At 37.1% G+C, this 288,358-nt stretch overlaps 1 protein-coding gene and 1 long non-coding RNA gene across 4 annotated transcripts; one reads left to right on the top strand and one right to left on the bottom strand.

The window, feature by feature from the left end:
* Positions 1-113,757: 113,757 nt before the first annotated feature.
* Positions 113,758-143,356, bottom strand: LOC141424225 (uncharacterized). Its single transcript, XR_012449210.1, has 3 exons — positions 143,256-143,356; positions 142,110-142,213; positions 113,758-114,884 (listed from the first exon to the last, which is right to left on the bottom strand). It is a non-coding gene; the product is annotated as an uncharacterized lncRNA (long non-coding RNA).
* Positions 143,357-143,372: 16 nt separating this feature from the next.
* On the top strand, positions 143,373-271,245 carry Cdh6 (cadherin 6). 3 transcript variants are annotated; one of them, XM_074077687.1, is made up of 12 exons: positions 143,373-143,410; positions 143,799-143,973; positions 240,611-240,905; positions 244,082-244,201; positions 246,156-246,323; positions 248,763-248,950; positions 250,877-251,130; positions 257,011-257,147; positions 260,674-260,795; positions 261,860-261,977; positions 262,116-262,367; positions 267,634-271,245. In XM_074077687.1, exons 1-12 carry the CDS (start codon positions 143,388-143,390, stop codon positions 268,122-268,124), a joined length of 2,343 nt encoding a protein of 780 aa, XP_073933788.1. In that variant the 5' UTR covers positions 143,373-143,387; the 3' UTR covers positions 268,125-271,245. The 3 variants fall into 3 exon arrangements, with proteins under 3 accessions (XP_073933788.1, XP_073933786.1, XP_073933787.1); XM_074077685.1 differs by lacking the exon at positions 143,373-143,410 and adding an exon at positions 212,586-212,940 and having other exon boundaries at positions 143,816-143,973; XM_074077686.1 differs by lacking the exons at positions 143,373-143,410; positions 143,799-143,973 and adding exons at positions 144,120-144,260; positions 212,586-212,940.
* Positions 271,246-288,358: the final 17,113 nt, after the last annotated feature.

Below are 288,358 nucleotides of genomic sequence, written 5' to 3'. Positions count from 1 at the left end.
GTATTACTCTCTGATTCCTTGTCTTTTCTTCTCCTGTGGTTTGGTACTGCCTGTCCTCTCATGATTTTGTTTCCTTTCATTTTCTGTGTGCAGAATTCCTTGAAGAATCATTTGTAGTGGTGGCTTGGTGGTCATATTTTGTTTTAGTTTCTGCTTATCAAGGAAGACTTTTATTGCTCTATCTATTTTGAATGATACTTTGGCTGGGTAGAGTATCCTAGGGTTGAAGTTATTTTCATTCAGTGCCCAGAATACCTCACTCAATATCCTTCTTGCTTTTAATGTTTCTGTTGAGAAATCTGCTGTGATTTTGATGGTTTTACCTTTGTATGTTATTTGTTTTTTCTCTCTTACAGACTTCAACATTCTTTCTCTATTCTCTGTGCTTGTTGTTTTAATGATACTATGTCCTGGGGTGGTGATATTTTGGTCAAGTCAGTTTGATGTCTTGGAGGCTTCCTGTACCTCCAGGGCATAGCTTTCTCTAGATTTAAGAAATTTTCTGTTATTATTTCATGAATATATTACAAATCCCTTTTGCTTGTACCTCTTCTTCTTCAATGCCCATGATTCTCATATTTGGTCTTTTGATGGAGTCAGTGATTTCTTGCATATTCCTTTTGAAGGTCTGGAGTTGTCTGACTAATAGCTCTTCAATTTTTCCTTTAATTTCCATTTTATCTTCAAGCAGAGATTCTGTCTTCATTTGTTCTAGTCTCCTGGAGTGGCCTTCCATTGTGTTTTGTGTTTCTTTTTTTTTTTTCCTCCAGTGTTTTATTTATTTATTTTTTTTCTTTTATTATTCATATGTACATACAATGCTTGGGTCATTTCTCGACTCTGCCTCCTCCTTCTCCCCCCCACCACCTCAATACCCAGCAGAAACTATTTTGCCCTTATTTCTAATTTTCTTGTAGAGAGAGTATAAGCCATAATAGGAAGGAACAAGGGTTTTGGCTGGTTGAGATAAGGATAGCTATACAGGGCATTGACTCACATTGATTTTCTGTGCATGTGTGTTACCTTCTAGGTTAATTCTTTTTGATCTAACTTTTTCTCTAGTTCCTGGTCCCCTTTTCCTATTGGCCTCAGTTGCTTTTAAGGTATCTGCTTTAGTTTCTCTGCATTAATGGCAACAAATGCTAGCTAGTTTTTTAGGTGTCTTACCTATCCTCACCCCTCCCTGTGTGCTCTCGCTTTTATCATGTGCTCAAAGTCCAATCCCATTGTTGTGTTTGCCCTTGATCTAATGTCCACATATGAGGGAGAACATACAACTTTTAGTCTTTTGGGCCAGGCTAACCTCACTCAGAATGATGTTCTCCAATTCCATCCATTTACCAGCAAGTGATAACATTTCATTCTTCTTCATGGTTGCATTAAATTCCATTGTGTATAGATACCACATTTTCTTAATCCATTCGTCAGTGGTGGGGCATCTTGGCTGTTTCCATAACTTGGCTATTGTGAATACTGCTGCAATAAACATGGGTGTGCAGGTGCCTCTGGAGTAACCGGTGTCACAGTCTTTTGGGTATATCCACAAGAGTGGTATTGCTGGATCAAATGGTAGGTCAATGTCTAGCTTCCAAATTTTTTTCCAGAGTGGTTGTACTAGTTTACATTCCCACCAACAGTGTATGAGGGTTCCTTTTTCCCCACATCCTCACCAACACCTGTTGTTGGTGGTGTTACTGATTATGGCTATTCTAACAGGGGTGAGGTGGAATCTTACGTGGTTTTAATTTTCATTTCCTTTATTGCTAGAGATGATGAGCATTTTTTCATATGTTTTCTTGCCATTTGAATTTCCTCTTTTGAGAAAGTTCTGTTTAGTTCACTTGCCCATTTCTTTATTGGTTCATTAGTTTTGGGAGAATTTAGTTTTTTAAGTTCCCTGTATATTCTGGTTATCAGTCCTTTGTCTGATGTATAGTTGGCAAATATTTTCTCCCACTCTGTGGGTGTTCTCTTCAGTTTAGGGACCATTTCTTTTGATGAACAGAAGCTTTTTAGCTTTATGAGGTCCCATTTATCTATGCTATCTCTTAGTTGCTTTGCTGCTGGGGTTTCGTTGAGAAAGTTCTTACCTATACCTACTAACTCCGGAGTATTTCCTACTCTTTCCTGTATCACCTTTAGAGTTTGTCGTCTGATATTAAGATCCTTGATCCATTTTGAGTTAATCTTGGTATAGGGTGATATACATCGATCTAGTTTCAGTTTTTTGCAGACTGCTAACCAGTTTTCCCAGCAGTTTTTGTTGAAGAGGCTGCTATTTCTCCATCGTATATTTTTAGCTCCTTTGTCAAAGACAAGTTGGTTATAGTTGTGTGGCTTCATATCTGGGTCCTCTATTCTGTTCCACTGGTCTTCATGTCTGTTTTTGTGCCAGTACCATGCTGTTTTTATTGTTATTGCTTTGTAATATAGTTTGAAGTCAGGTATTGTGATACCTCCTGCTTTGTTCTTTTGACTGAGTATTGCCTTGGCTATTCATGGCCTCTTGTGTTTCCATATAAATTTAACAACAGATTTTTCAATCTCTTTAATGAATGTCATTGGAATTTTGATGGGAATTGCATTAAACATGTAGATTACTTTTGGGAGTATCGACATTTTTACTGTGTTGATTCTACCAATCCATGAGCATGGGAGATCTCTCTACTTTCTATAGTCTTCCTCAATCTCTTTCTTCAGAAGTGTCCAGTTTTCCTTGTAGAGGTCTTTCACATCTTTTGTTAGGTTTACACCTAGGTATTTGATTTTGTTTGAGGCTATTGTAAATGGAATTGTTTTCATACATTCTTTTTCCGTTGGCTCATTGTTAGTGTATAGAAATGCTAATGATTTTTCTATGTTGATTTTATATCCTGCTACCTTGCTATAGCTATTGATGATGTCTAGAAGCTTCTGAGTAGAGTTTTTTGGGTGTTTAAGGTATAGGATCATGTCGTCTGCAAATAGGGATATTTTGACAGTTTCTTTACCTATTATATGTATTCCTTTTATTCCTTCTTCTTGCCTAATTGCTCTGGCTAGGAATTCCAGTATTATGTTGAATAGGAGTAGAGATAGTGGGCATCCTTGTGTGGTTCCTGATTTTAGAGGGAATGGTTTCAGTTTTTCTCCATTAAGTATAATGCTGGCTGTAGGTTTGTCATATATAGCTTTTATAATATTGAGGTACTTTCCTTCTATTCCTAGTTTTCTTAGAGCTTTTATCATGAAATGATGTTGGATCTTGTTAAAGGCTTTTTCTGCATCTATTGAGATGATCAAGTGGTTTTTGTCTTTGCTTCTGTTAATGTGGTTTTTTACATTTATTGATTTTCATATGTTGAACCACCCCTGCATCCCTGGGATGAAGCCTACTTGGTTGTGGTGAATAATCTTTTTGATGTGTTGTTGAATTTGGTTTGCCATTATTTTGTTGAGGATTTTTGTGTCAATGTTCATTAAGGAGATTGGCCTATAGTTCTCCTTTTTGGAGGTGTCTTTGCCTGGTTTTGGGATAAGTGTAATACTGGCTTCATAAAATGTGTTTGGCAGTTTTCCTTCCCTTTCTATTTTGTGGAACAGTTTAAGGAGGGTTGGTATCAGTTCTTCTTTAAAGATCTGATAGAATTCAGCAGAGAATGCATCAGGTCCTGGACTTTTTTTGGGGGGGAGACTCTTGATTGCTGCTTCAATTTCATTTTGTGTTATAGGTCTATTCAGGTGATTAATTTCCTCTTGGTTCAGTTTTGGATGATCATATGTATCTAGAAATCTGTCCATTTCTTTAAAATTTTCAAATTTATTTGAATATAGGTTCTCAAAGTAGCCTCTGATGATTTCCTGGACTTCCATGGTGTTTGTTGTTATCTCCCCTTTTGCATTCCTGATTCTACTAATTTGGGTTTTTTCTCTCCTCATTTAGTCAGGTTTGCCAGGGGTCTATCAATCTTGTTTATTTTTTCAAAGAACCAACTTTTTATTTCATTAATTCTTTGTATGGTTTTTTTGGTTTCTATTTCATTGATTTCAGCTCTTATTTTTATTATTTCTCTCCTATTTGTTTTGGGATTTGCTTGTTCTTGTTTTTCTAGGAGTTTGAGATGTATCATTAAGTCAATGATTTGGGATCTTTCAGTCTTTTTAATATATGCACTCATGGCTATAAACTTTCCTCTCAGGACTGCCTTAGCTGTGTCCCATAGGTTCCAGTAGGTTGTGTTTTCATTTTCATTGACTTCTAGGATTTTTAATTTCCTCTTTTATTTCATCAATGATCCATTCTTCATTAAGTAATGAGTTATTTAGTTTCCAGCTGTTTGCATGTTTTTTGTCTTTACTTTTGTTGTTGAGTTCTACTTTTACTGCATTGTGATCAGACAGTATGCATGGTATAATTTCTATTTTCTTATATTTGCTGAGACTTGCTTTGTGCCCTAGGATATGATCTATTTTGGAGAAGGTTCCATCGGCTGCTGAGAAGAATGTATATTGTGTAGATGTTGGATGAAATGTTCTGTAGATATCTACTAGGTCCATTTGATCTATTGCATATTTTAGATCTTGGATTTCTTTATTGAGTTTTTGTTTGGATGACCTATCTATTGATGATAGTGGGGTATTAAAGTCTCCCACAACCACTGTGCTGGCGTTTATATATGCTTTTAGGTCTTTCAGGGTATGTTTGATGAAATTGGGTGCGTTGACATTGGGTGCATACAGGTTGATAATTATTATTTCCTTTTGGTCTATTTCCCCTTTTATTAGTATGGAATGTCCTTCTTTATCTCGTTTGATCAATGTAGGTTTGAAGTCTACTTTGTCAGAGATAAGTATTGCTACTCCTGCCTGTTTTCGGGGGCCATTGGCTTGGTAAATCTTCTTCCAGCCTTTCATCCTAAGCCTATGCTTATTTCTGTCAGTGAGATGGGTCTCCTCTAAGCAACAAATTGTTGGATCTTCCTTTTTAATCCATTTCGTCAAGCGGTGCCTTTTGATGGGTGAATTAAGTCCATTACCATTAAGCGTTAGTACTGATAGGTATGTGGTGATTCCTGCCATTTAGTTATCTTAGTTGTTTGAAGGTTTGATTGTGTGTACCTAAGTTGAGGTTACTCTCTACTGTCTTGCTTTTTCTTTTCCTGTGGTTTGGTGCTGCCTGTCTTTTCATGGTTAAGTTGGGTTTCACTTTCTGTGTGCAGAATCCCTTGCAGAATCTTTTGTAGTGGTGGCTTTGTAGTCACATATTGTTTTAGTTTCTGCTTATCATGGAAGACTTTTATTGCTCCATCTATTTTGAATGATAGTTTTGCTCGGTAGAGTATCCTGGGGTTGAAGTTATTTTCATTCAGTGCCCGGAAGATCTCACCCCACGCTCTTCTTGCTTTTAATGTCTCTGTTGAGAAGTCTGCTGTGATTTTGATGTGTGTACCTTTGTATGTTACTTGTTTTTTCTCTCTTACAGCCTTCAATATTCTTTCCTTAGTTTCTGAACTTGTTGTTTTAATGATGATATATCGTGGAGTAGTTCTATTTTGATCTGGTCTGTTTGGTGTCCTGGAGGCCTCTTGCATCTGTATGGGAATATCTTTCTCTAGATTTGGGAAATTTTCCGTAATTATTTTGTTGAATAGATTACGCATTCCCTTCGCTTGCACCTCTTCTCCTATGAGTTCATTTATTTGTTTCTGTGTCTTCTTGTATTCTTTATTTTTGGTGTCTTGAAATTTCTTGAGTGCCTCTTGTATGTTTTGGTTAACCATGTCTAGTAACATCTCCATAAAATTCTCAGTGATTACTTGCAGGATTTATTCTTTGAGGGTGCTCTTGTGGACATCATTGGATTCCTTGGTGCCATTTATCTTTGTTTTGTTGGAGTCTGTAATTGGGTATCCATTTTCTTCATTTCCCTCTGAATCCTTTACTAAATTATTTTGGGGATTGGAATGGTTTCCATCCCTTTTTCTTCTTCCCATTGCTCCACTTGGTACTGTGTGACTATGTTCTTAATAGGTTAGTTGGCAGTTTCAGTCACCTGTTTTCTTTCCCTTGGTTTAATTTTGTTTTGTGGTTGTATTGGATTTTTAGCTAAGTGTGTGTGTGTGGTATTTCTGTCCCTGGTCTGGGTGTAATTTAGTATTAAGTAATTCACAATAATAAAACTAAAAAAAAAAAAAAGAACCAAAGAATTCATAGGGAGAGATCAACAAACAAGCAAGAAACAAAAGGAACAAACAAATAAACAAAATACTCCAGGTTCAGGAACAATAGAATTTCAGTCTTGTTTTAAGTTCTGGTGTTACTCCAGCATCCAGTCCTGGTGTTGGTATTTAAGCAGAAGCTCTTTCGTAGTATCACTGGTGGTTGGCCTTGGGTAGTGGGTTTTTTTGGGTGGTTTTTTTTTTCTGTGTTTCAGCAGCAGCTGCTTGGTCAGCTCCTCCCTCAGTGGAGTGTGGCAGTTTAAGTTTTCATGTTGTCCTAAGGTTCAGGAGATCATCTCTGCAGTCCATCACCTGTCCTGCTTTGGAGTTGCCTTTTCACTGTGCTTGTTTACTGGGGGCTTGTTTCTTTGCCTTGCCCCCTTTCCCTGAGCCAAGGTCAGTAATCCTTCAGCTGGCCCCCCACTGTCAGTGTGTTGTATTGGTTTGATGTTTGTTCCTCAACTCTGCAGAGCTGTCTGACTTTGGGTGCTGCTCACTGGCCTAGGAGATGACCCCTGTGGTCCACTACCTGCCCTACTTCAAACAATGGCCTATCACCCACCCACTGTCAGCCCTCCTGCCTTTCCAGCCATTTGTTTACTGATAGTTCACATGGAGATCAGCTCCTTGCATCCACCCCTTCTCTGGTGCACTTTCAGCATTTCTGTCCCCTCCACTGAGCACTATTTTTCAGTTCATTGTTTATTGTTCTTTTTTTTTTTCCTTTTTTTGTGGGCAGGTCAGTCTGCCCAGAGGGCTATGCTGGTTTATCCTGGGGGTGGCTGGGGCAATACTGCTTAATGCTTGGCACTCACCTGTTTGGTCTGCCAAACGTCTCCCAAGAAGGTTTGGAGCCAGTGGCTGGTGGTAGTGGCAGCCCTCCCGGTATAACATGGCATGGAGAAGCCTTCCACAGGCTAGGTGTTCAGAGTGTCGAAGTTTCAACTCTCTAGTGCTTCACCTCCACCAAGCATGGCTCCAGCATCTCAGCAAGGTGCCTGATTCACAGAGCTCAGGCTGTCTAACTTTGTGCCCCAGTCACCAACTTCCAGTTTAACATTTCTATATTCATTCCTATGTAATGAGCACATCAACCACATTCAAGTTGTTGGTTTCCTTCCCTTGCCCTGTCCTTCCCATGTGTGGCCTCCCCTTAGCGTGACCCATAATATTGCTGTATTTCAAGCTTCTTAGTTTTAGAAAGAAAGTTAGTCTTCTCTCATATAGTTACAGCAGTCCAAAATGATTTTGGCTCATCAATGGCAGAAAGTACTCCATCACTGGAGGTATTATGTGCTATAAAATCCTGGATGTGTTAGGGTTATTTTCCAACTACAAGGATACAACTCAGCTGGAGAGGTACAGGGGATACAAGATGGCAGGAAACATCAACAGCAACAAGTAGATTTGGAAAGGCATCCCTTTGATGGGAACGTATTAGTCAGTTTCATAATACTACACTGAACTTTCTGAGACACTGAACTTATAAAAAGAAAAAGGTTATTTAGCTCATAGTACTGGAGGTTCCAATCCAAGATCAGGCAGACTCATTGCTTTAGACATATGGTTGATACATGGTGGAGCAGAATGATTGCCTCAATCATGAACCAGGAGCAGACACTAAGAGATTGGGGTCCCACAATACTCATCAAGGGCCTTTGGTGACATAAGGACCTTTTTCTAGGCTCCATCTCTCAAAGTTTCCATAGTGTCATTCTGGGGACCAAGCTTTGACACATAGATCTTTGCAGGACCATAGCAGAGGGAAAACTGGGATCTGTCTGCATTTCAGAAAGCACTGAAACATCTTGATTAGAAGCAGGTGATGATTTTTACTCTGGTCTTAGACAATCAGAAGTCTCTTTAGAAGTTGAAAACATTAAGGGGAAGGATATATAGTGGGACAGCATCAGATTTTTCACCCTGTGCCAGAGGCTGAGCAGGGCATCCAAGGGTCTAGGCTCTAACTAAGAGTGGCCCTGTAAGGATTTCCTTCCATTCTGATAATTAAAAATTAGCAAGGTAAAGATTACAAATTGAATGCTATCATATTTCAGAGATTGCTAATATCATGACAGCTGCACTCATTCCTATCACCTGAGGGCATCCTTAAATGGATAATTCTGCATTAGTAATGTTATTGGACATGGGCACACACTAAGGGGAGAATCTACATGGGAGGAATAGGGAAAGGGAAGGAACCTAAAACTTGATGTGGTTGATGTGCTCACTGTAGGTAGGTGAGCAAATATAGTGGCAAAGGCCACTATGGGAAAGGGACAAAGAAGTATTGAAGAGGTCTGGTAGAGATGAACCAATGTGGGCTATAATACACAAGTGCATGGACGCAATGTTAGGAATTGTTCTGTGTAGCTATCTTTATCTCAAACTAGCAAAAATGCTATGTCTTTCTCATTATCTTTTATGTTTTATCTTCAACAAAATTGGAGAACAAGTGGGAAGAACAGGTTCTGCCTGTAAGCAAGGTGGGTGGGAGGGTAGTCAGGGGCTAGGCGGTAAGGGGTAAGGGAGAGAGGTAGCCCAAACAAGCACACATATGAATAAATGTAAAAAAAGAAAAAAAAGACAGTTCTGCATTTATGTACTTGTGTATTATGGACCTTGAGATATAGTTTTTAAAAAGCTATCATTCTATCAAGCATGATATGAAACTTTTAAATATAATCTTTATGTGGATTCTCATTTACATTGCTGCTATTTACTTCACATGTTCTCTTATAGAAAAAAAATAAAATGTTGTCAGTAATTACCATTTAATTTTACCTGGCTCCTAAGGAACTTCCAAGAAAAGGTATAATTATTAGAAATCCAAGACCATGTTATGGTATTCAAGTTAATTTTTATCATATTGTTCACTTTTACCTACTGGGTTGCACATTGTTAATTCTTAAGACTATACTATCTTTATCTATACTTTAGAAAATGAATACACCTTTTGAATTGTTCTTAACATTATGTACTTCAAACCCAGAAGACAGTGCTCACTGACTTCAAAGATTGTTTCTGTGTGCTTATGTGGCACAGGTATGGAGAAAGATGAAAGAAATACTTCCTCTAATTAAATATAGGGACATATTCATTTTGCTGTCCCTTCCAATATTGCTGATCCTACATGATCTACTTTTTTCTTTAATGAGTATATTTTATACTCATGTAACCTTGTTCATCCTCTGCCATGTTATACACATTCATTTTCCCCATTATCCAAATATGCATTATTCAATAAGAGACAAGTGATGATATGTTTCAGATACCATTTTTAAGAATCTCTGAGTTGAAAGAAGGGGGAGTACAGAGAAACACTAAATTGGCTTCTTTCCTTTATAAAAGAAAACTGTCCATACAAGAGGATACATAAAAGTCATTACATAGAAAGCTGCTGTTTTTAAAATAAATATTTTTATCTCTAAAATCGTGAATAAATAAGTATTAAACCAACTTTTTTCTAATACCCAGCATGGGCCTGTGTGTTCAGCACCTAGTCATGCCCAACCCATGGTTGAGATTCAGCTAGTATTGGTTCCTTACCAATCCATCTATTTTTACTGAAGTATATTCCCTACCATTGCATATGAGGCACTCCCATGATATCCTATGGATTCTCTTTATTTTCATGCTCTTCTCATCATGAATCTCTGTTTTTATCCTTTCTCAAAGAATAATCTGTTCTTTATCATTTCAGCATCCTCTGTTAAGACTTGTCCTTACTATCTGCTGTCACATATTTCTTTGTGGCTCCTTAAGATCCCATAATTCTCTGTGAACTACCAGGGCTCTCATTGTTACACTGTCTGACTGACACCTAGACCACTTTACACAAACACCTGGAGCATTTGACCATGGGAATTTAGACAGCACAAGGAGAATTGCTGGACACAGACTGTACATGCTGATTTACACTAAAATGATACTGTATCTGAGGTTTCAATTTTACGCTGGCATACTACACAACAATTTATTTGGAGGTGGCTCTATTTAATCACTTGTAGAGTGTACCACTAAAAAATCAAATGAACTTTGACAAATGTTTTGTTTATTGTGATACTGCCGTAGTTGTACTGCTGTGAGAACAAGGTGAGGGTCTGGCTTTAAACACCATTATATGTGCACTCTTGCTACACTTTTAAACGTTAGTGCAGTGCTTTCAAAGATCACCAAGCCTCAGGGTACCTAGGGAGCATTAAGCACAGGCCATTGATGGGATTAACCATGCATGCTTTGCAAGCATGAATGACGAGTACTCATATGAAAAAGCATTCGCTTTATATATGGTCAGTGATTGAGCTGTAAGCACCAGTACCTCAACCATTTCATGAGAAACTCATTTCATATTCTGGGTCATTCAACTAATATTTTAGCCCCCAGAATAATTCATGCATTGCTGTAAATTTTATAGTTATAAAGATGAACATGCCACAGTCTTGTCTTCAGGGTGCTTTAAACATCCATAGAGTAGCTGTAGTGCAGTGAGATAAGTATCAACCAATTTCAAAATATGAATGAACTTCATGTTGCACTATGAAGAAGGGTAAATTACAGGAAAGATGGGAGGAAAAGGCCTTGTATAAAGAGACCAGCATGATGAGAAGGCAGGTGATTGAGCCTGAAGTTCCTAGAAACAACCAGGACTGGAAATACAGATTCGGGTAGTTACTGGCTTCGGGAGAGTTATTTAAGCCACAGGAGGATATTATTGAAGGAAAGAATGTAGAGAAAGTGAAGGAAACCCCAGGAATAACTTACAATTTCAAAAGCAGTCACCATTTCATGAATAGTATGGCACCAAATCCCTTATGGATTTGTTATGAACACTAAAAAAATTACCATGGATACACACATGGAGAAGAAGTGCAGATGTTAAATCTCTAGCCCATTGCCATTTCCTTTTATAACAACTTGGCAGTTGTGCAAATTTGTATAACTCCTGAATGCCTTGAACAGAGCAGATATGAGTTTAGTGGGAGTTGTGGCTCATTTACTTTAGTGGAAACAGGCAACTCAACTCCACTGAGTTTTATAAGGTGATGAGTTAGGTTACATAAAGCAAACCTTGGAGCATAATTTGGTTTTTCCTCTATCAGTGATGGATGCTTGATAATTGCTTTCTGCCTATTATATCAATAAATCAACAGCAATTCAATTTTAATCTGTAAATAAAGTTAAATCAGAGCTATGAGGATATTACAATTGTGCATTACCTACTTAGAAGTGTCATTACTGTTTGTAGTTATTGAACTGAAGGTAGTCAGTTGAGTTTTTAAGTTCTAGATTTAAAGAAGCTGAAACACATTTGCTGAATGTTCTTACAAGAAACACCACACTCTGAGAAATTTGTACCTGCCTAAAATTTGCAAACATAAATTATATGATATCAGAACAAATAAGGGTTTCTAGCTTCAAGCACAAAAGCTAGAAGATAATATATTATCTTTAGGTTGTTAGTAGGCGTGAAGGAAACACAGCGTAAACTAGAGTTAAATGTTCTTCATGGAGAAGGGGAAAAATGGGCCAATATTCCCATCTTGCCAGAGAAATTAAATCTAAAAAAAACCCAGTCTGTCAACCTGCCATGTTTTGCTGTGCTCACAGCTGGACCCCATCACACTGGCAGTGTTACATCACCTATCGTGTTATGGGTGCTCAGTGAGCATCAGGAAACAATATTAACCAGTCCTCACATGTGAGAGGGCACTAAATCTTTGACAAAATGGGGCATGTCTATAAGAATGTAAAGCAGGCTGGATGAAGGCCAGTGTCAGCCAATAAATAGGAGAGACTTGCCAAACCTCCGTGAGAATGGTGCAGGATGGAACAGCTCAGAAACAATGGAGAACAATGCATTTAGCTCTGTTTGTGTGGACAGATCTATTCCTCAGCCTTCTGTGACTGAAATCAACTAACAGAATACCAGAGCATAATTTTTATATCAATCATGTTTGACTCACCACACCTTTGTGTCAAGTTACCAAGGGATAAAAATTCCAGAGTGCTAAATATTTTCCATTTAAGCTAGGTTGCAGACAGTCATGCACACACATTCTAATAGGAATATATAACACATATAAATAACAGAATAAAAGAAGAATAAAGAATAAAAGAAGCTAAAAGAAATCACCCATAACACCTGTTAAAAGCATGAACCCACTACGTTTCTGCTCCAGATTAAACTGCAAAAAAATTTCATACAAATTTCAGGACATTAACCCAGAATTTAAATTTAAAGAAAGGAAAAATCTGAACAGACACTGGACTTTTAAGGTGAACATAACTTTTGTCCAGTACCACCAAAATAGGATAAATGTAATTTTCTTGTATCTGGTTTGATTTCAAAAGCATTCTACTCTTGATAAGTAAATATCAAACTTTAGACTTTTTTAAGTTTCCTTGGTTATATTATGAGGAAAATAGAGCTTACCACTAAGACACTGGGCAGATAGTCTACTTCCATCATTAAGGCAGCAAAGGAAACAAACACAGATTATGTGCAGTGTCCACAACACAAGAAAAAGGAGATCTAAAGGAAATCAAGGAGTGAACTTAAAAGGGACTCACAATGTCTGCACCTGCCTTTCTGGATTAAGTGTTATGTGGGTTTATGAGTAAATCCTGAGAGAACTTATTGGAGACAAGTGCTTCTAATCTCAGGATATTAAAAAAACAGTGAAAGGAAAGAGAGAAATGTACGTATGTCTTATAGCTATATATATGGTTTGTGTACATATAGGTATATATGTGTGTGTGTGTGTATATATATGGAGAGAGAAGGAGCAAGTATGGGAGACTTAATGATTAAATCAATCAAAATATTCAAGTGACTCACTCTACAGCACTGAGGACAGGGTATCAGAAATAGCTCCATCCAGCTTTGCCCTACAGAAATTTCAGGAGCTAATGCCACTAAGTTCAAGTTCATACTCACTTATAAGCATTCCTATTTCAGATTTTAATCAAAATAGCCAAAGTGCCAAAGCAGCATTTTCAAGATCAAATTAACAATAGTCTCAGAAAAAGGGCCTTGGACCTGTGCCTCGTATTATCAAAGACACATTAAGTTATGATTTGACACTGTTTTAATATCAGATATCTTCAGTTTCACAGATGAAACACACTACTAAAACCCAAAGCTTTACTAATGAAAAGCTTGCCCTATTTCAGGGTATATCCAACTCCTTGTTTTCCATTCATGAGTGTAAAGAAGGCGAAGCCTTCAGAAAATAGAACTGTCCCTTAGTCCCACGCCCTTGTCCAAGAATAATCAACAAACATGTCTGTGTGATTGCCATGTGTCAGACTCAGTGCCCAGCTCCATCAGCACCTCCCTTTCACCCACCAGTAGCCTTAGTCAGTTATCAAACCCTCCCTGTATCTACCTCTCCACAATAATCACAAATCTTCGGAAAATGTGCCATTCTTAAAAATAAAGCAGATCTTCTCTTCACATATGATAATGTTCAGTTAACTAGCATGTTAATTTTGTCAGAAAACTACATAGCTTTAACTAATTTTGGAAAACTGGTATTTAACAAATTCATTCTATTTTGCTTATCTGGCATTCTTTACCCTCATGTGCAACTATCGCTTATATTCAAAATCTTCCATTCACTTGCCTGGGAAAAGTGCCATATACAAAAATCAATATACAATCTCCCTTTCAGGGAAAAGAATATGATAATGCTCTCTGTTTCATGACACTAGCTAGCAGTCTTTGTCAAACGTGGAACATTAAGGAACGTGGAAATGTCAAATTTGGTTTAAAGTTAGGACAAACTGTGAAAGGTCTTTACCTTCTTTTTGCCAGTGGGTAAGTGGACTCAACCTTGCTATAAGAAAGCTAATAAGTCAAAATACTGAGCTCTCCATTAGAGACCTCTCTGTTGCCCAGATATTTGGGCAGCACTCAGATTAATGGTTGCTTGCTTATAGTTGCGCTGATATACATCACACACTTATTTATTTTTCCTCATAATAAACAATGGAATTGAATCATTGACTGACTAAAGGCACAACGGCTTAATTATTTCCAAAGTGTTGAAATTTAAATATTGAAAGGCCCGTAAAGAATATCTTTTCTACTATAACATACTTGACAAGTTGTGGGAATATACTTCCCAGAAAATTTGATATCACTGGACAGCTTAAGTCACTAGGAATTGTTTCTTTTTTTACCAAAATATTAATAGTAATCACCTATAAGAAAGTGGTATGGGAAAGAGCTGCAAACAGGGTTTTCACCTCTCAAATAGTGAAATTTTTCATAAAGACAATATATTAGTTCACAACTCAAATTATGTAATTAACCAGTGATCCAAATCAGTCTTCATTTACTTTCCACTCATTTAGCCCAGAGAAGTACAGATAAAACTCTTTCCATTTCACTGCTTAAAGACAGAAAAATCAAGTTACCCTCTATCTTTGCTTCCATGTAAGGAATTTTCTCACTTCCTCCACAATACACTTTCTGGGTACAGTTGGGAGACAATTCTGCACTGGATCTCTCTTATCTACATATCTTGCATGCAGAGGCACTAACTGCCTTTGTTCCAGACAATTTCTTTCAACAATATTTGTCTAATGATGAGTCTTAAAAGACAGAAACAATTCTTCCTGGAACAAAAGACAGGCAGCCTTACTACCTTTTAAAAAAGATTTGGGAACCCAGTGCTTAGGATTCTTCTCCAGTAAAGCAACTCACCATACATGCAGGTGTGGCCGGACTTCTTTGCATTTTTCTATGGTAATAGACGATCTGTAATTCTGAGTACTACTATTTGCGGTGAGTAATAAAGTCCTTCCTCTCTGACCCATGAGTCTCTTGCCTTCTGCTAGCATCCGTGAAACTATCGGGCTAATTAGCTTGCAAGGAGGTCAAAATTTCAGACTTTCCACAGAATTTTACAGTTGAGTTGAAAATATGTTCTTGTTCTCTAGGAGATTATCATCTAAAAAGTGTCAAATTAGTATAGTTTTTAGATAGATATCACTGGGAAAAGTTTAAAACTGTATTTGAGCACTTCAAAAATAAAATACAAAGAAGAAGTAGAAATATAATGGTCAGAAACTATATTCAACAAATCATAAAACAGACGCATCAGATGTGTTAAGGTAAGATAGAGCATTCTGTGATTGCAAAAGGTGAGTTTTTCTTTCAATTATATAAAATGAATGTGAAAGTCTTTGGAGATGACAATGAAATTTAATCCCTATTACCTTAAATTCAAAAGCTCCTAAACACCTTGCCTTTTATGATTGTCTGTGGGGTATTGATGAATCACCTCTTTCTGCCCTGCTGAACCCCACTGGGCTACCAAACTCTGCTCTTAGGGTACCCTCCTGAAGTCATTCACAAGGCTCAGTGTAGCGAGTGGACATATTACAGCCTCTGATTCCAGTGACTTACAAGACTCAAATTTCAATCACACTTTGCCACTGCTGACTCATTTGCCTTCTTCAGTCAGCACTTGGGGAGCTCAAATTTCTTGAACTAATTGAGCACTTAATATACAGCTATAAATTAATCACATTGAAATGGTGCTAATTATTTCATTAGCTCCAAACCAATTTAATCTAAATCATTACTTATTAGAACTCAACTGCTAAATTTCTTTATTTAAAGTATTAGTTGAAAATATGCTATAAATTACATATAGAGATACAGTTTCTCTCTACTTTTCTAGAAGTTCAGGTATTTTATGACAGGTGTGTATGTGTGTTTAAGATCCTTTTCTTTCCCTGAAGCACATATAACAGTAACTGTGATTGTAGCCATGCTGAATAAACTGAAGTCAGAACAAATTTTCATGCATTGGTTGCATGGCAGACTGATGAACACAAAAGCTCTTTGCTCTCTGTTTTGTCCCTTTCCCCTAAACATCTTGACAGGTGTCTGGTAGATAATCCTCTTCAGAGTTAATGTGTAGTAACAGGATTGAGGGAAACTGACTTAGGAGGCTTGCATCTGAGTTGGGACATATGGATGCCATATTTAAAGACGTTCTCTCTGATCACCTCGGTGAAGATAAATGTCTCAACAATGAACTTAAAAGCAAAAAGAAGCAAGACGCTCAGAGATGGGTGATGAATTGTCAAACTGTGGCAAAGAGCTTTCACCAAAGAAGCATGTTTGCTTTGTGAGGCGGCCCACAGCAAAGGAGAAATAGAGAAAAGAAAGTGTGCTTCCTTCTCTGAGATGAAACTAAATTCTTAAGAGGAAACGCAGTTATTTTAACTCATGAAGAGAAGCCCTCATGAGCAACAAGGATGATAGAATTCATCCTCTTGTGCCCAATAAAATGGGCCAGAGACCTAACTGTGCAATTCATTCAGCAATTCATCAGCTGCTGTGCTGTAAAAAAGCATCTATAATCATAAAATGCTATTGTGATCTTTTATCAGCATTTAACCTGATGTCCACGCTTATCTCAAGACCTGGAATAAAAGAATCTCAGGAGTGAGGGGCTGTTTGATGCATCTTTGTTTTCTTTGCTAAAAGGCCAATGCCAACCTCAGTGCCTTTTTCATCAGGACAGCCCCAACCAGTACATGTTCATGTGACTTGTCATGGAATTTGTGAGTTTGTAGAGTTGCCTAATGGTGGAATTTAAGCTTTTACGTTCTATTTCTTTCTTTCTTTCTTTCTTTCTTTCCTTTCTTTCTTCCTTCCTTTCTTCCTTCCTTCCTTCCTTTCTTTTCTTCCCTCTCTCCTTCCTTCATTTTTCTGTTGTTGGTTTAGTTCAGTTTAGTTTTGTTTTTTCTAAGACAGGGTCTCACTATGAAGCCAAGCCTGGTCTCAAACTTACAGTCTTTCTGCCTCAGCTTCTCTTGTGCTGGGATTATAGGTGTATACCTCTATAATAAACAAATTTAAACTTTTAAGCATAGGAAATTATAGGTGAGGGTAAAAGCCACCAATTATCCATTTCATTTACCCAATTAGAATTTTGGAGCCTGAGGAGACAAGGTGACATGGGACTATGCAAATCCACTGTAGAGGAGCTCTGACATCAACACTCCTTAGCAAGGTCTGAATTCAACATTATTCAGACAATATATTGTCCCACTCAGCTGAGATGCAAAGGAATCTGGCCATTTTTAATCAATGAACACAGTGACATTAATCGTAAGGTATTTCTCCATGCAATTAGCTGACCTGTGGCTTGATGAGGGTATAAATTTCTTGAACTCTTTGGGTAAATTGGATAAATCTACATGACTTGTTTTACAGTTTTCTCAGTACCAGCATTTACTTTTAACTTTAGCACTATTTCATAAACAGTTGGTACTCTGTATTTTAGGAGGTATTTTAACAGTACAAATATTCATCGAGGCTAATGTTCTGCCAGTGACATCAGATAACTACAGCATAACTCTTTTTTTCAGTATATAAGTTGGTTGTATGGTAAACTTCATGAAAGCAGACATGCGTGTATTCTTCCCTGTTGAGAATCAAGCACCTAAAATCATATCTGACTTATACTACTAGGCACTATAAAGTGTCTTAGCTACACGAATGAAGAAATGAATGAATGAATGTGTTAAACCAATTCCATTGTATTTGTAATGTAAAAAGCCTTCAATTAGCCTATTTTACTGGTTAGACTTTTGCTTTACCTAATAGTCTTGGGAGCATTTCAGTATAAGGCATTTCTTTCCTGGAATTCCTCCAAAACACCATCTCTCTGCTCTGACAACTTCAAATATCATTAATGATTTCTTTAAAGAGCAATAAAATGGCAGGCTACTAAATAGGATATAACTGTACAATCCCTGCTCATGAATGGACTTAGCAAGCATATAAGGAGCCTTAGCATCAATCTTCCACAGCTAGATTTATAATGCATGCATTTCATGAATCTCTTTGACTGGGATCTAGAGCCCCTAGGCGCAATTTTGCAGGGAGTTCCTGTGATGCACACACATTAAACTGAGAAGGAGGATATGTGATTCTCCTAGAGGCTGGAATTATTCTGCACAGTAAGTCAGGTTAGGTTGACAGGTCATTATCTGAGGGATATTGCCAACTATGGGGGAAAATACCAGAGCAGGGGGCTTATACTAAGTACACTGAAGCATATCAAGTCATGGGAATATTGCATTAATACCCTCAGCATTCATTTCTGCATAAACAGTAAATATTCATTTCTACCTTTTTAGAACATTTAATGAATTTATGTTTTATGAAAAATAACATGGTACAATGAGGTACTAGATTGTTTATTTTGCCTTTGAGATTGACAGTGATTTTTTTGAGGTCCTTAGGTCTCCCTGAATAAGTAACAACTGTTAAGAAACCTATATATATATATATAGAAACCTATATATATATATCTATATATATATATAGAAACCTATATATATATATCTATATATATATATATAGAAACCTATATATATATCTATATATATTAGCCAAATGTGACCTTGAATGAGTTACCTGTCACAGTTCATCTCTTAATAGCACACACATCAAATATCTTTACCACATCTATATAATTTTTAAAACTTGTTTTGATATATGCTCCCTGATATGCATATCTGGCAAGCCTATCCAGCACTCCCTTCCAAAAATGCTTTACAATTAAATGTAATTGTAAATGAAATCAAAAGGTCATAGAGGTTTACAGCTGGCAGATACCATGTAATTTTGCCAGTCTTCCCTTCCACTGTATTTGTCATTATATAGTAATCCTGACAATCCTGCTTTAATTTTTCCATATATGGGAAGCACAGCCACTAGTGAGATAGCATTCATTACTAAGCAGCAGTAGATAGGAAATAATATTAAGATTAAGTAATAATAATTAATCTTAATTGATATAATTAATTAAGGTTAATAATTATCTTAATATTATTAAGATAATAATTATCTTATAAAAATAACTTCCATTTCTACCTCACTCTATGTAGTTTGTACTGCATTTGTGTGTGTAAGTATGTGTGTATATGTGTGTGTATGTATGTGTGTATATGAGTGTGTGTGTGTATATCGCATATGTGTATACGTGAGTGTGTGTGTATGTGTGCATATGTGTATGAGTGTGTGTGTATGTGTATGTGTGTCTGTATGTGTGTATGTGTGTCTGTGTGTGTATGTGTGCGTATGTGTATGTGTGAGTGTGTGTATGTATGTGTGTGTCTGTGTGTATATGTGGGTATGCGTGTGTGTGTGTGTATGTGTGTATGTATTTGTGTATGTGTGTGTGTTTAGCATCTTATTCTATCCTCACAACATGAAAACCAAGTAGGAATTATTTATCCTAATTTTCAGATAAGAAAATTGAAGCTCAAAAATGTAAAAATGTAAAACTACAAGCTATGTAGCAAAATAGATTACAGATCTGATCAATATATGTCTTTGGGATCTGCCTTCACTCCCTCCAAAATGCATCCCTGGCTTGAGGCCAACATTACTTGTTTAGATCTTGATGAGGTTCTGGAATTAGCACCTCCTTCTGCTTGGAGAGGTAAGGGCTATAATTGCTACCACTAGAACAAGCATGGTGCCAGTAAGCTGTTCCTTCTGAAACCAATATGGATTTGTCATGTGTGTTTAAGATCCACAACGAATGTATTAATAGCCTCTCATGACTTCACAACTAAGGAATGTGGTACCACCACTGCAATCATTGTCTTAGAGTAAACAGCACACAGGAGATTACATATCCCACAGTATTGTCCATCATCATAGGCATTCTTAAATGTGTATGTACTGTACTACCATTCAGCCAAGAATTACAGATAGGAGGGTAGTCACACACTCACAATTTTGGACACAAAAGAAGTCACTTCTTCAATTAGAGTACAATGACACTAACGAATGCACTCTGGTTGTTCCTTTTCTTACAAGACTTTATCTGTCAGCTCCAGTGATGTGATGAGAAGGTGATTTGCAAGTCTGATTTGGAAGTTTTTGATCACAAGAGACTCGGGAGTATAAAATTTCTGCTTACAGTTTTAGGGACATTACAGAAAATTAGCTCTGGTAACATATTGAAATTACTCAAATAGAAATAGACTCTTAACTTTGTGATCCTTCCTTCTTAACTTGCACAAGAACTGTGATATAAATGAAAACTCTTACAGCTATACTCCAGAGACTTCTGTTTAGTAACTGAATCTCTTCAAATTTTGCATTATTCAGCTCTCTGGTCAGTGGACAGGAATAGCAATATAGATATCTTCAGGGTTTCAAATATTCTATTCCTCTTAATTAATTTGAATCAACAGTTCTAAACAAGTTTTAGTAATCAATTGGCAAGATCTTTAATGCATAAAAACAAGTTGACTGTTTTACTGTACCATTTTGTGCATACATATAGTACCATCCATCATACTACTCTCTCACATTATCTTCATTTCAAAACACTGAACATCTTTAAAGTGAAGTAAACACTCATATCATTAACAGAAGTGATATTTGTTGTCCACATATGTTAGAAGATAGAAAATCATACATAAATGCTGTATGAAGCAAGCTACATTATAGCATTAAAGTATTATTCATGAAATTAGACATACTAATAATATTGTGGGTAAGTAAATGTGGATACAGTTAGGAAAATATTTCTTTGCTTTATGGTGCAAAAAAGAATATATGCAGCCTATTGGTCCCTGAAAGACAGATATGTATAATGTAGACTGTTCCACTATAAAGCACATTCTATTAGACCAGTGGTGAGCTCTACTTCATCAGTTTTTTGAGGGGCCACCTGAACTCCCTTTCCATCTGAGTGATTGAGAGTACTGCCAGGTGGAGACTGGCCAGGTGCACTGAAGGAGAGTAAGATGTCAGGAAGGCAAAAGGTATTTTGTTTTCTCCTCTGGGCTAACCTAGATATGCTCTTTTTCTCCAAACAGTTAAGTTTCAAGGAAATATGCCCACACCAAGTTTTGAATTACTAAAGAGCTTAACATCCATGTACCATCTAATGTGGATGCATTTGGAGGTGAGTGAAAATCAATTTTCTGTTTCTGATTTTTAATTGAGTCTAATGACCAGAAATGACCTAGAAGGCCTTCTGCCTCAGGAGGTAAAGCATTAAGCAGATCTGGGGAATGAGATACTTCTCCTTGCATGAATATTTTTTATTTTAGATTCTGTCCCTGAATCTGCCAACATAACAATGCTCTTCAATAGTAAAAACGACATGTTCCATGCTTCTGCAAAGATGACACCTGCTTGAGTGACAGCCTATTCCCACATGCCAGTTCCTCAGCTCTAGTTACACAGCAATCTGTCAGACACCTAGTTGACATGCTCTCTTTAAACCATTAAAGAGTTAACATGTATTTTTTTTTATATATTTGGCAAAATAAATGTCTGTCTATAATTCTTGGGGTGGCAAAATTGTTTTCAAAAATAAATGATACTATTTACAGGTTAATTATTTGATTACTGTGCATCTTCCTGCAATACTTCTTGCTCTCCACTTAAACAGACAAAATAGTCTCCTTCCAAATCTTATTTTAAATCTCCTTATTCATTTTCTTTGTATGGCCCAAGAGAAAACTTTTGATGGGTCCTCAATGCAGAAATCAAAGTGTTATCCTACTTTCTTGTTATTGTTGTTGTTTAAAGGATCTGCTTTCATGATTGGCATACACAGAACTTGATTGAAAGTGGATGAGCCATTTCTCATTCCCCTCCAGATGGGTAGAGCTGGGAATTATTTCTCATCATTAAGTTTAAAAAATTTACTTTTGGTTGGCATGACAATGACATAAGAGCACTCCTTGCTTTTTTGAGGCATCTGGAAAGTGAAAAACAAGATGCCGAATGAATCTCTTATACTCCCAGTAACATTAAAGATGGCCATGTGGGCAAATCCACACACATACAAACATACTTCATTCAGAATCAAATTAAATCCAGGATTGGATTGCTTGTCCCAGAGCAACAATAAAAACATAAAATATTGTCACAAATTCAGGTGGTATGTTTGGAAAGCACTGTGGGCACAAAGAGCAAGTATATCATTGAATTATTCCACTGAAGACGTTCCACTCTATAGACAGACCAAATATCAACTATCCTGCTATGGTCAGTAGAAGCTATAAATAAAAGTAGTCTTTTTCCTTCCTCCATCTCTAAAGTTTCCAAAACTTCCTGAAGAGCTGGAGAATACACATGCAGATATGAGCACTCAAGTAGAACTATTGTTTTGTAGATTGTCTATATTTCTATGAGAAAATGCCCTATAAATCACTATTTACAAGATGGGTCTGCCTACCAAAGCGGTGATGAATTGCAAATTGGTGAAGTGGGGAGAGGAAACAGTCAAAGGAAAAGAGTAAAATGAGAGGGAGGGTACCAGATTTATTCCAAAAGTCAACAATAAAATGTGGCCACTCATGATACCAATAACTTCTCTTTTCTAAAACACCTACAAAGTTTTCTCTCTTCATCTAATCAATCCACTGATAACACTTTTTCAACTTTCTACAAATTTATTTCTTGTTGATTCCTCAAAAATTATAAATATAGTTATATATATTCATTCATTATCATTCATATATATTCATATATCATTTATATGTGAAAATGAATGACGGTAAAAACCCTACCAGAAAACTAAGAAACATTTTATAGGTATATTCAAAAAAACATTAGGGAAATACAACAACATGTATTTTGGAAGAAAGTTATAAATTTGCACACCAACTTAATTTGTAGCCATTAATCAATCTTGAGTCATTTTCTAGAAAGAGAAACATGGAAATAAAACCAAAACAGGAGGTCAAGTATAATCAATTTGTTTTCTATTGCTGTGCGACAAATTACCACAATCCTAGTGGCTTAAAATAACACATATTTATCATCTCATCATTCATGTGGTTCTGATATCTGGGCACAGCTTTACTTGCTCCTCTATTCAGGGTCTCAAGGCTGCAATGAAGGTGTCATCTGGGCTAAGTTTCCCTGCCAAGTTCATATCATTATTGGCAGAATTCAGTTCCTTGAAGCTATTTCACTGCAACCCTGAGACTTAAGGACCATCCATATTTTCCTGTTGTGTGATGCTATGAGCAGATCATAGCACAGAAGCTTATTTCTTCAAGGTTATAAAAAATCTTTCTAGTGTGTCTAAGAAGACAGAGCTATATATTCATGTATGTAAGCAGATACATACATACATACATGCATATACACATATGCTCCTAATTACGGAAGCAGCATCCCATATCTTTGCCATATTCTATTGGGTAGAAGCAAATCACAAGCCCTTCCCTCATCCAGGAGGAGGGCATTGCACAGAGTATGCTGTGCAGCTACCCTAACATCCACGTGACACACCCATGGAGACTTCCCCACACGGTCACAACATGGGGACACTCTGTATCTCCCAGGAGCTTTTTCCTCAACTGCAACCGCCTACATAAATACCAAATCAGTTCCACAAAAATGCTTATTTCTGGCCCTGACACAGTTCTTGAAAGAAGAATGAGAAATATTTCAGTGTTCAACAGATTGTAGATGTTCACCAATGCATACCATTACTAAACAACGAGCTGGATCTAGCGATAACTATGTTCTCGAACTACTGCCTGCTTGATGATATTCTGAGATGTCTTCAAAATGTCTCCCTAATGTTTCCTTTCTCTGATAAAAATGGTTTGTTACATGAGAAGAGCTATTAACATGCAATGGAATGTCCTTATGAGAAAGTTAATGCCTCTATCCAGGGCCAGAATGGCACAGGTGAGAATCCAGTGATGTGCTTGAAGAGGTTGTCAAGGAGACAGGAATGTCCATGCCTCTGTTCAATGCTAATATGGACTATTTAAATGTACATTGCTCTCAAGACAAAAGTGATGAACTCATTGAAACTAGTAATTCATGGATTGTACACAGTGTAAAATTGGTTAAAGCAGGGATTTTTTTTTAATGATGCATATCTTCCATAAACATTTTCTTTAATCTAAAATTAAATGCACATTTATTTAATATTATTTCAATGTAATTCCAGCAATTTTGACTGTATATACTACTATCAATTGGATTTTCCTGCTATCTTTCAAAAATAAAACCATCCATAGTGCATCATCCATCATTTCTAGGTTAGTATTCTTTAATGAGGGAAAAAAACATAAACATAAGCAAAATGCAGATGTTTTAACCTATTGCATTTCAATATTTGTTTTACATGCTTTATTCACATTTATTTAAATAGCTATTTTAGCAATTCACACCTAGTGAGGCTTTCAAAAACATTTGACATGGTTTTCAAAAATATCAACTATGACCCAAACAATGTATGTTCATATGAATATATGAATAAAGAGAAATAAATAAATAAATAAGCATGAATTTCAAAAAAAATCAACTCCCTTACATTCTATACTTGTATTTTGTCAGCAAAATGTAATTAATTTCTAAAACCACAACAAACAGTTCTAATAAAACTAACAGGTTTAAGACCAAGCCCAACTAACTTTTAAGTAAGGATCTTATGTGAGCAGATAGAACAGAGAGCAGTATTCTACCAGCCACAGCACTCAGAGTACTTTGGGCAATAGTTAGCACACTCTAATAGGAATGATGAGCATCAATTAATCCAGTAGATTGGCTACGAGAAGGTCATTTAAAGAGTTTGTACTTGCCAAAAATATAATCAATGTGCACACATTTGATAAATATTTCTTGCACCTCTGTTATGTGTTAAATATAGGGAGTAAGTGCTTCCTACCTCACAGAAAAGAAATAAAAACATAATTGTTGCTCTTAAATATTTCCAATAAATTATATTGTAGGATAATATTGCATTTATGTAATGTTTATCACATCTGCATCATGTGTGAGGAGTGCTATCTTCTTTAACCCTAAAAAGCTTTTGATGTTAGCCTGGATTCTGACAGGTGCTAGATAATAGTGAGAAATTCAGCGAGGTCCTAAGGTTATTGCTTGATGATTTATGACTCATCAGTCCTCAGTTGAAAGTGCTCTGTCAAATTCATTTTTTAACACCAACAAATATGAGGTTGAATTGTAAAATAGGTTCTATTTAATCCAATTTATTTTATGTAGCTGTGCTCAAGGATGCATGAAGGGGCCTCTGCTGTATAAGAAATTCTTTCAGAGTAGCAGAGATGGAAATTTACCTTAGAGAAACCACAAGGGTGTATTCAACTCCCTTCTGCTCCCCCCTATATATAATCAATCACAAGGTTATGTCACTCAAAACTGTTCCTTTCCTCCCCCAAATTTATCATGTCACTGCTTTAGTATATTCCTCCTAATCTGCTGAAAATGCCCTATCGTTCTTCCTGACCCTGATCTTCTACAGCCAGCACATGTCCACAGTGCTTACAAAGTTCACAAGTCTGCTATGACTCTCATTTTTAGAGTCCATTATGGCTGTGCACATTACTAAGAACAGTGCCCGAACTCCTTATGGGATAGAGAAGGCCCCTGACTTACCAGGATCATCTAGAATTGTTTCCACTCATTAGTCTAATCCAGCTTCATAAACCCACCCCAGTCCTTCATCAAGTGTGCAGACTTTTAAAAATAATTTCACATCATTACAATTTTATTGTGTTTCCAAAACACCCTTTTCTCTTAAACTTTCACTCATCTTTCACAATCAAGTCTTTAAACCCCTTCCCAAACCCTCCATGTAGGATTTGTCTACAATATATTTGGCAGCCCTCTCTTATAGCACAAATCTGTTGTACAAGTATTTACTGAATCACAAACATTAGGCTGGTTTTTAGGGATACAGTGGTAAACAAGAATACAATAGTGCACTATTCATTTTTGTTCATTTATTCATTTTCCCTATTAAGTTTTGAACTCTTTGAAAGCAGGTAACATACCATATTCATTTTTATATAACTCTCAACTGTCTTATATGATATGATACACCAGGCACTGCTCTTACATTTATTGAATGGATGACTGAATGTCATATATGAGTACCACTAAATATAAGGATATTTTGTATTTTGTTAAAACATTTTTCATGTACTGACTTCAGGGTCTTAAGAAATAAATGGGAGCACCATTCTAAGTTTAACAGCCTTATCACCATTTTGAACATTTTTGTTTGTGCTTTGCAGCACTGGAGTTTGAACTCAGGGCCTTGCACTTGTTAGGCAAGCACTACTGAAGCCACTGCTTAAGACTTTTTTGCTTTATGGATTATTTTTCAGGTAGGGTCTTGTATTTTTTGCCCAGGCAAGCCTGGACCACAATCTTCCAACCAATTTCTCCCACATTCCTAGAATCACAGGTGCACAACATCACATTCAGCATATTTGTTGAGACTGGGCGGGGGTGGGGGTCTCACTAACTTTTTGTCTGGACTAGCCTTGAACTGTGATCTTCCTGATCTCTGCCTCCTAAGTAACTGGGTAGGATTAAAGATGTGAGCTACTGTGCTTAGCCACTTTGGACATTTTTGTCATAATGAAATGTTTTTAGGGCTGGACATAATGGCTGACACCTGTAATTCCAGCTACTTGGGAGGAAAAGATCAGGAGGAATATGATTCAAAGCCAGCCTGGGAAAAAAGTCAGTTAGAGCCCTATCTCAATCAGCAAGTTGGGAATGGTGCTGTGTGCCTTACATCTCAGCTACTTGAGAGGTGTAAATAGGAGGACTACAGTCCAGGATGGCCTGGACAAAAGCCTGAGACCTTATCTGAAAATTAACTGAAACAAAAAAAGACTTTTGAGATTGTGGCACAAGCAGTAGAGCCTAGCAAGCACAAAGCCTGAAGTTCAAACACCAGAACAACCAAACCAAAAAGTTTCTATTCTTATAGAATTAAATAATAAGCCTTCATTAGTTTAAAATCGAAATGCTATTCTAAATACAATTTAAAATCTTCATGCTATTCTTATGAGATGCTGAAGTATAAAAATTGTAGGAATCAGCTCACCATTGGGTATACACATATGAAGCAAATGATTAGATTGAAGTAGATTTTCAATGAATCAGCTATTTCTTGTGTAGGCAGTGGTTTTGGGATTACACAATTTCTAAATCTCATATTTTACATTGAAGTGCAAAGTAGACTAGATCCTTCTCTTAATACGAATGTAAAATTTTGTTACTTTTAACAAAAAAGCTTGCCAAATCTCTTTATGTCTTACACACTATGTTCTACTCACTCTTTGCATATGTACTAAAGTCATATCATGTCATGACGTGTGGCTAGAACTTCTCTGTCAATTTTCCATTTTAACCAATTGAGGTTTACACCAAAGTTTTTAAGGATAATTAAGGACCATAACTTTCTGTTTTACTCAATTTGTTGAAAATTTCATCTACTTTTGTTTATCTGGCAAATCTTTTATTATAAGTATTTAAGTGTATATATTAATGCCTTGCCAGGAGTGTATCCAGCAGTCTTAAGACAATCCATTAGCTTTCAAAAAAGTAGATATGAGAAAGGTATAAAAAGTTAGTATTCCTAAATTAATCCATCATAAAAATGAACTTTCTGCTCTCTCTGAATATTTTGGCAAAAGCTTTAATGAAACTCTAGTTATGAACACTAAGATTTTTTAGTCACATACAGTTCCTGAGACAAACTCTACCAAAAAATGCCCAGTTCTTCAAGATGTACTACTTACATAACAATTTACTATGTGTTTGGTTTACTTATGAAAATTCTGAAAATGTTAGGACATTTTGATCATTACAGCCTGCTTAATTTTCCAGTCCTGTTTGCAGCCATTTGAATTGCTTTAAAAAGTATGACTAAAAATCTGGAATTTTGTTGGGGCAATGTAAGTAATTTGGAAGCTGCAATAGTGTATCTAAGTAGCTACTTGGCAAAAGGGATGGGGTGACCTTTCTAAAAAGAACTAATACCTGCCACTAATTTTGTGCTTGTATGAGTTGTCTAGAAATTAAAATTATAAACTTATACTTGTTGAAAATGAAGAACTGAGTCGATGGTACCCATTAGAAGGAACGGTGGGAAAGGAAGGCCTGGGTTATCCTAGACGTATACTGTGTACACATTGGAGACTGTACATTTGAAGGAAAGATTAAGAGAAGGTGATGGTTCCCAAAACAGACTGTTTGTTTAACTGCGACTAACATCTTTCCCAACCTGCACTTTGGTATACGTGCAAATATCTGTAGTATAATAATTTAAATGATTAAATGAAGGTAAGCACAAAGAAGCAAGAAAACTGCTGTAGATTTCTATCATAATACTGCATTACAGAAAAAAAACTGCTTAAAATATTTTCTGGACTGCCCTAGCGTGGAATTCTTATACCTCAAGCTAGTGACATGTTTCCTAAGAAGATGTGTTAGCTAGTTAAATTGGACCACATCTGAGATTTATCTTCAAAACCCTTAGTTAGTCAGACCATCCATATGTGAACTTTCTTCCTAGTGCTATGAGTGAACTCAGAGCATTGCACATATTGGGTGAGTGCTCTACCATTGGGCTACAATTCATGCCCAATACATGGTCTGTCAGTCATCATCTCTTCTGCATATAGAGAGGCAAAAAAGGAAAGGAGAAGCAGCAGAAACCACTGAGGCTAAGATGTTGCCCTACAGAATAAAGTTACTGAGAAAAGAAGGATAAATAAAATCTCAGCCAGATTCATTGGCAGTCCCAGGATGTAAAGTTTAATGAAACTAAAGTTTTATACTGTATTCACATTCAATTAGTAATTTCAGCCTAAGTTACTAATACAGTTCTTGGCTGAAGTTTAGGGATAACGCACAGATGATATTTTCCATATGATAACACTATCCTAAGCATTGTTGACTACCACAGAGGTGTCAGTTGAATTACTTGTATGTAAATTGATGCTTTCAAGATAATTGCAAATGTATTCACTTGGTTTTTTAAGTGTCCTGGCATCAGGAAAGTCAGTCAGAGATTTCTTGGTTTGTGGCTAACTGAAAGCCAGTTAGATTAACTAAAGCTAAAAGGAAAATGGAAGGGTACTGAGTTAGATTTTGGCATCAAAGAGGAGCTGGCCAAGAGGAGAAAAGCCCTCACTAGTGATGCTCCAAATGACAGCAGCACGCCCACTGCCACATACAGTTCCCTACAGTCCAGGAAGGACCATTACAACCCCTGAGATATGGGAAACTGCTGAGAAAACTCCACTATCCTGTCCTTGACATCTTAGTGCCACTGTTTATGGAAATTTTCCTCTGTTACCTCAAATTTTAAAGCTGGCAGAAACTAAAAACATAAATAATATTAGGAGCTAGAGAATAATCTTTCGTCCCTTCTGTCCCCTTCCCACACCTTATTTACAGGTATAAAGTAACATCTTAAAAAAATTGTTTGAATTAACACAAATTCTGAAGAAATGAAAATCCATTTAATAGGACAATAGAATAATCTATTCTCCACAAATTTACTCTTCCTTTCAAAATTTCAGTCCTTATAAAATATTTTCTCTTCCTTGTGTTTTAGTCAAACAATAAATACCTTTTTAAGTAGATAAAATATGCATACTAGGTATTTATACGTAGCATCTTTCATTTTTCTCCAATAAAGGTAAATAATTTGAGAGAAGCCATTCTACAACCTCAATTCTCAGATCCTGGTAGAAAATGTAACATCTTTCTTTTGCATAATATATTTATCCCCATGTGCAGGAACAAACTTTAAGTGTGCCAGTTTATGGTATCACAAAGAAATCCCTTTAGGATAAATGCTTAAGTTCTTAGTTTTCTAAAAAACTAAACTCTTCCCTTGTTCCTGTTCAGGTTAATACCGCAATATATTTGAGGGTAGGAAAAGTGTTAATTTGTTCTTCACCTATCCCCATTGAAATGACAGTAGGGTCTGTTTACAGGACTGGTGACTGGTAAGGTGGTTGGTCTCACATAGACACACAGAGCGTCATCATTACACACACACACACACCCATAGCCATTGTGAGCCCATGGCCGTGGACACTTGCTCCTGTACAAGTTGCTCACATTCTGTGGAGTCTTGAGCCCTACCCCCAACCACAGGTCCTATTAAGTTCCTCACCCTTCACCATATCAGACTGATCTCTCACCTCCCTCCTCCACCAGAACACCTTTTTGCCTTCCTGGAACTTGGATAGCTGGAGGTGGCTGCTCTTGGAGGAGACTTGTCACTGGTCTCTCCAAATGCCCAAAGTCTCAGCTTCTCTCACACCTTTTGAAATATTTTAAGCACTCCCTCCAATATGTGGAGGAAAATGAGGGCCCTGTGAGCCTAACCTCCCCCCAATTCTTAGGGTTAGGAGGATGAGCTTCTGCTTTTTCTTTGGTATCATTAATTCTTTCTACACTTTAAAAGAAACTCTAAGATCTGAGCACACTACTGAAGGGAAACATGTTTTGCATTAGTAGGTTCTTCTAAAACTATCTTCATTTCAATCATGTAAATTATCACTCAGTCCCCAGTGCACACCCTTTGCTCCAGCCACCTTAAACATTGTCTTCTGTAGATTATTTCCCCAAGTAGAACATCTGCTCCACTCCTCCACTTGAGTAGCTCTTCCTTGTCCTCCGAGATGTCTTTGAAGTGGACCTCCCCCAGATACCCTTGCTACTTTATCCAGACCAGAACACATCACTCAGCAGCTCCTTTCAAAGAATCCTGAGTGTTGCCTTCACAATGCTTGGCTGCTGTCTTTATCTGCACAGAACAGTGGAAACCTAAGAAAAGTCACAAATACAAGCTGCATATGTAATCTTCCATTTTTCTAGTGGCTACATGTCAAAAAATTAAAAAGAAATAGATGGAATTAATTTTAATACAGTGTTTTACTTAACCCAATACATGCAAAAATATTATTTACCTTAAAATAATATAAAATCATTAGTAAGGTTTTTGTTCTAATTCTTTGAAACTCACTGTGTATTCACAGTACATCTCAATTCACACTAACATGCTTTGTGTGCTTAGTGCTCACATGCACTGAGTAGCCAACTCATCTCTCGTCCAGTAAGCTTAACTAGCACCTGTAAGTGTGGAAGAAATGTTTATAGAATCACTGTGAAGAAAAGTTCTTTGTAACAAAGAGCTATAATTCTGAGTGATTAGCAAATAAATTTGGGAGTTCTGGTTTCAGGAAAGAAAATTGATTCAGCATATCATCTTTCCATCACTATAACAAAATACCTGAGAAAATCAACTTAAAGAAGAAACTGTTTATCTTGTTTTAGAGGTTTCAACCCATAGTCTCTTGGTCCAGTGGGCAAAGAAAAATCTCCTGACAAGGATCATATAGTAGAGCAAAACTACTCAGCTCAGGTGCACAGGAAACAGAACAGAGGGAGAGAGAGAGAGAGAGAGAGAGGTCCCTCAATGACCTCACTTCCTTCCCTTAGGCCCCACGTCCTAAAGGTTGCACCCCCTTCCAATGGTGCCACAAACTGGTGACATTTCAGATCCAAACAACAGTGCTGTGTTAAGTCATTCATGAGCATGGGGAGAAACAAGAGAAATCCAAAAGAAAAATAGTAAAGAAAATAAAGCTAATATAATATCTCCTCCACTCAAGAAGTCTTAATGGAGAATATTCAGAGCACTTGAGAGGTGGTCTGCTCAGAGGGATAGGAAACAGTGTTGATTTCCTTTTTGCCATCTTTCCATTATGGCTTGGAAGAGACAGAAAATTTAGTGGTGTGGCTGGTTAAAAAAGAAAAAAATGACGTACCAAGTGAGACAGTATTCTAGAACTAGTAGAAGAGTTTTCCAAAAAGATCTTAGCTCAGGTGTGGGGAAAGCTCCTAATTACAGACCTACTGCCAGAGGGAAGAAATTGGAGCTAACACCAGAGTCTTTGAACACATGAGATTTTTCAAGAGAGGCATCAGGCTTCTAAATTTTAAACTTGTTTGAGGCTACCCTTTGGCCAAGTTGCATGAATGAAACCCTTTGAATCTCTGGCCTTGGGACTAAAAGTGATTCTGACTCTGAAATAGATGCATTTAGTTAAAGTTTGTTAGATATGGATGGAACAGCAGGTGGATATTGGGGAAGGGACTCTTGTGGCTTGATTTTTATTTTATTGGTCCCATTTTAAGTTATTAACAGCTATAACATTTTCCTAGATAATATCTTAAAAATGTGCTACCCAATTGCTTTGGTTTAAATACAGGGTTCAGCACCCCCAAACTCATGCAATAGTTCAATCCCCAAAGTTGTGTGCTACTGGTATTATGGATATAGAAAGTTAGCCTGATTATGTGTTCAGAGGTGGGGCCTTTGGGGAGTAATTAAGATTAAATAAGATCATTAGGATGAAACCCCCATGATTGTATCCTAGTGGCTTTCTAAGAGGGAGATGGACACAGAAATACACATATATCATCACCATGGTGTGATATAGTCAAGGAGGATCCTCATCAGTGCCTGGGCCATGTTATTTGGACTTCTTGCCTCCAAAACTGAGAGCTAAATAAACCTCTCTTCTTCATAAAGTAATCTGCCTCAGGTATTCCATTACAGAAATGAAAAGTTGACTGACATACCAATAAAGTCATACTTTCGTATATAAAAAGTAAAAATTAGCAGCATAACATAGTTTTACCTGTATTTTGAAACCTTTACTGGAAATTCTTAACAAAAAAAGGAAATGCACCACCTACATGTGAATACCCTATTATTTGAGCTACCAACTTGGCTCTGGTTCTTCACAAGAGTTTGAGAGAAATCTTAACAAATTCAATTCATTTCACTTCTGGATAACATCACAGAATTTTCACTAGTAAATGCACTGGTAATTTCAGTAAAAGTGTTTGATTTGCCTTGTTCACAAAATGCCAACATTTATTTAAGTCAGCCAAGGGAAAAAGCAGGCCTTTGAGCATTATACGTTCACAGACAGTTTGATTAAAGTGCCGTTATTTTCAAAATGTAGCAAACTCTCTATCTGTGTATTTTAAAAATTCAACTTTTCATCATTGAGGGAGGAAATAGGAATGGCTTCATAACTGAAATCCACAATCTAAAATGTTACCCAAGCAAAATGTTTGCCTTCACTGCTAACAAGAAGCAAGGAGGGCTGATTTAAATTCCACTATGGATTTCTCAGTCTCCATTACCCTTGTTGTCACTGTCCCCATTAGCACAGATAATTGAGAAGTATGTGTACCTTGCCATTAAGTGGTGAAACTTCATTGTTTACCTCCCACCCAGCACAAATTGCTGCTGGTCCTTGGTACAGAGCTATTTACAAAAATGATTTAGATGCTTATGCACAGACTCCATGCTGTATATAACGGTGACATCCTTTTGAAAATGCTTTTTAAAACTAGTGATATGGAAACTGGTCTCCATAATAAGAGCCCTCCTAAGGAGGAAGGTTAATTGCTTAAGGAAGATGCTCCCTCAGAAACATGACACAGATTTTTTTCCCCATAGGCCACAATTACATATAGGATGCAAGATAATAAAGAAAACAGAGCAAAGAAACATTTGCATTTAAACAGGGCCAAAGATAGAAAGAGGTAAGAGAAGGAAAGACCTCACTGCTCTATTAGTTTGCCCTAAGAAGGCTTGTCACTCTGCACCAGACATGAACTAAGAATGACAGTTTGTGGGACAGTCAGGGAGCATCCAAAAAGGCCTTCCCAAAACAATAATGCTAAAAGGTAACCTCTGAGGACAAGAGACCCCACACAAGAGAGCAAAAGCCCCTGGCTGGCTTTCAAAGAGGCTCAGTTATGAGTGTCTGAAAATCAGTAACAGACAGAGAAATGACCACTTCAGTTCAGGCCTTTGGAAGAACTACTAAATCCAGCACATAAATACAAAATATAAGACTAAAACAGAGGAAATAGCTAAGGGAAAGTTTCCAAAAGACCCACAAAATAAGGGTCTTATGTAGAAATAATGTAATTATTTTTAATATAAATAAGAGAATCTGTCTATCATGAAAATAGTTCACCTTTCATTCAGTATTTCACCTATCCATGTTCTCTCTCCCATAGTCCTCCTCTCTGAGCTGTATGATGGGCAAGCTCACCTTTTCCTGAGAAGGTAGGTTGGCATGATGAAGTAGACTAGGTTTTGGAGCCCAGTGACCTAAAAAACCTCTCAGTTTTGCTTTTTTGCCTTCTCTTTTGAGACTCAGGGACTCAGTACCATCCTGTATAAAATGAGACCCTAACATCTACCTCATAGGATCACTGGTATGGTGAAACTAGATAGTGCTTATGAATTCTCTGGACAATAGTGAGGATCTGAGGACTTTTTCTCAGATCTGTTTCCTCATCTCTGAATTCTCTTTGGGGCCCCAACCTCTATACTATCTCAACATCTTTCTAACACTTAACCTCCCATCTTTAAAATGATCCCCAGACTTCACTCATTCCATTTATAAAGCTTTGTTCAATTAAGCAAATCAGAACCTAGAACCACAAACATCCCCTCCCCTGTACAACCAGCAAGACTCTAGAATGAAAACCCCAGCTTGAAATGAAGTGGAGTGTCACTTCTTTCCTTGGGACTCCTCCAGCCCTGTTAGGCCCTTCAAACAAGAGCATCTGGGGAGAAAGTGCTAAAGGCAATAGACGGAGTCTGGGTAAAGGCCAAGACTTTTTCTTTTCCTTACTCCATCTGCTTCCATTTGTTGCCAGGAGACACCTAAGAGGAGATGCTGCAGGTTTGAATCAGGAAAACACAGCTTCTCTCTAATTGAGTTTTTGTTTTTTGTTTTGTTTTGTTTTTCAGATGGGTAGATCATTTAGCATTTTAACCCTTCTAGGAAGATCTCTCTGCTGTTAAGAATTCTTGTCCAGAATGAGATTTCTTAAGAGGAATTTCCTATGAACTAATTCATTGAGCCCTTAGAAAATTCTTGTGTAGATTTTAAGAGTTACAATTTCCCCATTCAAATGTGCTAGTTTTAAACTGTCAGGTTATAAATATCCAAGTGAGTTCCTCTCTATTTTTAAATGGAATTATTTTTCAATCACTTGCCCTAAAAATAAAATCAGGATAAAAAGCCAGCAAACTTAACAAATTCTTCCAGTTGCAGTTTTTCAAATAATTCACCTCTGTAGCTTGTGTATTCATTATGAATATGAAATGACAGTAAACCTACATGACAGTTCTAACCAGTGGAGGATAATTAATTGGATCAATTTACTTATTCACTAAGTACTGCATGAAACACCTTTGTCATAAATACTAACTACCTTTGGAACGTACACTAAGGCCAAATGACAAAGGTACAGGTAAAAGTCACAAGCACATAAATGTGAATTCCTTGCCTTAAGACCATGCTTCTCAGAATGCAGTCCTGGACCTGCATCACCTGAGAACCTGGTGATGGACCCAGTGTAGATCCACCAATCAGAAAAACCCTAGAGGCCAGTATCTGTTTTAGCAAGGTCCCCAGGTAATTCTGATGTAGACTCGGACTTGAGAACCATTTCTCTAAGACTCTGTCTTCATTAAAAGTATTTTCCTTAATAACCTCATATCTAGATGATAAACATATTTTGCAAATTTATCAGAACTAAACTATACAACAGCAAAAAGATTTCTCTGGCCCACAGGTAGAACCAATATAATTCCATCCACATGGAGCCCTGTCACATAGGAGCATTCTGGACACCTATTCCCAGAGGCTTCCTTCACCATCCTGACTCTGTGGTATGTCCTGCTGCTTTTTCTCACCACACTCGCATTTTCCTCATCTTGGAAACTATTGCACTTTTTGGTAAAAGTGATGGGTATGTGGCTCAAATGGTAGATCACCTGCCTAGCAAGCATGAGGCCCTGAGTTCAAACTCTAGTATTACCAAAATTAATTAGCTAATTAATGAAAATAAAATAAACTGTTTTCTGAAGCTCTAGATAAAGGAAGCAAAATCTTTATTTGGGGCAGAATTTTGTTACTTTTCCTCTATCTTCTCTAGCAATTGTCTATTTCATCCCATGATTTTTATGTGATCGGCACTTGAAGATGTATTTATTCAAATATAATGTTTGATCCTGAAGATGTCAGTTTTTCTTGTGAATTTTCAATAATAATTTAAATTAGAACACAGTTTGATTTTGTTGACATCAAAAAGGCAATGAAAGCAGTAGACATATAATATAGAAAAAAATGCTGAGTTTAGATCCTAAAATACAGACTTCATCCTATTTCTAACCTGCCTCAATTATTTCATCTGCAAAATGGCATTTAATAAGGCTAGTGAAAGGATGGAAGTAAATAGTGAATATGAAATTGTTATGCAAATTTGAAAACATAGTACAAGCATGTGGTAATATTATTTGCTATCACTGAAAATGATCCAGTTTGGCTACCCAGATCTTAATTAGCGGTCTCAGTGGAAGTAGAGAAGGCATACTCTCTTTGTGGTGCAAAATGACGTGTAGTAAAATGTACCTTTAGCCTGTTTGTGCAGAAGATCTAGTACCTTCTAAACTGGCCTTCCATGAAATGACATTTTTACCAAATTTCCAGGCACTGATGTTGTGCACACTGTTCCAACAGTCTTTGGTTCGTAACCATAAACCCCTGCTGAGTTCCTAATAGGAACTATAAAGTAAACTAAATAAGAGAGTTTTATTATACTCCAACTTTTTTGGAAAAATCAAATAGCACAAGTAGAATTATGAATCTGAAAATTATAGAAAATAATCTGAACTTATCTTTCAGGTCAGGAAATGATTAGATTTTCTTCCATCTTTTTCTCTGTATACTCTATTCTTATGTCAGGTTCTGTATAAGTCCCATTTCCGCCATAAAGCTTCCCCAATTCTGTCAGCCCATAGTAAGACTTTTCTTACATTAAGTTATTTGTTTTGTGCAGAGATTGTTATTACTCACCAAATGTCAACATCCAAACTTGTATTTCTAAATCCTTCACAGAGTTAGATTAGGATCATAAGAGCAGTTCTTGCCAATGAACTTGAGAGAAGTGCTTTGTGGGAGTCAAGAGCTGCCATCATTCTTCTGCTTTTCTTCTCCCTTGGATGAGTAACCTTAGAAACCTCAGAGGGAATTTCCTCAAGAATGTAAGCAGATTAGATCCCAGAAATCTGTATGTGGGACAAATGGTCTGAACACTACCCCAACATGCACTGACTTACAGGTAAGTGGGAAAGATGCTTTTATCTTCCACAGCCACCAAATTTAGGAATGTATTTATTATTGCAGCATCAGCTTGCCTATTCTCACTAATAGTCTATAACAATAGACACAAAAAACTGCAATTAATTATATGTTATTCTGTAGTGCGCTCGGTTTCAAAAAGTTTAACAAAAATGGATAGCAAGGATCTACAGCTTAACAAAGAAAACAGATTTATAAGTAAGTAGAGTGAAGTTTGTATGTGTCCATGGATAATTACAGGTAATAAGGAAAGACATTGCAATGAAAGGGCACTTGATTCTGTGTATAATAAGGAAGGGGAGAGATTCCAGAAAAAGAAGCAATAATACGAATCCATTCCCCTGCTAAAATGTGTTGAACATTCACACTGTGCCAAGCACTGAGTTAGTTGTCAAATTTTGAGGAAAAAGGTTTACCACAAGGAAAAAAAAGAAAGGCATTTCAAGCACCAGAAGTTTCCTTGTTTTTTCTGTGCAAAAACAAGGAAATGAGAAACAAGCAGGTTTATTCAGAATCTATACATAATACTGACAAGTGTAAAAAATACTGATGAAAGGAAATTAATATGGAGGTATGACAAATTCAAGAAAGGTCTTTTGTAGCACAATAGGGAATTTGATTTTAAGCTGTTCACAGTAGATAGAAAGCAAGGGACATAAACTCTACATCTTGGAAAAGTCAATCTTCTTGTTTTTGTGTAGGATGTGTGCACGAAACGAGAGATTTCCACTAAGAGGTTTTTCTGAGAGAAGTGGTGAGGCCTTATGAGATGCAGTTGAGTGGGTGCCAGTAAGTATTCAAAATCGGCTCTCCAGAAGAAGAAAACCATGATTTGTAGCCATTTTTAAGCTCCAAAATTATGTTACTGGACAGGAAGCAGGGGAGAAGTATGCGTACCTGATAGTGAGCACAGAAATGGAAGCTCATTCCAATAAGAAACCTACTGCACTCTCCCAGTCACAATATGAGAGGCTAACCTAAGGTGGTTGTAGAAGGTTTTGAGAAAAGGAGACAGAATAGAAACACCCAGAAACTAGAGTAGGACTTGGTGACCCATTAGGTGTGCATAGGAAGATGGAATAAGGAAAGTCATTCTGCATGCTTCTCATTTGGAGGTTGAGATGTGAAAATGGTGGCAAAGGAAGAAGGGAGGTTTGGTGCAGATGTCCAAGTTTATCATTGAACTTGTTGGAGTTGATGTTTTCATAGATATTCTGGTGGTGACTCCAGGAAGTCTAGAATTCTGAGAAGAGATTATGAAGTTCCTCTTCATGTTAAGTGTCTCCTTCAAATACTATTTTGGTGAGCTTTTTACAAATGTTTTATAAAATGTGTAAGTTGATCACCAAGGAGCACCAGAAAACGTCAATGTACTGCAGTAACGCTACAATTCTGAGATGCTAAAAGGAGGAGGGGACAGAAATAAGTGTATGCTTGTTATCACTAAAGCAAATAATTTCTAAATGCTCAGGTCAAGTTACAAAGACAAAGCTGAATGAAAAGTCCTAAAATGTCTCTTCACTTTTGCATTCTTCAATTCTAATCCGACCTTTGGAGAAGACTAAGGGAACTTCCCATATTTGTCTTCTTCACATGAGACCAGAACCAGCTTGAGATAATAGTTTCCTGGGTAGCTGTTCAAAACCAGAAAGTGGGACAGTAGAGATCCAAGAGGGGATTTTTTTTTTTAAGTATGCTTATTATAGCCCACGAGGGATATTATCTGGAATGGCAACAAAAAGCCTTTGGAGAGCAGAAAGATGTTCATTGCTTATTTTATAAATCTCCCCAAAGTATCTGAAGGCTAATTCTATTCTCACCGAGAGTTCAAAGCCTGACTACCAGACAGTGAGGTTTGAAGTAGAAAAGTAGGATGGAACAATTTCTCTACTTTGATGTCCAGAGAAAGAGGATCATTTCACGGGCTTGAAGCACACATATGGAACCTTCTTTCTTTCCCAATACCACTACAATCAAAGGGTGAAATTGAATGGAACATTTAAAACCTTAGTAGAAAATTAATTTGCTTCCTCTTAAATTATAATTCTTTCTCAATATGGAGGGCCCATTTTCATTGCCCTAAACCATATTTAAGTCATAAAAATGAGTAAACACAAAACTTTGTAATTATAAGTATCTGGAATGACTGAAATATTTTTAAAGTGCTTTTATTTCCAAAGGAAATATAAATATGTATAATTTAAGCTCTGGAGATCTAGAAATTTCTAAGTCATAGGTTCTGTTACAAAAGACCACAATAACTGTAGTACTCTGCTGGTGTCTATTTCCCCTGTCTTCAATGCATTTGTCTTGTGCTTCTCACCCACTATGTAGCACAAGGCTATTAAATAAAACTCCCCATTTCTCCTTTTGCAATCTACAGCCCATCTTTTAAAAAACAGTCACTTTCATTTAAATTGCACATTCTTGTAATTAATGGTTATAAATTGACTGTTCAAGTAATTAATGCCTTTCTAGAAACTGTGCAACTATGGTTGAGTTTCAAAAGAATAAAATGTATTTCACTATTAAACCTAGTAGTTTTAGAATAAATTGCTGATGGCAGGAATTTGATTGTAATTCCTTGGATCCATGATATCATTAAGTCAAGTGCCTTGCATATACTTGACACTCAGTCTTTACAGAGATAAGCTATCACCACTCCATACACAATTGTGCATTCTTAGTTAGCCATTCTGCACCTTCACATGGTCTCTGTCTACTATTTTAAAGAAAAAAACAGAAGGAAATTACTTGTGGCTTTAGCATTTATGATTCCCAGAACCAGAAAATGAAGACTGGCATTAACCGAGTTGACGGCTGAGCCAGGAGGAATGTGTCACTAAGAGAGCTATGAAATCAAGTGGCCATTAGCACAAAACTTCAAAAGGAGAATGCAACTTTTAAGCAGCATGTGAGTGAGTTGTAAGTCTCTTGTGATGCATATCTCCAGAAGCCACACTGATCTCAGCATGATTGACATTTATGAGAATGACCTTAAGGTAGGTGTGAGGCTGGTGTTTTTTTGTTGCTTGCTTGCTGTTTCCATGACTTAAAGGAAGGTAGTTTGAGGTGTCAGTTACCGCACTGCTAATCTTCTCTAGGCCAGCAGGAACTGAGCACTAAACTGGAATTCCTACCTGTCTCTGACAAGTTACTAAAATAGCCGGCTGCCCTCAGACTGCTGGTGCTTTCAGGTGTAACTTACTCATTTGCTGCATTCTCCACATTCCTCCCCAGATCGGCCACTTTGCTCATCAGGGCTACTACCAGAATGTTAGCATCGGATCTGCTTAATGTCACTCTCCTGAAAATGGACCACAGCAAACATATTGGGCAGTCTACAAGAAGCACCGGAGATGAACAATTTGGGCTTAATATCTGTCAGTGAGAGCCGGGACCATCTGGACAAGACAGTTAATAGTCAGCCTTAGAGAAGCATACACTGCTAGGCTTAACTGTAATTGCTGGGCCTCAGTTTAACAAATGTAGGAGAACGGAGATGGAATTTGATCAACACAGCAAAAGATCCCCTGAGGTCCTGAAAGAACAGGATGAGACTGAGTCTCACCTGGCAGTAACTAAAATATCCACACGCTGCTACTCTCAAACACCAGCCACAGGCTAGTTGAGGATGAGCATGGAAGAGGATTAACTTCACTGCTCCAAAAATTTAAATACTTCTTTCCCACCGCCCCCCACCCCCAGGTGACAGAGAGGGCTCTTCCTGAGTGACTGAGATTCTAAAAATTTGCTCTTGACTGTAAAGGACTGATGAATTCCTACAGGGCTTTGTAGAACAAGCTAGCAAAAAGAACCCCTATTTATTTATTAGCTGCAGTCCGTGGATCAGCTATATGAAGAAGAGTGCAGAAGAATAGACACTTCTATCTATCCAGATGAAGTTAAATGATTGAGATTCTTTGTAAATAGTTCCACAGGTCAAAGGGAAGTGGCCCCAAATCATGAAAATCCATTTCTAAAAAGTGTGGTTTAATGCTTCTAAAAACGAATGCTATCATGGTGCTTAGTGATAGGCCATTTTATTTATTATGCTGCAATTGAATTTCAAAAGCATTACCCATTTGATTTTTCAGTCAGAGAAACTTAAGAACTGGAGCAAGCACAGTTGTATATATTCTGCAAAACAGACTTAATTCTGTTGTAATTAGTGACAAACCAACTGGGCTTAATATGTGGGTGGGTTTTGTTTCCTTTTTCCTTTGAGGTTTGAATACTAGAACCATTATTCTAAAGAAACAACAGTGGAAATGTAACTTCACATACAATCAAAATCCCATGACTTCAAAATTAAGCAAATATTCTTGGGCTTGAGATTAAACTCTAATCTTTTGTCTATGTGTTTAACAGAGTGCTGCCCCGAACTACTCAGGAACACTAACGCAAACTGAAGAGTCACATGTCACCCACATACATCAGGGTAGAAAACACATTGCCTGCCTGCTGTCACTGCCCCCATGGCATTTCCATGGCAAGCCTTATTAATTGACTGCAACCCTCATTCCCAATAAGCTGAGACACAGCTTCACAATTCTTCTCAACCCAGTCAATTTCAGTCATTGTCCTGGAAGGTGAGTAGACTGTATTTGACATCCTATACAGCATTTTATCAAAGACATTTTAAATTGTAGGGGAAAATATTTTGGATGGAAACTGGATGGAAGGAAGGAAGGAAGGAAGGAAGGAAGAAAGGAAGGAAGGAGGGCTGGTGGAAAGGCTCAAGTGGTACAGCATCTGCGTAGCAAGTGTGAGGCCCTGAGTTCAAACCCCAGTACCACCAAAAACAACAACAACAAAAAAAGGAAGGAAGGAATTATTTAATGATTGTTATGTAGAGAATGTATACATATAATATACATCATATGTATATATAAACTTGTTTGGCTCTCACAACAACCTTTATATTCTCAATATACTAACCCATCAAGAACCAACAGCAAATCAAAGTACCCATGGTAAGGTCCTCTCACCTTCCGTCCATACACACACATACATCTAAATCTCCCTGCCCCACAGAGTCATGAGTTATAAATTAGTTTTCCATTATATAAACAAAAGAAGAAATGCTTAGAAAGTTGATACTACTGCTGTATATTCTCCAGCAGTAATATCAGATATCAAAAATTGGCATTAAGGTAAGAAGTTTGCAGGCTTTATTGAACAAAAATGGAACATGCAACACCATTTGGAATGCTCATGAGAAAATGAACAGCCTCAGTTCACGTGTCAAGGATGCAGAGATAAAGAGGAAGAGGAAGAAAGAAAATCGCCCAATCAGCATGTCCATCTCATTAGTCTTCCTACCCTTCCTGAAAACTCCCAGACTTCACTGATAGACTCCAAGTTTTCTGAGACATACTCTCTTTATCAACCCTACACTCTGAGCCCAGCTGCAGTGATGAATATAGCACTGCCTGAAATCTCACCAGCATAAGAAACCCCCGTGTCGTAACTGAACTAACATCTGAAAAAACTTCCTGGGGATACAAGGAGACAGAGCTCCTCTTCTTACAGGAATCAATATCCTTTTCTTTTAAATTTGCTACATTTTTGCCATCTAAAAGCAGTGATATTTCACAGCACTGATGCCTTTCATAGTAGATTCTTGCAAATCTTTATCAGTGAATTATTTTTACAGGGGCAGAACATAGGCTTCTAGAGGTAAGAGAGCTTACTCTGTGCCATATGGTTAGTGAAGAGTCTGCTTGGCATTTAAAAGTCATTCATTTTTACTTACACAGTGGTGACAACTAGACATTTGTGAACTTAGAGATGGACTGCTCTCTGCCAATTGTGTTTATTGTATATAAATCCACTCTTGAACAGTTCTATCAAAAGTCATGATTTCAATGGTCCGGCCTCACAAAGCTTCAAGCAAAACCTTAGTATAATGACCACTTTCTGCTTCCTCAAATACTAACAAATCACATTTGTAGCACTTTGTGACTTAATAAGGACAGCTACATGCTTTATCTCTTTAAAGTAAGGAATACTATCCACTTCTTAATGATACAGAAGGAATTAAATATGCTGCCTAAAATCATAGATAAGGAAAAACTGAAAACTTGAACCTAAACTTGTGATGACAATTCCAAACTATCTTCAATTAAATTATGCTATAAGGTTGAAATTGATATCTAGAGCAGAGAAACAGAGAGAGAGAAGACAGGAGTTGAAAGTGGTAGTATTTGAATTATCCTAAAAGACAGATGGACTTTTAACATGTAGGTTGAAAGAAATCTCAAGTAAAAGGAGGAAAAGCAAAAAGTGTTAATAGAGAATAATATATTTCACAAATAATATATTTCTCAAAGGACTAATAAGTTTTACGAGTCTAGAACATATGAGTTGAATAGAAAACCAATAAAATAAAGTAAGTTAGTGCAGATGATGAAGGAGCATATAATTCATGTCAAAACATTTGGATATTTTGGATAAAGGATTTTGAAAGGAACCTATAATGATGTTTTATGTTTCAGCAAAATGTTTTATTGAGGAAGTACAATGACTATATTAAAGATAGAAAAAAAATGAGAGTATGTTTGTGGTCATACTGGGGTAAGAAATGAGGTGAGTCTGAAATGAACCAGAGCCCTTTAAAGGATAGAGGCACTGAGGAAGATGAAAGACAGAAGTAATGAGAAGTGCTCAGGATTTCACAGTCCCTTGTTTGAGCATCAAGGGAAATGGGGAGATAATTAGCTCAGGAAGGAGATTTCAGCAGTATAGAAAATAAATCATTTTCGACCTAGGATTATTGAATTTGGGTATCTTCATCCCATTAGGTTTTTGTAAATATGGAAGTAGATCCCATAGGATCAAATGAGAGTAGATAAATTCTGGAGTCATCACTTAGGCATTATGCACAGGCAACAAGAAATGGTGTATTGACTCTAAAATATTAGACAAATGGGGAGTACAGAAAAATCTAGTTGAAAATGACGTGGCTGTGAAGGGAACTGTTGACTTAAAGAGCTTGGATTTTTATGATAGTATAGTATTTTGTCATGAAGGTTTGAGGCCAAGCCACTACTAAGAGCTGGAAGAAGATGTGTTTGGGCATATTCTGTGAGCAAGCATATTAAAAGCAAGTACAGACGGCGTCGTGGCTGCTAGCCTCTGAGCAGCCTGCGAATTCTCCTCAGTTATAATAACAGCACTCAGCCGTGTGGCACGTTTTCATTCTTGGAAAGAAGTTTGCTTCCAAAATTAGATTTTTCTTCAAAAAGGTTTTTGAGTCCCACGAGATAATTAGGAAGCCATGCCTCTTAAACAGAATCTGACGTAACCCACTTTGTTTTCACTTGCAAAGGGCGGTTTTTCAGAGCTTGTTGTACACTCTCAAGCTATGAGGCAGCCAAAAAAATAATTTTTAAAATTCCAGAGTAGAGACCATGACTGGTAGCATATTTTATTTCTCATGCCACCCAGCTCAAAACTATTTAAAAATAACTTCAAGACAAGACCAAATCTTGATCATTTCCAAATTATAACTCACTGGCAGGTTATGATGAGGAATGGGGAAACTGAGATGCCAAGTTTTGAAAGGAAAACTATAGTTAGGGACCAACTCTAACACAGGTTTTGTTGATACTGCAAAACTTCCAATTGCTACGTGTTTTTTTGGATTTTTTTCTTACCCTCCATTTGGAGCAAATGCTAAGAGAAGTGACAGGAGGCTACGCCTTCAAGATAAGTCTGTGCCTGTTGGAGAAGAGTCTGCAATTACCACTAACACACACTTCACCAGCTGATGCTGGCCTGGCAAAGGAAAAGCTGGGCACCACCTAGGAGTGGACAGTGTGCTTCTCTCAGAGAAAAGAAAACTACTGCAGGGACCTGCCCTCAATTTGGATTACAGATTCACATTTTTATTAGCACAAATCCGGGCTCCTCTCAACTTTCGAAACATGATATGCTCATAATTACTGTCTCTGTGATCTTCTAGTCTTGGACTCTCCCCATCTACTTCCTCCTCTTCGCATTCCTCAGTCTGCCCCATAGTTCTCATTCTAACTCAGCGCCATCTCACCTGGGAGGATTTGTTTCAATGCCCTTTGTCTTTCCTCACTCCATAGCTTTTCATCATCCACTAAGTCCAAGACCGCGCATGCCGCATGAACTACTCTCTCCAAGCATTCACATTTTGCCTTCACAGTAAGTTCTGAAGTTACTCGAGAGAAATAAAAGAACTCCATCTTACCTTGTAGAAAACCAACAGTGCCGTGAGTATCTAGTGCTTGACTTTTTAGTCTCCTTCCCGAGAATACATCAATTCATATATAATCATTTGCTAAGTTCAATTCAGCACCAATGTAAAGATAAATTATCATCCCTTGAACAGTAAGTCACATACCACCTTCCAAAGTTTTCTAAAGTCAGGTAAGAAAAGGAAACAAATCAAGCCCTAATGGGCAGTAAAAAAAAAACAGAGCATTTTTTGGAATCTATATCTTAGACTTTGCAATTCTCAATATTTTAGGAATGGTATTCCTTTTGAACTTAAAAACTGAGATCAGCTATGAGTAACAAGTGCACTAAAACCACAGGAATTACAGACAGAGCCTTCAAAGAGTTCTGTCTATGCATGGCAACAGTGTATGGAGTTTGTGGATCTCTCCACCCAGTGGCTGATCATCTTTTTGAAGTTTATTATTAAAAGTCCCATAAAATTCAGAACTATTGTATCTTTAAAAATCCTTTGCATCTTGGCCCTCACCAACTCTAAAAAATGCTTGCTTATAAAATGGACTTTTAATCCTTTAACAGCTAGAGTTTATAGACCTCTTGAATAAAGAGTGTAAGTAGGGATACTTCTCTTTTTTCTAATCTCTCTTCCAATTAACCTTTAGCAGAAGATTTTTGCTTCCCTTACTGTGTTTTGGCCTCTGGCCCTACCTCAGGCCACACAGGTGATGGCCCTGGAAAAAAACAGGGACATTTCCTGTGTCTAATTGGAAGTGAGTCCACACACCCACTCCTTCCTTCTCTCCAAGCTCCAGCAGCATAACTAGTGTAGGACAGCTTCCCACCTCCCCACAGGGTTCTTTAAATTTCATAGAAAGCAAAAAATGTAAGAGGGACAGAATAAACTGCAGAGCAAACATAACAAATGGAAGGTAACATTTCTAAGCACTCACAATAATCCTAAATGAGGAAAAAGAAAATGACAAATAATACAAAGCAAATTTAAGTTTCACTAAAACATGTGCCTGGTATTTGGAATCAAAAGCTGAGCTATTTCTCATTGTTTTCATTGTAAATTCAAACTTGCTTGTGCTGCTTGATGATCTAAGGAAGTAACTGTAATAGTTTCCTTTTGCCACTATAACCAACTACCACAAAACTTAGCAATTTAAAACACAGATTTATTGCCTAACGATTCTGGAGGTCAGGAGATGAAAATGAAGGCATTCACAGGATTTCCCTGTGCTACTTCCTTCTGGAGGCTTCTGGTAAGAATCAGTTTCATCTTTTAGAGCTTCTAAAGCTGTCTGCATGCCTTGGCTTATGGTCTCTTTCACCATCTTCATAGCACATTACTCCAACTACTGGTCCCATTGTCAGATCTTCTTTTTCTCTTTGACTAATTTCACTACTTCAGTTTTATAAGGATTCTTGGGATTACATTGTACCAACATGAATACTTCAAGGTAATCTCTCATCTCCGATCCTTAACCACATCTGCAAAGTCCTCTTTGCCATACAAAGTAGCATATTCAAGGGACCTGGGAATTAGAACATGGACATCTTGGATAGGTATCTATAGCCATATTCAATCTATAATAATGATATATACAGATAATTCATATAATATAGAAGAAATCCAGACTTGGATAAAAAGAACAATGTAGTTGGCTTAGTCAGTTCAGGATGCCATAGCAAAGCACCATAGACTAGGTGCTTTCTAAATAAAAGAAATTTATTTCTCAGTTTTGGAGCCTGGAAGTATGAAGTCAAGGTGTCAGCATGGTCCAGTTTTGGCAAAGATCCACTTATGGGTTGAAAAGTATCATCTTCAGGTAGCAGAAAAAGAGCCAGACAACAGAGGATTTCCCCTATTGTCTCCAGAGTAAGCATGGCTCTGCCACCACCTTGGTGTTGAAATTATAACTTTATTTTTTTTTGAAACTACAACTTTAATAACTCTAAAAGAATACATTTATGTTGTCTTAAGCCAAAGAAAGAAAAAGAAAAAGAAAAAAAGCCAGAGGGGTCCTTTTCATAAGGGCACTAATCCCATTGGTGAGGGCTCTACCGTCATAACTAATCACTGCAGAAAAGCCCAGTCCCTAAAACCATCACGTTGGGGTTAAGATTTCAACATATGGATTGGGGAAGAGTAGCACAGACACTCTGTTCATAACACTAGGTCTTCAAGAAAATAAATTAAATGACACCTTTAGTTCCAAGATGATATATAGCCAAACTGCAGAGATTCCCAAAACATGCTCTGCTTTGTAGTCCCAACTGTTTTTTCTTCTCCTCCTCTATTATTTGGGTACAGAGAGTGAAAAATCACCCAAGTGTTTTGTATGTGGAAAAATTTTCCTCAGAACATAAACCAAATTTTTTTAAAGGAAAGAAAACTTTAAAAAAAAAAAAAAGACTTTGATGAAACATCTCAAGCTGCAAAAATGAAACCTACAGAATTGAATTCTCATATCTTTATCTACTAGGCACTTCTTTTTCCAAACACACTGTTGTGAAGATATAAACTCAGGAAATACTAAGAAAATTCCAGCAGATTAGCAAAGATGATTTAGATATATTATGTTGATTTAGACACCAGTGTGCTGTGAGAGATTACTTCTACTGATCACAGCAGCTAAGAAAACTGAGTATTAATCAGCTCATGTTTGCAGCTCTTGGGGGGACAGAGGTAATAGATAGAAACTGAGAATTATAAAGAGAACAAAAGAAGCATTAGTCAGATAAGTAGGAATAAGTAAACATCATAAATTAGGTTAATAGCAAGACTCTACATCTTCCTTTCCCTCCTACCTTGAAATACCTTAAACTGAAACTTAATATGCTTCGTGCATATTCACATACATTCATTTAACACATTTTCTATTCAATATTAACTAAAATCAGCTTCCATGGTCTTTAAATAAAGTCCAGGATAAAGCCCCAATACAGTCTTTATATATTAATCCTATTTAATTCTTAACCTAATCCTTCTGAATTTGGTCTATTCATTTGGAAGTCAGTGCATGATAATAGAATAAAATGAGAATAGGTGTGGCTGGATGACCAAGATTGTAGGTCTAACTCTTCTGCAAATTTCGTCTATGACTTCAAACAAACCTCTTGTTTCAATGTGTTTCAATGGTCTTACCTGTTAAGATAAGGCAAAAAGCTTAAGTTAGTTTAAAATTACACAAGTTAATAAATCAGAAATTGTATAATAAATATAACTTCTCCATTGATGACAATTATGCCATCTGTATCACAAAACAAGTTGGAAGATGATTTTTTAATAAGTAATTCACTTTTAAGAAAATATACATGATTGGGTCACATGGGAAAATATAAGAGATGTCAATGTTATTAAATCTAATAGTATTAGGTGTCATAAATATATTATCTAACAAAAGAAATTGGCAAACTACATTCACCAGTCCAAATCAGGCCTACTACCTGTTTTTGTAAATAAGGTTTTACTGGAACACAGCCATGACCATTTGTTTGTAGCTAATTTGGGGATACAGACAGATGATTAGCTGTGACATAGATTGTATGACTGTGTGATACAGACTGTATGATGTAGACTGCATAACCCACAAGCCTAAAATATTTACTATCTGAACAGATACAGAAAAAAATTCTTTATTTCTAGCTATTGAAATAAAATGATGTAGTACAAGAGACAAGTTCTAAATCCACTAAAACTTTATAAACCATGGTTTAGCTAATTTTCTCAATGTATGTATTTTTCACATTATAGACAAAGAAATATCTCTTTAGTAAATAATTTGTGATACATTTCTTTTGGTTGGTTTTGTTTTCTGGAATAGTTGATAATCTGCTGTTACTTATATCAATGTTAAATTACATAAGGATCGACATTATGCCACAACAATAAACAATCTCTAAAATCTTAGCAGTTTATAACAAATTCCACATGGTATTCTCTCTGAGAACCACGCTGGCAGAAACTCTTCCACGGAGAGGTGCTATGAGAAGGAAATGGAACACAGCAAAAGGCACTCTGTCTTTTAAAGCTTCCACTTAAGGGGGGTTACATTGACTTAAGCACAATGAATGAACAGGTATAATATCAAGGCAAAAATTCCACTGAACAACAAACAGACACCTACACAATGAAGGACAAGAGTGAAAAACAGGTCATGCTAGGGGGAGGACACTAACTAACAGGAGGGAGAGGGTAAAAGAAGGAGAAGGTGAACATGGCTGATCTACTTTCTATACAAGAATGAATATAGAATAATTAAACCTGTTGAAATCACCATAAGAAAAGAACCAAAGTAGAAAGAAGAAAAATGGAGAGTTGAACCAGCTTGGGATATACATGGAAATGTCATAATGAAACACACTATGTAGCCATCTTAAACAAACAAAATATCTTTTCTTTCAAAAATGAAAGACAAGAAAGTAAAAAAAAGAAAGGTCCTGTCTGGGGTTGGTATAATGGTAGTAAGGAGGACCTCCTTCACACAAAAGGGTGCAGGAAAGCAAATATGGTAGAGATATTATGTACTCATTATGAAAATGGAACAATAAGACCTGTTGAAACTACGCTAAGAAGGGTGTAAGGGGGAATAAAGGAGAATGATGGAGGGGGTAAATCTAACTAAGATACATTGTAAGCATTTTTGTAATGTCACAATGTACCCCTACTACAAGAATAATATGCTAATATAAAGAAGAGAGAGAGATGAAAGAAAGAGAGAGAGAGAAAGAAAGAAAGAAAGAAAGAAAGAAAGAAAGAAAGAAAGAAAGAAAGAAAGAAAGAAAGAAAGAAAGAAAGAAAGAAAATAAAACTTCCACTCAGAGGAAAACATCACTTCCAATCATTTCATTGTTCAAAGCAAGTCATATAGTGCAGTCTAACTTCAAAATGAGTGGAAGTAATTCTACCACATGCCCCAAAGGAGAAGAGACTCTTATGATGGTCCTTGTAACCCCATCAAAACAATCTGGAAGAGCGATGCAGTGAAATGCCTCTGCTTGTGAAGACTCAGCACAAATGCAATTCCACTGAAAACAAGACACTGCAATTTACCGAAGTCCAGATTCTCTGTCTCAAAGTTCATTGAGTTTTGTCAAAAGTTGCTACCTCTCTAGCAGGTCTTGTGACCAAGATTTATTTAACAGTATGAGGAAGCAGTCCTTCAAACAAAATGTTAGTTTTTATTTTTGAACTCTTGAGCACTGACAAATTCCATTTATGATATTCAAAGTCATTCCTTAGTCCTTTACGATATTTAAAAACAGCAGTTGAAGTTTAGCTCTAAATTTTCTCAATTAATACTTAGAGAAATTTACTTGTCACACTGAATAAAGTGTACTTTCAAAAAAATCATTTTCCACTATTAAAAAGAGCATTTAAATCATGGTCTATTTTAGTTTCTAAAATTACTTTCCTGCTACATTTTCAAAAAAGCAAACAATCAAAATAAAACTCACAAATGATGTGACACATTCTTTTCATTTAAAAACCTACTAAAAGAGAATGAACTTGGCTTTACTTAACATATTCCATTTACATATTAGTTACTTAACACAATTTCACTTTATTGGAATGGCCAAACATAATCAAGGAATTTATGCTGAGGCTCCCTTTTGAAAGTTACATCTTTAAATGATGACTAATAAGACTTCCACTGCTATGCAGCAGAAAAAGGACACCAAATTACAAACCACCTTCAATTTGAAGGAAAAAAAAAAAGAAATATTTTGGGTTTCATTTAAGGTTAGACAAATATGGAACTCAGAGAATATCTAGAATATCCTTCATATTTAGAGATACTCTTAAACTCTTATTACAATGCAATTAATGTTTAGCATACAAGAATGGAACTATTCTAGATCATCAGTTTACAGTACTTTCTGCAATAAGACTGAAGGAAAACAAGGTACCGATGAAATACATACTGCTTTCTTAGTCAAATAGAAATTGACTTTATTTAATGTAAGATTATTTTCAGTGTGGGTGTCTTCACTATTGGTAAAATAGACTGTGGATGGGATCTTCTAGCTGGAGGGACCATATGCATAAGAAACTGCTTTCAGTGAAGATGACATATGTCACCCCATGTGCCAAATACCATCCCAGATCTGGAAGTGACAATTTTCTCATATATACTGGCACTTGGAGCTCTGGAGCTCTGGATTTATTCTCCATGAGAGCTCAAGTGACACTATGTGAGTTTCTGAAAAGTTTCATAGGAGATTTTCTGGCAATTAGCTGTATTACATTTTCTGTTTCCTATCTGATGTCCTTTAATTACTATGTTTGTGACCTGTTTTTGTTGTACCTCTCAAATGTCAGACAAGAGCCTAAATCCTCTACTCTATAATCTTCATGTTTCTAAGGAACATACAACCCTACTGTGTACACTCAAAGCAGATAGGAATTTTGCTCTTTTTAAAATGAAACTAACTCAGTTCACTTCTCAGAAAAATGGGGTTAATCTACTGTCCCTATGTATCTCACATTCTAGTCAACCAAAAAACAAAATAAAACTCACTGTTCTGGGTGACTAATTGCTATATTTACTAATGCACCTATTCATCAAAACATTTTTTAAAAAGCAGCTATTTCTATAGCTTGTAGCAATTCCTATAAGACGAGATGGTTTCTGACATTTTGAGGATCTCTATAAAGTTTTAGTTGACTAATTTTTATTGCAGAATTTCATATGGAAAATTTTCAGTTTATGTTGTCTCTCCAATTCTCTTCAATGTCATTTCTGCTTCCAAAAATTTTAAGATGCTTTTATCAATTTTTTCAAGTAGTTGATCAATCAACATTACTATTTGATTTCTACTAATTAGTAGCCAAAATTTAATAAGTATCATGATTTTTGTTGTCTTTAACTAGTATGTTTAAGGCCTAGGATTCTAAAGATTTACCAAATTTATGGTTTTCTTCTCTTTTACTGTTCTTTTCACTTAGGTGTCCTGTCTTTCCACTGTTACATAAATGCAAGGATGTCTCCCATGCATTCCCACTGACTTTCCATTGCTTTGAAGAACTAATAGTCTCATTTTGAAATCTTTCAGCAAACAACTGCCAAATCAACATATCCCACTTATGACAAAGCCATATTTTTTGTGGCACTTGATTACTTTGGCCATTTCCAATTTATTCCATATGTGTGTTTAAAAGTTATTTACTTTCTATTTTTAAAAAATTTATATATTTAGTATTCCTATGCCCCTTCAATTAACATATAAGCCTTAATTTGTGTTTCTAGCAATGAAGGTTTAAATTTCAATACAATGTGGTTATGTTTTGCGCTCTGAATATCCAAAGTTTTTGATAAATAAATAAAATTGGAAAATTTGGTATGCTGGATATTTGAAGAACTGGCTATTCAACTAATTGATCAAGTATTGGATTGGTTTGGGTATATTTGACTACTTCCCTGGATCACAGATACCTGTGGTGATAAATAAGATGTAAATGTTATACACAGACACACAATGGGTTATCATATATTATTCAAATACTCACCACAAGTCTCAAGTGTCATTTTTTTCTAGTACATTAAAAAAAGCAAAATTTTTGTCTCATTTTCCTACCAGTTCTCCATTGCAAGTGGGTCCTGTAGACAAAGGCATTTCCTCACCATTTTGAACTTCTCTCCTGATCATGGCTCACCTCGGTCTTGATCACCAATGAAAATTCCTACACCTAGGAATTGTGGCATTCCAGTATGAGTCTTTTTCTTCTCTAAAGGCAACAGGGAAGTGTAGGGCAGATGACACCTCTGTATAATCCCTGTCCCTCAGGAGTTATAAGGAATTTCAATCTAGTCTTCTAACATCATTCAAATAACAGATACCCAATTCTACCTTATTCCCAGGTATTCCACTCATTCATTTATACCTTCATTATCCTTTTCCTCTCATTTGAATTTCAGACAAGGTAAGTGATTCCCAGGCCCAGCTCTAGCTTCACCTGGAGAGTATTTTTAAAATATCAATGCCCAGGCTTTAAACAAAAGCTATCATTTTTGTTTTATGGGCCAAGAAGTAGTTTTTGATAATTCAAAACTCCCCAGATGATTCTACAATACAGAACGGGCTAAGAGGACCTATATAAAGAAAGCTTGCTAACATTTCCACATTACTTCACATTTGGAAATGGTAATATGTGGAAGGAACAATGGGTAAATTGGAAGGTCTGCTGGAGATTAGAAATAGTGTGTTGTTTGTGGGGACAGAACACAGTAGGAATCTCCATAAATATATGTAAGCAGTTGTGAAATTCTCATTTATTTTTAGAAAAAGAGTTTGAGTGTTTCAATCTATAGCAATAATCAGGGAGTTTTCACATATTGATCAGGAATATTTATTGACACCTCAAGTGCTGCAGACCTGTCCAGCTCATGGCCTGGCAGTCATAGGCCTTCCTGGTTTGTTCTATTGAGAGGTCACCCACTAATATGATTTATATCTACACACTTTCGCAATTGTCCATGGACATATTATCAAAGTAAACACATGTGTACTTAGAGGGAATGAACCATATAAGTATTCCTCCTATTACAGATCCTACAGATAAGCCAATTAGACATTTCTAAGAAATACCAGCTGAACCCAGGCACACAGAGACGACTGTCTCGGTGGTCCATGGGAATCCAGCTACTGCTAAAGCAGGCAGCAGACCTTAGGCTTGTACACATAATATTGGATTTGTAGGCCTGTAAAAATGCAAGAGTTCAGGGTCATGGAGGCTTCCACTCCAGGCCAGGTAAGGTGTGACAGGGACCGAGTCCCTAAAGGTAAACCTTGAGAAGGCAATATGTGAGGCTGAATGAAGCCAAAGATACAATGGAAACCCTAGGATATTAGAGACAACAGGAACATGGAGCATCTGCCAGAGAAAGCTGCAAGCAGCAAGAAGAGCCAGCCCAAGAGAGAGGCCAAGTGGGCTAATGGTCAGCAAGGCCACAGAGATGGGGCTGCCCAATCCTTTTGGAACTTACATCCCACAAACATACAGATGCCAAACATAGAGTTACAAGAGTCAATGTTTGCCTTTCTGGGCTTTGGTCACATCCCTCCTCCCTATGCCCCTATTCCTCCATTTTGGAATGGGAATATTTACTCTGTGCCATTGTATGTTGGAAGAATACAACATGTTTTTTAAATTTTACAGAGGTTAAGAGTCTTTGAACTTGGAATTTTGAACAGCGTTGGAATTCTTAAGACTTGGCGGGGGAGGGTCCTAGAGATAGACTGAGTGCATTTTGCATTATGATATAGACATAAGACTTTTGGGAGCCAAGGATGGAATGTTATAATTTAAGAGAATGTATTTGGGTATCAACTGAACAAAGGGTGGACTTGTCACAGTTAGTCTTGGTTATCAACTTCATTTGATTGAGAACGAATGTCTAGGAGATTAGTAAAGCATACCTCTGGGCTTACTAATGTGAGGACATTTCAAAAAAGGATTAACTAAGTGGTGAAGACCTATCCTCAATGTGGGAGACATCATCTCTCAGGCTGGGAGCCCAGATGAGTAAAAGGGGAAAACAAGACTGACTCTCTCTCTCTCTCTCTCTCTCTCTCTCTCTCTCTCTCTCGCTCTCTCTCTGTCTCTCGGTGTGTGTGTGTGTGTGTGTGTGTCACACCCTCTCTACTTTGATGGACTGAAACCTCTAAACCCATGAGCCAAAATAAATCTTTCCTCCAAAGAGAGAAAGGAAAGAAAGAAGGAAGAAAGAAGGAAAGAAGGAAGGAAGGAAGCAGCTAACTGGATAAAAATCTACATCCTGATCAGTTACCATCAGTAAAAGCCCATGATCAGACTAATCAAGTAGTGGAATTTGAAGATGAGGGGAAAAACTAGACCCTCACAACCAATTAGGTGCTGCTTTCTTACTTCCGTAGAGAAACAAAAGTCAATCATTCCTTCACAACCAGATCAGAAATAGGACAGAGAGGTAGAAGGTTTCAACATTAAGAGTTCAGATGTCACCATGTCACCCTATATAAGTGTGAACTGACAGCTCAGTTTAGGAAGAATTGGCAGCAGATTGTCCCAGATTTAAATAAATTGGCTTCATGGAGAGTGAATATAGCACATGCTCACACATGAGCGTGCCAGCACAGCAAGCTGTAGAAATTAAGGCAAGAAATAAAGTCATACTCCTGTCATACCCCTTCCTTTGACCAATGTAGAGAGACTCTGTTTTTCTATACTGTATTAGATCCTTGTATAAAGTTTAGATAATAATACAAACCAACCATATAACTAAACATTTTGGGACTAAGACTAAGATGACTTTATCATCTGCTTTTATTTTCTTTGTCTATTTTTGGAGGGGTTGAGAAGTGTGATCTATCTTTTCACTTATGAGAATTTGAGTTCATGAAATATTTCATATTTCTATGGAGAATTGTAATACTAACTAGTGATGGTACAGCAAGAAACATAAGATTAGAAATTTATGGTAACACTTTTTGCAAGAAAAAATTCTCAGTGGGAAGTATGTTCACCTTTCTTCCTGTGATAAACTCAGATTTTGAATTTCTAGGCATGTTATCCTAATTCCTAATTAGTGCAATAGTCAGAGCCACCCTTAAACTCAGCAACCCTGAGTTTATAAAATCTCAGCTAAAGAATGTTACTTACTTGGAATAGGCAACATCATCTTTCACTTTCCTGGTTTCAAATGTTATAGTTTATTGAAAGTTGAGGTGCCAATGAATCTTGTTTAATCAAGGTATTGATCCAAAGAATTGATTCTCTCTGTTTGTTAATGTTGGCCTTTCTTCTGGTTTTTCTAATGAAACTAATGTGGCACAGGTTGAAATTGCTGGTAGACTATATGATAGAAGATGGAAAACTGATTACTCAGCTACAAAAACATGAGACTCCAGGTAAGACAGAAGTTGGCAGCTCTATAGGATGTCACAAGAGATACACAAGGTTGTCTCAACCCAACCAAAAATGGTTTTAAGTAAGTAGTAGTCTGTGAAACCTCACTTAGCCTTACTTGTCTTGAGCTCATCAAATTCCAAGGAGAGCAGCATTATTTAGACCTTTTCCCAGCACAAAGCAATTCAGACTGTAGGAAAAAACAAAATTGGATCTGTGTCTGCCTAGGCATAACAGGCCAATTTGGAAAGAGGGGAGCAATCTTAAAAAGCAAGAGGTGCCATGATTGTCCCAGACCTCACAGATCTCATGTGGAAAATATAAAATTACACTACGTAAAATTTTATGTTTACACAATTGTTACAATAACCTGACGTCATTTTGTAGAAATAATTCCTGTTATAATACACAGAAATGAGTCCAGGGATGAGATGGCATAAGATGAAGTCCAATTTTGAATGCAATTATCAGAAATGTGTGATTGAGATTCCAATTTCATTAGGAGGAAGAGCAACCTATCTTACAGAAAGTGGGAAAGGTGATCTCAAATATCAAATTTCTGATTGCTCTAGGAGACTTACAATGTCTGTATTTGAAAGATCCTGCAGAGAAACCTTTCATTGTAGAGGGATATAAGGAACAATTTTCTCTGCACTTCCAAGTGAAAGGTAAATTAGGAGAACACCAGGGATATGGCATATCAGAAATTATCCAGTACAGAGCAGTGCAAATTTACAGGTAAAGGAACCAATGAATCACAAAGAGTTCACACCACAAGCTGTTTTTATTCTAGCCAGGTAACTCAACTTCTTTTAATTGTCCTGGTCAGACCCTTACTATTGACACATCTAGAGTGCACTGAAATGAAATGGAAACAAGGAAATTTGCCTTTCAGCCCCCTGGCAGTAAGTGGCAAGAAAGTTTAATTTTGAAGGAGCTGTTACAACAACTAACAATGCATTGGGGACATAGGTAAAAGCAGGCCCATTTGCTCAAGGAAACAGATACTGAACTGTTCATTAAAATGTTGTCTATAATAACTCAAAATTGGAAACAGACTAAATGTCCATCAACTGGCTAAGTGAATTGCATGAATATTCAACAGAAAATGATATAGGAGTTGAAATAAAAAAGAAAACTTGAGACGTGTTCCAAAATCATAATATTGAGGGAAAAAAAGCAGTTACAAAACTGTGCTTCATAAATGCCATTTGAATAAAATAACAATATTTTATTTAGGAGTATTTGGAGTATTTCATTTATGGAAATACATGCTTAATAGTGATAAAATGCATGCATTTTATCTCTAGGGAGAGGCGGGAAGGTGAACGAGACGGGGAAAGTGGTACACACGTGACTGTAATTGTTTCTGCAATGTTTCCTCCCTTTAAGATAGCTAAAACAGGTTTAGAAAAATGTTAAGATTTTATTGACCTTCTTACTGAATAGGTATTCATTGTTATTTTCCATAGTGTTCTGAATGTTTAACTATGTCATAAAAAATGCCAGGAAATAGTGCATGTGTTAGAGGGATAAAGAGAGGACAGATTGCAATGGGAGACTGAGACACTGCTTTTCATAATGGAGCAAGATGTAGGACAAAGATATTTGCAATGGTCAAAGATGCTGCTTCTGCTTTTAATAATTAGGCTTAGTAAAGAGAGTGTCATTTCTAGAAGAATATGCTGGAAGAGTTATCATAATAAAAGGTCATATTATTCTTCTTAGTATGGCATTGTAAAATGTATTATACATAAGAAAACAATGACCCACCAAAAATACAGGTCACAAATGAGATCCTTTTTAACAGAGAAATCAAATTGGGAAGACATATAAAAGTTAGATGTTGTAAATGCAGATTGATCAGAGATCATTGATTGACTTAGAGGGGGGAATATATCAGAATTATTTTAGAAAAGAAGGCATACATTTAATTAACTCAGAAGTGTGTAGACCACCAAAATCTTTTAGGAAAATAAATATATGAAGAGAAATCAAATAGCAGTGTAGATATTTTGCACTTTTGCAGCAAAAAAATAAATAAATAAATATTTTAAAAAGTCAGAAGCACTTGTTCAAGGTACTTTATCTAGGAGGGAGGTAAGAAAACCCATTAGCACCCAAATGTTATGAAACTGGTCAAGGAGAGAAGACAGAAGAGGAACCAGATCCTGGCTATGCACTCAGGTCACCAGCTATACCTTCAGCATTACTCCTGGGAAGAACCTGGGCCTGGTGTGCAGCTGGTTTCTTCTCTGTGTGTGCAGTGCAAACCAGTCTGTTACCAGAAGTGGGAATCTGGAACAGAACGGGAGTCAACACCTTCCTCACCACAGGAACTCACACCACTTCCCACAAGCACACGCAGACTCACGAAACTAGGAGGGGCAGCCTAGAGAGAAATTTACTCATCTCCTCATCTTCTCTGGCTCCTTCACCCACTCAATCTCTATTGCCCTTTTCCTAAATAGCAGAACGCAGTATATGAGATGAGTCACAGATATTCATCCCAGTTTTACCAGTAACCATGTGAATCTGAGGTCCAGAAAAGCTGAGAGACTCGATCAAAATGCTATAGGAAGTTAATGGCAGGTCTCTTGTTAGCATTCCTGCTTATATATCACTACTTATAAAAATAATATTGATTGTTTTCTAGCACTAATTGATACATGACTGATTGTCTCCTTATTAGTCAGTTTAACTTACTGAACAAAACAAATTTAAGGATTTCTGTTTGCTTGCTTATTGAATTGGCAATAAATCTTTGGGTATGTTTCACATTTTTACTGTGATGAACAAATTCTATGACCTTATAAAAAAAATCAGAGACTTCCCTGGAAGGTAAACTTCCTATGAATTATATTTTGAAAAATTAAAAAGCCTTCCTAAAAATAGTCAAAATGTTTTAATTGCATTCAACAAAGCCAATATGTTATCACATGGCAAAAGCCAACATAATCGATACTGAATGAAACAGGATGCTTGCTCTATTCTATTCACAAAAGCTACATACACTGAGAATATTTAAAAGAATAGAATGTTTGAGTTAGGTGCTCTAGGAACAAAAGCTATTCTATCATTTATTTACCAGTGGTTCTCAATGCTGACTATATATGCAATCCACCTAAAGAGCTTTTAAAGTATTCTGATGCCAGGGCACCACCCTTGAGCAATTAAAATGGTCTCTCTGGAGGTAGGAACTAGTCATTGGCAAATTTTAAAAACTCCCTGGGTGATTCTAATACTCAGTCAGAGCTGAGAAACACTGATTTAGACATTGCTGTCCCAATTAATATTTAAGTAGTCACAGCCCTTTGGCTCCACTAATCCAGTTGCATTACCACTGGCGTAGAAAAGATTATATTTTAAATACCATATGAAAAGGAAGATCAATGGGCTCGTGAGGCACACAGTACTCTGTAATCCTGGTGAACTGTCCGTTCTGGTAGTCCTCTTCTGTTTTAATTCATTGCCTGGGCTTTTGTAGAACTGAAAGTGTTAATCCTTTTTCACAGACTCTAGTGTAAACCTTGATATTGAATAATCCACTAAGTTGTGTGTTTAAGATCTTTGCTTCATTAAGTCACCAGATATTCCTGGCAGCAGAAGAGTGGCAAGATGTCAACCTGAGCTTTGCTGAGCCAAAAGAATTAGCTTTTACCGTATTTCTAAAGATGAATGTGCTCTTAGAGCGCATTAGCCCTAGCACACTAATGAATGTATGGCTTGACAGACACAATAATTGGCATAGTTCAGAGTGTAAGGGAATCAATTTGATGAATCAGAATAAGGTCAAGTGAAAGAAGAAACAAGGATTTAGTTTGCACATATTTCTAACCATAGCAACACAGAAGATTAAACAGTAAAAAAACAAGATTAGGTGGACTTTGATAATCCATCAATGTGGGTCCGTCTCATCTCATTATCACTAATCAATAGAAAGGTGGCTACACTATAAAACAGTGGCACTCAAGTTCCACTGGAGACCCTGTGTATCCTAGCAATGTGTTTTTTCCTAAGTCTGTGAATCTTATCTAACATAGCTAATCTCTGGAATTTCTGGCCTTATCTCTTCATTACTACCCAATGAGATAGTTCACTTAGGATAGCATAGGATTTTATTTCCCCATGGATTAACCATCAAAATGTTTCTCTTAAAACATCAGTCCTGACCTTAAATGTATCAGGGCTTTCTCTCTGTTGGCTCTGGAAACATTCACAGCACTCAGATATAATTCTTCTGATTGAAATATGTTTTGCTTCCACTCTTCAGTGAAACAATAAAGGTAGATTGCAGAGCAAGCTCTTTTATTCCTCCTAAAATGACCTGCTGTGAACTACAAAAGAGAAATGCAAAAGTAAATCGCCTCAAACTAACATGAGACCTGCTCTCTCATGCTGGGTCATACTAAAAGATTCTTCCTTCTTTCCCAGCAATAATGAGTGGGAGTCTAAATTTTAACCAAGCTTGACATGCATCTGAGACAAGACTTTAGTCATGCGTGGTTTCATCTTCTCAGGAATCTCTTGTTTAATTTAACTCACTGACTTTGGATTGTGAAGGAGGAGCTGATCCTAAACCTGAGTTAGATAAAAGGAATCTAAACAGAAACCTAAAACCCTTTCTCCCCTTCTTGGGTTCTGGCCTCACCATTATGAAGAAAAACAAATCAAGCAAGGAGAGCAGGATCTCATTTCCTGATAGAATCACAGATTTGAGGGTTAAAAAAATGCAATTGATTATAATAAGCCACTTGGAATTTTTGAAAGTGTGGATAGTTGATAACTATCTCAGGGCCCATTTTTAATAAATTCAAAACAGATTTGAAAACATATGCAGATAAAAGGTTATTGTTATGCTACTGACAAGCAGGAGTGATGGGCAAAAATTTGGGGTTATAATACACAGTCAGCTAAAATGGCTCAGGATACATTTGATTTTAAGTTTTCTCAGTTGATCAACTAACAAAAATGTTTTATGTGAGTACTATGTTCTCAGCATTGCAAAACACTGAGAAGAATTATATGACTACTCTACTTCAAGAAACTTAACTTCTAGGTGAGAGATCAAAAACCGTCAGACAAGTTAAAAATTATCAATGGACAAAGAGTGTAGGGCTGTGTTTAAGGGAATTAAGCACAGTACTTCCTTTCCAGTGTTCCATCAGTTTTCTTTTGTAAAGTTATTGTACTTTAATTTTTCTAATTTTAGTTTCAATTGACAGATAATTGTATATGTTTATGGGCTAAAATGTGATTTTTTGGTGTGTGTTTATAGTGTAGAATGATTGAATCGGGCTAATATATTTATCCTTCACACTCTTATTCTTTTTTGTGATGTAAACACTTAAAGTCTACTTTTAGCTCTTTTGAAGTACTTTATGATTTATTATAATCACCATTCTCTGTAATAGATCACTAAAACTTTGTACACTTTGACCAACATCTCTCTTTTCCTCATCCTCCCCTCTCCTGGTAATTTTCTACTTAACAGAGTTCAGGAACAATCTAACTTGCTCCTATTTAAGAACTGGACCTCATACCCTTGGGAACATTCACTCTGTAAATAAGTCTTCATTTTATGTCAAATGAACCCAATACAATTTAATCCAACATTTTCTGGTGGCTTTCACAGGTTTTTGACCTTATTCACAGGGAGAAATATATTTTACATCATAACACCATACATGCTACTATCATGTAACCGATGGAAAATTTTGATGAAACTGTTGTAAGTTTTACAATGCAAAATGCCCTCTGCTGCTCTCTATTTGATTCAATTCTATTATGTCTCCTTCAAAAAAAGAAAAAAAACTGCTAATCATGGCCTACTGCATTTATTTTATAACTCATTAATTGGCCATCCTATTATGGCTTGAAAACTATCACACAGAAGTCTAGATCTTTACTTATAATGGACTTAGTGAAATGAGTCATGGATTGTAAGGAGCATACGAACCTTAAGTAACTGATTTCCCAATAGGGTAGTTGTGTTAGTTAAGCCTTTCATCACTGTGACAAATATCTAACAGAAACAATTTAAGGAAGGAAGGATTTATTTTGGCTCATGGTTTCAGAGGTTTCATTCCATTATGGTGGGGAGGGCATGGCAGAACAGAGTAGTTCATATTGTGGTGTTCAAGACAGAGAGGAAGACAGAGAGAGAGAGAGAGAGAGAGAGAGAGAGATTGGAAAGGGGGGGGGGTGGTCAGGGACAAGATACAGTCCCTAAGAACATGCCTCCAATGCTCTAGTGGCCCACCAGGTTTCCAACACCTCCCAAATTAGTACCACCAGCTGGGACCTAAGCCCTTAACACATGAACCTGTGAGGGACATTTCATATTCAAATCATAGTAGGCTTAAAAACATGAGTAGCCTTCATAAGTATATATAAGCTCATAGATAAGTACATGGGTCAGCCATCAGTCCATACGTACTTGTAGAAAGTAGATAAGTCAATCAAAAACTGGTTTTACCATATTCACAACCTTTTGGGCAATACTTTCAACTCCTAATATTAAAACTGAAATTTTATTAGGTAAAATGCACTTCTAGTTTGCAACTTAGGTCAATTAAGGAAAAAAAAAAAACACTGCCCCCGGGTATGAACAACCTGCTGGCTTCCTTGTCAGACACCACAAACTCAAGGGCAGACCTCTTCAATACTCTTCCCAAAAGCATGAAGAGCTTTAAGACATTTGGCCTTATGATACTAAAATTATGGCTATCTCTGATTGAAGCTAAAATTAGAGAGACAGAAAGGAAAGGTACAATAATCTTTTTTGATGCTGAAGATTAAATACAATATTCCATAAAATTCATAATGAAAAAACATCAAATTACTTGTAGTTCAGGGGGAATAGAAATTCATTGTTTAAGACACTAATAGCACATTAGAGATGTTCTGTATAATTACAGGAAATATACCTTTTCTCTCACTATTTACCTGAGAACACAACCAATTGGATTAGCAATAGACCTAGATTTTTAATAATTTGCATATAGTCTTATGTAAAGAAGGTCATTTTTTCATTGGATAATACTTATTGAGTATTCACTATATAATAAACACTACCCTAAGCTCTTTGGAAACAGACGAACAAGGCAGACATGACCTTTAGTCATGGAAGTTTGTACTTAATTGGGTGAAGACAGTCAAAACACAACAATAAAGAAAGGATATGGGCATCAAATAATGGGAAGCATATGCAAAGAATTAAAGAGCTACTTCTCAGTCTGTTTTCTATTGCAATAAGTGAATGCCATAGATGGGGTAATTTATAAAGAACAAAGGTTTACTTAGCTCATGGTTCTGGATGTTGGGAAGTCCACAAGCATGGTGCTGGCATGGTTCAGCATCTGATCAGGAACTTCTTGCTGCATCACCTCATGGAGGAGGGCATCACATAGCAAAGCAAAGCAAGCATGTGTCAGCTTATTTCTCTCTTAGTCTTCTGATAAAACCAACACCATTACAGGGGCCCTAACCTTATCTAACCTTACCTATTACAACTTATTTCATCCTCATTACCTCCAAAGGCCCCACATCCAATACCATCGGCATATGGATTTGGGAATTAAGTTTCCAACACATGAAATTAAAGGAATCCATTCAAATCCTAGCTTGGCAATATGATGACACTGTTTGGTGGCTACATCAGATGGATTAGTTAGGGACTTCTCCGCAAATGTAATGATGCCATCAACAGTTGTGGGACAGTAACGGGTGGCCATGGAATGAGTGGAGGGAAGAGTAACGCCCACCAAGGAGCAAGCATGCTGGAGGAAACAAAGGAAAGCTAGTAGCCCTGGGTGTGATGTTCAAAAAGGGAGCAGTGAAAGATGAGATCCAGGAGGAGGTAGGCACCAAATCGTGTTTGAATTTTATTTTAAATACTCTAGAAAGCCTCTGGAACATATTAGGTAAATGTGACTCATAATGTTAAAAGACCATCCTGATTGCTACGTGGATAGTGAATTGTAAGGAAACAAGAATAGACGCAGGGAGACCAATTAGAAAGCTACTTTGATGGCCAGGAGAGAAATGGTGTAGTTTAGACTAGGGTGGCAGTGTTGATAGTTTTATTACCTCATGATAATGGATGCTCCAGCTATTCTGAAGGTGAAGGTAAAATGATGCTACATAAAAAGTGATATGTGCAGCATGTCCTTGTGTAAATGCCTCAAGAATAAAGCAGAGAACAAAACACAGGCAACAGAGGAGATTTCACCTCACATTCCTGCGTACATTTTCAAGATGTAAACAATTGAAATGCAGCATCGCCTTTACACTGGAAGTTTTAAAAACCACTATTGTTCTCAGAATCCTTGTTAAATAGGGTTTTACACATAATGTGACTCAGAAAAGACAAGAAGGTTAAGAATCTTTCATGAAAGATACTTGGTTCCATAAAGAACTCCCTCACCACAATAGAGTAAGGGACTTAAAAAACTATAAAGAAATTTGTAAAACTAAGAGATAAAATCAGGAATAAATAAATAACCAACAAACCAACCAAGAAAAGTGTTTAGAAAGTCAAGTAAGAAATTTTTTTAAAAATTCAAATGCTCTGGTCAAAATTCTTCTTGATCCAAGTAGCCAGTCATACATATCAAACTATGGTTTTGTTAAATCAGGATAGTATTACAAAAAGCCCCTAGAAATCACCTAGCCTTCAAAAACAACTGTAGAACTGAATGGAACTGAATTTTTCAGATAAGGAGTCTTTATCTTTACTCTCATGGAGAGAACTAGTGATGATTTCAAGTCCATGCTAACCACAATCTGAAGCATTAAATAATAGTCTAATTTCCAAAGTGCCTATAAGTAAGTATCTGCCATCCGTGTCTCTCATGGAATTATGCTCAGGAAGGTTGTTTATTTGTGAGCTTCTTTTGTTAGTCAGTGTGTGAGAATACACCTGCTTGCTATAATTTAAAATCCACTTGGAGTTAAATTTCTACAATTATCGGAAGCCTCTACACCTCTACACCTTAGGTTACTTTAGAAATCATTGCTTAGATTTCCTTTAAGTTTCATTACCTTAGTTGAATAAATCATACCAATTCCCTTCCCCTCTAGAGTCATGTTTTTCTATTCTGAAAGCCCTTTTCCTAAAGCATATACTCTATTTTGCCCCTGTGTTGACTCCTTGTCCTTTACCTTCACAGTAACAGGAATTAATTCTAATCAGAATTTCTCCTCTATGGTCTCCATAACATCAACATTATAGCAATATAACTTTTTAATCCCAGAAAAGAATGTAGTTAAGTCTCCTTATGCTATCATCTGTATAATTTCCTTAAAACAAGCTTTTATAAAAGCCAAAATATTCTGTCTTTTTTTTTTTTTCACTTCTCACTTGATCAAATTGCATACTTTCAGGTCTATACCATTTATATAATCACATTATTTCTTGTCAACTTCAGGCTAATTCAGTGCTCTTGGCTTTTTCCTAAAACTAATGTCTAAACAAGCCAAGACTATAGAACAAAGAAACTGCTGGAGAAACACTTCTTGTTAGACCAAGAGCCAACCTCTGGTTCTTTCCAGCTATTCTGTGATGATCTCACTCAGCGTCTTAGGAATCAAACATTCCAGTTTCAGCTGTCTGTGCATCTAACTGTTCTTTGTGACTGGATCCTCAAAAGGGGAAAATAAGTAAAATAACACAATCTATACATATAAATTTAAAATACAGGGGATTTAAGACCTGACTTTCGCAATTAATTACATAATTGTCCATTACCAACTGGAAGGGGAAGAATAATAAAAGAAAAGGAAGAAGAAGACAAAGGAAAAGTCCATAAATAAAGTACATTTTTGAAAGCCTGGAAGAGTGGTTTCAAATATGAATTCAAGTTATTTAATTGTCTGTACACATTGCAAAGGGTTCAAGTTATTTAATTGTCTGTACACATTGCAAAGAATTCAAGTTATTTAATTGTCTGTACACATTGTGAAGAGTATAATAAGGAAAAAACATTTTGGAGGAGACGTCATGATTATTCCACAGCCATCACTCACATATCATGGTCGATGGGATCTCACTACCTTTGCATAACTGACAGTGGCAAGCAAAAAAATGAAAAAGATGAAGAAAGAAGCAATATAAAACAAACAAAAACTAATGGATAAAATGTAAACTAGTTTATATGCTTACAGATTCGAAAGCTGTAATACATAAAAAGACAAATGTTAAGCCTTTAAAAAAAGAAAAAATAAAACAAGACTGGAGACATAACTCAGTGCTACAGACCTTTCCTAGCACGCGCAAGGCTCTGGGTTCAATCACCAGCTCAGCCCTCTGGTAAGTCAATTGATTAGTTGATTCATATCAGAGAGAAATAATTCACCTGATTCCTTCCTTCCCCTCACAAAGGATGGAGAAAGGAGAGCTGGTAAGAGCCAGAGCATCACTGCCAAGCACAGGGCTTCAATGAGTGTTTGGACATGCAGAGCTAGGCTTGGAGAGACCCAGAACTCTGACCTTAACAAAATACAAGAGATTTATTGGGGCCGGGAGGAAGGAGAGAAACTGGGTGAAGGACAAATGTCGTGGAGGCTAAAGACTACAAAATAGAATTACTCAAGGACCTTAGAAAACATGAAATATAAGTTGTTTCTGTTGCAATGCCACCTTTATCTCTTCACATTGTTGATAAAGTCCACTATACATGTAGACTTTTTAATAGGGCACTGGGGAAATTAGCAAAAAGCAGCACGTCACACTCAGGACACCACAGCACATGACAGCATAGCACACTGGAAATGACAAAATGACTTGTAGAATTGGAACCTGCAGTTGATGCATCAGGTGCTGGAGACCAGTACCATGCTGGTAGGGGATCATCAAGACAGTGTTATGTGAACCTATACATAGGAAAAAAAGAAGAAAGAAGGGAAGAAGGGAGAGAAGGATGAATGAAACAAAGAAGAAAGGAAACCTCCCTGAAATTTGGACATGTGTCCCTATTCCCCTTTATAAAATATGATTATCCTGGCACAACCATCTGACTAATATAGCCTCGGCTCAGAAGTTAAGTGGTCTAACCTTTTATAATAGACCAAACTTTAATAAGGTTTATTTAAGTAGATATTATAATTATGATTTGTAAATTATTTTCTATATATAATTACCAAATGTCTGTTTTTCCAGAAATTCATTGCTCTCATAAACAATAATTCTATCCTTCCTGTTGGTATTTCCCACTTTATAATAAGCACTCTACTGTGCTTTAAAAGTATGTTAAATACCAAGTCACTCTCTTTATCCAGCCCATTGTCATGATAATAAAATTGAAATGACAAAAAAATTAAATTTAGAAATCCTATTACAGGATTACATTAATTTTCTAAGCCTACATAAGGTGATACACAAATGTATAAAAGAAATGGGCTAATTTTTCACCAATTGACATTGGAGGGAGGGAAGAAACGATGGCAAAATTTAGAATGCCTGATATCTGAGTTTGTATTTTCCTGTAGCAGAAAGGTTGGCAAAATGCAACCTCTTCAATGCAATGTTCTACAACAGCAAGAGTTGAGTAGTCATGACAAACAACACCATACGTCCCAAAGAAGCTAAAACATTTACTATAGGGCTCTTCACAGAAAAAGTTTACAGACACCTGCTATACCAGATTATTCCCACTGGTTATTATCATGGTCTGCATAGGTGCTCAAAACATGTAATAAAATATCTTAACTATATCCAAGTTTATTAAGGTCAAAATGACCAGGAATTTTTCCCTTTGCCCTTCTGGATCCATTCTCTACTCTTTACTTGGTCCTAAGTCCTAGGAGCTGATCTCTATGGGTACAAAAATAGCAACTGGTTCCTTTGCCCTGTGGATTCCTTTGGATCGGGGAAGATGGGTGTGCTTTAAGGGTTTTCCTCCCCCCCACCTCCCACTCCCCACACCCCATGCCTTCCTACCCAGCAGCTATTGAGTTGGCTGCATTTCCCCCTGCTTCTGGCTGCCATTCTCCATAAAGCCACAACAACTCTTTTAATGCTATGGTAACTACTTAGTCCCCCGACCCAATCAGACCTAGCAAAAAGTCTGGCAACTCTTGAAGGGAAAGAGCTTTGCCATTTCTTGTCTATGTCCCTGACCTCATTTGTAAAAATGCCCTTTTGTTAAAGTCTCAGTGAAGTGGACCTTTTCCTCCAGGGCCTCCCTTTTCCTCCAGGGACTCCCTTTTTCTTAGTGAGTCATAAACTTCCAAAGCCTATTGCCAAGTAGAGGTGGACTTCTATGCAATAGGTGCTAGCTGTGTGACCTTGAGCAAATTATTTTACCTCAAACAGAGGAAGATAATAGAAACTGCCAAGGTACTAAGAGAATTCAGTAGCAGTTTGAGAGAGTGCTTAATACAGTGGCTGGCACTCAGAAAGTTCTCAGTAAATGGCAGAAATGGCAACTAATAATTTGTTTTAAGCACACCAAGAAAAAAAAACTTCAAGAACTAAATAACCAGGGAGGATCCAAAATGGCTACTGGGACAAGATATAGACTGCGTGAGCTCCATGAATCAGGGACCTTGGTGAGATGCTGGAGACACAATTGGCTGAGGTAAACCACAGGGAGAGCTGAAACTTGGGCAACCTGAAATCCTAGCCCATGGAAGGCTTCTCCATGCCACACTGAAAGAACAAGTGGGCCACCACAACCATGCCATTGCCATCTGCCGGGTCTCCACCCCACAGGACCGCCAAGGCACCACCCCGCAGAACAGCCAGGCCACTGATCGCCAGCCTGCCAGGCTTCTGCCCCCAGATCCACCAGGCCACCCCCCCCGCAGAACCATCAGACTACTGCCTGCCCACCAACCTGCCAGGCTGCTGCCCACCCACCAGCTCACTAGCAAACCAGCTGCTGCCCACCACAAGAGGGCTCCAACCACACCAGATGCCAGCTCCAAACCTGCCTAGGAGACGCAGACAAACAGGACTGGATGCTAAAGGAGTAACACCAGAACTACTAAGACTGAAATTCTAATGTTCCTGAAACAAGAATTTTTTTTCTTTTTCTTTTTTCTCTTTTCTCTTTTCTTTAAGCATTTGTTTGTCTTGTTCACTGTCTGATTATCCACCATATCTCCCCGCTGATTTCTTTGATTCTTTTTTTGTTGTTGTTTCCCTCTTTTTCTTTTTCTTTTTTCTCTTTCTTTCTTGGTTTTGTTAGTTTTACTATTGTAAGTTACCTAATACTAGACCACATAGACCAGGGACAGAAACACTACCAAGTAGAATGATGGGAAGATGAAAGGGATGAAAACCATTCTCCCCCTCAAAAATAAATTAGTACAGGATTCAGAGGGAAATGAAGAAAATGGATACCCAGATCCAGACTCCAACAAAACAAAGATAAACTATACCAAGGAACCCAATGAAGCCCACAAGAACACACTGAGAGAAGAAATCCTGCAAGTAATTGATGAGAATTTCATAGAGATGATACTAGACACAGTCAACCAAAATGACAGGAGGCACTCAAGAAATTCCAAGACAACAAAATAAAGAATATGAGAAAACACAAAACAAATAAATGAACTCATAAGAGCCATAAATAAACACCAAAATGAAACAGAGAACACCATAAATAGAGAGATAAATAAATTAAGGATGAAAATTGATAATATTAAAGAGGAGGTACCCGTGATATGGAAAACCTCAGAAAAAAGAATGAAACAGAAATATAAAACAAAACGTTCTAGCAGACTAGAACAAGCAGAAGACAGAACCTCAGAACTCAAAGATGAAAGTAATTAAAGGAAAAACTGAAGAGCTATTACTCAGACAACTCAAGACCTGTGAAAGGAATATGCAAGAACTCACTGACTCCATAAAAGACCAAACCTGAGAATCATGGGCATTGAAAATGGAAAAGAGGTGTAAGCAAAAGGAATCTGTAATATATTCAACAAAATAATACCAGAAAATTTCAAAATCTAGAAAACTATGCCCATTCAGGTATAGGAAGCCTCCAGGACACCAAACAGACTTGACCAAAATAGAACTACCCCACAACATATTATCATTAAAACAACAAGCACAGAAAATAGAGAAAGAATATTAAAGGCTATAAGAGAGAAAAAAACAAATAACATATAAAGGTAAACCCATCAAAATCACAGCAGATTTCTCAACAGAAACCTTAAAAGCAAGAGGAGCATAGAGTGAGGTCTTCTGGGCACTGAATGAAAATAACTTCAACCCTAGGATACTCTACCCAGAACGACTATTATTCAAAATTGATGGAGCAATAAAAGTCTTCCATGATAAGCAGAAACTAAAACAACATATGACCACCAAGCCACCACTACAAAAGATTCTTCAAGGAATTCTGCACACAGAAAGTGAAAGCAAACAAAACCATGAAAGGGCAGGCAGTACCAAACCACAGGAGAAGAAAAGACAAGAAAGTAGAGAGTAACAATGATTCAGCTGCACACAATCAAACCCTTAAACAACAAAGACAACTAAATAACAGGAATCACCACGTACCTTCAATACTAACACTGACTGTTAATGGACTTAATTCCCCCATCAAAAGACATCACTTGGCAAAATGGATTAAAAAGGAATATCCAACAATCTGCTGCCTACCAGACACCCACCTCATTGACAGAAACAAGCACTGACTGAGGATGAAATGATGGAAGAAGATCTACAATGCCAATGGCCCCCCCAAAACAGGAAGGGGTAGTATTACTTATCTCAGACAAAGCAGATGTCAAACTAACACTGATCAAATAAGATAAAGAAGGACACTCCATAATTATAAAAGGGAAATACACTCAAAGGAAATAACAATTATCAACTTATATGCACCCAACGTCAATTCACCCAGTTTCATCAAATATACTATGAAGGACATAAAAACATATATAGACTTCAACACAGTGGTAGTGGAAGACTTTAATACCCCCTATCACCAATACATAAGTCATCCAAACAAAAAATCAATAAAGAAATTCTAGAACTAAATCATACCATAGATCAAATAAACCTGCACAACGTACACTCTTTTCAGCAGCTTATGGAACCTTCTCCAAAACTGATCATATCTTAGGGCATAAGGCAAGCCTCAGGAAATATAAGAAAATAGAAATAATCCCATGCATTCTATCTGACCACAATTCATTAAAAATAGAAATCAACAACAAAAACAACTGTAAAAAACATGTAAACAATTGGAAGCTGAACAACACATTGCTCAATGATCAATGGGTCATTGATGAAATAAAAGAGGAAATGAAAAGTTTCCTGAAAGGTAATGAAAATTAAAACACAACTAAGGAACCTACGGGACACAGCAAAGGTAGTCCTAAGAGGAAAATTTAGAGCCACGAATGCATATATTAAAAGGACAGAAAGATCTCAAATCAATGACTCAATGCTACATCTCAAACTCCTAGAAAAACAAGAACAGGCAAAACTCAAAATAAGCAGGAGAGAAATAATAAAGATAAGGGCTGAAATTAATGAAATAGAAACAAAAAAGCTATACAAAGAAACAATGAAACAAAAAGCTGGTTCTTTGAAAAAATAAACAAGATTGACAGGCCTTTGGCAAATATGAGTAAAATGAGGAGAGAAAAAACCCAAATCAGTAAATTCAGAAATGCAAAGGGGAAATAAAAACAAACACCAAGGATATCCAGGGATTCATCAGAGACTACTTTGAGAACCTATATTCCAATACATTTGAAAATCTTGGTGAAATGAACAAATTCCTAGACACTTATGACCATCCAAAATTGAACCAAGAGGATATTAATCATCTGAATAGATGTACAACACAAAATGAAATTGAAACAGCAATAAAGAGTCTCCCAAAAAAGAAAAGTCCAGGACCTGTGGATTCTCTGCTGAATTCTATCAGACCTTTAAAGAAGAACTAATAATAACTCTCCTTAAACTTTTCCATGAACTAGAAAGGGAAGGAATACCACCTAACTCATTCTATGAGGCCAGTATCACACTCATCTAAAACCAGACAAAGACAGTTCAAAAAAGGAGAATTATAGGCTAATCTCCTTAATGTACATTGATGCAAAAATCCTCAATAAAATAATGGCAAAGAGAATCCAACAACACATCAGAAAAATCATTTACTATGACCAAGTCAGCTTCATTCCAGGGATGCAGGGGTGGTTCAATATATGCAAATCTATAAACATAATACAGCACATTAATAGAAGCAAAGACAAAAACCACTTGATCATCTCAATAGATGCAGAAAAAGCCCTTGATAGGATCCAACACCACTTCATGATAAAAGTTATAGGAAAACTAGGAATAGAAGGAATATACCTCAATATTGTAAAGGCTGTATATGGCAAATCTATAACCAATATCATACTTAATAGTGAAAAACTGAAACCATTTCCCCTAAAATCAGAAATGAGACAAGGTTGCCCACTATCTCCACTCCTATTCAACATAGTACTGGAATTCCTAGCCAGAGCAATTAGGCAAGAAGAAGAAATAAAAGAATACAAATAGGTAAAGAAATTGTCAAAATATCCCTATTTGCAGATGATATGATCCTATATCTTAAAGACCCCAAAACTCCTAGACACCAAAAACAGCTATAGCAAGGTGGCAGGATACAAAATCAACTTACAAAAATCATTAGCTTTTCTATACACCAACAATGAACAAACTGAGAAGGACTATATGGAAACAATTCCATTTGCAATAGCCTCAAAAAAAAATCAAATACTTAGTAGTAAACTTAACAAAGGATGTGAATGACCTTTACAAAGAGAACTACAAAGCCCTGAAGAAAGAGATCAAGGAAGACTACAGAAGATGGAAAAATCTCCCATGCTCATGGATTGGTAGAATCAACACAGTAAAAATGGCTATACTACCTAAAGCAATCTACATGTTTAAAGCAATTCCCATCAAAATCCCCATGACTTTCATCACAGACATAGAAAAATCTACCCTAAAGTTCATTTGGAAACACAAGAGACCACGAATAGCCAAGGCAATATTAGCAAAAAGAGCAACACTGGAGGTATCACAATACCCAACTTCAAACTATATTACAAAGCAATAGCAATAAAAACAGCAAGGTACTGGCAAAAAAACAGACATGAAGACCAGTGGAACAGAATAGAGGACCCGGATATGAATCCACACAACTATGCCCACCTTATTTTTGACAAAGGGGCCAAAAATATATGATGGATAAAAGACAGCCTCTTCAACAAATGTTGCTGGGAAAAGTGGTTATCCATCTGTAAGAAACTGAACCTAGATCCATGTTTATCACCCTGTACTAGTATCAACTCAAAATGGACCAAGAACCTTAATATCAGACCTGAAACTCTGAAGTTAGTGCAGGAAGGAGCAGGAAACACTCTGGACTTCCTCAACAGAACTCCAGCAGCTCAGCAACTAAGAGAAAGAACAGACAAATGGGATTTCATAAAATTAAAAAGCTTCTGCACAACAAAAGAAATGGTCTCCCACAGAGTGAGAGAAAATATTTTCCAGCTGTACATCAGACAAAGGACTGATAACCAGAATATAAAGGGAACTTAAGAAACTGAACTCTCCCCAAATCAATGAACCAATAAAGAAATGGGCAACTGAACTAAACAGAACTTTCTCAAAAGAAGAAATTCAAATGGCCAAAAAACACAGGAAAAAATGCTCACCATCTTTAGCCATAAAGGAAATGCAAATCAAAACCACGCTAAGATTCCACCTCACTCCTATTAGAATAGCCATCATAAAAAACACCACCCACAACAGGTGTTGGTGAGGATGTGGGCAAAAAGGAACCCTCTTCACTGCTGGAGAGAACGCAAGCTTGTGCAACCACTCTGGAAAAAAATTTGGAGGCTTCTTCAAAATCTAAACATAGATCTGCCATATGATCCAGCAATCCCACTCCTGGGGATATACCCAAAGTAATGCGACACAGGTTACTCCAAAGGCACCTGCACACCCATGTTTATTGCAGCACTGTTCACAATAACCAAGTTATGGAAACAGCCAAGATGCCCCACTACTGACAAATAGATTAAGAAAATGTGGTATCTATACACAATGGAATTTTATTCAGCCATGAAGAAGAATGAAATCTTATCATTTGCAGGTAGATGGATGGAATTGGAGAACATCATTCTGAGCGAGATTTGCCGGGCTCAAAAGACCAAAAATCGTATGTTCTCCCTCATATGTGGACTTTAGATCTAGGGCAAATGCAGTAATGTGGTTGGACTTGGATCACATGACAAGAGGAGAGCACATACGGGAGATATAGGAATGGGTAGAAAACCCAAAACATGAGAGCGTTTGATGTCCCCACTCCAGAGGAACTAATACAGAAACCTTAAAGCGACAGAGGTCAACAGGAGAACGGGATCAGGAAGCGAGGGGGGGTGGGGAGGGAGAGAGTGGAGGCTGGGGACAGGGGTGAGAAATGTCCCAAACAATGTATGCACATGTGAGTAAATGAATAAAAAAATGAAATCTGAGTGTTCCTATTATTTTTATAACTTTATAGCCAATTCTACTAACGTGTCTTCTTCAAACATTTTATTTTAAAAGGCTACATTACAGCAGTGATTTTCAATCTACAGCAATCCTCTCCCTGCCTGCTATCAGGAAGGTGGACAATGTTTGGAGACATTTTCTGTGGTAACAATAAGATGGGGTAAAGTAAGGAGATATTATAGACATGTGGTGAATAAAGGTTAGGGAGACCACTAACCATCAGACAGTAAAGTAAACACAGAAATTTCTGGTCCAAAGTGTAGAGAAGTCCTACACTAGAGGATGATTTTAGGACAATTTTTTGTAGCTGTTCAAGAAAGTGAGGAGTTTTGTCCATCTTATATTCCACACAATTTCTAATTTCCAATAAATATTCATGCCATGAAGGGGGGCAGAAAAGTGTGTTTCCTTATTATTTCAATACTTACAGGAAGTATTTGTCATAAATCCCAAAAAGCAACTTTAAAAATTTTTAAGCAAGTAAAAGTCTCTTAAGAGTTTTACCACCCATAAAATATTAAAGTGACAAAGTGGTACTCGTACCAATTTTTAATAATTTTAATGGAGGAGAGCGATTAAAAATTTTTTTATCTTCACAAAAATTAATCATAATACAGGTGGTCTCAATTATCCATTTTATCTTCTTCCCCATTTTCACCCCATTCCCAGTGACCACTTCCTCTAAATCCTATAATAGTGATGCATGTCTGCTGAGCTATCTCACTTCCCACTTTGCCCCAGGGTTTCATACACAACAGATGCCCAAGCCCTTCAACAGTCAGGCAAAGTAATAGTGTTTTATTATTTGTTTGTTTTGGGTTTTTTTTTATTTGTTTTGCTTTGTTTCATATGATTGTTTGGGGGGAAGGGGTTTCATTTCTTGCAAATGGACAGATGTCCCTCTTACCAATTTTTTGTGTTGCACTTATTAACATTAGTACCAAAACAGCTATGGGAAAATTCCTATTTAAGTCTTCAATTTTTATATAAGGTCATTCTTCCTCTCATGCTTACTAAAGCTCCATGCACACACCTCAGAGAACTTGGAGGTCACAGAAAGAAGTCCACAGATACAGAAGGAGTGGCTAGACTAGAAGACAAATAAATAAAGACTCCATAGCAAACTCAAAATTCCTTCTTCCTTCTGAAGATTGATTACATCTTTGTTATTAAGTCAAGCAAGCTTGACTGCTTCCCTCCTTTCCTCAAAAAGCATCCTCTCCCTGGAAATTTCCTCCCTCCATCCTTCATCCATGCAACTAGTGGGCCATACCTCCAGGCCTCATGCATGACCAAACATACCTGTATCCAAAATGTGTAACTGAAGTAAGATCTTAGCTAAAACAGTTTTTACAGTGTTCTCACCCCTCATATATCAAAATCATTAGCTTCAACTCTGGCTGACTTGGAAAAAACAGTTAGTAGACCAACTATTTGCTTATTAACTTTACTAATTGGAGTTACATTTTTTTACTCCAATTTTTGCCAAATAATCACCATCCAAATATTTAATTTGACAAAAATTAATACTAGTATAGAAGTCTCCCAAATGGACCTGTTCAATGGACACTATAGAGTATATTCAGAGAAACAAGTATTCAGATAATTCTTCAGGTAAGTGTTCTATGAAAGGTGATACTTATTTTGCAACTTTGGGGAAAATACAATAAAACTTTATTATGACTTGCATTCCTAGACCACTAATCCAATTACACTGTGACACAAAATTGTATTTCTATGTTAAAATGAAATATATTTTATTTCTTCTATGATATAGAAAGTATATCAAGTTATTTTCCTTGGTAAAAGTGACTTTATGATGATGAATCACACCTGACTACCTTAAAATTAATTCCTGATATATTGCATTATTTTTAAACATATGAATTAAAAATATGTGAAAAAACACTAGTTTCCATGTTGAAAATTTCTATACGCTTTAACTATGTTAATGTGCAGAGCGGGGCAGTTCGTGTATTATAATTACATCTTTTTCTCTCTAGATTCAGCAAAGGATATGCTAAATTTTAGAAGCTCAAATAGAGAAAGCTTTGAATAGGTTTAGAGCTGCAAAGATGAAATGCAGGAATGAATATACAAAGAGGTAACACTCAGGGTTGTTCTTTGGCTTTGTCTCCTGAGAGTTGCTTCCAATGGCATCAGAAAGATTTATACAATGCACACAACAGCAGAGTGACTGTCTATGATTGTAGAATCTTGGAGAAAGTGTGTTGCCAAAGTTCAAAGAACACAGAGAGAGGATTGCATGATGGCTTATGTTCTAAGAAAGAATTTTATTATATATATACATGGATTGGAAAGAAAAGTGGTGTGTTAGTATTTTTATGAAAATGGCAAGTGTATAGCCTGTGTTCTCAGGGTCAGCTAAAGTGACTCCAAAACCATTCTGCTCAGTTACACATGCATGAAGAATTTATATTTTATATAAATATACTTCACAATGTGATTAGGGTTCTTTCAAGGAGGTACCTTATTGAATAGCTTTTTCAACTTCACATGTTCACATTCTCGAAAGACTAATGGATCCTTCATTAAAGAGATCACAGCTTTTCAGGTGTCATGCTTGAAGACACACAATGAATTGGTCATTAAGGAAATTCAGTCACGCAGAAAGGACAGGAGAACAACTGGTCTACCCTTCTAATGACTCAGACAATATTAGCAGAGTAGCTTTCATTTACAGACTGGTTTATAGTTGCAGAACAAACATTAATTTTTTAGACATAACAAATAGGTGAAGGAATCAGCCACCCAAGGAGCAAATGTCTATCTTCTGAGAAAACAGTCTGTATACTGCTGTTTTTCATCAAAAATACAGAGGTATTCACATGTGACTGCTGACCCATCCTACTTCTTTTGGCCATAAAATATTGTGCATCTTAAACATAAGTCAAGGTAATCACATGTAGGGAAATAATTACTTTCTCACTAAGCCATATGCATTCAAGAGAGCACATCTCCAAAATCATTATGATACTTTGAATTAGAAATGCATGTTGTGTTATCTTAATTACTTCGTGTGGATTTGTTTACCTTAGTCTGAATCAGCTTTGATTTCCTTTAGAGTAATGAAAAATGCTTTGCTTGCCCATTTTGTTCCATTAATCGGGCTTTATCATGAAAATCTCAGGATTGAGTTGATCTGCATTCTTTCATCTGACATTGTCTAAATATTTGAACTCAAGATTTTTCTGACTAAAAGATGGACAAGAATTAGGGAGGAAACCCAGTCTCTAACAGCAATTTCACAATACCATTCTCTGTCCCTTTGCCATCCTCATAGGGAAGAAATATTCTGACAGAGGCTATTCTTTCAAGGATAAGCTGACAATTTGCTAAGCCTGTGTGAAAGCACTCTGGTAACTTCTCGATTAATTTTGAGATTTTTTTCACCTTGTGGGGCTTCAAGGCCAAATGAGCCTTCAAGGAGGTCACAGGAATGTAGGAACAAAAGAGATGCCATAATAGGTCAAATTAATGAGCCAGTTAGTCTGATACACTTTCTCTGAGAAAAGCAACAAGGTACATTTTGTGCATGTTGTCAACTTCAAAATGTTTGAGGCTATAGCAGGAATATTTCATAAATCAAGTATCTATTTCAAATGCCCATGATTTCCTTTGCCCATAAATTCATTTATTGGTATTTTAAATCATGTACTACTTTTGGTATAATGAATTTTAAAAATCCATTGCCTCTAGTTTTAACTATGCTACCTGTTTAACATTTTCAAGTGTTTTCTGGTGAAAATATGCTAGGAATTGTTAGGCCAGTACTGTGGTTGTACGCACTTTGTCTGTATTAGGTTGATTAAATGTTTAAAGTCTCTCAAAGTCCACTTGAATATTTTCCATTGGTTAGTGTCAGATTGCTCAGGCTGCTATAACAAAACTCAATAGGCTGAGTAAACAGCATGTAGTCCTCACAGATTCAGAAACTGGAAAGTCAAAGATCAAGGTGCCAGCCTTGATCTGCTTAGCTGCTGACGAAGCTCACTCCCTGGTTTGCAGATGTCCGTGTTCTCATTATGTTACAACATGGAAGAGAAAGAAAGATGAGAGGGGATGTAGCCAGGAGAACCACCTTGGGTCTCTCTTCCTGTCAGATATTAATCCCATCATGAGGGCCCTTCCCTCATGACCTCATCTAAACTTAATTACATCCCGAAGGCTTTATCTATAAGTACCACCAAGTTAGGGGATAGAACCTCAGCAAATGAATTTTAGATACAAACATTCAGTCCATAAGAGTTCTTTTTACCAGAAAGAAAAAATGATCAGAATTCTTCCTACTAAATAAGGAAATAAATAAATAAGCATTGTTTCTCGGGGCTTAACAACAGAAGCCTGACTGCCAAGAAAGCAGGGTGTGCAACTGACATGGGTCCATGAGCAGCTGGGCTGTGGAGATGTATTTTTAATTGACAACAAAAAATTAGCAATTCAAAAACCCATTGAAAAGGCAAGAAAAAGGAACAAAAATTTGTATTGTGTTATTTTATCCACGACAATAAAATAACTTTGGTACAAGATCTGTGTGGTGTGTTTCCCATGAATGAAATCCAATGAAACAAAATGACATTTTATCAGCTTGAAAGGAAGCCAGTATTTGATATATAAAGGGAAGGAGGAGGCATCCATGTCTCGAGCTGCAGAAAGGTCCACAGGATGGTCTCTCAGCCCCTGTTAAGTTGCTTTGTATCTTGCCCCATTGCTGTAATAATTTTTGCTTGGTCCAGAAGAAAATGGTACAATCTTAGAGCAAGAAAAGATGTGAGAGATTTCCTTGTTTTACAAAAAAAAAAAAAAAACTGGGGTCCAGAGAATGTAAATGGCATTCTTGCAAACACAGCTGGTTTCTTTTTGGCAAAAATAGGTCTTAGATGTAAGAATGCCTGCCACCAAGTAGCTGTGGGTAGCAGAGCTGCCCTTGCCCCATAGGGATAGACATGATCTATTTTTTTCCTTGGGACCACCAAAGGTCACTACCAGAATAATGTCTTCTTTTCTTCTAAACTCACATAGCACATGTGCTTATTTAGTGAGTAATTAAAAAGAAAAAGACAAAACAAATACACCTAAATCCTACCTTCGTTTTTCAATCTACTGAGTAATCCAACAAATTATTTGCTTTGGGATTACTTGGGTTAAACAGCATTCCCTGCATACTGTATGAGATGTCTTTGATTTCAAGTTTGTTTTAAATAAATAGTTCCATCAAAATAGAATGGCCTTAACTTTCAGTCCTGGGAACAAACAAATAGTCTCAATCAATGATCCTGAGACAACCATTTAACATTTTTCAAGAGGCTAAGAAAAGAAATATTTTCATGCCTGCAACATTAAGTCAGAAATAGCCTTTGGCACATATTTAGCTTGGTCTTTTCAAAGGTTGTGGGAAAATATGGGGAAAAATATAAGCAAAATTAGCAAAGCTACCATGACAACAGCAACTACTAAGAGGAAGAGCTAAAATTGCAAATCTCGGAGGGAAGGAGAAGAGGTTCCCTAGGACAGTTCATCAAGGAAGAGGCATCAAGCATAAAGAGAATTATTGCTAAATGGACAGATACTGGAACAGATATTTATTGTAATGGATTTCCCGTGGTGTGAAATTTTATCAAAAGGGCACTGTTACTGGGGAGAGACTATTTGCTTGAAATTATAAGTGTTTTTTACTGTAGTGAACTCAATGTGGAAATATATGTCCTACATTTTTATTTCTGAGGGATGTCATTTGTTTTAGTTTAATGGACACAAGAAGCTACACGTTTGAGAGTAAGGAAAAAATATGTGTAGAAGTAACTTTTAATTGAGTTTGTCAAAGTGACTGAGTGAGGACTCAGGAGTGAACATCCACCAGGCTTCACAGAGCTCTTTCTATGACATGAATTCTTTTTCTATTTAAATTGCAAACCTTAGATACTTGCATTATTTAATTTGATCAACAAATATTTACAGATAATTATTGTTTGCTCATCTTCCAGAGCTATTGGGAATACAGTGCTGACCAAGTTAAAAAAAAAAAGCATACATTATATACTGGTTAAAGGGAGCAAGAAAAAAAGATAAACAAATGAATCAAAATATGAACAAGAAGCTATCTAGATAAAAGGATCAATAAGTCCTTGAGTCCTTGAATTAAGAAAGAGTTTGGCATATGTCAAGAACAAAAGGAGGCAAGTCTACCTGGAGCACAGTCATGGGAGTGTGGTTCATGGTGGAATTTAGGATGCAGGAAGGGATCAGACAGTGGAAATTTTCCATTCTTGCCCCTAAACATCTACTTCTCATGCAGCTATCAGAATAATCTGAAAACATAAATAATCCCTCATCTGCATTGTAGCAGTAGAGATAGATTGTAATTGATGTAGAAGAGCATAGAAAGAGGAGTCAACAAGGAACCTAAGGAGATGCTTAATAAGGAAATGAAAATGAGGTTAGCATATGTGGGAAAAAAAAGAGAGAAAAGTATTTCTAAAAAGATAATCCATTGGGCCAGATATTACTGAGAGATTCGATAAGAAAATAGAGAAGCACATGTTGGATTTGGCAACTGGAAGGTCTCTGGTAATATTTAATACCGATTGCTCTGGTACGACAGGGGTAACCATTTAGAAGGTATAAGATTATATATGAGAAGTATGGAAGGAAAAGAAGTTGATTGTTGGTAAAATCTGTTCAACAAGGAAGCAGAGTTTTGTTCCACAAAGAAATAGAAAAGGCTGGGTACCTATTACAAGAAAATAGAGAGGTAAACGATAAAAAGACTAAGTATATACAATCATGAATTTATTTTTACCTCCCAATCTTTTTATCAGGGATTATTTTCCCCTGCTTTCCCTGAATGGAAACAGGTAATCTTTTCTATGACTTTTCTAAGAACTCTTAGTAACTCCAAACTCCTGCAGTGACCTTAAGTCACAAAATATGATTTCAGATTGATAATTATAATTTCCACTTAAGAATCAAAGCCTCCAATTTTATTCAAAGGAAAGTCTTATACATAAATGGTTTCATTAAAAATACATACGGGAGATATGGGGATAGTTAGGAAACCCAAAACATGAAAGTGTTTGATGTCCCTACTGCAGAGGAGCTAATACAGAAACCTTAAAGTGACAGAGGTCAATATGGGAAGGGGATCAGGAACTAGTGAAAAGATCAGGTAGAAAAGAATCAGCGTGGGTTGTAACACACTTGTACATGGAAGCAATGCTAGGAATCTCTCTGTATAGCTACCTTTATCTCAACTAGCAAAAACGCTTTGTCTTTCTTATTATTGCTTATGTCTTCTCTTCAACAAAATTAGAGACCAGGGCAGAACAGGTTCTGCCTGGAAGTGAGGAGGGGTGGGAGGGACAGGGAAAGGGCAGGGGAGTAGGGGGGGAGGAATGGCTCAAATAATGTATGCACATGTGAATAAATGAACAAATTTTTTTTTAATTTGTATATAGAGATCAGCCAGGTGCCATAGCTCACACTTGTAAACCTAGCTACTTGAGGCTGAGATCAAGAGGATCATAGTACTAGGCCAGCCTGGGCAAAAAGTTCATGAGACCTTCCCCTCCCCTATCTCCAAAATAACCAGAGTAAAATGAACTGGAGGTGTGGCTCAAGTGGTAGGGTGCCTCCTTTGCAAGAGCAAAGGCTAAGTTCAAATCCCCGTCCCACCAAAAAAAGAAAATTGTATATAGAGGTTTAATCTTCAACCCAGTGATGCTTAGAGAAGTAATACCTTCTAAATTCTGTGAGTAACTCAAAAAATATTAGAAAATAAAGTGAATTTGCTCTGTCTTTCTGCTTTCCTCCTCTCCCATGGCCAGTGACTTATTTCTATCCTGTGTGGGGTTAGAAGGAGGAGGAAGGTATCTGCAAAAACTAAGAGAAATGAACAGCATAGGAAAGTGCCAATGGGATTGGTGCTTTGTTCTTGTAGAATTACAAGGTTCTGTGCTCTCTGGCTTGGTGTCTTGTTTGTGGAACTTTTACACAGGTTCCTTACAGATCCCGCACTATTAGTGGATTCTCACCTGCCTTTGCGCGTGCTCTATTCTGGTAGTTCCTTAATGTCTCCTCAGGCCATCTCCAGATTCTTCTTTTTCAAACCTCTGAAGATGAGGATTGACTTCATGGTCAAACCTGAAGGTCAAAGACCTATTAGGTCAAACCAACAATGATCCCAGAGCAGCCTTTTTTTCCTTGTGGTCCTCAACAAATACACAAAAATTATTTATACATTCTTTGTCCAAAGAGATCCTGGGAATAGCATTAGAACTTAGGAGGAATCAATATTTCTTTGTTTTTCTCAACTGCTCTACCTCTGTCTGCTAAGTGTTTAAATAACAGGGTGCACACCTGAGTTTATTAGAGATCATCACCTCTTAATTGGTGTTGTTGATGGACTTCTTATACACCTGAGAAGAGAAGCAGGGAAGAGGAAAAGGAGAGTATCTCACATGGGCTGCTGTGTTCAAAGAAATCTCCAAATACTGTTTTGTTTTGTTTTTAAATCTGACCCTTGTTACCCACCATGTGTATGTAAGTACAATTTAAGGGTCCTAGATGACTTTTCCAAAAGTCCTTTGGAAATTCTACACATTGACACCTCTTTTGAAATGCAGCATTTGTTTTATTATGGAACTCATCTGAAAGTGCAAATTTAAATCTTATTTTAGATTTTTTTAAACACAGAATAATCTGTACCATGCTCATAAATTGATGTGAATGATTGAGAGGGAAAATCAATGACCCAAGAAAGGAGTAACTCCAGAAGGAAAGTTCCTAGGATTGGAATGAGGGAACAAAATTAAGAGAGCTGAAGGAGGGATGTGACATCTTAAGTGTACCAAAAGTCAAACTTTCCAATGGATTTTTTTTCAAAATTGAAATATGTAGTTTGATCTCATTCTTTTAACTATAAAGCAAATACAGATGCTTGTGTCTATACAAACTAATTACAGAGTATTTTATTGTATTTATGCCAACAACATTAAAATGACAGAATATTTCCAAACATTTTAAACATATTATAAAAGTATGGTTAATGTCTTTAAATAACCTTACTATGTTCCCCTTTATTGATAAATAAACTTTCACAAAGTCCACCAAGATAGAGCAGAAAAACAAAACTAGTAAAACTAGTACAGACTCACAATGATTTATCTGAAATTCCAAAATCTAAAAAACTCTAAAAAATGTCAAGGCTTTTTATTAATTTTGGTGACAAAATCTACCTTGAAATAAGGAGAGGGCATTCATGGTCTCTAGTCTACTTACTGAATGTTCTTACGTTTTCTGGAAAACTTCTAATAGCTTGGTCACGGGACTTTGCCCATACCTTGCTGATACCCTTACGTCATAAGCACTATATCACCATTCTAAAATTAGTGGGGGGAGAATTTTAGTTCTTAAGTACTTCTGGCTTCAAAAAGGAGATTTTCAATCTTTCATATAAACTAAAATGTAACATTTTTGTGATTTTTAAGACTACTTATGCATTTTAAAAAGCCCAAATTTACAGAATTCTGCATTGGAGCAATAACAGAAAAACCTTTTTTGTAACCTTGTCTTACCAATATCACCAGTAGCATACAAAGACTCCAAGGAGCAAATTAAAGCAAGATATAGTACCCTGTCTCCAAAGATAGTTGGGCTTTTCTGCTAGCTTTCTTATTTCATCTGGCTTACAACATTAAGCATGTTAATAACCAGAACACTCTTGGAAGTCATTTGACCAAGCCAGCCTTAAGATCCCCAGAGTTCATGCAGTATTGCACAATAAATCTATTGTAGTAATTTGGAATATATATTACAAATGCAAAGGGAATCTACAATTAATCTACCTCTAAAAATCATATTTTAAAAATCATTGGAAAGGAGGATAAAGTTTATGGTGCGTAATCCTATCCTCATGGAATTTTAGCTGACCATCAAAATACCTTTTGATACCACAAATCTGTTTTAATCCTTAAGAAGCTCCACACCAGACCAAAAAGGGTTTCAAGAGCAATGGTGTTGAAACTTGCTGTGCGGTCAACTATTGTATTCCTGCACCATTCACCAGGTTATCATCAAAGGAACACAGAATCAAGACCACACAAATGTCCGATTTCTCATGTGTTAAATCTGACCCACAACTAAATTAAACAGTAAACACAGACATGTGTAAATACTAGATTATATTCTTCAAACTGAGTGTCAGGGAACAAAAATCTTTTAAAACCTTCTAATGACAAATAACCATCAAAAGAGAGAAAAATGTACATGTCGCCAGTCAGCACAGCTTTATTCATCCCTCTGGAAGGTTGACTGTGGTGAGAACAGGATATGAAAAAAATGTTCAATCATGAAAATGTCATTTGGGCCAGAAATGGATTTTTTTAATTTCTAACTTTTATTACAACTCATATCTAAGCCTCAAGTGTACAGTGGCCAGCTGACTTCTAAAATATGAAATATTTGTAAAATAAATTGTAAGCTTAATAGAGAGCTATGACATTGGTAATTAATTATATTCCTAAACAACCTATCTTACAAGGCTTGCCATGAGAATATTCCTTTGATGCCTGTTTCTCTGCAGTATTCAAAAATATTATTTTCTATTAAAATGATTAACATTTGTTCATCAACTTTCTTTTCTGCATGATTTTCTAGCAACTATCATTGCAGAGAAGAAAAAGGAAAGAGAACAGAAGATGAAGAAAGCAAAAAAGGCAAGAAACTCTCCTACTCACATACTCCAATTGACTGACAAACACTAAGGACTAATTCACCAGGTATTGGGCTTCCTTTTTTCAGTTCCCCTGGCACACATTGTTTTCCTTTATTGTATTATCATTTTGTCTAAATTTTGATTTTATTATAGATTCTACCCCTTCCTGAGAGTAAGCATTTCATCCTGTTTTTAAATTTCCAGACTCAAAATAAAGAAAAATAAATATCCAAAGAAGCTTAGCAAATAACTTACTAAACATCCTTTCCAAATGCAGTTTAAAATAAACAAAAGTTAGGATTTTATCAAATGAGAGGATGTGTAGTTGATATTGAAACGCTAATTCCTGTTTTTAAAAAGGTATAGAATGAACAATTGTACTACAACCATGTGAAGACAAACAGAAGCTACTATTTGGAGGGTATTTGGGGAGCTGGAGATGAAATCTGCTCTTTGACTTCCCTTCCAGTATCTTGACTAAATGATTTAAAGAACATAAAACTTGCAACTCAGTTGTTACAGTTCGCTTTCACAGACCTGCTGTTGGTTAAGACTGAGCTGCATATTGTGAAGGATGGCGCCTCTGAGGTCAGAGCTAACATTACAGCTTTATTTGCCAGATTTTTAAGTGGGAAATGTGTTCAGACAGGCTCACTAATTTTGGTTTTCCTGTCTACTGTTGCTTTGTAAAAATATTTTTAAATAAAATAAAAAAGGTAGCAGCACTGGACGTGCTGGAAGCCCTGTTCAGTGGCGAGCATCCCACCCATTCTTCGGGTTGACACGACTAAGGAGAGCGCTCTCGCTGCGGAGAGCCACTTTCACCTCCATAGGTGGTGTTCAGTTCCCAAGTACGAGTGGTAAGCAACCTTTCTTTTACCCTTTCTCCTTTCTCTAAGACACTAATGCTTTCTGATTCTATTTAGGACTGTATCTAATTCATTTTTCCAGTTTAGCAAGAAACTCCAAGTCATTTCCTATTTCCTCTCTTGCTATGAACAGAGACGTACCTGTCTCCTTGGACAGAGCATGTGGCCCAGGCCCATGCAGCCAGGGGAAGGATAAGTCTGCTCCCGCCAGGAAGTAACTGGCCTTCATGGAGTGCTGATAAACAAGGAAGATAGCATAAAAAAGAGAGCAACTCCCAGGCCCAAGAAACCTCACCTCAAAGTCCCTGAAAAATAAAGTCAGCAGTTAAGAAACAGTCCTATTTGAAACTCTTTAAAGGCTTTTTTTGGTGACACTTGATAAAACAGAAGTCTAGCCTCACACCCTTTGTCTAGTATTCTAAAATCTTTAGTGCTGAAATTAAAAGAAATGAGAGAAAGAAGGTCTTTATTAAGAAAATAGTTTAGAGTGCATGCATTGCTTGACCTCACTACTCACTGTGTTTCCATTAAGGGCATTACTGTCCACTTGGTTCATTGGCCACTCGAATACTAAACTTCTGCTCAAAAGCATATGCCCACATTTTATTTTTTTAATTCACAGTAAATGGAAATGATTTTAGTTTGGCCTACATTTCCTTAAGCCAATTTTGAAAATAGCCTTTTTGATGTATACTCAAGCCATTGAAACCTACCTACAGATCCCCCCAAATCACTGTGTTAATTACAGCCATGACAGTAGCATGGCTTCTATTCTTCTCTCTCTCCTTTCTCTTCTCTCTCTCTCTCTCTCTCTCTCTCTCTCTCTCTCTCTCTCTCTCTCTCTCTCTCTCACATCTGCCAGTGCATTGTGGATTAGCTGACACCAATAGAAAAATATGAATACATTAAGTGTTATTAATGACACTTAAAATGATATGACTTTTATTTCATTGTTGCATTTCTTAAAGTGTGCCCTCAATTCAGAAAGGCTAAAGTACACGTGTTTTTGCAAGTAGTCAAGGAAATGTGTATGACACCTGTACCTCACTTATTATAACCATGTTAAGGATTTTACTGTAATACCATGTTGCAGATAATAAAAACAATGCATACCGATATTTGTAAAAATAACATCTAATCATCTTAAATTTCACACAGATAAGTAAACTAATGTGCACAGAAATCTCATTGTCCTTCATATAATAATTCACTTACAGGTTTGTCCATAGAGTTCACTGTGTATGCTTCCTGAAGAGGAACATGAGAAGAGCAAAGGTAGCTTGTCACAAGTAGAACTTCTGTCTTAATGTCCCCCATTAATCACCCATGCTGGAAACAAGAACACAGAAACAAAAAAGTAAAAAGAAAAATGAAATAAAGAAGAATGAAATCATGTTGTTTGCAGGAAAACGGATAGTACTGGAGACCATCACATTATGCAAAATAAGCCTAACTCTGAAAGACAAATATTGCATATTTCCCTTCACATGCAGAATCTAGGTTTTTAAAAAGACATGAGAATAGAAGGGGAGCTATTTCCAAAACTATGGGAGCCAGGGGGTAGGAGCCTGGCGGGGAGGAGAGAGGGCAATAGGGAAGGTAAATATTAAAGTATGTTATATGCATGCATGAAAATGTCACAAATAAATCCATTACTCTGTACAATTAATATATGCTAATAGAAATGGTTTATGCATTTGCAAACACTGCTTTAGGGAGTATCCCATAACTCACCTTCCCACTTCTTTCCAGTTCTCATGCACAGCACATAATCCCAGCACATGCCATTCACAAAAATCCCAGTTCTCCTTGGGTCTGTAGGAGTGTTGTACTTCCTATCCTGTCATGTGCCTTGCTATGGCCAATGAAATGAGAGCACAGTGAAATATGTCATTTCTCAGAAGTTTTAAAAGCCACATCCTCTTTTCTCTGGGTAGTTCATGTCCAGTTAGAGCCTCTGTCAGCTCAGAGTGCAATAATGAGCAATGCCTCCTTTCTGCTGACCCATAAGTAATATATGAACACATAGTCTGAGTAAGAAATAAACTTTTGTTCTGTCAGTCTATTGAGATTTTAGGATTTGTTTGTGTCTTTGTTGTCTTTCAAACTGACTGAGCCTACCCTAACACATTATCACATATGAAAAGGAGCTCTTATATAAGAGCTCCCACAAGAGACAGCAAGAGTAAGCAAACATCATAACAAGTTTATTCAATATAGCATAAATCAAATACCTCTAAAAGTCTAGAAAAGGCCAGTTCTTTAACTTTAAAATGTAAAGATTCATTACATTAAAAAAGCTTTTAAAATTATGACAATGTTTTCAATGGTGAAGGATTAAAATACTATTTAATAATAATAACAACATTTTCATTTACACACCACCCTAAAACAGTTTAAAACTGTGTTTTGTGTTAACTTTATTATATCTGAGGCACATATGGCTAGCAGACAATTGTGTTGTACAAGGAAAGAGATGATAAAGTCCATATGACACCCCGATTGAAATGCACTTTGAAAAAGAACATCAGAATAAGTGAAAATATTAGACATATGTGTTTTAAAGGAAATTAAATGCAATTTCTGTTGAAGAGAGAAAATGGTTTCATTCTAGACACTCAAATGCATTATCTATAAGGAAATGGAAAAAAAAAGTTAGCTCCATGTTAGACTACTTGTCAGAATCCTAGAAATGTCTCAAAGAAGTCATCTGGGAGTTAAGGGGCATTAGCTCAAGGTCTCAGAGTACACTCACAAAAGATGTCAGGGTTGAAAATTCCTGCTGAATGGTGTGGCTTTGTAGACCTCTCAAGAAAGTAAAATCACAAGTCACCAAGTGCTATCACCTATGAGCCACCAGCTATGACAGTGTCTTAAAGTGACTGATCATTCAACAAAGCCTGACAAATGACACTTCTCGATGGTTTCAGGCAATTTAATTAATGGAGAAATGTGTGAACTCGAGGAAGTAGAAGGACCCAGGGTCAACTAACACCGTTTGAAAACTCAATAGAGAAAAGAATGATACATTCTTATGGCAAGTATTAGTCCTCTGTACTGTGTGTCTGTGTGTGTGTGTGTGTGTGTGTGTGCATGTGTGTGTGTATGTTCTACACAATAGCCATAGACCATTATTTAATAAGCCTCTATTGAGAACTCTATGTAAAATTTTCTGGACTTGGCAACACAGCACTACAAAGATGTTGGTAAAATCTCTTGTGGTCTCCAAAACTTTACAGTCAAGGTCACATCAAGCATTCTAATATAGCAGTCATGATGCACATCCTCAAGAGAACTTGCAGTGGGCTAGTCCATATATTTTTATTATAGCAAAGATTTCATAAATACTTACTTGAATGAATAAAACCATGGTTGAGAAATAATCTGTTCATATGTTATCTACATAAAGTCTCAATTTCTAGAAATTTGTCATCCTTCAAAGATCTTTGCAATATAGTTTCTTCCCTCTCAACCCACATTCACATGGTGAATTCATTACAGAAATATTGTGACAACTTTTTAATAATCATTATACTACAATTTAAAGCATGTAACTAGAGCCGCATATACTAAAAATATATATATAGTTGGGCTATAAGTGGCCAAGAGGGAAAAAGAGTTAAGGGAATAATGACTCTAAATGAGAATATGAAATAAAATATATAAGGCTTTATGTCAACTCATGCTCATTTTCTTCTTAATTAGAAACAAAGGTAACAAATATCTAGTCGTATAGTCTTTAATTTGTATAGTTTCTCTATAGCTAAAATTTTTAATCTTTTTTTCATTATTCTTATACTGTGGGTACATTGTGACATTTACCAAAGTTCTTACGATGTATTATAGTTTAATTCCCCTCCTCTATCATTCTTCTTTATTCCCCCATTCCTGAAACAGTTTCAACAAAGGTAACATTTTTTTTAAAAAGTAACATTTATCAAGTGGCAGCCATATAAACAGTTGGTATGTATACACATGTATCTATATTTTTTCTCTCATTTATTACTGAAAACCAGACAGGGAAAAAGGGATGCTATCCAGATGTTTTAAGTTGCAAATAATTAACAAACAACCAAAACCTACTCAAATTGGCATTAAAAATTCTTATATAACTTGTCAAGAAGTCTTGGTTGATTATTTTTATATAACATATCAAGACTTGGTTGAAAACTCTAAAGTTGGTACAGGAAAGAGTAGGAAATACTCTGGAGTTAGTAGGTATAGGTAAGAACTTTCTCAACGAAACCCCAGCAGCACAGCAACTAAGAGATAGCATAGATAAATGGGACCTCATAAAACTAAAAAGGTTCTGCTCAACAAAAGAAATGGTCTCTAAACTGAAGAGAACACCCACAGAGTGGGAGAAAATATTTGCCAGCTATATATCAGACAAAGGACTGATAACCAGAATATACAGGGAACTTAAAAAACTAAGTTCTCCCAAAACTAATGAATCAATAAAGAAATGGGCAAGTGAACTAAACAGAACTTTCTCAAAAGAAGAAATTCAAATGGCAAAAAAACACATGAAAAAATGCTCACCATCTCTAGCCATAAAGGAAATGCAAATTAAAACCACACTAAGATTCCACCTCACCCCTGTTAGAATAGCCATCATTAGCAACACCACTAACAACAGGTGTTGGTGAGGATGCGGGGAAAAAGGAACCCTCATACACTGTTGGTGGGAATGTAAACTAGTACAGCCACTCTGGAAAATAATTTGGAGGCTACTTAAAATGCTAAACATTGATCTACCATGTGATCCAGCAATACCACTCTTGGGGATATACTCAAAAGACTGTGACACAGGTTACTCCAGAGGCACCTGCACACCCATGTTTATTACAGCACTATTCAAAATAGCCAAGTTATGGAAACAGCCAAGATGCCCCACCACTGACAAATGGATCAAGAAAATGTGGTATCTATACACAATGGAATTTTATGCAGCCATGAAGAAGAATGAAATGTTATCATTCACTGGTAAATGGATGGAATTGGAGAACATCATTCTGAGTGAGGTTAGCCTGGTCCAAAAGACTAAAAGTTGTATGTTCTCCCTCATATGTGGACATTAGATCAAGGGCAAACAACAATGGGATTGGACTTTGAGCACATGATAAAAGCTTTAGCACACAAGGGAGGGGTGAGGATAGGTAAGACACCTAAAAAATTAGCTAGCATTTGTTGCCTTTAACGCAGAGAAACTAAAGCAGATACCTTAAAAGCAACTGAGGCCAATAGGAAAAGGGGACCAGGAACTAGAGAAAAGGTTAGATCAAAAAGAATTAACCTAGAAGGTAACACACACGCAGAGGAAATTAATGTGAGTCAACTCCCTGTATAGCTATCCTTATCTCATCTAGCAAAAACCCTTGTTCCTTCCTATTATTGCTTATACTCTCTCTTCAACAAAATTAGAGATAAGGGCAAAATAGTTTCTGCCGGGTATCGAAGGGGTGGGGGGTAAAGGAGGGGGTGGGGGAAGGGGGGAGAAATGACCCAAACATTGTATGCTCATATGAATAAAAAAAAAAAGACTTGGTTGATTAATTTATTTTATGTAATATATCAAGAAGTCTTGGTCAATTAATTTATTTGTTCATTAACATCCTTAAAAACCTCAGTTCTGGTCTGGCAGAGTGGCTGAAGAGGTAAGACCACCTGCCTAGCAAGTGTGAGGCCCTGAGTTCAAATCCCAGTGCCACAAAAAAGAAAACCTGAGTTCTGCTTACATTTTCTTTGGGTCATACTCAGCATCTCAGCTTTCTCACCATGGTTTCAGAAGCTATCTCTGTTGTCTGCTGTTCTAGGTAAGCACAAAACCTTTTAACAAAAAAAACAAAAAGAGGAGAAGTGTTTCTTCTGGTGTTGACTTTTCACCAGCAAGAAAATCTCCCAGAAGCCAAGAGCAGACTCCCTTCACCCACCTCTCATTAGCTACCCAGGATCACTTGTCCATCCCTAAACCTTTTGCAGGGAAAGGAAATAGGAATTCCAGTGAATGTTTTAGATGATTTTGAATTAGCAGGGGTCTATGATCTTCTCTCTGAGCTCCTGGCTACACAGAAAGCAGTGGACCCAACTCTTCCAATTCAGAAATCGATTAGCAAAGCACAAGGCAAACGTGGTGGGTAGGAAACCAAGAGGGTCTACAATAGGCATTCCTTTTCATGTAGTCAATCCTGTTATTCATGGATTCCAGATTTGCAAGTTCACTTAATTTCTGAAATCAATGCTTCACTTTTTCAGTCACTCACACACATACGTAGTACAATAAAAAGTCTGAGTCACACACTGTGCATGTTTGTTCCAGACTGATGGCAAATAAGGGAAAGCTGCACTTCCTTGTTTCAGATCTCCTACTGTAAACAAGTTGACCCTTTCACAGTTTTAGTGCTACCTTTTTAAAAATTTTTGTGCTTTTGGGGGGTGATTTTACCACTGAAAATTGTCCCATGCATGATGCTAAAATACTATATAGTGTTTTTAAGTGCAAGATAGCTAATGATGCACCTTATGGAGAAAATATGTGTCAGGCTCATCTAAGTAGTGCTGTTCACCATGAGTTTAATGTTAAAGAATAAAAAATATATATTAAGCAAGGTTTTTTCTAATAGAAACACACAAAAAGGCTATATATTCATCTTTTGAGAAAAATGTAACCTCAGTCTCACGGGAACCTGATCCTAAAGTTCCTTAAGAAGCAATGATTCAGTATCCATAATTTATTGTTCACAGAGACTTTACAGAGCATAACTATCATAAAAAGTGAGAGTCAACAACATAGTGAACTGAGTTGTAAGGAAATCAAGTTACACAGGCATAAATTGCAGGGCAGACCACAAATCCATATCTTACTGACCTCGTTCAGAACTTTGGACTTATTCAGTGAACGATGGGAAGACATTGGAAGGTTAGAAGTAAGGAGAAAGATGAATAGACCTGTATTTCTGGAGCATTGTTCTGGATGCAGTCTACAGAACAAGTTAGAAAGGAGGAAGACTGGATCTGGGTGTACTGGGTAAAAGAGATTACACTGGCCCAGGCAAGAAGTGATAACAGAAAGACTGCAGTGGAGCAGGGAGCGAGGACATGGGCACCAAATTGTCTTCCTCTGAGACAACATCAAACAGAACCCCAGAAAAATATAAACCCTGATCCCCAAGAAAGAATTTAAGAAGAACATAATACAAAAGGACAGTCAGTAAAGAGGTGCAGTACAAAGATAAAAGGAAGAAGACATTACCCAATTTCAAAATATCACTGGACACCAGCTAAGTCTATCCAATTTTCATATTCTCATCCGAAAAATCTTAGCAAGAACCTAGCTCATAGCCTCTATTAATAAAAGAACAGAAAATTTTAATAAGTAGAAAAATCAAATTCATACGACTTCTCACTTGCACCAAGTGGGGAATTGATCAGTCATTGTGATTTTACTCATCTCCTGGTTGAAACAGACTTACAAATACAGATGTAAGCATTGGGAAATACCACGCAAATGTGTGACTCTCCCGGGAGAACTTTCTGTTCCCCAAATAATGATTAAATTGCAATTGAGTTATAAATATGATATCCCCACCCGTGATCAGCATTAAAATTTTCCTAAATAGAATTGAAACTAAAAATATATTTCAAGCCCTTCCCCCCCAAACCGATGGAACCATTTCCTGTCTGAATGGAGGTAAGTAAAATGAAAATTATGGCTCCTAATTTTGACCATCATGTCACATTTCTGTTGGGGCATTTCAGATCCTAAAGCTTTGTCAGATCTTCATGGAATTGTATAACAGAAATAAAGAGTAGGGAGAGAGAGAAAAGTGTCCCTTTGGAAAGAATGATGAACTTTAAGATGCAAGGGCTGTGAAATCCTTTCTCCCTCAAGCACTGATGTCCAGTGCAGCATCATTCCTAGTTCTTATGGCATGTGAACAATTTTAGGTATCTTGTGATGAGAATATTATCATATATTGTGCCCCATGCTACTTCTATCTCAGGGTTCTACCCTTTTCTGGGCAGCAAGAGTCTTCTTTATTCAGTTGCTGGACAGTAAAAGAGACTATGGCTGAGAACCACTTGTTTCTTAATCACCCTAATCTAGAAGTCACTTCTTTTTATATTTCATCTATAAGAACTACTGACATAACCCCTCCTCAGGAGGGATATTGGAGTATGGAAACACAGTCACTGGCTGAGTAGAAACTATCCAGCGACATCTCTTCATTTGACAGGACTCACAAACTTCATCTAGGTCTCTCTACCACACGTGTAATTTGCATTTCTTCTCAAATCCTTTGTCTTTAATGATTTTAAATTGGTCACAGAGTGAGTCAAGTACTATATACACCCCATATGTAATGAACTGTTTTATGATAGGACAGAAATATCTGTTATGCTTCTTCTATAACACTAATCTAGACTTCAATTGCATCTGAATCTTTGTAGAAAATAGTGTTACTGCTACTAACAATAATTGAAAATTAGGGTGAAAAAAGATTAAAATTTTCAGAATATACAAAGATATTCTTCTTTTTCTATTCCATTTTCAGCCCTTTTGAAGCCTCTAAGTTTATGACAAAACATATTTACCCATTTTCCAAACAACATAGAAATGTTAGGTACCACCTCAGTTAAGATCTTATTGACCAAGGTCCAAAATGATAGTGTCTCATTTATTTATATTTTTTCTTACCTCATCACATTGTTAGCCAAGATTTATATCGACACTCCCAGGCTTCACTGATTAAACGCCACCATTTTCTCTGAATATGACTTTAAGCAGTGTGAGATCTAAAACTTGCCTTTTTCCCTCAGTGCTAAAGAAATTAGTTATGAGCCAAGGAAATGCTTGGGCATTTGATTTCATATAAATGAGTCAGTAAATACAGGGTTTGTGTGAAGGGAGGGTCCCACGTAAGATAAAACAGATACCTCATAGAAGCATAGCAGAAAGAAGATAACATGTCTTTGGACTCAAACAAAATTATTCTGTACTTCAGCAACGGATCAAAAAAGAAAAAATAATGCAAAAATACTGATGATCACATTGCCATGACTAATGATGTTCTCACTCTTACAAATATTTAATTGACACAATAATACTTTTTTAAAGCATAGTAGAGATATAATGGAATACAGGATGTTTCTGGTTTTTTCCTTTATTGTTGTGCTGGGTGTGGGTACATTGTGGCATTTACAAAGGTTCTTACAAAGTATCAAATATATCATACTTGAATTCACCCCTCCCACTGATCTCCTTAAAGGATGTTTCTTATAAGTTCTTTCTAGTTGGCACAGGGTAGATAATATCAGGTAAGGATTCTAGGAATACTCAAGTATTGATGGACAGATAACAAAATATGGAAGGAAAGTGAAACAAAATGTTTTTCATCCCAGAAAAGGAGGGTTACCTATGCAGTTTGAGTGGAACTCTTAGATTTACCAGAAATCAGGATCAACCACAAACTATAATTTTGCCTCCTTCTCACTATGATTAAATTATTCAAATCTCATTTAGAAAATGTGGACAAAGAAATTTCTTTAGAATAAAAGAATTCATGCCCTTTTCAGTAGAGCCACTCTGAGTATCAGTCTCATACCATTCCTGGCTAGTGTACAATATACATTGAATACAATACTTTCATATTAAAAATGAAATTTACTGGCTGTCAAGATAACCCTCTCTTTAACAGCTCAATTTGGCATGCATTTGTTTTTCACTTAAACAGAATGAAAATTAATTTTGTCTTAAAATTTCCATGTCACTTTCCAGGATGATTGGAGCTACCCTGGAGGGTGATGAAACTGGAGTTGGGGATCACAGCTTTTAGTCTTTAAACAGAAAGAAGCAATTTCCATAATTTCAAACTCGTTTCATTAGTGGGTATATATGGTATGAATTTTCAAATCTAGGCAGCTGAACATATGCTCCCTCTACTCTGAAAGAAATAGTGGCAAATTGCCACCATCCAACACAGAAAGAATTGGAGATGTCTAACAACAAGGAATTTCAAATATGAATATAAAGATACTTCATTATGCATATTACTTAATATAAATGTATGGACTCTGTTCACCACAAAGTATTTCCTTTCCCAAAAGTTATAAAGTAATATACTCTATCTTTGAGTAATAAATAGGTCAGCCAGAAGCCAAGTGAAATTCAAGACTGAATGACTGAGAAACAAAAATGCATTGTAAAATAGACACTCTATCCTACTAGAAAGAGTCACTCACCTGTGTAGAAGCACTACCTGTGATTTTCATTTTGTGGATTGTTAATAGGACATCAGGCTCCAGTAGTGGCAATATTCACTAGGGACAAGATTCTCTTCCTAGGTTCAAATTAGCACAGTCTTACTGATTTCTCAGTAAGACATATAAAGCTGTCAAAAATGTAACACACTGTTAAATCACATGTTAAGAATAAGATCCAGAAGTCAAAGCAAAAAAAAATTGTAAACTGTAATTGTTCAATGGACATATTACTTCTTAAAAACTACTTTTGTTTTCCAAAACAAAATGGTTTTTTTTTTATTTAGCATTAAGACATTTTAAAGATCTTTTAAAATTAAAAGATTAAGACATTTTAAAATCTTGCTTGCATGGAATTCATGAAACTCAAAGCAACTTTCACACCTGGTCTGAAAGCTCATGGCAACCTTGGAAGTTCAGGAAGATAAAATTATATTCTTTTTACTATTTTATAAAGAAGGTGTCAGTGAGCAGATAGATTATGTATGTGGGTTATCCAAAGTCACAAGGCAGAAAAGCGGCAGTCCCAGGATCAAATCTCTAACAATCAATTCCGACCTAGAAAAGAGGCTGTCAAGCTCACACGTGGTCTACTGTGTCCTTTTACCTTCCAATGTGCCTAAAGCATGCATGGCCCAGGCAAACAGAGCCCTAATTCATTCTTAAATGTGCTAGATAATAAGCCTAAAGTGAATTAAAAGGCAAATCATGCCATGGCCTTGGGAAAAAACATCCTATCTCATTGCCATTACAGAGAGAGACGAAATCATATCAAAGTAAGCTAGACAGTTAAAAGGGAATAGGAAATAAAAAGGAAGTGGCCAAGCAGTGCTGGTGGCAGCTGTCTGAAAGGGAACATCAGCAGGATCAAATAACAGAGCTTTCTTAGTTGATTCTTGAAAGTATAAACTGAAAAAAAAAATCATACACACTATTATGCTGAATCTAAATACACATTCGTACACACTCAGTTTCGTCTTAGAAGGTCTAATGGCGCACCTCTTGCAGGCAGACCAGATTAAGCACCAAAATCCAATGTCTTTGAAGTCGGCATAGACAGGCACTTACATGGCCTAGTTTGAGATGAGCTGAAAGCTCACCTCTCTTCATGCCTAGCATGGGGGCTGAAAGCTCCTCCAGTAAAGCCATGTCTGAGGGTTCATATGCAAATGTGTGATAAGAAAGGGATAATTTTAATCTTCATTTACCCATTATTACACAAGTTTGTCAGGAAATCTGGGCAGGAGGGAGAGAGGGAAGGAAAGAACAGGCATTGGTACAAAGCAGAGAAGGGAAAACACTAAGGAATGGTTCAGAGGAATTTGCCACACCCACAAAGGCAGAGCCCAGCTATTCAGAACTCAGCCAGGTGCTCTACCTGGTTGAAGGACTGTCAGCTCACCATCCTAGACAGAAGCCCGCTAGGCGGTATAATAATCAGTTCCAAAGGTCTCAGTGGGCTCCAAAGCATCATGCTAACTTGTTGGTCCAACTTTGTGAAATTGATTTCCTGTTTAAAATCTATCAGTGCCCACTACCCATCTACTCCCAACTACCATCCCACCTCAACTGCCTCTCCCATCTCACTCCTACCTTCTAGGCCATTTACATCTGGGCCCCGCCTACCTGACAGATTTCATCGCCTGCCTTTCTTCTCTGCCCAGTGCCTCTGCCCTCTGCACGTATACTGCATATACTCTGCATTCCAACACCCTACATTTTACGAATATTTTTTTTTTATCTCTGGGAACTTTCACCTGTATAGTTTTTTCCTCCTTCTTCAGGTGTAACAGTTCATACTGATTATTCAAGATTCAACCCAAGTCATTTCTCCAGGAGGCCACCACCCAGGCTAGCTAATGTATGCCTTTCATATGTTCCAAGAGCTCTATCTATAGACAGCCCAGGTTAAAACCTTGTTATGTGGATTACTTCAGAAAGTTGGACAAAACAACTGCAGACAAGTTGCACTCTAACTCAGGAACCAACTGACTACCACAGCTCAACATGAGCAAAAGGAACTTAAGAGGAGTTCAAAAACAAGAAAGTAACATCCTGTGATTCAGATCATCAAAGTGGAAGGGCTCATCCTTAAAAACAGAATCGAACTGCTTGCAAAGGATCCAAACACAGGTGAAACCCGTCTTTTGTCCTCACTCTTTTTTCCAGGACTCTCAATCTTGAGTTATAAAAAGAATAAAGAGAAAAGGCAGGTGGGCCTTTCACCCCTCATATACCAGCCCTAGTGACCACAGAAAGTAAACACAAACACACAACTTAAAGCCGGGGAAAACATAAGGTTTCTCCACTAACTGTGCAAAATTTTCCTTCCCTAAAATAGTGTATGTAACATGCTACTGCCTCTAAGAGTAAAAAAACCAGAAGGGAGGGGGGATGATTTTGACCTTTAAATTAAAAATATCATCAGTTTGAAGATGGGTCTCTAATTTGAAAATAAGTAAACCAATAGAATCAAGAGCAAAAACCATTTCACTTTGAAAATAATTAATTGGAATATCTGAACTATCAAAGTGACCCTTTCTTCAGGAAAAAATCCTAGAAAATATAAAAATACTGTAAATTGCTTAATTAAGCTTTAGGTTCTCTATATGACTTAGTGTGTTTTGGCTTCAACCTATTATGCTTTCATGATGGAAGCTAGTTTTTTTTTGTCCTTTATAAAGTGCCCTGTATAGTAAGGGAAAGGTTGCTATTTGGAAATGTGAATAGGTATTGATAATTCATTTATCATAATTGACTGTGCTTACAGAGGACAAAGGAGAGATGAAATTACCTGACTTTTATTTCTAACTCTGAATTTGACCATGTATAGTCATTTAACTTAAGGAGAATTATACTTAGCCTATTTCTGAAGTACAGCATGGTAGGTCATGAACTATAACCAAACACTGAAATAAAATCATGTCGGTGATTAAGAGGCAGACATGGGAGGATTGCAGCTTGAGGTCAGCCTTCGTGAACATTAACGAGACCCTATCTCAAAATCAAGCTGGGCGTGGTGGTACAAGCCTGTTAGTGTCAGCTACTCAGGAGGCAGAGATAGGAGGATTGTAGTCTGTGGCCAGCCCCAGCAAATGCGTGAGACCCTATCTGAAAAATAAGCTAAAAGAACTGGCGTCATAATTCAAGTGATAGAGTGCTTTCCTTAGTTAAATCCCAGTACCGCCAATTAAAAAAATAATAATAAAAAGGATTCATGACCAATAGCGGCAACACTTGAAATACATGGGTAAGTACTTTTATTGGATATATATTTTTAATTATAATAGACTTTTCTATGAAATAAAGTGTTTTTATTTCCTCTTGTCTGAGAGCAAATGAAACTGCCAATGTGTTCAGTTTGACTATTCCAAATCTGAAAGTCTAAAATCTGAAATATTCCAAAATCCAAACATTTTTCAGTGCTGACATAATGCTACAAGTAGAAAATTCCACCTCATGCAACAGATTACAGTAAAACATAAGCGCCCTAAAAATATTGTAGAAAATTACCTCCAGGCTATGTGTATGAAGTGTACATGAAATGTAAGTAAATTTGATGTCTAGACTTGGGTCCTAGCCCCAAGATATCTTACATGTAGGCAAATATTCCAAAGTCCAAACTCCAAAACACCTCTGCTCCCGAGTACTTTGGACAAGAAAACTCAATCTGTATGTGAAGGAAAGGCTTCCTGAAATTTTGTCACTGAGGAGCATTAGCTTCAGATTGACCTTCACCCATCAGAGACTCTGAATATCTCTGCTTTTCATATGGCTTTCTGTATCTGCAGACACCATCCGAGTTGGGACTCACAGCCTGAGTATCAGCATGGCTTAATCAAAATGTCCTTGATGTCCACTTCAGCACTGCAATTTAAGAACTGAGATCTAGTTTCTGCATTTTAAAAATCAAATTCATTCTCTATGGAAAATTTTTACAAAACATCTTGACACCTGCATTGCTGAAAATAGAACCAGTCCTCCATAAAAGAAAGAAACAGCAAATCAGGAATTTGTACAGTGGCAAAAAAATGCAGTTAAATATTGTAGTGCCAGGTTTTAGTCCAGAGACAGAGGTTTTTATGGCACATTATAAATTCCTGAAACAGGAGGTTATGGGGATCAGTTCTCTAACAGTGTGGCGTTCACAGACTCTGCTATGTTGCACCTTTAGTCCCCTACTGGGAGCTCCATCTTGTGAGGTGCAGAACACATCCATCAGCCCTCTTCAGCTGTTGAGGCACTTCATTTCTCCTAGTGTTCCTTTGTCCTATTCCCTTGCCCCTGCCCCCGTGGACCTCAAAGATCTACAGTTCTCTTTGGCCTCTTAACCACCATAATGGATCACCAGCTGAACCATCACCACATAGCGCTCCTTGCTAGGAAATTATTCTCTTCTGCTTAGACATTTTTTTTTTCCCCTCTCACTTGGTACCTTTTACTTTGCTGCTGTTCTTGCTGTATAGTTGCCTATATGCAAAGAGATAAAAACTTGGTCAAAATACTATCTTGCTTTTTGAAGTTGTCCCTTGAAAACTGGTCTTTTGATCTTTTCCAACTGACAGTAGATATATATAGCCAATGTGAAAACTTGTGCAGAATAAGTGTTATAATCATTACATCTCCATTATTTGTGTCCCTCATAGGTTATTATCAAATATTTGGACATTGTGATCTATTATTAAATTTTAGAGGCTTCTCATGTTGAAAAGTGCTTTCTTAAATACACTATTCTGTTTAGGAAAAAAAGAGTTACTAAATTTTATGAGTAACCAGGGAAAGTAGCAGGTACCAAAATTCTCTTAAAAAAAAAAATGCTGAACCCTTCAGATGGTTAGTCATCTTGCTACACTAATGTCCACACCTGCTTCACACTCTTTTCTTTAATGGTAATCTAGTTGGTCTAATACCTCCAGGAAAAACTAAAATATGTGCTGGTGGAAACACAACTAGGCTGGTGGACTGAAGATCTAGATTCCAGGCTCAGATCTATGTTAACTAATCAAATGACTTTCAGCCCTCTGGGTTTTTTTGTTTTGTTTTGTTTTCCATTTATATTAAGCGCAGAGAGGAGGATATTTAAATTGGCTTCTCACTTTTTCATTGCCTGACTCTGTCTGTTCTTTGCCTCATATACTCGTTTTCTGTTCCTCTCTATACATGTTCTTTCTTTTTCCTTTGGCTCCTTTTTCTTCCTGCTGAGCCATTATCTTCCTTCCTTCTTCACACCCCATCCATTATAAACCATTCTCCTTTTCAGAGTCAGTTTCAGAACAGCCTTGAGTAGGGAAATCCCTTAGTGCTCATCTCCACTATGTCCCAGCACACAGGTTCATCTAGTATCAAAATTAACCTGACCTGCAAGGTGGCCCCTGAGAATTAAGAAAGATCTAGGGACAAAATAAAGATACCAAGAATACTTTGGTCCTCCTCCAGTCTTGGCCCAATCCAATATATTACACAATGGAGAAAAGTAAGAAAGGAATAGTGCAAACCAATTCCTCTCAAAAACATGGGAGCAATGTAATTAATCTCTAGGAAAGATTTCTTTCATTTAGGAAAGCATCTTGAAAGCCTTCAGGGTATGAAAAGTGAGTTCTCCTTACACTCTGCATCAAAACATGGAAAACTAAATTGCCTTTGGAAAGATAGTTTAATTTTCTGCCCCTGAAAGAGAAGGGATGAGGGCCCAGCAATTAGAGAGGATGGGGAAGACAGCCCAGAAATTATGTAAGGCAGTTTGAGAAAAACAGGGATTTTTTTCAATACCAATCAATTTTTTAAAAAATATTTAAATCCCATGTTGAGCATGTTGCAATGATTTACCCACTTTCCTACCCTTCTGCTGCTAAATGCAGTGAAGTGTGCTACCTGTAGCTGTCTTGCTGGTAGTTTAGACAGCAAAAGGGAGCTGGTGTCCACTATAGAAAAGTGTAGCCTCAGAAGCCAAGAATGACCATTACTGGGGGTCAGGCTGTATAGCAGGTACCTTCATAGAGGTGTGATTTCTTACTCTCCTGGGCACAGCCACTTTGACCATGGCTTAGCATACTGGGTGACTTCAGAACATGGCATGGGAGCTGAAGCCATTTTGTCTGAACTTTAAAGTGTAGAATATTCCCTACAGCCTAAGGATGCAAAGCCTTCAAGGTAACAGTCATTGACTTAACCCTAAGGCCATTTTCTTAGCTCTTCCAACCGCCCTTTTCCAATGCCTTGTTTCTTCCATTTTCATCAAAGACTGTTTCTTGATGTGCTTAAAAATGAACAAGCCTCCTGAGTGCACCTGTTCAATGCCTTGTGATCAAGGAGAAGGTTGTCTGGCCTCTGGCTGGCCTGTGTCCCTCTGCATGTTCATCTCTGTTGCATCTCAGCAGTACTGTGAGGAGAAGGCTGGAGAAGATGCTCAAGTGAGCCATCTCCTTCTGGACCAGATGTCTGTGAAGCTGTGCACAGTACTGGGATGAGCTCCTAGTCAAAAATGGGATTATGTACCATCCACCTCCCTCCACATCCTCTGAGCATTGCAGTCAGGACTAATCATTACCTTCTCCCTTTTTCTCCCCTCCTGACCTCTTCCTAGCTTTTATTACCACTTCATACAGACACATATACATATGTATGTGGGCGTGCACACACGCTCAAAGTCAATTACTATGAAAACTAGACTCTACAGTCATTGTTGTACAATGAAATATGTATTTTATTTCATTTCTTCAAAGTAGACAAGGTGGTTGTGTACTTTGCTTATAGGTGCACATTTACAATGTAAGAAATTGTAGAAATGGATACAGAAAAAAAAAAGGTCATTCAAATAACACGTCAGATAATAATCACATTTTAGACAAAATCTTTTCAGTTTTTTCTAAATATATTATGTTTTAAACAAATAATAGATATGCTATTCATAGTACTTTTTACCCTATTTTTTCAACTAAAAACATACCACGGATCTCTTTTGATATCAATAAATTTAAATCTGACTTCTCTGGCTAAATAATATCCCATTTTATAAGCACACACAAATTTTTTAGCTATCTTCAGGCTATGAATAGCTATTCTTTTACCAATTTCCCCATTAAGAACATCACTACAGTATTTATCCTTATATGATTTATGTGTTTGTTGAGCTATGTCCTGATTTAAAATTCCTAGAAGTGAAATTTTGGAATATTAATGCCAAAACAATCTCCAGAAAATTTAAAATTTTGACTAGAATGGTACAATTTAAAAATCCACCCTCTCACCTCCCCCCCTTGCCTACTATGGACATTGTTAGTTATTTCAATTTCTACTAATTTTGTTGTAATGTGATCACTATCAAATATGAAATCAAATAGTCTTTCACATGTTAATAAGCCATTTTCACATTTCCCATGAACTTTTCTTTTACATATAAAAATTATTCATCCTTTTATTCCATATATTTTGCAAGTATTTTTCCAGATAACCATTTGTCTATTTAGTTATTGCAATAGAGAAATTTTTTAATTTTTACATATTCCCATCTAGCAATAGCTTTGCTACAGTCTTGCCTTTGATACCATACTTAGAAATGCTATAAACAGATCAAGATCATAAAAATATTCAGACAAGAGGAAATAAAAGCACTTTATTTCATAGAAAAGTCTATTATAATTAAAAATATTTACCCAAAAAAAGTACTTTCCCATGTATTTCAAATGTTCCCGCTATTGGTCATGAATCCTTTTTAATATTCTCCTCTATTTTCTATTGTTCTTGTCATTTTCCATATTGAAAAATGTAATGCCTTTGGAATTCAATTCGTCTATGCTGTAATTTTTCCAAACCAAATGGTTGCTACTTGACCCAACAAATTTCTCATCTGCCCCCTATTAAAATGCCACCATTATCACATATAGTATTATATTTATAAAGATCAATTTCCAAAACTTCTTATCTATTTTGTTAATCTGTGGGTACCTACCCCTTACCACACTATTTCAACTATTACAGCATTCTATTATGTTTTAATACTGGGAAAACATTCCTCTCACTATTTTTTTCTTTCTTTTTTTATGGCTTTCTCATATATTTCTTCATCCAAGTCAATTTTAGAATCAGTTACAACTTTCAAAAAAATCTAGTGCTGTCTTAAAAAGAAAAAGTCATTAAAGTAGAAATCAGATTGAATTGTCTGAAAGAGAAGACAGAAATTTTGACAGAATAAAAAGAGCCAAAACCTGCACTTGAGGTCTGGTTCTCAACTAAAGCTGTAAATTTGGCAAGGATTTTAGCCCTCTGAACCTCGGATCTTCATCTGAAAGTTGAGCTATTAAAACCTATATGTAGTAGGCTTCTGGCATGCTCTTTGGCTAGCCATCATTGGAACTTCATTCCTAAATTTAAAGAATTCCTCACCTAAAATTCTTGTAAGAGGCACTACCTCCTCTGTAGAGAGCTCATGATGCCATGTACTCTCTTACTCAACGCTCAGTGGAGTACTGTGTTCTGCTAGTCATAGGCACACATTCTGGCGCTAAATCAGTAATGGGTGAAACAAGGAAGGGATTCAATCAGGAAGGAACTGTGAAGACACCTTCTTCAGTTGCTGGAGTCCTGGGAGCATAACATTTGGGCTGAAACTCAGAGTAAGCAGCCATGATGTCCTCCTGGCTCTCTGCTGTCCTAGAGATCCCATAAGGATCGCAATATCCCTTCCTGCTCAAGCCAGCCAAAGCTGCTTCTGTTGTTTGCAGATGTAAATCCTGCCTTACCCTACCTACCCAAGGATATGTGAGCAAAGAAATTAGATTCTTAGTACATTTCATTTCTTTTTGGCCCCCCCTTCTCCTGTGGTTTCAGATTGAGTTCAGCCAATAAAGATCCCAGCATGAGATGCTGTGGATGAAGGATTTACTTCTTCAGCTCTTCCTCTCTCTCTCTCTCTCTCTCTCTGTCTGTCTCTCTCTCTCTCTCTCTCCTCATAATAGTCATCCTTCTCTCTCTGAGTTCCATTTGTCCATCAGGTTCAGAAGTCATGAAGAAACTCTACTCCTACAAGCACTGAGAAAATATACAATCCCTTACAATTTTTCTACACAACACTCACACATTTTTAATTATCTTCTCTTTATATCTTTCCCAATTTTTCTATTTTTCATGTGCTTTCTTTTTCTTGCTGAGTTCTAGTATGCAAGCAAAAGTTCTTAGTACAGTGTCTGGTTCTTAGCACAGAGGGTTCCAGAAAATTCCCATAAGTGAAAATATCAAATTTTCACTCATTTTTTTCCTGTTCTAGTAATGCAGTAATGCAAAAGAGTCAATAATGAGATAAGAGTTAATTTTACGTACATCTCCAGCTCTCTTTCAAACAAAGGCAACTGAAGTGTTTTGCTTTGAACACAGAAGAAATCTGGAAGCATGTCCCTCACATGGAAATTTACCAAGATCAGCATTCTCAGTAGACACTCATACTAAAGTTTCTGGAAGCTTTGTTCATCTCCATTTAGGCACACCCTAAGTCTCAGAGTACACACAAACATGTAAGAATGCCACCACCACACTTTCATCCACTGACACTCTTCCTTGCTCCATTTAACTCTCAAATTTGATAGGTATCCATCCTAAGCATCAAGATTTGCTCCCATCCCCATTCCACTCACTAGTGCTCAGGTTTCGTTTTGAATGGATCACAGCATTCTATCAAACTGTGTGCAAAATTTTGCAGACTCTTTAGAGTAGCAAAACTTTCCTTCAATTATTCTCTCTGTGTTCATATAATAAGTGATCATAGATACTACTCCACTGTCCAGTTTTTTGTATCAGTATATGAGTGTGAAGTGCAATTAACCATTGAAATAAAATTGGTAATGAATGCTAATTACTTCCTTGTATGGGTTTTGGGGTAATGTATTCCAAGTCTTTTCTCATTACTTTGAGAAATTCAGAGGTGGCTCTATAGTGATCTACAGACATTCTGAAAAGTACTTAAAAGCATCAGACATTAGCTGGAGCTCTGCATAATTGGATCTGTTCTGCACCCCTTGCATATAAGTTTTCTTGATGCAGAGCTCTGAATGCATAAAGAAGAGAGAACGTGGAGAGAAGAGCAGCTTCAATCTGCTTTGCTGTCATTTGGATCTTTTGAGTTCTGAATTCTTTTGGCAGCTCTAATACAAGAGAAGAGCTTTTCCTTTAGTGACTCTAAAATCCCCATTTGGAATGTTTTTCTCACACATTTATGTGAACATTGCCAATGGCTACTTTTCTCAAAATTAATTCTCACCCTCAATAATGATTTACAGAAGTTTACTGAAGTGCTGATAGTAAATACTAAGAACTGTAAAATAGGTGTATTTGTCACAGAAGAAAAGTGCTTCCTCTGTGTACTCAAATGTTGAAAAATCAAATACAAGCAGCTTCATTAGATGCTGAAATAAATTTTGAAAAGGAAAAACATAATTCCTTATAATTTGTTATACTCTGTTGTTATCAGTAATTCCTGTCATCATAACTAAAGCAACATCAAATCATCCTTTTGTGGTTTTATTTATTTATTTTTTAGCAGTACTGGGGTTTGAACTCAGAACCTTACACCTGGCTGGGCAGGCACTTTACCACTTAAGCCACTCTGCCAGCCCAAATCACTCTATATAGACAGAAAATTCCTGATAGCAGAAAGATGCCTTAGGTTGGGAATGCAGGAAAAACAGCAAACTTTTTTCTAACCATCTTCTACACTTGAAGTAAAACTAGATTCTGGTTTCAGCTCTGCCACTAACTGACTCCCAATACCCCCAAAGTCACTTGACTCTTTTGGTCTCCTTCACTTGAAAAATGAAAGCTAAGTGAAATTATTTCAAACAGCTCTTCTAGCACCAATGCCTTTTGTTTGCTCATTTGTTTGTTTGCTTTATAATTTCCTAGAAGTGTCCGGTAGATTTCATCAGTGGGGAATCACACTAGATGAAATTTAATTCTTCATCTTCTTTAGCAGTAAGGATTTTTTAAACTCACTTTACTTGAAGATTCATCTAAACTTTTAAGATAATAATAACAAGAGAATTATACTTGAAAGTCCTCATCAGAAATTGAAGTTTGCATCAGCTAATACATGTTTTGTTCCTGTGCCCAAAGGGTCTGTCATGGGCTCTGTAAGGAAGCTTCTAGCTTGTAGCATCCCTAGTGATGTGTGAGCTCCAGCAGGGATGGCCTAAAATAATGCCAACATTTTCTTAAATCCCATTCCAATCAACAAATGTTAAAGACAGGTTCTTGCCACCTCCCTTTGGGGCTGTACATTTCACATGGATATCTCTGGTCTTGAAGAGGCAAGGAGGCACAACGCCAGTGCCCTCACCAGGGCCCCACCTCTCATTATTAGACTCTGGCTTGCTCCAGGCTGTGGATGAGAAGCTATGGAGAATATAATGTGTGGCCTGTCTGCAGCCTGAGACACCAGCACAATTAGCCACTCGCTTAAGTCTTCAGGACCGCTGGACGATGAATAGCACTACATGGAGTCGTATTCTGTTCTATTCTAGTCCATTTATTTCTGATGAGCTCAGGAGCAAGTGAATTGAATGTATGAAGGTCAGCCAGCACCATAGCAGGGTGAGAGAGATGACAGAGCTGAACTTCCAGCTCCCAGCACTAGCTAATGGGGAAAATAGAACCAGAAGAGATTGAAAACAGCTCACAGTGAATGACCACCCACTACAAACTAATACACACCTGCTTCCATTTCTTTCTTTCATTTTTGACTGCTACTATTGATAGAATACTTTGAATGAATCCATCAGTCCATTAATCTACTGTTTTTAGAACCAAAACATGCAAAGAGAAGGCTAATTTGTCTTCTCTCTCTCTCTCTCTCTCTCTCTCTCTCTCTCTCTCTCTCTCTCTCTCTCTCTCTCTCTCTCTCTCTCCTTTCTCTCCCTGAAAACAGAAAACATTGCCAGCAAGAGCAACAGAGGAAAGGCAAGGGAAATCTGGTCCAGAATAAATTGGTTGTGCTGAAACATTTGTAATTAAGCATGATAACCAATTACAGAAATACCTGGGGTAGTTCAGTGATTCACTCTCCCACATCAGAGGTCTCCTAATCAATTTGAAATAACCAGACGCTGCTATAGAAAATAAGCAAGATCACAGCATTTGCTAATGAGTCTCAAAAATGGATTTCACTGCATGAAAATGTTCACTGTCAGGACAAAGACTGTTTCACAATCTTGCGGGTCATTTTCATTTGCATTTGATTGCAGTAAAGTCCTTTGTTCTTTTCTTCCTTCTCACATCCTCACAACACTACAGATTTTTTTTTCTGATGATTTAGTACTTTTGTATCAGTGTGTTGTATCAAGTCCTAAAAATACACCAAAATAAAAACTTTTGTGCTGAAGTAGCTACTATCCACTTCAATTATTACTTAATTTCACTATGCTGAGTGGATTTCCTGGAATTTAAATTTGCAGGTGTATGACATTGAGAGAAATTATTTGACAGAAGTTGCAGTTGTGGAACCCGGAAAGCAGCATGAAAGCCACAGAGTGCATCACGTTCAATACCATTTAAACGCTTCTCAGCTGTTAAGCCCCAGCAACCCTCTGCAAAATTTTGAGCTACAGTGGGCGAGCATTTTGAGATCTACCAGTTGGGAAAAAATAATAATACAAAGGATAGACCTTTCAAAAGATGTGATAGCACATCATAAGACTGATAAGTTTCTGCTACCTTAACAAAAAGGAAACGTGGAAGAAGGAACACACACTTGAAAGAGCAGACAACAGGATGCTTGCTTTTCTAAAGGTAACATAACATCATCACACGTCATGTGAGACATGGATCCCTTAGTAAGTCCCATCCATAAGCCTCTTAATAATTCATAATTTATTCATACCTCTCTTAAATTTATAAATGTCCTTTCTCAAATCATAGTACAAGGGACTCTCTTCCCTCTCTCCTCTTTCTCTTCTGTCCTGTCCTATTCTACTACCATGCACTCTTTTACCCCTCTTTTCTGTCTCCCTATTCCCTACTTTCTCACTTTGCTTTGCTCTTAGCTGTTCTAGTACTCTGTGAATATTTGCAAAGCCTGCATGACTGAACCTGTTTTCTCTCCTCACATCTCCCTCAGGACCAAGGAAACATGTGCTCCAACATGAGCACCACTCAGTCATTTTCACAGTGATCCTCACCATGCCCTTTCCCTGTCACCTCTTTTAACTGAAACATTTTCACATCCACAAATAAGAAGTTTCACTCAGACAGATGCACAATTGTGGCAACAAATTTAGTTCCCAACATTTTTTTTAAGTTTTAGAACATAAGAAAATTTTATACCAAATTATTATCACAATTCTTCTTGATGAGGTATTCAAACTTCACCGGGTTAGTTAGGAAACTCTTCTTCAGACCCATTAGAAGAAAAATGATCTAATTTCATTCTTGGTAAATACAAAAGCCCTGTGTCTTTCTAAGAAGCTTTTTTACAAAATTCTTGGGTCCAAGTCTTGAAATTGTTTTAATTTCTATACAGTCAGTGCCTGACTTAAGATGGTTTAACTTATGATTTTTCAACTTTACAATGGTATGAACACAATATGCATTTAGTAGAAATGATTTTCGAATTTTGAATTTAGATCTTTACCTGGACATGTGGTAGTATCTTCTCTGGAACTGCTGGGTGGCAGCAGCAGGCCACACAGCTCCTGTGATCGTGAGAAAACAACCCACCCTCTACAGGGCATGTGTTGCTAAGCCAGAATGTTCAGCAGGTTAGGTGTGTTAAAAGCATTTCCAACTTACCCCATAAGTCTAGGAGCCTTTCTTCTTTTGTTTTCTAAGGATTTCCTTTCTCCCATCTTTGCTACCCTCCATGATACATGTGTACCTCTACATACGTGTATTAAAAACCTGTGCACATACAAGCCAATGGGAACTAGTAGAATGTTAACAATTAAATGTAAAACTATCAGCTTTGCTTGTGGTGTTATTTCTTCAGCTCTCTGCTGCTTTCTTTGTATCTTTCAAGTATCTGCCCAGTTGTCTCCTCCACAGAGACTTTGACCATCTTGGGGAAAGTTAACCTCTCCCTCCACTTTGCTAGTGTCAGTTTCCATCATACTGATCTCTTTTATATTATTAATATCTCTTGTCAGTAGGTAAAATTATTTTATTTATCTATTTGTATGTAAGTATATTTATTGTATATGCACATATGAATACGTATTTATATACCCATATATATGCGTAGGTATATACAAGAAATACACATGTGCATGAGTGGTTAGGTGTATATGTGTGTGTGACATTCCCAGGAAGCAGTCCCCGAGTTCATTGTGACTCCCTCCAGAGACAGGAAATTCAAGACCAGCCAGATCCTATGCACTGGAACCAGCTGGACCAGAGCCATGACAACTCACTAGGCCTTCATTCTCAATCATTGACTCTAATCCACATAGGCTCACACTCTACCCTGTGAACTCTCTGGAGAGTTGCAGCTTCTGTCTATGGTGTCCCAAGATCCTCCAACCTGATGCTCAGTACTTCTGTGGTGATGCTGAAGTCAGTCTTTTCCTTGTTGAAGTTTTTCTTCTTCTAGATTTAAATTAGACAACTCAATGTTCTTCTTGGAACCCATGCCCTAAGTAGCTGATTATTAAAAGTTTTTACTTTAGAGTTAGCTGAAGTTATCTCCCCTAAAACTTCTAGATATTAATGTTAATCCAACCTTTGAGACCATGCAGTTCCAGACAAACCTCTTTTCCCCCTCTGCTATTAAAAAAAAAACCTATTTTCTCTGAGTTTTCTCTAAGCATAGAAAAATATTCATTTAGCAGCATAGATTTAAGAACCTTTTATATTCTTTAGCTATATTCTGATTTGCCTATATCCCTTTGAAAATGGAGAGCCCAAAACTGTACATAGACTCCAGATAGGGTCTGACCAATGCCAAAGGGGAGTCCTTCACCTCCTTCTTTCTATTCACCAAGTAAGTCTAATTTTGCATTGACATATGTGCTGCACTAACCCAGATGACCCTTTCTGAGAATCTTCTGTATTCAGTTGCCAAGCAGGAAAGTTTGGGTTTGTTTTTAAGGTACAACTTCACATTTATTCCTATTAAATTTCATCCTGTTAAAGGAAGCTTGTCAAATTGTTTTCAGATTCTGATCCTGTCATCTAATGTATTTACTATCCACTCCAGCCTGAGGTCATTTGCAAAATCTGATAAATATACATTCCATGTATTCGTAACATCATTGGTACATGAATTTAACAAGATGTAACTAAAAGTAGAGCTCAGCAACCCACTTTTCAGCAATCAGCATCCATGGAGTAGCTCTGTATAAGGCATCACACTAGGCATCACATGGGATGTAAAGTGGTCCAGTCTACCACTTCCAGTGGGGAGGTTTGTGAGCAAAGAAAAGACATAATGAAAAAGTACTTCTGGAAGGTGAGCCTGACTGTGATGTCCACTAAGAGTTGAAGTAGCTGGAGCAGTAACTTACAACAATATTATAATATTACAAATGAGGGGGGGTGTTCATAGAGGAAATCACATCAATTTATCTTCCAAATCCCTATTAAAATTGAGCAAACCTACTAAATTTTCATATAAGCCCAAGATTGACTTTAATCAAGTCAAGAAGTATAGGTGCTCCCTCCATGGCAAGTGCTGAATAAGATGATGGAGAAGCCAAAGAGAAAACGCGACTTTCCTCTTTCTCCCTTGAGTCAATCAAAGGCCAGACACATATACACATACACACAATCAACCATAATATGAGGGATATGTTATTCTAATAATGTATTTGCAATCAGGGAACATGTCCTATAAAGTATTTATGTATGATTTATTGAATCACGAATGGGAAAAGTAAGTTTTTGGTTAACAAAATTCAGATTATTATAAGTTGGGATACTATAATCAAACATAATTTCATAGCTCTATAACATCTACATGTTGGTTCCATTTTCAGATGTTAAAAAAAGCACAAGCAAGTAGGCATGCTAATGAAGTTGTTTCCTGTTCGGTGTTGAGGACTTCTTGCTCCTCAAGTTGACCAATACTTTAAAATTTTAAGGAAAAGATAGAAGCAATTTTATACTTACAGAAATATAAACAGTAAATTGCCACCATTCTTAAGAGGAATTCAACATGAACATGGTCAATGTTTGGCTAAAAATAGGCACCTAAATGGAAATGAGCAAATACTCCCTTTTCTTGTATTATGGGTCCTTCTTGGAATCTCATCTTTTTAATGATTTGCCGTAGGCTAATTTGTCTGGAGCAAAGTTCACTTGGGATGTGCACAAAAGAACAAAAGATGTGATCACCAAGCAGGAAGCTTCTGAATACATTCCCTATGTCCATTAAGTCAAAGGCTCTGGAATGTCTGTCAAGGCAAATTGTAACTTTTACTTCCTGGGGTTTGCATTCAAAAGAGGGAAGGAAAATCAAGGGAAGGTGAGCCTTGTAGACCACAGTAAAGCAGTAACTCAGACTTGACAGCTAACAAGTAAAGGATGCCATTGAGTCACCAAGGATTCACAGACAAGCTTCTTATTACCCATGCCTTCCCAGACTATTCACTGCTTATCCACAACTACTTTCTTCTCCTGCTGCCTTTGTAAAACTAGTTGGCAGAAAGTCTCCAAATATAAGCACATCAGCATTTAAACCAGAGGACCTGAGCACTTTTCCCACTGTAACCTAAAATTCACCCTGAGGTATTTGAACATAGAATAAAGAAACTTGTTCAAATTTCAAAAAGTATTTTATTCATTTTCTTTAGTTTTGCAAGGCTGTCATTCATCTCAGGCAGGCACTTGAAATTTTTTAACTTTAATGAGCTAATTTGATAAGCATCATTAAGACCAAAAAATTTAATATAATCCAATCAAATAATTCTATAGATAGCTATTAAATGTCAAAACATTGCTAAAGAGTTTGATGCAATGGGAGAAAAAACACAAGAAACATACATTAATCTCTTTGACACTTATTGAATTTCTCTGAAATGATACACAATTATTGAACTTTTGAAGAAATATGTAATATTTATCACAAAACTTATTGCTTCCTCTATACATAACTAATCGATAATCATTTTCTTTTGACCAGATTTTGTGCTTTTTACACAATTTACAGTTAATTTTCATAGTATTATGCCATTCATCACTGACTTCTAATAAAGAAACATTTTTTGAAAGACTTCTACAGTACCAGGTACCTTTTAGGCCCTAGAGGCCTAAGTACCTAGAGGTACCCTCTTAGACCTGCAAAGGCAAAACTCAAAATTCCTTGCATTAAAGAAGTCATTCTTCTGTTGGAAAAATAAACTTAGAGAGAAGTAATAATTGTTCAATATGGCTTATGAAAAATAGAAGCAATATAAGAGTAATAAAAGCAAAGAATAATTACATATGCATAATGATGAGAAAAAAGACAGTAGGATTTATATAAACCTATTTTTGAAAATTTTAACATCAACCTGACCATTCCTGGGCATGATGCATCTTCATTTCTCCTAATCATTACTCTAAATCAATCTGGTTTATACCTTATTCCTTTTGCTCAAGCAAAAGGAATGTTGGGGAAATTAAACTTGATTCCGATTCAGCTGCCTGGATTCTCCTGTTACATTGTCATGATCTTGATAATAAGGACAATGGCCACTATGAACTAATGACCTAGACCGCAGGGATATTGGCCTCTACAACGACTCAGTCATGGTTGGGACAATTTTGGTCTCCATATATTTTATTATCATATTCTCTCTCTATATATATATTTCTGGAAGAAAGGTATAAGAGTAAACACGGGTGACTGGAAAAAGTAAAGTTATTACTATTGGAAGAAGACAGAGCAGTGGCAGGGGAGGGAGAGCTACAGCCTCGGCACTTAGAGCCTGGAAGGTTCAGTTGAAGAGGAAGCCTCACACTTGGAGCCTCTTCACAAAGGAAAATGCCCCTGTGCAACTCTCCCCAGCTGTCATAAGCATGTTACACTTACCTGACTGGCAGGGTCTGTTACCTGCACCAAGATGCTCATCAGAAACAGCAGGGATGGCCCCAGCTTCCCACCAAATTTATGTTAGTACCTCCTGATGTCTCCAGGTCAGTCTGAGTCATTCCATGGGCAGACCAATACCATCTGGTTAGTAAACAAGAAAGACTGAAATAACCATCTTCAGTCATTGCTTCCAAAAATCAAGATCTCAACTCAATGATTTAGACTGAACTGTGAACACCAGGCAGCTGGAAGGCCGCCTTGGAGCACCATCAGTCTCTCTGACTGACATGACTCCCACTGGGGGAGGCCTCGACAAGTGAAAATTGCACTTCCTTTTGTAAGGCATTACTGTGTGCCCAAGGATTATACTTCCTGTGGGGAAGCCAGACATTTACTTCCCTCCCTCCTACAAACAACCTGAATTACCCCACAGGTGTGGGCATAAGAGACCTGTAAATGTTTTTTTAAAACAAACAAACAAAACACCACTGGTGATGATCTATCCAAAGTGAGTAGAGACTTAGCCACTGGGAGGAACCTCCTGAAGGAACAACTGATATCATTTATGTGAAAGTTATGGACACTTAACTCCTGTGATGGGAGTAACTTAATTAGAAAAGTTTGTACAAACTTATCCCTGATTTAAGGGATATTAAACCTGGAATGCCTAGGTTCAAAAGACTGGTGGCTCATGCCCATAATCCTAGCTACTTGGGAGGCTAAGATCAGAAGGATCACGGTTCAAGGCCAGCCCCAGGCAAAAAATTTGCAAGACCCCATCTCAGCAGAAAAAAAGTGTGCATGGCTGTACATGCTTCTCAAACCACCAATGGTGGAAAGTTTAAAATAAGAGGATTGTGATCCTGTCCAGCCTGGGCATAAAGCAAGACCCTATACCAAACTAACCAGAGCAAAAAATGTCTGGAGGCACAACTCAAGTAGTAGAGCACATGTTTGCTTCATGTCTAGCAAACATGAAGCCCTGAGTTCAAACTCCAGTACCACTACCAAAAAAAAAAAAAAAAAGAGTGTTCAAGTGATAGGCTCCAGGACTTAGACAGCAGAATTAAGTTCACTAATGTAGGTTGGCCTCAAGTCCTATTGATCCTGACCCTTGTAAGTCAGATAAATAAGAGTGGCCAACAGATTGGAAAATGTCTTAGTCAAGGTTCTCAAACCAACAAGAATGGGTTTTATTTATACACACACATATGCATATATCTATACATATAAATGTCTTATGGAAAATATGGAGAGAGAAAAAAGAGAGACAGAGATTTATTATAAGGGATTGACTCATGCGCACACACACACGAATCTACAAAGCACTTATTTACTTAGCAAAATAATTCACATCATTGCTGCTCAATGTTTGGTCCATGGACCAACAACATTTGTATTACTTGAAATATGGTTAAAATGTATAATCTCCCCTCCCAAGTTCCTAAATAAGAATCTGCATTTTAATAAAATCCCCAATGATTTATATGCACATGAAGTTTTAAGAATCATTGTGCTGGGTTATTTAGTATTTTAATCAAATACAGACACATAGAGAAAATAAATACATATTGAAATAAATGCATATTATTTATTTGCATATACTATACTACTGTTTCTAATATATATCTAAATTATGTACCCCACATAATGGTATCAATTATAATCTCAAGCTCAAATAAAAGTAGAGGTATATGTGGTGCTTTGCACATGGTTGGTGATGAACATATGCTTAAAAGAGTAGTTAAACAGATGACCTGCGAAGTTCCAACTCAAGAACCGTGTAAGTGAGAATAGTACAGAAAAAAGAGCTTTGGACTTAAAGTCAGGCGGTGAGGATCAAAGTCAGGTATTAGTCTTCTATGTGATCCTGGGAGTCTCACTTAACATCTCTGAAACAGTTTCCCCTTCTATACTGAGTCAAGCCTTCCATACTTGTTCAGTGTTGTCTTCAGAGCCAAATACAATACTACATAGGACAGTTGCGAAGGCAAAGCAAAAGTGAGGTATTCTATACTAACCTCCATATGTAATTACATAAAAACGGGTACTGTTGGATATTCTTTGACCAGAATTTTTAAGTAAGTTGTGCCTATTTTCAGATTCCATATTCTCATATCTAGTGGTACTCAGTCATCATTGATTTCGTATAATACAAATTCATTTCAGATAAATGGAAAATATAATGAGAAAAAATATTTGAGTGGCCACTAAGAAAATACCTTGACCTAACTGCTTTACTTACATTAATCTGTTTAATTCCCCAAAACAAACCTATGAGAAGTAGCTTTTATCATGCCAGTTGAACAGTTAAGGAAACTGAGGAACACAAGATTTAAGTAACTTGCCCAGAATCACATAGCTACTAAGTGGCAAAGTCAGGGCATGGGGGAGAGTTCTCACTGGAGAGTTCAATGCTCTCACAATGCTACAAAACCTCACCACTTGCTTATTCACTCATGAAAGCTCTGTTAAACACCTACCATTAATCAGGCACTGTTTGAGGTGCCAGAAATACAGAGATGAGCAAAACATTCACTAGTGACCTCATGAGACCTACATTCTGGAGGTAGAGGGTAATTTGACAAGTAACCAAATAATTATGTAACTGAATTAGATAAAATCCTATGAAGTAATTGAATAGGATACAGTGAGAGAGAAAATAGGATTGGGTAGAGCTTATGTTAGATTTGGAAGGACTCTAAGAGGTGAAATTTAAATTGAGGTTCAAAACTGCTTTTCAGTGATTAAAAGTAGCAAGACCATAAATTCAGACATTAGCATTTTTGTGGCACATAATAATCTGCTTTTTATGAACAGGTATTAGAAAATGCCTGGAGTTTAGCAATATTATTTTGAAAATTATTTTTAAAACTATTGACTACCCATTTCATGTAAAGAATCCAAATGGGGAAATCTCCACATCCTAACCTCCTTCCCTCATCTGTCCCTCTCCTTTGCTGTAAAGATTACACGTGAACAAAAGAATCCATTTGCGTACACTGTCTTTCTACACCCTGTAGAAAGCACACTCCTCCTTCTCCCCTGTGGAGCACACCTTGCTATATAAATAAATGCATTCTATTGTCCCCCAGGAACAAAAGAGAAATTCAGCATAAAGCTACTTCCTACAAAAGAGTATTTGTCTCCTGAATGGTCATAAAGACTTTGATTTGTAAATATACAGAAGATTTCCATGTATTCCTTAATATGAGCAGTTCATGGTATTCATTTACTGTGGAATAGAAAAGAAAAAAGTCAAATATGGTTGATTGCTTTTGTCCATGGAGGAGACCATGAATTTTTTGACAACTCTTTTATCTCAGGGATCTTTAAGAGAAAAACACACAGAGAGAGAGATAAACACACAGACACAAACATGACTGTATGCACTTAACACATACATATGTTGGGTTGTATGACATATATTGTTTTATCTTACTCATCTTTCTACAGTTATGAAAATTCTGAGACCATGGAAAGGATGGTGATGTGAAGAAGTCTTAGTTATTTCTTTGTCTACTCATCTGTTAAAAAAAATAAAATTTCCCACCAAGTAAATGAACTTGAGAGAATACTGTTGCCTTTAAAGGTGTAAACATTGTTCTGGTGGGGAGGTGCTGGAGAAACCACACGAGGACGAGGGGCAAAGCGTTTTCCTTTGAAACAACATATTCACACAAAAATAAATATATAATACAGAATTATATGAATATATTTATATATTCATATACATCCTGTGGGTATATGTGTGTGAATATCTATATGCAGCTGGTATCTAACTTACAGTGGGCTTCAACATGATATAAAACCAGATGCACTCAGTACAAACCATACTTCAAATTTTCATTTTTGATCTTTTTCTGAATTCACAATATGAGACACAATAGGTATATTTTTTCTGATTCTGGGGTTTGAACCCAAGAACCCAGTGCTTGCTCTGCAAACGCTTTACTCCCTGAGCCATGCCCTCAGCTGATTTTGCTTTAGTTATTTTTCAGATAGGGTCTCACTTTTTGCCTTGAACAGCAATCCTCCTATCTATGCATCCCACGTAGCTTGAATTACAGGTTCTAATCACCCTGTCCCAGCATATTTGTGAGATGGGATTCTGGCTAAGTTTTTGCCTGGGTTGACCTCGAACTTCAAACCTCCCAATCTCCACCTTCTGAGCAGCTGAGATTACAGCTAGGCGCAACGTGCCTGGCCCACAATGCTCTGTCTTGATGCCACAGCAGCCCCCAGCTCCCCATCAGCCACAGAATTACAAGGGCAAACAATAAATGCCCTACAGTGTCCTGTGTTGTTAACGAATGATGTCCTCTAGGCTTGATGCATTAAATGCGTTTTCAAGACATGATACATTCAGCCTGTGAGAGGTTATCAGGATGTAACCCATTTAAGTCTAGGAGCATCTGTATGCATATACATGAACGGTCATGTATGCTTAAGCACAGGAATGAGTCCTAAGAAATACATCATTAGACAATTTTGTTGTTGTGCAAACATCATAGAGTGTCACTAGGCAATATAGTCTTAAGGAGTTACTATCATGTGTACAGTCCACCGTTGAATGAAAAGTTGCTGTGCAATACATAAATATGTAAATGAAATTTAAAGAAATGGTTTTGTTTCCCTTTTCCCATACAGTTCCTGTCACATAGTCATCACCCTGGCTAGCCTTAATCTTATGAGTTGAAAGTTTTTACTTAAAACCTTAATTTTCAAGAGAGAATTTTTAACTGGCTATTTTTAGAGCAGTTCATAGGGTTCATGCTACCCTAAAATATAGCAAGCTAGCATTTGAAAAAACAGCAGAAGCAGAAAGATTTCTCTATCCTTATCCTGTGAAGTGAACCACAAAAGATATCTCTCATCTTCCTCTAAGAAAGGATATGAGACCTTCATTTGAGAGGTGTCCATATTGTACCCAGAGGAAAGAAATGTCCTATGGGACACAAGAAAGAATTTGGACAAACAGACCTTGCCAAGTTTATTACCATTAGGACATCTCTTTGGCTTTCCAATCATAGTTCTGCATAACCATCCATAAAAATATTCTGTTTCTCTGTTTCTTTGAACCTGCACTTCTGAAAGCTTCTGTACCATGTAAAAACTTACATTAAATGTGTATGCTTTTCTCTTATTGATCAGTCTACTGTTACAGGGGTCTCAGCCATGAACCCAGCAATGGATAAGAAGGTTTAGGTTTACAAAAAACTGAACAGAAAAATAGAATTCTTGTGTACCTCTCCCCCTGCCTATGTTCCCCTATTACTAACATCTTGCATTAGTGTGGTACATTTATTACAATTAATGAGCCAATATTGATACACTGTCACTGATTAAATTTCATGGTTTATATTAGAATTCACTCTTTCTGTTGTACATTCTGATGTCACATGTCTCCCATTATGTATCATGCAGAATAGTTTACTGTCCTAAATATACCCTAAACTCCATCTACCCATCCTGCTCCCTCACCCCTTTTCCTCATCCTTGGAAGCCACTAACCTTTTCTTTTCAGTAGCTAGGCCTTCCTCAGAATGATGCTTATTTGGAACCATATAGTGCACAGCCTTTTCAGACCGGCTTCTTCACTTAGTCACATGCATCCCAAGTTCCTCTAGATTTTCATGGCTTGCTGGCTCATTTCCTGTACTGTAATGTTCTTGGCGTGGGCATACTAAGTTTACTTATTCATTCACCTGCTGAAGAACACCTTTACTGCTTACACATTCTAAACATCGTGAATAAAACTGCAGAAGAAAGAATTTTTAGAAGTCTGTCTCTACTTTTACCTTTCTCGGGATCTAATTTTCTAGAAAACTCAACCTTCTGGAAATTCTTCTGGCATGTGCTCTTAAACCGTACTTTTACAGAACACAAACATTTATTTTAACCAGGCCTGGTGGCTCATGTCTGCAATCTCAGCTACTCAGGCAGTGGAGATAGGGAAGATAGCTGTTTGAGGTAAGCCTGACAAAAAAGTTAGTGAGACCCCCCCATTTCAACCAACAGCGGGGCATGCTAGTGCATATCTTTTATCACAGCTACAAAGCAAGCATAGAAGAGGAATATGGTGAGGCAAGCCTGGCAAAAGCAAGATCTGTCCCAAAAATAAGTAAAGAAAAACAGAGATGAGGGCATAGCTCAAGCGAAAAAGTGTCAGCCCAGCAAGCATGAGGCATGAGTTCAAACTTCAGTACCACAAAAAAAATAATAATTCTTAATTTTGAACTAATCCTGAGGAATTTGAGTATAAACTCAATCATTTCTATCTAAATGTTACTAAATGCCTGAGAAACTTACTTCTTTCCTCTCAGGCAATTTATAATGATGTTCCATAAACAAAAAAAATCTATTTACACATATGCTCACATGTCACATGTATGTAAAATGGTTTTGTTGGCAAAGGAGAAAGGCATTTTTCTCTAAAATTCTATTTTGAAAAACTAAAATATACACAAATGATCACACTCAAATTGTCACGTTTCCACAAATTAATACATCAATGTATAAGGTCAGAATTTAAGCTAACAATTCTGTGTAATTAAAGTTTCCTTTAAATCTATCGACAACCTCAATTTCTTGTTTGTTCAAGAAAGTTCAGACTAAGTCCCCATTATCCACTATTGACAGCTGTCAATCAGACAACATTTTAGCTTCTAAGTTTTATATTGATTTTAAAACCAATATCGGGGTACTAAAAATATGTTCTAAATTTAGCTGACAAACAACTTCTTGCCCAATGAACATGAAACAAGAAAAGAGGAGCCCAGTTACCGAGAAGCACAGGAATGTGGGTGTCACACACCTTGGCTCACTGTCTGACCACACCACAAACAGAGCAGCTTCTGCACTCCTGACTGTGTGTCTCTTCCAAACGCCTGATGCATTCAGGTCCCTTAGTGCTGAGCAAACCTGGGTCAGCAGGCTCAGAGCTGCCCCTTTGCACTACATCACCCCCAGCGCCTCCACAGAGCATCAAGTGGCTTAGCTTCCGTGTGTCACCAAGCTGCTCTGTACATACACCTGAGCCTGGATCTAAATGCTGCCATGAGCTGTTTCTATCACACTGCTTTTTGCTTAAAGCAGCATCTGCAACGTTTCATTACTAAATCACATGTAAATCATTGTATCCCAAGTCCACATGGTAGTATAACTTTAATGTCATTCAAACAATTTTGTGCCTTTTCCTACTATCGATTTCCAGCCAGAAACACTGTCCTACTTCCACAGCTGACATCAAGAAGCTTCCTGCCTAGAATCTGAATTACCACTATTAAATCTCATGAACCTACCCCAAAGTACTCACTGTTAAGTGGCCAGCTTTCGCTTCCACATAGAAAACTCATGCACAAACATGAATATGCCTTGCTTTTTTGACTTCACTTTTGTTAGTTCTCTCTCTCTCTCTCTCTCTCTCTCTCTCTCTATATATATATATATATATATATATATATATATCTTTCTCTCTCTCCCTCTCTGATATCAATTATAAAATAGGTTGTAAGGGTCATTTTCCTTGTAACTTTTCCTAAACAGCAGGTGAGCTCTTTTAAGACTTGTCCTGCCACACGGTGAGTGCTGTCCTTTAGCATTCTCCACTCTCCACCTCTTTTCAGTACAAAGTTGTTTAGAGAATGTCAAGAACAAACATTACATTTTATTTTATGAAGGCCAGAAGGTGCTGAAGAATCAAAATTGAAGAATTTTGAATAACAGATTGGCAAGTTTTAGAGCACCATTTTAAAGAAATTCATAAAAATTCATAATACCTTCTAAGTTTCATTACTTAGTATTGGACAAACACCATATTCATTTACTGTCACTAATCTCTTAAATTAAGATTTTACTATATGAGAACAAAAGTGTTTCTCAGAAGAAATGAAAACAGAAAGTTGTGACATTAACAGAAGAGAAGTTCACATGCAATCTGGAAATGAAATATCTCCCATGTGGGAGATATTTTGATGTCATAACTATAAAGTGAGATACTAGTTATGGTAAAAAATTACTTAAATATGAAGGTATAAATGTCTACTTTGGCGTATGCTGCATAAAAATAAAGAAGAAACCCATTTCAAAAGCCTATACCTGAGAAAATTTACATGAAAGACAGAAAGAGGAAGCAGAATAGTAAAGAGAAAGTGGTTTCAAAGCAATTTTGTACTTTAGAGATTAAATTCTTCCTCTAAAAAAAAAACCACAAGGCAAATTCTCATGCTGTCTTATAAAAATATAAGCAGAGAGTATAAGTTTGCATTTTAATAATTGGAACTTTTGCCACACTTCTTCATTTGAGGGGGCCAGGAGTCCTCCCTCTTCTTGATTCAAATGCCAGTTTGACAGCATGAACTATTAAAATTATTTACAGAAGAAATTTGAATCTATAAATGTGCAAGAAAAAAGAGGTGATGCTATCATGGTTAAAATCTTCACAAATTATTAAAACAATGAATTTTTTAAAAGCCTAATATTTTTAAAATTATTTTTCCAATTCACAAAGCTGATATTTATCGAGGGTTATTTTATGGTCAGCACTACATGGTTAACCAGAAAAGGAGTGAAAGGCAAATAGCTCTGAAATTAAGCATTAGTGACAGGAAGGCAAACATTCTATCAACAGAAATTGAATGATCACACTTTGCTTTTACATAGATCCAATATGAAGCATCCTTCAAAATCACATTAGTGCGTCAAACAGTCCCAATGGCCAGATATGAACCCCAGGCAATGCCCTAATGGTCGTCCTGCCTTACCCTCAGTGGAAAATGGCACTGACAAGAGTATGCAGAGTGCATGGCTTTGTAGGCACAGATTTCTCATTGAAAAGCCCCAAATTTCAAGTCCAGAAAACTATCCACATTCCAATCCTTTTAAACAAAGTTATTTTAAAAAGTTAAAAGCCTACCTACCACATCCAATTCACTCACCCTTTTGACTACTTTCAATTTTAGATATTTTTAACAGTTGGGATCAAATACTTCTCAAAATTTTCCTATGATTATGGAGAAATAGAGGTACACACACACACACACACATATAAATATACACACACCCCAAATAAAAAAGAACTGTCATCACACTACACATTTTTCTTATCCTCATGTAATTACATACAACTCCACCTCACTCTTTCTGATGGTTACACAGAGTCCTTTACAAAGATGTAGTGTAATTTATTTTACTATTTTCTTTTTAATGGACATTTATATTTGTTGTTGGCACAAATATATGCTTTTGAACTCATAGCCATAAGTGTGATTCTTTGAAATGATATTCCTAGGTTATAGGGAATATACATTTAAAATTTTAATAGCTATTACCGAACTAATCTCAAAAGGTCTTACAAATTCACTTTAATTCTGCAGGAAATGAGAAGGTCATTTTCCTGCCACAGAGCAGCCTAGTCTAGTGCAGCACAGAATGTTTTCAATTTTCTTTACATTGTCCCAGTCTGAGAGCCAAAGAAGGGAATCCTGTTTTAATTTTCACTCCTTTAATTACTACTTAGCTTGAGCAACTCTTGATCTTTTTACCATTTATTTGTGGTTCTTCGTTTCTGAGTTGCCTATTCAGCTATTTTGTCCATTTTGCAATGAAGTCATTGAAAATTTTTTCTTATTGTCTTAGAGGAACTCTTTAAATATTTGCTATACACACCCACTATATAAAGTACAAGTATTTTTGTATTAGCTACTCCTATTTTAAGTTTGTGTTTGCTGTCTTTCACAGAATTTAGAATTTTAATGTACTCATGTCAGCCTGTGGTAACTTCTTTATAGATCCTGGTTTCCATATCTTTCTTAAGAATACCACTCCAATCATAGAAACAGTTTCTTCAAATATTTTATAGTTTTTATATTTAGATTTTTATCTATCTTTACCTTGTTTGAACATGGTCTAAGGGAAGAGTCCAATTTTATGTTCTGCTTTTGAATACCAAGTGTCTAAATAGCTCATGGATTTAAATTATCCTGCTTAAAAATTTCTGTTATGTTGAGCTATGTTTTGGCTCACTGTCCAGTTAGGTTCCATCAATCTACCTGTCAATCTTCTAGTATTGCCTCATTTTATTGCAGTAATTCTTTTGTCTTTCATGATCATTACATATACTCATTATCTTTATTAATTCTGTTCAAATTTTTCCATATAGCCTTTAATAGAAACTTTTGTGAAACCAATTAGATTTGAGTTATATTTTTAGAGTCAGTAAATATAGATATCTTCACATTATTAACTCTTCCCATTTAGGAAAGAATCTCCTGGACTATATAGTATTCTACATAGGACAAAAATTTTTCAAACATTATTCTTATGAGTCCTGAAAGACAAGTATTTATGATGATTAACTCTAACACAGCAGGACATAATTACAAAGAAACAATAGTACTAACTCCAAGGACCTTTAATTCTGGACTTTTCCCTAAATGAGGACACACTTCTATCATTTTCAGAATTATTTTTCTTTTCTAACACTACTTTTGCTTTTGTCCCCCCAAGGGTGAAAGTGTTGGACTAAATTCAGCATGAATAAAGATTTGGTAACAGAGATAATCAAAAGAATTGAAGACATGCCAGTTAAGATAGGCCCAGTTTAACTCAGGTTGCACAATGAATGGTTTCCTCCTCTCTGCCTAACCGATGAGTTGACCTGGTGCATCGAGCTCAATAAATGAGCAATGGTGCAAAAAGACAGAACATTTTTTCACCTTTCCTTATGACCTCTTTAACCCCATTGCTGAGACTATCAACAGGGGAGACAATTAGTACCAGTTACATTCCAGTCTTGTGACATGGACAGCTACTCGCTAGGAAAGAGACCAATTCATTTCATCCAGGTCACTGAACAATCACTGGATCATAAAGACTTTTAGTCACTGCCAAAGTGAACTCCATTTGAACCACAAGGCCTAGCTATGTGAGTCCATCTGTCACTGCCATGCCAATTGGTCACCCATACAGACATTGCATTAAATGCAATAGCCTCTGAGATGATTTATAAGCTCCCTTCTAAACACAAATCTATGTCTTAGATAGGGAGAAAACATTACACGAAAGGGAGGTATGCATAGCTTTATGTCTTCTAACTCTTCATTCTAATTTGTCCTAATGAATGCGTCATCACTTACTGCATGCAGTTATGAATCTCAAAGCATAGATAATCCTTATTTCTCTTCTAGTTCATACTGGTTTTACTTCACATAAATAGAACATAGAAAAGATAAATTCAGAGTTACAAAGGATATTATGATATCTTACAAAAGACAGAGGTTTGAAATATCTCAAGATCCCAGTTATAAAAGCTTTTATAACTGGTCTTTTTTCTCTTCTTCAGACCTAAATAAAAGTTCCACTGAACTTTGTCCAACCATAGAAGACAGTAAAATGTGGTGGCTATATGGAGTGACAGACAACTGAAGAGTACTGGAATTACATAGGGCTGGCAGAATGTGTAGTTTGGATACTGACTATGCCTTCTAAATAAGAGGTGAGGTCTGGATGGGATAAATTTCCTGAGTTGTTCCTGAAGAATATGTACCAGTGTTTCATCTTCCTGGCTACTGGACTTTACTACCAAGCAACACAACCAGTGTTGTGAAGATAAACCAGTCCTCTAGATAAAGAAAAAAAAAGATCTTTTTATTATTTTTTTGTTAGAAAGAGTTAATCTCAGAGAGCAAGTTCTGAAAAGTAGAGTGAAAATATTTTATAATGTATCTTCATCATCACTTCTTCAGATTAATTTTATTTTTAATTAGAATTACGTTCATTTTGGTGACATTAAAAGAGATTACTTCACTTGAAGTAAGAACTAAATAAAACCTCAATTAATAGTTTTCTGGTAGCTTTACGGGTTTATAATAGGAATGGTCACTGGGTCTGTGTTTCAGTTGACAGTGTACCATAAAAAGAAGCCAGGTGGCTGCACCAAGATATCCTGTTTTAGAAGCCTGCTCTTCATCATGCAGAATAAGAACTGCTGAAGTTCATGCAGGAGATGGAGGGGATGGGTGGTCCTCAGCCTCCACCACGCAGGAGCACCTGATGAACATCAGTGTATAGCCAGGCCTGAGCAACAAAACCTCAAAGGAATTGACGCATTCTCTCCATTGCTGTCTTGTAACAAATCATCCATTTATTATCTTTATTATTTCATTAATTATCTCAATAGATTCCTCTGACATAACTGATACAATGCAATCAATTTCCCAAGAGAGAAAAACAGTCAGCAACAAGAAAGCCTAAGTTTGAGATTAGAGTCATGAAATCGAACTCTGCCATGCTGTATTTTTATAAAGTTAAGTTCAAAGGAATAACTGAAATTTATACTCCATAAGAAGAGCATTTGTAAAGACTATACAAATAAACAACACCGTGTACAAAACTGAGGTTTTCAAGGTTTTAAAATACTGCTCAACGTTGCAGCTATGAAAGGCATGAGCAAGTTAACTGAAAGAAAGCTTATGGTTGTGTATCAGGAGCACATTACATGGGGAGTGAAAAATAGTCTCTAGTGAACATTGCTCAGAACAAGAAACAACACCTACTGAAAAGAGCACTGAATTTATACTATAAATAAAATACAAAGCCTCAAATACAAAGCTGGGAGAATAGAGAATAATTTTACCTACTTAATGGGAAGAATATTCAGATGTTTATTGTTTTTACTCTTGCTTTCTCTCCATTGATATATTACTTGAGCTTGTGCTCCTGTCCCAGGGGAGAGGGACGACCCTTCTCTTAGTGTTTTCTCCTTTTAGTTTGCATCTTCCATAATGTAGTAATAAATGCATGAAGTAGAAGTAGACTTGGATATGACATGTAATTGAAAAGAATTATTTGGAACTGCATGGCAGAAGAGCAAAAATACATTAATAGATTGAATTAATCGTTCATTGATCACCTTAAATGCCCTAGGTATTGTATGAAGCACCTTACACAGATGACCTCAATTTTTAAAAAATTTAAAAAGACGTTTAAAAAGTTAAATGCAGATGAATAAAACAACTTAAGCAAGAATTTTAAGTGCAACAGCGATATGTTAAGGGCAGAACAAACCACAGAAAACAAGGTCTCTTTCTTTTAGGCAATAATAAGCTGGAGAGTAAGTAGTTAAACAAATGTTTATGAACAGGCTGCCACAGGTAAGGCACAGTACGGGCACTAGGTGTGGGTGACTACAACAGTGAGTAAGACCAGTAAGAAGTCACTATCAGAACGCATGTGAAGAATGGGTTGAGAGAAAATTTTTTTTCCCTTTACTAACTCTAATGGCAATGACATCCAGCAGTACAGTACTCAAAAGCACACTAACATTTTATTTCTCAACTAGATCATAAGTTCTGAGAAGGCTGGAGCCACATCCTATTATAGGGCTGTTATCCCCAGCGCAATGCTAGGCACACTCAAGAAAGGCTAGGTTATTAAGTATTGATACTAGAAACTAGAAAACTCTGGTGTACTTGAATAATCAATGCTCAAGACATTTCGAATTTTAAAAGATAACCAAATGGGACTTTTAGCCACTGCAGTTAGAGGGCATGATTTATCTTCAGCTATAAATGGGGTAATACACTGTGCCCAGGCTAAACCCCATCTCTAAGGACAGTCGCCGTGTAGAAAAGAGAACAAGAATCAGTGAGGTACTATTTTCCTAGCACTTACCGTCAAGGGAGGGGGAAGGACATTGATTTAGAGCCAGTCGATATTCCTCAATGGACACCTAGGTTTGGTCATAATTGTCCCACCTAATGTGATACTCATTCAGCATTTTGGTCTTCTTTGGCCCAAGGCCGGAATTGGGAATTCAAGCCAGTCGGTTGAGAATCAGTGCTGTGCTATAAAGAAATACGGCTCGTGTTATATGGCTGTGTTGCTGCCGTCCTATTAGCTGAGTCCTTCCTGGCTCAGCAATGTTGTGTTACACTACACACGGCTGCAGGGAGAGGATCATGCCAGAAACCAGCAGCCAGGGATATTTTTACAGAGCTAACATTAACTTACTGCTTGTAATGTGCCAGTGAATTTTCTAAGTCCTTTAAATAGATTGATTCTCACACTCCTCATGCCAACTCAATTAAGGGTGGATAGTGCAATTCATTTCTCCAGATGAAGAAACTGAGGCAAAGAGATATTAAGAAACCTGCTGAAGGGAGAGTAGGGGGAGGGAGAGATGGGGGAAACGCTGACCAATGGGTACTAAGTTACAGTTACAAGCAAGAAGTCCTGGTGTGCTATCACAGAGTATGGTAACTATGGAAAAAAATAATGAATTGTACATTTCAAAAAGTTAGAAGGATTTTGGAAGTTTCCACCATAAATGATAAATGTTTGCAGAGAGGTATATTCAACCTTATTTAAACATTACAGGATGGATACATGTATCTAAACATCACATTCCATTAATATGTACAATTTTTGTGTTTTTATATACAGGTTAAAAATAAATTTGATTTTAAAAAGAAACAAGCTGAAAGTCACACAGCTATGAGGGATAGACACTGAGAGTTAAATATAGAGTATACAGCTTCAGAGTGCAGGGTTGGAATTATTTCATACTGCATCAGTCTTCAGAGGTTCCTGCCACCACATCACCCATGCTAATGACCTCCCCTCTTGCTCACTAGTATCTCTGAACTAATGGCTAGCCCACTGCTCTCTTCAGGCCTGCTAGACAGTATTGGGAGTCCTTGGGACTGCATCCTTTCTCGCATATTCTGTTTTCTGTTGCTGATAACACAATTTCACAGACTAAGTAAATTTTAAAGAAAAGAGGTTTATTTAGGCTTATGGTTCTAGAAGTCCAAGGTCAAGGTCCTGCATCTGGTGATGGCTTTCTTGCTGGCAGAGTCTCCAGGCAATATAGAAAATCACAGGGCAAGAGACAAGGAGCATGCACACATATCTACCAGTTTCCCTCTCTCTTCTTATAAAACCACAAGCATTCAGTCACAGAGGCGCCGCTCTGATGGTCTTATCTCATTGTAATGATCTCCTAAAGGTCCCGTTTCTTAATACCATAGTTGTATTAAGTTTCTACCCTCTCACTTCTTCACAATGGAGATTAAACTCCAACATGAGAGTCGAAGAGGACAAAGCATATTCAGACCACAGCAGCCCACTTCCACTCTCTTACCCTAGATTCTTCCTTTTCACTTCACCCCATGGGTACACTTTTCACCTGCCATGCTTCCACTAGCTGCTGCTATGTTCTGTGGCATCTTCAAATTCTTCCACAAGAACATTTCTATGGCAGGAACAAAAAGTGGGTCTAGATAAAGGAGGCACAGGACAGATGCCAAAAGTGCAAGAAAGTTTGTTGTGATCAGGTAAGCACAATACTCAGAAACTTCTTAATTGTCCTCACCAAGGGAAAGACAGCTATATACTAATCCATTCAAAGGGTTGATAGTAAGAGAATACCAATGTTACATAAGAGAGTGCAAATAAAGCTGGTAAGTAGGGATTTTGCAAACCAGAAACCCCATAAAAATGTGTGACTGTTGAGGGACGAGTCTTAGTGTGCTTCGTGTTTGTAAAGATATGTCCCCTAGTACAGTAATTATCACCCCCAAAGGTCACTTTGAAAAATTCTGAAACTGCTTTCCAGACTCACTCACAAAGACTGAAAAATTTACTGTCCACTGCAGTCAGTGTCAATGACCGCTGAAGGATGATAAATTCACTCTGGTGCTCTCCCCAGCTAGTGATATGGGGTAGGCTGCCAGGGGAGGGAATGTACCCTGGCCAGACTCAGCAGGTGATAGTTTGGGAACATTAACATTTCTCCAGGCAGATCTTTGAACTTCATTTTTCCCCTTCCTGTTCCTGGCTGGTACACTATTAGATACAAACTCAGATGTGCAGCATTACTTATTTCTACATTTCTCACCTGAAATGTTAGTCTTTGCCTCATTATTGTCAATTCCACAGTGAACACAGAAGGCTCCATAAAGTATAAAAGTAGTAGGGGGAGAAGGTTGAAGTTGTTGTAGGGTTTTATGTCATTTCTTTATTAGGTAGGAAACGACTTCTGATCATCAGGTGTGTTTTTATTATTTTACTTGTAGGGAAATAAGTTGTAAGAGAGGTTACCTGTGAATGATCAGATCCAAAATGGACTTCATATTTTCACTTCTGATGCACTCAAATTATGTATAGTGACCATATAATCCTTTATTGTGAAATCCAGTAAAATAAGGAACTATTGAAGTAAAATTGTAGCTCAATGAAAGAGCAATTGCCTAAAAAGTGCAAAGCCCTGGATTCTATCCCAAGCATGGCAAAAAAACTAAAATACAACAATTAAAAAATGAAACTAAATAAGGCACTATTAATAATTAAATGGGTACAATAGGCAAACTCTGGAACTATTCCAGACAAACTAGGATGAATGATTACCCTACAACTAGCCAATCCTCCTATAAAATTTCTATTTTGAACTGAGGTTGGTAGAATTTACTATTTACCAAATAAGGTGGTTCACTTAGCCATTCTTTCACTTAATTTCCACCCCTGCTACATCCACAGCATTTCCTTCACCCCAATTGCAGCCTCAACCTCTTTTTCTCTCTTGTCATTACTACTTAGAAGTATAGCTGCCCAGGAAGATACATATCAGCTGAAATTGAATATATTTATTACTTCCCTGCCTAACTTGTACAACACTGCCAATCATCCTTAATTGCACAATTTACCTTGTAACTATAGCATCACTAATTCAGCAAGTTTGTCATATGGTTAAAATAGTGACCAACCAATTATCAGCTACATCTAGCACCAGGGATAGAAGTCTCCAGTACATCAAGAGTAGAATATTTCTATTCCCCAGGAAGATGGAAATGAAAGTTGCTCAATTGTTTTAGAGAATTGAAACAAGCTGGGTAAACTTGCCTTCAAAATCTTCTGCTCAGTCTCCAAAGCATGGAGATAACTATAGCTCAAGATGTGAATGAGTGTTCATTCTTCATACTAGAGTACTCTTGTACCTGACTACAAGAGTAATATAATAATTTTATACCCATGGATTTCCAGGGAATAGTTAATTTACCAATAATTATCTTAATTTTAATAGGAGGTTTGTAAAATGACAATGCTGACAAGGCCCAAAGAACTAAATCTCCAAATAAATAGTTTCAATATTTGACCCATATCACCATTCCACACCAATTATTACTCGACGAAGGAGAGAGTATTTGACTTGTTCTGACCCAACTCAAATGCAAAGACATCTAACCAATCATCTGCTTCAGTGAGAATCGACTATTCCACATAAATATTCCAAATTATTGATACACACTCACTCATAAGACAAACTTCATCATCAAATCATTGACCAGCTTCCTAAAGAAATCATTATAGGTTGTACAGCCCTAGTCAAAAAGGCCCCAAAAATCTAAAATGCTCTAAAATACAAAACTGTTGAGCACCAACATGATGCCACAAGCAGAAATTTCCACGCCTGACTTCATGTCACAGTCAAAATTCAGGCACACTAAAAATATCGCATTAAATTACCTCCAATCTATGAGCATGAGGTATACATGAAACCATGTTTAAACTTCGGCTCCATTCCCAAGATTTTTCATTTCATATGTTCTAATATTCTAAACTGAAAAAAAAATCCAAAACCTGAAACACTTCTGATCCCAAGCATTTCAGGAAAGAGATACTCCCCTGTACAACTTTTCTAGGAGACAGTGGCTATAACTTAATTTCAGAGTCATCTTTGTGAAAATTTATCATGATATCACTGCTGTAAGACCCTCAATGCCTGCTTTTTTTCTGTGATGGTTGTTGTACTCTTTTCACTCAAGGTCAACTGTCACTTTGTTGTCATTAAACTTCCATCTAATACCACGTCACCTCCTGTCCTAATTTATTGCTGCAAAACTGCTAAGTGGTCAAAAACTAGATGTCGAATGCAATTAAGGATGGCTTGTTAAGAAACAGTTACTTGGATACTAAATCCTTGTTTTGTTTTTCTTAGATTGGGAGCTGAATTGTCAAGAGTTCAAAATAAGCCTTCTAGTTGGAATGGAACCTGAACCCTTTACTGCATCTTCTCCTAACACTTCTCATGAAACGTGATTTTCTTCTTAGTCGTTAGCCATCTCCGGTCTTTTTTAGGACTTTATGTCTCTTTTATTACTTGAGTAAATCTAAAATACAGTTGGCTTCCCCTCCCCTCTTTTTATAATATATTTTAAGCATTTCACAAGAACAAGAAAGATGCAAAACCATTTCCAAACATCTGGCTTATTCAAAGGAACTGCAGACAAGAAATGATGTCTACTTCTGTTGGGCTTGAGGACTGCTCAAAAGGTGACTGGGACATGGGGGATGCGTGTGGCTGCCAGGTGCTCCATTTTAACCTTGCGTTACAAGTTTTAGAATTCTTGTGTTTGAGGCAAAGTCATGTGAAATTTCCTAATTCCCTAGTATTAGCATTCCTAAATTACCTTTCTTTGTGAGTTATCTTGAAAATACTATTGTAGATAGTCCAGAACACTGATCAAAACAAAACGATGATTGAATTACACAAATCACAGGATTCCATTCAGATATATTCACCATCCTCTCTCCCAAACACCATAAACCAAAGTGTCATGAGCAAAACAAAGCAGAACTCAGAAGTAATTACCTAACTAATTCAGACAGAGATAAATGTCTCTTGTTTTGGCTACATTATTGGAAGAATCAGGCAGAAGTGTCTCTGCTACCTGGATTATCTAAGCAATTACCTCAAACTTCCACTTCATTCTGAGTCCTGTCAAAGAACATCCTCTCTTCAAATTTATAAACAATACTCTTGCTAAGCAAATTACTGATGTAACATTTAAATCCAGCTGTCGAGCCCTCCAAGGTAAAATTCATAGCATTTTATTCTACAGCTAGATATACAGAGAAAAGGAAATGGCTGAGAGAAATACTAAAATCCCAAGCACAAATTTGCTATAGAATTAATATCACAATTTGTCACTGATAATGAAAGCATATAAAACAGGTCTTGACAGCATGTTATTTCTGTAGCAGATCATTCTTTATAAAATCCAAACGAGGTTTCTCCCTTGCAACTGTGGAAATTATTTTACCCTAAATTTACAAAGCAAAATAATATTAATATTGTGGTTAGTAGCCATCTGCTTCATGAGGATCCTGTGCAATCATTAGTCTAAACTGATGGTATCATGGCAAACTGCCACTTCCCAAGAGGCCAGCCTCTGAAACTCATCAACATCTCTGAACCCATCTCAAATTCAAGAGGGCAAACCACAAAATGGGAGATCCATATCACAAAACTCTATTTTTATATATTGAGCCCCCAAATATTATCCCACCCCAGTCTATATTCAGAGCCACACATCCCACAGGCAGTCAAATGGAATCACCAGGCAGCAACGAATAAGCAAGAAGTGTTTAGGTTGCATGCCAGGTCCAACAGAGCAACCAGCAACCTGTGTTCCACTCAACAACAGTGGTTTTCACTACAAAGTCAGGAAAGGATCAAGCTGTGAGGAGTTCAGCTTATCAGAAAATCTCATTGAAGTCACTGGAACTTTTTAGTAAAAAGAAAAAAAAATACAACAAAAAATACCACAGATGCAGCAGTATGCAGAGGGATCCAAAGGAGGTGTGAACTAAGTAATATTTCTCATAGAGTTTTCCACCATAAAAACTTGCACCAGAATTTTCTGAATTTAAATGTTTCATCTGATAAGCTATGTACTCTCTTGCCATTTTTAATAGCCTGTCCTAATGATTTTCATTTAGAAATGCAAAAGAGTGCTGTATTTTTAATGTTTAATCAATCTTCAAGAACTCTGTGTGTTTGTAATCATGGGCCATATGAATGCTAGTAAAATAAGGTATGTGCCCAAAAATGATTTAATGAGACACATGGTAACTACTTTTCTCCTGTATGTCATAACTACATAATAATTTTCTTCTTTGGGTAGCCTAGATGCTCCAAGCAAGGAGTGAAATGAGAAAGGAAGTAGTATAGTAAGGAACAAAGGTGTCAAACTAGAATGTCATAGTTAAATCTCATTTTGCAAAACTTATACAGTTAATTCAAATTCTACCAATCATTTCACTTCATTTAGAATTTTTTTTTTTTTTTGGTGGTTCTAGGATTTGAACTTAGGGCTTCACACTTGTCAGGCAGATGCTCGACCACTTGAACCATACTGCCAGTCCTTTTTGCTCCGGTCATTTTGGAAATAGGGTCTCACTTTTTATCCAGGCCAGCCTGGACTGCAATTCTCCAACTTATGGCTTCCCACTGGGATGACAGGCACATGCCACTATCCCAGCTTTTCTCCACTGAGAACAGGTCTCATGAGCTTTTTTTGCCCAGGCTGCATGGAACCACAATCTTCCCAATCTCAGCCTCCTGCATAGTTTGGAATAACAGAAGCATGCCACCATGCCCAGCTATTGGTTGAGATGGGTTCTAGCGAACTTTTTGCCCAGGCTGGCCTCAAACTGTGATCCTCCCAATCCCAGCATCCCAAGTAGTTAGGATTATAGGACTGAGCCACTGGTGCATGGCTTCCATTTAGAATTTTATAGGAAAATCTATGAACAAGAACAGGGGAATGACTTGTGATTGGGTTTAGTTTCCAACTACACAAATACAGGAAAGAAGCCACACTTTGAGAACTCAGTAGTTTTTAGTGCAAAAATGATGTTGCTTGATAAAATTTATATAGAAGCTACATGCATTTGTAACTAAATGCACATATAAAAGTAACAAACAAAGCTACCATCTTTAAGCATTTCTAAAACCCTCATGGACAAACTGTCACAGATTTAAAAATACCAATTGGAAAAATAAACAATATTGAGATATAACGTCTCTTGGATTGATTTTATGTGTACCATTAGTTATTTAAAATGAAACCCTTAGAAGAAGAATATCTATTTAATTTTGAGCTGCCATACAATCTTGTGAAGTCTTTCTCCTTTGTAGTAGCATCTCGAAGTGACTAAAAGGGATTGAGAAGAGGAAGACTTTGTGCTTTCTTCTTCCACACTAGCCACATATCATATTGAAACAAGCAGGAAGTGAAAGAACAAGCTTTTCACTTCTTAAAATGAAGAATCAGGCAGGAGATGGAGATTGCACCACTATTACTGGGAGCCCTAGTAAACTAATTGGATATTATTCTATCAAGAGTCAGTGTTTGGGCCCCAGCTGCCATGATTCACTGCTCAGAGCCAATCTCTCTAACCCCAATTTATTGTACAATATGTTAGCTCTGCCCTTTCTCCCTACTAGAAAAAGATAATATTTTGCAAAATAAAAACAGCAGACTAGCAGATACCTTACCCTCCTCTTCTATTGGACATAATTCCTCACCTCCACTTAAAACCATAGGTTTCCTGCCTGACCTGTGTAGCTTGGATTATAATGATACCTAAAACTGTGAAAGCACCACCACGACCATTTCAAGCCAATATGACTCCTTGAGGTTTATAAACTGTATCAAGTTCAAATCAACTTAAAGTTTAGTCTTAGCTCTGACTGCTGTGTGACCCTGAACAAGTTACTTAATCTCTGTGAGGTGCATGTTCCTCTCAGCAAAATGAGATGAATGCTGACCTTAGAAAGCTGCTGTAGGGATGAAATAAGGCAGCTAATAAAACACTGACTACAGTTCCTAGTCCATAATAAGCACTCAATAAAAGGACTGAATATTGCTCAAAACCTTGAAGTTGCAAGTTTTATGAGAATGTGGGGTCTTGTTTTTAAACTAGAGAGAACTAGACTATAATCTTTTTAAAACCAAGAGATCAAGAAGTAGAAATGTTCCTCCCATCCCCAGATTCTGTCCAACTTCAAACTATAGACTCTTCTTTAAGCCTTTTAACCTATTTGAGTTTGCCTGTCCTGTCTAAAAACAAGAAGGCTAGGTCATGTTTGCACCCTCTGCTGAAGAAAATTGTGGAAACATACAAAGCAGTAATGAACATGAAGCATTTTACAATCTGGAAAGTGCTGTATAAAATAGGCTATTACCATTGAGCAGAGATATTGTTGGTGGATAAAAGCATGTACCACTCAGATGTGCAGGTGCCTGGGTGCAAAGCTCCACTCTGCTACTGGCCAATCATGTGAAGAGGCCAGTAATAAAATGAACTAAATCTCCATTTATTCATAGGCCTAATAAGAGTAATTTGCCAGGTTGTTGACTCAGAAAGATAGACATAAACTTTGGTCATATCAGTTGACACATAATAAGTGTTCAATAAAGGTTAGCTACTAAAATTAACTTTAGAGATTATATACTGGGGACCTTTTCTGTTACAAAACATTGAGTTCCTTTTCCTCTTTACAATTAGATGTTCCTCATTTGTGTTGCTTTAGTTTTTAGAAGATTAATTATTGCTAACAATGATAATCACTAAAAAAATCCTTCAAAACAGCCATTAAGTATCTTCATCTACATTTTTAAAGCATTGAGGCTTGTGATACTTTTCAAACAAGCTTCATATTCCTGATTCTTAATGGGCTTAGTGAAATCTCCTACATGGAGATACATGATTATAACTCACAAAGCCTTTACTCATCATGGAAATAGTAATAATCATTCTCTTTAAATTCTTAAATTTTACAAAGAAGTACCAGTTCATATCACGGTTTAATACCAATTAATAAAGAGACGTTCCAAAATATTCAATATTTCATTAAGAACAGGCTCCCCCATGGCTGCTCTTCAAGACTATGGGCAACAAGTTTTAATAGTTTGTCCCCCTAGTGGCCACATGTAAAATAACACCAGGTAAAGAACACTGAGAACAACTACTGGAGTAAAAAAATATTTCAACACCTTCATTTTACAGATGACAAGAGATGAAGACTTGTTGAAACCATTCCTTTTTCAGCAAGCCACCAGCATTTGAAAATGGCTTAGGGCTATTTTGAACATTATGGCGTCTTAATAAGAACCACAAAATTGGACTTAACTAATGGTCTTTTTTTTTTTCCCTTGTTGAATAACATTGACATTTATTTCTACTTTCCTTTTTCCTGCTAAGGGAGATTTTAAGTACAGTTCCAAGGAGCAAAGATAAGACCTCAGTTATGACCAAGAATTCTGACTGAATCCTCTAGGAAGGATTCATTTTAAGGACTGAAGACTGCTTCTGAGAGTCAAGTACTCAAAGATAGCTCTCCAACAGCAAGAGTTAACATATCTTTGTAGGCAGCCAAGTGCCCACAGTGAATAAGAAACAGAAGTCAAGAAATAAACTTACTACTGATTTTTCTCAATTTTTGTGTGCCTTCAGATAAGGGGAAAAAATTGAAAGCAGGTAGGGTATACACATGGCATAGGATAAAGCTGAAATTTCTTGATTTGAAAGACAGATAAATTATTTGGTTTATTTTCTAGCCCTAAAATTTAGCAAAAGTACAGGTTTGGTTTGGACATAAATGCATGGAAAACTGAAACCAAGCCATTATCCAGATATTTTGAGGCAAATAATAAAGAAGATAGTCATGTACCATCCAAAATATGTGTATCTTAAAATCAGAAATTTCAAACTATGACAGGTTTTAATCTTCACATCTCTGTGCATAGATTCTGCAACAAATTCTATGAATTTGAAAACACCTACAAGAACTTACTTCAAAGTGTGTGTGTGAAACTCAGTTCTGACTCATACTAAATGTGTGACCTTAAGCAAATTACTTTTGAATCCTCAGTTTTCTCATCTGCAATTGCAGGTGGAAATAACATTTGGTGCCTAGGTTGTCAGAAGAATTAAATGAGACTAATACAAGCAAAAAGACAAGTACATATAATACACATGAGATTAATGTTAATTATTGTTCATATCAAAACATTGATGCACCCATTTTCTGTACTTTAAACCTGAAAAGAAAGCAAGAATAAACAGTGACTGAAAGAAACTTCAGATTGGGAAACAGGAGAGGTATGGTCCTCCGCCTCTAGTAAGGCCTATGGCATTAGACAAGTACTCAACCTGTGTGGTCCTTGTTTTCTCATAGGCAAAAATAAGAAAGTTGGCTCTAAATTCAAGAATATCAAGTTTGACAAAGATGTGCAAAACCATTCAATCCCAAATCTGCTGCTTTGAGCTCACTTGTAACAAATGTTTGTCCAGAATGTGATTGAATGTCTGCAGGGATGGGATTCATCTCTACCTAAAGCAGTCAGCACCTCTCATCTTGAACAGTACTAATAGTTTAAAGTCCTCCCATATGTCTAGCTAAAATCTACTGTCTGCATGTCATCAGATCTATGATGCCAATGGTAGCAGTGGCACCATTATCTTATGTGTCACTGAGAAAAAAGAGACACTGCCAATTATACCAAGATATGATGCTTTCTTATCTTGTCAATTGTAAGAGACACAGAATATGAAACATAAGTGTCTTAGAATCAACAAAATGCAACATCTTCCAGTAGCTTCACCAGTTGATTCTAATTGAAGCTTCTGGCACATTAAAAGCCAGTCTAATTTTCTTCCATAGGGCAATTTCTCAAGTATTCGAACTTTCCCTTTTCCACTTTTATTGCCTGAGGCTCATAAGCATGATCTTAAGTCTGTGAACTAGCTCCTATATCTTGCTACTAAATCCATTCCAGCATTCCAGTTTATCTAAACCTACACTCATTCATACATACAAGAACCAAGGACTTTTTCAAGCACCAGAGATAAAATGATAACCAAAGTAAACAAATGGTGTGCATTCAATAATTCAATGGATACATTATATAGTAGATGAAAAATAATGTGTAAGCAATGAGGTCTAGCCAAAGTACTATACGTCTCATATGATGTACAATGGAAATCCAAGAGAAGGGACCAAAAAAATAGGTATTTAAGTGTCTAAAAAGGAACAGAAGGCTACAGGTGACAACTGGTCTATGCTAAACAGAATCCTTATACCTAAATAGAGGGCAATCTTTCCATATTCTCACCTTCATCTTTGTCTTCTTCTTGACAGCCATGATATACTATAAAATCTTGTTCTCCAATCCATAAAATCCCAAAATATTTTGAATGTATGCTTTTACATTTCCTTCCCTACCTCAGCCTGTCACTCTTCCTAGAGAGTGCTTCTAAACTGGGAAGTGGGTTGGTGGGAGAGAAGAATTATTTTTCTCTTCTGGGGAAAATGTGTTTATTCTGGTCTATATCATTTATTTAAAAGAACATGTTGGCTATGCATTTCCTCCTAGTGTCCTGTATCTTCTAAAAATGACATGCCCCTTCATTACCATAGTACAATCTTGATTTGCCACCTGCCAAACTTGACTTGTAACTACCTGATCAGGCAAACTTGTATTCTACTAGAAGGCAGTAGAATGTAAAAAGAATTTCAGAAAAAATTGAAGTCTACTCTACCTACCCTAAAATGCCCAGAGTATTCAATACCCAGTGTAGATCAATAACATTTTGGTGCTGTGCATTTATCTCATTTGGAAATCTGGCTTATGGTAACCTACCTATAGTGATGAGTCAAGAATAATAGTCAAGAGGAAAATGTATGAATGCATCCTGGGATCCAACCCACTTTAGAGAATTGGAAGCTCTCCCAGGAGAAGAAACCTGGATATATACATGTAGTTTGTATGCCTTTATTTTAACTTATATTGAGATGTCTGTGGCTCTTACAAAAGAGGAATTCCATTGAGGGTTCCCGTCTCCTCTGTTTCAGTTCAATAATACTTAGAGCCACTAAAGTTTTTCTCCCCCTTAAGTACTTTCAATGGCACTTGTGCACATACGTGCATATACACACCCAAGACAGGAGGAGGGGACATTCGTTCCTCTGTGAACTCTGTCACTTACGCACACCATGATGATGAATGTAACATGTGTCCTTTTCCTAATAGCTACACATTTAGATTTGGATCGGTTGAGTCAAAAACCACTATGCCAAGACTCTTAATTAGGCACATGGTTTTAAAAGTGAAATTTTCTTCTAATCTAGAATATTTGTTCATGATCAAGAAAATGTTTTTATCAGATAACCATTGCATACAGATGTATATTATTGAAAGAAGCTCAGAGGACTTGTAATTATTTACTTATATGCATGCCAGTCATAAGGATAAGATAGTCTCTTAATCATCTGAAGAGAGATTTAGTGGAAGCTAGAAAATCCTTCATCAAAATTAATATCCCTAGTAATCGTCTATGAGGAAGATTCTTTTAAAAATGAAACGTTGTAAGCTGTAAAAGGAGAGAAATAATTTTGACTGAGGCATATAAAATAGTAAAGTAACCTGAAACTGATATGAACAGCTAAACACAAAACTACTAAAGAAAACAAGAGAACATGGGCAATGAGACCTTTGTGAATTGTCTTCCCAAGTACCTGAGGACAGTCCTTACTCTCTCCCTCACATTGGTCCTGCAGACAATGAATGTGCTAGCTGCTCCCTTTCCAGCCCCAGAACCCCTCTTGGGGAGCACCAGACCAGTTAGAGCCATCCTCCGGAAAGGGAGCAAGAAGAGAAATTCACTTTCTTCCCAACAGGTAAGCTCCAGAATTATTGGTGGGGCTGCTCTGCCCTGTGTACAGAAGGACACAGGGGACTGATGTGGAGGGACCAAAACAAGAGCAGAAGCACAGTGAGGAGGCCACAATTCCAACAGCAGTGCTGTAGCTCCCCAGTACCTGTTTCTGGGCCTTTCCAGACACCCAGAAGAATTTCCAGTTTCATGAGAAAATGCTGCAGGAAGATAACGACAGCCCCATTTGTTTCTCTGTCTGGCTTCTGTTATTTGCCAGCACGTTTTGGTGTACCAGAGACAAATTAAAACAAGACTTAGGGAACACCAGGTGATCACTTAATCTTTTTAATACTCAGACCTTTGCCTCCAAAATGATGGTAAAATAATTCTGGATATTTACGTCAATCCTATTATAGTGTCAATAATTATTGTAGCAAATCCTCCTAGAAAGCCTCAAAAATCACATAAATTTTTTTAGTAAAGTGTCCCAGGGTTAGAAAGTCTTTTGTTCAGGTTATACCTGGAACTATTCTAAAGCAAACTGTACTCTTAATAATTTGTGTACTCTTAATAATAAGTAGTTGTTTTAACTACTTTTGATGTATCACTTGATGGGAAAAAAGGATACTATATCACGAACAAGGGCTTTCCTTTGTGAGATATTATATTAACTGGTCAAAATGGATAAAAAAAATCAACCTCACTATCATCCTTCATATGGCATAAAAATCAGCTACTTTATCCACCTATCTGCTGGAGGCAGTCTTAACATGTGATTTAGTCTTTAACACTCATGTATTAATTTGTTATCACATATACTATTGAATAATATCTGTATCTATAGGTCTGCATACACACCTGGAGTTTTACCAGTAATATTTTGCCTCCTGTGCTTCCCAGTTTTATTGTCTTGGACATGCTGCTTAACCTCTGCTGTGTCTTCATCAATCTTTTTTTATGTCCTATTGGGCAAAAAAGAGAAAAAAAAATCACACCACTTGTTGACAGAATTAAATAAAATAGTCTATAAGAATACATTGTAAGCAATAAAGGATGATAGAGGCTTCACACACTAGTCTTTCAAGTTAAATGTGTAAGAAATTTGTAACTTGAGGAATGAACTATGACTCAAGCAGCTTTCTTCTCCCCTATATTTTCTCTATAAGAGTTTAAATAGCTGCCTGAAGAGGCCATGTTCAGCCTCTTTTTGTAAATTGACAGCAATTCTGCATTAGAAGGAGGTCTTTTCAAGAAAGAAACTCAAAGTCTTTCCACCATCCATGTGCAGAACATCTGTGCTAAAACCATTCCACACACAATTCTTTGAAGCACTGGCTGCCTAGAGGAAACACTTTGATTTGGGCTTTATTTAAATGCCTGAACTTCGATGGGAGACACAAAAGGTTTTCTAGTAAGAGCACTCTTGGGAACAAGAGCAACCTCTAACCAGTTTAATCACTCAGAGGCCAAGTGGCCTGGAATCTCTTAGAGCACCGTGCAGTGGAAACCTCTCTAAGATCTTGCAGCATTCACAGACAGCTGGTTTGGAAGGCTACTGACCCCGGGTGCAATCACTGTGGTAATTAGATTTAATTTTCCTAATCCAACGTTGCCTGACTCCATCATGTCTACATCTCCAATGCCGAAAACCATTACTCTCCTTTTATTGACAAATTTAAGACTTTTGAGCTTAGTTCCTTCATATTAGAAGTCACTTCTTTGCCACTGCAAACATAACCACTCAAAGTTCTATGTTCCAAAGAGTTTAATGTGAAGGATATCCTACTAAAGTAACTTCCCAGAAAGATCTTAAAACGTTAAGCAGATCCTAAATATCATTGTGCACCCCTCTTCTGCAAGTCTTTTTTAATTCTCGGATCAGCTCATTTAGAAAGATGACATCAGCCATTAAATCCTTGGCGAGCCTGAAGGATTTGGGTTTCCAGCGTTTCTGCAAGCCCAAGGAAGTATGGCTTCGTGCTACAACACCCTGGGGTTACTCACTCCAAAAGAGTACCAGACATCCGTGCGGCTGCGTAAAAACCTGTCTTCCTGGCAGCAAAGAAGAAAAGACACGCATGAATCTATGTCTGCTTGCGTCTGTTTATGTTGTGAAGGACTGCCGTCGGTATTGTAATGCCAGGAGACCGGGTTATTTTGTATGTGTGCATGTTGTGCGCGCTATGTCACGAAGCTGGTCAGGGGACAGTGAGACCCGCGTCCCTGGGAATCATAATTGCTTGGTCGATTTATAAAAATACCACCAGATCATTGCTGATAATAGTACAAGGTGCATTTTGAGAGTAGAAGAGTCCCACAAGTTCTCAGTATGTCTTAAATACCCCCACATACACCAAAAAGAAAAGAAAAAGAAAAAGAACGGAGAGCCTGGGGCTGCGGGAGTGTTGCAGGGAGCGAATTGCTCAGGACTTCAAACACTGGGAGTCATTCTGTCAAGGGGAGGGGGCGGGCGGGGGCAGGCACTGGGCCTCTTTAACAAAGTCCTCCTCTCTTTGCTCCCTCCCACTTCATTCACTTGCAAATCAGTGTGTGCCCACAGAGCCAGCTCTCCGGAGCCCATAACCTTCCCATCCCGAGAGCTGCAATTTCAGCCGCGGCAGCAGGAACAGCAGAGCCGGCGACCGCGGCGGTGGCGGCAGAGGCAAGAACAGCCAGGACGAGTTGCAGGGTCTCCCGGACGCAGGAAGGCGAGCGAACAGAGGTGGGTTCGGTCTCCGTCGGCGATGCCGATGGTTGTGCATGCATTTTCCGTTTTTTTTTTTTTTTTTTTTAATTCTGTAGCGTGATGGAAGCCAATCAGAGAGAGAGGGGGGTGGGGGAGAGCCCTCTCCGCCCGGCGGAGCCGCGCGCGGGAGTTGGGAGCGATGCTCAGCTGCGAGCCCCGGTCGCGGCGGGCGCGCGGGTCCGGCTGCGCTGGCGGCGCTGCTGCTCCTGCCCAGGACGCGCGCAGCTTCCCGGGGAGCCGGGGCGCCGCTCCTCTGCCTTCCGGTAAGACCGAGCGGCCCTGGGGCATGGTGGGGGCGCAGGAAGAACCCGCCGCCTTTCTCTCGGCTGGCGGAGGCTGCCCGGGGAGCTTTGGCATTTGCAAAGTTGGCTGGTGAATTACCCAAGGCGCCGGTGCGTGCAGGACTGGTGGAGCCTTTGGGGGCTTGATTTATTTGCACCTGCCCACATCGCAGGGGCTGTGTCGTGACTGCTTGAGCTGTTACATTTCTTGGCTTTGAGAGTAACGCAGAAATTCAGGGAGTCTGAAAACTCTGGTATGCCCCCAGTAAAGAAAACTTCAACTAAAGAGGTGGTTTGGCTGAGAGAAGGAGCTAAAGAAAACTGTTAGCTTGCATGCTCAGTGCAACGCCTGCCGGCTCATGTAGGACAGAAATGCTTAGGTTGCAAGGAAAGTCCAACACTGGACTCCGAAAATGGAGCACACCGTCCAGGGAAAAGTCATGTGGACGACGCAGCTCGCTCGTGCTCTTCCACGGCTGCCCGGGCACAAATCTGGGGGTGGGGGCAGGGGGGTGGGTAATCCCTTCCCCAGAATGGCTGGAGGACAGACCCAGTGCTCCTGGTTTTAGGTGTTGAAAGCAAAAAGTGGAGCCCCCAGTGCTTTCGTCTGGAATTTAATAAACGAGGTTGTTGTCATGTTGGGTACTGCAGCAGTTGCAGAACTAGGACCACTTCTGTAAGAGGTTCTCCTGCCAAGAGTTACGTAGATCTCGATGGGAGATGCTGGCGAGGTCAGCGTGGTGCTGAGAAGTGTTGTCGCTGCTGCAATAAAATCCATATTTTATGGGAAATTAAATGCAGGTCTCTGTTAGTGCAAGGGACTCGTCACCTGAGTTAACTAATACTGAGAACAGTCAAGAACCAAGAAGTTTAATTAGCCGGAATAGTCGCTCATTTCTCCCCCCACCCCCCTTTTTTTTAAGATATTGCAATTATGATAGCCACTATAGTGTGTCGGCCCATCTTCACTTTCACTTACTGAAGTCACATGGTATGGACAGAAAGAGGGTTTTCCTGCAATAGTGTCTCTGGAATGCTGGGGTGTGCATTTGTGGCTGCTCTGGGAGGTGCACATGTAAAATATGGGCTTTCTGAGTGGTTAATTATCCAGGGAGTGCACACTCCCGCCGGTATTGAAAATAGAACCCAGGGATATACCTAGTTAATGCGCAACTCTTCCAAGAATGAGTAACAAATATGCCATGTGAATGGTGGCCAAGGCTTGCTTATTTTCTTTCTTTTCTTGCTGACAGCTTTACCTGAAAAGGAAAGCCCTGAGAATTCTACTTTAGGAGAGAGAAAAAGAAACAAAATCTCTTCCAGTCTAGCTTGAGCATCACCCTTTGTGTACTAGCCCTTGCATGGCTCTGTGTTTGCCATTTTAGAGAACCGGAAAACCAATTGTGTGAAGAAAGGGAATGCGATCAAGCAGATGTCTTCATGATGTCATAAAAAGGAGGGCAAAGTATATCCCAGAGGCCAGATTTTCAATTCAGACCTTAGAAACTAAAAAGCATCCAACAATTGACTGCACAATACAGTCACATGGGACTGAACCCTTATCCCTTTTTCTCTTTGGTGTGTTCTAATTAAAAAGGTATAGGGGTGAAATAAAAGGCTGATCTCTTCCCACCTATGATTTGAACCACACTTTTGAAGCAGAGGAAATAACCAATTTCTTAAAAAAAAATAATTATAAGAAGCAGCAGCACATTTCTAAAGGAAAATGGCAACAGTTTAGTTCTACTGTGTTTGTCCACAATTATCTTTTGCTGCCATTAGAAGAATGTGACAAGCTGGTGTCTCCACAGGGACTTCCAGTCCCTTTACTAGTTGGCTTTTACACCAATTTATTGCAATTACTCAATCGCATTTCTCAATGCTAACTCTACAAAGATAATATATGGGAACAAAAGCATTTTCTATCAAGTTGCCTACTATCAAAAAAGGTGTGCCTTACCTCCTCCACCCACCTCTTCCATCAGCTTTGCAAGGAAAAACTTACTATGAGCCATTCTTCTGTTTTAAGAAAAAAAAAATTATCTTACAAAACACTGCTTAAGACACTTGGAAACAGCTAAAATTTCTAGAAAACACAGTTGCCATCACAAGACATCAAGGGACACATTCTTATGGTATCAATAAGTTGGCACAAGTTCTGAATGTCTAATTAAGGCTAATTGAATGACTGCCCCACACAGGGATAACTCACTGTGACAAATCTGTATCATCCTCAGGAATTTTGTGAATAGTCTCTCTTTCTGGTGCCCATTGCTTTGCAGTCATGAATGCCAACTTATTAAGGCTGCATCTTTTGAACTTCTGAAACTTATTTTTAGCTGGAAGGGACCTCTAGTGGGTCACTCCAGGCATTTCTTCCTATAGTTCAGTTGCAATATGGATTTTGCTCTCTTAAGAAGTCAACAGTATAACAAATTTTTCTTCATAGACAAAAGCCCATATTCTTCAAGCACCATCTTGATACTTGTGCCAAGCAAAACTCTTTATTTCTGCAGTTCCCTAATTTAAGGAAACTGAATATTTTAAGTTTCTATAGTTCTAAACAAGAGCAGTGGCCAAATAATAATAATTAAAAAATTACCATCAACAGTATGATATAAGATTTTCATATTTCTCACTGCCAATAATAAAAATGACCTTGTGATTTTGACACAAAAAAATTCCACATAAAGAACTCCCACTGCTAAAGAAATATTTGCAGAAAAAAAATTAATTACTCTTTTAGGGATCCATAAATATCCAGAGATTATTCTGAAACAGAGGCATCTAATTTAAATAAGTTCCCATAACAATAAGCATATGTTAAAAGTCTAAAAGATGTTTAGATATATGTGTAGTTCCTAGGGTGAATCAGCTTCTTCTGCTGACAGTCTGCAGGTTTCAACTTGCAATTTACAAATCTGTTCTAAAGTTTGAAATGTGTTCCAAATGAGATAACATCCAGCAGAAGCCAGTTACCTTATGCTTCTTGCTTAGTCACTGCAGCCCATTCTTCAGGGTCCATTGGAATTAGGGTCTTGCTTAGAAAAATAACAGTAGTGGCTCAGTCTGATTTGCTTTTTTTATCAGGTTTCAGCTTAGCTAGTGTCTGAGTCTATCTTATTTGCTTCACAAAAAAGGTGAAAATGTACATAATCAAACTTTCTCTGGTTTAAATTTTAATGATTCTTAAATATAAAGAGTCCAGAACATTATAGTAATAGGTAACTGCAGAAAAAAAGGAAGTTACCCACATAGGGTGAGGGGTGGAGAGATCAATAATCCAGTATCAACATCAGTAAAGGTGCTAAGAAGAAACGCTGTGGTCCTAGCATTTTTTTTCCCACTATTTCTAGCTTTAGATATTTCTAGATGATGCAATTTCACTTAATTGTTGCATGTCTGGAATGATATTGCTTATTTTTTAAGACCAATTACTTTTAATTGTACATGTTGACCTTGACCTACCAAGACTATTTCTATGGATTTAATGTGAATTTCGTATTTTTTGCTCATTTTTTTTCTTGGTAGGACAGGGATTTTCTTGGCATTACAGGTGTGAGCTATCATGCCTGGGAGATAGACACAGAAGGATCAAGAGTCAAGGCCAGCTCAGGCAAAAAGCAGTTAGTGAGCCCTTATCTCAAATACAAACAAAGGAGAATGATGGAGGGGATGAATTCAACTGTGATATATTGTAAGAACTTTGGCAAATGTCACAATGCACCCCCTGTGCAACAATAATTTTTTTTAATTTTTTTAATAATTAAAAAAAAAAAAAAAACAAGCTGGGCATGGTGGTGTCTACCTTTATCCCAGCTATGCAGGAGGCTGAGGCAGGAAGCCCATAGTCTGAGCAGGCCCCAGGCAAAACATGAGACCTAATCTGAAAAATAAATTCAATGCAAAAAGGCTAGGAGATTGGCTCAAGTGGTAGAACACTAAGTGTAAGGCCCTGAGTTTGAAACCCTAGTACCTCCCCAGAGGAGCGTGTTTTTTAAAATCTGGTCTGAAATTTCATCAGGATTAAGTGGTTTTCTCAGTGCTCTGAAGAATATCAACTCTTTTTCTTCTTACAAACTAAGGAGATATATTGTATGTTCTGATGCCTCCAATGCTAAGTGTATGATAGTGACACACAGAGCAAATGTCTCATCTGCTGCCATTTGGGCCATCTATCTAAGTGAGGCTTAATGGAAGACTGGACTACCAAAACAGCATCCCCACACTCTATACTTGTTATGGCTGGAATTTAAATCTCCAGTATTGTTATTCATAAGTATTTGGTCAAGATAAAAAAAATACTAAGCAGTAGGCTCAGTTTTTGTATGATCAAATAACGATGATGATAATAAACTGAGCTTTACCAAGTTTTCTGTGTCACACTCTGCTCTAAGTATTTGACAGGCACTTTGCACGATAACTACACATCACGTCCAGAAGGAAATCTAATACTGTGTCCTCTTTCTTTAGCGCTTTTTTGTTTTGAATTTCCAGGGAATCTCCATTTGAGCCAAGTACTTGGTGAATGTGCTATTAACATACACTTGTGATGTCTTAGAAGTGAAAGTGTGACTGTGAGAAGTGGAGGCAGCAAACGGAATGGAAATTATTTCATTGTTTTGACCAGAGCAAGGCAGATTTGAAGGCTAAGGAAAATGATTTTAGTTATACATTTTAAAAATTGCAAGCACACATTCAAGTTTATAAATGTAGTAAGAAGTTTTGTCATTTGAACGTAATGACAGTACTTTTTCTAAGAGAATGAATTGTCTTCTCTTGCCTTCAGAGAGAACTTCATGATGGTGGGGGTGCTTCAGGAAAGTAGCTAAAAATGACAACTATTAATTTTATTGACAGGGAAGGGGCACTCCAGTTTCACAGAGCCCTGTAAGGGCACCAGTCCTTTCTCAGCACATTGGCATACTCAGAATATCCATAGTGTTTGGGACTCTGAGCAGAACTGAGTAAGACTGTATTTATTTCCTTCCTTAATTTTTGTTACTTCATTACTGTCACAATTCAGTATTTTTTCCGAATGATTCTTTTACTAAGTAAAGTTGTATACACACAACCCACAAAAATACAAAGCCTATTGAAAAAAAAAGGAATGAAAGAATAAGGGAAAAAGGGAAAAGCCCTCTTAACAATATGACCATATTGCATATGATTGACGTTGGTAAGCCATTTTCATTATACTTTAGTCTTTCTATTGCCACCATTCAAAAAGACATGTAGATAATTTAGCTTTTAAGGAAAGTTTGATAATTAGAAATATAATCAGCGAATGTGAAATGCTAGAACAAGCTTAATGATGGCCTCACCCAATACCTACCATTTACATATAACTGATAACCAGATAGAAGAAGTGACTTGTCTGTGGATGTACTAAATTCATTTTGTTCTTTTATCTTTCTCTCTCTGTTTCTTACATAGCTTGATTACTTGTCACTGGGTATCATTGCTCTTTGTCATTTCTACTTAATCCTGGCATTAAAATTAAAGAAGAAATTTAAATCTATACTATGGTTGTTTATAAGTGTTCTGTGAAGACACAGACATGGAAAGTTAATAACAAAAATAAGGATATAGGCTTCTTCAGGGTTTTCATGTGTTTGTACATTCTATTACAAAGAAAAAATTTTAAATTCCTTCAAAATTTGGAGTCTGGTTGGGGTTTGGCATATTGTAACAGTTGGATGGCAGTTTTGAGTGAACTTTATCCAAGTCAGTGACTCCCAGGACATCCAAAGTCAAGTGCCCATCTTTCAAGAAGAAATTCATTGGCCAAAAATTAGACATGAAAAATAATGCCAACCTATTTGTTTCATAAATTTCAATTTTAAAAATTCAAACAATGACCTTCTCACTCTTTTGAAGTTAAAATGCTACTTCTTTCAGATAGGTACAGATAGATTATGCTGGGTTTCGCCTTGCAAAAGTAAAAATCTCACAAGCAACTCAATATTAACTCTCTTCCACTGCCAGTAAGAGGAAATACTGTTAAAATATTCTATGAAATCCAAAGTCTTATGACCAATAGATTAGATAATGAGTGACTTCATATTGAAAAATGATCATCCTAATTCTTTTCCTTCTTATATGGTTGAGTAAAAAGTAAAGCGAAACCATAATTATAAAACAGTCAAAAAAAGACAAACTAAACAAAAACACATTTAATCAAAAAATATCCTTGGGTCCCTTAATTACAGCTTGCAGACATTTCTACTATGTTTAGAATATTAAAATAATATTTGGCCATATTAACAGGTCCTCTAAAGATGTGCTTTGCCAAGATGATGGTTAGAATGTGTCATAAACAATTTTCCGCTTGATTACATAGTGTATTATCCAACAGTTAAAAGTTTTAAATTTAACTCTAACTTGATAAGCAAGAGCAAACTCAATTTACCTTAATCATATAAATTACAAAAGGGGTGTGTTTTTCCCTAAAAGTAAACTTCATACAATGTGGACAAACAAATAAAATAAAATTTTAAGGAGTTGATTTGTATTTGGAGGTGTGTGTTTTTACTTCAAAAAGGGTATAGTGTAGATTTCCATCATGAAAATAAGCTTACCATATTTTTAACTGCAAATCTTTTTGCAGGATAAAAAAATAAAAGAGAGTTTCACTAATCTGCTACCATCCATCTTATAAAATATTTGAAACTGCTCAATTTCACATTCAACTAAAATATTCTAAACTCTCCTTAGCAACAGGTTCTAATTTAATACCAATCAGAATCGTGTGTGGTCAGACTAAGAAATCACTAATGCAGTATGATAAATCTCACCATTACTATTCTATTACTGATGAATCCTAATGTGAAACAAATCAAGCTACTGTATCTCCCAACAATTATTCTCAAATTAAGCTACTTGTTTAAAAGTATCTAGTTGGGATTTTGTCAGTGTTTCATAAAGAATTAATTCTAGGAGGGTGGCCTTGTAATAATCCATGCCAGAGTTTCACTGTCTGACTTGCCTGCCTTTTTATCAAAAAAGAAGACACTTGGGGGTTATCCTGATTCAGGCAGCAGAATGAATGGGATCACTTACTAATTAACTGCCATCAAAAAGAGGTGGTTCCACCCCCCTGGTCCCCAGATACCAAAAGTACCAACTTTTGCATTCATATCTCTAGCCTGCAAGTAAACTGCCCTTGAAAGAAAGTGCAAGCTTGGTCCTATGCAGGTCCTATACTTAACATTTTTGTATCTTAATATTTCCTTTCCCCCCTCAAGTTTGGTTTTAATTCTTAGATCCCACACCCCAAAATATCATTCCAAAGACCACCATAGTTCGTTTTTCTTAGAAAACTCCCTAACTCTTTCAATATAAGTGGGCACCTTCTTTGTGTCCTTTAAAACAATAAAATCATTAAAGAGATGACCACAGTAAAAGGCTGGGCACTGTAATATGTCTGGTGGTGATCCAATAACCACTTTCTCCCCAAATGGAATGCTAAATAGGACAGTGACTTTATTTAAAATGTGAAGTTGCAGACTACATAAGAGTAAAATGCTTTCAAGCAACTGAATTTAATGTGATGTAATGAAAGAGTTTTATATAGTGGACAGGGAGAGGAGACATTATTGAAACCCTAGGCTGAATTAACTGGGAGCAATAGAACAAAAGTTTGATTTGCACCGTGGATATTCTGAACATTAATAGAGCATATGTTTGCTTCCCAATTTGTCACTAAACTAAAATAGATTTTTAAATGGCTTATTTTTTTCCCTTTTTTCTCCGTATGATAATCTTTTTATCATGGTTGATTAGAGAAGCCAGTCACGGAAGACAAGAGCCAAATTTGTCCTGTTTTGTAATTAAGAAATATGCACTAATATCTGTGATGTTATGAAGAAAGACTTTAAATCAAGAAGTGAAATTTGGATTGTGTTAAACTCAACAATCCAGAAAAGCAGCCACGAGGCTCATCATCTAAGGAGATGCCATGCTGTCAAATACTTTTCAATTTAGGTTTTACCTAATTGACAAGGGTTCCTAAGAATGACGTTCAGCCAAGACTTTTGGAAAATTCATTATTTGACTCCTTGCACAGTAAAAGCCCACCTGATAAAAACAAGATACTGTATGGAATAGATAAATCCAGGTTGGGGAAATGAGAAAATGGTTTTAAGACATCATTTTTCCATCCCCAGATGGGAATTTGAGGGCATCACTAGCAACAGTAAGCACTGAGTGAGGGCTCAGTAAACGCTTACCTGGTGAAATTCACATGCATAAGGTCTAAAAGAGTCCCTTAAATAAATAGCTTTCCAGCTTATTTCCTTTTCAAGCTCATTCATACCAGTGAAAATATAATTTTTCTAGTCTGAGTTGACAACTTAATTTTTAATAACTGACTTCTTTAGAAGGAGTCTATTTCAAAGGAAGCCCTATCAATGGCATCCTGAGAGCCATAAGGACTAAGGTTATAGTCCTGCCCAGCTTTCAAAACCCGGCTACCAGGCCTCTCCTTCCTCCAGGCAGACTTTTTATTAAAATTAGTATTAAACATAATTCATGCCTTCCTGAGCAGACTAACAAAAGTCTGTCATTTTGATTTTTTAATTCTTAATTTGTGTTTGGAAACAGGACATATCTCCGAGTTTACACTTTCGGTGTATTTTATTTTCCAGAATTCAGACCTAAACTAAACATTGTCCTTTCCATATTTTACTTACCATGTATTTTAGTGTTTTTTTACCTCTGATAGATAAAACAATTGTTTATTTGCTTAGTAAATGACTTTTTTCATCTCTCACTCAAATAATCTTGTGTTCTTTGTAAACTATTTTCAGTCACGTTAAGAAAAATGGAGAAAGAGTAGTAAAATTACAAAAGCTAACACGTAGGGAGCACTTACAATATTTTAGACACTGCTCTACAGGTCTTACACGAATTCAGTGTTCACCACAGGCTCTGAAGTAAGTACTGTCAGTCGTCTCAATTTTAAAGATAACATTGGGAAACAGAGCAGTTAAACTAATTTGCCACAAGGTCACACAGCTCATACTTGTTTGGAGTTAAAGTTAAATCCTGATCATCTTGTGAACCATTGCTGTTTACATTCCTATGCCTTTTATGATTAATATATATGCATGTACACCCAGGGATGGATGGATGATAGATAGATGAGAGAAAGACAGAGAGAGAAAGAGAGAGATTCAAATGTATGTGACTCAAATTAAAAAAGGAAAAGAAATAGGGATTGCATGTATATTAAATATGTAACATGCACACATTTCTCATGAATGAAAAATAGTTACAAAAAAACCTCATCTTTCCTTTTCAAGACTAACGGATCCTTCATCTCTCCATGTACTGATATTCTATAATAAGAACAATTAATTAAAGCCCATATTAACAGATTTCAGCCTCACAAAGGCCTTTTAGCTTTAAGCCTGACTCTTCACTTTAATTTGAGTTAATCTTGGAATCACTTATTGTTGGTCCCAAGAGAAACCTGGGAAAAGTGTTTAGAAGGTTCAAATTCAACATTCATTAACTTATTCATCCCATAATATTTATTGAGAGCCTCCAGTGCTCAGTTCTGGAGAGACATTGGTAATGGGACACACATACAGTATTAATGTGGGGGACATAGTTAGATTCTTTCCTAATACTACGTATGAGATCAATAATGCCTGCTTTGTATGCAATAAACAGGATGGTCAGAGTTCATACTTTTCTGTTCTCCCCATATTTACATCTTACATGAATATAGGATTTAGCTTTTAGTTTCAGGTTACCATATGTAGGAGGGTTTCTATTCATTTTTAGGTTTGGCTTTTGGCCTCTTGCCCAGCTTGAAAGAACAACTGCATCCATATTCACTACCAAAAACTTAATTATAGGTGGTGTGTCTCGGAACAATTTCATTGTGTTGTTTTCTCTAGTCCCTGCCATTTCTCCAGCAATTTTGCCATAAACTCAAAGCTTGAACACATACCATCAGTAAAAATAAATTTTACCAAGAAATCACTTTACTAAAGAAGACTAGCTGAAATTTAGGATGTAGGTGATGGTATTTCAATTCAATTCAATAACCATTTAATGAACATTTCTGTGCAAGGTGTTGTGGTGATGCCACAAGCTTTGATATTAAGTCGGGTACAATATGTATTCAATATTCAACATGGCTGTTAGAAACTGTCATTTTGGAAACTCATTCAATGAATAGATAAATATTCTGTCAGGAATGAGTCATCTTCATGAAGTAGATTAGGATCTGTCTTTGCTAAATCTGATGTTAAACTAGGCACATATACAGCTGTCCTCATTGCTGACCTCCAGAGTTCCTACTCATCCTCACTGGGCAAATCTTATTGGATCCTCCGGAAAGAAGGTCATGAATCTGTTTCTGCAAGATGCTTTTCCTAAGCTCCACCTATCTGTCTTGCCCTCGACTTATATGTGTAACTGTATAATGATAAAATAGCCTTACTTAGTCTCAGAATAACTGTCAAACCAGCTTTTCAAAAGTATCATCATGACTGTCTCAGTCTCACCTGTTACACTGTAAGTCTCTTGAGAACAAGGCCTCCAAGTCTTACTTTTAGCATTCAGACCTAACACTATTTTTGACAAATGGCAAGAACACATTAAACATTGGTTGAAAGAACAAATGGAGATTGCTCATTATGGAACTTTGGACTACATTTATATGCTGTTACATTATTCATGTTGGATGTTAGTTTTCTTTTCTTTTAATCTAATTTCCTTTGAATACATTGTGGGAGTATACTTAACGCAAGAAAGTCTGTGCCAGCCTCCTAGACTGTCCAAAGAGGTACACTCAACAGAAGGGAAAGACCCAAAATCCCCAGGAGGATATTGATGCCTTTGGCCCAATGTCTGAAAAAGGGTTACAGATTCTATAGCAGATGGATCTCCCAACAGAATAATTGCATGTCTTATCTGAAAATTGACATTTCTTTGGTCACTCTACCCTAAGACATAAAATCCCTATAGCTTTTATTTATGTGCCCACTTTGGACACTATGGCTATATTTTTTTTTCTCACTGACAGAGGCTAGTATGATAAACCTTGATTATCTTTTGGTTTATTTTCCATCCCTAGGACTACATCAAACTGAATCTACAAAGAATCTGTGAAACACTCTTATGTATGTGTTTCATGAAGAGAATCATTTTTCCTTTCAATTCCCTCCTTGGAAGTATTTCTTGAGTTTCTGCACTAGGTTGAACATGGATGTACAAAATAGATTGAATTAGATTCAATGGGTCACATAGTCCTGTTTCATTCCTTAGGAGGCAGTCAATCCATGGAATAGGATCTTCATGAATATTGTTTGGCAACAGAATATGCAGTTCAGCCCATTTCCATCTCCTCATGCCAAATGTTTTGAAAGGTTATGAGATGACCTGGAAGAGGTTTTGATGATGTTCCTTATTCCTCCCCCATTTAATGCAATATTCATCTGCCCAAAGTTAAAGATACATCAAGAATTTTAAACTTACTAAAATAAAATTTTGTTTGTTTTAGGTAGTGAACTTCATAGCTACCACGGTCCCTTCAATCAAGTTTTCCTGTTGCATGTGACCACTATTGGGAATTGTGATTCCCAAAGAACCCAAACTATGGGTTTAGAAAATTAGAACAGTGATTCCCAATGTTGCTTCTTACCCATGTACCCTTCCCTTAATCAGCACTTTCTAGTCAGTAACATCTCTCATTACACAAGTAATCTAAACTGGTTTAGGGTAGTCCTCTCCCCACCACACATTGCCAACTTTAGAACAAGTAGAAAATTAAAGGATTTTCGGAAGTGATTAAGCTAGTGGGAGTAAAAGGGAAGACAGTAAGTAACCCTGTTAACAGGGAAAGATGATCAGAAAAGTGAGCTAATTCATATTCAGATCTAAAGATCTGATTACTTCTTACTCTTTTTACAAAGTGTTTTCAGCCTGTATATGAGGATGCTTTGGGCTATGGGTAACAGAAAATCTCATCTCAAACTGGATTTTAAAATAAATGAAATTATTTTACATAAGAAACAGTCCATACGAAGGTGGTTGCAAAAGATCTGTAGATCTGTGTTATATAACCAAAATCTCAGAATCTTTCTGTCTCCATCTGGCTCTCCTCAGCATCACATTCATTCATCCAGTACTTTTTGTCAGATTTTAAAACATGTGTTAATAGCAACAAACTTCCTTATTCCTGTCCAGATTGGAAAAAAAAAAATCTCATGACCAAAGATTAAGGGTAGAGCCCTTAGTCCCATTGAAACAACTCAGGTCAGATGATCACCTGAATACAGTATCATCCCTGGGAACTTCTAGGTGCTATTTAGCTTTTTAGACCAAAGCTCCATCCTTGGAATCTACTCCTTTGCAGTGTGCGTGTGTGCACGTATATGTACATGTACACACAGAAGGAATAGACTTGAACAAAACTAGAATTCTAATAGGAAGTAAGAAGGTGAAAGAGGGAGGCTGGGCCATCAACCAGCACTGTCTACTCTACTTTAGTCACTGAGAATCAATATTGCTCTAAGTGAAACTATAGACAGTATAATAAGTGAGGAAGTCATTGGAATTCAGTTTAATAAACCACAGCTTTAGAGGTAATAGATAAGGAGCCCAAAACCACCTACCCTGTTCTACTGAGTGAGGGCTGCCTGAGAAACAGCAGTTTAGACCAGCACTTAGCTGTTCAAATGACCTCTGTTCCTATCTTTGATTTTAGTCTGTGCCTGAAGTGGGTTTTTTGGTGTGTTTGTTTTGGGAATAGAATGACTAGAAATATATCACTGTCCAAAAAGAAAACAATTTTTTTTTATCTAGGGATTTGAGGCTTAACTAGCTGGAAGGGAAATATAATTTCATTTTGTTCTCATAGTCTCATTTAGAAAATAACCTTAAGAGATTCAAAGGACACCATGCCATGTGAGCACTTTCTTTTCTCAGGGGGTTCGGCTTGGGCTTTAGCTTTTCTAGCATGCGCTGAAGTGTTTTCTTAAGCAATATTTTTGCCTTTAGCTCTGTCCTAACCATTGGAGCTTTAAGAAAATTTAGAAAGATGCTCTTTAAAAAAAAAAAAGCCAGCATCACAAAACAGTTTTCTTTTTCTTTCTTACTATAAATATTCCAAACCTTCTTAAGAAGTCTTTTATTTCTTTCACATTCTGTTTCAAAGGCAAATAAACTGAAATGTAGATGTTTATCTGAACCCAAGCCAAAATAGTACAAGAAATAATTATAAAATATAAAATGTTCACAGACTCATACTCCCCCCTTATACTGGCTAATTATGGGCAAAAGTGAGGTTCTGGAGTTGTCTGTTTTGTTTATGGTAGAACTGGGGTTTGCACTTGCAAAGCAAGGGCTCTACTGCTTGAGTCACACATCCAGTGCATTTTGCTCTGTTAATTTGGAAATGGAGTGATGGGGTCTCACAAACTATTTGCCCAGGCTAGCCTCAAATCATGATCCTCCTGAGCTCACCTTCCCAAGTAGCTGGGATTACAGACATAAGCCATCAGCACCCAGCTGAGTTAGCTTTTTTAACATTTGTATGGATGTGATGTGCCACATATAAGGATGTTCCTCAAATGGAATAAAACTTTTACCTTTTTTTTCCTCATCTTATTTGAATTACATTAGAGCTGACTTTGACATAGTGTGAGTTTACCTCTCTAGAAATGTAACTATGACATATGTTCTGCTTTTGTTTTTGGCCTAACAATTAGGGGGCAGAATCAAGAAGCCATGTCAATCAAAGCTCCCTCTTTAATTAGGAGATGAGCTAAGGGTGAAATCTGTAGAGAGGGGGGCATTTTGTCACTGAGTTTTAAACTGTCCCACTTTCACACAACAAAGGAAGTCATAGTACAGTGGGGCTAGCCTATGGGACAGATAATCTGTTGAACTTTTCTCTAAATGTTGTGTCCTCGGGTGAAATGAAGATTACAGGAGTTTCAACCACAGAAAGGTATTGTGAGGAAAAACTAAGATAATGCTGAAAAGAACTTTAGCCTATTGCCCAGTGTGTAAGACTCGCCGCCCCCCCATGTAAGCTGTTTATTTTGCCACTACTGTTGTTATCATTATTTCTTCTGAATTTTTAGTCTACTTGTGGGTTTGAGTTTTAGTTTTTTAAAGCACCTTTTAAGCTTTTTTTTAATATTTATCAATCTTTTTTTCCATTTTTATTTTTTATTGTTGTTCTGAGTGGAGGTACATTGTGGCATTTACAAAAGTTCTTACAATATAGCAAATATATCATACTAAGCTTTTTAAAAATATTTCACTAATTGGAATGAGCCATCAAATTTTTTATGTCACAAATGAAATGTGACACTGGGGGCAAAATGCCCACAATTCCACTCACTGAAATGTGTTTTGGCTGACACAATGAATGTGCCAAATGTGGCTTAAATTCAGAAGTTCCTCAGAGCCTTCTCAGCACTATTTCCCAGAAAATCTACAACCAAGCTGGGCTTCTCATTTGGGCTTGTGAAGGTGTCAATCAGCTGCAGCCAGCGTGAACTAAGAATGGGACGTGCAAATTCTGCTATGAAGTTTGTTGCCTTGGTCTTTCAGTATGACTTCTAACCTGTTTCCTAGCCTGCCCTGGACCATGTTGCAGTGACTGGACCATGGTAAAAGATCCTAACTGTGCCATCAAAAGCACAGGTACTCTCATAAGCCACACACATGTACACACACACACAACAACAACAACTCCACTACCAAAAATGTCTCAAACACAGTAAGGGAAGTGAGTTGCAATTTTAGAAATCAAGGCTATAAGATGGACTGAGCTACTATTTTTCTAACCCAGTAATCCAGGAACATCTCCCTTTGCTATCCTCAACTCTTATTTTCCTAATGGCCATTCCTCACTCACTTATTCATTCTTATTTTCAGCAAGTACTCCTTGGTTGCCTAGTGTAGTAATTACAGTGACTATAATGATGAATATAATTCTTTCACTGACAGCCTTTTGCCTCCAAGAGAAATTCTCAAAAGGAACTCATACCAGACACTTTGAATGCATCTTACTCAAATCTAGAAACACAAAATGCTAGCTACATCACTGGATGGGTAACGGACGGTGGGAAAAGATGGTACCACCCAAGCAAACAGTGAAAGCACAGAATGAAGGCTGCAATGCACCCATCAGAAAATCTCCCAAGCAGCACAAGTCACAGACATCAAAACATGGAAAAATTACTTTTAAGTAATTTTTTTAAGTAAGATGCAGAGCACATCTTACTAGAAAGATGAAAGACTTAAAATTAACACTACATCTCTGCAAGCTGTATAGTGTCTCTCTCCTATGTGTAACTCAGCTAGAAAACAGAGGTGCTGCTTAGCTGTGGAGGTGAAGGTCTCTGGAGAGAGGGTGGGAGGTTGGTGGGTAAAGGAAACCAAGAGACTGTTAAGAAACAGCCCAGTCTAAGCAATAAACGCTGCTTAAACAGGTTTACGCGGGATGTGATTGTATGTCTTTTTAACAGCCTCTAAAAGTCTTTTTTTAAAGCCTTTTCGGAAGTAGTTTCCTCTTTTCCTGTTGGCAAATGCCTCTGGGAAAGAGGGACCTGCTTTCTAAAACGCTCCTAAATAACATTGGTTAAAAATTACTTTTAAAGCTATCTGCTAAACAGCACCTTGCCCTCTTCCTCTTGCCCTCCCCAGCCTTATCTGATTTGCCAATTACTTCCTTCAGAAATCTCTCTCCTTCTGACACCTGTGCTGACACAACATCCAGTCCTGGCAGGCGACTGCCAATTCTCATTGAAAAATGACTGCTAAACATTTCAGCGCCAGCTCCTCCTCTGCCCGTTGGCACCATAGAAACCACCATTGTTCTCCTCCCCGTGAGTCCGAGCCTCCTGCTTTGTAACTCTTGGCCCCTGTGGCCCTGGTGTGTTCTGGAATAGCACAAGGGGCGGGGCATCTTTAAAGCACCATGGCTTACCAGAAAGTGCCTTAAGGACCAAAGAGGTGCACAGAAAGGAATCTTTGCCTTAAAAAAAAAAAAAACTGGCCAGTAGGCTAGAAAAAAAAGCCAAACACACAGTACAGCTGATTTCAGAAAGGTTACAGAGTCATGTCAAACATTCTTGTTTCCAGCATTTTTCAGGATTAAATTCTGCAGGCCATTTTCATACATCCTAAGGAGAACAAAATATCATCCACATATTTTTTAAGGCATTAATTAAGTTGAGTTCTGACACCCAAGAGTAATGGTCTCTGACCTAAGCCCTAACCTCCAACTAGGGAATTTGGATGAGGCTAATGGCTGTTGTACAATCAGATCTGTGTCACATATTGAATATAGGTCAAAGGATGACTGTTCCCTGCAGAAAACAAAAAAAACCTTTCTAAGACACCATTTTATATTAGCATAGGCTCATATGCACAGGATCAGAAAGAAATTATGCTGTATCCAAAACGAAATCACATTGGTAGAAAACCACATTCAAAGCTAAGGCATTTGGCAATGGAACTGCATTTCTGTAAGCCTGTATTTACTGATTGCAGATCAATCTTGAACTGAAATTAATGAAAAAATGTGAGCATGTCCTGGTAAAGTTTTGGAAACTCATATAAACTGCCAGCTTTAAATGAAATTCACAGTTTCTAACTATCAAAATGTCTAGCTTCGAAACGTTTGAAACTCTCAGGTGAAAAAAAAACATTACAATTTGTATTAGTTCCTTCGTGAAATCTAATAGAACTGGATCAAGTCATATATACAAATGATTAGATTTAATTGTTTTTAATGCAGTTGAAATTATCGTCCTCTTGCTGAGAAGATAACTCACCCAATTGGATATAAATTGGCAACTCTTTTCTTCTGTAATTCCCACTGAATATTCTCTTGAATGATGTCATCATTAACTTTATCATATTTTCAACTATAATTACAAGGAAATTCCTTTCATAAGCACCAATCAACTGGTTAATTATGTTTTATGTTACTTCACTTTTTTATTGAAAAAACTGAATGTGTTTTGAAATCCAATAGCACATAGAATTAGATACATTTATTAAACCATAGTAAACCATTGTGGTAATGAATACTATTCAACCCATACTTCAGTGTGGTTCCTATACTGGGTCCCTGAAATAATTTAAAACATTTAATTTTCTGTTTTGACGATGTCTTTAAGAATGCAATGAAGGTAATAGATTTTGGGGGACCATCAATACTTAGGTAATAGAAAATATAAAACCAAATAGCTTGGGACCAATTCAGTTCAATCATGTAAAAAAAATTGTTGATTGGAGCAAATCAATGCTTTGATAATGTAACCTAATACAATATAACTTTGATAAAGTTAGGTAAATTGAGCATTCTATGCATTATGTGCAAAAGATTCATTACTTGTTCCAAAACTGTGATTTTACTGTCTCTATGTCTAAACTAAAGAGCATTGCCACATGTATGCAGACTCAGAGTGGCAGCTAATTTAGAAATCAATGCTCTCATCTGGCCACTCACCAGCAGGGTCAACTTCAGCAAAACCCTCAATCTCTTCTTTCTTTCAATTAAATTATTGTGAAGATTAAATTAAATTTATGGTAAAGCCTTCATACAGATCTACAGTGACTCATAGTAGAATCTCAATAAATCTTAGTCCTCTTAATTGTCATTACAAATCTATGCCAGGAAAGATATGACTGAATCTTCCCACTCCCCCCTCACACATATTACACACAAACATGCATTCATGCACATGCTACATACTATACACATGCATGTACACACTGTACATACATAAACCACACATACTCATGCATATACACATACCATACACCATGCATTGTGTACACATACCACACCACACACTTATACGGAAACCAGCAGCTTTCTTCATAGAATCAAATAGATCACCTAACTTGACAGTGGATAAAGAATTTCCACATAAGCTGGGTACTGGTGCCTCATGCCTGTAATTCTAGCTACTTGGGAGGCTGAAATCCAGAAGATCAAGGTTTGAGGCCAGCCTAGGCAAATAGTTCCAGAGACTCCCATTCCAAAATAACCAGAGCAAAAATGGACTGGAGATGTAACTCAAGTGGTAAAATACCTGCTGTGCAAGTGCAAAACCTTAAAATCAAACCCCAGTACCACCAAAAAAATTCTACATAAATATCAAGAGACAGATGATCTAAAACCTGTATTTCCTGGCAATGAAAAACACGCTTGCTATCACAAAACAGGGACTCTTACTTTTTCAAACTCTGTGCCCTCCTACACCAGAAAGGGTAAAGCGGTCTCACATGTTTTCAAGTTCTACTAAATAGAATATAATTTAAATTTTTCACTTCTGTACTCATTCCATACAGTTTTAGAACTTCCAATATTATATCTGACATTTTTTAAACTTGTGTTTTTTTAATGAGAAAATTTCTGGGCTTAAGAAGCTTGTTTACCATCTCGTCTTCATTTTGTTGATTCAGTTGCAGACATTAACTTATATTTCTTGGAGGGAAATATAATTGCTATAATACAGAGGTCCACAATCTATAGCTGTCAGGCCAAATCCAACCGCTGCCTATTTTTATATGGCTCCACAAGCCAAAATGATTTTTACATTTTTAATGGTTGAAAAATTAAAAGAAGAATATAGCTTCATGAATATATTATGTATTATGTTATTATCTTACATATGATATGAAATTCAAATTTCCATGCCCAAAAATAAAATTTCATTGGAACAAAACATCTTCATTTTACCCATAGGTACTTCTGCACTTCAATGGCAGAGTTTAGAAGTTGTAGTAGATTAGATTGTATGTAGTCCACAAAGCCTAAAATCTTTCCAACTGACCTTTTAGAAAAAGTCTGCTACCTGCTGCTCTAATATAGCAAGCCCAGCTAACATTAAAAAAGTCGTATGAACAATAGCCAAAATAGGATCAGGTTTTCTACCAAAAACTCATTGGAAGTCAGCTGTTCATGGAAACTAAATAACAAATGGCAATTTGCACCCTGGGCTAGCCCACCAGGCTAATTAACTTTTTGGGTTTTTTTGGAAGTACTAGAATTTGAACTCAAGGCAGGTGCTTGAATTACTCTCCACCAGCCCTTTGTGTGTGTGTGTGTGTGTGTGTGTGTGTGTGTGTGTGTGTGTGTGTGTTTTGAGTATTTTTGAGATAGGATTTTGCAGTTTGATTAATGGGCTAGCCACAAGTGCTAATTAACTTTGTTTTTGGGGGTTTTTTTGGGTTTTTTTGGTAGAACTGGGATTTGAATTCAGTTCAGGTGCTCTACCTCTTGAGTTACTCACCACCAGCCCTTTTGTGTGTTACAATTTTTGAGGTAGGATTATGCTTTTAAAAATTCTGTGTTCATTCTTGTATAGAAAGTCTATCACCCATATTCACTTGTTTCCATTTGATGATTTTTAAATTCTCATCAGACCTACTAATTTTGTATCCTACTAATGGTTCATAGTCCACAGTTTAGAAAGCTGGATCTATATTACCTCAAAATAAGTAGCTGGAGGCTCACAAGTGAATGAATCGCATCAGTTATTTCAGAAGTATTAATTGAACAGCTCAATAAAGCCTGACTCAGACACTGCCAGACACTGAGATGCTGAGATCAACAGGCACCCTCCTTAACCGTTAAAGGCCAAATGCTTAGGTAGGGAGGTAAGAAACAGTCAATGCTATGCAGGCTGAACATTTGTCGGCTTAGCCAAAGGTGTACACAGGCTGCAGTACCAAATCCCCAGCAGTAAGAAAAGAAATCTGAGCCCAAGGCTCAGTTTGCCTCCATTTAACTAATAGTTTCATTAATCTTGGATCAAATTCATGGCTTCCTGTTTAGCTATCTGGATCTAATCACTCCCCCCAAATTTAAGTTTTTGAGAGTAGAAAGAACTTTGAATTTTACTTAGCTTAAATAGAGACATAAGTTGAGCATAATATCCTTGAAGCTGAATTAGGTGTTTAGAAATTTGCTTGCTTCAGTAGAAAAAGCAAATTTTTCTTTTCCATTATCATTAAAGTCTTTTGAGTTTATTTTAGTTCATTTTATAACAAAATTATGAATTACTGGTATTATTATAATACATTTGAAATTGAAGAGCATTTATAATCATAGAAATACCAACTTGAAATATACCTGCAATATCTTTTTTGCAACTATTACTATTTTAAACTTAATTATATTATCCAACAAAGTAATTAGACATTTTATAAGCAGTGAAATTCAGAAAAACAACAAAAGTGGACACAATTCTCCATTGTCATATTTAAAATTATAGCCAAAGAAAACTATACCTGAAAGAGGCTTATCTCACAAGTCTCAAAGATTTATAGTTAATTAAAGTAAAACACGGGTAGGTAATTCCAAATGCACTGCAACTTCATCCATTAAACAGAGAACTTATTTTACTGGTATAAATTGCATATATGCACAAGCACAGGGGGGTTTTGTTGTTTTTAAAGAAATCATACCCGTGCCCACTTATTCTGATAGAAAATCTCTAACTGTGTTCCTCCCACTCTTCCCCATCTTAGTTGAGACTGGAGAAAGAACTGAATCTCTCCTCTGTCAGTCTCACACTCCATTCATCAGCATCCAGACCTCTCTGCTGCCCAGATACACCACAATCCACTTTCAGAACCAAATCCAAAGCAAGATGGCTTCTTGCCCAGGCTCCTGCAGAATCCAACATGGCTCCCTGCTTTGTTTCTCTTGCTTCTGTGAGATGCAGGCTGTCTACACAGAAAGTTCTCTGTAAGATTTAAATCAGAACATGTTCCTTAAGGGTGTCCCTAGTTGCCGTAACACTACCTGGCCTTGTGGTTACCAACCCTTCCTTTCCTGCACTTGCACACTTCTGTCCCATTTAACTGCTTCTTCTTTCCTAAACTAAAGGTTAATTTTATGTATCAACCTGGCGGGGACACGAGCTTACAACAGCACTCTCATATTTTTGTGCAAAACTAATCCTCTCAGATAGATAGATAGATGTATATATACACACATATATGAACACATATATTTATATACATATTTATAAACCCATTAAATACCTACATATACATATTTCTTAATTCTTATATATTCATAAATTCATTAAAATATCTATTTATAAATTCATTCCATACACACACACACACACACACACATCCTGTTCTAGAGACTTGACCATAGCACACCAAACACCCAAGCCTTCTCTCCATAGCACCTTGTTCTTGCTGTTCCTATATCAGAACTGTCTTCCTAGGATCAGCATGCAACACCTCCTTTGCATCATTCATGTCTCAGCTCACAGTGGTTCCCTGCATACTTCACCACATCTCTTCTCATACTGAAATGATTTCTATTCATTTGCTTACTCATGGATTGTCCGTTTGTCCCTGATGGGGTCAAGTTCCAACATGGAAAAGACCTGTTTTATCTTGTTCCCTGTTGAGTTCCCAACACCTGGAACAATGTCTGGTACAGAGTATTCAGAACATAGTTTTCAAATAAACGAATAAGCTAATCAAATAGAAAAAGTGTATTTGTTAAAGTTCACATGACTTCCTATGCACTACTGAGCAACCAGGATCAGAACTTGTCTAGTCCAAGTGGTAACTCTCTGTCCACAGTCAACACAATAAAGTGGAAAGTCCATTAAAATAATGCATGAAAAGTTGTAGTGCCCCTCTTGATTTCCATACATAGCTAGCACTTACATGGGAAAACCCATGTCTTAAATCTGTCTCTTTTTTGCATAGTTTAGTCTAATAAATCCCCAATTAAATCCAAACAAGAACTCTATTTTTGTTTGTAAACTATCACAATTAGAAACAGTTCTGGAGTTGAGGATGTAGCTCAGTGGTAAGCTCTTTCTTAGTATGCCTGAGGCCCTGGGTTCAATCCCCAACACAGGAAAAAAAAAAAAAGCAAACAAAAATGTAGGAAGATAATCTGACGCAATGCACTCTAAGCTGTTGAATAATAGGGGAGCAGGGCAGTTGAGAAAGAGTAAGTAAGGAAGGGTTAGGTAAAATCCCCTGGACTATCAATATACACTTAAAAAAATGAAGGACAGGAAGATAAAACAGGTCTGTTCTGGGTGTGGATACCACTGGGGAGGGGAAGGCATAAGGAAAGGGTGAAAGAGGGAGAATATGGTGGATGTATTTTGTATTCAGGTATGAAAAGAGAATAATGAAACCTGTTCTAATTGTTCTAAGGAGGGGAGGAGGGATGAGGGAGAATGATGTAGGGGTTAATCTAATTAAGATATATTGTAAGCACTTGTATAAATACCACAACATATCCCTCTGCACAACTATTATATGCTAATAAAAATTCATTTAAGAATTTATATGTTCCTATGCCAAATCTTTCCTCTTAGAGAGCACCAAAGGGTCTTGCCAGTGTGTGGACCTACTTTCAAAGATCCTACCTGTCAACCAGTTTTTATTTAAATTAATGAGATGATATTGTCCATATTGCCAAAATCAAAGCAAAATACTGATTTTTTTTAGTGTGAGAATTCAGGAAGCAGGAACAACTCCAACAGATATGCTAAATACATTTAAAGGGTGTTTGGAATATTTTAAGTTCATAAGCACATTAGATCGCAGTCCTTGGTTCTCATACAGTGCTCCATAATATTCTCAAGAACTAGTGTCGATGTTAAAGAGAGGGAGGTCAGATTCTCTATTCATTCACTATTCACTTATCTGTTCATTCATTTCATGATGAAGTACCTCTAAGCACCAGGGTCATCATATATCATGTGGTAAGAGCTATACATCTCCACTAGATGATAAGTACACATTGAGGGATAAAATAGATACAGTGCCTGCTCTCAAAAAGCTTAAAGTCTGGTGGAAGAAGACAAAGAGAAAAGGATAAGCTAGAAAGTCAATAAACAGATATGTTATTTTAAAACTGTAATGTGTGGTCTACAGGAGATGGACCTTGGTATAATGATGGAGGGTAACTGAGGGAACATTCTCTGGTAGGGAAGTCATGAATGGCTTCTGCCAAACAATGTTATTTTATTTCCCAGCCTCAAAGATGAAAACGAGGAAGCCAAGAGAAAAAGTGATGTGGGAAGCTGGGGTAGGTAGAGAATACCAGATATAGAGACAGCAGCATGGTAAAGAGTGAGGGAAGAAAGTACTTGACCCAGTTTAAGAGATGAAGGGATCTTTTCCCGTGGGCATCCTCCTTAACATTTTCTGAATTTGTGCTTTCCTTTTAGCCTTTGTCTGAGATCTGCTGTCTTGCCTGCATTCTCACCCTATCCTGTACACTGAGTAAACACTGGGAGACATTTAAATAGAAATCATGTAGTTGGTCATGCAAATTGAGTCTTTTGAATAGAATTTGATTTATTAGATGTCCCAGTTGCTAATCATGAAAGCTCGGTCTGGTTACACATTGACAAAGTCCTTTGTCAACTGTGGTGACTTGGTTTGTCCCCATCACTCTTTTCCCACTAGTCAAGCCTGCTAGCTCACTGTCAGAGTTCTTAAGAAAGTGAACACTTCCAATTGAATACATGAGATCAATAGTTCTTTTTCTTATATACCAAAGTATTAGTTTTGTAAGCCAAAGTTAGAACCTCTTTTTTTTTTTTGGTTTTATACTTAGCCCCATACATTTAAGTCACCTGGAATCAACTTTAATTCTATCCTGAAATAATTCATGAATACTGCTTTAAGTCATAGAATATTGAAATGGAATTCAATGGGGAATAATTCTCTAGATTTATAGAAAATTTTCTTATTAATGAATAACTTTTACCTTTATTTGGGTGTTTTTTTTTCACTGACCGTTAGCCAACATTTTATTAAATACACTTGAGAGAAGATTGTCATCAGACACTGATGACATTTTTTTTTTTTGGTACTGGGGTTTGAACTCAGGGTCTCACACTTGCTAAGCATGCGCTCAGCCACTTGAGCCACTTCACCAACCCAATTGATGACTTCATGCAAGGAATTTGAAGGAATCAGAAGACCTGACTTACAATCCTGGTGGATCTTAGAATCATGATTATGTACATTTGATTTGATGACATTGTGCCATCTTGCTCTTGATTTCTTTTATTCATCATTTATGCATTGTCATAATACCATTTCTCTAATGAAAGTCATGAGTTAACAGATTTAGGCATGTTACTCAGTCAATGTAAATGTTGATTAAGGAATGGAGGAAAAGTTGCCAAGACAGAAAGAAGGGCACGATATGGCAGAGCCTTGGTTGCAGGGAATAAACATGAATCTATTAAAATTCTAATTTGGCAATTGCTAGTCATGAGCTCTTAAGAAAAATAGTTCCTTACATTCTTTATACTTCAGCTTTTTCATCTATAAAACTAACTTTGTTCCATGGATCACATGAGAAACCTTACATAAAACCATCAGCGATGCTTTATCTCAAACAATAAGCTCTTGGTTTATCTTAGTTTGCCTTTCTTTTACCTACCAGCACTTTCAATAAAACTATAAAATACCTTTTTCCATTGTAGTTTTAAAAATAGAAAAGACTTCCCAAACCAGATTTTCTATAAAACCCCTACAAGAGAAATAAATCTTGAAATAACCCAAGTAACTTAACTTTTTTAGATGGAAATATTCACTACCGTCAGGGAAGAGTTAATACTGGGGATGTATAGCTCTTAACACATGATATTCACTGACCAAGCTCCGACAATCAAGTGAACGTTCTTCAGTACCAATTTTTCCTTACTCTAAGAATGTAATCTTGCCATCTTGTAAAAGTGATTGATATAGATATAAAAGTTAGCCCTGCATATAAATCAGAGAGAATGAGTTAGATGTAAGTATGTTAAGTCCCTTATTTTTCTCTTTGTCAGACACATCAAAGTTTATGCATTTTTATTTTGCCTGGGATAATGCTACAGAAAGTTTTTAATTAAAAAAAAACTTTCCAAAAGAATACATTAAATTGAGCTTAACATGAAAGTGTCTTCATTTGATGATTCAGATATCAGTACAATCAAAAATCACCTCCTGGGTGCCAAGATCAATGCTAAGACTTTAGTATACTTTATCTCACTTAAACCTCTCAATATTCATAAGATGTAAATGATGCATATGTATATAGAGATAGATAGATTCATTATACAGATGAGAAAAATCGAGATTCAGAGAAGGTAAGAGACTTACTTAAGGTGGGAAAAAATACTTAATGATGATTTTATAACCCAAATCAAAGACTGTCTAATTCCACATAGCCTTGATTCATAAATTGAAAATGGCAAAAATTAAGTTGATCCAATATAAACTTCAGGTCATCAGCTGTTTTATTATTTTGTGCATTATTCTGGTTAATACCATGATCATTAAATATTTATATTTTCTTGCATACTCCTTGTTTTTTGAGATGGCAAATTCTTTTGTCCTTCTACAACACCAGATCTCTTTCTGTCTGTCTGTCTGTCTCTCTCTGTCTCTCATACACACACACACACACACACACACACACACACACACACACACACACACAGCCATCTCTTTACTCTCTCAACATATACATTGTCTTTCAGTACCTGAAAAAAATACCTCCCATTTTCCTTCCCAGTTCACTTACCTGCAAGCTCTTTATCTTTTGAGCAGTGGAGATTTGTTTAGCACTGGTTGAAAATGAACCAGATTTTAAGGACATAGTTTCATAATGAAAGATAAATATTGCTCTTAAGACTTGCTTGATATATTTTCATCTCCCTTTCTTTAACTGCTTTGTTCACATTGCTCTGGCTTCGTATTTATTTCTCCTCAAAGAATTTGTTGTCACAAAAATTAATTACTTTGTTGCTAATAAAATTAGGATTTCAGAAAAACGGAAGCTTGGTAACATTGTCCCTCCTTCTGGGAAGCATACTTGTGCTCTCTAATGTGGAATTTAGGAGTTTTATAAATCCAGTTCTTTGTTTAAATAGTTTAATGAGATTCTTATTTTATTCTTTTTTTGGTAATTATTTGTAGACTGTGCAGCCCTCGGTGATTTAATTCTTAAAAAACTAATTAGTGTGCTATGGGATGATTTGTCTTTTGTTGGTTTCCACTAACATTGCATTTTGGGTTTGGTGGTGTGTGTTGTATTGGGTTCCCTGTGGGCATCACTGGATGAAAGCATACTTAACTGTGTCCAATATATTCATTACTAATGAATGAATGAGTCAAAAGAAAAAGGAATGATATTTTCATGAGCCCTTCATTTGGGAGGCTGACATTTGAAATCCTATAAAGAACTAACAAAAATGTTTTTGCCAAAATAGTTATCTTTTTAAAAACTATACTTGATTATTGAGGAATACTACCCTGCTGCATAGAGAAGGATCTGCTGATGGACATAATGATGGTAGTGGGTAGCAATGGTAATAAACAATGATAAAAGAACAATTATCACCATTCATTAAGTGATGCGGTGAGTCCACTATCATTCTCATTTAATGGGGTCTTCATAAAGACCCCATTCAGCATCTATGAGTTTTTGTTCCCATTTTTCTCACAAATGAGAGGACTTAAATTTGGGGAGATTAAGTAATTATTTAAAGTCACGTGGATAGCTAAATTCTAAGCTTTCAGAGACAAAAATTTAACCAGCATCATTTTTAGCCTTTATGACTATAATAAGTAATCTCACAACATATATGTTTCAGCCTCGTTCTCTATACTGTCTTTTCATTTTGTTTCAGTTTTTGTTTTTGCAATGCTGGAGATCAAACCCAGGGTCTCACACATGCTAGGCAATGTAGTAGTATGCTTCACTACTGAGCTACATGCCCAGTCCCTCTGTAGTGTTTAAGTCATAATTTTAAGGCAGTGATTCTCAACTAAGGGACAATTTTGCTACCCCTCCCCCAAGAAACATTTGGCAATATCCAGACATTTTTTGGCTGTTACAACTGGGAGGTGCTACTGGCAGCTAACAGGCAGACTCCAGGTTCACTGCTAAACATGGCACAATGCTCAGGACAGCCCCCACAACAAAGCAGCTTGCCCCAAGGTCAATAGTGCCAAAGTTGTGAAGCTCTGTTTAAGAACTTATCCAATAAAAGATTTTCCTGGTAACCATGCCTTTATATGGCTTGATTTCAGTTCTAGCTGATATCTCTGCTCTGTTTGATGCATAAATGACTCTGGCTTCATGTTTATAAAAGAGACTTCATACACACAGACAGCTTAGATCATCTCTCAGAGCTTCCCAGGCTATCAGCCATGTGTTCTTTGAGCTTTATGACATTATAGCCATTGCCATAGACCCAAGAGGACAGCCCGTTCTATACCCCACGCACAGATGTTCGTAATGATACTGCTGCATGCCCTTACTGTACTCCTGTACCCTGGATGAGGAACCTGAGAAGTGTAGACATTAAGTAACTTCGTGAAAGTTGTGTAGCTAATAAGTAGATGAACCACCATTCTCATCCCAAGCACAGAGTCTGCTCAACATACCCCAGAAATAATTAGCAAGAGAAATGTGGAGTCCTAGTTCTGCCCAAATCCTTTACTGCACAAAAATAGGGTTTTTCCTGAAATAAAGTCAAGCACTTTTCAGCTTAATCTTTTATCAGTTTAGGTTTAATTGAGTGGCCCATTTGATAGAAGAATTTAAGAAGAAATGTTCTTGTTCCAGAAAAAAATGCATCCTAGTATTTCATAAACAGTGGATAAAAACAGAATGTCTTATTAGGATAGGCCCGGAATGATGACTTCCAATCAGCTGCTCTATTTCTCTATTTTCTCAGAAGAAAAAAACCCAGGCACAGAAAGGTTGTGCGACTTGACCATGTTCACAGAGCAAGTTAGGGACTATCTGTCACCAGAGCACAGCTCCCCCACTTCCAGTCCCTTTTTGCTTCTTCCCACAGGGTACCCAAGTTCTTGCCAAGTGAAGGAAAGCAGTTGGTTCATCCCGCTTTTTTGAATGAAATGCTTTTACAAATTTGGTGCACAAACTCATTATCTTTTTTATTTTCAGAAATTTGTTTAGAACCGCAAATACATTGTTTAAAAAAATTAGGTCTTTGAAGAAAAAAAGATGAGAGGATGAAATTCCACAATCCTCATTATTATGCAATCAAATCAGTTCATGAAACTAATTAAGAATTTTGGAGTATTTTATGCTTCTCAGAATCAAATGGAAAGAAATGTGATCTCATGACTTTCATAAGAAAATGGCGAGGCTATGCAAGCCATGCAGTGTGCAGCCTGGAAACTGCTCCTCAGATATGCTCCCCTTCTCCCAGCATAGCACCTCACCTGCACCTGGTCAGGTGCAGACCCTCACCCCTTAAAACAGTATCCCTGGTGGTTGGGCGTGCATGTGCCAGGCCCCAGGTTCCATCTCCAACAATGAATAGCAACACCCAGGGCTCCTCGAACTTCAAATACACAGATCAGCCTTCCTAGCAGGTTTCACAACCTATTCACTTCACTCCCTTTCTGAAAATGAATTAGACAGCAATCCACAGAGGATGTGGAAGGAAATAGACTGTGGTTTGGGAAGGAATTTGTTGAATTTCTACATACAGGTGAGGAACCCTGATCTGAAAATCTGAAATCCACAACACTCCAAAATCCAAAACCTTTTGACCACCAATATAGCACTACAAGTAGAAAATTCCACACTATGGAACTTTCTTTCATGGGCAAAATTATTTAAAATATTGTATAAAATTACCTTCAGACACCAGTGGTTCACACTTGCAATCCTAGCTACTCCAGAGGTGATCAGGAGAAAATCGGTTTGAGTTCAGACCAGACCAAAAGTTTGAGAGACCCTGCCTTAACAGAAAAAGTGAGGCATGTTGGTGCACACCTGTCATCCTAGCTACTGTGGGCAAACATACAAAGGAGGATCACTTTCCAGGCACCTGAGCAGAAAGTGAGACCCTAGCTCAAAAATAACCAGAACAAAAAGGATTGGGGGCACAAGCTTAAACTGTAGAGTGCCTGCCTAGCAAGCACAAAGCCCTGAGTTCAAACCCCAGTACTGCAAAAAAAAAAAAAAAATTACCTGTATGCTAGGTGTGTAAGGCATATATTATAACATAATTTTTTAGATTTTTAGAATCTTATTGTGTGTATGCAAATACCACCATACACACACACACACACACACTCACATCTGAAGCACTGTAGATTAGGGATGCTCAATCTCTGTGATTATTATAGTTACTATAATACATGCATTTTCAGTTGTTATTTTTTGTTTACTCAATACCGTATTATTAGTATGAACATATATTAGTATGGAAGTACATGAATATAATTAACAAATAAATATGGTGGTTATTTGTTATGGTTGTTGTGTACTTTATAATTTTGGGAGATTACTGCTCTGTGTTCTAGAGCAAAAATATCTCCTGAGTCCTTCCCCCAGCTCTAGAATGCATCAGATGGCCTCCGCCATCTCCAGCAATGTGTCAGTTCCTTCTGCAACTGCTGTACCTCACAGACCAAGGCCTCAGCCAAGGTTCTTCCAGAATTTACAGCTTGGTGCCCTCCAATCCCAACTTTATTTCCTTAACAAATCAAGAGTAGATCCCATCACAGCACATCTGACTGTGCTTCTCAGATCCTCCATGCTCTGTCCCACCTCCTGAGTAAAGGGACTCTAACCTTAGCCACCCTAATAAGCAAAGGTTGAGAACCCAGAAAAGGCATGAATCCAGTATCAGTAGCTTCTTACTTCTATAACACATTACCACAAACTTAGTGCCTTAAGACAATACAAATTAATTTTCTCAACAGATTTATAGGTCCAAAGTCTCTCTGAGCTAAAAACCAACCTCCAATATGCTTATGTTTCTTCTGGAGGCAAATCCATTTCCTTGCTTTTTGTAGCTTCTAGAGTTCACCTGCATTCCATGGCTTATGGCACCTTACTGCATCTTTAAAGCCAACAGTGTAACATCTACAGAGCTCTGTCTTTGTCCTGCATTTTCATATCATCATCACATTTGGTTTTCTGACCCTCTTCCCTCTTATGAGGAACCTTAAGATTACAGTGATCTACCAGGTCATTCGGGATAATCTCCCCAACTCAAGATCCTTGACTTAATCACATCCACAAAGTCCTTCTTGCCATGTAAGGTAATATAGGTTTGGAGATTGGGACATGAATATATTTGAAAAATCAGTATTCTATCTGCCACAGATCCCCAAGGCCAAGGCTCAGAAGGTGAATCAGCTAAAGAAAGAAGCTGCATTCACCTTGAGTCCAAACTTTGAGGAATAGAAGAAAGTGTGACCATTGGGCCAGACACACCTGGATTCACCTCCCCATTTTGCCAATAACAATGTTATACAGTTTAAGATGTATTGTTTAATCTCTCCATGCTGTAACATGGAGCAAATAACACCTCTCTCATAGTACATTAAAAATACCAATCCACCTACCATAATGGCAGGCCCTTAGTAGATGTTCAATTAAGCTTAGTTGTTTTCCCACTGTGATAGTGCAGCTCCAATGTCATGTGATATTAACTAGCAATTGCATGATATTCCAAGGCTGCCAGCTTCCCTGTCTCTTAATCTGCACAACAGATGGACCCTGAGGTCCATCCATTCTCCAAAAATTGAATCTAATCAAGGTAAAGAGACTTAGTGATAGAGGGAATAGGGGCAAAGTAAGAACTAAAAACCAACTCTCGACTCTACCCTGTGTTTTTCTGGTTCATAAACCAAACCTCTTGTTATCCATTTCTACTTACCACATTGGTTAGAAGTTAAGTGTTACAGCCAAAACAGGTTGGTGCCTAGAAAAGGGAGGGTATTGCCCATGATCTTTGTGAAGTTTACAGAAAAGCAAAACAGGATGAGGAACTGTAGGCTCAGGAAAATATTTTCTCTCCGGAGCTGTTAGGCATTTGTAACAAGTTGTTAAGGCAGCTTGGCTGTTATGACTGTATTGCTCGTGCCAATTTGGAAGCTTTTATCGGTCTCTAGTTCCCCTGATATTATTGGCCAAACTAGTAAGTGTGGTTAATATTTTATGGAAAAAGAATTGTAACTCTGAAAACACTTGTGAACTCAGAATTGTAACTCTGAAAACACCTTAGTGAAAGAATTAATTATGACAAAGAGAAATCCAGTTGTCTGCCATCATTATAACTGAATAAACATTTCTCAGTACTTAAAGTTACAGAAAATGAAGAAGTTTCTATTTGTTTTTGTTGGTGGTGGTCCTAATTGGGATTATTAAGGAGCAGTGTAATTACGGCCTGAAGCTTTCTGCCCTTAGTGACTGATGTAAAGTACCCTACTATCCATTCTCCTAGCTGGTGATTAACAGGCCAATGAGTTGGATCCTGGCATGACAATTAAGATTGAGTAATGTCATCTGTTTCATAATTAAATTCTATCTTCAATATCCTTTGAACACTATATTGGTGTTTAATTGGCTGCTGCTATTTTCTCTGCCATTGTGGCTGGTCTCCACAACAATGTCAAGACACCAATGATCCCACTCATAGCAGAATTCCCCAGATGAAGATTTGCTTTCTCATTGGCACAGAAAGAGCCCTGAAGTCCAAATTTAGAAGCAGTAGATAAGAAGCCTGGGGCGTTTTTACTCCTCCAGGTTCTTATTCAGGGTGTTATTTCGAGTCTCAAAGTAAAAGATCAAAAAAGTAGAGAGAAAAGGCCTCTCTATCCAGTTGATGAGTCCTCCAAAGGCATAGAGAATTCACTAAGGGATGGTAAATATTGCGTAAACAGACTGTACACAGGCTTGTCTGTGTAGCTATCACAGACAGAGAAATTTTTTAAAAAGAAAAAAGCAGCCTGGCTTGTTTCCATTCACTTGCCAGACAAACAGCCTCTGTTAGTATGTATCAAACTGTTCGTGTTAAACATCATTAAAATACATTTCCAATTCATTTCTTAACAAACAGTTTGGAAGCATTAGACTTCCTCTTCATGCGTATCTTCCTGTTTCATCTTTAAGAAAACAACTGAAGGTATTTAAAACCAGGAGGTAATGTACTTAATAAAAAATGAGGGAAGAAACATCGCAAAGCAACAAGAAACAAATCCTCCATGAAAAAATAGAAATGATATTTAAAAAACACACCAACCTGTGACTTAAAAACCATCTGCAAGATTATCCTGCCTCTGTTCCCAAGAAGAACAACAAATCCATTTAATTTAATCAAAATCAAAATAACGCTGAAGAAAAATTAGAGGTGCGTTCAAAAGAAGCTTAGCAATACAATGTCCTATCCAGGTAAAAATATTAAGTGTCAATTAATAAACAAACAATTGTAAGAGATTTCAGGAACTATGAATGGAAAGATTAACATTAATCCTTATGAAAAATGCTTCAAGCCATGTGAAGATGAACAAATTTTAAATTTTAAGATCTAAACATATAAAGAATATGCAGGAAGCACAATATGCTCTTTTTAATTTTCTTCTAATCACATGGTTATACTTTAATTACAGTTCTCATTTGTTGGAAGAATATTCAAATGCAATAGTCCCCTGTTCTGGATGGCAGGTTCCATTGCCTTATTTTCATCTTTAGATGACTCATCCTGTGAAGACTTAGGTGCCAAATGTTCAAGCTCTTTTTAACAGATCACTCACGATACAATTAAAATTAAAAGCGTGCATAAAACTGGTATTTTAGTCAAATCATTGTGTAGTTACATAGTGGTTTAGAAACAGAGAAGAAGAGTGGTTTGGAATATCCAGGACTTTGTCTTCATTGGCCCTTGGGAATTTCTTCCCTTTTTGGTGTCTTTAACAGATGGTTATTTGGGTGGGGGGAGGGAAGAATTGCCATGAAATATATTTAGAGAAATTCTAGCTGACTTTAAATATTGTGTGGATGTCCCTTTTGTAGCTCAGTCACTAACATAAAGAGAATGGGGCATTACCATGTCTGATTTTAGAACTCTGCCATTGGAGGGCAAATGTTCATTTCAGAAGGAACATAGTACATCTACCAAAATTATATCTCTTCTGAAATCACTCCGATTCCTTTCTCTGGTTCTGTGGGGATTCTGTTGTATCTTCCCATGCTTGACCTCCAAATCAAATGACTTTCTCACACTTCACAATTTAGGCAATGCCATTTAGCTTTTACTTCTGGTCTTATTTAGTTTCCAACTCTTTAATTAGAAATGGTTAATTTGACTTCTTGTCTTAAGGCAAGGAGAAAATGAGTCTTAAACAGTATTAAGCTCCCATAAATATTTCACTTTATGCTAATTCCCATGCTTCCAGCTGAGCTATTTGAAGTTCTCAAAAAAGTGTTTCTGTTCCCCTCAATTAAATACATAACTGGAAAACAGTAAAATAATTATCAATTTTACTACTCCACAGTTTTTTTTCAAACTTTTATTCTAGACATTTTAAATTATCCTGCATAGTTCATATAAGCCAGAGTGTCTGGGTGCCTACCCCAGGGCTGGATGGACACTGAAGTAGAGCACTGGAGAAATCTTAGAGCTCCCTCAAGTGGACACATGCCTAATGCACCCTCAACCTCTAGAACACGTTTTTTTGGCTGGACCTTCCAAAGCAGAAACATCCAACTGTCCCGACTTAGAAGCAGGTTTCTCCTTTAAGCTACAAATATTCCAAAGTAAAATTAAAAATCAAACAAGTTTCCCAAATAAGTTAATATGAATGGCCGATGAAAAATATCAAGTCAGATATTTTGATTATTGGTTTTGCTTATATGAATGTAAATTAGAATTAATAATTCCAATATATTCTATTCCTTTGGATAAGATGCTATTTGTTGAAGAAATTATAAAAGTAATATATTCATAACTCTTATGCTGTGTGCCACACTGTTCTAAGAACTGTCCACATATTAATTTATTTAATTTCCATATCATTGCTGCAAAGTCAGCACTTTAATACTCCCCGCTGTACAGATGAAGAAATTGAGACATAGTGATGTTAAAGGATCTTTCAGAGGTCACAGAGCTGGAACACGGAAGCACAATGATGCAAATCCAAGTACTCCAAAGCCCACTGTGACACTGTTCAGTGAACAAGTAAATGCACAAAGACCTGCATGCTTAACTATGTCTACTTATGCACATATGCACACATACATATCCACTCACACATAAGACAGCCACACACACGGGATTACTCACATACTTACTCACATATAGCATGCACAATAGAAACACAGAGTATGTATCGTAAGGAACATATTTCATACAAAGATTATCTTTTAAAGTATAAAATCTAAAAGAGGAGAAATATAATTTACAAACATCTTGGCCACCAAACCTTGCTCGTCACATTTCCTTTTTATTACCCACCATTACTCACAAAAATTAATAATTATCTCATCTTGTACTCTACGTCAGTTAGTCTGGCCTTGCTATATTAAGACAACTGAAAGTTCCTTTTCTCCATGGCGAAAGCACTTGCCATTTCTTCTTCTAAAAACATCCACCATGACTGGTTCCTTGTCATGTTAATATCTGCATAGCAAGTCCTCCTTGACCTTATATAAAATGCTCACTGCCTCATTCCCTGCTACTCAGTATCCTTTTACCTTCCCTGTTTTGTCTTTATAGGCCTTATCAACAATCCAAATATGTACAGGACCTTCCTATCATTCACTTGCTTATAGTTTGTCTCCTCTACTACAATGTAAACCCCAGGAGGCAGGACTTCGTGTCTGGGACATGTATTCATTGAGAATTAAATTTTCCATTTCTATGGCTTTTGAATGAATGAAAAATTATAGTGATAGTCTTAAAACTCCATTTTCATAATGTATTCTATTTAAAGTGTGTTCTTGACATTTTTATATCATATTTTAAACATTTTTAAATCTTCAACCTAGTAACAATTTTACGTAGGGGTATATTTTTATTCTTTGTTAGTATGTTACACGTGTCCAAAGTTGTAACAGGAACTTAAGATATGCTAGATTTTTAAATACGTACAAAAATCATGCTAAAGTAGGGTCAGAAATTGGAAAATTCTATAGATTGGGGTAAAATTCAACATTTTTCTGTTTTTATTTAGGGACTGTGTCTCGACTTCAGAATTTTATCACATATACATATTATATCATAGCTTTAGCACATCTGTCATGGATTGGTAATGGGAAGATATGCACACAGGACAAACACTAAAAGAAGGTTGCTAATTGTTAGTTACTAATAATTAGATTCTTAATGCCTGCCTTTCAGAATCCTATAGCTCAGGAAGGAAAAGGGAAAAAAGAAGGAAAGGGAAAGAGAATGGGGAATCACATCTCTAGTCCACCCCAGTGCTCTCACTGTAAATCACTGAACGCCCATATTCCTTCCCTTCCACTTTCTTGCTTCTCTTCAGCTGTGACTTCTTGCGACCCCATGTGTTTAGCTAGAGTTTATAAAGATAGTGCTGTCTTCTTTTCTAGGTTCCAGGCCTTCTTTCTAAGGCCTCTATAATTATGATGATTAGCACACATTGCATATATACATACTACACAGAAATGCATATATGAACCTACATATAAACATACATATATAATAGATTTCCATATACATACTCCCACACACATGTATCTTTATGCTTATATGTAGTATATAGATATATATGTATATACTCTGTATATTGGAGCTATTTTAAAGAATTTTTTCTTGCTCTATTAGCCTAAATAACTCAAAGCATCCTGTACCCAAATGCCCCATTATCACCGTGCAGGTGGGGGAGCTTGTCATCCTGCAGTCAGCACCATTGATTTGTTGATTCCTTGGATCTATTGCAGACTTTGAGATACTAAATTGCCAACTTTCAAAAATCAGTTGAGGGGACCATGGGATGGAAAGAAAAATTCATGTTACCCATTCAGTTCAAGGTCTTACTGCTGTATAGTCTCTTTCTTTAAGATTTTAATATATTTTTAATACTGTCTTCTTTTGTGTTTTCTTTTCTTTTGGGCCATTTCTTTCAAGTCTAAGGTTAGAAATATTCCACTCGTTCAGTCACCATGTTATATCAGAGCCAACAACAGAAGAGTAGTTGTGTGATTTGAGAGACTTTTCTGTGCCCATATATTTGTAAGGCAATATTGTCCTGTGATTTCATTTCAAAGTCAGCAGTCATGTTCCTGCCCACCATCATGGTACACTTAGAGTTTCCCTGTATTTGATTTCCTCTCTTCTTCCTATTCTGCAGTCTCCACTTTTTCATAATGACAGTGAAAAATCTCACAATTTCTCTGCAAACAGCTTCCAGACTAAGTGGGGAAAAATATCAAATTTTATGCATGATTGACTACATAAACCCTTCATTTTAGAGAAACAAGCCCCAAATGAGTAATTTATTATAGCAATGAAAACCAAATGAACAATTTCTTGTTTTTAGAGAGAAAATGAAAGACAAACTCATTTCCAAATATGTTTTCTGTTTTTTTAACTCAAAATGAAATGTCAAAAACTGAATATACATGCATGAAGCAATACTTTAGTTACATCCTAGAATAGTAAGAAAATTATAGCACTTAAATTTATTATAAAATAACTGTCTTATGGTTTTTGTATTCTTTTTGATCAGAAGGGAATCATGGGTATTTGGAGACATTAGTTTATCTTATTTGTATTAATTTATGACTATTGTTTTTACTAATGTGATTCATATTTGCACTTTCATTTACTTTTAATTGCAACGAATTTACTCTTTTGCCACTCATTCTTTGAACTATAGAAAATATTTGTCAGTTTCTGAATAAGAACCAGATGTCCGCAAGTATGTAACAACTTATTAAGAAGTATAAAGTTTTATTAATAGTCTAAGAATAAATAGCAATTTTATACTTTGGCAAATGATTTTTATATTCTATATTCAGTTAGCTAAATGTAAGTAATTTTGTTTAATCACAGGAAAATTAATGGGAAAATGTGAAAACATCACTAAATAATGAGAATGCTCACACCAATCATCCCCATTGTACTTTACCGTTTACTAATAGCCACCTCAATCAAGGTGTCTTTCACTGAAGCCAATCACTCAACTTCATTTCAATTAGAGTTTATAATGACCCGTTGAAGTATCATAACATACTCCTCTAATTAAGATGTGACAGGAACACAATGTGAATGCAGGTGACATGAAACAGGGAAAAGGCAGGCAAATTTCCATGTGATTTACCTGATTCTCAGAGATATACACACCCTCCCCAGGTGCAGCCATGTGGCAAACTCTGGCTGTGTTCATTGCCACATGCTGTGTCCTACAAATAGCATTACAGTCTCTCAACTTCTTTGCAGTGCTGTTTTGTATCCACTGGAACACTACAGGAGATGTAAAGGAAGACACTGCCTGGAAAGGATTTCTCCCACCCTCCATCTCCCAGTGTCATTTTGTCCTCTATCTGAACTTGAGTGTGCTGGCTATGAACCTGTTTTGATCAGCAGAATTTTAAAAATCTGGTCCTTTGTACAGGGGGACTCCAAGTCAATATTTGTGCCTAGCATCTGAATGGAGAAGGGAGTCCCGATGCAACTTCTCTCCTCCAGCTGCCTTTCATCACCTTTGCTGCCTAATGCAGTGTGATTTCTGATGCTTGGGGAGTACTGTGGAATCACGCTGATAAGGTGGTAAAGAGCAAAATTTATCTCATTTCAGAAGGAAACCCACATAGACTTGTACATTTAAGAATACATTGCCATTTAACCATCTTAGATTTTTGAACATGCAGGAAAATAGCTTTTCAGCAAGAGAGGATGTTTAAGAATGAATGAACCCAGTTTGTTTATTTAAATGTTGCGTTGTTCCAGAGAGGATTTAAGGCAGCTGAACAAGACAAGTGAGAGTAAGGAATAATGTTTAATAAATGGTTAGCCTTTGGAGATAAGTGGTTTGGAAAAGAAAGAATCGGGCGCTGAGTTTAGGATCCACATTATCCCACAGCCCAAAGGAGCACTTAGTAGAGCAAATCTGTGCCCCAAATGGATAGAGACGTCAGCACATCGTTTCCCACCTGCTGTCTGCACCCTAGATCATATGGCATGCACTTTGAACCACGTTATCCGTGAGCTATTTATTTATCGTCCAGGGAGATCATATTTTACGTGACTCACATCAGGGTCAGAGCAGGATGGAGGCAAAGAGATTTTAGTCACCATCTTACCTTTGGGGGAGGAGTTATTCCTCACAAACAGTAATAAATCTGTGTCCCCATGTTTAATCCCAACTTTAAACTCAGAATTTTTGGTAAATTGGCCCTTGTGTAATCTTAACCATTGACTTTTCAGTTTTTGAGACACTGGTAAGAAAGTGGATTAGACTTTTTCATCCTGAATATTTCTTTGTGTGTAAAATAGGCTTTACTTCCTTAATTTGTGTTCTCCACGTCATGTTCTTCCTCTTTTTTTTTTTTTTTTCCTCTAAGACCAAGAAGGAAAAGCAGCAGGGCAGAGCAGTCTTCTCAGTCAGAAAATCCTGCATCCATTTCTGACCCTTGTGTTGCTCAAGGTGCAACTGTAGGCTGTTTAATAAACGGACCTTCCAGTCTTTTGGTTCTCACATCAGGCAGTGGAAACCATACTGTCAACCCTGGGCAGGACTGCTGCAAAGACTTCGTATTCCAAAGATTTTTAATTCCCTTCTATAATTACTGATGCATAGAAGGTGCTCAAAAATGTTTGTTCCTTTCTCTTCTTTGGGTTACTCCCTTCAATGTAAATTTAAAAGATTAAAAAAGGTTATACTCTAAAGTTAGTACCACCAAAATCTTTCTTTGCCCTAATATCCTTACGTTTGATTTCTTAAATCAGTAACAAATTTTAGCAAGCACAAGGCACTGAGTTCAAACCCCAGTACTGCCCCCAAAAAAGAATTAATAAAGTAAGTAACAAATTAATTTTTCACATTATCCTTAACTTTATATTTAAGGATTTTTCAGTCTGGGATATAGCTGTCAAGATAGTGACAGCTGATAACAATTTGGTCAAGTGTTATTGTGCATTTTAAGTATTCTGAAAAACAACCAAATGAGAGAATTGTTCTGCAGCTTGAGAGTAATGCCTTGTGCTTTCCAACTGAGACCTGAAATGAACCCCTCGCAAAGTACAAAGAAAAAAAGGCCATGCATAAAAGGGCCTTTGCTCCCACCCTCTTTTCATACCTTCTCCCTAAAGCTGTTCTACTTTGCTCCAGCCCCAAGTCAAACACTTTTAGCTCAGCTGTCCCCTTGAAAGTAGACAGGAAGAACAGTCTTTCTAAATTTTTTCTCCCTTTTCTTTTGTTTTTACTGTTGAATTAAAAGCAATTACCAAAATCATAGCAGTAAATAAGAAGATAGTGAATGAATCATGTATGTGTTAAAGGGAATGAAAGCCATAGTTTTGAGGTAAAAATAGAAATAAAAGCCTTCTAAGTCTTTAGAAATTCCCCCAGAGGCCTCCGAAGAATCACATCAAAGGTTTCCATCTATTTGTATTTCTTCTTTAGTTAAATAGAATAGACCCAAGCATAAATAACAGAAGTGATCAGAAACATTTCTTTTAAATTTCTTTTTGTTATTTATACTTCAACAATATTGTTTTCTAATATTTTTGATGCTTATATGCATTGTTTTCATTTCATTAAAGCTTAAGTAAGCTTTAAAGCTGAACTGGGAAATGAACCAGTCTTTTACAATTGTTTGATGTAAAAATTTCAAATTGCTTCAATGAAAACAATGTGTAGGGTCTAGGAGTATAGCTCAGTGATAGAACACACATAGCATGCACAAAAGCCTGCCAAAAAAAAAAATCATTGTGAGAGAAAAATAATGTAACAATCTGGAGCAAAGCCTACTTAAAAGTTAGAAGCTACTTATATTGATTAATGTTTCAATGAGAATAAATTAGAACACAGTTTTAATACCTAAAGCATATTTTCCTTTTCTTAGCATCACAAAATTCCTTAGAACATGCTGTCTACTCAAAATACATTGAGATATATATGTAATTTAAATTCTTCCAGTCACCCAATTTTAAAAAGTAGAAACAAGATTAGTTTTAATCAAATATTTTATTAAACCCAATATTTCAAAATATCTTTTCAACATGCAATCAATACTTTTAATTTACTAATGAGATATTTTACTCTCTTTTTGTACCAAGCCCTTGCAATCTGATGTGTATTTTGTGCACATCACAGTTCATACTAGCAAACATCTCAAATACTTAATAGACACACATAACTAATGGCCACTGTGTTAGACAGTACGGCTCTAAAATTTTGGCCTCTTCTCTATGCTATGTGCATATAAGCTTTTCCTAATCTTGTTCTTAATTGCATTGTAGGCTATTCAGAAGTTAAAAAGCTAGTGTGTGTTTTAGATCACGTATTACTTCTCTATATATAGGTTTAGGGGAAAAAATGACACACTTAAGTAGCCCAACGCCCAAATGCAATTTTGACTGATAGCTAGTAGAATGATGCTCATTCATCCTTTATAAAATAATGGGGGATAATATTGCCGGCTAGGTCATCTATTTCAACATACCATGGATATGTGGCTCTGGAAGTCATAACCATTCCTCTGCAGGGTATCACAATGATAGGTACATATTGAAATCTGCTAAATGTGGACATTTTTACAGAAATAGTATGAGAACCATAGAATTTTATAGCTTGAAAGGTCCCTAGAGGAGAGCCTCTCTAGCTCCCTTATTTTACAGTTGAAGAAACTGAGGCCTAGAGGAGTTAGGTTAGGAACACAGAAGAATGGAAAGTAGAGTTCTTGGCTCCAAGGTCAGGCTTATTTTATAAATAATAAGAAATTCTTTAGTTATTGTTTAGATACTTTAGATTATTATCAAATCTATATTTCTAGTCCATAGTATTTCACAGGGAGATTATTTCTCCATTTTTGTGCAGAAGCTTTGAAAAATAAAAGTTAGCTCATTAGAAAACATTGATATAAGGATAATGGTAGAGGGAAGGACTCAAGTGTGATATATTTGATATATTGTAAGAACCTTTGTAAATGCCACAATGTACCCCCACCCAACACAATAAAATTTTTAAAAATACAAGAACCAACTTTAAGCTAAAAAAAGAAAACATTGAAATGACAAAGAATCATTCCTAGACGTATATAGTAGCACATATTTATAAGTGAATGGTTAATAAAGTCAACTTTAAACACAAGTCAGATTTGGGTTTGCCCTGCTTATTACAAAATATGTGACTTGCAAGTACTGCCTCTCTTGTCTTCATGGTCAACTTAAAGGTAGTGCAAGTGATGGAAGGTGAAAGGCATGGTGTTCATTTTAAACCTCACTTACACAAAGGTTACATATTAGAGGAATCCACCCCTCTTTGGCACTGGATAAAACATGCTGCCAGTTTTTTCGGTCTTCACTTTATCCAGGGATGGTTTCACTCTTCTCTTTGGTCCAGCAGAAAAAAAGCACATAATTTTAACACAGACAATTCTTCAAATGGTCTTTTAGATAAATGAATAAGATTTCTCTGTCTTTCTCTTTTTTATTCATACCAATTCATCACCTGTGAATTTTTCTGCAAAAGGGGGAATGAATTGGACCAGGACCAGCAGGTCTCAAAGTATGGCCTAATGAACACTCAATCCTCCAAGATATTCTAGGGTAAAAAGAAAGTCCCTTGTCTTAGAAGTCTGTGAAATTCTGTTCTGCATATCACTATCATGAGATCCCCCACACACTTTAACATATTAAAGGCTCTACATGATAAAAGCGAGAGCACACAAGGAAGGGGTGAGGATAGGTAAGACACCTAAAAAACTAGCTAGCATTTGTTGCCCTTAACGCAGAGAAACTAAAGCAGATACCTTAAAGCAACTGAGGCCAATAGGAAAAGGGGAACAGGTACTAGAGAAAAGGTTAGATCAAAAAGAATTAACCTAGAAGGTAACACCCACTCACAGGAAATCAATGTGAGTCAATGCCCTGTATAGCTATCCTTATCTCAACCAGCAAAAACCCTTGTTCCTTCCTATTATTGCTTATACTCTCTCTACAACAAAATTAGAAATAAGGGCAAAATAGTTTCTGCTGGGTATTGAGGTGGGGGAGAGGGAGGGGGTGGAGTGGGTGGTAAGGGAGGGGGTGGGGGCAGGGGGGAGAAATGAACCAAGCTTTGTATGCACATATGAATAATAAAAGAAAAATGAAAATAAAATAAAATAAAATTATATTTGAAAACTGGAAATAAATAAATAAATAAATAAACATATTAAAGGCTCTGAGAAGACCTGTGGTTTAATAAAAATTAAATACAGATTTACCCAATTTTTTTTACCATAGAGATTTTTTTTCCTCCGTAGCATTTGTAAGTAGCCCATGGAAATAGAGTCCTATGGAACATACTTTAGGAAATGCTAACTTTATATATTTGTCTTGTTTGGTAGTTGTGGAAGAGGAGGAAGCAATTGTACCCTACTAGAAGCATTAGCACTCTTGAGCACCTTGACTTTAACAGTATTGTAGGATTCAGATTATTTAGGTCATTCATGGAGGAGAAAATATGGTACTGAATGAATGATGACATTGTTTTATATTCTATAAGTAGTAGTTTCATCAAAATTGTCCCCCTCTTTAGGGAATTTAATAGAGAGGATAAACTTGGTCAGTGTATACTGCATATATCTGTGGCTTTATTACAATGAAACCCTCTTGTACTATTAATGTATGCTAATAAAAAAAGAGAGTGTCCACTTCTTTTGTGAAAATCTTGTTCTTCTCAGACAGCACCCCAATAGCCAGGAAGACAGCAATTTTTGTTTATTAATATAAATTCATTTTCCCACAATTAGAAAACATAATACCAGGATTCATTCCAATTACTCTCCATGCTTATCTGGCAACACAGAATGAAAAGTAGATAAAAGCAGTTGCAACAATATTGTCATTCTCAGTTGTGTATAATGGAATTGAACAACATGAAATGCTTTTATTCTTTTTACAGTTGCTACATTCTTTCATGCTCTCTTGAATCTTTTTCCTACCCTATAAATGACATCTTGGACAAATTCCTTAACTTTCCAGTTGCTTTGTTATTCTTATAGTCCAATACAGTCCTGTTCAACTGGAAGTTCAACATCACATCTCATCTAAAGCTCTTTCACTTCCTTGGCCTCCATCAGACTGCAGCCCTAGGAATGTGAATTGGAGACAGATTTCCCCTCCTTTGTCACAGTCTTCTAGTTCTAACCATCACCAGGTGCAGATAAGAGGGAAATGGACAAAGCAAGTGTCTCTTGTCTTTCTGGTCATGGTTTCTCAGCCCATCTTCGCTGGTCATCAACACTCTCACGTGTGAGCCAAGTGTTAGTTTTTAGGGATCTGGAAATCACTTACCTGCACAGTTTGGGAAGTAGAGAGAGCCACTCCTGCTCAATCTCTTCCATCCCTTGTGTTTGCATCTCCTTGTGCTCTTTAGTTGTTTGGATCTCCTCATCCATAAAGCATCTCTCTTGGATGGAATACAAGCAAACTGGCTGTGGCCAGGCTCTCTTCTAAAGTGTTCCATTGACCCACTGAGGAAGTCATGCTCTAAAAGGGTTTTGCAATTAGGGCAATGCCAGCTACTATTATGATAAACCTTCCTTCCTGTTTTGTTGTTTTGGTTTTCGTTTTGTTTGATTTGGTTTGGATTGGTTTTGTCTGGTGGAACTGGGGTTTGAACTCAGGGCTTTATACTTGCAAAGCAGGTGCTCTACTGCTTGAGCCACACCTCCAATCCTACAGATAAACCTGAAAATTAAAGTTTAATCCAGCATAAACTTATTTTCTTTTCAAGAAAAGCTCAAAGAAGTTGTCCTTGCTGGCCTTCAGAAATCCCTGTTCCTACCTTGTAGTTGTGCCTTCCTCTAGAGATCTGGGGTTATTAGCATTCAGCCTCTGAAGAGATTGCGGAGGATTATATGGAAGATTTTTAGAGAACAAGGCTGGTAAATAACAAAGCAGTATATAATGCTTCCTTCACAGCCCATTGGCGACCTCTGTCACATGGTCACAAAAGCAGATTGGGAATTACAGTCTAGCCATGTGTCCAGATGGAAATTCCAATCTCTGCCATAGAATTGTTCCACCTTTCCATTACCTTTTACCACTTTACATAGCAGGACTAGGTGTCATATGAGAGAGTCTCTGAGCTACTCTGTGTCTATTGCAAATCACCAACCTTATTTCCCCTTCATAATCAGAATGAGTCACTTAAACACAGGTGCATCCTTTTTCTCCCATTGATCCAGTAATTTGCAAAGACCCATAATCTTATGGCAAGCTCAACATTTAATTAAATGGGCCTATTGTTATGCCCCTTTATGGAAGCAGTTTTCCTTTATATGATAAAATCTTTAACCAGCAAAGCCTAAATCTAAATCTGTAGGATTGAGGAATAAAGTATTTACAAGTGAGATTTAGACATAATAATGAAAGCTGCCATTCTACTCCTTAAATTCTGATATATGAAGAACCTGCACCCTATGTTATTCACTGATCAGAGGATCCTGTAGGACAGTAATCCAACCATCCAGGTGAGCTGTCTCTCAGTTGTTGTTACAACTACATTCTCACTAGATCTGTACATTCTTGTTAAGGCTAGCTGCTTCAGGAATACGGTACAAGGGTAAAAATCAGAAAAACCTAAGGACATCTACCCACTTTTTCTTTTTCTTTTCTTCTTTTCTTTTCCTTTTTCTCCCTAACTCAGAGGCGCTGTTGGGGGCTCACTATAGCAGTGAATCTTGCTATGCAAGTCCATGGATGTTTGTTGTGGCAGAATCATGCCATATAGGGGAGCCAAACCTGAATCTAAGGTTAGTGATTTTTCTAGGGAGGAAGATATCTGATAGAACTGATTTGCAAGCAGGTTACTGTCTGGTCCTCCCCCTGGAATGATAAGAATACCTTTGTGTCTGGGGGACAATACATACTATATTTGAACATGAGGCTCCAGTTCATTCTCTGCTTATGCTGTAATACTTCAAAGAACTCCCAGGCAATTGAAGGCTCCTTTATGCTAATCAATGTACAGGGTAATTCAACTGTATTACCCCACTGAGAAAAAATAACCACTGTGTATGTCCCCATACCAACATTGGGCCCATTAAAGGGTCAACTTGACCCAAAATTCCATTTTTCCCTTGACTCCCAGAAATCCCCATTCTGACCAATGTACCACAATGGTGTCTAGGCCCAGAAACTAAATCTCTACATCAGTTCCTTAATCCTACAGCATTGTAATAGAAGGATCAAGTGGAAGTCAGTGGAGATCCCTATCTAGCAAATACCATACCACAAGTGGAGTCTCAAAGATAGGCCACCATCAAAAATGTAGAGGATTCAGGATCTCTCCCTTTCCTTTGTCACAGTAACTCTGTAAATAGCCACAGGTCCCTTGGGAAAGGATAAGATCTATAAAATATATGACCTCAAAGATACTAAACCTCTTCCTCATGCAAGAGGAGTAGATCTAGGAACTATCTTTTTATTAAACACACCTTTTTATTATTAATTATTTATTATGGTACCTTTTTATTGTAATTCTATTATAATTAGTAATACATATTAATTGAATAAATTAATGATTTATACAATCTAAAATTACCCCAAATTGGAAGTAACTAAGATGTCCCTCAGTATGTGAATGAATAAACAAAGTGTAGTACATCCACAAAATGAAATGCTTTTCACTGATACAAAGAATTGGGTTATTACTGTGTTATATCCATACATGTATCTATGATTCATTGATCATATCCATCCACTCTTCTTCTACCTTCTCCTTGCCTCCTCTCTCTATTCCTTTTTCTGACCCCCTTTGCAGTCCTTTTTTTACTTTCAGATCATCTTTTCTATTTTCCACATATGGGAGAAAATCTGCAATACTTAAGTGGCTTTCTGTGTCTGGCTTATTTTGCTTAATATAATGTCCTCCAGCTTCATCCATTTTCCTGCAAATAACAGGATTTCATTCTTCTTTGTGTATATATACTATATCTTCTTTATCCATTCATCTGTTGACAGGCATACAGGTTGATTCCCTAGGATCTACCAAGTCTTGGAATTTGATTAGTGGATTGGTTTCTTTCTTTCTTTCTTTCTTTCTTTTTTTTTTGCAATACTAAGTTTTGAACTCAGGACCTCATGCTTGCTAGGCAAGTACTCTATTACTTGAGCCACTCCAACAGCCCTTGTGTGTGTGTGTGTGTGTGTGTGTGTGTGTGTGTGTGTGTGTGTGTGTGTCTTGGGTATCTAAAAGATAGGGTCTCATAAACTATTTGCCCAGAGTGGCCTCGAATTGCTATCCTCCTGATCTCTGTCTCCCAAATAGTTAGGATTACATGTGTAAGCTACCAGCATCTGGCTTGGTGGCATGATTTCTGTATGAAGTGACTCTGCTTCCCAAATCTGGAATTTTTCTGTGCTACAGATCAAGGACAACCTTATAGATTATTTCAGTTTGAGAATTTCCAAGATATGTTACCCACCATCAAAGATTTTGAGGGGTGACCTTTCTGTAATCACCACTCTGGCTGGGGTTCCTGTTATAATACCACACCCACCTGCCCTCTTGAGGTCACATGCTGCACCTTGCCTTTGCCACCCTGCTGCATGCAGTCACTATGGCAACTAGGGAGCCCATTTTGGGAGTGGCATCTCCATATTCATCATTAGCCTATAGAGAAGAACTTTTTTTTTCTATTTTTTTTTAAAAATTTATTAGCATAAATTATTTGCATAAAAAGGTTTTATTATGATAGTTACAACATGTATATAATGTACTGTGATCAAATCCACCCCTACTATATTACTCTTTCTTAGCCACCCTTTCTCTTCCTCCTTCATTTTTATAGCTTTTAGTGGGTTTCATTGTGATATTTTCATAAATATATATAATGTATTTGTAATATTCACCCCATCACCCTCTCCTTTTCCCCTCCTCCCAACCACTGACCCCCCCAAGCAGAGGACAACTCTTTTACACTTTGCAAGGATGTTAGTATCTTTTCTCAATATATTAATGAAGGGAGAATTCCCTGGGGGATGGGGAAAGAAGACTAACTAGTTAAGGTAGATAACAGAAAAGATAAGTGCTGTTCAACTTCCTATCCTACTGAATCTTTGGATTCCTCTACCATCTTATACCAACACCTCTCTGGCCTCTCAACTTAATCAACATAGGCCATTGCTGAGACCAGTTTTGAATCAACCAACCAAGCCAACAAAACCAAGAATGCATAACCACATGGATTAGTACACATTTTCGCAATCTGAAATTGCCCTTCTCTAAATCTTTCTATTCTCTTGGCATGAGGAGACTCTCCTAGGTTTGCCCTTATAATCAGCACAGGGAATCTGGTGGGATCTGCTGCTAGATACACTCAATGAGGGTTGGTGAGGTGGGGATATGAGGAGAATTGGCACCCCCTTGCAAGCTGACTGCCCTAATTTGGGTGATTAGTCTGTCTTTAAGTCAGACCACAGCAGTCTCAACAGGCAGAGGAGGGGCTGCTTTTGCCAGCAAAGGAGGCACAGGAAGAGATTAGACTTTTGGGTATTCTGGTCATCATGAGAATCTTCAGTGTCCTCAAAGATTTTAGTGAAAATAGTGTTTACTGTTTCTACTTGCAGCCACCCCCCCACCTCTAGGACTCACACCCAAGTCCCTGGAGAGCCAAATCCAAATGGCAGCATCATGCTTTGCTCAGAATTACCCTTCCCTTGTGGTGGCTGAAGCTGAGGCTGAGGCTTTATTCCTCCTTCAAGCCTGCCTGCTTCCCCCCCAACCCCCAGTCCCCCACCAGGACAGTTCTCCCTTGGGAGGCATCAGGATGTCTGTCACGTGCTCGGAGGATCTGGCAGGCTGACCCCAAGAGTCTGCCAGGCACATCTAGACCTGTTGGATCCCAAAGGTAAACACAGCTCATGCTCAAATAGGAGCCCTGCTTCATATATCATTAAAGCAAACCTGCATTTTTTTCCACTCTGTCTTCCACAGGGTCAAAGATATCACAGGAAATGTGCTCCAACCTCACTTATAGGTTGGGTACTAGCCCATAAATATTACTTTAAAAGGAAAAGTTCATGGTGTGAATGTGATACAGTTTTAAAGTTCGTTTCTTTTTATGACAATTTCAGACAGATTTTGAGCAGACTTGTTTTTATGGTCAAATCAAACTGTAAGTGCTGGATTATCTGCCCAGAGAAGTTAAAAACATTGCAGTGAATTACTTTTGGTGACATGTTTATATGTTGAAGGTTCTTTTTTTTTTTTTAGTTTTATTTATTATGGAAAGTTTGGTTAATTTTCCTAACTGAATTAAAATAAGCCAGATTTGTCCGAATGAAGGCTTCCTCAGTTTCAACTGATTTACAAAGATAAGGTAGACAAGGCTATATATCTAATTCTCATCTTGTGCAGAATTTACAAGTAGAATGAAGGACAGCCCCACCAAATCAAGAACATGAAAGGAGTTCAAAGTGAGGATTCCCAGATGAGATTAGTGAGGAAATTCCTTTGGCAGGCTCTGTTGTTGCCAAGTTTCCACCCTCTTTTTAAGAGGGGCTGCTACCTTCAAATCCTAGCCTAATTATGGGAGACTCATGGGACCACCCAGAGAGCTATGAACTGTGCTCCTGGCAGTTGAGAGGTGCAGAGGGGGACTGGCTGGAGGAAAGGAAAGCAGGCTGGAGACAGGTCTGAGACAAGGGCTGACGCTACGTGGGTGACACAGCTGAGGCATGTTGCCTCACGATTAGCCAGAAGTTTGTCAGCAAACAGATGTGTGGATATTTGCCATGGACCAAGTGTGGACCACTCAAGAAAAAACTGTCATGGGGTCATCTTGGCTTCAGTGTAACAGGGCTTCCTGGAGGAGCAATACAGCCTCATCAAAAAGAATCTAGAAATACCCAGGTTCTGTGGAAGGAGTCCTCCAAGGCCAGTCTGAATAAAACCATATATGCTTGGGACAAGTGAATTAACTGTATTAGAGGGGCCAGAGTTAGTGGACCTCTGAGGACTTCATCAGAGTACCTCAAGACAGGAAAAATCTATTCTGATCATATACCTGAGACACCAAGAAACACCAGCTTAAACAATTTGCAAAGCCCAGAAAACATGGCAAATGTCCCATGACCTCACCATTCCTCCTCAATAACAACTTCCACACTAACATGACACAGAAAACAAAGCTCCTGAATTGGGGCTGGAGAGAGGGAAGAAACACATTTGTTTCCCAGGGCAGACTTCTTGCAGGAAGTAATCCTCGCCTGAGGACGCGACACCAAACAGCTTACAAGTTCACTCACTGCATGTACATGATACTGTCTAATTATTGAATTGAGATGGTAGCCCCATCTCAATAAAATAAAAGTAGCTATTATAAACTAAGAAAGGCCAACTCATGGGCCCAATAAACAAAAAATATTGCTTCTATGACTGCATTTTAACTTCAGTCCTTTTCCCTGTTATAATTAATAGGCCATAACAGCGTTAGCTTTTTTTTTTTTTTTTTTGGCAGTCATGGGGTTTGAACTCAGGGCCTGTCTCTTGCTAAGTAAGCACTCTACCACTTAAGCCACACCTCAAGCTCTTTTTGCTGTAGTTTATTTTTCAGCTAGGGTCTTGCTTTTTGTCCCGGCCAGCCTGGAACCACCATCTTCCTACCTATGCTTCCCTTGTAACTGGGATCAGAGGCATTCACCACCACACCCAGCTTACATGTTGAGATGGGAGTCTCAGCAACTTTTTGCCCAGGATGACCTTGAAGCTCCTGATCTCTGTTTCCCAGGTAGCAGGAATGACAGGCATGAGCCACCATGCCCAGCACACTGTTTGTTCTTATTCTTCCTCTTCCCTTTCTCACTCCTCTTCCCTCTCACCCATCCTCTTTACTGGGCTTTGTCCAGGATGACATGTAACAAACACCACTCCATCTCTTCAATTTCTTCAACCTGCATGGCCCAGCTCATGCAGGTTAGGGGAGCTGCTGGAGAACAGGGGAAGATATGAGGCTTTTTATTTTAAGTTGAATAGTTGTCTTACCTATCAGAAAGGTAGTGTGTTGACAACTGAATATAAACCACTGCTATCCTTTATCAAGGAGTTTCTTATTTATAAGAAATATTAACTAATCATTAATCACAGAACCCTCTTGTCTATGTAGCCAACCTCTCCAAAGCATGTTTTTAGTCTTCCTTCTTACTTAACGTGCAAAGTTATTCACAAATTTCCCAAGACTTCTAGAATAAGCTTGAACCTCTACTAAGCATACACCATAATTTCTAGAGCAACTCCCTGACTCTAGGACTATTTTAATTTTCTCGAAGACTCCAGATTAAGGGTGTGCAGAGAGCAACACAGAGTAGCATGTTTTACCATTTAATAATTTTTTCAGTAAAGAACAGAAATTTGTTGGCTCCATCTACTGCCCCCATCTCATTTCACCCTATTACTAAGTCAAATAAGCTAAAATGTAAACTAAAATGACAAGGATAATTCATAAATGAGAATCTACATCAATTATTGAATGTTTTAATTCCAGATGAGGTGGGTGGTCAGAGGACAAGACACCACCTCCACAATGGCACTGGAAATTCCACAATTTTGTGATCTTCCTTCACACCTCCCAAATATTTTTACCCAAGATATCCTTGCAAAAAAGTTTGAGAGTATACCAACCTCGATAAAATCAAAAGATATCAATGACCAAAAGTTATCAATTCACCAAATCTACTCCCTTTGTAAACTTTGTCATTTTGTCTTCACATTAATGCTATATGATGGGAATACAGTTGTTCAGAGTTTCCAGATGAAAAAGCTACAACTTTAAAAAATTAAATACCATGTCCAAAGTCACACAAGTAAAGTAAAAATTTTAGCTTATATCTTCCTGATTCCAAAATCCATTCTCTTAACTGGAATGTTCCCCCTGCTTCTATCTAATGACCTATTGGATTCACACTGATTAGGGAGGATTGTCTTGGACAAGAAGTCAGCCAGGGATGCTGTGGCAGGTGTCTTGGTGCCTCATCGGACAATTCCAAGCACAATCTCTCATGAAACAGAAAAATTTCCAAAGTCATTTCTTTTTAGTTATAAGCAGCAAGACAGGCCATGCATGCAGACAGCAATCTATTGAACTATGAAATGTAACATTTACTATTTAAAAGAAAACAAAAACTTTTCACTTTAAATTAAAACAAATGTTTTCCCAACAGGGAGCACTTGAAAAATTTAGACGCACTGGTATTATCAAATTTAAGACCTAAGTTTTATGGTGACCTCTACCGTGTTCTTAGTAGTTTTTCAGGTTTCCATGGAGTGTGGCTTACTCTAATTGCATTAACAAAATAAAGAACACCTGTAGAGTTACTCTGAAAATATAACCAGAAAAGACTCAACAATAGAGCTGTGAGAGTTTCTTTATTTTCTAAAAATCTTATTCTAGAGAACTTTTTTTTCTATGTGGTTCAATGTAATTTGGTTTTTAACACTAAAAGCCTATCATATAAACTAAGGTGCCTAGCCAACATAAGGAAATTGTTTTAAAGGCTTTTATTAAATATGTGTGTTATATATTCCTTCTTTTAAGCAATTACACTATTCACTCCAGCCAAGAAAGCTTTCTTCTTAATGATATTAAAACAAGAGAAAGGATTCATTGGCATGAATATGATATTTAACTGTTCAAATTAAAAGCAGACCTCAAAGCGGTCTTTCAAAGCAAGTATTTGAAATAACTCTTCTGTGAAGTAAAGCCGGTAATGACTTGGGGGAGAAAAAACACCTCTCTGTCCTTTTTCCACTCATTCGCACATATTCTGAGCCAAGGTATTTCCTGCTATCATACATATTTTATTTTCAACCAACTTACTTGGCACCTTAATTTTAAAAAGGATTCCATAGTAAAGTACTTACTCAATAGGATAAAAGTCCCTTGCTTGTGCAATTGCTATTCATGACAGTGTTCCCTTTCTATAGTTCTTTTCATCTCTTTACTGTAAAGACTTGTTTTAGGCTATAATTAGTTTTGAGATTTCAGGTTAACATTACCATTAACTCTCGTATAGGTAGATGGTAAATTGGAAGCTAACAAGTTGGACAGATCTTTTCTCAGGATTTTTCTTGTTTGAACTCAACTATCATAAAGCAACATGAAAAAATGTCTACATTCCAGAAATCTCCCCACAATCAAAACATGTGCACACCCACTGAAAATTATGTCACCAAGTAATCTAGATATTGTGGAACATGGATTGTTTCTTGAAAATAATTTCTATTATCCCTGTGGCAAGTGGTTTGAGAAAAATGTCTAAATGCCATACATAGTTCATAAATTTTATATTTGGTGGCTTCGATCATTTCAAAAATATCTTCATGCCAGGCATGGTGGTGCCTGCCTGCAATCACAGCACTGGGGAGCCTGGGGCAAGAGGATCATGAGTGTGCAGACAGTCTGACCTACATAGTGAGATCCTGTCTTAAAAAAAAAAAGAAAGAAAGAAAGAAACTTAGTCCCTTTTCCATTTCTTCAATAGGAATTCAAAGAATTGTGTCCTTTTATATAAGGAATGGAAAGCACTTTTTTCTAAAATTAAAATCCTTCTCAACATGAAAATAATAACTTTGTGAGGTGATGCATGTGCTAATTAGCTAGAATTAACCATTCCACACCATGTATATCTATCAGGTATTTCAAATATCACCTTGTACACAAAAATGCCAGGGACCTTTCACACATTAAATAGGTGCTCTATAACTGGTTACATCCCTAGTCTAAACTGCACACAATTTTATCCATCAATTTAAATTTTAACAATTTTTAGAGGACTAGGTAAGCCTAATCACTTCTGGTCTCTTTTCCTTCCCTTCAAAACATAAAGGACCATTTCCTGTCTTTTGATTTTTATCAGCTGATAGTTTGGCCACATTTTGCAATTACATTACATCAGTTCTCCTATGTCCAGAATAGTTCCATTTGGTGTCATTCATGGCTTGACCCTAAGAACAATTCGCCAGAATAATTTTTTCCTCTCATATGTCACTCCCCTGACATCACCCAGCTGATCTGATGATGGCATGTAAGGAGTTTGAGAAGTCAAAGCGTGTGCACCAAGTAACTGCGTAAGGAGAGGCTTTCTGTCTTTCAATGATGTGGTCACTGGTAATAATGAAGAAACAAGACATATGGACAACAGAAACCAAATTGTTTCCACATGTCAGAACTAAGGAGCCTGGAATCGAAGCCATATTTGCAACAGTACTGTGAGAGACGCAAAACTCCTGATTGTCTATTCTTCGTCTTAAACTTCGCCTTCCTCTGGCTTCTTCTGAATCCTTTGAGGCATTAAATAACTGACAGAGAGCTAAACTGGGAAGGCATTTAAGAAGCAAACGAGCTCTGAGAGTTCTGTGCTTCAGAGAGCTACTCACTTGACCAGCTGTTTCTGTGGAATCCAAATGATTTCCTGCTCTGCATTTAAGCAGCACTTCAAGAAGCTCTCTCTCAGGAGAATCCCAATAAAAGGCTATGTTGAACCTGAGTCAACTGGATGGCCTTTCTGTTCTTGTTTGAACGGAACCCCTACCCTGGTACAACTACCAAAGAGAATAACTGGCCATTGGCATTATAGAGTCTTGAATGCAGATTTAGTTTCAAAACCAGAGAATATAGGGCTAAGCATGGTGGCTCATGCCTGTAATCCTAACTACTCAGGAGGGAGAGACTGGGAGGATCACAGTTTTGAGGCCAGCCTGGGCAAAAAGTTTGCAAGACGTCATCTCAACCAACAAGCTGCAGTCCCAGCTATGGGTGAGTCCCAGGTGCAAGACCCTATCTGAAAATAACTAAAGCAAAAATGAGCTGGGGTATGAATCAAGTTGCAAAGCATCTGCTAGCAAGTGTGAGGCCCTGAGTTCAAACCCAGTACTACCAAAAAAATAAATAAACAAGAACCCAGAGAGCTTGACATCTCAGGCATCCTGAGGCTGTTCAACAGGAGAAAAGTGATGACAGGGACAAGAACCTCTTCATCCTGGGACTCAAAAAAATGTTTACCCAAAAAGGCAGATGAAAATTCTGGGTGACAAACCAGAATCCTCAGTCAAGCCTTTGAGAAGAATTAACTCCCTGGAATTTCTACCAAGGATAAGCAGTCTAAACAAATAGGTATTCCAGAATCCAGAAATCAAAATGGTTTGAGAACCAAAGAATTCAGTACCAAGGCCAAAGCAGAGATGAACCTGTGCATTCCTTCGCAGGAAGCCCAAGTCAGAGCCGCTCATGACTGTTCAGCTGAACCACATTTCATTGCCCCAAACGGTAACCTTCACCTTCACCTTCACCTTCACCTTCACCTTCACCTTCACTTTATTTCCCTCCAGTCCCATCAGCAGCACCAGCCATTGTGTCAGTTCTTCCTCCACTCTGCACATCTTTTTCTTCTTGGGATCCCTCTGGAGGTTGCATGAGCCAGGTACCATCGGCCATGATCCTCCAGCTTACCCAGGCTGTGCCAGCAAGAGAGATTCTGCATCCTCCTCTGACACTTGAGTCATGTGTCACTGTAGCAATCTTAGGAGTGGGGCTCACACACTTAGGTTCATTTCCAGCCCTCATGCCAAGGAATCATTCAGGAAAGGGCAGCAAGCACACTGGCCTGGCAGCTGTGCATTCAAAGGACTCTACTCAGCCTCGATGTGCTTATCCCAAGAACAGTTGCAGGGATTTTGTCAAAAATCCCAGGCCACCTTATGCCATGGTGGGCAGAGAAATAATCCAAGGCAGTTTTGTCCAATGGGCAGTTGAAAAAGGGACACTTCAGCATCCTGCACATGCTCAGACACCTCTGTGGCAGCAGGCACTACCACCTGAGCAACCACACCAATACCTTACAGACACCTCTTAAGTGTAGATACTTTTAGATCAACTCCTATCAACCCCAGAGTTCCAGGAAAAGATGCAAAGAGGAGAAGCACAGGATCCACAGGAGATGGACACTCCACCATCCAAACCAGAAAATATGTCAGGCTCCATATCTCAGACTCCATGGGGTGCCAGGTTTAGGGGAAGGACCTCACCCAGACCTCCTTCCCTGGGATGCACAGACATTGTGTTACAAAGGAAGATGAACGAAGAGTACATCTTGTCTGGAGACCAGGTCAGGGTTAGAAGAAAAGCAACCACTTGGACACCCAAAGGGATAATTTTAAAGCACTGAACTTCTGTCCTCTCTTCATGGCCTAACTGATTGTTTCCAAACTCTGTCCTGCCCCTGGGCCGTGGATGCCTTTACTAAACCCTGAAGAATCAAAGCATTTTCATGACAAACATCACCTCCTCCCCATGACCATCACCTCCTGGGCAGTCTGGACCATGCATGAGCTGAAACCATACCAAGGTGAGAAGAATGGATCTAAGGTGAACGCATCCGTGTTTCTTTCCTTCTGGCAAGTTCAGAAGTCAAACAGACAAAATGCGAGGGTTAGAAATGGGAGCTTCCTTCTCCATTAACCTTTCAGGGATTCATTCCACAGCTCATTCCTAACACTGAGTAGCCTTCTTGTATGATTTTTCACTTTGAACTTTGAAAATAACAAGAAAACTTAGAACAGCATCTCAGTGAAGTCATTGGATGAAGTATATGAGTGTCAACCTTCCTACATCATTTAATTTTTTTGTGACATGCATATCTACCAATGAATTTACTCTCTATGTTATAAGGAAGTTATATTAAATTTTTAGAAACACATGTAAAAATTCTGAAGTAAGCAAGCTTTTCATTTGCAAAAATGACACTTCAGAATTTTATCAAAAATTCCAGGTCAAGCAAAATAAAGATTGGACCTAATTCCCTCATTCCCAAATAGCTGAAGCTACATTTTCTAGATACTTTAGTCTATATCCATCAAAAAAACATTTTTCTGGGACAACAGCCCTATATCAGAAGCCTGTAGTGCTGACCTTTGCATCTTAATTAATGGATACCCATGACCTGGAGCATCAAGTTTTGCACTTCTGGCATTATTTGTACTTGGCTGTGATTCAAAGTAATTGAAATTTTTTGCTGTGGCTAAAGAAAATGTGAAATGAGGTATTATAACCATGATACCTGATTTTTATTTCTAGTCATCTGAAAGAAATTCTACATTAGTGACAGAGCTGTAACATCTTCTAAAGTCAGTATTTCAGAAACACTTGACTCTCAAAAAAAAAAAAAGGATGTTTTTAAGGTAAATAGGGGTGGGTGGGTGTTTTCTGAATCAGAAGAAAATGTTCATTTTTACAAAAACTTTTTGCTCTGTTGTGGAAAAAAACTTAAAACTGCATTAAGGTCCTTAAACAATTACTAATCAAATAATAATCCTGGATACTGTAAGTGGAACTGTAGCTGAGTTTGACAGTAGCTTATAGGGCTAAATTATATCTTGGCTTAGATTTCATTTTCAGGGAAACTCATTTCATAATTGGTAGGTGTGCAAATGTGCTGGCACTTAAGGTGCTTATTTTATATGGAAAAAATTGGGAAGTCTAGTTCCCTTGCCAGCTGAAATTAACACAAGTAAGTCAATAATATGTGTAAGTACCAAATCACGTTTTTTCTAGATAAAAAGTTTCTTTTTAAAAAAAGAAACATATGTATATATAAAAGAGTTTTTGTTTTGTTTTTTGAGAAGGCTTCCTTTTATGAAATTTTGACTTAATGTTCTTTACTGATCATAACAGACTCAAAGACTTTAGATTACTATCTGTGCTACTTTTACCTAACTTTTGATAGGCAATAATACCAAAAGCGGTACTAGAAAATAGTCACTTCCTGCTGTGTGGCACTGTGCTGTTCTACATGCTGCATATTGTAGTCTACTCTGCTCCTAGAACAAAAAATACTATAGACTGGGTGACTTATAAACAATAGAAACCTACTTCTCACAGGTCTGAGCAGATTTACTGTCTGGTGAGGGTCAGCTTCATGGTTTATAGGCCATCTTTTTGCTTTGTTCTTACATGGCAGAAAGGGCAAGGGACTTTTCTAAGATTTCTTTCATAAGGGTACTATAACATTGGGGTCTTGACATATGAATTTCTTGGGGTCACAGACATTTAATCTATAGCATGGTATCATATTTATTTTTTGTAACAAGCCAGTAGAAGCTTAAAAGAAACTCAACTATCTCAGCTAAAGTGGAATTTTAAGTTAATGTCCTTTCCCACATCTGCACAGGTTCTGGCAAAACTTGTGGGTTTCAGAAATTGTTCCATTTTAGCTATGTGGGAACAAAGTATAAGAGGACTGATGCACGTTTTGGTTTTGGTTTTTGTTTTTCAAAAGCACTTCTGAATGAAATCAATAATATTGGGATAGTTTGCAGAAAAGAAGAATATCAGATATCTTAGCAAATAAGTCTTAAATAGTTTGCACTTTAAAAAAAGAAAAGGTGACCTATGATGCTGCTTAAGAGAATGTTTCTCTCAATAACGGCAGTGATATTGGGCTGGTGGAGAGGCTCACGTGGTAGAGCACCTGCCTAAGCAAGCCTGAGGCCCTGAGTTCAAACCCAGTACTGCCAAAAAAAGAAAAGAAAAGAGAAGAAGAATGATGGTGATAATTAATGGAGCATATGCATTTTATTTCTCCAGGTTTCAGTATTCTTTGGGGTAGTTTCTGCTGACTTTTCATAAAGTTACTGAGAAAATGGGGCCTAACTCAGAAAGATCGGTTTCATTTTGGATTTAGTAGCTCATGAACTACCTTCCAACATCAGTCATGGGTAACATGAGTGACTGTGGCTCACATTAATAGATGGGAAAGCGGAGAGGCTGAAAGTATAAAGTCAAAAGTAGGTGACAGGTTAAAATTAGAACTAAAAGCTCATTAGCAAAATTTTTCCTTCTTTACACATACATTCTTTTTGTTTAAAAAAATTGTGTAGTTTTAAATTATTAAAAAGCCATATTGCTAACCTGTTCAAAAAAGCAATACTGTACCATGGAATAAGTGAACGGACGAAGGAAATTGTAAAGCACTTGATTGGATGAGGGCGGAACAGCAAGCAACAATGAGCAATTATTTGAAACGACAACTTCCAGCGGGGAAGAGCTTCCCCTGGCCTTCTTTGTGTTCTGGTGCCCCATTGTTTGTAATTACACATGTGCACTGTGACAGCACAGTCGTTAAATTAGAAATCGAACTTCTTTGACAACTGAAGCAAAACTTGACAAAAGATAAATGTATTTTTTTTTCTGTTTCCCTTCTTCTTCTTTCACTTATTTAAACATGTATTAATTAACTTGTTCTGGCAAGTGTTTAGTAAACATTGAACAAGGGCATTTCTTTAGTGGTATAATTAAAATTCTCTTTTAAAATGTTTTGCATGATATTTTATGCGCAATTTGACTCAAGTAAACAGAGGTTCTAATTAAAGTATTTAAATGAAGACAATCAAAATTGATACAACACCCAGTGTCTCAGCATCCCATTCAAGCTCATTGTCTTCTTGTCTGGTGTGAGTTTAATTTGATGGTCAGTTAATATCACCCTGAGTGATTTACGATGTCCCCACCATCACAAGCCTCTTTTTACATTAGGTAGTCTCAACAAGGAACCTTAACGGTTGCACTATCCCTCTAAGTGGTTATACGTTATTTATTAAATTACATTTCTTCTAAGTTATTACACCAAGATATTCTGTGAAGCATCTCATTTAGGTCATGAATCCTTTGCAAATAAAGTGCTACATAAAGCACATTGAACAAAGCTATCCAAACAGCAAGTGAAATTTGACTATTGCTTGCCTACACCTCTGTAAGTCTTCTCATCCTTTCGAGTGAGAATAGTCATGCTAGCTTTTCAGTACTAACAGGTAAATGTCGGAAGCACATAAAAATATCTAGATCATTATCCCTTTTGCACGAATGTGGGGGGAATGGAAAACGTTAGGTAAGATGGAGAAAAATTCATTTTGTCTGTAACGCATTAATTGATATTTTTGTAATGCAAAAATTGATATTTTTAGGAAACTTAAAACTCTTCACTTTAACTTATTTACATTTTTTACCTTCAGTGATATTTTAAACAAAATCAAAAGGTTTCAAAAGGGGAAACCTTTAAATATAAGAATTGGCTGACACTATTACTGATGTCTTTAATGATCTTTTTTTAATTAGTAGGAATTAAAACAGATTCCTCCTGATCACTCTTCAGACCTCTGGTTCTATATCTGGGCTGGCCAGAGATGAGAACAGAAAGCCTTTCTCTCTAGTTCTGAACTATAGAATTAGAGCCTGCAAAATATAGGTGGGAACCATTTCTGCTTTTGTAAAAGAAATAAAATAAAATAAAAATAAAAATTTAAAGGCAAAATGAAGTGTAACCCTAGCTCTATGAGGAATCTGCCTAACTCTGGAGTTTATTTTAGCAACTCCACTTGGCTCCTACACTAAGGCACCTTTCTAACTTGATTTTTTTTTAAATGATAAATATGATATTTTGGTCTGCATCTAACACTCCATTGTTTCTTAATTCCTTTGGAGTTGGGAAGAAAGCAAGAGGTGCTATTTGTCAGGAACCACCGCTAAAACTCCAAAACTTTACAAATTTCTTGATTCAGAGATGAGGAAGTGAAAACACTTTGTTCTGGCACTTGCTGATGTCTCATGGCAGTAAGCGTTGATGCTGAGGCGCAAATGGGCAAACCTGCCCCAGTGTACTTCCCTCTCCACAGTGCTAGTCTATCCCTGGATGTTAGCATATCAGCCCTACTTGCATCCTAGAGAAACAAAAGCTTAGAGAGGCAGAAAAGCCTCCAGATCATGTGGGTAGAGGGAGAGAAAGAGAGAGAAAAAGGCCTCACTCTTTTAAATGCCATTATCGCAACTGTTGATGTTAAATTTCCTAATATTTATTCTACATATATGCCTAGAGTTTTTCTTAGTGATTCAGATCATGATTGTATATTTGTGTATTTTCAATATGGTGAAACCCTGAAGCTCAGTGAAGCCCTCCAGCGTTCCTTCCTCTTGTCACTAGACATATTACCATTAATATATGCATTTAGTCATTCTTACAGTCAGCCACCCATGCATTCATCCATACATTCATTTATTTCACAAATGTTTATCTGGGTGTTACTGTGTTCTAGGCACTGTTCTTGGCACACTATTACAGGACTTTTTCACTCACCCAAAGACAGCACCTGACTCACTCCTTTCTGTCTCCAGTTCCTCTGCCTGAACTTTTTGTAGCCCCTCTCACTGAGCCTGTTAATCCATCCAGCCTCCAGCACTCCTCACCTCATTTCTTCAACTTGCTGGGAATTTAGAAACCTGATGATAAATTTGTTCAAATTTCATCCGAAATGAGCATAAATAAAACCTAGATGCTATTTCCATGAGCAAATTACAGATGAGACGGTGGATGTTGTGGTTAAGAAGGAACCTCTAGATTACTGGGATTTTATCCAATTTCTGCCACTCACTAGCTGTGCATCCTTGGGCAATATACCCAGGCCCTGTTGCCTGTGTTTCTCATCTCCAAAGCAGAGGATAAGAAGATGGTCCCCATCTCAAAGGATGCTGCATGATTCATATGTTTGTAGAGCATTTATCCTATTACCTGGCACCGAGCAAATGTTTGTTTGCTGTTCTTATTTAGCTTATAAAGCTTTGTTGTGACTATTTTTACCTCTTGGAGTTCTTTATTGGTGCTGTTTTTTAGAGAAGTCATGGAGACCTAATCCTAAGGTCACAACCATAGTGAGTACTTATCTGTGGGCAGCAGCCGGGCCTGTGACTCCTTCACATGGGTTCAGGATAAAGACATCATAGGATTGTCATAAGAATTAAATGAAAATCACTTTGTCATGTGCTTAGCGTAGTGCCTAGCAAATAGTAAGTTCAGGGGCAGAATATATCACCTGTTAACAAATATTATTATGTATGAGCTATACATCATTGATAAATTTTTTTAAAGGCAATTATATAAGGCTTGAACATTATACCTGCAAAAATAAATAAAACATCTCCACTCCTCCATACACTTTGCACAAGTAGGGCCCTTTTAAAATCCATCTCTAATATGCCAAATTACAACTACTTAATGATAAATCCAACCATGTGACAAGGTTAAAGCTGTTCCGAATTCCCCATATCCACTAAAATACCCTCGCCCCCTGCTTGCTCTCAGCTCCCAACCAATACTCTCAGGCTGCCCTTTTACTGAGCATTGAAAGAGCAAACTCATTGAATCCTGAAATCATTCGTGCTAATTGGTTAGTGAATTTTGACAATCCCAGTCTTGCTTAAGTTTCCTTGTCTTAAATGGCTATGTGTCCATAAGAATTAATGTAGTTGCCAGACAGCCTAACATATAGGCAGACAATAAAATGGAAACCAAGTTTCTCATACATTGCTGCAACCTAAACATATCATCAGCTACAGAAATGTTTTAAACTCATACCATGACTAGCTAGTTAAAAGTATAAAATGCTTTCTCTTCTCCTTTGTTTGCATGAGTGAATCTTTTGGAGAGAGACAGGGCTCACAGGCTAGAGGCCCTCAAGAACCAGGCAAGATGAGAAAGGAATGAGGCAAGTGAATCTAAGAAAAACAAGTGAAGGTGATGTGACAAATGAGAGTTGAATACAAGGTCCCAGCAGGAGGAACTAATAAGGAACAGGGGGACTATGGCAAGCCAGGAGTTACCTGCGCTGTTCAAGAGGCAGCTCACCCACTCCAGAAATAAGTGTCACCAAAACTTCTGAGGTTTCAAGTTAGAACAGAAATAAGGATCTACTGATTTTTGAAGATTAGCAACTGGTTTAAGTGTCCTTTTTTCAACATACGTATTCTTCCTTCTTTAAACAGGTTTCTTGAGGTATAATTAACATACTATACAATTTGCCCTTTTACAGTGCACAATTCAATGATTTTTAGCATACTGACAGAATTGTGCAATTTCAGGACATTTTCTTCATCTCAAATGATATTTCCTACACTTTTGCTATCATCCCTCTTCCCCCACTCCTTTCTCTTTCTCTTCACTCCTCCTCCCCACTCCAGCCCTAGGCAACCACTCACTGACTTTATGTCTATGTATTTCCCTATCTAGATTTTATGACTGGCTGCTTTCACTGAGTGCATTGTTTTGCTTGTTTTTCTGTTTGTTTCCCCCCTCAATCATTCTCCCTCTTCCCCTGTCCTTTCTTAATTTTCTTAAACTTAACAAAAAATGCATAAAGTCTAATATGATCCAGGATGCTCTATGTATGACCTCATTAAACTGTTCCTCGACATTTGCAATAGTTATGCCTGTCTTCGTGTTCTGAGATCCTACGTGTATTCGTTTATTTCTTCCTCACAGCCTCTATTAAGTAAGTACTATGAATAAAGAAAACTGAGGCCCTTGGTTCATCCAACTAGCACTGGGAAGGGTTGAGATTCTAATCCAGACACGTGGCATGCCAATCTGATCTTCACCATCTTCTGGTATTTTCTCTCACAATAATATAGTCAGGGGTTTTCCCTCCATGCAGAACAAGAACTTGTTCTTTGTCTTCTGATTCAAATTTGTTTGGCCTTATGTGATTATTTCAAACCAAATATTCCTTGAGCCTCAACTACATATAAAATCTCTTTTTATGTGTGTAACACATTTAATTTTATCTTCATTAATCTAATGTGTGGAATATGATTTTAGAATGAGAGTAATAGTGTTGAAATGGCTTCATCTGGAAATACATCAGTTTGCAAACAGATTGGCATATTACCCACAAATATAAACATTTACAAAAAAATCAGGCATCATTTGATAGCTGTTGCCATAATGATTCATTGGTACAAGAGAAATGCTACATGGTGAGAGGTGCCAAAGCTGTTTGACACATTTCAGTGGAGTTCATTACACACACGAAATGGAACCAATTTTACTCAACAGTGACTTTGACATTTACAGAAAAATGAAATGGAGGTTTAGAAATGAAGACTTCATGTGAAATCTCTACCAAATATTTTAAATTGGTTCTATCCTTATGTCACCACTTCTAGATCTACCACCTCCTATAGGCATATTTTTATTCACAGTAGGTGACAACTTATTCAAAGCAAGGATTCTTGGGTGATCAGAAAATTGATCTGGAGTGAACTTAACTGACTGTAAAACTCTTCTCTCAGAATAAATAACATACACATTTTTAAAGATTTGCTTATAGGAAACCATGTTTTCTTTTGGCTTCACTCAGTTTAATTCATTGCCTTGTATGTACTATTCTGTGTCTTTAACTTACCAGATTTTAATGTAGTGAACACCATCTTTGTACCCTTTGCAATCAGAGTGGGACTAGAGAATTTCAAGATCAGGGTTGGAGAGAAGTAGGATAGAAGTAATGCTAAGTAGTGATAGAAAACCAGCTGTTTTCTACTTTATTAATTATATAATGTGTGGCAGTGTACCAAAAATTAATAAGGGATTTATAATACATACACTAAAAAAAGTTCTTTACTAATGAGTTAGGAAGACATAAGTATAAGTTATTTAATGGATTAGGATGACATAAATGTAGAAAATGTTTGCAGAAACATTATCTGTGGGTAGCATCATGCAAAGTATTGTGCTATGGTATATATATTCCACACCATTTACCTGAAGAAACAATTTCATTACAGATTTCAAAGGCTTCCTTCACTATGGTCAGTGGTTGAAGCATTTCAATAACATTGCTTCACTGAATGCTTACTGTCCTTTCTATGGCAAAGTTAAGACTTCACATAAAAACAAATGAATGTGCTGGGTTTAATTTGTAAGCCTTAAGAATATAATAGTAATAGTTCTCTGATTAGAATTAATCAAGAACACTATAGATGCAAGAACAAGTGGATGCCAGGTCTTAATTCTAAAATTTAACTTAAAATTGCTTTCAGATATATCTAATATTTACTTATCTGTTTGTCTATAAATAGTGAAATGGAAGCACTATCTCAAAACCAGCTAATACAGTTGAGGTATTCAAACTGTTACCAAACATAAATCACTGGAGAAGCAATTCAATTAATGGAGGAATTTTCCAATTAGCAAATTAATTATTTGTGAATGAAAGGTGATTCCAAAGTACTCTAGGGAACTTGAAGGCATTATAGTTTGTCTTCTAACTCTATGTATCCTATGATATATTTTTATACTATTCATTTTCAATAATCCAGGGAAAAAGGTTTTGTTAATCAAAGAAAAACATCAGCCCAACTTCTGCATTAATTATGTATTCTAAATCAGTAGAATCTGAATTAATGAGGCCCAGACTTCTCCTAAATGGCATGCATGCATGAATAAAACCTGGACTTGACTAAGTACTCCCATGAAGATTAAAGTATATATACTTTGCTGCCAGGCAAATACATTTTCAAAGTATGCAATTATCAATGTTATGAAGGCCTTGCCCTGCTATTCATAAACATCTAATTACCTTCTGCATGACACTAAAAAAGGCTTCTGCAAAGATTCAAGCTATTATTCAAGCTATCAGCCAGTTTTGCATATCACATTTCAGAGTATACAAATGATTGGCTATAAGAAATAAGAGAGTTCTTCCCCAAAACTCAGATCCCAACAAAAAGAAAATCAGAAGTAGACCATAGTTTTGCTAAACTATCATTAGACTATAATTAGGCAGTTAATTTGAACTTTTATAGAGTCATTTATGTTTCTAACTGATTTGTTTTTTGTGCCAAAAGAAGATGAAAGGGAGGGTGAGGGGAGAAAAATGGTACAAGATCTACTTTGGTTTACATTTTCCCCCTTCCCATTATCTAATCTGGCTCTTTCCTGACTGAAAGAACCAAACCTGCTATTTTGAAATTCAATATCCATGCATGCCCTTGCTTCTTTGTCCTTAAAGCTTACTTCCTGGCATCTATAAACTGAGCACCTCATCTGATCACTGCTGGTTGTGTGCCTCTCCTGTATTTCAACTGCTCTGAAATCTACCGCTTCTCACTTTCCTCAAAATGGTGCCACTTCTGGACATTTTCTTTTGCTTGAACTCATAACCATTCTTCACCTTAACTCTTGTTTTTTTTTGTTGTTGTTGTTTTGCTTTGTTGTTTTGTTTTTGCTTGAAGGGCCATGCTTGGAGTATATTCGTTTTTTCCACCTCATGTTTTTAGGTTAAGTAAATCTAAATTATATATCATTCACTTTAATTATATCAAACCCTTATCTGATACAGTATGAGAATCATGTCAGCATGTTAATTACCAGTGCCATTTGTACAAAGGCAAAATTACTAAATTGAAGCTAGTTCTGAGTTTTTTCACCTGAATAAAATAAAGATGATATTTTTAAATCTTAACATAATAAATGGAAAAGAAAAAAGTTACATAGATTCTAAGACTGCATTGGTCTTCCAGTGAACTTTCTTTTAATCCATGTTCTCTTCATATAAACATTGATGATAGGCATGGTATATCTCTGCCTTCTCTGTTTCTGTACTGTTACTGTTATCTACTGAACTGAAGTCCACACAAAGGAAAACAATTAGCAAATGAATTCACTAAGATTTTAAAATGCTTCTGTTCTTGAATTTTAAAAGAATTTTGACTTGCTTGAAGATGCTTTCTGAACAACAAAATGTATTTATGTCTAAAGGAAACTCAGCTATCTTCTGCAGACTTTTGCAATGTGTTGTAGATGGAGTCCATTATATTCAACTCAAATAGTAGCAATGATAGCAATAGTAATAATAATAACTAAGACTTTATAAAGACTTAGTTAATTAGACATTTAGAAAGTCTAAGACTTTCTAAAGACTTTCTAAATGTCAGGCACTGTTCTAAGTGGTTTGCAGTAATGACTCATTTAACTTTTACAGTGTCCTGTAAGGTAGATACTATAATTATCCTCACTGACAGAAGAAGAAACTGAGGTAGAGTGAGATTAGGCATTTTCCTTAATTAATAAATACTAAGTTGCAGAGTCTAAATTTAAACCCAGAAAATCTGACTCTAGTGTTGATGATCTTACTGTCCATTCAATCCTTCCTATTAAGAAATATTAAATGAGAATTGCTAAGTGCTATATGCAACAGTTTAGTTTTAACTACAGAATTGCACGGAGAAAATTATCCTTTCAAAAAGCGACCGTCAAATATGACTGGATCATAGTCATTCAGTTTTCCATACTGAGTTTTTAACAAGGCCTCACCCTGTCAAGTTGATACATGAACTGAATTACAGCAAAACTACATGTTACTGCCCATTTGGAAACACTGCTTAAATCTGCATCACTTTAAAAGCTCATTACCAGCTAAGAAAAAATGAAATACTTGACATTTTGGTATCTGCGATATTTTTAAAAAACCTAATATTTAATATGCAAGTGGCAACAGCTTGTAGAGTTTACATACAACACCCACAGGGATCGATTTTTCTTTAAAATGGCCTTTAGGAGTCAGCCTTGTAAGCAGCTGACACCTCCATTCTCCACATCCCTCTTTCCTGCCAGCACCATGGGGCACACACGGAGTGCAGCAGCAGATGCGTAATTCTTCACTGCAGGATTTGTCTTTGTAAATAATGGGGAATTAAGAAAAATGTAATTTCCACTGAATCAACCTCAGTGCGATCTCTACTTCTAAAAAATGAATAAGTGTCTTTGGACGGTTTTTCTCCATATGCCTTCTCAGTCCCCTCTACACACCATCTATGAGGAGAGAGAAGGATCATCCTTACCTAATTGATCATCAGTCATTCCACACCTCTACCAAGGCCACATAATGACAAGTGTACCATTGCCTGGCATTTCTCCAGCATGACTAATTGTCACAGTACTAATTTACTCACCTGTAGAATTTTCAGCTTCCCCAGCCTGCTGTCAAGAAGATGCATAATAATGGAATACAGGTTCTAAAATCCTGAACACCGTGAAAGAGTTCACTTACCTTCCAACAGAACATTTCAATAAGCCCCATGTTAGATGGCTAGAAGTACTCATTGCTGGGGTGAAAACCAAAAATCCTGGTCACATATACATTTATGTGACAGAATAATAGGAACTGAGTGAGCCAATCTTTTCTGACAGATATTACCTAAAACATATTTCTTTACCTGTGTGATAACAGTGAATATGCCAGTTCAATTATTACTATGTTCTACATTACAAAGCACTCGCTAAAAGTTGTTGCTAATATTATTCAAGAAAATATTTTCCCTGCATCAAATAATAAGATAAAGGAGTAATTTGTTGGGTTTTTTTTTAAGAAATATAGAAACATTTAGGAAGGATATGAAGGCATATATGATTTTAATTGCATAAGCTAGTAAACCAAGTTGGGACATCTTTGCTAAGCAATCTGTCTCCAGGAATTTTTAAATGGTAGGATGTGTTCTTGAAAATTAATATTTGCCATGGAAAATTATTACGCACATGTATAATAGCTGACTTTTCTGAAGATCTTGCAGTCAGTGTCCTCACTGTGATAGTTAGATATGCTTAATGCACCTATGAAAATTACATAGAAACTGTTTGACCAATTTTAACATACATGCTTGATTGCCTGCAGCACTAGTGAAATGTAGAGATAAAAATCCCAGGATTTCCTGAAGAAATTTGAATAGAATTGCCCCCATTTACTTCTTATGGGCTTTTAAAAATTCTGTAGCTTATTTATTGAGCCATCCTATAGTGTAAGTAGGTCTCATGAGTGAACAAAAAAGTTTTCAGGTCAAATTTGGAGAATGCCTGATTAAATATAGGCTTATTTCACTTCAGAAATTTCAGTACATGAATCTGCATTCTAAAGAGAAGGCGTATGGTCTTTTCTAACCTTATTTGACCCCAGCTGTTCCAGCATAGCACATCTCTGAAGCCAAGATTCTGCAGAACAAGCTCTGCCTTGACTCATGCCTGGCACAGCACAGGTGCTCCATACATTCTAGCGAAATTTCAACATTAACCACTTTCAATTGGATTTAAATTGTCAGTGATATTCTTTGCCTTAGACTTGTTCATGGGGATAAATATGCAAATAGAATCAGAAACACAAACTCGTTTCTTCTAACCAGATCTCAGCCCACGTATTCCGAGGAAAAAGAGTTGTGAAGTAATCCATTTTGCCATGTTGACCTATAGCAATGCTATTACTTAAAGTAGGATTTTTAAGTGATAGAAAAGGAGAAAGGAAAACAGCAGCTCTCTACCTAGCACGTGCCTCCATTCAGCATATCTAAAAGATCGTTTTCCTCATTTCAAAATTGATAGCCAACTTTTTTTTGTTGTTTTGGTATTCAAATTTCTGTCCTCTTTTTCCAGCCTATTTGCTCTAACGCTGAATTTTAAGCATCTCTAAAAATGCTGGATATGTTATTATTCTTTCCAGATATCCTCTGAGAGCCAAGCAGAGAACATTAAGGAAGAAAGGAGGAATGAGGCGGGTTACTGTGCAGTAAAAAGAGCACTTCAAGGAGAGAGGAACTCACTACCCAGAGACTTACCGGCAGGCCATCATGAGAACTTACCGGTACTTCTTGCTGCTCTTTTGGGTCGGTCAGCCCTACCCAACTTTCTCATCTCCATTATCTAAGAGGACTAGTGGTTTCCCGGCAAAGAAAAGGGCCCTGGAGCTCTCTGGAAACAGTAAAAATGAGCTGACCCGTTCAAAAAGGAGCTGGATGTGGAACCAGTTCTTTCTCCTGGAGGAATACACTGGATCAGATTATCAGTACGTGGGCAAGGTAGGATTCTTCTGGGTGCTTTGACATGCTGGGTTTAAAAGCCTGAAGAAGTCGCATCTATTACATAGATGGGGAGTGTGGGAACTTCTCCCCAATACAGTAAGAATTGTTGCTTATCTGGTAAAACTTTTTTTTTTCTCACTTGAGTCATTTTAGGAAGATGACTGTAGCAAGAAGCTAAGAAATGTTAGCAGTGCAACAAAGAAAGAGAAAAATGCTCCAGTGGAAAAGTGAAACGCCCACAACCATCTGCATAGGATTATCATAAATCCCTTAATTTTTACATTAGCTTGAAAGTGGGGTCCAGCTATTCTATAAAGTAGGGTGTATTAAAAATAGAGCAATTATGCTGTAAGAAAAGGAAAGTTCCTTTTTCTCACTCTGAAAGCAAACATTTTGAGCTTGAGTCCTTTGGCCAAATTCAAATTAACTATTTCTTTACCCTGCTACCTATGATGACTTCCGCTCTCAGACCAAAAGAAGGCTTTTGTTGGTAGAGCCCATCCCTGTGGGTTAGATGTGGTGATTGCTGCTGCTGGTTCATCTTATCTCAGATAATTGACAAGAAGTGAGCATTTTAATTACTTAAACTTATAATTTATAACTTAATGGTAGCAAGGTTGACAAAGGAGAAAAAATGGTTATGTAAAAAGTGCTATTTCTAAATAGCATCTGACCATTTTGTTGACTTTAGAAAATAGAGCGAGAAGGGAAGCTTATTCCAGCCCTTGCAAATTCCTGGATGTGAGTCAGAGAAGCAGCTTGGCTCGACTGTCATCGTGAGTGTCACTGAAATTGTGTCATCAGCTACCTTTTTGTTGCAGGGTGTCTGCATCCTGCAAATATGTAAAAGAAAAGTCAGGGATACTGGGTTGTATCTTGTAGATTCTACGTTTCGTAAGGTGGTACTGATAAATAATTATCACATAAAAATATAGATGGTGAAATGTTTTCATTTATGATTACAGCAATGATTTTAAAACACTGACATTGAGATATCATGCAAATAACACAAAATTTGCACCTTGCAAGGGTTGTATGTTACACTTCAATGTGTGATCAAATATCTCTGAATAATTGTGTGCAAATATTCTCTTTAAGTATTTACCACTATAAATGAAGGAAAGCCAACCGTGGCTTAGACTGAGGTAACCAGGCAATGTTCCAGTGAAGTGAATTATTAATGTGGAATAAAGTAGGAAAGGAAGTATTCAGTGAAAGGGTGAACATCAACACAGATCCCCAAGGATCTAGCCATGAATTTGCTGTGAAACCCACATGCTGCAGGACTTCTGAGGAAAGGCAGTTCACTTACTTGTACTTCATTTCTTTTGTAAAATTTGAATAACGCTATGTTAAAAAGGTGAGGGTTAGTTATTAAGCTCTTTAAATTTTTAAGGCACTTTTTATAACACAAATAACATTATTGCCATAGAGGATTAAGTTTTTTAAAGTGTTTCATCTAAATGATGGATTCCCTGCCACCTGCTTTCTTCCTTTCTGCTTTTCTTCTAAAGTTGTGATGCCATTTTACATCAACAATATCACGGTCCAGGATATTTCAGAATATTAGAAGCTGAAGCTACAGTGGGTAAAACCTCCTAAAAATCAGTTTTACAATTATAATTGAAAGAGGTAAAATTGCCACAGGGAAAAGTTTCAAGCTGGGAACTCAAGCAGATCCAAGAATGCATCACTGCGCTGCCAGTTGCCAGTCGTGTCAACCCGGGGTGGGTTAGGATCCTCTCCATGCTTCAGTTTCTTCATCTAGAGAATGCACACAGCAATCCTGCCTGGTGGAGTTGCAGGGTAGTTTAAATGAGGCAGGCCTGAGTGACTGGCACATAGTGGATGCATGAAGAAGTTATGGTTTCTGGTGAAAACTCCATCCTATTATGATCTGTCAAAGCTACACACAATGCACTGAAGTGGAATGTTGCCTTTTATACCAATGCAGAATGTATATAATGGACTGATTAACAAATCTCAATGGGTAGAAAGTGTAGAGAATAATGGCAAAATCCCTTCTTAATCACATCTTCAACTAGATTTGTTGAATTTGCATATTTTATTGGCTTCCAGATAAATTTCCCTATCCCTCTTGCCCCTCTCTCTCCTCCTTAAAAGTTATAACATGTGAGAGAATATCAGGTGGAGAAAAAAAAAGATCAAAGGTAATAACTGAGGTTGTCGTAGCCACTAACATTGCTGCATGAGACATGTGAGAGACGTTTTGAACAGTCAATATAGCATCTTTCCAAATCTGCCTTTGAAGTTATGTGATATCAACAGGGAAACATTTTTACTATAATTAAAAATGGAAAAAATAAAAATAAATTTTAGAAAAAGAAGGAGAGAATGGGGAGCTATGCCTCATTTGTGGCAATAAGTTGATCCATCTTTGATTTATTGGAAGTAGATACCTGGTGTGATTACCTAGAAGCACATGTTAGGAAACTTTTGGTGAAAAAAAGAAAGATTGGACTAGAGCCAAAGTTTTCTCAGTTCACAGAGCTCTTCTTAATAGTGGCCTTAGGCTAAAAGTAATACCTAATGATCCAAAGTTAAGTTAACCAGTTAAGGTCAAACAATAAGTATTTCTGTTCTAACAACTTACTAACCATTTGAAAAAATAATACACATAAACTGACAGGGAAAAAAACATTTTTATTTCACTCTTAACTTACAATGGCATATGTACATCTCTTGGGAATTGCACAAATTCTCAATCAGATTGGACACTGTCTCCCTTGTTTCCTTTTCCACGCTGATTTTTGCACTAGTGGTTTTTGTCTCAACCACTATGGAACACATTGTATGACACCATCAAAAGGAGTACAGCACCACCTACTGAACAATCTGTGAACTCCCTTGATCTAGTAATTCCCATGGTGGCTGAGAGGTCACATGTTGCTGTATGTCCCCTGAAATGTCAAAATATTTCCTAGTGAGTTTCCTGATGCACCCCAGGCTGCCTCAGCACACACTCGGAGAGCCATGGCACTGTAGCTAGGTTGGCATATAATGGTGTATGAAGACTTAAAGAACCTTCAATAGAGCCATTAACCCTACTAAGTTTAATTACTCAGCCTAACATGGTTGTCTAAAGCTGAAAAGATTGATCTGTACATGAAGGAGAGGAGGTGTTAACTGAGAAAAAGTAATGCTGTTGAATACAAATACTTATTGTAAAAGAAAATTATTATATTATTAACAATTGTTTCTATTTATATTTGTGTTGATTTGTTCAAATTAACTTGGAGCAAATCACAGAGACAGTGTTGGAGCAAGGAAAAAGGTAAGAATCAAAGTGGGAAAAAAAGGACTTACAGATACAAGCAGAAGAAAATGAGCAGGAAGTCACAAGAGCCAAAGTGGAGTGGCTATAGAAGAACTGGTGTGAGCAGGCAAGATCAGACCTTAAATGAAACATAAGCAACAGCAGTGGGACCATCCTCTTCTTCCTGTCTTCATGTTCCTCAGCCTCTGCTGTGTCCTATTGCCAGTGAGATGAATGAAGAAATGAGAACAAAGCAGAGGCTGGGAAGAATATCCCTAAGACTAAAAGTGGTGAATAGCAATTATAACTGAAGTATCAGTGAACAAAATTTTGATTTATGAGAAAATTTCCATAATTCCATTCACCTGAAATGATAGTGATAGTTGGGGGTAATGAATAGGAAGAAGTCGTCCTGTGTCAGGTGAGCTTAGGATATAAACGTGATGATCCAGGTAAAGATGTGGTGACTTTCTTCTAAACTGCATGGCTTGTTGGGGCAACTTTGAGCTGCTTAAGCATAAAAGCAGAGCTTGTTGGAAATTCAGAATCTCGAGCCCCACCCAGATCTTATTAAATCAAATGTACATTTTAACCAGGTCTCCAGTCAAATTGTTTGTACACTAAAATTTGAAAAATTCTGCTTTAAAACATATTTTGCCTGATTCTCACCTCTCCAGATATTCTGATTTAGTTGGTTTTTAATTAAGTACTGATTATTCTAATATGTTGTAAAATCTGGGAACCACTGACCTAGGAGGTTATTATTGCCAATCAGAGTAACAAAATATGGCAAGTTCAATGATAAAATGGATATCCACAACGCACTCCAGAAATATCAAAGAGAGAAACCAACCAGGTTTTGAGGTTCAACAGAGATTCCTAGAGGAGGTGATGATGCTTAAACCCATCTTAAAAGGAGAGCAGGTGTCAGCTCACACTGCAGAGAGACCATTGTCTGGACCTCCCAGTTAATTGGATACAGAAGCCAAAGGAGAGAGAGCCAGAGGTACAAAGAGTCAAAAATTTAGATTGAACAGCTAGGAGCAAAAGTGTCACTAATGATACAGAAAACACAAAGAGCTAAAGGGAAGAGTATTTGCTTTTGTACAAACAAAACTCCACTTGTGTTATCTCTAGCTATGTAAACTTAATGTAAAAAAGGGAGGAAAATGTAATTCCACCTTTTCAGAAATCCACACACCTCTGCCCCTGGGCCAGCTTGACATAATACAGCAAAATATAGTTGGTGTATAGTGTAACATTACATTTCAGATGAAAAGAACATAGCTGTAGATTAGGATTCGCTTTTAAAGATGTGGTACCCATTAGCACATCTGAGCCTTGAGAAGCAGGCTTAACTTTAGGTAAAGGTTCACAGTATTGTTAAATAGCCCACAGCAAAGTCCCCTACATTTTTTCTTCTTTATCCCCTCTTCTACACAATGTACACATTAGACAAGTTTCCACTAGAAGCACTTGAGATATTTTTACTTTTATAGCATACCAGATCTGTTTTTATGGAATTTAGTAAACTGTGTACTTTCATAAGTATTTTCTGATGTTAGCTTTTTGGAAATTGGTGATAGTTTCTTTTTTTTTATGGGAGGGGAGGTTCCAAATAGCTGAGACAATGTATTCTGCGTGAGGTTCTCATGTACAGGACTTCCTAATATGTCTTTCTCTTGAGTCTTTTTGTGTGTGCGACAGGGTCTCACTATATAGTCCAGGCTGGCCTCAAGCTCATGATCCACCTGCCTCAGCCCCACAAGTACTGGGGTTACAGACATGCACCAACCATGCCCGGCTTCTCTTAAGTCTTTAAAATTAATGTCTACCTAGTTCCAGGAAGCCACTCTTCTCAAGATAATTGGACAGTAATGTTTTATTGGCCCATAAAAATAAAACTTGTCAGTCATATGTACCTTTAAAATTAGGGATGAGCAATTATTTGTTCCTATAATTATGTAATCTAAATTTAGTAAACATGAAGCAACATTTTATCCATTCTGAAAGATCATTTAGTGCTCACTTCAGCAGCACATATACTGAAAGATAATTTAAAAGGTGCTGTTGTTAAAATATCACTTTCTTTTATTCCCATACTATTATCATTTTCTGAAAACAGCCTAAGCATGGGTAGAAACTTCCTGGCATTAATCTAATGGATGATTCAGAGCATAACCGAACCACCTGTTGCTTCAAACAGCAGCAGGTAAAGTGACGTCATAACTGGCCTTTTCTGAGCACTACTTTGTCCCAGACACGGTGCTAAGTAAGTACTTCAAGCATAGATTCTGCTGTGGCTTGGTGTGGTTTATCCCCACCAAAACTCATGCTGAATATACTCATCAGGGTAATGGTGTTGAGAGGTAGTGAGTCTGAAGAGGTGTTCAGGTCATGGAGCCTCCACCTTCACAAATGGGCTGACGTAGTTCCCATGAAACTGGATTGGTTACAGCAAAAGCAGACGATTATAAGGTGTCCAGCCTCCTTTGCTCCCTTTCTCTTGCACATGTCCCTGCTTGGTCTTCCACTTTCTGCCATGAATTGAAACAATGCAGGGTCCTCAGCAGAAGCCAAGTAGACACTCTGGTGCCATGCTCTGGGACTTTTCAGCCTCCAAACCCAAATAAACTTCTTTTATTTATAAATTACAATCTCAGGCATGCTGTTATAGCAACAGAAAACAGACTAAGACTGATCCTTACAGCAACCCTGATGCTTAGGTATGATTTATATCCTTGTTCTTATTGTACATATAAGTAAGCCAAGGCTCAGAGAAGCTAAATATTTCAGGTCAGACTGTACTCCTCACCACCTACTTATCCTATTAGTTTCCGTTTCCTGAATGTCCATTATTTCACAGAGCCATTGTGAAGCACAAATGGAAAAAAGAAAAAGAACGAGATTTGCATTTAGTGATTGCATTCCACTTGGTACTACAAATATCTACAGAGAACTTACCATGTGAAATCCAAGAGGAGAGAGAGAAAAAGAACTGTTTTTAAAGACTGCTTTTAAGGGGCCATAAAAATATGGTTGTGTATTATTAAACACATTCCTTTTTCTCTTGATTTTAATTTCCAGAACACATCAGTGATATTCAAAATAGTTATAATACGTGAGTGTTTTGCAATTAGACCAATTAGTGATCTTTTTGGTATTGTGATTTTTTAAGAAGTCTTTTTCTTTCTCTCAATAGCCTTCACTAAACTTCTGTTCTGGTTCAGTGGCCTGCAATAATCTTTTCTCTCTGAGTCACGGCAAATGCCTTGGGCACATCTTTCTTCCTCATCATTCAAATTTTATGCTCAGCCATTTAACATTTTTATATTTCAGCTGGCTAGTGTATTTAAGAGAGAGTGACTGCATACCCTCACTCATGGAATGTACTTTTTAATAATGTTTGGAAAAGTAACTTCACAGCTGCCAATGTTAGCAGTAATCTCCATTTTGTTTCTGCTGTTGAGCATCTGATTTCATGTTTTTAATGACAAAAGCTTCAATTTGCTACTTGATGCAAAGAACATGTAGCAGCAGTTTTCTGACTCTTACACTTCCCTCTATGCGTGGTAGCTCATGTGGAGAGAGAAAAGTTAGAATGTCTGACCTTGGTCATAAATCCAAACATGACTGCTCAACTGTCCAGGCCACAGAACAAGCAGAGCAACGTGCAGAACGCCAAATAAAAACCCCATCCTCCAACTTGCATGCTGGAGCTCTCTGCTTGAATTCAATGTGTTGTACAGAATGGAGGGATCAAGGTGAATAACAAAGATTTAAAAGTTCAGATCCCTTTTGCTTCTGGTGCAGCTATTTTATCTCCATGTTCCCTAAGTTCAGCAGAGCTAGAGGTTGTTGAAGGTCGTGGAGGCCTGCCATGCTTGTTGCAACAAATCTTCTGCATAGATATTGTTCAGTATTTCTTTATCAATTACCTTAATGAGGTGCTATTATTAAACTATGTGATTTGATTTGCACCAGAGTTCATATTTTTTGTCATATTATGGGCCTGACATATTATATAGGAATATAAATATGCAGAATGCCAACTTCCTCCTTATATTTCTTTTCAACAGAATCTCTAATTATGATTTTGATCATAATTAGATCAAAAATCAAATAATAAATTACTAACATAGTTTCTCAAATCATTGGGTTGTTTTGTTTTCTTTTCTTTTTATTGCTACTGATACAAAAAGCCAAAGATATATTGTAACTAGAATTAGGAATTGAATTTTTAGAGGCCCCTTACTTCCCTAGTCAAAATTAAAAGATGTTTTCCTGCTGGGCATAATGGCTCCACCCTGTAACCCTAGTACTTCGGAAGCAGAGATTGGGATATTTGTGGTTCAAGCCCAGTCCTGGCAAACAGAAACCCCATATCAACCAAGGGCTGGACACCAGGGTGAGCACCTATCATCACAGCTATGTAGGGAAGCTATGTAGGAGGATCACAGCCCATGCCTGCCCAGGCATAAAGTGAGACCCTATCTCAAAAATAAGCAACACAAAATGGGCTGGTAGAGTCACTCATGCCTGCTTAGCAAGCATGAGTTCCTGAGTTCAACCCCCAGAACTGCCAACCTAAACATGCTCTAATCATATATATACATGATATATACATATATCATATGTGCCTTCTTTTACCAAAAATAAAAAACCAGGTTTTGGTGATAAGTCCTCCCTTTGATAGCCTCCATCAAGTCTACAGATTGTTTAACTGTGCCATTGGAGCCTCAAGGAGGCCACTTTTTTTGTGTAGGTATAGGTTGCTGGTAGCAAACTCCACCTTCCTACGGATTTTACATTGTCTGTTACCAAGATTACAATGAAATGGTATTTTTGTGAGCATAGTAAATATATCAGTATTCTTTGAAAACCTGTCTTTCCCACTAGTATTAAAGAAGAGGTCAAAGGAAGTACAGAACTTCCCATAAGAGAACAAGAAATTTTTTATTGGCATTAGTAATAAATAAGTAAAAGTAGCTAGCGTTCCCAAAGGCCTGCATGAGGAATTAAAATTGGAATTATGGATCTAGAATCAGAAACATCATGTCATAAGAACGATTTTGGAAAATATAACTTCTTCCAGTTTTACCTTTATAGAGAATATGTATGCACAAGAAAAGAGAGGCATTTTAAAAACATTAAAATGCATATACTTTTGTATGAAATACATGAATAAATATTTTAGGTGAGTTTGTGTCTTTCAAAGGACTTGAGGGCAGTTTGGGGGCATAACAAAAGGCTTGAAATATCAGTTTGGATATGGAATTTAATGCTGACTAGAGGGAACGGAGATTGGAGTTAAGAAGGTAATTGAAGAAGTTATCTCGGTTATGGCATTTTTTAAAATAGATATGGAGAGAAAGTGCTTTTCATTCATTCAACAATTATTCACGAGAGAGTGTAAGTTAATAGCATAAGCTATGTTTGAGCCCCAGCTGCATTGCTGACTGCCTTGCAATACTGAGCAAGTTATTTAATCTCTTTCTGCCCCCCTGTTTCAACAGCTATTAAATGACAGGAGTAACAAAATTACTGAGGTGAAGATTAAATAAATTTATACACCGAAAAGGCTTAGAATGGGGGCTGGCGTGTCATACTTCCTAGGAAGGACTAAAGGGAAGGCTTGTATGAGGGGGAATATGCCCTGCTAGGAAATGTGCCTGCAGAAAACAGCAAAAATGAAGAGGAAAGAGAACAAAGATGTGCAAGGGATGATTTCACTGTGTCCAGGATGTTTTATGAAATGCAATGTTACAGGGAAGGTGGGACCAGAGCAGCTAAACTGCTGAAATATGACTGACTCACTGACAGCAATTCAGAAGGCTAGCTGCCTATGAAAATACCAGGTGGTTGTTATTATCCCAGCCAAAAATGAAATGCACACAACACTTAACATTATTTAATAATTCTGTTAACTTTGGTAATCCACTCTCCCACCATTACCAGGCTACTTATCACTTCATTTGAAAACATCATCACTTTGTACTGCAGTTTGAAGTTTGGGTTATTTCAGTTGTCAAGAAATAATAGAATCTGCTTAGGTCTTTTTATTTTCAATTAAAAAAAAAAGCTTAAGGCATACAACCATTCAAAAAATGACACTTACACTTGGGGCATGAAAATGTTTTACATTGGATTTGTGATGATAGTAAAGTTAAAATTAATATCATAATCTTATTATTGTACCAAAGTTTTATTGTGGGAAAATTAGTGTGGATTGAATTATTTAATTACTCTGAATGTTTCATATTCTTAACAGCAAAATAATTAATTCCTTGTTAACGGTTGAACTTTGACCTTAGATATATTAAGTAGTGTTTGATATTCATTTCCAGGGATGGTCTTCTTTTTTTTTTTTTTTCATTTTTCTTTTATTATTCATATGTGCATACAAGGCTTGGTTCATTTCTTCCCCCTGCCCCCACCCCCTCCCTTACCAACCACTCCGCCCCCTCCCTCTCCCCCCCCTCAATACCCAGCAGAAACTATTTTGCCCTTATTTCTAATTTTGCTGTAGAGAGAGTATAAGCAATAATAGGAAGGAACAAGGGGTTTTGCTGGTTGAGATAAGGATAGCTATACAGGGCATTGACTCACATTGATTTCCTGTGTGTGGGTGTTACCTTCTAGGTTAATTCTTTTTGAACTAACCTTTTCTCTAGTACCTGTTCCCCTTTTCCTATTGGCCTCAGTTACTTTAAGGTATCTGCTTTAGTTTCTCTGCGTTAAGGGCAACAAATGCTAGCTAGTTTTTTAGGTGCTTACCTATCCTCACCCCTCCCTTGTGTGCTCTTGCTTTTATCATGTGCTCATAGTCCAATCCCCTTGTTGTGTTTGCCCTTGATCTAATGTCCACATATGAGGGAGAACATATGATTTTTGGTCTTTTGGGCCAAGCTAACCTCACTCAGAATGATGTTCTCCAATTCCATCCATTTACCAGCGAATGATAGCATTTCGTTCTTCTTCATGGCTGCATAAAATTCCATTGTGTATAGATACCACATTTTCTTAATCCATTCGTCAGTGCTGGGGCATCTTGGCTGTTTCCATAACTTGGCTATTGTGAATAGTGCTGCAATAAACATGGATGTGCAGGTGCCTCTGGAGTAACAGTCTTTTGGGTATATCCCCAAGAGTGGTATTGCTGGATCAAATGGTAGATCGATGTCCAGCTTTTTAAGTAGCCTCCAAATTTTTTTCCAGAGTGGTTGTACTAGTCTACATTGCCACCAACAGTGTAAGAGGGTTCCTTTTTCCCCGCATCCTCGCCAACACCTGTTGTTGGTGGTGTTGCTGATGATGGCTATTCTAACAGGGGTGAGGTGGAATCTTAGAGTGGTTTTAATTTGCATTTCCTTTATCGCTAGAGATGGTGAGCATTTTTTCATGTGTTTTCTGGCCATTTGAATTTCTTCTTTTGAGAAAGTTCTGTTTAGTTCACGTGCCCATTTCTTTATTGGTTCATTAGTTTTGGGAGAATTTAGTTTTTTAAGTTCCCTGTATATTCTGGTTATCAGTCCTTTGTCTGATGTATAGTTGGCAAATATTTTCTCCCACTCTGTGGGTGTTCTCTTCAGTTTAGAGACCATTTCTTTTGATGAACAGAAGCTTTTTAGTTTTATGAGGTCCCATTTATCTATGCTATCTCTTAGTTGCTGTGCTGCTGGGGTTTCATTGAGAAAGTTCTTACCTATACCTACTAACTCCAGAGTATTTCCTACTCTTTCTTGTATCAACTTAAGAGTTTGGGGTCTGATATTAAGATCCTTGATCCATTTTGAGTTAATCTTGGTATAGGGTGATATACATGGATCTAGTTTCAGTTTTTTGCAGACTGCTAACCAGTTTTCCCAGCAGTTTTTGTTGAAGAGGCTGCTATTTCTCCATCGTATATTTTTAGCTCCTTTGTCAAAGATAAGTTGCTTATAGTTGTGTGGCTTCATATCTGGATCCTCTATTCTGTTCCACTGGTCTTCATGTCTGTTTTTGTGCCAGTACCATGCTGTTTTTATTGTTACTGCTTTGTAATATAGTTTGAAGTCAGGTATTGTGATACCTCCTGCATTGTTCTTTTGACTGAGTATTGCCTTGGCTATTCGTGGCCTCTTGTGTTTCCATGTAAATTTAACAGTAGATTTTTCAATCTCTTTAATGAATGTCATTGGAATTTTGATGGGAATTGCATTAAACATGTAGATTACTTTGGGGAGTATCGACATTTTTACTATGTTGATTCTACCAATCCATGAGCATGGGAGATCTCTCCACTTTCTATAGTCTTCCTCAATCTCTTTCTTCAGAAGTGTATAGTTTTCCTTGTAGAGGTCTTTCACATCTTTTGTTAGGTTTACACCTAGGTATTTGATTTTTTTTGAGGCTATTGTAAATGGAATTGTTTTCATACATTCTTTTTCCATTTGCTCATTGTTAGTGTATAGAAATGCTAATGATTTTTCTATGTTGATTTTATATCCTGCTACCTTGCTATAGCTATTGATGATGTCTAGAAGCTTCTGAGTAGAGTTTTTTGGGTCTTTAAGGTATAGGATCATGTCGTCTGCAAATAGGGATATTTTGACAGTTTCTTTACCTATTTGTATTCCTTTTATTCCTTCTTCTTGCCTAATTGCTCTGGCTAGGAATTCCAGTACTATGTTGAATAGGAGTGGAGATAGTGGGCATCCTTGTCTGGTTCCTGATTTTAGAGGGAATGGTTTTAATTTTTCTCCATTAAGTATAATGCTGGCTGTAGGTTTGTCATATATAGCTTTTATAATGTTGAGGAACTTTCCTTCTATTCCTAGTTTTCTTAGAGCTTTTATCATCAGGGATGGTCTTCCAATTTTACTTTAGCTATCAAATTTTAAAAGTATTTACTTTCAAATATTTATATTTTTTAAACTCTGCAAAACCCTAGATTACTTACTACCTCCCCAATGGTGCCTGTCAGAGATTTGCACATTGGAGACAGCCAAATATTATTTGAATTAATTGACCCCAAAAGATAAAAACCCATCTTGTTAGTCAGGCACTAGTGGCTCATAGCTGTAATCCTAGCTAGTTGAGAGGCTGCGATTGGGAGAATCACAGTTTAAGACCAGCCCAGGCAAATAGTTGATGAGACCCCATCTCCAAAATAACCACAGCAAAAGTGGACAAAGGTGTGGCTTAAGCAAACCCCTGAGTTCAAACACCACCAAAAAATAATCCATCTTGTTATCAAAAACTGCCTCCCAATTTTTTCTAGCTTTACTGAACTATTGTGTGTATTTAAGCTTATAATGTGATGTTTTGATATACATATGCAGTGTGAAATAACTACCGCAATCAAGCTTATAAACATATTTGTTGCCTCACAGTTACCATTTATGTGTGTGAGTGAAGTGAGAACATTTAAAACCCACCATCCTAGCCTATTTGAAGTACCAATACAGAATTATTAACTATGATCACCACACTGTGCCATGGGTGATGTAACATTTTGATATGCATACCATCCATAGTATTTTTGTCATTGAGTTGACAACTGACTATCTAAATTTCTTTAAAAGTTTGAGGATGTATTAGATAAAAAACATATAAGTAAAATTTATTATGAAAGTCCTATGGGAACTACTTTTAGAAATTTCACACCAAAGTGGCACAAATATTTTATGATATCACAGGAAAAAACTCAAACTTCCTTAGCGTAAACCATAAAAACTAAAGACAGCACAGTTGTATGTGCATAAACTAACAAGAAAAATGAAAAGAGAATATATAACAAATAATAATGTTGCATCATAAAAGTTGGATCCTTTAAGACGTTAATAAATAAAATCAGACAATATTTAGGGTCTTATAGAAGAAAGTTTGAAACAAAATGAGGGAAAAAAAACAAAATTGGTAAATGAAGCAAATTTCCTTTTCTTAAAATTCCTTAGAGGCTACTTCATATAGGCAATTAAAGAGTCCAGTAAAAGAAAAATCATTTAGGACCTGAGAATGTTGGTTACAACACTCTACACACACAAAAATTCAGCTGTAGAGAAAAGTATGAGAATACCAGGACAGAAAAATTCTATATAATGACCAATTCTCTCTCTTTTTTAACAAACTGTATCCTCTAATAAACATATTTAGAGTTCTCACAGGAAAAAGGGATCATTTCTGGAAAACATTCTCATTTTAACTCTTTCTATTACTTATAAGTACAGTTGAAATGAAAGAGGGCATGAAAAGAAAATTTTGTTTTAAAATAGCTATTCAAAACTTCAGCATGCTTGATTGTTTTCATATATTGTAAAATATAAGGATCTGACTTATTTCCTTAATTGATCAAGAATGTGGGGCTTAGTTATTTATTTATTTGGTAGTAGTGAGCATGATGGAGGAACAATGAAGGTAAATACCCTACAGGAAACCAACTTCTTTCTTATTAGCATTTATCCATTGTAAGGGGTTTCATTGTGACATTTCCATACCTGTATAAAATTTGCTTTAATCATATTCACCCATCTGATTATTCTTTTATATTCCCCATCCCCCCATCCCCTTTTCCACATTCTCTTCCATGTCCCCAGTAGTTCCCCTTTCACTTTCATGTCCTGCAGTATTGTGAATATTTTGAGTATTTGCTATTTTAAATAGTGCCTCAATAAACATAGGTATACAGGTATCTCTATAGTAAGCTACTTTGATATTTTGGGGTATATGTCCTGGAGTGGTATGACTGGGTCATAGGGAGGTTCTAGTCTTAATTTTTTGAGGAATCTCCTTGCTAACTTATATAATGGATGAACTCATTTACATTCCAACCAGCAGTGAATAAGGGTTCCTTTTCTCTGCACACTTGCCAGCATTTATTTCTTTCCTTGATGATAGCTGTTTTGACTGGGGTGCAATGAAATCTCTATGTAGTTTGATTTGCATTTTTCTGATGGGTAAGAATGTTGAGCATTTTTTATGTACTTATTGGCTATTTATATCTCTTTATTTGAAAAATGTCTGTTCAGTTCCATTGCCCATTTATTGAATTATTTTCTTTTTTATTGTTTAATTTTTTGAGTTCCTTATATATTCTAGATATTAATCTCCTGTGGATAAATTCCTGTCGAAGATTTTCTCCCATTCTGTAGGCTATGTCTTCACTCTTGGCTTTTTCTTTTGCTGTGCAAAAGCTTTTAAATGTTATGAAAGACAGAAAGGTAAAACAATTCCTGCTCAGGGATTTGTACCAGTGGGAGAGAGGAGGGCATAAGGAATGGGTGAAGGAGGGCAAATGTGATGAAAATACTATATATTCATGTATAAAAATGGAACAAAGAGACCTGTTAAAACTATTCTAAAAAGGGGGAGAGGGGGAATAAAGGAGAAAGATGGAAGGGATAAAACTAAACTAAGATACACTGTAAGCACTTTTACAAATGTCACAATGTACCCTCAGTACAATTATATTATACTAATTAATTAGTTATTTAAAATAAAACCAAAAAAAGAAGTCATAGAGAAAAAGAAAAGCTTTTAAATTTTATACAGTCCCATTTGTCAATTCTTGCTCTTATTTCCTGAGCTATTGGAGTTGTGTTCAGAAAGTCATTGCCTAGGCCTTATATTTTGAAGGGTTTCCCCTATGTGTTCCTCTAGTGGTTTCAATGTTTCAGATCTTAATTAAGATCTGTGATCCATTTTGAGTTGATTTTTATACTGGCTGAGAGACAAGAATCTAGTTTTAGTCTTCTACATGTGGCTATCCAGTTTTCCCAACACCATTTGTCAAGGAGGCTGTCTTTATTCTAATGTATGTTTTTTGGCACCTTTGTTAAGAATCAGATAGCTATAGTTATTTGGGCTTATATGTGTATATTCTATTCTATTCCACTGGTCTACATGTTTTTTTGTGTGTGTTTGTGCCATGCTAGTACCATATTATTTTGTTACTACAACTCTGTAGTATAATTTAAAGTCAGCAATTGACATACCTCCAGCATTGCTCTTTTTGTTCAAGATTGCCTTGGCTATCTAGGGTCTTTTGTGTTTCCATATGAATTTTAGGATTTTTTTTCTTTGAAGAATGTTACTTAAATTTTGATGAAGATTACCAAAAGCAATATGAAAAAGCAAAACAATTTCCAAGGCTATCTTATCCTATTTGTATCTTGAATGTTCTATCTATCTTCCCAACCACTTATGTTTTTTTTTTTTTTAAAGAGAAGGGGAAGGAGTTGTTTATGTTATACTAAAGTTATGATCTTGGTGAATTCCAGTCCACCTGCCTCTTAAAGAGAAAAAGAGTTTTAAAATCAAATCAAGAAAATCAAGTGACTTAGACAAACTTGAGTGGCAGTACTTTTTCAGTTCTCTCTCCTTTTTGACAGTCTAGACATCAATTCCTGAGTTTTAAAATGGTAATGTGGCAGACGGAATGTTAACCATCAAGTGACACCTGAAGAAGGAGCAGGTGCTGGATGGAGAGAGACAGAAAAGAAAACACAACACAAGAGAAATCATCTGAAAAGAGAAATCATTCCCTGGCAAGCTAAGAGGCATCCTGGATTGTATTTAGTAGAGTTTCATTGCAGAAAATTTATAATGAGATGAGGAACAGGGATATATTTTCTCACATTTTATCAGGCTCTAAGGTTTATAAAATGCTCTCAAATGCATTACTTGAGGAATCCTCAAGTAATCCGCATAACCACTTATTCAGTAGAGCATGATTCAGCCTTTTTGCATGTGAGTAAATTGAATCTCAAATGGGTCCGGGGAACACAAGGTCATTGCCAGCAGAAATACCAAGGCTGGGACTACAGTTCACCTGTCTTTATAGGGAAAAGTAGCAAAGAGGATTTTAGACATGGTGGCATATGAAACGCGCATAAATGCTTATAAGTTGAAGATCAGTAAAAAGAACACTCAAATTCATGGCACTAACAGCACAGTGAGGACACTTTCCTTAGCGTGATCACTGGACAATACCTATTTCTCTTCACTAATCATTTCTTAGTTCCCTTAAAAGAAAAAAAGGGGAAAGCTTTTGAAATCATTTAAGAGTTTATAACTGGTTCCAAAGCAAGAAAACCTAATAAATGAGCTCATAATCTCCTTGCCTAGAATTGCTCACCATTATTTCTTTGTATGAGCCAGTTATGGAATTCAATTTAATCATCATTTATTGTGCACATTCAGAATACTTGAGAGTTATGAATTTGAATAAGAAATTGTCCCTCTCTCAAGCAAACTACTTGTTTTATGAAGATAGAACTTCAATATTTTAGGTACTAAGTAAGAGTAAGCTTATAAGAATACAATATCCAGCCAAGCGCTGGTGGCTCACAGCTATAATCTTAGCTGCTTAGGAGATTGAGATCAGGAGGATTGTGGTTCCAGGTCAGCCCAGGCAAATAGTTCATGAAGCCCAACTCCAAAAAAACCAAAACAAATGGACTGGAAGTGTGGCTTAAGTGATAGCATTCCTGCAAGTACAAAACCCTGAATTCAAACCCCAGTCCAACCAAAAGAAGAAAACAGAATACAATACCCAATATATTTTATGCCTTTCAAGAAAAATGCATTTTGGAAAAATCATGTCTCAAATGTCTGCCTTTTATCTATTAATATTTCCCTCCAAGGCATATGTGTCAGAGAGAAGGAGAAAGAGGAGGCCAAGTGAGTGTGTGTGTGTGTGTGTGTGTGTGCGCGCGCAGGTGTGTGTGTGTGTGCACGCACATGTGTATACGGGTATGTGTGTGTCCTTAGATTTAGCAATTGCTGAAGAGATTACACTGTAAGGCAAAAACGTAGGATTATAACTGGTGAGTTACAATGCCTTACTAAATCAATTTTTGACTGGGTATCTGGCTCTTAGCTTGATTTACCACTGGCTTTTGAAAATGAAAATGTTAGAGTAAGCAGGAGCTGAGACTAATATCACAGTCTGCCAAGATGAGAAGGACTTTGGACTTCAAAAGCCAAGCAATAGGCAGTAAACAATGCCTTTTTGGGAAATAACTATACACAGTTAATAAACCAAAAAGGCATTTGTTTAATTGATAAATCCCAAGTGAACAATAACATCTATTACAGTTTTATCATTTGTGCCAATAGAATTTACAAATAACTTAGCCTGGGGTTTAATATAATAAATACAATGAATCCAAAAATGTTTATAGTCATTTTGGGGAGTATTGCTTTGGCAATATGCTCTGATGAGAAAAAGCATACACTTTGGAGCCAGGCAGGTTTTGGTATCCTTCCCGGCTCTACCCTTAACTCTGAGTAAATTAATTAACCTCTCTGACCTCAGTTTCCTAATCTGGAAAAAACTGAGGAACTAAAGGTTATCTCCTGGGGTCATTTAGAGGATTAACTGTTTTAACACACAGAGCATTCCTGCAGAACCTGATGCATAGTAAGTGTTCAATAGGGCTAGTTTTCTTCTGTTCTGTTAGGATTCTTGAAGTTTCATGGCTAGTTTAGGTTTAACTTGGCTTCCAGAGATAAGGAGCTTTGGTTTTCTATTGCTGCTAAAAAATTACCACAAATCTAGTGACTTAAAACAATATAAATGTATCTTTTACAATTTTGGAAGTCAAAAGTCTGAAATGGGTTTCTTTGAACCAAAATCAAGGTTGCCTTTTCAGCTTTTAGAAGCTACCTGCATTCCTTAGTTTTATGGCCCCTTCCTCCATGTCCAAAGCCAGAAGCATAGCATCTTCAAATTCTCCCCATCCCCTCTCTTCCATCCGCTTTTATTATCACATTTCTTTCTGTAACTCCAACTTTCCCCTACCTCTTTCCCTCATGAAGAACCTTGTAATTTACTGGCTCACCAGGGTAAATCCAGGATCTTCTCCCATCCCAAGGTCCTTACCTTAATCAATTAAGTGCTAAGTCCTTTTGACATGTAAGGTAACATAGTCACAGGTTCTGGGAATCCAGACCTAGAATCCTTTGGAGAGGACCACTATCCTGCCTACCAACAGTATTATAGCACTAAAGTTTTGTTCATTTAATAGTCTGGTACTTTTGACATTAAATCCAAGCTTTTGAGTGTAAAAGATAAATGTCAAGGGAATTAATAAATTTCTCCTGCCTGTAGACTTAAAATTCTTTTGCTTTTAGTACTTTGTCAGAAATTCTCTTCCACATTTCAACACAAGGTCTGTTTCAGTGGTTATTAAATGTAACAATAGAGGATCATGCAGCATCTCTGCAAATTCAGAACCCCTTATATTATTTAAATGTATTGTGAAAGTAATAGATACACATTGAGAAGAAAGTTGGAAGGACAAAATGGATGGATGGATACATACATACATACAATCAGCATTCTCAATTCTGTGCTCCCAGGGACCATTCAGTAATATCTGGAAACAATTTTGGTCACCATACTTGAAAAGGTACTACTGGTATCTACTAGGTAAGGACCAGGGATGGTACTAAACATACTGTTATACACAGGACAGCATCCTAAACAATTGTCCAGAATAATATGTCAATGGTGCATAGGTTTAAAAAATAAGAAATTAGATAGATCTTTGTATCTTAGCACTTACATCATTGTTTGGTGTGGCATAAGTGTTTAATGAGTGTTCATAGAATTAAATGTAAAGATCCATGGGAAAAAATTTTTAAAGCCCATCTGCTATTATTACTTTCTGAAATCTCAGCCAGAACAATTACCAAATGATGAATCATATCAGAGAATGCTTTAAAGATAAACTATTTCCACTATTCTAAAAATCAGCTAGATTATTTATATTATGTGGGAAATAAAACAGTATAATGGGAAAAGAAAATGGAATATGGAAGCAGCCCTATCCTAGGTTTTGTCAGAGAAAATGAGATTTTTCTAGATTTTCTTAGATCTCACATTCCTGGCTATCAAACACACAAACACAGTCTCCTTTCTACTAATCTAAGATGTATAACTGAGGTCCCCTAGGGGAGCAGCAGCAAGATTGTGGGTAAAAGTGGAAGCAGAATGCTTTGTTTCCATTTTCCTTTACAGCAGTATGTGGTCAGGGAGAAGCCCTATTTCATTCCTAGTAGCCTTCCAGGACTTCTGTAGGGAAAGAGGGAAGTGGATTGATCCCATAGATGGACCAAGGACAAAGCAATCTTGTAGTGAGGACCACATGTGCCACAAGCAATAAAGAAGTCCAAGCCAGACCTCAGAAGGGTATGTGATGCCAGTGGGTGAGGGGAGCAGGATGAAGCTAGTTGCCTTGAATCCCTCAGAGCCAAGATCAGGAATCCACCTGCCAAAACCACATGCCAGTGAGGAAAATCATGGATGAGATATACTGATCAGAGACTAGGGCATCAGTGGGCAATACAATAACTCCGTTGGGTAAAAAAGTTACCAAATTTCCTGTTGACACAGCCATGTGGGTTCTGCTCCTTTACATACCCAAGTGTCCTACTAGACTGGATCGGAAGCAGAAGAAAGAAAGCAGAGTGACTGGCATTTATCTTAAAAAGTTGTCTAAAAATGACTATATTATTGAATCAGGCAGTACTTTATTGAATTGCACTGAATTTTTGACTCCATGTTCAACCTATATTGAGTTCTTAATGTTCAGTGGTACCAGACCTTGAGGGATAAGCTACTTAAAAAAAATAAAGAAAGAAGCTGGATCTTCCCTTGCACATCTGAGTGCAATGTGAGAAAATATGTGACCCTGCAACTTAACGAAAGGAGTGTTTCTATTTTTGCTGACTTTATGGCTTTCATTACCCCAGACACATACTCGGCCTCCTCTGATTTTTCTCCCACACTAAGTTTTAAAACAATGCTATGCACTCATATGTTTGCTAAAGTCATTTATTCACATCAGTAATCTAAGCTTCTCTAATAAGTCTTCCTAAACCATCAAAGAGCTCATACATTCCCTGGTTCCATCTTACCAATTTATAAGCTCTTTCTATGCTGTTCTCAGCTGTTTACTCACCTTGTTATTGCTAACTAATATACAATAATAGGACTCAAGTATCTAATTTCTGCTTTTATTCTGTATCTTTTATATATGAGTCAGTATTTTCAAACCTAAATTGAAAGTTTATAAAAAACAAGTATTAGATGTTTTTAAGCATTGCCACATGCAGCTCTTCTTTACACCAATAAATATTTTAAATGGTCTTGGTTGACAAAGTTAAATTACTTTATAATGGAATGATGCTTCTGTGAATTGGAGCATTTTCCATTAGTTTCTACACAGGGATATACTTCCAATACGTCTCAGTAAAACCTTTCCACTTTTTCACTATTAGCAGATGACCTCTGACCCAACACCCAATGTATTTATGGTGATCAACTAACTCAGTCTACTTAAAACTGATCTGTTCTTGCAAACAAATCCAACACAAGTTGGCTTTATTACTGTATTGAAGATTAGTTGAATACCACAGAATGTTATTCAGATCTAAAGCAATAACTTGAATTACTCTTTCAGATTGCTCAGATTAGACCGTGTGTCTAGTGTTTGATAATAATTGCTGAATTAGCTGACAGTTTCAGGATTGTGTATATTCTTGGTATACAGAGTCAAGAAAGAAAGGAGTTGGAGGACACTAAGTTTATTGATTATCTGCTGTGTGCCAGAAACCTTCATTGATAATTAATACCTTACCCAAGTTAATCTTTACAACATTCATTTACTGTTTGTAGTCACTAAGTGTTGAGGATTTAGAGTGTGCCAGTATATTGGGCACTGAGAATACAGAAGTGATATCTTCCTCCCTGAACTTGTGATCTAGGTAGGAAAACAGCTATAAAACAAGTCTTTAAAAAAAAATAGAACATGCTGGTGACTCAGTGGGGAGTGAATTGAGAGAACACAGGAGGAGAATCTAACTCAGTCTAGTGGCTTAGAAAGGGCTTCCCTGAGGAGATAAAGATTAAGCAGATCTAACAAATAGGTTGGATTAACCAGGTGAAGATGCTAAAAGGGCTTTATGCCAAGGGGACCGCATGTGAGAGGACCTAGATATGAAAAGACTAATGTACTTTCAGGAAACTGTAGACTGTGGCTAGAACAAGAAGAGTTAAAGAAAGAATGATGGCTAATGAATGAGAGAGAAGCAAAAACTGTGGTGGTCTTCTAAGGCCATGTTAAAGAACTTTATGAGTACAGAGATGGCACTAAAGAATTGAATTAGAAGAGTAACATCTTCAGAGTTGATGTATTGTTAAATTGTTTTAGAGACAAACATAAAAAAAATAGAAAGCAAGAAAGTCTGCATGTGTGTTTGAGGGCCTCCTTATAAAAAGCCAATAAGAAATGGTGGTGGTATGGACCAGGTTGACAGCAATGGGAATGGAGAAAAGTAGTGAATCAAGATATATGTAAGAGACAGAATGACAGGAGTTGGTGTCTTCATGAATATGGGGATGAAAACAGAGTGGGTGATCTAGGTTGACTCAATGGTAGTCTTTTCAGAGATGGGACACACAAAATGAGGGAAACAATTGACAGAAAATGTGATGCATCATTTGGGACATACTGAGTGTAAATAACCTAAGATACTTGCCTGGGAAGCAAAAATACCCTTGACTATGGATCTCAAGAAAATGGTCTGCCCTGAGGATAGATATATAGATATATATAAATTTGGGCATTGATGGCATGTAGCTAGTAGTTGAATCTATGAAAATAAATAGATGATCTCATTTGGGGGCGTGTGAAGGCCTACGAGGTAAACCTAACTAAGGGACACAAACATTTAAGGAACAGGGGAAGAGGAGTAGCAGCAAAGGTTAATTATTATGCAAACTATCCTATGGAGGTCAGAATGAAAACTAAGATAAATTGATTAATCTGCTAATTAAAATAAAAGTTAAAATTTGGACCCAAATCTTTCCACTTTGAAAATCCACCTTCTGAATGCTTCATGTTTATAAATGCAATATAATTTATGGAGGGTTTTCTTGAGCTGAGCCCCTATTAACCATTTAACATACATTATTTATTAATTTTTAGAACAACCTGCTTGTAAATGCAATATCAGTATCATTCCCACACTGTAGATGAAGAGACAGAGACTTATGACACTACTGTAGTCCAAAAACCACACTTTGAGAAGTACTGAGTTAATGGAAAGGCAAAACTACTGCAACAACAACAAATAAAAGAACCTCAAAAATAATGGTTGAAGCCAGGCATGGTGGTTCACGTCTGTAATCACAGTTACGTGGGAAGCGTAGAAAGAAGGATCACAGTCCAGGCTAACAAGCCATGTGCCCACCTGAACCATTAACTAGTATGGAAGAACCAGAGAGGGAGTGCTATGATTTGGATCTTGACTGTCTTCCAAAGGCCCAGGTTTTGAAGGTGTGGTCCTAGCCTCCAATGCCTTTGGGAGGTGATGGAACCTTTAGGGGGTGTGGCCTGCTTGGAGGAAGTTAGGTCATGGTAAACAGGCCCTTGAAGGGAATATTAGGACCCAGCCCCTTCCCCTTGCCTTCTTTGCTTCTGGCCATCATGACATCAGCAGCTTCTTCTGCCACACACTCCTGCCATGATCTTCTGCCTCATCACAAGCCCAAAGCAATAGGGCCAAGAGACCATAGACTAAAGCTTCTGAAACTGGGCCAAATTAAACCTTTCTTCTTGGTAAGCTTAGTAACTCAGGTATTTTGTTATCATCATGTAAACTGACTAACACAAAGAGTTTGAACAATGCATGTTCCCCTCAACCTTTTCATTATTATTTTTTAAATAGTTATTGGATCTAAATTAATTAACACACACTAAACCATTAGCATTCAAATATGCCATAGTAAAATATGAAATCGGAAATTTTATTAAAAGATATTTTATTTACCTAATCCTATAATTTCTAAAACAGACTATCTAATCCTGGCCATACACTCTAAGCAAGGTTTAATTTCTTCCTAACTCTACCCTGGTCTTCCTGACCTTCACAATATTACGTTGATTTATTAGCATCATGTATCCATGCATTATATACAAAGATGTAGGAATATCTACAAGCATCCTTAGGTATATTAAATTCAATAAAGCTTGAACATGGCATAACCTGATCATAGATTTAGTACCTAATTTAAAATGTTAGGCAGCCTGTTTAGCACACAGACATTCTCTCTGCTTTAACTTCATTTCTCCACCTCACCCCAAGTCACACAGTCATTTCACCACAGCTGTTGTCATTGTCCCAGAATGTTTCAGATAACAACCTTTCTTTAAAGAGCCATGTTACCTCTGCACTAGACTGTAAAACATATTAGCCACAATTCATGTTTCCTTTCAGACAAATATCCCATATTCCTTCTCTAAATTACTTTCTGGCCCTTCTAGGAACATCTGAGCCATTTCAGTAAGGTTGGTTTAGATTGTTTTCTGTCTCAACAATGCATATGTTTAGAAGACTCAGTTTGGTCACTGACTCAGTGACTCACAGGAAGTGACAGTGATAGAGCAGCATTAGCTGGCTTCATAGACCCTTAAAAATCTATACAATTGCAGTTAGAGCCTTAAATTTAATTCAAAATTAAGTTGGGAGTTGGCGTACGTAACAGATGAAAGGCTGCTGTGTCCCCAGGGACACAGCACTGCCAGCAAAGGTACTGCCACTGCCTGATGTCACCCTCCATGGGGCCATGCTGATAAACACAAATTCCTGTGTTTATTTGCCAAGACACCACATTAAAAAAAGAAGAAGAAGAAGAAAAGAAAGAAAAAAATTTATAAAGCGAACAGAGAAACAAACAGACCAAGAGCTCCTTCTGGCTCAGAATGGTACAGATACAGTAGAACAAAGTTCTGTGAGCCACAGGTGACTTTGGAGGGAAGTGGATAATTTTTACTTGATGGTGAATCATTAAAAGTGAACCAGACGATTAAACTTAATGGAACAGCCACATTAAGCTGAAATTAGTAAAAACAAGCCTCAAGCAGTCTACAACCTTTTATTTGTTGTTGTTAAACTTCTGTCTTTTACAGTGGCCATGATGAATGACATCACACACAAAAAAATCCAATTAAAATCTAAGTGCTCAATAAACCCCTAATGTCTGGGTTGTTGCCACCATTTTCAAAGGCACTGAAGTCTTCTGTTTCCTTTCTCCCCAAGAATAGAGAAAGAACTGGCCCCAGGGGAGCTAAGGGAAGAGGAGGGGAGTGGTGAGAGAAACAAACTCCTGGAGGTTTCTTCTGTGTGCAGAAGATATTTGAGTCAGACTCAAATATCACACCTTGTGGAGAGAAGGGGGAGAAAAGGTTAAATTGTTTTATTATCAGACAATGCCTGAGTGAAGAGATGCATTTTCCCACACGTTTTCAAATATTGATAAATCAGAATTGTGATCTGCAAGGCAATCCTGTTCACACTCTTTTTTGGCATCTCCTCTGGGCCTTTATATTGTCTAGGGTGTTTGTTCTATAAGTCATCCAAATGGTCTCTCCTGACAGCTAAAAATAAGTTTCTGATTACTTTGACCTGAATAAATCTTGTGACCAGCTGTGGTATTCACCTACTAAGTGTGCAACAATTACATATTGAAAATGATGAAAGAACCAGCCAAGGAGAGTCTGTAATCCAGTGAGATACAGAATATAATAAATCACACGTAAAGACAGCAATTGCCACCAGGTAGAAGAATACTGGCTTTTGATAACATATTTTACGTCAGAGATATGGCGTGTTCATAAAATTGGGTTTTCCAAGTTCTCAAAACAAAGTTCTCAAAGTCAGAATAAGTACAAATACACGCTGATCATGAACTAAGAGAATGATAGTAGGAATATCTAACCTGGAAGGCTTTTTATAGTTAACAAAATTTTTAATTTTTATAATTGATATCATGCTTTTATTGCATGTTTATGTGACAGTTATTGTGGCACTTGTATAAGGTCTCTTATTAGAGCTTCACAGTGGCTACAGTCCTGTGGCTTTTACTATCTATCCTCCCTTTACTGCTAAGGGTCCTGGCTCAGGGAGGTGACTTGGCTCTGCTGTGATCTCACATTTGGTGAGGGACAAAGCATGCATGTACATGGCACCCTCTGCACTGTACCAGGCTACTGACCACAGCTGCCCTGGAGCAAGAATACGAAGGGCACAGGCATCGGTTGCTTTAGTTGTGACTTAATGAAATGAGTTTTTAAAAGCACTCTTCCGTCATTAAAATCTGACAATGGAGAGTTAAACTTTCCCCAGTGGCTCTTTCTGCGTCATCATGGTTCCATCGTTTTCTTAGCATATCACATTACACAAATCATGGAGTGTTCTTATTTTACATTTCTTATGGAATTTGCCTCACTTCTTAGCAGTTTCCTCTCTGTTCCCATCTATCGTTCATTATTTCTGCCAAATTGCTTTCAAAGCTACTAATTGTGTGAATAATATTCTCATTTTCAAACTCCTCAATTATCTCTCGTACTGTGGCATTGGACACAGTTTCTCTATCTCTGAAAAAGAAAATTGCACCAAATACTCCATAGGGAATCTTCTAAGATTAGAATTTGAGGGCAAGCCCCTCAGATGGGCTGGATATGACTTTGGAAACACTACATAAACTTGAACTCTGGGTTTCTTGCCTCTACTGTGATGGATCAAAGTAATTCAGGATCACACACAGAACAGGTCTTTCTTGGAAAATTAGTCCTGGAGCATACCTATATGTGTTATACCCAAAAAGGATACATTAAACAAGAAACTTCCAGAAAGCTAGATCAAATAAGGTCAAGTACAGTTCCAAACTGCAGACATTCATGGCCTTTAATATGTTAGCAGGTGAGAAAGAGGTGGAATAAGAAGTGGTTCCCAAATGTATACACAAGACCCTCTTCTCTCTGCATTTGCTATACATGATATTCCATAGAACACACTTTTAGAAAGGTGGGTGAGATGGTTTTCTAAGCCCCTTGTTGCCCTGAAAATCCATTTTTAGATGTGTCTGTAACACTTCTTGGAGTATTCTGCATGGTATTAATCAGGACGACACTGAGTTGGTTTACCTGTTGCTGTTGCCTTTGTTGTTGTAACATAGCAACTCTGTTTAGCAGAGCTAAAACAAGACAGAGACTAGCAGCCTTCCCCCTGCAACTAACTTGTCTGTGTATCACTGGTACCTATGATGCAGGCTCTTAAGTTGTCCTTCTCAACAAAAAGTACTTTTTGAAAATTTATGAACAGAGATAGATTATCCAAAGACCTAAACTTTTACTGGATAGGGGAAAAGAAACAGAATTAAGGAAACAACAGGAATTCCACACTGTGGAAATGATCTTTGGGATAGAAAACAGTGGTTTACTTTTCCAATACAGAAGAGCATCTTCCAGTTCTATCGCAGCCTAGTCTTTGTGTAATTCAATCCTTTACCTAGACCCATTTCACTGATGTAAGTCATCAGAGCTCTGGTTGAATTACCATCAGCACAGGAATCTTACTACCTCATACATATATTCTTTTTTCCCTTTATTTTTGTGCTGGGTGGGGGTACATTGTAGCATTACAAAGTTCTTACAATGTATCAAATAGGTCATACTTGAATTCACCCCCTCCTTCGCTCTTCTGTATTCCCCCACTCCCATTTCTGGAATAGTTTCAACAGGTATCATTTTTGCATTTACGTACATGTGTACACATTTTTGCACCATATTCACCCTCCTACCCCCTTTTCCCCCTTTTTCACTACCTCCCCCTCCCAAAATACCAGCCGTACCCCGCCCCAGCAGGACCTGTTCCTGTTTCGCCCTCCTGTTCTTATAAGTTATGCAGACTATTTCAACTTTAGGCTGTACCTATGTACAGGGTTCTTTCCTATTTTCTACTAAAATCTGAATGTTAAATGTCATTGTTCCAAGTGATGTAACTTATCTAGTAAGGTGGTTTTCCATTGTTCATGACAGCACTTAGGCTATCTCAGTGTCTTTGAGTGGGGTTTCATAAATAAATGAATATCACGGCCTCTTGGAAAAGGTCTGATGATCTTCATCACCACAAATCCAAGGACACCGCTAACTTTCCGAAATTCACCAAGAGGTGGAATGTACTCAGGTCCCGCTGACTGGGAATCAAAGTCCCTCTTCAGTAGTTTGTCATTTGTCTCGTGTGTGTGCATACAAATGAGGAGCAGAGTGAATTAGAAGAGAACTGTAGTGAAAATAGTTTTATTCCAGCCAGGCTTCTATGTCCTTGAGCATATCACTGTTGCTCTGGCCTTTAGCTTTCACATCGCCAAACAAGTTTAAGGAAACATGGTCTTTAACGAGTGACATTTACTACTGAGGAGTTGTAAATAATAAAATGGAAAAGCCTGTATGTCAATGGGATTGAATGAAAGTTAACATAGCATGCATTGTAAAGACAAAAACAATTTAGGATCACACGCTTGACTTTTGCTTTCTTTAATTCTTCTTTCTACACTAGTTACATTCAGACCAGGATAGAGGAGATGGATCACTTAAATACATCCTTTCAGGAGATGGAGCAGGAGATCTCTTCATTATCAATGAAAACACAGGTGACATACAGGCTACCAAGAGGCTGGACAGAGAGGAAAAACCTGTTTATATCCTTCGAGCTCAAGCTATCAATAGAAGAACAGGGAGACCCGTGGAGCCTGAGTCTGAATTCATCATCAAGATCCATGACATCAACGACAATGAGCCAATATTCACCAAGGAGGTTTACACAGCCACTGTCCCTGAAATGTCTGATGTCGGTGAGTGAGATGTGATTTCAGCCAAGAACTGGATCTTCACTAGTGCATCCTGAGCCAAATTTACTGAGATGAAAGAATTTAGATGCTAAATTACAAAATTACCATATTTTCAATCAACATACAACCTTTTTATAACTGTACCTTTGTTGCTTAATATTACTGTAATCTCATCTTGTGACTATTTTTAAGAAACCAGCATTTTGTCTAATGATAAGGGTATGAAAATGGCAGAGAGGTAGAAGGTAGAAAGGGAGACCATCTTGTCTGCTTTCTCTCCCACTTTATTTCTTGGGCTGAAAGACAGCAGGCTTTTCTCTTTCTCTCAGCCCATGTCACTATGGGTTCCAGGGAAGGACCTCCCCAGTGGAAGGCAAAATTTACAGTTCAGTCTAAGGAACAGTGATAGTTGCTTTAAGTAACTACAAATTTGGGAAAGACATTCCAAAAATATTTTTATTTCGTAAACAATAAACAGATGGTGGGAAAAAAGAGACATTTATGACATTAATATGGTGAATTAATATTTTATGCACAATTTCACTACCAACTTTAAGTTCAATTTATGTGGATTTAATTTGTTTAAATTGGAAGGACATAAGCAGTTTAAATTAACAAAAAATCTTATGACATCACTCTTAGAAACATTATCATGGGAGACAGTGACAAATTCTAAACTACTTAAATAAAGGGTCATTTTTATTTTCACTTTGTCAAATTCAAAAGGACTAAAATTTCATAATAACTTTTCTGAATGTGTCAATCAACTATCAGAGACATTGTAGCTTACAGATCCAAGACTTGGAAAATCTCCAACCCATGGAAGTAATTATAAAACATTAAAATTTTTCTCATGAAAAAATTTCTCGTCTTATTACTTGGAACCAGTTTGTTTTGTTAGAAAAAAAAAACCACAAGCCATAGCCAAAGCAAACAAAGGGCATGGAATTCTTTTAACAGGAAGGTTGGTTTGTTTATTTTTCCTGTAGGTGGTCAAAAGCAGAAAGTTAATGCGGGATAGTTACCAGCACTACCCAGAAAAACTGCGTGATGTGCTGCCCAACTCTAGGGAATTCTATTCACTTTTAAAGCCACTAAAGAATTAACTGTGTATCACAAATATTTGGGGATGGCTGGCAGTAATAGGTCTTGAAAAAGGGAAGACTATTTTTTTTCTGATTCACATGCAAGCACACTAATGTTGATAATCATCATTATGCTAAATCTATATTATTGTAATATATAATACATCTTTCAAAAATTGCATAAAGGTAGTAGGACACAGCAGAGGATAAAAATGGACTTGGGTGTCAAACAAACCTAAATTTGAAACTATCTCCACTAATAACCAGCAGTGTAGCCTTGAGCAAATTACTTGATTTCTATGATCCTGATTTCTTTGATCTTTCAGTTCTGTATCTATAAAACATAAATAATAAATGTCTACTCCTAGGGTTACCAAGAAGATTAAATAAGAAAACAAGTACAGAATCTGGCAAGTGCTAGGCACTTAAAACATACAGATAATCATATTCTGAAAGAGATCAAATTCTATATTAATACAAATAAGAACTTAGGTATTTGTTGACTTCTGTTAGCTTGCCTACTAAAATAACAAAATGCAGGGCTGGTAGAGTAGTAGAGTGCCTGCTTAGCAATTTTTAAGGCCCTGAGTTCATACCCCAGTCTCACTAAAAAATGTATGAAAACAACACAGTGATCTCATTTTCTCTACCTCCCTTGCCAAATTATAAGGGCGAGTACTGTGCCTCATGCATCACCATAATATATCAGAGCATCCAACCTAACATAGTTCACCCTATGTGCTCCATAAATGGAGTTGGTTATATATTACAGAAGCAGTTTCAAAATTCTAATATTCCCTAGATGGAAGTTCTCTACCCTTTTCACAGATAGAATTCTAGCAGTGTGCTTACTGCTTATCTTATAGGAAAATCAAAAGCCAGCCATAATATGATCTTAATCAGAGTCTTCTCCTTTTTGGAAGTCACAGATCCCTTTGAAAATCAAATATAATCTATGTATCTTCTCTCTAGTGAAATAAACATGTAAACATACACATGAAAATTGGCATGAATTTCAGGGTGGATAGGGATACTTTGAAAGTTATTAGGTGAGTGTTATCCCCAAAATAAGAATACTAATCTAAAATGCAATAGCCTTCTTTATATATTTAGCTATAACCATCTTTTGAAATTACAGCTTCCAGATGTTTCCTCTCTGCTGTTCCAGTTGATTCTTTATTTGATCTTTTAAGACTCAAAGTCTTTCAACCTCTTGGAATTATCAGATAGATTTATTGTTTAGGATGGCAAATAACAAGAAAACCCACTCAAACTAGTTTAAACAATATAAAGGTATTTTTGTTTGCTTGCTTGCTTTTGGTGGCACTAGGGTTTAAACTCAGGGTTTTGTGCTTACTGGGCAGATGCTCTACCACTTGAGCCACCCCTTCAGCCCAATAAAAGCACTTACTTAGTCCAAACGTAAAGTAAGCTTTGGATAGATTTGATCTGGAATCTAGCTGCTTCTTGGTAGCTTTCTATCGTATTCAGTTGAGTCCTCAAGCTGGTAGTTCTACAAAAAATAGCAGTTCACAAAATAGCAGCTACATTTGTGGCGTCACATCAGTACACTACCATCCAGGAAGAAAGAACATTGATGACACAGATTATCTAGAAAATCTTCAGTGACCCCCCTGAGTGGACAACTCATAAACTAATTCCTGGGGCAAAGTAATGTGAGGTGCTAATTAACTTAAAGAATCACTGCAGCAAGAGTCCAGTCAAGGGCTGGGATTTGGCTTCATGGTAGAACAACTTGCCTAGCATGCAGGAGGCTCTCTGTTTGATACCCAGCACCACAAAAAACAACCAAGAGTCCAGCCAAATTCTGTCATTGGACATGTGTTGGAACCAGTTCCACCCACAGTCTGATAATTCCCATGCTCCTCTTCAACCTAATCCTTACAATATTTATTAATGTTGGTCTCATCCTTTCAGAGTGAAGAATCCAAGGTTTTTTAACCTACCAGTGTACTGAAGTTCTCCACTCCTTTGCCCTGATAGCTGTGTACAAAATTAAGATCATGCTTTCTTTTTGTGCAAGTATACCGAGGAATCTTAATTTGTTTTCAGTTTATGTTTCTGTCATTACAGGCACATTTGTTGTTCAAGTCACTGCAACAGATGCTGATGATCCAACATATGGGAACAGTGCTAAAGTTGTCTATAGTATTCTACAGGGACAACCCTATTTTTCAGTTGAATCTGAAACAGGTTAGAATTCACTTTTGGTCTTCTTTTCTACACTCTGTAAACTTTAATTGACATGCTCAGCTGAGCTAGCATATTTTTTAATAAAAACAATCAGTGTGATTGAATTTTCTTGTATTTCTCTGCCAAATACTAATGATATATTTGTAAGCATGACATCCAGATCATTTTAATCAAGAAATCTGACAATGAATCTTTCATCCACCACTTTTATATAGGGCAAATTCAGAAAAATTATACATTCTATTATTTTCTTCCAGTTTGGATTGAACCTGAAAAACTAACCCTTTCTGAGGATTACTAGGACTGTTCACAGATACTCTGATTCTTCTTTTATAGTTATTTGATAGGATTGTATCTCTCTATTCTGCTCTGAAGCTAGGTGTAGATGGGTGATTTATTTGGGCAAGTAAAATATGGCAGTGATACAAGTCACCTCCAAGCAGAACTCTTAGAGCTGGTGTGCAAATGTGCCACATTCCCTTCCCCCTACCACAATGATCATAGAAACCATTGTTGAGATGGAGTGTCCAGGCTGGATGGCTGACTGTTACCATGAGCAGAGCTTCTTGCTCAGAGCATGAACAAAAATTAAACTTTAGTTGTGTCAAGCTACCAAGACTGTCATTGTCATCACATTATTACCTAGTCTATCCTAACAGATACAGCCCAAATCAATCAAAGTGGATCACCTTATAGAATCCTGTCTTTTACATCTGATTTTCCTGTATTTTCCCTAAAGTAGCATACTTTCTGATGGTAATTTATTTTTAACAAACAGCCTTTGTATTGTGTGTTAAATCCTACACATATTTTTGCTATCATAATAGGAGTCAGGTTCCTTTTGTACTTTTTCAAACATCCTTTATTTTTAGTAGAAATCAGAACCTTTCTAGGTTACTACATGCAGTTGAAAATCCATGCATTAAAAGGTGCAGTGAACTTGGAAATAATCCCAAGGAGAAAGAAAATGTTGAGTTGAAAAACAATGAGGATAAAAAATTACAATTACTCCTCTTAAAGGACAAAGGCTAAGGTGATCTCCTATATTTAAATAGAGAAGTTCTGTTATTTGGAGAAAAGAAAGCAGTTGTACTTTGAAGCCAAGACCATAGGATTAAAATTGACCTGTTGTCTGAGGTACTTTTGTTAAAAAGAAAAAAAAAGACATTTTCAGCTTCATTAGTTGTTAAGCACTGGAATGTGTGACCGGAGAGGGTCATAAAGCTTTCTCCAGTAATTTTTTTTAAAAAGCTAATTTAAGCATAAAAAACCCCATATAGAGATTAGAAAAACTTCTATAAATTTTCTCAAGTAATTATCTTATTACTACTTAAAAACAGAGATAAATTTAACCTAACTTTAAAATGTTGGTTACTGTTGGGATCAGTTGAACTGATATTCTCATCAGCTTTAAGAAAACCTAAATTCTCAAGGACCATATAAGATGATAATTGTGAGAGAACTGATGCTATGATTTTTTAACACCCAAGTTTTGTGGTTTACACAATCCTCAGAACGTTCATTATAGTAGGTATATTTGAGGAACAATTAGCCAACTCACTAATGAGAAACTCAGGAGTCAGTTCGAGGACATGGCTTTCTTTAAAAAATTGCCCATAATATGCAATTTTTTTATCAGATACCTATCATACCTATCGTATTATTACAACACTTAATAGTGCATAGTTATACTATTTGTGATCTATTCTCTTGTAATATTTGACTCGTTCTTATTGTCATTCTCCATTCCTTATATTATAGGCTTTTCAAAATGTATCTCTCTCCCCATGTTATTGTAATATCCTTCAGTATAAAGGATATCACTTTAGTCCACTATGATATCTACCTAGAATTTTGCATATTGGGTGGGACAGTCTATGTTTGTTTGCACAAAAACAAATCCATAAAGTGTTCTTAATGCATCCCTTTCCATTCCTAAATTTCACATCCATAGGTATCATCAAGACAGCTTTGCTCAACATGGATCGAGAAAACAGAGAGCAGTATCAAGTGGTGATTCAAGCCAAGGACATGGGCGGCCAGATGGGAGGATTATCCGGGACCACCACAGTGAACATCACACTGACTGACGTCAATGACAATCCACCCCGATTTCCTCAGAGTAGGAACAATAGATCGAATGAGTTTCTGCAATGTGCTTTTGTAACAATCTGACTTTACTTTCCATTGTCGTAATTATTATCAAAATTAGTGGATTTTGTAAGAACTGGCACTTTTATTAAAATTATTAAAATTAGTTGAAAATGTCATTTATGTTCAGTGAGTGTGAACATTTATGTTCCACCATTGGTAATTAGCTGAGCGATTTCTGATACTGCTGTTGTAAAACTAACACCCTTGTTTTCTTTTTCCTTATTAAAAAGACTACCAGACACATCAATTTGCTTGTGCAGAACATATGTATGCAAGAATGCTGCTATTTCTTAGGAAAAAAGTTGACTTTATGTTTTGTAAATTTAATCAGGCATGTAATCTCTTTTAAATATTCACAAAGCTTTGTAAGGAAAGGATTTATCATTTTCCTACTTCTAAAAATATAACTGTGGAAGTTACTATGTGCTAATCCATTTGTAATCATAAATAGTTTTCTACATCATAGTTAATTGTGGTACTGGAAGCCATCTCAAAAATCATTAACTCTTATGACTGGCTGGGGAGTAAAAATAGCATCCATGAACACTGACTTTGTGTCGAGCAGTATGCTGGACTTTTACCTAGAGCCATCCAGGTGGGAACTGGTTTTGATGCAGTTGTTCTTCCAGGAACTAAATTTCTTTCTGACATGATCTCCTAAGAAAATTATCTTAAACACTGAATAGAAAACCCACCTACTCTATCATGGAATTTTTTAAAAATAGTCAGCTAAATATGGGCTTCCTTTAGAATGGTGATCCAGGGACCATTGAAAATAATTTTACTTTTTCAAGTATTATTCAGCGTTAGCTAAATGCAAAAACATAATAGTTAACTAATAATTTCCGATTATAATGGGCACAAGAAGAGTAAAATTTCTCCACAAAGGCCTGAAATGAAAATACCAGGATAACCAACACTTCGCTGTGGGGAGGAGACCATAAAGATTCAGTACCACCCTTGCTACCTCAGGAATTTCTCACTGTGTTCTTTCCTTAGATAAACCGTGGCTTATTATTAGAAAATATAGATGGAGCACATAAAGGTAGAGAAGGCCCAGAAAATACAGATGGAGCACATAAAGGTAGAGAAGGCCCAGAAATGGAAGTCGAATATACTAGAGAAATACTTAACTGATTTTATCATTTTACCAAGGAAGAGCCTGATACTCAGGGAATTAATATTATTGAAGGCCTGCATTTTAGTGGTGGCACAGTTGTTTTTTCCAAATCCATTTGTATGAAGAGTTGAAAAAGTGAAAATAGAATAATTTTTTGTTTTGCTATTTTAATTTTTTTCTGGTTCTAAGCACATACAGGCCTGCCAGATGAACTACATGAAATTCTCATGTAGTTCTTAAACTAATTTTGCAACACGAGGACATAAAGGAAGTAACTAACTACAAAATACAGGCTTTGAATTAATAATACAAATATAATCATCAGAGAAGTCTATGTGTAGGAGAAAATACTGTAATGAAATTTAAAAGGGAAAAATAAGAATCGATAGGATTGTTTTTGTCAATAAGACAAAAAAAAGAGTTTTATCACTCAGTGTATTTACCTATATCCCTAACTCTGCATCCAGAAAAGCTCTGCATATGAGTAAAAGGATGTCTACTTGGAGACATTCTCCAAATTTCTATAATTTACTTCCACCTTCAGCCAGTATTAACAATAGCAGAAAGAAACCAGTTTAAAGAGCACCTAATAACTGGCTTCAAATTGAAGTTCCAGTTAAATTCTCTCCTTTCTGCTGGATTACATTAGCAGGGGGCTTGAAACCCTTCTGCTCCCTCCTTTAACATTTCAGTCATTATTACAATTGCATATAAACTTGGGAGCCTGATTGTAGGACAAGAAAAGTGCTCTCCATTTGCAAAGATACATGAAATAGAAGAAATAGTCTTAATAATTGTGAGAGTAAAGGAATTAGGAGAATAGAGCACCATTGATTATTTTGAAGAAAGCACGAATCTGCCTCCATCCACCCATGGTAATGTCTTAAAAGATAGTTAGAAAATGGGTTTTTTTACAGCAGTCCCCCTTTATCCATAATCTAGCTTTCTGCAGCTTCATTTACCCATTGTCAACCATAGTCCATAAATCTTAAATGGGCTATTCCAGTAACTCTTATTACTCTTATTACCATAAATTATTGTAATTGCTCTAGCTTTTGTTAGTTTTTATTGCTAATTTCTTACTGTGCCTAGTTTATAAGTTAAACCTTATCAGAGGTATGTTTGGATAGGAAAAACACAATACACTATACTTAGGATTTAGTACTATCAGCAGTTCAGACATCCTCTGGGGGCTTAGAGTGCATCCCCACAGATAAGAGGGGGTTGCTTACTATGACAGATTGTGCTTAGTCTGTGCTTGACTCCTATCTGTCTGGTGATTGATAGGTACATACCAATTTAAAACCCCTGAATCTACTCTACCGGGTACACCAGTTGGTAGGATCAAAGCCAGCGACGCTGATGTGGGAGAAAATGCAGAGATTGAGTACAGCATCACGGACGGTGAGGGGCTGGATATGTTCGATGTCATCACCGACCAGGAAACACAAGAAGGGGTTATAACTGTCAAAAAGGTAAAGCTATTCCTTACATATCTTTCAATGAACAGGTTTACTTTTCTCTGGTTTCCAAATCACCAAGGGCGATTAACACTTCATATAAACATTGCTTTGTATTCTTATCATACTAATTATTTCTTTAAAAAATACAAATCCTTATCACACTGAGACTTCTTGGGTTGGCTTTTAGGGGTCTAAAATAATTGTATACATTTATTAATTCCATACTTTCAATAAATTTTTATTGAGTCTCCTAAGTAAATAAATAATATAAGCAAATGATATACATAAAAATACATCTATATTAACATATACATCAAAATGCAAATGGATGATAAATAAGCAGACCATGCTAGACATTGATGTAAGTGGTAAAGGTGCAATGACACCTTCAACAGATGGTCTCTGCTCTGGCGGAACTTCAGGCCAGGGAAAAAAGAAACCAGGAAGCAAGCAAGCAAACAGATGAATGTGTAACTACAAATTGTGAGGATGCTTTAAGGACAAAGAGTAATGCAGACAGTGGTCAAGATGGCCTGAATTAGAGAGATGACATATATAAAGAGCACCAATTTAAGCAATACAAATTTCCTATGACTACCTTAGCTACTTTCTGGAACACAATGATAATAAAATCTTTAATGTTCTGAATTTCCTGTCTGCACCACTGTATTTATGCATTACTTTACCTCCCAAAATTATCTAACACCACCGAACACTATATCAAAGTATGACAAAAGTTAAAAACTGATAAATTGTGTGCTTCAAGGCTAAAAACATTCATTTGAATTAATTTTTTAGTGATTTCCCTTTTATCATGCATAGTATATTTTCTCCATTCTTCAGCAAATTGTTGTTTGCTGGTAAATATAAGCATAGGTGGATGTAAATAACAAGAAAATTTTCCCCTTGAGAACATGTCTTAATATCTGGAACAAATAAAACATGTTTTAGTGACACTCAGACCAATGTTTTATATCATAATATGATTAGGAAGCCCATTAGTGTGCATTAACCTTTTTAATTTTCTTGGTGCCTTATCAGATTCAACCTGAAATTTTGCCTAGCCAACTAAATCACATTCGCTAATGTCTTGATTAATTGTGTTTCCAGTGAGCCTTGTCATGTTATCATCTGAAACTAAAAGTCAGCAAAAAGCATTTGTGTTCAGTGTGTCTCCAAAAGCAACAATGTTCTTCCTAAAGGCCTCTGATAACAATGATCGCTCCTTTCTTTGGTAAATAATTAGCCCAATGCCCTTTTCAGGGTATCCTTTGTGATATTTTACTAACTCATACAAAAAAAATGAACCTTTTTTGTCTGAATGAGGAGGAGAAAGTCATGATGCAAACCTGTTGTTCCCAATTCTGGCTACACCCTGGAATCACATGGCGAGGTGTTTAAAAGTGGAGATTACCATCCCATACTAGGTGTTTGGGTTTAATGGACCAGACTAGGGCCCCAGGCATGCACAAATTTTAAGCACTCAGCAGGTGCAATTAAAGCCAGATGCGAGAACATCTGACAGAATAATCTATTACATATTGCCAACTTGACCCTGCTGACACCCCCGCAGCCAAATATAAGGATTTTTTTAAGGGAGGGAGGTAAGCCATGACATATTTCTGCTTCCAGTTTCCCTTCCTGCCCAGTACAGTGCCTAGTGCCTCAGCACCCACTTTTTCATTGACAGTGGGCTTGGTTTCATTAGAGTTGGCTGGTATCTGAACTCTTTCATAGCTTGTATAATGGTTCCCCTCCCAATGGTCGAGGGTGTCAGAAGTAAAATAATTATACCTTATCTTTGCTGCCTCTACCCAACATCACTCTAAAATGTAGTGATATGATCACATTTATTTATCAGAGATTTGCACTGAAAATGGTTCCTGTCTTGGCTTTCTATGTCCTGACTCCTTTAAACATGGCACTTTCTTCTCCAAGCGTTTGGACTTTGAAAAGAAGAAAGTATACACCCTCAAGGTGGAAGCCTCCAATCCCCACGTTGAGCCCCGATTTCTCTACCTGGGTCCCTTCAAAGACACAGCCACGGTCAGAATTGTGGTGGAGGATGTGGATGAGCCCCCGGTCTTCAGCAAACTGGCCTATGTCTTACAAATCAGAGAAGATGCTCAGATAAACACAACAATAGGCTCGGTCACAGCTCAAGATCCAGATGCTGCCAGAAATCCTGTCAAGTAAGCACACTTCTGCAATGATGTCTCTGTCTGTTTATATTCAAATATCCGCCCTTGCCTGAGTAAAGAGGAACCTTTTTTTCCCAATTAGATGGTTGTATTTTCCTGAAAAACTAATTTAAACAGCACCTTTAGCTCTCCTTGCTCACTGCATAAATATTGTTTTAGCAGCAGCATAAACCTAAAATACACAAAATTTGAAAGGGAAAAAGTTGAACTGCAAGTACTTCACTGCTTATATAAAGATTGTATGAGGTAATGGAGCGGAAAGGCCTGGGGCTTTTTTCAAGGTTCAAGTTTTTTTTTTTTTCATAGGGTGTAAGATTTACCAAAGAGTGGAATGGAGAAACAAACAAACCAGGCACTGGGCTTGAGAGCCTGTTTTTTCAAGTGCTGGAAGAATTTATCATGTAACACTTAAAGATAGAAGCATGCTCCATTTGGATGTGTAACTTTTCCTCTTGCAGATATAAACAAAAACAAGAATATTTCATGATATATATCTGGGAAATTAATAGACCAGAATCAAAATTAATGCTATGTAGGTAAGCTGTTTTTCCCTGTCCTCTCCTGGCACCCTGGTTATAAATCATGTTGCAAGAAACCCTCTTTGCCCTTTGGGACCACAGATGCTTTGGGAATTCTAGAATCTTGCGGAATCCTGAAGTCAACCAATCTCTAGCTTTCAGCCAGTAGCTTAGTTAGTAAGTAAGAAAAGTACTAAAACATTATGTAAAGTATTTCCATAAATAAAGTAAGCAGATTACCAGTGAGTTCACGAATATATTCAGGGTGCCTGCCATGTGCCAGGCATGTCCTAGACACTGGGAAATACAGCAAAAAAATGAATCCTAAGTTCTGATTACAGGGAGCTTACAGACAGAAATAAACAAAGGACTAACACATAATATGTCAGGTGGAAATGAATTTTAAGCAATAATATAAAGCAGAGTAGGAAACAAAGACCACCTGGGGTACTACTTGATGGTCAGGCTCATTCTTCTAAGTAGGGGATCACTTCAATAAAGATTTGAAAAGATTAAACCATCCTGATACCTGAGAGAAGACCCTCAAAAAAGGGACAAGCAGGGTTGATGTCTGATATTAGAGCTTGCTTGGCATATTGAAGGAGAGAAGGCCTGTGCAGCTCAGAGATATCAGGTAGAAGAGAGCAGGGAAGTTTAGCAGGAGGTGGCAGTGAGCACGACAGGTCCTTCAGAACCTTGTATTCCAGGTAAAGACTGGATTTTATTCTGATTGAGGTGAGAAGAAACTGGAAAGCATTGAGTAGAAGAGTTACCAAATCCAGTGCTACTCTAGCTATTCCATTGAAGGACATTATTGCTCAAAGTCCTTTGTCCTCTAACTTTTTAGCCACTGAGCTCCCTTTGTTCTAATGAAACATACGATATTCTTACATCTAAAACATGAAAATGCTTGGCTTGCTTTCAAGGAGCCAAATAGACTCTTGTTTTATCATTGCACTGGAATAGCTAGAGGACACCTTGAACTGGACTATGGTCAACTCAAAGTAGCCACGTGAGCTCCATGGATCAAGTATTTCCCCATCTAAGTGTAACATTATAAACAGGAAAATAAATGGTGGCATTCACTTACACAACACAAATCATTTAAGCGCTTTCACACCTATTATCTCACTTGGAGCTCCTTCTAACTGCATTAAAAAAACCCTTAGCAAGTCAGTGTCGAGTCCAATTTAAAAGTGTTAATGCTAGAAGTTTACAAATATGAGTTTCAGTTACTTCCTTGATAGATCAACATGTATTTAATTTGAAGAGAGTATGTGTTTTGGAAATGTAGGCTATATACTTCCATATCTATGTGACTTTTTATACTAAATACCATTTTTACCCACTGCATTATTTTATGTTTTATGAAAGGAAATAGTTACTTTGTCAGACTGGCTTGTCTGTTAGTTAATTTTAAAGTTCTTTGCTGCCAGCCTTCCTTTGGTACATATGGATTTGATATACAGGCATAGATTTAAGGCTAGAAATACACAGATATATTGGTATATAAATGAATGTTCCAGGGATTCCTTTTACAGGATAAAAATTATTCTTATATTAGGAAAGTACATCTATACATAGTCTTACCTATACATAAATACTGAATAACTACATGCTAGACAATATGTTAGGTGAATAATTAATTAGAATCCTTTCCCAAACATTGATTTATTATTATGCAGTCACAAAAATACTTTACTTCCACAATTTTATCACAAATGCTTTTTGATATCCACAAGTCTTATGTCACTATAAACACCTACTATGAAAAGTTTGCATGCAGACACACCTCCTTTCTAACCCACAAATCTTCCTGACTTGAGGATGCACAAGAAGACATTACTTAATAACTGAATGCAATGAGTCTTGGGGGAGGGAAAGAGCTTTCCCCACAGAATCATCTGCTACCATCCTGATGGGATTGGTCAACTTTTCCCTGTTGGTGCTGATTATAATTAATACTACTGTGCATAAGTAAATATCCTTCATGCAAATTGAATTTCGTTTGGAAAAAACAACAAAAAGAAAATAAGGCTTTATGTGCAAGCACCATTCCTGAACAATGTAGGCATTTTAGGTTTGCTATTAATTTTTAATCTCCCAATTAGGGAAAAACAATATAAATTTTGTTATTTCCTAAATAGTTAATCTCTCTTTAAAATTTAAAGCTGCCTTCAACTAAGACTTCCTCACTGTTTACCCTTTATTTCAAGGCTTGATGGGAAAATATGATTACTTGTAAAACTTAAAACTATAGCAGGAGGCAAAGGGACAAAGAACAAAACAGATTACTGCTGCATTTAACTGTAACAGCTTAGGAAGGCACTAAGCAGCACTTCTTATGCTTGACATTTTTCATGAGGGAAAAAACGTGTTTATAGATAATTATTAAATTTCTCACAAAGTCTATGAATATTGAGATTTCCTTTTTTGGCAATTAACTGTATGCTATAAATATTTATCATTCTCAAATTAAAAATGAAGAAAGGTGATAGAGTAAGTAAATGTCATTGCCTAAATTCTTAATACATGCTGATTCAGAACAGAAGCAGCAAAATAGTAAATAGATTTTTCATGTTTCAACCCTTTGGAAATAAAAATATTACTTTAAATATACCAAAACTGAAATTCAAACCAAAAATTATGTATACATATAAATATATAAATTTCATGAATTTTCTTTGAAATCAAGTTTAAACAGCCTATAATGATTAGATGTTTTTCATTTATACCTGCTAGATGACAAAAATTAAAGTATATTGCTTATTATAGCTCACCACTTACATATTAAACAGAATAATTCCTTGATATAGAATCTTGGACAAATTACAAATTAGTAACAATTTTTCTTAGAACTTTCATAGCAATTTTGTGTCTGACTAATGAGATCATTTACTTAAATTGTATTTCTATTAAGCCAAAGCTTTTAAACCTCTTATCATCAGTTTTGAAAGTCCAGTTGAAATAGGCAATATTTTTTCCCTGAAGGCCTTAACATAGCAACTTTCTTGAAAATTTTCTCTTTAGTGCTTCCTCCCTCATAAACATACATGAAAACTTTTCCCCCTACATGACTATTCTAAAAACTAGTGATAGTAGATAAACAAATAAATAAAAATTACTAAGAAATTCATAAAAAGAGAACATTTCTCAAAATCTACTGAATTGTTCAATTTTAGTATTGAAGATTCTGTCCTTTGATTTCTAAGACACTATTCTTGGTATTTCAATTTCTACAAACTCTCTTTTTTTTCAGTTTTTTTAAATTCATTTGTTCACATGTGCATACATTATTTGGGTCATATCTCCCCCATGCCCGCTTCCCCACCCTCTCCCCTCCTCCCCACCTCGCGTCCAGGCAGAATAACAAAATTATTTCTAATTTTGTTGAAGAGAAGACATAAGCATAATAAGGAAGACAATACGTTTTTGCTAGTTGAGATAAGGACAGCTATACAGAGAGATTCCTAGCATTGCTTTCATGTATAAATGTGTTACAACCCAAGTTGATTCATCTCTAACTTATCTTTACACTGGTTCCTGATCCCCTTCTCATGTTGACCTCTGTAACTTTGAGGTTTCTGTATTAGCTCCTCTGGAGTGGGGAAATCAAACACTTCATGTTTGGGGTTTTCTACTATTCCCATATCTCCCTTATGTGCTCTCCCCTTATCATGTGATCCAAGTCCAACCACATTGCTATATTTGCCCTAGATCTCAAGTCCGCATATGAGGGAGAACATGTGATTTTTAGTCTTCTGAGCCTGGCTAACCTCGCTCAGAATGATGTTCTTCACTTCCATCTTTTACTTGCAAATGATAAGATTTCATTCTTCTTCGTGGCTGAGTAAAATTCCATTGTGTATAAACACCACATTTTCTTGATCCATTCATCAGTAATGGGGCATCTTGGTTGTTTCCATAGCTTGGCTATTGTGAATAGCACTGCAATAAACATGGGTGTGCAGGTGCCTCTGCAGTAACCTGTGTCACATTCCTTTGGGTATATCCCCAGGAGTGGGATTGCTGGATCATATGGCAGATCTATGTTTAGATTTTTAAGAAGCCTCCAAATTTTTTTTCCAGAGTGGTTGTACCAACTTGCATTCCCACCAGCATGGACCAGGGTTCTTTTTTCCCCACATCCTTGCCAACACATGTTGGTGGTGGTGTTTTTGATGCTGGCTATTCTAATGGGGTGAGGTGGAATCTTAGTGTGGTTTTAATTTGCATTTCCTTTATGGCTAGAGATGGTGAGCATTTTTTCCTGTGTTTTTTGGCCATTTGAATTTCTTCTTTTGAGAAAGTTCTGTTTAGTTCAGTTGCCCATTTCTTAATTGGTTCATTGATTTTAGGAGAGTTTAGTTTCTTAAGTTCCATGTATATTCCGGTTATCAGTCCTTTGTTTGATGTATAGCTGGAAAATATTTTCTCCCACTCTGTGGGTGTTCTCTTCAGTTTAGAGACCATTTCTTTTGTTGTGCAGAAACTTTTTAATTTTATGAAGTCCCATTTGTCCATCCTTTCTCTTAGTTGCTGGGCTGTTGGGGTTCTATTGAGGAAGTCCTTTCCTATACCTATTACTTCCAGAGTGTTTCCTGCTCCTTCCTGCACTAACTTCAGAGTTTCAGGTCTGATATTAAGGCCTTTGATCCATTTTGAGTTGATACTAGTACAGGGTGATAGACATGGATCTAGTTTCAGTTTCTTGCAGATGGATAACCACTTTTCCCAGCAACATTTGTTGTAGGGGCTGTCTTTTCTCCATCATATACAAACTCTCTTTAAATATTAATCTAGTTCTTACCATGTTCTAAGATTGTTCTAACCCTTCTGGGTATCTGTTTCCCCTTATGTAATTCTCTTAGCATTTTTTTCCTAAGTCCTGTTTTCCACTCTTCTTCCATTAGCTTGTGACAGCACCTTTCAACCATTTTCATTCAATCAACAATCTTTGTTCAACATGATTTAGATTGCAGCACTGCCCTGCTGGGATCCCTTTGGCAGATTTGCATGGCATTGAGAATGAATCCCAATTCCTTATCATGGCCAGGTCATCCTTCTGCAGTCCCTTCTCCTAAAAACTTGAGTTTAAAAAGTATAATAATTACTATATAAATTTGATCTAAATTACATATAAAAAAGCTAGTAGTGATTCTCAAAATTATTTAACTTGGCTAGTGAGTTTATTATTAAACCTCAATTATAAAGAATTAATTTCTCAGACTATTTTGCTTAATGTTAATTTATAGATATTTAAATGCACTATGAGTAGAAAAATTTAATGTAACATATTCTGGGAATCATTTTATAATATGAGAATATCTAAATTCTGTTCTGTATTTTTCAGGTATTCTGTAGATCGACACACAGACATGGACAGAATATTCAACATTGATTCTGGAAATGGTTCGATTTTTACTTCGAAAGTTCTTGACCGAGAAACACTGCTATGGCACAACATTACAGTGATAGCGACCGAGATCAGTAAGTCCAACCTAGTTCTGCTGTCCCCGATTGATGGGCTCTCTTGCACTGGGGGCTTGAGCATGGCTGAAACTCATCACTATGTACTGATGATTCTGCTCGATACTGTATTGAGGGAAAGAGCCCTGGATGATTTGAGAAATGTTTCCTCTAAATGTGTGTTGGTTCATTCATAAATGGAAGGAAATTGTGGAAGTTCTGCAGTTTGGAAATAAGAAAAGAAGAATGTTTCTCTCAAATGAGCATGAATTGGTACTTGGATTTGATTTGAAAAAATTTACAAATTAGAAATTACTGAAACAGCCAAAAAATGGGCTCTCAGACATTGTGTAGGGAGCAAAGGCAAACGGGGCCAACATGTCTTTAGACTATAGGTATTGTTTCGAAATCTGCTGGATATTCTTCCTCTAGCTTTCTATAGAATTTCTGTTTCAAAATCTTTATAGAATTAAGAAACACAAATTATCACTTTTCCATAGTACATCAAAGCGAGTAATACAAACCACCAAGTAATCAATAAAATGTTTAGAATGAATTTTATGGTACCCCCCATGAAATTAAAGGCAAAGAAAAAACAGTGCCCAAAGAGTGTTCCAAATGAAAAGATTTTAAGCAACAAACATTAGTGGGAATTATACCCACAAAGTTTGGGGTAAAATACATAAAAGAAAACTGATCTGTAAAATAATTTTTGGTGTTTAAAATAGGTTCTAAATTATAGCTCTTTTAGTTTTTGTTTTTAATTTTGAAAGTTCTAAACATTTTTATCTCAGTTGATTATATAGTGTGAAATAGTCCATATCAAATGGTTTATTACAGTTGTATTTTGTCAACATAACTCATGAGAGTTGAAGTTGCTGAAGGATATTGGGTAGAATAATAAAAAGCCAATGTGGACAAAATAAGCACCACTTTCCAACACCTCATGAGACATTTGTTAGGTAGGAGTTTGCTTTTCAGAATTTCTGCTGAGGGACCGATGTGGGTAACCAATAACAGAGCACTAATGATGTTTTTAAATTACAAAAATATTTTCCACTGAAAAAGACCATTTTTTCAAAGCATAATGAAATTTTACTTTTTACTGAAGTGGTCATTCATAAGTATTTTAAGTTTTATAACTAAAAGATTCTGGTTTTAGGATTTCATGTTTCTATGTCACATTTGAAATTATTAGTGATTAAGATCTGTGAAATTCATATTCAGCCACTCTACTTTGGAAGGATAGTGTGAGTAAAATAGATGCAAGGGGTCTTAAGAATCTTATTGTTGAAACTTGTTAACTACTTTTGATAATTCAGAAGAACCCAAAACCTTGTATAAAGCCAGCTTAGTCCTACTCCAAAGCTTTTACACTTACTGTTTCCTCTTCATAGAAAGCCAGAAATCTCCATATGGCTTAGTCTTTCTCTTCTATCATATTTCTGGACAAATGGTCTCAGAGAAGTCATGGCTGGTCATCTTATTCAAAGTAGCACCTCCATCTGTCTTGATCCTTTTTCTCTGCTCAATTTCTCCATAAATTTACCATTTGTTGGAGTATATATTTATGTGCATTCAGTAGACCCTTGCTATCCACAGATATGTGACTCTAAGAGGACCACTGTTGAGGAAGAAGCCACAAATGCTCAGGATGCATAGAGTCCAGTACTGTACTTCATTTTTCTCACAAAGCTGCCCAACTTTTGCTAAAAACATGCCACCATTCAACAAATCTAAAATTTTCACAGTATCACTTAAATTAAGTATGTTGCATTCCCTTTTTGTCTTGGAAAGATTGCCATAATTATACTTTGCTTTTGGGGCACCATTTGCTTTGGGGGAGGCATATATTCACAAAATTAAGGGCAAGGAAACACTCAGCAGATCACACAATTTAAACGCAACTGACAATAACACAGGACTGACTGAGTAGTGCTCCACATCAGCTGAGCTTCTTGAGGCATATGTGGAAATTTAAAATTTTTGTCTTTGAAGTTTCCTATTTTATTTAATTTTTTTACTTGTCTTGGTCAAAACCATATGTAATAAATTGCAACTAAGGCAGGCTTACTGTACAGTTTTGTCTATTCCCATATTAGAAAAAAAATCTCAAGAAGCAAGATCTTTATTATGCTCCTTACACATCCCAATACCCTAAATATGCCAGCACTAACTCCTTACTACCTCTGTGAACCCAGATAAATCATTCAACTTCTTTGTGACTCAGTTTCCTGTTGTATAACATGGAGCAATAACTGTATCTACCTCAGAGTTTGGAGGAATTTAATAAGCTACTATAGCAACATTCTTTTTTTTTTTTTTTTTTTTTTTTCATTTTTCTTTTATTATTCATATGTGCATACAAGGCTTGGTTCATTTCTCCCCCCTGCCCCCACCCCCTCCCTTACCACCCACTCCACCCCCTCCCGCTCCCCCCCTCAATACCCAGCAGAAACTATTTTGCCCTTATCTCTAATTTTGTTGTAGAGAGAGTATAAGCAATAATAGGAAGGAACAAGGGGTTTTGCTGGTTGAGATAAGGATAGCTATACAGGGAGTTGACTCACATTGATTTCCTGTGTGTGGGTGTTACCTTCTAGGTTAATTCTTTTTGATCTAACCTTTTCTCTAGTTTCTGGTCCCCTTTTCCTATTGGCCTCAGTTGCTTTAAGGTATCTGCTTTAGTTTCTCTGCGTTAAGGGCAACAAATGCTAGCTAGTTTTTTAGGTGTCTTACCTATCCTCACCCCTCCCTTGTGTGCTCTCGCTTTTATCATGTGCTCATAGTCCAATCCCCTTGTTGTGTTTGCCCTTGATCTAATGTCCACATATGAGGGAGAACATACGATTTTTGGTCTTTTGAGCCAGGCTAACCTCACTCAGAATGATGTTCTCCAATTCCATCCATTTACCAGCGAATGATAACATTTCGTTCTTCTTCATGGCTGCATAAAATTCCATTGTGTATAGATACCACATTTTCTTAATCCATTCGTCAGTGCTGGGACATCTTGGCTGTTTCCATAACTTGGCTATTGTGAATAGTGCCGCAATAAACATGGGTGTGCAGGTGCCTCTGGAGTAACAGTCTTTTGGGTATATCCCCAAGAGTGGTATTGCTATAGCAACATTCTTAACATGATGTCCAGCTCTCGTTCAGCCCTCAACTCAAAACACGAAGACCAATAGCAATTCTTTGGTCTCCTGGTGGTTTCATTCATTTCTCTTCTTTTTGTCCATGGTTTTCCCTATTTGCCTGCTTTATTGGCTTCCTTGAAAATCTACTTCTAAAATGCTTTATTTTGTGTTACCTTAGGGTTTACGAGGCAGGTATAGTATATCAACACAAGTAGGTATTTCTGTCAATGCATCCAGCTCCAGAAGTACCAAACTGTCTACTTCTTTCTTGTGACCCCATTGGTAATCAGTGTGCCCTTGGGGAGCCTGTGCACGAATGAGAATGAATGAACCTGAGTGGATTTTGTCTGGATGGAACTGGCAACCAACATGTAAATACCTGTTTCTTTCTTTTTGGTGTGTGGCAGATAATCCAAAGCAAAGCAGCAGAGTGCCTCTTTACATTAAAGTTCTGGACGTCAACGACAACGCCCCGGAATTTGCTCAGTTCTATGAGACATTTGTCTGTGAAAAAGCAAAGGCAGATCAGGTAAGTCTTATAAGAAAGTACGTTCAAGTTGAAAGTCAGCTTAATTTAGATCTAATAATTCAGATGACACATAAAGCTGAAGGCTAGTTTTGAATTATCTATGAAGTGAAACTAAGGAGATTAATACCATAAATAAGAATCAAGACAAATGTTTAACTTGCATAAGAGAGCAAATAGTTTTTAAGACTGGAAGTTATCAGTCTCCAAGACTAATATTAATTCCAAATCAGTCTTAAGTTTTCATTAAAATAGATTAGTCACAGTGCTATAGGAAAAATCTTTATGGTGAACAGATAGCTTAATTGCCGTATGTACTCCAAAATAATGACTAGAACATATTTTACAATTGCCTATAATTCATAGTTTTACTTATTTACATTGCCCACATGTACAAGTAATAGAAATTCATGAATGTTTTACTTTTTTACCCATTTGTCACCACCTGAAATAGGTCTTGGCTGCCAGTGATATAAAAATGATGCTCTAGTTTGTCAAAATAGAAGCACACTATTAGAGCACATGGGGAAAGTGGGAAGCTGAACTTACCGTGTTTTATACACCAGTTTTCTTTGTAGTTTTTTTGCAAATTGCTTACACAACAAGATTGGACTTCTTTTTGTTAAGTTGCAGTGTTGTCCAAGCCGAGATCCTGGTGGGATTTCATAGTTTTGCATTACTCTGGGACTGTCTCTCATTCCCAGGGACTTTGTTTCCTGGTGTCAGATCACAATGTCTGCAGACATTTCTGATTGTCACAATTTAGGAGAGTGCTGCTGGTATCTAGAGGGTAGAGGCCAGGGTTACTGATAAACAACTTACAGTACCCAGAGAAGCTACCACAACAAAGAATTGTCCCTTACCATAGCAAAGAATTGTTAGGGCTTTCTAACCTACTAGCTCTTTGAATAGAATGGAATCATTCTATAACAGAAACTTTCTAATTGAAAGCTTTTTTAAAGCTATGACTTTTAGTTAATATTAAAAATCAAGAATTTACTGCAAAACTATATGACGTATTTTCGGGTTATCAAAATTTTATAGCAGCTTTATGGCTTTTATTTCAGTTGATTCAGACCCTACATGCTATGGATAAGGACGACCCTCATAGTGGACACCAATTCTCCTTCTCTTTGGCCCCTGAAGCAGCCAGTGGCTCAAACTTTACCATTCAAGACAACAAAGGTAAATTAGTTTAAGATATATACAGACCTAGATCAGAATCTGTATGTATTTCTGTGCCTGTATCCTGTTCCCTTAACAATTGATCCAATATGTGATGTGGTATCCACACACATTCACCACTTTGCTTTCTGGTTCCAGACAACACAGCGGGAATCTTAACCCGGAAAAATGGCTATAATAGACACGAGATGAGCACCTATCTCCTGCCTGTGGTCATTTCAGACAACGACTACCCAGTCCAAAGCAGCACTGGGACAGTGACTGTCCGGGTCTGTACATGTGACCACCATGGGAACATGCAGTCCTGCCATGCAGAGGCCCTCATCCACCCCACAGGATTGAGCACAGGGGCTCTGGTGGCCATCCTTCTGTGCATCGTGATCCTACTAGGTAAACTGCTTCTCCCTGCATCCTATCTCCCCTTGGTGAGGGGCACACACTGTCACTGTGACACTCTAGATTTTTCCGCCTCCCCCATTAAGGCATACAGCCTGATCTAGGTGAGTAGAGTGAGAATCTGTGTTGTTCGAACATGAACTCGTTTTTGCTTGAAAATGGCTTTGGACAATAAACAGATGTGAAACGTGCCCATACCTTTGCTTCCCTAGGGAATCATCCCACCCAAAGAATGTCTTGTCTATCAGACTGGAAATAAATCTCATGGGGATTTAGGGCAATATAAATACACCCTTTTTATATCATTTGTTGCTTAATATTTAAGTTAGCAAATATTGTTAAATTTTAAAGAGTGAAAGTCATCTGGCATGGAGTACATAACGAAGGCCCTTTCTACAAAGGTAAAGTTTAAGATCAATGGAAAAGTGGAAAGAGGATTGTGATGACTTTTTCTCTCTTGTACAGGAAAAATAAATGTATGGATTTTCTGTTACTTGGCAAACTTATATTGATATACCCACTTAAATGACTAGCTTCTGAGCATTGTTCTCCGGTTATCATGCATATAATGTTATTATTTTCAGATTCTTAATAATAAATAACTTCTGTGATTATGAAGCTAACCTGGGACACCAAAGAAATTGATGTAATAAAAATGAAAATCAAGATCTGTTATGAAGTGTGACCCAAAATAGCTCATGTGTTAAAGGCTTGGTTCCCAGCTGGTGGTGCTATTGAGAAGTGCTTAGATCACGAGGACACTAACTGCATAAACGGATTAACACATTGATGGGTTCATAGCTGTTAGGAAGTGGGGCTCACATAGAGGAAGTAGGTCACTGTGGGCTTGCCTTTGAAGGATCCATCTTGTCCCTGAACCCTTCCCTTCCATCTCCCTCCTGTCCACCATGAGGTGAGGTGTTTTGTTTCATCACGTTCCTATTTCCATAACATTCTGCTTTACCACAGTCCTAAAAGCAATAGAACCAAGTGACAGTGAAGTGAAACCTTTGAAACCATGAGCCAAAATATATCTTTTCCCCTTTAACTTGTTTCTCTCAGGTGTTTTCTCAGAGCAATGGGAAATGATTAACATAAGGACTGATAATGATTAAAATGAAATGTTTCCTTCCAACCAACTAAACCCAAAAGTTGAGCTCAAGTAGTCGTACAGGCCCTGGACTACTTATGAACTAAGAAATCATACATTCATAATGTAACTCTTTCAAAAACAAAAGCTTGCCAATACAATGAGAAAGTAAGAATTTAGAGCTAACCTAGCTTACACGGGACAAAAAAAACTCTTAAAAAATAAAGACAGGGTAACTTTGAAAAGTGTAGAAGAGGACCTTCACTCCTCCAAAAAAAGAACTCTGAGGGATCCCTGCCCAAGAGCTTCCCATTCCAAATCAGAATTGCTAATTATAACAGAAGGCCTGGAAACTCAACTTCAGAACTGTGATTCTCTTTGTCAACCAAGATTTGGACAAAGTATTTTAAGATAGGAGGATAAATAAAAGCTGACAGTATGCAAGGACAAATCAGTGTTTCTAATAGAGTGTGTCTATAAAAATTGCTTTGAAAGAGAAGGACATGAATACTCTTCTTGATCAAAGGGCTATTTCAGAAGTCCTGGATTGGCTGGGCTGTACTCAACTAGTAATGTACAGATTCTTTTCATTGTCTATGGAAGAAGAGCTCTCATCTGCTAGAGATGAGCTGATTCTTCCTCTCCCTCATCAAACATCCATTTTCTCTTCTCCACTTTCTTCCTTTGAGCTAACTCACTTCATCTTCCCTTCTCATTTCCTTCTTCTGATGAATTTACCATCTCTTCATTACTCCTAAGTGACCTCCATGTCTCCCCCATCTTGTCTACTCTCTTAGGAATTCTGTTTATAATAAAAAGGGAGGAAAATTATATTTACCTTAACTAGGTTCCCATCATAGGCTAGGAGCTGTGCAAGGTTCTTTACCTCACTTACTCCTTAGAACCAACTTGTGTATATTTGCCTACATCTTAAATATGAAAGCTGAGGCTCCAGGATGTGAAATGCATGGCCAAGTCATACATGTAAAAAATGGTAAAACTAAGTTCCAAATCCACATCTTCTCCCTTTGAGCCTGGGTATTCCCACACCGCATTCTGCTTTCTTTGTGATCCTACAGAATACAGTGCAATTTCCAAGATGAAAGAAAATCCAAACTTGAGTTTGGGTACAAGTGAAGAAAGCAGAGACAAATGTGAGAGGTCGTCAGAGAAGGAAAGCCACATTGATGTATGAGGAAATCTGGGCCAAGAAAGTGAATCAGACTGGGGATGAAGGTCAAGTTGTAGAGCACTTGCCTAGCATGCACAAGACCCTAGGTTCAATTCCTTGTACCACCAAAAAGAAAAGAAAGTGGATCAGATGGCATCTAGTATTTACAAAAGTAAAACATCCAAACAACAACTCTTCTCATGTCTCTGTGGCACCTTAGAGTCTGCCAACACTAGGGTATTGTGTTGTTGTTTCTCTTTTACAAATAAGGAAACAAGTTTTTAAAGGTCAAACAATTTAGGTTAACACATATGCTGATATTCTAGTTTTATGATGAAATTTGAGCACAAATTTCTCAGAGGACACTCAACAACAGCAACAAGAAATCATATTGCAGTCCTTTGACCCCAAAAGGGTACGGAAAAGAGAGACTCAGCTCCTAGTAAGGGCATCTCATAGGTGTATTACATTTTTAGAATATTTTTGCCCAAGATGCTTAGGAATCATATATCCACTCATTTTTTAAAAAGCTTTCATAAAGATCTCCCTTCTAAGACACTTATGCTCAAGAAATTCTGCTCAGATGTGCACTGGGCTACAAAATAAAATATACAGGCAGCTTTAGCTATAAAATTAAGCTGTGAATAATACCTTTAATTTTTTTTTAATTTGCCCTCTCTTCTAGATAGCTGTACTCTCAGATGTGCATAAGACTACAAGAAAAGATCTAGGTAATTTAAGCTTGAGAAGAATTAGGAAATAGTAAATACCTGCTATCTTGCCTTAAATGACTAGAAGAAATCTTACACATCAGAACTGGGAACATTCTGTCTTTGGGGACAATTAGCCTGATTCTGTTCTCTAATCCCAAAGACTGTCCTTACTTTTAAGCCTATTTTGCAAAGCCATTGTCATTGGTCACAATGGAAACCAGCATAAGAGGTAGATCTTGGGGATCCTTCAGTGCAAAGTCCTGCAGGTCTTCATTCCCATCCCACTCCCACCCACCAAGGGAAAGCAAAAAGGTTACAGAAGCCTCCATAGCCCCTTGCAACACAGCCCTTTTCTACTCCTCTCTTTTCTTGTTCCTTCTGGTCCAACCACCAAGTCTCTCTGCTGTTCCTCAAACACTGGGGCACATGCCATGGAGCTTTTCCTGTAACTCTTTCCTACTTCCAGATAGCTCCTCAGATAACCCTGTATGCCTTGTTAAATGATGCAACCGCCCTCAGAAAACATGCACAGTACCTAAAGCATACAGAGAACCATTTGTATTCTCCTTGCTCTGCTCTACTTTTTCTTGTTTACATTGTATTTATCACCTTCCAATAATTTCCTTGTTTACTATACGTGATGTTTATTTTCTCTCTCTAGCCACCATTCCCCAACCTATGCCCACTTTATGAGGGCTTTTTCTCCATTATTTCCTTTGATAGTATCTAGAACTATACCTGGTTCAGTGTAGGTAGTATCTAAATACTGACTGAAAGAATGAGTGAATAATCGGGATGCATTGACAAATGAAGCATCAGGTTACTCTGGCAACAAGAGAATGTAGAAAGTTACACAACCATACCCTTGAAAATGTCAAACATTGTTTTTTCTTGGGACATAGACAATAATCTAAATATGCTTCATATATGGCAGTTAAGAATATAAGCTTCTTAGTCTAACAGACCAGGCTTTTGTCTATGTGACATCTCTAAACCTCAGCTTTCTCTTAAGTAAAATGAGGTTACAGTGATGGCACCAACTTTGTAGAGGCTATTATGATAAAGAAGTCGATTCTGCATGTAAAGCACTTAGCACAGTGCTTGGTGGAGGGAAAGTTCTTAATGCTATTAGCGTTTGAAGTTATAATATATAGATTCATGAATGTAAGACCATCTATCATTATGTAAGTTAATGCACTTACCCACTAGAAAGCCATCATTCCATGAATTTCATTGCAAAAATTTATTTTTCATGGCTTCTAAAAACTGGGCCATGCAATGGGTGAAATAATAGAAGCATTAAATAAACTCCCCTGGACAAACCAAAGCTAGCAATGCATTTTTTGCCCAGGATGGCTGTTTTTGTGTAAGCTGTTGTTATATTTTCATTTCCCACCTATAGGATAGATAGATGTGTCTCCTATGGGTAGCCAGCTTTATTCTACCCAACCAGCTGTAAAGAAAGATCAGGAGCTACTTAAATACAGTTCTTGCTTTGCCTCTATTTTGTGTTAGAAGAAAAAAGAACAAACATTCTGGGTAACAACCATGTGGAATGTGAACCTTTGAAAAATAAAATAATTCTCATTTAAATGTGTTTATTTTATTTAACTCAACCACAACTAATGTGGAATGTGTATTATGATCTGGCCCATTCAAACTGGCTGATCTTGAAGTTCAAAATGGCTTTCAGAATCTGGGTCTCTCCAGGTATTATCTGTAATAATATTTCTTTGTATGTGGGAAAGGTATGCAAACATTCACATCTCTACTTGGGACTTTAAACTAATTTTATACTTTTCTCGGGGGGAAAAAAAAAGAAGGCTTAGTGCAAAAGTTATTTTAGATGTGGAGTTATGCAAACCCTTCAACACATCCCCAAAGGTGCCAGTCTTGTCCTTATAACCAGTGTTGAAGCATTTTAGGTGTTTGGCATAATTTACACATTTATTGCAGTATTTTCACTGGCTGAGCTTTTTTATTATTTTTTTTTCTTACCTTGAATGTAGTTTGCCATTTCAATACAAAAGAAAGGAATTACTGACAGAATCTGATGGTGTTTTATCTTCCACTTAGATTGCAACCTTCTTTCAAGTATTAACTCCATTTTGGGGGTCCTGATTTGATTATGGGTGAAGGAAAAGGCACCCTTAGAGAAGTAAAAGTTGAGTCTGCATTTTCTAGAGAAATCTTAAGACTTCACATTGGATCAATGTTTCTTCCTGACATTAATTGGATGGCAAATTAACTTTCCCTCTCCTTCCTGTTTTGTTTTCTTGCTTCCAGTGACAGTGGTGCTCTTCGCAGCTCTGAGGCGGCAGCGAAAGAAAGAGCCTTTGATCATTTCCAAGGAGGACATCAGAGATAACATTGTCAGTTACAATGATGAAGGTGGTGGAGAGGAGGACACCCAGGCCTTTGATATTGGCACCCTGAGGAATCCTGAAGCCATAGAGGACAACAAATTGCGCAGGGACATTGTGCCAGAAGCTCTTTTTCTACCACGACGGACTCCAACAGCTCGTGACAACACTGACGTCAGAGATTTCATTAACCAAAGGTTAAAGGAAAATGACACGGACCCCACTGCCCCGCCCTACGACTCCTTGGCCACCTACGCCTATGAGGGTACCGGCTCGGTGGCCGACTCCCTGAGCTCACTGGAGTCGGTGACCACGGATGGAGATCAAGACTATGATTACCTTAGTGACTGGGGCCCTCGGTTCAAAAAGCTGGCAGATATGTACGGAGGGGTGGACAGTGACAAAGACTCCTAATCTGTTGCCTTTTTTAATTTTCCAATACTACACTGAAATATGTAAAGTGGCTATTTCTTTCTATTTATCCACTGTTCCGTGAAGGGTTCTCTGTTCTACCCGTTCCAAAAGCCAATGGTTGCAGTCAGTGTGGATCCAATGTTACAGACTCTTTTCTAGTACACTTTTATGAGCTTCCAGGAAGCAAATTTTTATTTTTTAGTGCATCCAGTTAACCAAGTCAGCCCAACAGACACAGGGGCAGGAGGGGACAGGGAGCAGTGGTCTTACTTGCACTCTTAGAGCAGGCTTGGGACATGCTCCTTACCACCACCTGGCTTTGCCACACTCCATCGCCTCAGGTCAACTGACTGCTCCAACTGTACATTTCACATGCTAATGCAAAAGGGATTGTGCTTTCATGGCAAAAATATAGTTTTAGTATAGAAAAAAAGGAAGGAAAAACAGGGAAGTCCTTTCTTGTAGATCAACTCACAAGGAGATGAAAAACTACATAAGCAAACGGAAGGGTGTGTTCTATCACAAAGAATTCAAAATGACATTCAGCCTATCCTCTTTGTGCTCTAAGAACTTTTTCTGGCACCAACTACTATTCAAAACATCAAGGTCACCAATGTTTTAAGATTCTCATTCCTCTAAAGGGATAGAAGCAAATGCAATAGTAACATTCAAAAAAAACAATAACAAAAAACTTAGTAAGACTACATTCCTTGCCATTAACACTACATTTCAGGCATCCAAAAGTTTGCCATTGTGACAAATAAAGGGAAAGAAAAAAATAGCTGAAAACGTTAACAGAGAAAATATTTAGCATACTTTTAAAGTTTTGTCCACCAAATCTATCATGGATCACTTGAAATTCTTTCAACTATCAGTAGGCTAATGACAAATAAGTCTAATTGTTTAAAAGTTCTTGAAAGAATTTTTCTGAGACAAATCTTAACTGTTTGTCTGTAGTAGTTGTCACTAGTATTCTACTATTTCTGAAAGTAGCACTGTGGAGTACAATAACTCATGTTCTTCAAATACTTCTTACACAAGTAACGACTTAGTGAAGTTAGATTAAATAAAACTTAAGTCCCACTCTTACAGTTCAAGGAAGAGGTTAGAACTCACATCTGGAAAAACAACTATATATTTATACAACATAATAGAGATAGATGAACAACATTGAAATCATAGCAAAAATCTACATATTCCATGTTTGGAGGAAGCATACGGGGAAAACTTGAGTTCCCTTCAACAAGAGCATTTAAGACTGCAATTAAAACAATAGTCAACTTTCAAAAGTATAATATTCTTCCATTGTTTTTAACTTTGCTTCCATAGCAACCCTGCCATTCTTGTCTTTGAACTAAATGATAAAGTAATGGTCTCAAACTATGACAGAGAAGTAATGTAAAATCCATCCAATCTATTATTTCCCTAATTATGCAATTAGCATCATAGTCCATTATTATCCAGGGGACTCATTGAACTAATCCTTCTGGCAGGTTCAAATCATTTATTTCATATGGCTGTTCTAATGACTTTCATCATTAGAATCTCACAATGTGCAGTCATCAGAAATTTCCAAAGTACTGTAATGAAAACATTCTGGCTTGAAAACTTTAAAAATAGGTTCTGTGTATGTATAATATATAATTAAGAATGTGCTGACTTCACTTATTAGTCTTAGGGATTTATTTTCAATTAATGTTAACTTCTTACATATAATCTTAGTGTCATTTCCATTTGGGGATGATCTCATGTCAGTACATACTTTCTTTTTGGAAATATACTGTTGATTAGTTAAGTTTTAATTAGGTGTATAACCCAGGAAGTAAAAGTGGTACCTTTAAAGCAAGAGAAAGATGGAATTTGGGTTGGAGTGAAAATTTTTTACAACCATATAATCTCTTGTGTGTCCTGAATGGTCTTCTATTTTGTAATTGGCTGCCCCGTACACTAACGAGTACTTCACTCTTGGTCTATTTCTGGCTTTTAGGAGTTTTTTTCCTAGTTGTTCATACACACACAGACACACAAACACCTGCACAAACATACACACAGAGAAATGCAAACAACATGCTACAGGAAGGTTCACTGCAATGAGTCAGTATGTGTTACACTCACAGGTATGTCTTGAAAAAAAGATAGTTTAGTAAAATTAATAAGAACTAGTTATTTATAGCAGTAGAACATCACCTGAATCATGCAATTGTGTCTCATTTCACGTAATAAACTGAACCAAGAAACATAGTTCTGTACAAAGAAAGGTAACGTCAAAAGTTGTCCTTGTAAACTTTTGGTGTTGATAGAGATTTCTGAGGATTGGAACTCGCAGTTTCCAGTGTTTCAGGGTAAAGCTGGCTTTCTCCTTCTAAGTGAAAGAACACTTCCTGAAGTAAAGCTCTACACTGGCATATTTGAGATGTAATACGAAAATGACACATTACACCAGGAACAGGTTAATATGACTAAATGTTGAAATAATTGTTTAACTTCTCACCACAAAGGCTGATAGTGAAGTAAAGCTACAGGAAACTGGATTGTTTGAGCCTGGTCCTGAATATTTACTACTGGGGTCCTGTAAGTATCAAGTTGAATGGACATTTTTCTCTAAGATTCCTTGACATCGTGCAAATAGTCAGAGCCACAGTTCCATCATTCTCACTTCCTTCCCATCAAAACATCATATCAAACACCACTCGTTCCAGATTTTTTTTTAAGTGCTAGATCCTAGGTCAACATGAAAGATTTCTGGAGGAAAAAAAAAGTTTTCAGCTCAATTTTTACTTTGTGTCCTGATTTAGATATTGGTGATAAGAAAGATAGAAGGGGAGTGGAAAGAAGTAAAACTTTTATATTTGCATTAACCATTGAGAAGCTAAAACAGACTGCTTTTGTACAGAGTTGTTTCAAATGCATTGAAGCCTTTCTGACATTTTTTTTTTTTGCCCTCTTCAATGGGAAGAGTTTCTTTAAACCACTAGATATTCCCTAGAATAAGCTCAAAGTTTAAAAAGAGTAAGCCATCGCACATAAACTTAAAACACTTCAATTCATGCCTTATTTCTGTTACAAAGTCTGGAAACATTTGTCCCCAAATAAGTAAATAAATCGAACAGAAAAGGACCAATGATGGTTTCACAAAACCATAAAAGAAGGAATCTGGGCACTGTAAATATATAGTTCTTCCAGAACTTTCCTGGTTTTGTAGTTTGGATGCATAAAGGGAAGTTTGGTTATAAAAATCACTCCATTTTCAGATAGAACAAAGCTGGTGATTCCATTTTAAATCAGTATAAAAATATGTGGCTTAGTTCTCATTTTCAGTTCCTAAAAAGTTGTGCAAGAAGTTCTTAAAAATTGAGTCTATATCTTAGAAGCATCCAAATTTTGTGGATCCAAAATAACTTTGTAATGGTTCCATTGCTTTACTTCTAAGTACATAAATTTTAGATGCTCTGAATTGCTGAACAGTAAAGGTACTATTCATCCAATGATTTTCCCCAAAATGGATATTTCCTTAGGGAAAATGATGTACAAACTACCAAATGGGCATTCTTAGATGCTGTATACTTGAGCACCATAAAAAAGACATAGTTAAAAGAAGAGAACAGCAGTGATTCTGCTTGCAAACTAAATATTTAAATGACATACTCACCCTTATCAACTAAATTCCTTTTTCTCAGGAACAGAACCACCAAATAAATTCTCTGAGCCCTGTCACTAGTTTTGAAGTGGTGTAATTACTTTGGGGGAACGTGCTAAAAAAGTCATGATCTCCACTATTTTGAAAGGCATCCTCTGAAAAGGAGCATTTTCATGTGGTTTTAATTTTTGTGTTTTATCTAGATGAAATCTTTTTTTGAATTGTGACATTGTGACAGGGGACTCAAAATCTAAGCAGTCCACTGTGTGCAACATCACAGTCTGACCTTGTTTATCAGATTACTATAAGAGCAGAAAGATTAACACTTGGTAGTGAATCTTCAGGAAGATGAACTATTTTCCTAAGCTCTGACAAGCAGCTTTCTTTTCCAGAGAATACAGAATTACACTACAGTCTCCTTAAAGTTCAGTAACTATTATGGTTGCAGATCCCTTTGGTATCTTTATGGAATAATTTTTGAAAGGAATAATTCTCTACTAAAAATACCAGACCCCAACCATATTTAATGTGGAGAGCAATCCCCTCTTAGAAAGCAAATACGTTGATTCACCCACTTGTTAAAAGTTAATAAAGAAATAGCTCATTTTTAAAGCCAGAAGTTTATGGTCTCTGCATCATTGATTTAATTTAAGCATTGCTGAGACAATCTTTAATCTACTCCTCATTTTGTAATACCTTATTTATGATGCATTTTCATTTTTTAATTTGGGGGGAACGTTAGCCTGACAAAGCAAGCAGATGAAAGTGTTGAAAGGAGGTCAAATGGAAACAAAGGCTATTATCCACTATATTTCAAACAGGACTGAGGCACTTAGCCGAACAGCCACTGGGTTATTAGATTAATTTCAAAAGAGCTTTTACAAGTTGCTTAATTCCATTTAAAAAAAAAATCATGGACCACAAACTCAAATTTCTCCTCAAATGGGATTAATTTGACAAATGAGGCATGGACCCAGTGTTGTAGAAAAAGCATTCTGCTAAAATGAGATCTTGGTCTTTCTTGCAAGACTATGCCATTTATGTAAATATATCTGGAGGCTCCTTCTATAAGCTTTTAGTTTTCTATGATCTATTAGTTTAGTGTTTATTAAAGAATCAAATGTATAGAATTACTAAGCATTCACAGAGAATGCTATATAGCAAATGTATAACGGATCTGCTCAGAAGAAACACAAGAACACTTCAAACTCACTGTATTGTTTTGTTTGCTATTATTTTTACTGCTTTGAAAGTAAACTACATCAGACTAGGCCTTTTAATAAATGCTATGTGCGTCGTCAGTAATACCAAGCTAAGGCAATTTGGCATTCTCCTACTGTGATTTGTGATTTTAAACCAAGAAAATAAAAGCTTTTTGGTATTGATTGTATTTAATTAAAAATACTTCCAAGTATAAATTGAAACTGATGCCACCTGAAGATTCACTAGCTGGAGTGCTCCATTCATGTTGTTTTCCTCAGTATCGTCCATGTCTTCGGCAATGAGAAAAACTGATGGAACAATCCCTGTTCAGCTTCCATCTACATGTCTAGTTAGGGAGATTTTCATAATGTCACAGTGTACATGGGGAAGTTTTCCGTATTAAAAGAATGAGATTGAAACAATTACCTTTGCTCTCAGTGTGGCTGGGCCTTATGTTGCCGTCAAATGGCAAATACGCACTCTTTGAAACAGCTTCTTTTCTTTTGTTTCATTTTCTTAAACTTATGAATTTGAAAAGAATGCAATTTAAAAAGTGATTTCTCACAAAGAGTAAATATGCCTTTTGCAAATCAATTTTTGTAACAAGTTATTTATATGATATTACTTAATAAACTGGTTTTTTTCTAACTTGTTTTTTCAATTCTCTCAAACTATTGTTTGTGATCCCAAAGATTTTTTAATGCTGATATACTTTCTGAACCTACTATTTTAACCTCTCAGATAGCTAGCTAAAGCTGACTTCTTGTACAATACTTAGCATGTAAACAGTCTTTTCTCCCAGCCAGCCATATATAACATTGGTACCCCTACAGACTTCAGACTGCTAGAGCATCAAGAATTCTACAGTTATTTATGGTATTGCTGTATTAAGAAAGCTGTTTATCCTCATGGTAATTGCTTTACACTGAAAAAAAAAAAGACAGTAGCATATTTTTGTTCCTCCCAAATCTCCATTCTTTATTTCATAAAACAATTGTCTGTGGATCTCTGATTTTAAAAAAGAAAAAAGCCACAGCCAGATCAGAGGGAAATAAGAACAAAATCCTTCCAACATTCTGATACTGTGAGTAAATAAAATGTTTTAAGCACATTCAGAGCTGTAATACTTTACATGCTTATTCTTTTTCAAGCTACCTCTTATTTCTAGAGTCTGTTTCATTATTTTTTTAACTGAGAGAATTCATAGATTTGCAGAGGAGATTTTCATTTGTTCCACATACATTAGGAAATCCACAGTGTGCTGTAGAAAATCTGATAGTAAGCCAGATTGGTATATTTCTTCTCTATGAAAGCCTATAGTCCAGAGGAAGAGATGAGCTAGTAACCTTATATGGTACACACTAGAAGTACTGGGGAAATGCCTTAAGAAACAACGTACCAAGGAAAGTGATCAGAGGAAGAAGGAAGTGTTTCTGCCTATTTGGGGGGACTATGAGGGAGGCTCAGGAATTAGTGAGATTGAGATAAAGGTAGATAAGAAATCAGAATAACAGAGGATTCCAAGATGGCGGCTAGAGGTAGGAAGCAGAAAGCGACCCTCCTATAGTGAAATCTTGGAGAGACGCTGGAGACACACTTTGCAGGCATAATCACCGAGAAAAGGCATAACTTTGACCCCTCCACATCTCCAGCCGGTGCAGAGAATCACCACTTCACGTTAAACGGAGAAACGAGGAGGGCCCCCGGGGCCACCAGTGGCCAGCGCCCATACAGCTTGGGAAGACACGGACCAGGTGAGCTTTGCGGTACCGCGGTAGCCCCACAGACAAGCCTGGGCCAGAGCAGCATAGCCCCCTGGACAGACTGACCTCCACCCAGGAAAAAAAACAGAAACTGAGTAATAAGCAATAAGAACAGTTAAGACAAGCTGGAAAGAGGGTGGGGCACCCTGAGCGCTGAAGATTGGGGGAAGGGAATCCTTCCCGGGACTTTAAATAAACAAGCCAGGCTGCCGAAGAGCCTCTGGCAGGAGCGGGGCACGCACCCAGCAACCAGGAGCGGGGACGCTTGTGAGAGTGGAGGAGGGAGAAAAACTCCACAGGAGAGGAGGGAAGACCCACTTCCCACGTGAACTGTAAACAAACACGGCAGCCGGCAGGAGCAGCAGCACCACCCAGTAAGCAGGAGCAGGAAAGCTTCTGAAAGTGGCAGTGGGAGGAAAACTGCACAGGAGAGGGGGAAGACCCACCTCCCACATGAACTGTAAATAAACACTCAGGCCTGACAACGTGGGGGCAGTGTCACCTTTCCCAGTGCTTGGAAAGGGGAAAGCCTGTGGTAGAGGCTCCCGCACAGGAGAACTCTGAGCAAACAAAGCCTGTGGGACCAGGTGAGTGCTAAGCTCACCCCAGAGATCTGCATAAATAACGCCGCCAGCTACAGGCTGACAGCAGTGGGCAGGCAAGCCACAGTTGCAGATACCACTCTCAGAACTGTCTCCAGATGCTTTTTTTCTTTTTCTCCCTACCTTTGATGAGAGAACAACCGAATTACACCTGTAAGCTGAAAAACTTACTGAAACTGTATTGCATTTGAACTGGGGACCCTTGGTGGGGCTTTGTGTGTGTGTGTGTGTGTGTGTGTGTGTGTGTGTGTGTGAGTGTGTAGTTTTGTTCTACTTTATGCATCCCCTTTGATGAGACAACTACAGAACAACATCTGAGGCACTAACTCCAGGACTGGAGATTGAGACGGACACCCAAATTATTAAGACTGAAACTGCATTGCATATAAACTTGGAAGTTTTTTGGGTTTTTTTTTTTTAATTTTCTATTTTCCATTTTATTTTAATTCATTTTTATATATAGATATTACTTTCATTTACTTATTTTTTATTTTTTTAATCTTTGATTTTCAATCCTCTCTCTGTCTCTCTAATGTCTGTTCAGCTTACTGTCGATTAGTACACTAACACTCCCTGTTTATACCTTTGAGACTCTCTTGTCTGATACCTTGTTCTGCTTTCTCCCTCTTGTCTGTATATTTGTTTTCCCCTTTTCTTTAACTTCTTGCTTTCCATCTCAGCTCACTCTTCCATTCTAAATATTACCATTGTTATTATTACAAGCTAGAAAATACTTAATTGCACACAGTACAGGGACAGTAACAACACCAACGACAATGACGGGAAGACAGAAAAAACAGGGAAACCAGTTTCCCCACAGCAAAAAATTAGTACAGGAACCAGAGGGGAATGAAGAGAACAGAAACTCAGATCCAGAATCCAACAAAATGAAGATAAACTATGCCAAAGGACCCAATGAAGCTCACAAGAATAATTTAAAGAAGACATACTACAAGTACTCAATGAGAATTTTATAGAGATGATACTGGATAGGGTCAACCAAAATGTACAGGAGACACTCAAGAAATTCCAAGACAATAAAAATAGAGAATTTGAAAAAGCAAAAGAAGAAATAAAGGAAACCATAGAAGCACTGTATAAACACCAAAGTGAAAGAGAGAACACAATGAATAAACGGATAAATGAACTCAGGACAAAAATAGACAACATTAAAGAAGAAAACAGCTAGGATATGGAAAACCTCAGAAGAAAGAACGAAACAGAACTGCAAAACAAAACGGAAGGCCAATCCAGCAGAATAGAACAAACAGAAGACAGAATCTCAGAACTTGAAGATGAAATGGTAATTAAAGGAAAAACCAAAGAACTATTAATTAAACAACTCAAGACCTGTGAAAAGAAAATGCAAGAACTCACGGACTCCATCAAAAGACCAAACTTGAGAATCATGGGCATCGAAGAAGGAGAAGAGGTGCAAGCGAAGGGAATGCGTAATCTATTCAACAAAATAATAACGGAAAATTTCCCAAATCTAGAGAAAGATATTCCCATACAGATGCAAGAGGCCTCCAGGACACCAAACAGACCAGATCAAAATAGAACTACTCCATGACATATCATCATTAAAACAACAAGTTCAGAAACTAAGGAAAGAATATTGAAGGCTGTAAGAGAGAAAAAACAAGTAACATACAAAGGTAAACCCATCAAAATCACAGCAGACTTCTCAACAGAAACATTAAAAGCAAGAAGAGCGTGGGGTGAGATCTTCCGGGCACTGAATGAAAATAACTTCAACCCCAGGATACTCTACCCAGCAAAGCTATCATTCAAAATAGATGGAGCAATAAAAGTCTTCCATGATAAGCAGAAACTAAAACAATATGTGACCACAAAGCCACCATTACAAAAGATTCTTCAAGGGATTCTGCACACAGAAAGTGACACCCAACTTAACCATGAAAAGGCAGGCAGCACCAAACCACAGGATAAGAAAAAGCAAGACAGTAGAGAGTAACCTCAAGTTAGGTACACACAATCAAACCTTCAAACAACTAAGATAACTAAATGGCAGGAATCACCACATACCTATCAGTACTAACGCTTAATGTTAATGGACTTAATTCACCCATCAGAAAACACCGTTTGACAAAATGGATTAAAAAAGAAGATCCAACAATTTGTTGCTTACAGGAGACTCATCTCACTGACAGAAATAAGCATATGCTTAGGATGAAAGGCTGGAAGAAGATTTACCAAGCCAATGGCCCCCGAAAACAAGCAGGAGTAGCAATACTTATCTCTGACAAAGTAAACTTCAAACCTACATTGATCAAATGAGATAAAGAAGGACATTCCATACTAATAAAAGGGGAAATAGACCAAAAGGAAATAATAATCATCAATCTGTACGCACCCAATGTCAACGCATCCAATTTCATCAAACAAACCCTGAAAGACCTAAAAGCATATATAAACACCAACACAGTGGTTGTGGGAGACTTTAACACTCCATTATCATCAATAGATAGGTCATCCAAACAGAAACTCAATAAAGAAATCCAAGATCTAAAATATGCAATAGATCAAGTGGACCTAGTAGATGTCTACAGAACATTTCATCCAACCTCTAAACAATATACATTCTTCTCAGCAGCCCATGGAACCTTCTCCAAAATAGATCATATCCTAGGGCACAAAGCAAGCCTCAACAAATATAAGAAAATAGAAATAATACCGTGCATACTATCTGAACACAATGCAGTAAAAGTAGAACTCAACAACAAAAGTAAAGACAAAAAACATGCAAACAGCTGGAAACTAAATAACTCATTACTTAATGAAGAATGGATCATCAATGCAATAAAAGAGGAAATTAAAAAGTTCCTGGAAGTCAATGAAAATGTAAACACAACCTACCGGAACCTATGGGACACAGCTAAGGCAGTCTTGAGAGGAAAGTTTATAGCCATGAGTGCATATATTAAAAAGACTGAAAGATCCCAAATCAATGACCTAATGATACATCTCAAACTCCTAGAAAAACAAGAACAAGCAAATCCCAAAACAAATAGAAGGAGAGAAATAATAAAAATAAGAGCTGAAATCAATGAAATAGAAACCAAAAAAACCATACAAAGAATTAATGAAACAAAAAGTTGGTTCTTTGAAAAAATAAACAAGATCGATAGACCCCTGGCAAACCTGACTAAAATGAGGAGAGAAAAAACCCAAGTTAGTAGAATTAGGAATGCAAAAGGGGAGATAACAACAAACACCATGGAAGTCCAGGAAATCATCAGAGACTACTTTGAGAACCTATATTAAAATAAATTTGAAAATCTAAAAGAAATGGACAGAGTTCTAGATACATATGATCATCCAAAACTGAACCAAGAGGAAATTAATCACCTGAATAGATCTATAACACAAAATGAAATTGAAGCATCAATCAAGAGTCTCACCAAAAAGAAAAGTCCAGGACCTGATGGATTCTCTGCTGAATTCTATCAGACCTTTAAAGAAGAACTGATACCAACCCTCCTTAAACTGTTCCACAAAATAGAAAGGGAAGGAAAAAAGCCAAACACATTTTATGAAGCCAGTATTACACTTATCCCAAAACCAGGCAAAGACACCTCCAAAAATGAGAACTATAGGCCAATCTCCTTAATGAACATTGATGCAAAAATCCTCAACAAAATAATGGCAAACCGAATTCAGCAACACATCAAAAAGATTATTCACCATGACCAAGTAGGCTTCATCCCAGGGATGCAGGGGTGGTTCAACATATGAAAATCAATAAACGTAATAAACCACATTAACAGAAGCAAAGACAAAAACCACTTGATCATCTCAATAGATGCAGAAAAAGCCTTTGACAAGATCCAACATCATTTCATGATAAAAGCTCTAAGAAAACTAGGAATAGAAGGGAAGTTCCTCAACATTATAAAAGCTATATATGACAAACCTACAGCCAGCATTATACTTAATGGAGAAAAACTAAAACCATTCCCTCTAAAATCAGGAACCAGACAAGGATGCCCACTATCTCCATCCTATTCAACATAGTACTGGAATTCCTAGCCAGAGCAATTAGGCAAGAAGAAGGAATAAAAGGAATACAAATAGGTAAAGAAACTGTCAAAATATCCCTATTTGCAGACAACATGATCCTATACCTTAAAGACCCAAAAAACTCTACTCAGAAGCTTCTAGACATCATCAATAGCTATAGCAAGGTAGCAGGATATAAAATCAACATAGAAAAATCATTAGCATTTCTATACACTAACAATGAGCAAATGGAAAAAGAATGTATGAAAGCAATTCCATTTACAATAGCCTCAAAAAAAATCAAATACCTAGGTGTAAACCTAACAAAAGATGTGAAAGACCTCTACAAGGAAAACTATACACTTCTGAAGAAAGAGATTGAGGAAGACTATAGAAAGTGGAGAGATCTCCCATGCTCATGGATTGGTAGAATCAACATAGTAAAAATGTCAATACTCCCAAAAGTAATCTACGTGTTTAATGCAATTCCCATCAAAATTCCAATGACATTCATTAAAGAGATTGAAAAATCTACCGTTAAATTTATATGGAAACACAAGAGGCCATGAATAGCCAAGGCAATACTCAGTCAAAAGAACAATGCAGGAGGTATCACAATACCTGACTTCAAACTATATTACAAAGCAATAACAATAAAAACAGCATGGTACTGGCACAAAAACAGACATGAAGACCAGTGGAACAGAATAGAGGATCCAGATATGAAGCCACACAACTATAAGCAACTATCTTTGACAAAGGAGCTAAAAATATACGATGGAGAAATAGCAGCCTCTTCAACAAAAACTGCTGGGAAAACTGGTTAGCAGTCTGCAAAAAACTGAAACTAGATCCATGTATATCACCCTATACCAAGATTAACTCAAAATGGATCAAGGATCTTAATATCAGACCACAAACTCTAAAGTTGATACAAGAAAGAGTAGGAAATACTCTGGAGTTAGTAGGTACAGGTAAGAACTTTCTCAATGAAACCCCAGCAGCACAGCAACTAAGAGATAGCATAGATAAATGGGACTTCATAAAGCTAAAAAGCTTCTGTTCATCAAAAGAAATGGTCTCTAAACTGAAGAGAACAACCACAGAGTGGGAGAAAATATTTGCCAACTATACATCAGACAAAGGACTGATAACCAGAATATACAGGGAACTTAAAAAACTAAATTCTCCCAAAACTAATGAACCAATAAAGAAATGGGCAAGTGAACTAAACAGAACTTTCTCAAAAGAAGAAATTCAAATGGCCAAAAAACACATGAAAAAATGCTCACCATCTCTAGCAATAAAGGAAATGCAAATTAAAACCACACTAAGATTCCACCTCACCCCTGTTAGAATAGCCATCATCAGCAACACCACCAACAACAGGTGTTGGCGAGGATGCGGGGAAAAAGGAACCCTCTTACACTGTTGGTGGGAATGTAAACTAGTACAACCACTCTGGAAAAAAATTTGGAGGCTACTTAAAAAGCTGGACATCAATCTACCATTTGATCCAGCAATACCACTCTTGGGGATATACCCAAAAGACTGTTACTCCAGAGGCACCTGCACATCCATGTTTATTGCAGCACTATTCACAATAGCCAAGTTATGGAAACAGCCAAGATGCCCCACCACTGACGAATGGATTAAGAAAATGTGGTATCTATACACAATGGAATTTTATGCAGCCATGAAGAAGAACGGAATGTTATCATTCGCTGGTGAATGGATGGAATTGGAGAACATCATTCTGCGTGAGGTTGGCCTGGCCCAAAAGACCAAAAATCGTATGTTCTCCCTCATATGTGGACATTAGATCAAGGGCAAACACAACAAGGGGATTGGACTATGAGCACATGATAAAAGCGAGAGCACACAAGGGAGGGGTGAGGATAGGTAAGACACCTAAAAAACTAGCTAGCATTTGTTGCCCTTAATGCAGAGAAACTAAAGCAGATACTTTAAAGCAACTGAGGCCAATAGGAAAAGGGGAACAGGTACTAGAGAAAAGGTTAGATCAAAAAGAATTAACCTAGAAGGTAACACCCACGCACAGGAAATCAATGTGAGTCAATGCCCTGTATAGCTATCCTTATCTCAACCAGCAAAAACCCTTGTTCCTTCCTATTATTGCTTATACTCTCTCTACAACAAAATTAGAAATAAGGGCAAAATAGTTTCTGCTGGGTATTGAGGGTGGGGGAGAGGGAGGGGGTGGAGTGGGTGGTAAGGGAGGGCGTGGGGTCAGGGGGGAGAAATGAATCAAGCCTTGTATGCACATATGAATAATAAAAGAAAAATGAAAAAAAAAAAGAAATCAGAATAACAGAGGCAAGAGAAAAAGAGGGGGATATTTAAGCAATGCAATTAGTCTCAACTGAGTTCCTTGAAGGGGACTAGGCTTGGAAAAATCATCTGGCATCTGAAGGGATGAATGTCATAGAAGCCAACTTTTGTTGTTTGGTTTTTGCTTTTATTTTTTGCCATTTGGTTTGAAGGTAACTTGGTCAGAAAGAGAAACCCACAGAAGGGAATGAGGCTGTTAAATGCTATGTGTATTGCACAGTAGTATGCAGAATGCTCTTGAGCCAATTCTCCCTCCCCTCGATACCAACTTGCCCCCTCCCAGCACTGCAACACCTCAGAACTGTGGTGCCCCTGAGAGCCAGTATAGTCTGTAGGACTCTAGGATACTTCCCTGACCTAATGGTTTTCTAGACAGGAAGTACACATGACATCTTCAAGGACCCAGCTCAGGAAGCAGAAACCAGGCCAACATGAGACAGGGTAAGCCCTTTCCAAACATCATAGCACATCCCTTTCCCATTGTAAGTATTAGTGTGTACTAGAATAATTAACCCTGGTGGCCACAACAGACGAAATCCAGTCTCCTTAAAGTTGATGGCTTACTCCTGCAAAGTTTAAAAGGATTGTAATCCTTCTCCCTCTTGCAGTGATGCCATCGGGTGTACACTTCCTTCAAGATAACCCTGCTAGAGAGAACTCAGCCACAAGGCCCCAAACTAACTGAGAAGAGGCTAGGAAATGGGAAACAGTCCATGTGTAGTCGCTGAGCACTAAGAACCTCTGCCACCCTCTCAATCTCGCAATGTCTCTCCCAAATTCCCACCCCAATTTTAGTCACCAGAATAAACCACATCCCATAATAATAATGAAGGTGTTATCAGAAGAGAAAGTAGGAAGTCATTGACAAATTCACTCTTGGTTTCAAGGTGAAAACGCTCTTCACCAGTACTTGTCCACCATCCCTGACTTCAACTCCATAACCAGTTGCTAATAACCAGTTGCCTACTCTTTCACTGATCTCCTAAGACTAACCCGAGATTCCCTCATAACACTAGAAAAATGTTGACCTGTGTGCCGTCCCAAATCCTAGAGAAGTTCTCTAATCAAAAATTCATTTTTTCTCATTCTAAGTTTTGTTGATTCTTCACAACCAACATTTGGGAAGAACCTTCTGGTCTTGGGATTGTCAAAAGTTTGTAATAATTAAAGAAGCTAAAAGGCTTAGCTTGCTATTATAATTAGCTCACATCTTTCTTTCATAAATCAGAACCAGCAAGCAGGTGTCTCCTTGTTTGCACAATTCAGATATTAAGTTCATCTTGGTTGAGGTATTAGCTCTCAGTAAGATCCCTGAACTTTTACATTCACTCTGCAGAAATGGTTTAAACATCTGCTCTTGAGGTACAGGTTGATGTGACAGGGCACAGGAGTAAACAAGATAGGTGATTTGTACACACCCTTCCATCACAGCCTGCCGTTATTTGATGTCCCATCATTAATAGTAGTCTGCCTGACTAAACATTTTGTACTGAACGGCACCCTAATTCTTTAGAGCACTTTTCTAGGTTTCACATTCCCAAATCTAATACTTTTCCAAATATGATATGAATAGATATGGCTCTTTAAAAGAAGTAGATTGTCTCCTACTTTTCTCTATAATATACTTATTTCTTTTTGAAAATGTCTCCCTTGACATGTTAGATCATCTTTATTGCTTCCTGAGTCATTTAGTCTCAAAAACTTAACTTTTAAAGGCGAACATGTCTTGTTGCATATTGGTTAAAAAAATGGCTTGCACAGTAGGTAAAGGGTAGGTTTTATTAAAGCTTTTAGCTTTACTTAGATGCCTGATAATAATGCCTTACTTTTTATACAGCACTTTAGAAATAACTATCACATATATTACTTAGTAAAATCTCTGTACAATAAACTGTATCATTCCCATTTCATGAGCAAAGAAAGTGGGGTCATTGCCTGCAAGTCCTCATCACAAGAATTCTAATTGAACTCAGTTTTTTTAATGCAGGCTCTGCAATTCTGCCGTTGAACCCCAAATTTTCTCTTTCCCATCCATTTGAGTGAATACTTCTCAGGAGAAAAAGGACATTTTCCCCTTTATTTTAATTCAGATGATGATAGACTCTGCTGATGGCTGCATTCTCATCAGCATTCCTCTCCATGAGATCAGTCCAAAGGCTCTGTGGAAAAGAAAAAGCCTGAAAAGCAAAAAATCTGCCTATTAACCCCAATTACCCAACTAATTCTTATTATAAAATAGAATCAGTGTTGCTAAGAAAAAATATCCCCAAGAAACATCAAATTCCACCCAAGACTGCTAAGGCTATAATTGTTTTCACAAGTATAATCTTGACAATATTGACACTTCAAACATCATATTGTACCAAGCCCCCTGTAGAGTAACAGTGCCCTATAATAGGAGAGGGGCAAGGATAGGAATCAGCACTTTCTGTCTCTCCTCAGGCAATTCAAATCCTGTGAATAAAAAAAGACATTGTTACAGTTTTCATCTTGAATATTCCCCAAAGGCCCATGTGTGAATGACTGGTCCCCAGCCCATGGTGCTATTGGGGGGCAATAGAATCTTCAGCACATGGGGTCTAGTGAAAGAATGGTAGGTCTTTGGGGTTTGTTCTTGAAGGAGATACTGGGACCCAGGCTCCTTTCACTCCTTCTTTGTTCCTGGACACCATGAAATGAACAGGCCTCCTCCATCATGTACTACTGCTGTGATGCACTGTGCTGCCACAGGCCCAAAGCAACAGGGCCAACTGATCATGAACTGAAGCCTCTGAAACCTTAAGCCAAAATAAGTTTTTCCCTTATTTAGTTGGTTGTATCAGGTACTTTGTCACAGTGATGGAGATTGACTATCACAGATGTGAAGGAAGAAAAGTTTACTCTGACCATCAGGACCCACTGAATCCTCTTCTTCACTCCAATAGTGTAGTGTCTGAGATATCCCCCCAGAAAACCCAAGTTATCAGTCGGGTGCATGTGACAAATTCACAGCTACAAGTCTTTGATCATTAACTGAAAGAAATGTGTTTTCCTTATTTTTCTCTAATTGGACTTAATTTTTGTTTTAAACCTTGATTCCTGTGAGCAGCAGACACTCAACTTTGGTCATTTTGGGTTTCTTTCCATAATCTTCACTGATATTACAGCTAAATTCCAAGGGACTAAGATAATGTCAAAGGCTAGGGTAAGGAGGAAGACGTAACCTAGTCAAAGCTTAAAGTAAGTCTGCTAAGGGAGCTAGGAGTAATTCTATCTTAACCTTTCCCCTCTATTCTTCCACCCACCACAAAATGAAGAGACAGGCATTTATTGATTAGAATTTTTGTTATTGTCATTATCTTTCATTCTCAGAAGGTCAGGATCAAAAGCTTAAGAAAGACACCTGATTCTTTCCTGATTTATAGCTTTGGCAAAGAGTGGGAAACAGTGGAATATTATCTCAGAATGCCACTGTTTCCAATTTAATGCTAATTTATAATAGCATTTTCCTATGTCTTACTGCTTCAAGCATTATAAAAAGTAATAATTTATAATATTAAAATATATTAAATAATGTATTAAGGATTTACCCAGTCGTCATCAATTTATGAACGTCTCTTCTGAGATGAGTACTTTATTTATGGACTTTATGTGTAAGATACAGTTTTTCTTTATCATAAATCAAGAAGAATATGACAAAGAATTTTCTGACTTGCAAATACATTTATATTAAAAAAATTCCTGCAAAGCCAGGAATGGTGGTACATACCTATAATCCTAGTACTAGGGAGGCTGAGGCAGAAAGATGGTGAAGTCAAGGCAGGCCTGGCTACATAGAAAAAAAAAAAAGAGATCCTGCAAAGTTACAAAATCACAACTGAATATATATTTAACAGATAATTTATACTGAAAACAACAAACTATCTGACTCCCACTGAATCCAAAGAACTTGGCAAAATGAAAAGATTCAAATGATAGCTATTGAGTGAGAAAAGGTTGGAGGGTTGATTGATCTGGGCATTAGGAATTGAGCTGGACCTCAAAGGAACACTAGAACCTATGGTAAATCACTGGACTGATTCTCTAAAATGAAAGTTCCCTGGTCCAACTCCAGATTAAAAGCCAAGGCTATTTTATGCATGCCGCAGGCCTGGGGCATTGCTAACTCTGGAGACCCCACCTACATTATATTAAACATATTAAAATATACTCACACTTTACTTTAAAAACATGAATAAAGTTGCAGTTCACTGGTTTACATAATATTATTATATATACTATTAAACTTTTATTAATTTTATTTTTGCAAATTTTTTTGTATTTTGAAGGCCTTTGACTGGGGGTACTCTTGGGTAGAATGTAGGGACTCACATATGATAGGCACAGACTACCACTGCACTACATCGCACCCCTTTTTTTATGTGTTTTCTTGTAGGCTCTTAGGCTGCAGGCCATCTGAGAGCAAATAGGGACTATGTACATTGGTGCTAATGTATTGAATGAGAAAGTGAAGGTGGGATTGGGGAATGTGCGTTCAGAGCAAGTCCCATGGGGACGCTTATGCACACCTGAGTCTGAGATACAAACAGCCGTTGAGGTAACAGAGGCAAAGTCATGCTCAAAGAACTGTGAGTAGATCCATTTGACTAACAATGACGGTTCTGGAAGGGATGAGGTAGGCAATAAATTCTAACAGTTTTGCACACACCTTACAACTTTTCTGTAGCTGTACCTTTCTTGAAAAGGTTGCAAGTTTCTAATTAAAATATCAGAAGTTCAAACACGTTTATTTAAAGCCTCAAGTGAACCTCCCCACTCCTCCATCTTTTTTCAGAACTTTTCTGGCTACTTTCCCTGCATGTGTCAGTCAACACGTAAATAATTGAAATCCCTCTAGAGTTGATCCACCAGGCTTCCTAAGCACTGACTTCTATTTCTCTCTTTTTAAAGTCAGCTGTTATTCTCTGAGCCTCAGCTGGGGAACTCCCCTTCTCCCAGGACCCAATCAGAGTTCCACTTCAATTAGTTTAATTGGAAGAAGATACAACCAAATTTCCAATTAAAGTTCTAAATGAGCTATTAGAGTAGACTACTCGTGTTTTTTCAAAGTAAGCTCTCCTAATAGTCATTTTTTAAAAGGTAAAAAATCCTGAAAGGAGGAAAGGGAAACACAATGTGATCAATTACCGTTATTAACCTTCCTCACAGTAAAGTTTGGACTCTTCACTTAGGCTTTCTTAAGTAAACACATGTATAGTTGGAAATGACAAATAGTTGCTCAAAGCTTGTAGCAAAAACTTCCCACCACATCTCTCTTCCCCTGCTCAGGGATAGTCTCCTTTAATTCTGCCACACAGTTCTTGTAGTACTTCCATGTTTCTAAATAGCATTAATCATAGAGGTTTCCAATTGGTAGGTAAAAAGTGGTTAATATCAATAATTCCAGATAGCTCAGCTTAATACTACTAGTTTGGGGGTTTACAGTTTTGAATTCAACTTCCCAATATGGAGAGTAAGAATTTAGATTTACTGTCACACCCCCAACTCTCACACACACAAACAACACATACACACTCAGACATACTCACAACACACACACACACACACACATTCAGTCATCTTTCCCCATCCTTCCAATGTGGTCATAGTACATTTGAAAGTTCTGTACTAGAGTTTACATTATTTTCTCCATATAAATATTATTCACAGTTGAGCCTGATCTTATACTACAATTTTACTTCCTTTCTTGTTCAACTTTATTTTTCCTGAAATGAATAATTGCTTCTTTTTAAAACATTGTTTAATCTTCTATATACCTGTCATAATTTAGCCACAAAGTTCCTGACATAACTCTGAAACTCTTCTCAACTACATAACGTAATGTATCAGTTTTCTTTGGCTTACAATATCACACCAGAACTTCTGCAGCATTTTGATGTCATAAATATTTTTTAAACATTTCTTCTGCTCCCTGCTTGTCTCTATTTTCTCTGAGTTTCTTTTCTCTGTTTGCCTTTGTCTTTGTCTTCCACCTTAGAAGTCTTCCTCAAATGCCTCACAGTGAACAGTGACCTACCAAAAAGCTAACTAGAATCCTATGCATAGGTTGGCAGGCCTCTCCATAGAGTGGCTGAAGGAAATGGATGGTTTCATTGGAGCACTTAAGTGTCAGTATTTATAAATCTTTAGTTTGGGTCAGTTTTTAGGATTCCCCCATCTTCTCTTTTTAGGTATAACCCTGGCTATCAATTCAGAAAGTTTTACACAGTGGGAGAGATCCAGGCAGATCTCACATATAGAATATAGTAGCCCCCTCTTATCCATGTAAGATATGTTCCAAGACCCCTGCCATGATGCCTGAAACCATAAATAGTACCAAATCCTATATATGTTTTTCCTATACTTACATACCCATGACAAAATTTAATGGATAAATTAGGCACAAGAGTAACAACAATAAAAATAAAATAGAACAATTGTAAGAATATTACTGAAATTATAGTTTGTACTTTAGGGCCATTACTTGGTTTAAAAAAAAGGAAAGAAAAAAAGATTATTCAAAACAGGTCCTATGATAAGACCATGGATCTGATATATGAGATGGTTACTAAGTAATGGGTGGATAGCATATACAGTGTGGATACTCTGGACAAAGGAATGATTCATGTCTGAGGT

Source organism: Castor canadensis, chromosome 6 (assembly GCF_047511655.1).
Source record: "Castor canadensis chromosome 6, mCasCan1.hap1v2, whole genome shotgun sequence".
NCBI lineage: Eukaryota > Metazoa > Chordata > Mammalia > Rodentia > Castoridae > Castor > Castor canadensis.
Note: the sequence above shows the minus strand (reverse complement) of the source record. Positions and strands in the feature narration are given on the sequence as shown.

Bases quoted from the DNA above. Each gene is read 5' to 3' on its own strand.
- Cdh6 (XM_074077685.1), top strand. From the start codon at position 212,713: ATGAGAACTTACCGGTACTTCTTGCTGCTCTTTTGGGTCGGTCAGCCC. The intron at 257,148-260,673 runs GTAAGTCCAACC...GGTGTGTGGCAG, and splicing joins AGTGATAGCGACCGAGATCA to ATAATCCAAAGCAAAGCAGC. The intron at 262,368-267,633 runs GTAAACTGCTTC...TCTTGCTTCCAG, and splicing joins GTGCATCGTGATCCTACTAG to TGACAGTGGTGCTCTTCGCA.